General features: G+C 54.6%; 8 protein-coding genes across 8 annotated transcripts; 3 read left to right on the forward strand and 5 right to left on the reverse strand.

Moving 5' to 3' along the window:
* Positions 1-33,542: 33,542 nt before the first annotated feature.
* CCNF (cyclin F) lies at positions 33,543-47,825 on the forward strand (the record flags this gene model as incomplete). Its single annotated transcript, XM_082490701.1, has 17 exons — positions 33,543-33,717; positions 34,479-34,633; positions 35,065-35,171; positions 36,098-36,165; positions 36,912-37,105; positions 37,463-37,516; positions 38,067-38,171; positions 38,740-38,817; positions 39,233-39,384; positions 41,671-41,835; positions 42,550-42,673; positions 43,054-43,234; positions 44,014-44,101; positions 44,662-44,761; positions 45,079-45,209; positions 45,390-45,559; positions 46,153-47,825. The coding sequence occupies 17 exons, from the start codon at positions 33,543-33,545 to the stop codon at positions 46,614-46,616; spliced, it is 2,511 nt and encodes an 836-aa protein (XP_082346827.1). The 3' UTR covers positions 46,617-47,825.
* A 285-nt stretch (positions 47,826-48,110) lies between these two features.
* On the reverse strand, positions 48,111-56,921 carry VRK3 (VRK serine/threonine kinase 3; the record flags this gene model as incomplete). The annotated part of the gene is given in 13 exon segments (XM_082490305.1): positions 48,111-48,478; positions 49,120-49,268; positions 49,735-49,793; positions 50,098-50,218; positions 50,965-51,097; positions 51,289-51,381; positions 51,749-51,851; positions 52,342-52,426; positions 53,197-53,263; positions 55,119-55,171; positions 56,357-56,718; positions 56,802-56,887; positions 56,889-56,921. Coding segments are annotated over 12 exon segments (1,344 nt in total). The 3' UTR covers positions 48,111-48,478.
* A 16,350-nt stretch (positions 56,922-73,271) lies between these two features.
* On the forward strand, positions 73,272-101,930 carry ABCA3 (ATP binding cassette subfamily A member 3; the record flags this gene model as incomplete). The annotated part of the gene is made up of 34 exons (XM_082490702.1): positions 73,272-73,319; positions 73,540-73,638; positions 75,417-75,518; positions 76,828-76,938; positions 77,244-77,508; positions 78,069-78,196; positions 78,297-78,462; positions 79,892-80,151; positions 80,932-81,048; positions 81,643-81,763; positions 82,337-82,510; positions 83,153-83,334; positions 84,561-84,707; positions 85,049-85,178; positions 85,953-86,107; positions 86,941-87,096; positions 87,435-87,645; positions 87,851-88,001; positions 88,541-88,639; positions 88,838-89,030; positions 89,856-90,159; positions 90,485-90,758; positions 91,350-91,554; positions 92,007-92,226; positions 92,474-92,632; positions 93,183-93,355; positions 93,652-93,786; positions 93,935-94,129; positions 95,302-95,489; positions 95,595-95,765; positions 96,016-96,203; positions 96,311-96,384; positions 99,006-99,192; positions 100,617-101,930. The coding sequence occupies 33 exons, from the start codon at positions 73,272-73,274 to the stop codon at positions 99,135-99,137; spliced, it is 5,433 nt and encodes a 1,810-aa protein (XP_082346828.1). The 3' UTR covers positions 99,138-99,192; positions 100,617-101,930.
* A 156-nt stretch (positions 101,931-102,086) lies between these two features.
* Positions 102,087-106,061, reverse strand: MCRIP2 (MAPK regulated corepressor interacting protein 2). The gene is made up of 5 exons (XM_082490285.1): positions 105,939-106,061; positions 105,757-105,838; positions 103,561-103,688; positions 103,222-103,323; positions 102,087-102,620 (listed from the first exon to the last, which is right to left on the reverse strand). Exons 1-5 carry the CDS (start codon positions 105,988-105,990, stop codon positions 102,550-102,552), a joined length of 435 nt encoding a protein of 144 aa, XP_082346411.1. The 5' UTR covers positions 105,991-106,061; the 3' UTR covers positions 102,087-102,549.
* Positions 106,062-108,193: 2,132 nt separating this feature from the next.
* On the forward strand, positions 108,194-112,212 carry METTL26 (methyltransferase like 26; the record flags this gene model as incomplete). Its single annotated transcript, XM_082490284.1, has 6 exons — positions 108,194-108,402; positions 110,195-110,357; positions 110,499-110,558; positions 111,344-111,411; positions 111,637-111,715; positions 111,815-112,212. The coding sequence occupies 6 exons, from the start codon at positions 108,194-108,196 to the stop codon at positions 111,860-111,862; spliced, it is 627 nt and encodes a 208-aa protein (XP_082346410.1). The 3' UTR covers positions 111,863-112,212.
* Positions 112,213-112,693: 481 nt separating this feature from the next.
* Positions 112,694-115,337, reverse strand: WFIKKN1 (WAP, follistatin/kazal, immunoglobulin, kunitz and netrin domain containing 1; the record flags this gene model as incomplete). Its single annotated transcript, XM_082490703.1, has 2 exons — positions 112,694-114,184; positions 115,170-115,337. 2 exons carry the CDS (start codon positions 115,335-115,337, stop codon positions 112,694-112,696), a joined length of 1,659 nt encoding a protein of 552 aa, XP_082346829.1.
* Positions 115,338-122,301: 6,964 nt separating this feature from the next.
* Positions 122,302-158,001, reverse strand: RAB40C (RAB40C, member RAS oncogene family; the record flags this gene model as incomplete). Its single annotated transcript, XM_082490795.1, has 6 exons — positions 122,302-122,856; positions 124,387-124,609; positions 125,018-125,095; positions 135,194-135,254; positions 137,458-137,518; positions 157,848-158,001. The coding sequence occupies 6 exons, from the start codon at positions 157,999-158,001 to the stop codon at positions 122,576-122,578; spliced, it is 858 nt and encodes a 285-aa protein (XP_082346921.1). The 3' UTR covers positions 122,302-122,575.
* An 11,733-nt stretch (positions 158,002-169,734) lies between these two features.
* On the reverse strand, positions 169,735-200,217 carry PIGQ (phosphatidylinositol glycan anchor biosynthesis class Q). Its single transcript, XM_082490602.1, is given in 12 exon segments — positions 169,735-169,908; positions 174,245-174,306; positions 178,599-178,713; positions 179,746-179,826; positions 181,916-182,027; positions 184,583-184,736; positions 185,745-185,871; positions 191,295-191,415; positions 191,502-191,542; positions 191,545-191,593; positions 192,592-192,723; positions 199,522-200,217. Coding segments are annotated over 12 exon segments (1,821 nt in total). The 5' UTR covers positions 200,196-200,217; the 3' UTR covers positions 169,735-169,755.
* Positions 200,218-274,335: the final 74,118 nt, after the last annotated feature.

Below are 274,335 nucleotides of genomic sequence, written 5' to 3' on the forward strand. Positions count from 1 at the left end.
GAAGGGACTGGAGGCTCCGACCACCCCGTGAGCAAAAAATGTAGGCTAAATTAATTATAAATGGAGCAATAAAAGACCAAAAGTGGGAGCACGTAGAAGAGGGAGAGGGGAGGATGAAGCAATGAACAGCCTTGGCCCGGTAAACAGGAGATAAAAATAGGGCAAAGAGATGTCATCAATCCGAGGGCTGTTTGCTAAACATCACGTCCAGAAAAGCCTCGGGCTGACCTTTTGGGGGGAGCGACGGGGAGTGTCGAACAGAGGCCCCCCTGAGAAGCGCTCCCGAGGGTGCGAGTGCTGCCCGTGTGAGCTGGGGCGGGCGGAGGAGCCGGGGCTGCTGCACCACGTCCCGTGGCTCGGGGACTTCAGAGCTTGTGTCACTGCCCGTGGTGACGGGAACTTTCTTGTTAGAGGAGCGCTCCTGGACACAGACACTCGTTCAAGGCCTTCTAGCCAGGGACACGTACCCTAATGGAAACAATTTTTACTCTCCTTTTTCTGGAGAACGTCCCTGTACATAGCCACAAACCCATCCCGTTGTTCCTCAGATCTTTTCCCATCGCTTACCTGCCTTGCGTCGCCTACGAGACGCGCAGGTGGAGACGGCTGCTGTCGAGCTGCACGCGCTGCCCGTGACCAAGTCCTTGCCGTTTCCCATTCCCTCTGTCCGTAGGCTGTACCTGGAGGTTGATTTGGTTGGGAAGCCCTCGGGATGGGGCCATCCTCCCGTTCTGTGGCTGCACTGGGGCACGTGCAGCATGCTTGGGGCCACCCCTGCACCTCCTAGGAGGTACATCAGTAGCATTTATTTTTTAAGCACAATGATCTGCACTGTCCCCTGTGGGAATATTAGCAGGAAGACACTGCGCAGTGCCAAAAATCCCGTTCTCCTTTAGCAATCCCCAGTGGGATTTTCTCAGAGTTGGGGTAGAAACTCCCTGGAGGAGTTTCTCTGGGACATTAACACTTCGCATCCTCTGAGTAGGACTCGCTTTCAGCCACAGGCACTGCAGAAGAGCAGCACGACGGCGTTTTGTGGGCACGCAGTAAAAATCATGGGTTTGTTTTGCATCCAAAGTGGGTATCTCCAAGGCCATGTCTTCTGCTCCAGCATGGCCCTCAGGCCTGGCTGAGATGCCAGCGAGCATGCCATCCAGAGAACACAGCATCCACCATCAGAGAAACTGAAGCGTGGGTGGGAAAGGTGGAAGCTCACTGTGGTGTGAGGAAGAGGAGAGCTGCGAAGGAGAAAGTGGTGGGAGAAAACAGATTTTCCCCCCCAAAGAGGTCAGAGAGCTGTCCAGGAGGGAGAGCAGCAAAGCCCATCACACCCATCGGCCCAGAGGACCGCGTCCTTGAAAGGCTGAGGAGTGCCTCAGGAGGTGACAGAGAGCTCTGGGGAGAGAGAAGGAGCAAGCCAAACCCCAAAGCAGAAATTCCAACTTTTAGAGTGGGGAGCTCCCGCAAAACAGCTGGAAGAGACCACAGGAGCCCTTTTGGGAGGCTGGTGGTGCTCAGCGAAGGCGGCAGCGCGCTCTCCACTGCAAAACCCGAGGGACGATCCAGCGGTGTGCCTCCAGCCTGGCGTACCTCCCTTATTCTTCAGCCAGACCCCGCTGCAGATGGGAGCCGCAGAGGCAGGAACGGGGCTTTCCCTCCCCGCTGGGCGCACAGAGGCACCACCCCAGGGTCAGCGGGGTCTGGCCTTGCTCTCGATTAATGGCACCTTAACCATGCCTCACTCTAATCTTTGGCCTTTTAGCCTCCAGATCCTCGTCCAGCAGACAGGAAGCTCCCAATAAGCTTTTAATTGTGTATGTAGCCTTGTTGTTGTGACTGGTAAATGATGTCCTTAAACCCTGCAGTGGGGGTGGGAGGCAGGGTAAAAAAACCCTCTCGACAAACAAGCCGGGATTTTATTACAGCTTGTGTCACATCAGAGAAGCGAGAGCTGAGTCACCGCCAGGTACAGACAGTGACTGTGAGTCACCAGCGTACCCCGGCTCGTCAGCCATCCCGGTGCTCCGCTGCCCAGCGCTCCCCGGCAGCGCCCAGGCTGCTGCTGATGCCCCCACGGCTCCCGCCGGCCGGCTGCGGGGCTTCGGCACCCGTCCTGGCAGCTCGCTGCAGCTCACCTCGCCGAGGAGACACTGGGCAGACCTTCTCTTGGGCAGAGGCGGCTGCCCACACCACCCATGTGGGTCAGGTGGGCAGGACCACAACCTTGCTGCCAAGGGTGCTGGGCGATGCTGGTTCCTCCAGATCCAGCTGTCTCATAGAATCATAGAATGGTTTGGGTTGGAAGGGACCTTGAAGACCATCGAATTCCTAGCCCCCTGCCCTGGGCAGGGACACCTCCCACCAGCCCAGGTTGCTCCAAGCCCCGTCCAACCTGGCCTTGAACACCTCCAGGGATGGGGCAGCCACAGCTTCTCTGGGCAACCTGCGCCAGGGGGTCACCACCCTCAGAGTGACAAATTTCTTCCTGATATCTAATGTCTCCGATCACTCCATGCCCTTGTAAAAAGTCCCTCCCAGCTCTCCTGGAGCCCCTTTAGGCACTGGAAGGGGCTTGAAGGTCTCCCCAGAGCCTTCTCTTCTCCAGGCTGAACCCCCCCAACTCTCCCAGCCTGTCCTCCCAGCAGAGGGGCTCCAGCCCTCGCAGCATCTCCGGGGCTTCCTCTGGCCCCGCTCCAACAGGTCTATGTCTTTCCTAATGTTGAGGACTCCAGAGTTGGAGGCAGTACTCTAGATGGGGTCTCCCCAGAGCAGAGTAGAGGGGTAGAATCAACTCCCTTGACCCGCTGGCCACACTTCTTCTGATGCAGCCCAGGGCACGGGCTCCTGCAGAAGAAGTGGAGGCTTTGCTGTTCCTGCAGCTGGGGTGCAGAGGGCACATAGTACTCAGCTGCTGAGGGGCTGGAGACTTCTCCACTTCATGCTGGGGCAGCCAGGCACGGTGTTGGCAAGGGCAGCACAAGAGGCGGATCCTGTGTAGGTATGAAGGGGAAATTGTGGAGCCAGATGCCTTCAAGGCTTTTGGCACGTGCTGGTTGCACGTGGCTCTATATCCATGGTGCAGTCAGGAGAGGAATCTGTGAAAGTGTCAGAGACTCAAGGCTGAACTAAATGCAGCCAGCAGGGCAAGGGGGGGGAATCTGCCCCTCTACTCTGCCCTGGGGAGACCCCCCCGCAGTGCTGCCTCCGGCTTGGGAGGTCCCAGCACAAGAAGAACACAGAGTTGTTGGAGTGGGGCCAGAGGAGGCCCGGGAGCTGCTGGGAGGGCTGGAGCCCCTCTGCTGGGAGGACAGGCTGGGAGAGTTGGGGGGGTTCAGCCTGGAGAAGAGAAGGCTCTGGGGAGACCTCGGAGCCCCTTCCAGTGCCTAAAGGGGCTCCAGGAGAGCTGGGGGGGGACTCGTGATCAGGGAGGGGAGCCATGGGAGGAGGGGAAACGGTTGTACACCAAAAGAGGGGAGATTTAGATTAGATATGAGGAAGAAATGTTTCACTCTGAGGGCGGTGAGCCCCTGGTACAAGTTGCCCCGAGCAGCTGCGGCTGCCCCATCCCTGGAGGTGTTCAAGGCCAGGTTGGACGGGGCTTGGAGCAACCTGGGCTGGTGGGAGGTGTCCCTGCCCAGGGCAGGGGGGTGGACTAGATGGCCTTTAAAGGTCCCTTCCAACCCAAACAATTCTATGATTCAAGGATCCTAAATCCATGCAGAAACATAAACTGTCATCTGTTCTCCTCTAAAACCCAGAAGGCCTGAGCTCTCACCCGCATGGGGGACCCTTTCTCTTCCTTGATTCATTGCCCCAGCTGCAATTCGCACCTCCTCCCTGGCTGACCAGAAGATACTGTGAGGACATGTGGCCCCTGGAGGCCCCTCAGCTTCAGAGCCAGCACCTCCCCACGGAATAAAAGGAGTTTTTTTGACTTGAGGATTTGTTAAAAGATCTACTTCTGCTTGCCGGGCTGGTGAAGGCAGCGTGCATTGATGCTGGCGTGTCCCTGAGGAGGGGTCTACCTGAGGTAGCACGTCATCTTTCTGATTCTTGTTGATTTTTATGTTGATTTTTAATCCGTGAAATCAAGCTCAGGAGAAAAATATGCTTTCACCTGCTGCTGGTGCCCGACTGTCCACATGACGCTGCTGCAGCACGAGGAGCATGAGCAGCGCAAGCAGTGAGTAGTGTGAGCAGCGCGAGCAACGTGAGCAGCATGAGCAGTGCAAGCAGTGAGCAGCACGAGCAGTGTGAATAGCATCAGCAGTCCGGTGAGCAGCACGAGCAGTGTGAGCAGTGCGAGCAGTGAGCAGTGTGGGTAGAGCAAGCAGTGCAAGCAGTGCAAGCAGTGCAAGCAGTGAACAGTGCGAGCAGTGCGAGCAGTGAGCGGTGTAGGTAGAGCAAGCAGTGCAAGCAGTGCAAGCAGTGAACAGTGCGAGCAGTGTGAGCAGTGCGAGCAGTGCGAGCAGTGAGCGGTGTGGGTAGAGCAAGCAGTGCAAGCAGTGCAAGCAGTGAACAGTGCGAGCAGTGTGAGCAGTGCGAGCAGTGCGAGCAGTGAGCGGTGTGGGTAGAGCAAGCAGTGCAAGCAGTGCAAGCAGTGCAAGCAGTGAACAGTGTGAGCAGTGTGAGCAGTGCGAGCAGTGCGAGCAGTGAGCGGTGTGGGTAGAGCAAGCAGTGCAAGCAGTGCAAGCAGTGAACAGTGCGAGCAGTGTGAGCAGTGCGAGCAGTGCGAGCAGTGAGCGGTGTGGGTAGAGCAAGCAGTGCAAGCAGTGCAAGCAGTGAACAGTGTGAGCAGTGTGAGCAGTGCGAGCAGTGCGAGCAGTGAGTGGTGTGGGTAGAGCAAGCAGTGCAAGCAGTGCAAGCAGTGCAAGCAGTGAACAGTGCGAGCAGTGTGAGCTGTGCACGGGGCATCCTCCCCTGCCGCAGCAGGGGCCAATGCTCAGCTCAGGCGGACGCAGCCATGGAAGCCGCAACCGCACCAATAAACCATCGTGCACTGAGCAGACCCATCCACGTGCACCCACCACAAGACCTTATGGAAATGGCTAAAAGAGCAGGCGGAGGGGGCCGTGCAGGAGACAGGGCCGTCACGAGAAGCCTCCCGCGGGGATGGCGGGTCAGAGGGGGAAGAGCTTCGGGATCTCCTGGCGGGTGGCCGCTGGCCGGCTGGCTTGGAGCCGATTTGGTGATCTTGGGCCATTTCCTAATGGGAAGTGTTCACGGCTGAACTGGCAGTTAGCGCTGGCTGTGCCCTGCCAGGGAGCTCCGCGGCGAAGGCAGAGCTGTCTGGCAGCCGCAGAGCGCGGCCGCGCTGCCCGGGCTCTGTGGTTAAGTGTAATGGGGGCTTTTTCCTCTAGCACTGCCCAGTGCCCATGCTGGGAATAAATGGGTGCTCTCTTTCCGCGGCGTGCTGGGCAGGCATCTCCTGAAAGTTTTACTTGTACAAGAAGTCCTTTTAAAGATAAACCAGACAAAACGAAACAATAAACCTCTTGAAAAATTAAAGGAAAAGAAGGGTAATTTAACACAGAGTTAATAAAGGCAATGAATAACCTGCCAAGTAGCCGGGGGACAGACATGGCATGAAGCTATCACTTAAAGTCTTTGCATCCTTCTTCTCTCCTAACTCGCCCTCTGTGAGCATCGCCCCATCTCCTGCCCTCCTCCTTCAGCGACACAGCGCCTTTTAAACCAAAAGTGCCCGAGCCCTTCCCATTCTTCTGTGTGCAGAAATCACCTCGCTTGGTCCCAAAATACATCTGTGAACGTGGGAGGAGTATGGCAGCATGCGATAATTAACATTACACAACCGCTCAGGACCAGAAGCAAAGGATAAACTTGGTGCTGGATTGAAAATAAGCTGGGGTGCGTAGGATGAACCAGCCAAACTGGAATTCAGCCACGAGCTCCTCAGCCCTGCGTGTGCAAGAGGTCTGGTGCTGTGGTTTTGACTGCAGTTTAGAAAGTGGCAGTCGTGGCCTGGCACCACCAGCCGACACTGGGCTGAGCGACGGCCTCGGTCTTGACTCAACGCCTCTGGCAGCAGCACCTTCTTGACATCTTCATATTTCCAGGAAACCTTGGAAGGGGGCCCAGCCTGCCAGACGGCTTTTTAGAAATTGGGAAACCAATCATAGTTTGAGAAAATCGTATTAGTGCCTCTCCGCGGAACACGGTCCGTGCACACGCGTGAGTCACTCCTAGCAACCCAGAAACCTGCGCGCACCAGCGCAAACGTCACGCTCGCGCCGGGTGAGCTCCGGCTGATGGATTAGTGCTGCAGCACCAAAACAGCTTCACGGCTGGTGCAATAAAGCAAAGTTGTCAAACTTTGCAGCAAGCGCAGCATACGCCGAGCAGTCCCGGCCGGCATCTGAAGAGCAGTGCCCACTGAAGCCCTGTGAGGGGGATACGTTTGCTTCTGGGGCTGGTCAGTTAATTTATTCTTGCCCGGTAGAGGAGGTGCCGTACTGAAAGGGGACCACAATAGCACGGGGGAGCCAGGAGCCTCGCAACGGACTGCGCGCGGTGAGCAGTGATGACACTGCAGACGACGGGGACCACAGCTCAGCTCCTGTCTCATGCTGGGGTGACTCAGGGTGGGCAGAGGGCAAGGGGAGGACAAACGTCAGGAGCAGTTTGCCGGTGGGAATGGGCCATCCGTCCCCAGGAGAGCTCTTCTGGGGACAGCCAGCATGGGCAAGCAGCCACGCACCTAGAGATGTCAGCATGAGCAGCATCTGCTGGTGTCTTCCTCCACCGCAGGGATCTCACCTACAGCAACGCAAACGTGCTGCCGACTGTGTCCTGCAGCACGGGGAAAGCGCTCACAGTACTGAGCCCGGGAAGGCGTCCGCATGTGTACTGTGGGGTGCTGCAAGACACGGGGTTGGGAGCAAGGAGGGACCCACAGCACGGAGCCCCCGAAAGCCCCTGTCATCAGCATCACCAGCATCCAGCCCCGCTCAGCGGCGGGGGTTTCGAGCACACTGAGAGCCCGGCCGGCAACCAACAGTTCTCTGTTCAGTAGCCTCAGGAACACCAGCGATGCTCTTCTGTTCCCCGAAGGTTTTTCCTCCTGTTCCTCTTCCACTGTCAAAGCTCTTTAGCAAAGGAGAGTCCTGACTGAAGCTGCCTCTCCTGCAGGGAGGGAAGGAGGCGCTGGCCACGAAAGCTTTAAGCTCATTAGCTGCCACTGGAACGGGTAATTATGTTGATTTGTGCAGGAAGCACAGTGGGAGCAGCCTTTCTTCTTTAGGCACCACTGACAGAGAAGGGAGGACTCCCATCTCCCCTCCAGTGCAGGATTAAGGAAAAATATTGAGGAAGAAAGCGTTGTTGAATACGCCTTAGGCTGGGGAGGTCTCTGGCAGGCTCCAGAGCCCTCTGCGACATCGGAAGGGACCGGAGAGAAGCACAAACTAAAGGGCCGTATCTGGGCAGCCTCCGGGTCCGCACTGGGAGTGTAGGTGAGGAAGGAGGACGGTGCAGTGGTGGGACTAGCCTGGAGCGGGCTGGTCTGCACCGCATCTCCTGCACAGACTGTCCTGCGTGGTTTACCCTGGGGCTTTTGGTCCTTGCTCGTAGCTCCACCAGTACAGAAAAAAAAAATCCAGTTGTAAAAGTTGCAACGGTGTGCCACAACCAAGAGCCCTGCTCCTGGCGTGGGCGGGCGGACAAGGGGCTGCAGCATCTCTGCCCCGCGATCGGGGTCCCGTGGGACCTTGACCCCCTCTCTGTCCCATGTGCCACCAGGCTGGCACGGGGAGTTTGGCAGCAACGGGGCATGTGAACGTCCTAACAGGCACTAAATACTCTCTGAGCCTCTGGTCCCATGTGGGACAGGACCCCACACCCCATCCCCTGCTTTCCCTGAGCCTTCCAGGTGGGACCAGACCCCAAATCCCACTTTTTTTTCATGGAAGAATGTATGATCAGTTAAGTTAAAACTGGTCATCACTAGCAAAACTGCAGTCTGGCACTGGTCTATGGCTTTACTCCTAACCCCCACACGTTTGTGGGATTTGAGGTAGACAAATGTTTCTTGCCCACACCTCCGACAAAACTTCTCTCCTGCTCATCCAAAAAGCTCCTGCCAAAACTGCGGCTAGCGCAGCAAAGGCGCTGTGCCGTGGGAGCCCATCGTGCAAGCGCCACGTGTCTTCCCCTGTGACACCGTCCTCTTTCCCGTAGGATGCTCCTGGCACAAGCTGTTTTCCTCCCTGCGCCGAGGGAGAACAATACGGGGCCCTCGGCTGCACGGCGATGTTGTGGGGCTTTTCTGGAAAAGGCTGCGAAGGGAACATGGCGAGGTAATTGGGGAAGATGAGACTAATCTCATTTTTTTGTTGTGAAACGGGCGTGAAGAAGAGAAAAGGAGATGTACTGGTAAATTGCCATCAGGGCTGCTATAGTAACACGGCTTTAAAGATTGCCTAGTCGGCCTCCTTGGGGCTATAGAAAGCTCTTCAGATGGTTCTGTAGTTTTCCACTTTCTCCTGACGCAGGCTGGCCAGGGCTGCCTCGTGCTTTTTGACCGTGCCGTGGCTGACAGTGCTGCCTGGGCACCCACCACCGCCCTCGCCCCCGCCGTGCCGCGGCCCAGCACAGGCAGAGCTGCCCACGCGGGGAACGGCTGCCTGCAAGAGAGGAGCAGCAGAAGGACACGGACTGAGTCTCAGATGACTGTTAACCTTTCTCCTTTCCAGGTCCCTGGATAGTTTCAGGGAAGTACCTTTACTCACTTATTTACTTGTTTCTCATTGCCCTTGTGAACTTCATGAAGTTTAACCAGGCCAAGTGCAGGGTCCTGCACATGGGTGGGGGCAATCCCAAACACAAATACAGACTGGGCAGAGAATGGCTGGAGAACAGCCCTGAGGAGAAGGACCTGGGGGTGCTGATTGACGAGAAGCTCAACATGAGCCGGCAATGTGCGATCGCAGCCCAGAAGGCCAACTGTATCCTGGGCTGTATCAGAAGAAGTGTGGCCAGTGGGGCAAGGGAGGGGATTCTGCCCCTCTATTCCACTCTTGTGAGACCCCACCTGGAATACTGCCTCCAGCTCTGGAGTCCCCAACAGAGGAAAGACATGGACCTGTTGGAGCGGGGCCAGAGGAGGCCCCAGAGCTGCTGCGAGGGCTGGAGCCCCTCTGCTGGGAGGACAGGCTGGGAGAGTTGGGGGGGTTCAGCGTGGAGAAGAGAAGGCTCCAGGGAGACCTCAGAGCCCCTTCAAGTCCCTGAAGGGGCTCCAGGAGAGCTGGGGGGGAACTTTTTCCAAGGGCATGTACAGATAGGACAAGGAGGAATGGCTTCAAAGTGGAAGAGTGGAGATTTAGAGTAGATATCAGGAAGAAATTTTTCCCTGTGAGGGTGGTGAGTCCCTGGTGCAGGTTGCCCAGAGCAGCTGTGGCTGCCCCATCCCTGGAGGTGTTCAAGGCCAGGTTGGACGGGGCTTGGAGCAACCTGGGCTGGTGGGAGGTGTCCCTGCCCAGGGCAGGGGGCTAGGAACTCGATGGTCTTCAAGGTCCCTTCCAACCCAAACATTCTGTGATTCTATGATTTATTACCTCTACTCACTGACTTCCCCATAAGGCATCAGCTAAGAAGAGTGGGACCTGAGACAAGCCAGCTGCTGAACCACAGCCTCCCCAGTGCAGCACAGGTCCAGGGATGGGGTACAGCCCAGCCCAGCCCCAGGCGACACACAGCCAGCGCAGCCCACGGCCAGCACGATGCCCCGACCCGAGCCCTCTCCGAGCCCCTTTGCCCTGGCAGCTCCTGCTGACCCAGACGTGTTTGCGTACAGTCGCCAACAAGAGGACTGGGACCAGCACGGAGACGTGTGAGAGAGGAGTCAAAGCGGGGCCCTTCGCTTGCCACAGCTGTGTCGTTCCCCAAGAGTCATTTCCCATCCCTAGAGGGGACAGTTTCCCTCCTCTTTTTTAAGGAAAGCCCCAAACTTCCAAGCAGCAATGCAATGGCCCCAGTCTGAAGTGCCATCAGATGCCTTTTTCCTCCAATCCCCCATCAAGCTGCCTGAGCTTGCCTCTTATGCGTGGACCATTTATATTTCTAAGCAGGTCTCCAGCCCTCATCGCTGTAGAGCAAGCTGCTTTCTTCTGCATACTCAAGAGCAAGCCTTGTTTTCAGCACAGTCAAGCTCCAGGTCAGATGCAATGTTTAAATGTATTTGCTGGATAAACAGGATTTAACAGGATTTCTGACTCCAGGGACTACTCATGAACCCCTGTCCTCTCCTAGCACTCGCATTTCATTCTTCTTCAGCGCTAGCGTAATATATGTGGAGGCGTCTGTATTGTATGTCTTTGTTTCTTTGAAGTTCTCTGGGATGGAGAAATGCTAATGTTTAATTTCTGCAGGAGGGAGAATGTGTTAACAACCAAACCCCACGAAGGAACCCAGGATAATTTAGTAAAAACAAAAGGCTGGTGTGAATTCTGTCATGAAAAATTTTAATTCAGTAGGTGTGCTGGCCTGCAGCTTCAAGCGTTTAAGAGTTTTCAGTTACACACTCTAAGTCCACAAAAATAGTCAGTCTTATTCTTTATTAAAACAGCACCTAAGGTGCAATTTTATTTCAGATGAGATAGATGTTGTCCCTGTGCTGAAGAGCTTAGGGTCCTCGAGATGTACCGCGATGAAAACGAGCACGAGTGAAGTAAGATTTGGGGAACTGAGCGTAGCTCGCAGCAAATGAGGCCACACGGTTTCTCAGGAGCAGGAAAGCACCACCACTTGTTGTCCCCTGGTTGGACACGTGCACACAGCCCCCAGCATCTCCCATCACACCATCTTCCCAGCATCCCAATGGAGCCGTCGAGCCCGTGGAGCCATCCTGCAGATGTGATTTGCCCACACTGAGAGACACGGGGATTAAAAGATGCATCCTGCGAGTCTCCCTCCACCTCTTCACCCCTTCTCCCTGGGCCAGGCTCACACCCGTGGAGTCATCGGCTCCACAAGCCTCTTCGGGGCCAGCTCCGACCGCTATGGGGATGGGCTGGGCTGGGGGCAGAATCATTCCTGCCCTGCCAAATACTATCTAAAACCCTTGGCTGTAAGGATTTGGTAAAAGTAACTAAATACCTGTGCAGTGGCTGTTTTTCCATTTGTTTCCTTCATGCCTTCAGCACAGAAAGAATTCACACAGCCGTCAGTGGGACCACTTATCGGAGTGGGCGTTGAGCCAGTCAGGGTCAATGTCAAACCCTCGTTAGCTGAGAGGCTCTTGAAAGCATCAGCAGAGAAGCAAAAGACTCACGAAACTGTTCACTTCTTATTAAAAGATCAAGAAGAAAGGGGGATAAATTAAATAACAAAAGGTGTTATTTAAAATTGGGTGCGCTGGAGCTAAATACTCACCTGCGGCGGGTCCCTGCCGGCAGCTGTGCTCCCAGCACGGCCCCGACCCGCTTTCGGGGACACGCACTGCGGAGAGAAAAAGGATGTGCTACGTCTTGGAGTCTGGGAAAGCAAGGAGCTGTAGAACCAGGAGGGCAGCTCCATTTGCTCCTCTCCTGGGGCGCTGGTGTTATGTGCTGTCATACGCCAGAGGGGGATCTGCTGAGTGAAAATATCGGCTAGTGTTTGCCAAAACCAGATGGCCCGGGCTTGCTCGTGCACGGCAAGTGAAAGGTTTGCCAGGACCACTGCAGGACCTTGCAGCCCACTGAAGGACCATCGGATCTACCTAATCTCTCCCAGCAGTGTTCAGTTAACATTTGCAGCCTTGTTTCATCCATCCAGCCACCGTGTCATGGGAAGGGAAGGGAAGGGAAGGGAAGGGAAGGGAAGGGAAGGGAAGGGAAGGGAAGGGAAGGGAAGGGAAGGGAAGGGAAGGGAAGGGAAAACATCTGTTTGTCCCACTGGATGTGAAACATAACTCTGGTGTCCTGCAGGGAGCTAACGTAAGAGTCCAATGAAGGTTGCCTGGGGTCAGTCACACAAGCCACCCAAGAGCTGATCCTCGCGTCCCTGTCTGCCAAGATACTTCCAAGAAGGACACCACCAGGTGACTGCTGAAAATTTGCTCCAGCACAGGAACACAAGTCCAGAGCCACCACTGAGGCCAAGGCGAGGACCTTGAGACCTGCTCTAAGACCTCTTGATTTATGGGAGCTGTTTTGGAGCCCAGGAGCTCCCCTGGCAGCTGTAGGCCACCATACGTATTTCAGAGAGTTGACGAAGAAGGAACATCCCCTGGCTCTGACATCGAGTTTGTTTACTCTCTCCTCCAGTTACATGTCTCAGGTGGAGCACATCTATCGTCAGGAGCGAGGCCAGTGCTTACAAAGCAGGCAAAGCTGTAACTAGAAACTTGCTGATGGAGAGGGGGGAGGATCACAGTCCACAGCTCAAACCCCGCTTTGTCATTTTCTTCCTCTCTTCTGCAAGTAGAGGAAGGCTCTCGCCTTCTGCCGGTAACCGCAGGCATAAATCTCAGCTGTGACCAGACCTGAACTCCCAGTAGGCACAGGTTCCCTCATAAGGGATAACACCATCGTTCTGGGAGACGACCAGTGCCCTCGGACTTTTGTGCTGTGGCTGAAGAAGCTGCTCTTTGCACTGGAGCTTACCTAGCCAGGGTTCAAGAGGGAGCAGCTCTCCCTCCGCGTGCAGACCGTGAGCAGTACAGATGTACCTTGGAAGGAGGACACTCCTACTCTCAGTAAAAAACCACTTTTTTTTTTTTTTTCCCTTCATGTTTTAATGAAAGTATGCAGTGCCCAGAAGGTTCCTCTGTTTCTATTATGAAATGTTTCGGAGTTTACCAGGATGTGGCTATTATTCATTGGTTTGCAGGCTTGTGAGCTAAAGCGTAAATTTTTATTCATGTCTTCTCAGACGAGAGGACTCAGCCTTGGGGTTTCATGCATATTTACACTCAATGCTAGACTTGCGGGGATGTTCCCCTTGACATTTCACTTGGTTTCTCTCCGAGAACAGGAATCTTCCCACCCTCTTGTTTAAGCATTGTGCAATATTCAAGCAAAAACCAGACGAAAAACTGCCTTTGGCTAAGAGAGAGAGATCTGAGGACCTGACATGGAAGTTTTGCTCTCGAAGAAACTAGGCTGCTGTTCCCTAGCAGCTTGCGAAGGGTACAACTTCTCTGTGATCGTAAGGAAGCCAATGTAAGAAACTTTCCTGCTGGAGGCAAAAGATGGCTTTAAGACAGATGCTTTGCCTTCAGAACTGGGCATCTGGAACTGGTTCCCATTTCTGTTCTAGATCCCATTTGTGATTTATCCAAAGCCTTTGCTTTTCATCTTGAGATCCCCTGCTGAAACTCTGAGCTCTAGGGCAGGGACTGTGGTGCCTTGTGTCAGAAGATGATGATTTAAAACACAGCCTTTGGGTGCTGTGATAAGGTATTGTGATGATTCATCGTAAATGAAAGCCATCTCTGCTTGATAGCTGGCACCGCGTCTGTGCCGGCCTTTGAAATGCATCGCCTTCTGCCTCTCCCAACCTGTGCTCTCCTGTGAGACGGGAGCGACACAGAGCAAGCTCTTGTGGCACAACCCTCACTTGCAATTTGTAAAGCTTTTCAATTGGCTGGGAAAGGCTAAAAATAGCTCTCTAAAAGCTTTCCATTGCTCCTTTATCACTCTTCCCTATTGTGCTCCTCAGATGGAACAGGGACAGGTCAGCCGTGAGTGTTTCTTTCTGGAGCGTGTCTCGCTGGATGTCCCAGACGTCAGAGAAGTTCAGTATCGGGAGACATTGGATCCGTGGGTCCTGTCTTTATCTGAAGTTTGTCTGACGGAGTCAGAGACAGCATCCTCTGGGCGAGGGGAGGGATGGGGCTGCACCCATGCTTCATTTCAGGCTCAGCTTGCAGCAACCCAGCTTCTTGTTCTGGAGGCTGCCTTCCTCTGTTAAACTCTAAGCTTACATCCAAATTAAAACACTTAATCTCCAGTTCTTCAGGTTGCGGAGATAAAAAGCTTTAAATCTGGAAGGGAGCACAAATCGATCCATCGGTGTCAGTCTCTGGGCTGCACGCCTGCTGTGCCGAACGGTGCCTGGCGAAGCGGAGCGAGGACTGATGGTGGGATGAGCAACCGACCGAAGCGCCCATCTGTTTACCCAAGCCTCTGATGATCACGGTGCAGAAGGAAGGAGAGGTGGGCAAGTTGTGAATGACCCTGTGTTACTGTCTCAAACGGCACTCAAACCTTTCTGAGGAAAGCCCACCACCCATCACAGGAGCTGCACTATTGTATTTATCTTCATCTTGACACCCTCAGCGTCACTATTCTCTTCTTGTTTTTCACTCTTGCTTGAGAAAAAGATGTCAAGTCGATATTTAACATGGCCTCAAGAATGTTTATTGTGCCATCACTTTATAACGTCCCTTGAAAGCTGGGCTGGAGAGTGCTGCCACCGACCGCCTACCGGGGACGGGAGCACAACCCCAACAAGCAGTGGCCCGAGCTGCAGTCTCGTGCCAGATGTTTCTTAAAAAAGCTGTTTTGTGCTGTGGTGGTAGTGAACTGAGGCTTGTCAGGCAGCGTGGCACGCATACAGCAATCCCACCTAAACCACACAGTACATCGAGTTCTCCTGAGAGAAGGTCCTGCCCATGCCCGGGTCCCAGATGTCCAGTTGTTGGTGCTGGATCTGGGGTTTCCAGCTGGAACAGCTCAGCTGAATGCTTTCACCGGGAGCCCCACACTTGCCGGAATCGGAGACTGCCTCTGCCACATCTCAAACTGAAACAGAGCACAGATTTTGCCCTAAGATTAAATGAGAGACCTCCTGAGGGGACCAAGGCAGGGCAGAGAGCTCCACCAAGCAGTGCTCTCTGCTTCGAGTCCGACTCGGGATGCCTGTGCCTCTGCCGGAGGATGCTGTGCTGCCAGCGAGGCCATTTTTCTGCCGATGAAACTGAAAACAGAGGAGGTTCAGCCTGCTTGCGGTCATGCGGAGATCCCTTGGTACATTCCCAAGAGGAGGCTGTTAATCCCATTGACCTGGCTTGATTTCAATCAACGCGGGAACACTCTGCCTACGCAGGTTGTTCCGATAGTGTTATTTGGCTGCAGCAGGGGTTCCCATCCTTTTTTTTTTTTTTATTTTATATGTGTTTTGTAAATGGAGTGTGTCACAGACGCCTTCTGCCTCGGCAGTCACACATGCTCCATCCCCAGACGTCTGCAGCATCCACCCCTGGCAATGCCCTGGTTTGTTTCTCCAATAACATAATTTTCCGCCTCTCTAGTACCTGCATTAAATGCTTTTTCTTTTTTCATGTACAAGTTTTCCTCAACTTTACGCTCTCTAGCTCGAGCTGTACATGAAACCAGCCTTCGCCGGTAAAGCCGTCTCTGACAACCCCTGACAGTCCAGGGACTGGGAGCACGTTCATCTTCTCTTCCACCCGCCCGCAGTTTGGCCGCACAGTGTGGGGCTTTCACAGCCACTGCATTCTCTCTGCTTGGGAGAGAACCGATGCTCTGTTTGTACAGCTTTTCTCACATCTGGCAGTACAAACATTTTTAGATATGAATCCAATATGTACTTTGTTACATGGCTACTAATCCTTCAGTCGCGTAGTGTCTCTCTGCCCCTAAGACATATTTCTCTGGAGGTAAGATGTATAGAAAGAGCTTTCCTCTATTTGTCTGGGGATAAAGTCTTTCCAAAGTCTTGGGGTTTGATAGCCCCATGATGCAGCTAACAGATGTACAGGCAAGGCTTTGAGTTATTCCAAGTGTTTGCAGATGATATGAATCCACCAGTATCGGTGGATGGTTCACAAACAACCATGGCCCAGCGTGAAACATTGGGTTCTCAGACCTCCCCTTTGGGACACATCACAGGTTTTGAATATCCTGCTCTTTCCATACCTTTGGAGCACTTGATTAAGACACAGTGCCTTCCACTTTTATGTCAGCGAAATGTCCCTGGGTGACTTTCAGTCAGGACAAGTTGCCAACCATTAACCATGTGGTGGTGCACGCACAGTCGGTCACCCAAAAGATGCAGGTAGCCCCACGCCTCATCTGCATGACCAAAGGACTCAGATAGGTCTTTCTATACATCTATGAGACATATGCCCCTGCACAGTGTCCCTCTTTACCCACGTGTCTTGGTCAGAGAGCCGTCAGGGCAGCGAGTGAGACACCATCCCCACCACCCACCCCCGCTCTTCTCTTTCCCATGTGGTTGTCCAGGTTTGCCACTGCCCCCCTCAGTGTGCTTGGTTCTGATGTCCCATGCTGACATTTTGCTCACACGAGGTGTGACGTCCTGGGGAACACCTGCCGACAAGGAGGACTTCGGGTGAGATCAATATTGGATTTCAGAAAAGAGAACCTCCCTCCGCTTGAGTCATTCCCAGGATCTGCTAGCGAGCTTCTGGCCTCCCTGATTTCCACGTGCCACCTCTTGCCTAGGACTGCCACCTCGACCCAGCCCCTCTGGCTAGGCTCTTCTCGCACTACAGCCTAAACTCCAGAACACCCTTAAGTAAAAATATTTACTGAGCATCTGGCAGCAAATCCTGGGAGGTCAATCTGTTCCCTTCAACCCAGCGCCATCCACAGCTCTGCCACTCTCCTTCCATGCAGCTCCTGCACTCTTCCAGCAGGCTACATGGCACTGTCCCTACCTCTGCCCTAATTCAATGGCATCGAATGATCCTTCCGATCAGATGTGAACTCTGGAAATGTAATAGCTTGCTCCGGCAATTGAAACAGGTATCCTCGGGGACTGGTATGATCTGATTAAAGAAAGCACTGAAGTGCAAGACAGCAGCAACATTAATGAGCCTGTCTGAGAACAGATGAGGGAGGAGGAGAAAAGCCTGCCGGCTGGCTTCTCAAAATTAAGCTGTGCTGTGGCTACGAGGATGCAGAGTATCACAGGGAGCCTAGAGAGGAGCAAAACATGACAGCTCTCCCCACGCAAACACACACCCGCAAACACCTCGTGCTCTTCCGCAGGGAAGAGTGGTGGGGATCTGAGGAGCCATTGCTCATGCAAAACATGTTCCTGAGAAAGCAGGGACGAAAACTGTTCTCCATGAATGCAGAAGCAGGCAACCTTCTCGACAGTGAATAAAAATTACTAATCAAAAGAATTGTAATTAAAGCAATTACCATGTTCTCTGCATACACACACCCGGCATGTTTCATAAAGTCTAATAGAGTACAGTGCTGGGCCTTGATGGATAGGAAATTGCTGGTTAATCACGAGGGAATGGATAACTTCCTCACCCAATCTTCAGCTAATGACTTTAACACGCTCTTTTGAACGCCACTTGTACCAGTTGTGATTACAGAGAGACTGTTCAGTGAAGTAAAGCTGGTTAATAAAGTTACTGCTCCCTGTGTGCATCAAAACTAGTCCTTGGAGCACCTCACATGAGGTCCGGCTTCCCTGAAGCGAAGCTGGTTGAGTACTGTGTCGTGCACAAGTGAAGGCACGTGTGGCAATGCTGATTGTTTGGTCCTCTCGCAGCCCGGGTGAAGGACTTGCTTGGGGCTCCCCAGCACAGCCCAGAGCACTGAAGAAGGCCACAGCCGCTTCACCTGACTCGTCCACTGGTAAACCCAACGTCCCAGAAATTTATTCTTTGGTTTCTCCACCTAGCATGCACCTAAGACCTCCCTGAAAACTCATATTGCGTTTGCAATTACAGCTTAGGAGGCCAACTGCCACAGCCTCATGGTGGTTCTGTAACGAAAGTGCTCACTCCAGAGCATTTGAAGCCTTTCTGTCTTAACCTCAACTTTTTATGCTTCCACTGGCTCTTTTTTCCCACTTCAATGTCCTTCTTGGAAATGGCTTCAGATTGATAGTTTCAAACCTTGTTAGGAACGCTTTATCCCTTGGAAACCTTTGGCACAACTCAAGAACTCTGCAGCTGAACCCCAATGTAAAGCATCGGGCCGGCAGGTGACTCCCCGGCACAGCGCAATGCCACCCGGAGAGAGACGGTGTATCGCGCCACACATCTGCCAGGCTTTGGGAGCTCTTTCAGCAGTTGCTCCTGGTCAGCCTGTGGTCAGGACAGCAGCTCCCCAAGGTTACAGGCCCTACAAGAGAGTCAGGCTTTTTAGTACCCTTCTCCGAGATCACTTGGATTCCTGGCAACTTTGCTCTTATCTCAGTTTGAGGAAGTCCAAGCCAAGCTGACTAACAGTCCTCTTAGATGCTAAGGGCAGAAAATAAACCTATCAGTCAGCTGCAAAGAGCACACAGCAGCATGAAAAAGCACATTAGAGGCAAAGTGGATCTGTCAGAGATTCAGCACGAGGTGCCACTTTGGGAGGAGAAGCTCCCATGCTTTAACACTGCCTCTTTAGAGATAACTTAGTGCCATTTTCTGTGGGTTCCTCATAAAACAATTAAACTAAATGTCTTTGGAGTAGCGTTTTCTTTCCTCTCTGGGAATGTTTCCAGCTCACTAAGTTACAGCATCACCGCAAAGAAAATGAAATTTTATAATTACTGAAGACAGCTATCAGAAGAGGGTAATACTATTTAACCGTGGAGTTGCTGGTAGCATTGAGGGCAATGCCATGGAAGGCCCCTTCAGAGGTTTTGCCCTGACTCTTCAACCTGCTGGTGCCATCAGGATCCAGGGTCTGGGAAGAAGTTTGGGTCATCCCTTGGACGTGCTCAGGGTGGCAGAGAGGTGCTGCTCCGGCACTGGAAGTGGTTGCGGAGCTCTCTGCCGTTACCTGCCCTCCCGGGCGCGGAGCAGGAGGGGCTGTCCTGTGCCACAAACACAGAGTGGGGCGATGAGCTCGTAGGACTCGGCACAGTGGACACATGCTCTGATGAGCACACAGTGTCATAGCAGCAGGACAACAACAGGACTTTGACAGCAAGCACTTATGTAAACCCATTTTTTTTATCCGCAGTAATATTAAAAATTGAGTTCCAACTCGTTTTCTCTCTCCTTCCCACTGCCTGTTCCTGTCTCCTCTTTCTCTTCCTGTCCTTCAGGCTGCCCCTTCTCCATCCTCTCCCCTGTTGGCCAGTCACTCCCTATCTTCCAAAGTCCTCCATCAACCTTTTCATTTCTGCAACTGTGTTTATTGCTCTTCTCTTCCTTCCTGTTGCAGACACGCTCCCCTTCCTTCCCCCCGGTGATGTCCTGGCTTCGAGTTTGCCGGTGTTGGGTTGCAGATTCCTTGGACAGGGCTTGGACCTTACAGCGTGCTTGGTGTCTTCCTGGCCAGCTGTCAGTAACACGTTACGCAGGCTGAGCCTACGGCAGCTCTTTGAATGCATTCCCATGCTTGTCTCTCTGGCTCTGCTTGTCCAAGCTTCTTCTGTTACACCCTCAGCCCGCTGACAGAAATCACTTCTAATTTTGTAGCTCATAAAGCCAGAAATGTAATTGCAAGCATATCAGCGACTTCCTTTTCTCAAGCCAGGACTCCCTTGCAAATGATTTATTTCATAAAATGTTAAAAAAAAAAAAAATCATCTTGATTTACAGCGGAAACTGGAAAACGTGATCGCCAAACCCGGTGTATGTGACTACCTGGCTTTCCTGGATCGGACATGATTTTTCTGCTTTTGACCAAAGCTTTACCACGTCGCCGTGCAGTGCCAAGAGAGCGCATGCTTCTGGCAGGACCCCATCTGCAGTGCGTGTGCAGAGCCCAAAACATCAGGGTCCTCATCTGCAGAGAGGACTACTTACTGCTGTTGTAATGCCAACAAGGGTAATTAAACATGGGAGTAATTTTGCACGAAGCATCTTTTAATTTAACTTACACTGGAGTGAGAGGAGAGCCAGTTTGGCAGCTGAGATATTAGCCTGTGGGTTGTACACTGCAGATCTCGTTTCCAACATCAAGGATGTCACTTGTGCCTGAAGTCACCTCACTTCATGCATTTGGAGCCTAGCGACTGGGGTCCCTCTCTTGGAGAGCTCTGCAGGGTGATACCACCCACATGGCACCTGATTCACTATTCGCCAAAGACTCCTGCCCTTCGCTGCCGGCGTCACCAGGACCAGTGCCCACCAGGACCTAGGTTAGGTAATTTAATTAATGTCTGAAATTAGCCTGGATGAGTATTTGTTCTTCATCTTCATCACGGTCATCACAGAACAAGGTGAAAATTTTACTCTCCTACCCAGTGGGATTAGGGAGGTGAAACCCAGTATCTTGTCTAGCCTGTGTGGCATCTTCATAGCTGGTACTGGGCACAGCTGGCTCTACCAGTGGCACAAAGCAAGGTTCAGTCAGGGATGCTCTTCAGTGTGACGGGACACATTTCCAGAAACCCCACAAAAAGCCTGGTTTCCCGAACCCTGTGCAAACAAGCAGAATGAGTTTCCTTGCTTAGAAATCCACATCTACTTCCAGTGGCAGCACTTTATCCAAAAGAAGTCTCGTGTGGGGCTCAAGCCCATGCGATCCCTACCCAGCCAGTGCCCGTCTTCTCCCTCACTGGGATGCCGGCCGCACAGCTCTGCCCCTTCCCCAGCACTGGCTTCGTGTGGCTGTGCTGTGAAAACTTCACAAGGTTAGTTTTCAAATGACTGAGGACCTTCAGGGTTTCTGCTCAAACCTTCATACGGTTGTCTGTGCTTTCTGTGGTGGCCTCCACTCCCTCAATTGTTGCAGAAAGGAAATTTAATTGCTCCTGCCATTTAAGAGGAGTGTCTTTAGTGCCCTCGTGAGATTTTGTCAGGTTTGCGAGTGATGTCAGCCATCAGCTGCATGCCAACAGGCATGGCAGAGCTCCTCAGGTGAGCTACTCCTGTGACCAAGAACAGGCTGGAAAACCCAAAGCTGGTTTGGATGGCTGAACAGCACCAACCAGGTCCGCTAGCTGCGTTTTCCTTTGCAGGTGAGCACTCATCTGCTCTTAAAGATCATAGTTGCTGTGGAAAGATTTGTTAAGAAGTCTTTTCCCCTCGGCGCTCTGCCAGTCCTTCCCATCCCACCGCACCGGGGAGCGACGAAGCCCAGCTCCCTTGGGAGCGTTGCTGGAAGCCGGAGCGCACGCAAAGCGTACAAGTCACTAACGTAACCGGCATCTGCACGGGGATTACTCATGTTTCAGACGGAGAGGCTGGCGACTGCGCCAGGCGGGAATTTCCGTGCGCTCTCCGCTTCTGCCTATGGTTTGCTCGGCTGTGTCGCTCCAGGCGGGACGAATCCAGAGCTTCCTCTGTGAGCATGCAGGCAGCAAACAGATGGGAGGTAAGCGATGTCATCACAGCCCGCAGGCCAGCTGTTTCAATGCTAAAAAGCCAAAAAGGCATAAGAATATAGGGCTACCGGGGAGGTGCAGGAGCCAGAAGAGGACGGCGGTAGGCAGACAAATCATCACCCTGCACCCACCTCCTCACCTCATGGAGGTCACCATCTGCACCAATGGCTGGAGAACCGTTCCTCCGCCGGCCCAGGTGGGCAGAAGCGTTTGTGTTTTGGGTATACCGTGTGGGAAGCCCCCACACTGACCCACTGCAGCAGCAGATGAAGAACTATCAACCGAAGAAGGAACCGATTCTTTTTTTTTTCTAAACTAGATTTCCGACAGGGCTGCAGCTGTGGAGAGCTGGCTGAGCCCGTGGCTGATGCCTCTCGCCGCGGGAGGCGGACATTTTGCTCGTATTTACTCAGAGAAGCAATTTCAGGGAAGCAGACTGAAACAAAGGCAATTGGGATGGCAAGAGAAATGGAGTCGCTTTTTATGCAGCAATTAACTAAAAGCAAAGAAAGTGACTGTGTCCTACAGTGACACAGACTTCCTCCTGCCTCGCGGGCTCCAAGAGGAGCTGCAATTTCTCCCCCCTGTCTCCAGGTGTGCCTCAAATTATTATATAAAAGAAAAAAAGAACAAACCAAATGATTTGCACCAAATTGAAAAAAAAAAAGCAAACAAAAAAAAATCCCAAACCAACAAGCAATCAAAAATAACTGTGTCATAAATTGCCCAATTCTATTTTGCTTCGCAATCCTAACTTTCCGTTGCAAAACAATTCATATGGGACGTTTTCGCCAGCCTAATTTTTACCCTTGCCCTTCTAATTAATAAGATGGTGGCCTTACAGCTTGATTCGGTTTTCTGTTCTAGTTAAGCTATTTAGAACCATGTTAATGATTCATTCTCCTTGCAATTAGATGCAGCAGTCAGACTCTTTCCGACGCTCCTGCATAGTTTGCTGTGAAGAGGGGCAAGGGAAGAACAGTATGGAGAAACAAGACATAGGTCCATAAAGAAAATCGATGGTAGTTAGCGGGCAAAATACATTTGGGGATCCGGACCTGTATTTAATGCATGTCATTATCTATTTGCAGGAGACAAATGACACAAGGGAAAGCAGTTTCTTTCCGTCTGCGGAGGGCTCAAAAGATTTTCTTCAGCATTTCATATTCTACTTCTTTTTTGTGTTACAAATCCAGGTCTCTAAAGATCTACCTTTGAAAACTGCCTCTAAAGCGTAATGGGAGACACCATGAAATCCTGGCACCAGAAAACTCGGGGAAATGAATTTCCATTGCGGCTGTGCATAAATTTGTGCTTTGCTGAAGCAGAGCCTGAAAAGCGACTGATGTTTTCATGTCGTGTGTTCGCAGGGCTTTGAGGCTTGTATTTCACAAGGGGTGCAGATGCACCACTGTTAGCTCCTTGGAAGCTGCCGTGTTTACAAGGCTCAAACTGGCTGGGCTGTGTTTAACCCAAGTCAAGTCACAGAAGACTGTGTTCCAGCCTTCTAATCACCGTCCAAACTATATTTTGACATATGCAACCGCAGAGAAAACATGGCCTATTTGGGAAGGAGGGGTACGGCATCTCTCAATGGAGTAGGACTTGGTCTGAGGTCAAGCCAAGAAGTCAGGTCAGCAGGTCGGGGTCCGAACCAGGGAGGGACAGGCTCAAGGATGGCCATAGCTGCAATGCAGCGGCCCCGGGGACAGGAGCCTGAGCTTAAAGGCAGCTCTGGAGACCCCCATGAAGCTTCTCACTGCTCTGTCCCGCACAGCACTCTGACCCCAGGTCTGGGACATGTGTACCCGTACCAGAGCTGGCCTTGGACACAGGCAGCCAAGTCCCGAGGCAGGGAGGTGGCTGAGCGGAGGGTCCTGCCAGCAGCCCCCCCTGGACCCAGCGTGGGGCTGGAGAACCAGGTGCTGGGACGTGATCTGGGTGTTATGCAAAGCCCCGGGCACAGGCCAGGTGGGGACTCACCACGGTGCTGCCGCAGGGCGGCTGTGCGCTACGGGCGTGGGGCAGCTCAGGCTTGGGGGGACGCGGGGGCGTCACTGAGGTGTCCCCAAGGCTGGGGGGCTGCTGAGACGTGAATGCCGCCTTTCTAAATGTGTGGGCTTTGCTGCTTGCTAAGTGGTGGCTCTATGATAAAGGAGCTTTTCTGTGACCGCAGCTGGCCAGTGGTTGCAGCGTGCACCCATTCGTTGCCTGTCGTCTGCCAAGCTGCCGGGCAGTGCCAGAAACCACACCTGGAATATTTGCACTAGTGGCTCTAAGGCTGGCAGAGATGGGTTTGCTGTAATAAAACAAATACTACAAATTCTAGTCCTGTTGACTGAGCAGACTTGCACTGGAATGTGGGCGAGAAGAGAAACCTCCGTTGTGACATTAGCCATGGGCAAGGATTTTGTTTGTTGCAGGAAGAAGATTTAATTTTGCTGGGGTTACAGAGAGCAACCAGTAATCCCGTACAATTTCCCTTTCGGAGTCCTTGTTTCAGGTTGACTGGAGGGGGCTCGGGCAGACATCGCAGCACTGAGTCACCAGCCTGAGCCTGCAGTTACAATGGCTAAACAGTTCATGCCTTCCCTCTGTTTAGTTTCTGTAGATCACAGATTACAAGACAGGAAACAGGCTGGGAGAGTTGGGTCTAAGGTCTCCGGGGAGACCTTAGAGCCCCTTCCAGTGCCTAAAGGGGCTCCAGGAGAGCTGGGGAGGGACTTTTTACAAGGGCATGGGGTGACAGGACAAGGAAGAATGGCTTCAAGCTGGAAGAGGGGAGATACAGATCAGGAAGAAATTTTTCACTGTGAGGGAGGTGAGGCACTGACCCAGGTTGCCCAGAGAAGCTGTGGCTGCCCCATCCCTGGAGGTGTTCAAGACCAGGTTGGACGGGGCTTGGAGCAACCTGGGCTGGTGGGAGGTGTCCCTGCCCAGGGCAGGGGGTGGGAACTGGATGATCTTCAAGGTCCCTTCCAACACAAACCATTCTATGATCCTATGATTCTATGAAACACTAAAGTTACCAAGTGCTTCTACTGTCCTACGGTTTACCTTGTATCCTTCACACATCAAACACACGTTTCTCAAAGGCTTACTCCTTCCAGAGAGCACCTGGCACGCTCTGACGGCAGCAATACACTTCCCAAGTGTCTGTATCTGTATCTTCCCCATGTGTCTGGTAGGGTAAGGGATAACACTGCCCGGGCAAAGGTTTAGCACTCCTCAAGAGGGGAGCGAATGTCAGCCAACGTGCATGCCTGCGCCAGCGTCTAAGCTCCACTCCCGCCTCTGTCTTGCTAGGGACTGCTTCTCTCCTCGCCCTGCTATCAGAGCCTCCTTCCCCACGGCCACCCGGGACCTCCCGGGCTCGAGCATCCATTGTCTGGCTTGTGCAGAGAGACACCATCTCGAGATGCTCAGCTCTGGTTGAACGTCTTTTCGGCTCCAGGCTGAGGACTGGACCCGCAGGGATTCTGCCTGTGACTCCCCCTCTTGTACCTCCTTTCACTCCTCAAGCCCTTGCGACGCCTCCAGCTTTGCAAAGTCTGGAAAATGTCTTTTTCCGCTCCAGTTCTAGCCCTCCAGAATCGCCGTCATTTATCTCTCTGCATCATCCACTCTCCACCCATTTCGAATTCAATTGAAAGCACATTTTCTCCCTTGCCTGTGGTTCCTAAATTATACACCCAGCTCATTTCAAAATATCAATGCAGAAACTTGGCGAGGTGATTATTAATAACAGCTCTGTTCCTCTCCGGAGGAGAAATAATACCAGAAATATGTGAAATGTGTACACAGTTGTCATTCTCACTCTCCTCTTTTGCCAAACACTCTGTTCTTTACAGGAAATAAAAACAACCCTACACCCAGTATTAAGTGGCGGAGACCGTGTAATCAGCGAGGAACCACACAGAACTAGGGCAGGATTCCTTTACGTGGTCTGAAACTCAGGGCGATCGCCCCCTTCTGTGACGCATTAGTGCTTGGCTATACGGAGATCGGCAGCACGTATAGCCAGCCTTGATGAGCTGTATACGCTGCAATCTGGAGCCCAGCTGGACCCACGTGTTTCTTCATTCACTTGCGCGGAGCAGCAAAGTACATGATAGATATAAATACGCGTAGCTAGTCATGGCAAATTGCGCTTCAGCTATAACGAAGCTATTCATGCTTTTATTCCAAGAGTTCACATGGAAGGTGGGCCAGGGCTTCCCAGGGACCCAGAGCTGCTGGGAAGCACCGAGCTGCGGTCTGGCCTGCGAGCACTGGGCTGGCAACGGGTTAGGTACATGTTTTTTTCCTCTCTTCTTTTGCTTTTCCTAATGGTACTTCTAAAACATGTAGTAGAGCACTGAAGGCTGTTTCACAGCCTGTAGTGCCACAGGATGTGCAGAGGAGAAGCTCGGGGGTCTCTTCCCAAGGAAACGAGTGTGGATGGGTGCTGTGCCCACGGGGGAGCTGAGCTTGGCCATCCAGGTGCCCCCCCCCCTCCACGGCCCATGTTCCCAGGCCCTCCCAGCAGGAGCTGGGGATGTGCTTCCCCGAGTCAAAGAAAGCAGCTTGCCCAAGTCCTCTGGAGGATGCGGGGAGAAAGATGGGGTACCCCTAACTCCTCTGGTGGAGGGACAACAGTGAGGGCCCCCAAAGGAAGGCAGGGAGAGAGGAAATCCTCCAGGGTTGGATTCGTCCACAGAAGGGAATCTGTAGTTTTTAGCCTTGCGAGATAAGGAGGACCCAGCTCTCAACCACTTTGTTCTGAGAGGAGGATAAAGCATAAAAGAAGCCATAGAGGTATCTCGGGGCTTTTAACTCTGAAGATTTGCCCTTGTGGTGGTAAAGCTCAGGCCTCCTCAGTGGCATTTAGGGACCTGTAGGGAAAGAAGTGCTCAGACAGACCAGGGCCAGTTTGCTGCTCCCCCTACCCAGCAATGCCAGTGGCTCCAGCTATCCCAAGTCCAGTGCAACAGCCCCTTCCCGGCACCTCAGCCTCTCGGGCGCTGAGGATCTGCGTAAAGGACCTTTGAAAACATGGCGGGAGGATCAAATAAAAAGATATAAATTGAGTATCTCATATCGGCAAGAGCCTCTGGACAAGAACGCCCGGTCACGGTAAGAGCCTTTGGCTGTGCGCTACTGCAGCAGTGCTCAGCTGGCAGATCCAGCCCTGCCTTGTGCAATCCTTCCTCCCAGTTACGGCCCGCTGGCTCCACTCCAGGCACCTCCCTCCCACACAAGTGTGGGTTTTTAAGAAGTGATACTCTTCAAGCCTTTAAAACGCAGCTCTTTTAGCACGGGTTTAAAGGGAATCAGCTATTTTTTTGGAAGATATTGGCCAAGGTCTCTGTTTTCTGTGGAGCCAGCGATAAGTTTCCACTTGAATACGGTGGGAGTAAAAGATGCCGCGCTGAGAGCCCCTGAAGCGAATCCCTGCAACTGCCCAGGAGATGGGAAAGGCACAGGCTGACAGGGAGCCTGTCCCTGGGACCTCTGGAGATGAAAGAGGGAAGCTGGAGAGGGACTTTTTACACAGGCATGTAGTGATAGGACGAGGGGGAATGGCTTCAAGCTGGAAGAGGGGAGATTTATATTAGATATTTGCATTAACCTACTTCATGCAAGTAGCCCGATTCACGGTCATTTACTACCGTGGAGCAGTACTACTCGTGGAAGGCAGTGAAATTCCACATAGCAGTACTAAACGTGAAGAAGGTTTGTAAAATGAAGAGCTTCTGCGTCTAAAATATCAATGCACTCCTTCCCGGGTTAGGACTTGTGCACTGGAGAGGTCCTCAGGATTGGAAACAAAACCCCAACAGCTGAGGGGTTTGATGCCCCATTATACGGGTTTGATGCCACCTCGTGGTAGTTTCATGTCCTGATTTGCAAAAGATGGTTTTCACTTTTGCGGGATTTTTCCCAAGTGTCTTCGTTATGAAAGAGAAATACACTTTGGGGAAAAGATGGAGATATTACAGCCGTCCTGCTCTGCCCTTGCCCCGCATTGCTGATTTGCAGCACTGCCTCCAAACAGCATCATTAATAAATGTTAGTATGAACTTAAAGCACAGGGACTGCAAATTATACGCAGTAACGTTTTGCAGAAACACCTACAGGATGTGGCCATTAGACAATATGCTGAGATGTCCTGACATAAAACGTTAGCCATTGTCGCCTCATCAATCTAAGGACCTCAGAGAAACATTTCCACCCAATTTGGAGCTGGATTTGCAGATCTGGAGAAGCTCTTTCCTCCCTTGGAGAGCAACTTCCTTCCTTCTCCAGCCCAGTAGTTATTATATTGTGCTAAGAGTGTACTAAGGAGCTGAGTTACATCACCCTTTTAAAAGTGAGACAGAAGTTACAAGGACTGGTACCACTATTTCAATTGAGGATGGGCTCTTTCAAGAGAAAATTGGCTCTTCTACCCTCTCAGTAATTGAGCCTTATAACAGCAGGGAATGATTTGCCAGGAAAATTCAGAGAGCATTTCAGCCTTTCATCCAGTAAATGGCCTATATTGCTTTTGTTTGCCCTTTGAACTGTGGCAAAGATACCATTTTACAACTGACTGAACACATTCTTCAGCCGTTATAATATAAAGCTATCACGTTTATTGATTGAATAATCATGGACTATGTAAAAATTGTAGCAAAATGACTCCCCGTTGCACGCTCTTTTCCTAGCCTCAGGCATCATCGTACACGAAATGGCATCACATCAGACCCTGCAGCAATGCTAGATCCTGAAGGCAGTACAGCTGTGGTGTTGCTGCAGCTGAGCTAATTACTCTTGGGTTTCAGCTTGGCTAATTAACTTCCATGTAGCCCTATAATATCACAGTCATTTTGTTTTCAATTCTGGAATTATCTTGGACAGTGGTAGTCTTGGGAGAAAGAACCTCTGCAAACCATGCAGCTCCACTGTACAATGTAGACATATGTCATTTTACTGTAAATCTAAATGAAATTACTTTTGCGATGGCATGTAATGCAACCTCTAGTGTTTAGTTGCTTGTCTGCAACTTGTTCACCACACTGAAAACATTCTGAATGTCCAAGTTAAGTTGTTCGTTAACATTCACTAGCTGAAGACGTTAGACGAGATGCTATGTTCAGATTTTTTGTATCACGTTCTGTTATAGAGTCACAGAATCACAGAATGGTGAGGGTTGGAAGGGACCTCTGGAGATCATATAGTCCAACCCCCCTGCCAGAGCAGGGTCACCTACTGCAGGTTGGACAGGGATGCAGGTTTTGGATATCTCCAGAGAAGAAGACTCCACCACATCTCTGGGCAGCCTGTTCCAGTGCTCTGTTAAGTCCTCTTTGACTGAAATTCTTCATCTTTGCTTTTTCCTTAAAATTTGCACATTTGAATCTGATCACAATCCCTGTACAAATTAGGGTGGAAAACTAGACTGGCTCTAAAAAGACTTCCACAAAGTCTGTGAAAGCCATCTGAAAAGGTTTAAAAGGCTGAAGTTGTTGAGGAACAGGACACCAGTGAGCCATAATCTGTGTAGCAAATAATGCTTTTTCTCTCACAAATGGACTTGAAAAAGTGCAAGCCGATATTTGCTTGATCAATAGGTCTTTTCAGCAAATTTTTAATTTTGCTAGGGGAATGTTGCTGTTGACCATGGACATATTGCTTAGATGCCATGGTCTCAGGCCCTCAAACCTCTTCATAAGAGGGATCAACACCTTGACTGAAACTTGAGCTAGTGTAGCAACATCTCTTGCCCCCAGAAGAATCACAGGCTTGACAGTATTGCAAGTAAGTGTTACACCTTTGTTGAATTTTGTTTAAATCATAGCAATCGAAGCAAAAAAAAAGACCTTTGTTGTATTTACTCTCACTTCCACAGCCAACAGATGTGAAGGGAGCAAAGAGGCATCCTGATTTTGGATAAACACAACCCTCTGCCTGCTCTTCAGTGGAGAAAGAGGCATGATAAATTAGGGAAATCCAGCTCAGGAGTTGGCAACAGTGATTAAAACACGCACTAATCAGCCTTTTCCTCTGTAGGAACTGACTCTTAACTGTGTAATGCCTTTCCGAGCAGGTACAGAAGCTTGAAGGACGGCGTATCCAACCTGGTGTTTGGCTGCCCATTGGAGAAGGTGTGGGTCCCACTCCTGTCCCATCTGCTGGCTCTGGGCAGGAGCTGCAGGCACTGCAGGCTTTCGAAGATCGTGCCAGATGGCCGTGTTTAGGTGACGTGAATCCCACCGCACACTGGTCAGCCTCCAATCTGGTTTGTCTGTCAGTGATAAAACCATCTGGATGTTCTGCCATCTGATTCCGGAGAGGGCAAAACAGCCCAAAGTTTACTGCTTCTGAAAAATCTCAACTCCCATCTCCCTGTGCCCACCTCAGCTTCAGCTATAAACCATCCCTCAAATATAACCTCCCCCATGCCCTGCCTTCCTCTGCTGCTGGAAAGAATGGGATCTACCTGAGGGGACTCTGCACTGTGGATCACCTATGACTCAAGGAGCATCCATCTCCTGCTGGTATTTTAGCTCTCCGTGGGGAGCTGATTATTCATGTTTTGTTTGCTGGTTGAACTTATTTTTAGTTGGCAGAAACAGCTGTGAGGGGGAGAAGAAATAAGGAACAAAAGCCGACAGCATGATTAACTTTTTAACTCAAAATACTTCTCACTTAAAAGAAGCTAAATATTCCCTGTGCTCCTGGCACTGCTTTTCCACGTCAGCAGCTGCAGTGCTCCCTGGGAATATTACGCAGTTTTACGGATGGAAGCGGAGGTGGATCTGCATGGGAGAAAGCCTGTCCGCAGCAGCTCGTCCCCCATGGTCACTGCACAGGACTGTGCGTCAACGCGAAGGGCTGCCAGTCCCAGCACGGCCAGCACTGTGATGCGAGCTTAGAGAAGCCATCTAGCTGCCTGGGCTCAGCCTCCCTGACCATAAAATGACATTGCTGGTGGGATTTCAAAGCTATTCCAACCCCTTGCAAGGGGGTGTGTGCAGAGAAGCATGCAGAAGTTCCTGTTCTACTGATGAAAAATGCTTGTGAAAGCTAAGGTTGTCCTTAAGTAAAACTCATACACACACTACCAGGAAGAAACCTCAACTGCACTGGGAGTGACGATGTTTATTCAAGGTACACAATGTTGGAAAAGCTTCCAGCCACCACAAATCATCACATGGTCATTTTACGTCCCACAAAACGACAGCTCCTCTTCTTGCTGCTCTTTTCTAAACAGGGTCAAAAAAGCCTCCAAGTGAGCTAAAGCAATAACTGATTTTCCCTTTGTCTCTGTGTTTGTCTGCCGGCCTTTTCAATATATCTCTTTATCTTTCTCTGCTCTTTGCCTTCTGAGGATCAGGGCTTTCCTCTGAATCCTTGGCTCAGGTTTGAACTTTGACTCCTAATTGTCTTCCTAATTCCCCCTCACCCTCACGCGAGGCCATGCAAGGGCAGGAGCTGGGCTTTGTGGAGGCACAGGGTGATGCTGCAGCTCAGGACATCCGAAATGGCCTCTGCATGGGCAGCCTTGCTCCTTCCTCCAGCGGGCACGTGGCTCTTGCTCCAGCACACCTTAGGCCCTGGATACTCAAGGTGGAAATAAATTAGGTGGAGACAAAGACACAAGCGTTCCCTCAGCAGTGGTCTGGCATAGCTCCCTCGGCCGGGCAAGGCCGAGTGCCACAGCGGGGTGGCTGTCGGTGAGCGGCACCACGGCGGCGGGGAAGGCTGCCGAGGTCCGGCACGGCAGAGGGAATCACGGCCCATGGGGGGAGTGCGGGCCACCGGGGCACCCTGGCCGCAGGCTCCCACCGCTGCGCTGGGCCCCCGGTGCCACGGCCGGCGGGAACATGGCCGCGGCCCTGAGGGAAACGGCCCCACAACCGCCGCCGGTTGCCACGGCAACAGCCCCACACCGCGAGGGGGAAGGCCTTGACCCCGTAGTACGCATGCGCCGCAGCCGCCGTGCCCGCGACGCGCTCGGCCCGCCAACTGCCCCAATTCGAATTCGCATCCTCGACGGCCAATCACAGCCCGCAGGGCGGGGAACGCCCCGCCTCTCCTCCGCCTTCCGACCAATCGCGAAGGCTGCTGTGTTTAAAAAAAAAGTGCGCGCGGCTGGTAGGCGTGGCTCAGACGAGCTGGACCTATGGCGGGCGGGAGGAGTTCCGGCCGCCCCAGGGAGACGCCTCGGGAGGCGAGGCTTGGGTGGAGTTTGCCGCCTGCGCCTTCCCTGACCCTCGCTGAGCAGCGAGGGGGAGTGGCTGAGGACGAGGAGGCGTGTCCTACCGCTGGAGGCTCCGCCCCCCTCGCCGGCCGGTTCGGCTCCGCCCCCCGGCGGCCCCTCACTCGGTGCCGGTCTGGGTGCGGTGGTCGGTGCTGTACTCTCCGTCCCCGGGGACGCGCCGCGATGAAGGCGGGCGGTGAGTGCGGACCGGGCCGCGAGCTCCGGGGCTGCCGCTTCCTCATCTCTGAGGAGCTCCGCGGCGGCTTCTCCCCTTCCCCTTTCCCCCCTCTCCCCCCCTCCCCGTCGGGCCTTTCCTGAGGGGGCTCTGAGGGCGGCGGGAGGGCCGCGCCGCGGGGGAGCGGGGCCTGAGGGGCTGCCGGGAACGGCAACGGCTGCCGGGGACAGCGGCGGCGGCTCGGCGGGGCTCTGGCGGCCGCCCGCCCAAATTCAAACGGCGGCGGGGGGCGGTGCGGGCCGCGGGCCGGGCCGGGGGGAAGGAGGGAGGGGGGGGGGGGGGGGCGGCAGTGCCCCGGGGCCTCCCGCCGCGGGAATGTGCGGGATAACCCCCTCCAAACGTAGGAATAAGTGGTTTTGGCTGGAAGGGCGGCACAGGTGGCCCCGGGGCGGCTGTGGGGGCTCGGTCCTGGGCGAGCGGAGGTGGCCCCCGCTGGGGCAGGGCGGGTGGGCTCCAGGGGCCTCCCCCGGCCTAAAACACGCTGATTTTTTTTTTTTTTTTTTTTTTTTTTTGTGAGGGGACGCGTTGAAAATCTCCCTCTGCCGCTTCCTGTGTCTGGAAACGGAATTTTCTCCTCCCGGGGTTGCCCGCGCTCCCCGGCCCGTCGGGTGTCCGTACAGGGCTCACTGGCGCACCGGCGTGCAAGTTCCGTTTCTTTTTCATAGCAAAATTAGTGCTGAAGTTCACTCCAGAAAGTGGAAGGGGATGCAAAGGGTAGCGGTGTTCACATCAAAAAGTTTTTATTTTCATGGGGGTGGCTTTTTCATCAAAGACAGGTAAGGGACGTGCTACTGCTGAGATGCCGGATGCTATTTTCTATCCGGCTGGTGGCTCGCTTCATTAAACCTGACGTGCTGTTGCACATAGGAACAGAAAAACCTGTATTAGCACAGTGGTAGCCATGGCTCGTGGCCCTCTTAAGAGTCTGCAGCCTCCTCGTAAGGATCCTGCTGAAAACCCAGATAAACTTTGCAAACTGAAAAACCCGTGTTGAGTAATTGAGTCTGATGCAGCAACTTTGCTCTGAACAAATAGTCTGCAAACTCGGCATTGGTTAGGCAGTCGGTGAGTTCGGAGACTTCCCAGTTCTCAGAGAGAGGAGGGTGTAAGTGGCTGGTCCATACACTTCTTCCATTCACTGCGTGCGCAGCTGGAAAGAGCTGTTGCTCTTATCTTCTCAAAGAGAAATGCAGTGTGGTGCTTTTCTGGGCTCTCGCTGAAGTTGTATGTGAAGAACTGGAGATTAGTGTAAGATCATGAGGTTTCCCATATGTTAGGTTATAACCAGGAGAGATATTAAGCACCTAAAGTAGAAGACCAGGTGAAAGGGGAAAAAAATATTCTTGAAGAAAAATATCTGCCTCATTAAAATTCCCTATTTTCACCATGACTTTTCAGCCACTTTTGGTTGTAAAAAAACTTGAGAGCTGCATCGTTTTCTCAGCTTATGCCTTTCACCCTATAATCTTGTGAAACTACAGAGCTCTGACTTGGTTTACTTCACAGATAATATGTGGTGGTTTCATATGTGTATTATAGTATTACTCTGACTTTTAAGTCGAAAAACCTCCAAGCTGGAAACGAACCAGTGAAATAGGATAAGCAATGCTAGCACAGGCATGTAGCACAGTATTGGCCTCTCTGGAGGACTCCATGTCTTCTCATCAAACTTTTAAAAAATAAAAAGTCAGTAAATAAATTTCCCAATGCGTGTAAGACTTAAACCAGATTTGAAAAATGCAACCAAGAAATCTTCTGTAATAAAGACAAAAGCCCTTATGTGCTCCTTTAATTTGTGGGACTCAAGCTTTCACTTCAGAAATTAGGGTGGGGTTTTTTTGCGCCCTCATGCCTGCGAAGATGTCCCACCTTTTCCTTGCTCAGAAATGGGCCTCTGTTGCTTGTGCGGACTGCTCCTGCGAGAGACTGATGTGGGAAGGAGCAGTGTTGGCATCTCTGGTGCTGCGTGGCAGGGCTCTGAGTTACAGCGTGAACTGGGGCCGTGATTCGGGTCCTCCTACCAAAGCGCCGCTCGGTGAGGGTGATCCTTCGCTGCCGCTTGTGGGCTGGAGGTGGGGAATGTGTTGCTTTTTTTCGCCCTGCCTCGCACCTTTCACCACTGAATTTCTGCTGTTAGTTAGCCAGGCTCTCATCTGCTTTTCCTGGTTTTGCCTCATCTGCTGGATCATTCCTCTCTTGGCAAATGCAGCGAAGGTAAATTCTGTCGTAACAAGGAACAGAAGATGTAGGTGATGCCTTTAGCCTCTGAATGCTGAAACTTCAAAAAAGGGCTTCCTGGTTCGTAGGGGTCTTCCACAAGCACCCATGGCAGCAGCTGGCTGCAGACAAAGATGGGCTTCTGGCATGGGCTGGTTTGGTGGCTCTTAACTTGCTCATCCCCCTGGTCGCATTTCAAGGACAGCTGTCAATGGAGAAGAAAAAGTTGGGGTGTGGGGGAGGTAAATGAGGTTGTAGCAGTGACAGTTTAATGAAACAGAGTCAAATGGTGGACTGAGGGCACGGAGGGGTTCTCCTTGATGAAGGGAACTTGACTCATCCTTTCTGAGCCTCTTAATTGACTAAATTCAACTAATCGCTTACTGCTTTGTGGTTTAGTCTTATAGCATTATGCAACACGTGCTAAGTCTCTGATTAATATGTTCTAAGAAGCATCCTACACGGCAGTAAATAGGTACTCAAGTAAAGACGTGTTTATGCATGTGTATGCTCTGTAGTACCTTTTTTCGTCATACTGCTCCATCACTAATGGAGGTGTCCCATGTTTTTGTTTTCCAGTGATTCACTGTAGGTGCTCCAGGTGTTTTTCTTTCCCTTCCAAGCGAAGGATAAGAAAACGGCCCCGAGTTCTGACGCTGTTAAGTCTGCCTGAGGACGTTCTTTTTCATGTTCTGAAAGGCCTTCCTGCTGAGGACATCCTCTCTGTCAGAGCCGTGAGTCTGCTACTGCTTCCCCTCGGTGCTGCGCCCTGCCTTCTCTCTGCCACTAGCAGCCAGGACCGCACACAGACCAGGCTGCCTTCTCCTGGCAGAGCAGACCTGAAGAAAACCAAAGAATACATGCCGTAATTAATTAGATTTTTTGCTATCCCAGTAGCAGTTTTATTTCTCAGCACTTGAGAAGATTAGCAGTAGTATTTGAGTGCTCTGTGTAAATTTTCTGTGGGAGTTGTCCTGCTAGATCGCCGTGGCTCAACAAATTAGTTTGGTTTGGCATCTTTTGCCTTAATGATGATTAGGCGGGTAACAGGTTATGATTAACTTGATTAATTAGTTACCTATCTAAAATTTGATTGCAAAGAACTAGTTTCCTGTTGGTCGCTTTATTATTTTTTATTTTATTATTTTACGCTCCCCCCTTGCAGGTACACTCTCATCTTAAATACCTTGTGGATAATCATGCTAGTGTTTGGGCATGTGCAAGTTTCCAAGAAATATGGCCTTCTCCAAACAATCTGAAGATGTTTGAAAGGTAAGCTTTAAGAATCAAATTTGTCAGACGTTGTAGAAGAGGATGTTTGAAGGCAGATACGCAGTTCTCATCAGTCCTCACCTTAAGTGGGGGATGTGACTTTCCCTTTTTGTAGAAGTCTTTGATCGGGGAGATGAAGAATTGTTGATATCATATCTAAGCTGCAGCTTATAACTGCTGTCTCTTTAACTGGCGCATGGCTCATTGCGTATACCAAGGTTATTTCTCTTTAAGGGCATTAATATTCCATATTGGAACATAGCACATTAACTAAAATCTGTTACTGGTGCTTCCACGTGAATGTGCAAGTGAGATCAGAGGCTCAAGAGCATAACTGTATTTCTGAGTTGGTTTGGTCACTTCTTGTGCAAACCACTGTATTGAAAAGTAGGTGGATTTCAGTACTAAAACAAGTGAAATTTGAAAGGCTAATATTAAATCTGCTTAAAAAGGACAGAGAGCGTCTTTTTATCTATCCGCTCTGAAGGGATCCGTCAATTTAAATGTCATGATAATTGTTTTGCTTCTGACGATTGCTTCTTTGATGTGATGCATGTATTCTTTCTGAAGAAGCCTACTATGCACGCATCAGTTTGGAAGGGAAGAGCACAAGGGCTTCATGCATGTCCTTGAGGGTACAAGTACCAAAAATGATATTGCATTCTGGCGTTGGGACTGTTGCATGGGAATGGGAAACAGTTCCTATGAGTTGTCACGTTATCCTGGACGTTGGCGTACGAAAAGGTTGCAGCAAGAAAAGCCTCAGCATAACTTATGTTTAACTTCTCATGTGAAAGCACATATGCTTATGGTTGGTGGTCACCAAACTCACAGCCTGGCCTCCACTGAAGTAACTTGTTGGAGGATGCGGGCCTGGAAGCACCTATGGATTTCAATCTCAATTATCTTCTCTGTTTCCCACTCAGGGCTGCTGAAAGGGGTAACTTCGAAGCTGCTGTGAAGCTGGGGATAGCGTACCTGTACAATGAAGGCTGTAAGTGTACCCGGCTCTTGGGGGAGGATGGCATGACAGAAGGAAATGTAGATTTCTTCTACATTTATCTGTAGGTACAGATCAGGACGACTGTCTCATCAGCAAGTTGGCTCTTTTACGGGCTGCTTACGAAGCTATAAGTGCAGCTCTTGCTGCCTTCAGTGTGTGGTTAGGTCTCGTTTACTCTCACGCCTCTTCAGTTTTACCTTTCAGTGCGGCTTAAGCACTGAACTGCCAGGTGTTAAATGACAATATAGTGCACAGTTCTTCTAGAAAAGAAGTCAACGCGTAGCTTAGGAATTCACGTTTCAAAGTTATCCTTTGTAAACTTTCTGATGAAACTTGGCTGCTTACCTAGGCTGATAAATGTAACAAAAGGGAGTGAGAATTGACAGGAGGAGCCTCCTTGTGGAGGGTACTGGCAAGGCAGGTGATTTGCATGCCAATTTGTACACTGAGAGGAATTAACATTGCTTGGAGTGTTGGTATTTGCAGAACACTCCCCCCCCACATGCTTAGGGTTATGTGTTTGTAAACACTGATTGTAGTAAGATGTTTTTCTTACTATTCCCAAAAATCTACTTAAGATTTTTCTGCCATTTCCACGATTTTTAAAGCTCTAAAGGAAAGACACTGTTTAGTCTTTTCCTGATTATATCCTATTGTCTGCCTTGGCCTGACTAAACCCCAAGCATGCGTTGTGAATAAACTCCAAATAATTTCTTGTTTTTTTTGTTGTTGTTCAGTGTCCATCTCCGACGAGGGCCGTGCGGAAGTGAATGGATTAAAGGCATCTCACTTCTTCAGTCTGGCGGAGCGTTTGAATGTGTGCGCGGCCCCATTTATCTGGCTTTTTATCCGTCCTCCCTGGTCCTTGAGTGGAAGCTGTTGTAAAGCTGTAGTCTACGAGAGTCTCAAAGCAGAGTGTCAGCTGGAGAAAGTAAGACTTCTTTCTGCCCTTGACTTTAACAGGGGCTTGTAGCTGCGTCTAGTCCTTCTGGAAAAAGTATTTTTGTTTCCCCAATGAGCTCCCATGCTCTTGTTGCTTAAATGACTGTGGATCAATCATTTTAATGAGTTTATTGCCAAACTACACTTGATATATCATGAGTGCCGGAGGCCTGTACTGTCTCTTCTGAGACATTCAGTACTGTCTCAAAGATAACAAAACATTGAGAAAAGAAAGGGGAGGGGGGAATGACTGAAAGGCAAACAAAACTGTAGTTTGGAATTACAAGCAAAAGTTGCTATTGTTCTTTGTTTATCTTGAACTGCTTTATCTTGTTTTTTTCTTCAGGCTCAAAAAGGATCTATTCTCCACTGCTTGGCTAAGGTCTTGAGTCTCTTTGAGGTGAGCCGGTGTTTCTGATTTGGTATGTTTGGGTACTTTTTTTGGTGATGCTAATGCTGTTTACTTTGATTTAAAAAAAAAAAAAAAAAAAAAAAAAAGTCAGCCAAATGCCCTTATATTCCTCAAGTGGCCTAGGATTTCTGTTCTCATGAGTTTAATTTACTGGTTCTTTAAAGGAACGTTATCAACTTAGTTTATTGAATTTTACAAAGAGTGAAATTAATTTTGGCTTGATCATGGGCTTGCAGTGTGTTCAGGTTCCAAAGGAAGCCTTCCAGTCATAATGCATATCAAAAAAAAAAAAAAAGTAAGCCCTCAGTGGCAAGCAAGCCAAAACACTTTTGTCTAGCTGAGGAAAACCCCTAACTGCTTCCTGAGCCTGGATCTTCAAACAACAGCTCTGAGTGGACATAGGAGCACCCTTTGTAGCCTGAAGGGGACTCAAATTGGTTGATGCTGCTCTGTAGCTTTCGGTACAGCTGCTGTAGCATGGAGATCTGGCGCCCAATGGGCTGGACAGCAAAAATACCAACATGCCTTTTGTTCTTAGGATGAAGAAAAAAGAAAAGAATCCCTTGAAATGTTCGAAGAATCTTCAAAGCAGGGTTGTTTAAACAGCTCCTACCTCCTTTGGGAAAGTAACAGAAAGGCTGCTGTAAGTAGTACGTTTTTGTCTCAATACAGCTTTTTCACTGTAGCTTCTGGATCTCTGTTATGTGCAACAAACATAACACAGAAAGAAATTGTTGTTCCTCGGAGCTTACCTTCTTCATAAAGCAGGAGAGCATCAAGAACTCTCTCAAGTGAGCTTTGGTGTCTGCCTCGGTCTTTAAAGTAAATGAGTCTACGAGCAGTTGTAGCTGAGGTGCAAGCAGAAGTTCCTTTACACTAACCGCTAAAGGCATAGGCATTGCTGGCTGGTAATCATATGGCTCACTTGGGAGCGGGAGAGGGGAGACTGCCCGCATTGCCATTAATGAATCTGCTAAAGCTCTCGTGCTGGAATCCCGAGTGACCTGTCTCATTTCCTGTGAGACCTTGGGCAAGAACTGAAGAAAGCTTCTTAAAAACAACATTGTCATCATGATGAGAAACTGACTGGTTGCTGAAATAATAGATGTACCCACAGGCAGTGGGGTTTTTTTTCTGGATATGACTACTACAGTCCTGTTTGTTGTGTAAAGGTAATGGTTTTTGAAATCTGTTTACATTCCTCTCTGTAGATGGCAGATCCTGGCAGATACCTCCAAAGTCTCAGAAAGCTACGGGACTATGCAGCGAAGGGCTGCTGGGAAGCACAGGTAAGACTGACTATTCCCAGGAAAACTGTTTTCATTACGTCTTTCCTACGCTGTCATTGTAGGCTTAGACTCCTCACTTTAGAAGCAGGGTTAACATTGTTGAGTAATATCTATATATGCGTATGCGTATTTACTCTGCACGTTCCCCTCTCTTGGAAGATACTGTGTGTCTGTGGTACAATCTGAGTAAGGATGCATCTTTTGATGGACTTAAAAGCCTACCCCCAAATAACATGTGCATCCGACATTTAAGCCAAACTAAGAACTATCGATTCTGTTACCTTTCAAGTAGTTTGTCATGTTTGGTCTCTGTTTTCAGCAAGAAAATTACAGGACTTCCTGTGCTGCTTTAGTTTGCATTTGGTAAAAAAAAAAACAAACAAACAAACTTTGTTTCGTGTTCTCTCTGCTACAGATAGCTTTAGCCAAAGCTTGTGGGAATGGAAACCAACTAGGATTAGAAGCAAAATCTTCCAGTGAAGTGGTGTCTCAAATCTTTCAAGCTTCCCTTCCTATCAGCAAGCAAAGTATCTTCACTGTGCAGAAAGGAATGAATGAAACAATGAGGTAAAAACTCAGACCCAGGAGTCAGGCCACACAGCAGAAACCATTGCCTATTTCCCTCTACAGATGTAGAGGGAGACAAATCTAGAATGAGGTCTTTTGCTTTACTTTTCTGTGATGTGTTACGTACAACCAGAGAAACACATGACACTTTGCAAAGAGGAAGTGTTAGAGCCCATATTTCAAGCCCCAATGAAGAACTGAAATGAATCATAGAATCATGGAATGGTTTGGGTTGGAAGGGACCTTGAAGACCATCCGGGGACACCTCCCACCAGCCCAGGTTGCTCCAAGCCCCGTCCAACCTGGCCTTGAACACCTCCAGGGATGGGGCAGCCACAGCTTCTCTGGGCAACCTGTGCCAGGGGCTTACCACCCTCAGAGTGGAAAATTTCTTCCTAACATCTCATCTAAATCTCCCCTCTTCCAGTGTGAAGCCATTCCCCCTTGTCCTATCCCTTGTAAAACGTCCCTCCCCAGCTCTCCTGGAGCCCCTTTAGAGACTGGAAGGGACTCAAGGGTCTCCCCAGAGCCTTCCCTTCTCCAGGCTGAACCCCCCGAACTCTCCCAGCCTGTCCTCCCAGCAGAGGGGCTCCAGCCCTCGCAGCATCTCCAGGGCCTCCTCTGGCCCCGCTCTAACAGGTCCATGTCTTTCCTCTGTTGGGGGCTCCAGAGCTGAATGCAGTACTCCACGGTCTCCCACAGCATCCTCATAGGAAAGCTTAGGAAGAGTGGGTTAGATGAATGGACAGTAAGGTGGATAGAAAACTGGGTGCAAGACAGAGCTCAGAGGGTTGTGGTTAGGGGCGCAGAGTCTAGTTGGAGGTCAGTGACGAGTGGTGTTCCCCAGGGGTCAGTACTGGGTCCAGTCCTGTTCAATATATTCATCAACGACTTGGATGAGGGGATAGAGTGCACCCTCAGCGAGTTTGCTGATGATACAAAGCTGGGAGGAGTGGCTGACACACCAGAAGGCTGTGCTGCCATACAGAGAGACCTGGACAGGCTGGAGAGTTGGGCGGAGAGGAATCTTGTGAAATTCAATAAGGGCAAGTGTAGGGTACTGCACCTGGGGAAGAATAACCCCATGCAGCAGTACAGGTTGGGGGCTGACCTGCTGGAGAGCAGCTCTGTAGAAAGAGACCTGGGAGTCCTGGTGGACAACAGGATGACCATGAGCCAGCAATGTGCCCTTGTGGCCAAGAAGGCCAATGGCATCCTGGGGTGCATCAAGAAGAGTGTGGCCAGCAGGTCAAGGGAGGTCATCCTCCCCTCTACTCTGCCTTGCTGAGGCTGCACCTGGAGTACTGTGTCCAGTTCTGGGCTCCCCAGCTCAAGAAGGACAGGGAACTGCTGGAGAGGGTGCAGCATAGGGCTACCAAGATGATTAGGGGACTGGAACCCCTCTCTTATGAAGAAAGACTGAGGGAATTGGGTCTCTCTAGTCTGGAAAAAAGACGGTTGAGGGGGGACCTGATCCATGCTTATAAATACTTAAAGGGTGGGTGCCAGGAGGATGGGGCCAGGCTCTTCTCGGTGGTGCCCAGTGACAGGACAAGAGGTAACGGGCACAAACTTGAGTATAGGAAGTTCCACCTAAACATGAGGAGGAACTTCTTTACCTTGAGGGTGGTGGAGCACTGGAACAGGCTGCCCAGGGAGGTGGTGGAGTCTCCATCTCTGGAGACATTCAAAACCCGCCTGGACGCGTTCCTGTGCAACCTGCTCTAAGGTGTCCCTGCTCTGGCAGGGGGGTTGGACTAGATGATGTCCAGAGGTCCCTTCCAACCCTATAATTCTATTCTAGGTGGGGTCTCCAGAGCAGAGTAGAGGAGAAGACTCTCCTCCCTTCACCTGCTGGCCAAAAATGAGGCGTGTGAGGTTTTCTCTGGGCTTCAAGTTCTTGCATCTATTAAAACTAACAAGTTCTTCAAGAACTAGAGACACTGTTTGACTTGGAGCTATAGTTACTCTTTAGCCATCTTAGGTGGCCTTTAGCCTCCTAATTGATATGCCCTACCCTTTCCTTATGCAAGTGCCCATTATAGTTTCTAATTCCGTTTCACAGACAACTTAAGAAGACAGTTGACTCTTCAGAGGATAACAGACCTCTGGTTGCAAATCCTTATCTCAGTGCAATGTGTCGCTTTTCTGAAAATTCTTTTAGTGAAATTTCTTGGCTTGGAATTTTTGAGTGGAGAAGGGACTCGGTGACTAGGCGTGGGGAGGGTGGTCAGCATGAGTTTGAGTGGCTTCTGACTGCATAGACTGTTTCTCCTTCCCGCCTAGGTACATCCTGATCGATTGGCTGGTAGAAGTGGCTACCATGAAAGACTTTTCCAGCCTATGCCTTCACATGACAGTGGGATGCGTGGATCGTTATTTGAAGCTGAGACCTGTACCTCGGGCTCGACTCCAACTCTTGGGAATAGCCTGCATGGTCATTTGCACACGGTAGGGGTGCTGACTGGTGAACAGAGGTGGTTATTGTGGTCATCCAAATTCATTTCTGCAGCTCAAGCTTCCCCCCTACCTTGCTAATAATAATAATACTGGAAATAATCTTTGGCTTCCCTCTACATTGACTGTTGCTTGAACTGTGTTCGCATACAAACACAGTCTCTATAAATGAGACACAAAATGTAATTCCTTGAACATGTTTTTAAATATGAAAAAACTCCATAGTGGTGGATTGGTCTAAATGCATCGGCAGCTGAAGTCTTTCACGCCATTATTAGCATGAGTAACCCTGTAAGGAACAACCGCAGCGGTGGTGTTACCTAGTTTAGTCTGTTATGCTCAGACGAACCGCATGGTGTGGTGGAAAATTATTCTTCTGTGTTAATTTCATTTCTTTAGTATCTTGCATCTTAACGTAGGAGAGGTTTCATAAATGAGGAATTAGGAACATTCTAGTAGGTGGTTCCAGCTTGAAGCCGAAATAAATGAAGAGCTGCTGTTCTTTCCCAAGTACAGACCAGGAAAGAAAGTAGCTTATAAAGTTGTTAAACCAACCTAGTTGGTTTATAAAGTTAAACAACTTTATAAGGTACTTGTTAAACTCTTTGGTCGTCTTTAGTGCATTTATCTGCCACAAAACCATTGGGGCGCAGGTGCACAAATTCCCTTTCTTCTGGGGCTAACTGTTAATGTTATTGAATGTTGCAGTTTCATCAGCAAAGAGATCTTGACAATACGGGAAGCTGTGTGGCTAACAGACAACACATACAAATATGAAGACTTGGTCAGAATGATGGGCGAGATAATTTCTGCGCTAGAAGGAAAGATAAGGGTGAGTTTGGCAAGTGGATGGAATATTTCACCCCTTGGGCTGCTACTGAAGTCAGGCTGTTGCAATTAGCACTTCTCCTTATCTAAAGTGTTGGGGTTTTACCTGAGTGTTCTCAATCAGCTGTGGAGACCATGCACATTTCAAAGCGTGCAAATACAAAACTCTCTGCCTTTCTGTAGAGATTAAAATTTAAGTTTTAAAAGTCAATTTGTTCTTTCCCTGGACAATGTTTCAATGTCAGTGTAGTTAAACAAAAAAAGCCCACCCTAATGTAAAGAAAACAGCATCTCCCAGAAACAACTGTTCTAAATACTTGGTGCTCGACTTTTATTGCCATAATTAATTGCCAAAATAAACCTCTGTTCTCCTTTATGCACTAGATACCTACCATTGTGGACTACAAAGAAGTGTTGTCGAATGTGGTCTCGCTGGAGAGAAGAACTCTTCACCTTTACAGCTTCATTTGTGAACTGTCCCTCTTAAACACAAGCCTTTGTGTGTATTCCCCTGCTCAGCTGGCCGCGGCGGCACTGCTGCTGGCTAAGATATTACACAGGCAAGGTAAGGAACCTTACCTTAAGCGGAGCTGCGGCATGGTACATCAGTCTGCCTTGTCTTTTTAGGGAGCCTTTGGGGTTTTTTTTGGTGTTACTTTGTCTTTAGGGAAGATGTCCCAGTCACTTGGTGGGGAGAAGGGGGGGACAAGTGGAAAACTTGGAAAACAGAATGAAAAGCTGAGGTCAGGCTACTTTACCTCTTAATGAACAAGAGTATTAGCATCAGACTGTGCAAGCTTCGTGATTAAAAAAGACTGAAGATTTCTATACTTATGTATAACTTGATGAGGGGGAATGGCTTTAAACTTGAAGAAGGGAGATTTAGGTGAGATATCAGGAAGAAATGTTTCCCTGTGAGGGTGGTGAGCCCCTGGCGCAGGTTGCCCAGAGAAGCTGTGGCTGCCCCATTCCTGGAGGTGTTCAAGGCCAGGTTGGACGGGGCTTGGAGTAACCTGGGCTGGTTGTCCTGGTGTCCCTGCCCAGGGCAGGGGGGTTGGGACTAGATGATCTTCAAGGTCCCTTCCAACCCAAACCATTCTATGATTCAGTTTTGCAGGTAAGCCTGTCCTTGAAGTTAATTGTGACCTTTAATGAACTATGTACAGGCATAGGCTTGTAAAGATCGTGCTCATTGCAGGGCGGGGGTGGACTAGGTGACCTTTAAAGGTCCTTTCCAACCTAAACTATTCTATGATTTATCCAATTAAAAATAAATAAAATAAAATTTGTTTGATTAAGAACTACCAAGCTTTGTGAATTGGTAATATGTATTCTCTTCTCCAGCACACCCCTGGACCAGCCAGCTGTCTGAGTGCACCGGTTTCTCTCTTGAAGACCTGTTGCCCTGTGTGCTGAGCCTCCACCAAAAGTGGTAATAGTTTTGGAACTCCTTTGGCAGGGCACATGAGTACTGGGATTCCAGCTGTTGCAGACATGCTGCGTCCATACATTCAGCCCTTCCCAAAGAAGCAGGTGGCTTTGGGAAATGGCCTTCCTACCCCCACCACACGGCACTGAGGTCCAGGGGCCAGTTCAGGAACAGCAGTTCTATTTGTCACAACTGGTAGTGGCCCTGGGTTACAGAAAATGGGATGTTCCTCACAGCTTAACAGGTTTCATCTTGCCAAACAGCACTATTTTCAGAAGACTGCAACTGGTTTATTGGTGAGCTTCAGAAGGAGTTCCAGTACCAAAAGTAGCTTGTTTTTTAAAGAGTACAAGGCAAATATCTCATTTACCTCAAGGACCAGAAGTTAGATGCTCATATGCTTAGAAACCAAGTGTCCTGGCTGGCTGCTCAGCTGATGAAACACCAACTTCCTTAGCACAGAGCTGAGTTGGACAGAGGGGAAATACTCAAATTGGCAGGTTTTGTTAATGTTGTTTCATACAATTCATTCTAAGATTGGGGGCTTTAATCTTTCTTTCCAGTTTCCATGACGATGTCCCAAAGGATTATAGACAGGTGTCCTTAACTGCAGTGAAACAACGATTTGAAGATGAGCGTTATGAAGAAATAGGCAAAGAAAAGGTGGGTGAGCTCTCTCTTTGTTTGCTGACGTCTGACACCCAGAGCAAAGCCACCATGTGGCAGGCTGCAGTAGACTTCAAGTAATGGGAAGTGGGTTCTAACTTTTGACTTTTGGAGGAGAGGGTATCTAAACAAAGTGGTGGCTTTAAACTTGGATCTATGGGTATGATAATTGCTCTGGTTGAGTGCATGTGGGAAGAACTCACTGGGATAGGTTTCTCCTAGAAAATGAAGAGAAAGCCTCCTGGCAGAGGGGCTCTCATGGTCTGATTTTTACTGGTTTGGGTTTGTTTTTTTGTTTTGTTTTTTTTTTTTAGATGATGAGTTACAGCCAGCTCTGCTCGTTGTTGGGTGTGAAACAGGAGGACCCGGAGCCCAGTCCCTTGCACACGAATGTGGTGGAAATTCAGACTTTCCTCAGCTCTCCCTCTGGAAAGAGAACTAAAAGGCTAGTATGACTCATGCCCCCGAGGATTACCATGAGCCTTTGCTCCTCTCTGGTATCCTGAGGTTCCTTTCTTAAATATGATAAGTTTTTCTGTAATCCTCTTAATTGACATACCTCTTTAAAGAGCTGCAAAAGCAGACTTGGCTTTTAATGTGTGACTTCTGGATTGTCTTTCTACAGGAGGAGGGAAGACAGCATTCAGGATGACAGAGGCAGCTTTGTGACTACACCCACAGCAGAGCTATCCACCCAGGAAGAAAGTCTTCTAGATAACTTCCTAGACTGGAGTTTAGATTCCTGCTCTGGTTATGAAGGTGATCAGGAAAGTGAAGGCGAGAGAGATGGAGATGGTGAGGGTTTTATTCTCCTTATAAAAAGCAGACGAGAGAACTAAAACTGTCTTTTCATCTTTGCTTAAAACTGTTTCTCAGGCAAAAGAAGCCTGAAGACCAGTTGGAAAAACTCTCCCCCTTCCCCAGTGGTTATAATTGTTAAACTGTTTTAGAGGTATATACCTGTTCTCTTTCTCTATGCCGCTTCAGAACATGATGACGGGTTGTGTACCTGCTTAGCGTTTCAGAGGAACTCTTTTCAGATACCACTGATAGTGGACCAAATCTGAAGAATGGCCCCACTGGGTTAGAAATGCTGTATTATCCGTTTGTTTTGCTGACTCTGGGACTGGCTGTTCGTTTTTTAAACCGCTCAATACCTATCCAAACAGTCAGAGGGGGGGGAAAAAGTTACTGTTTTAAATGAGGGTGAACTTAGTGCTCTACCCTCCCTTCCATGTGTAAGTTGACATAAGGTTTATGCTTTTGCTTGGGGTGTTTGTTGTTTTTGTTTGTTTGGGATTTTTTTGTTGTTTGTTTTGTTTGTTTGTTTATTTGTTTTTTCAAAAAAAAACCCAAATCAAAACTAACCTTTTTCTTTTATCCCACAGTGACAAGTCCCAGTGGGATCTTGGACGTGACGGTGGTCTATATGGATCCCATGGAGCACTGCTGTCAGGACTCCAGTGATGAAGACAACCTAACTGTAGAGTGGGCTGTGCATGCAGCACCACCGAGGGAGGCTGAGCTGCCGGATGACACTCGCAGCCTTTCAGCATATCTCACCCCAAGAAATCCCAACCTCGAAGGGAGCTCGGGCTACTCTTCCGTCAACAGCACCAGTCCTACATCTTCTGTAGAAGGCAGCCTTGGAGTACCTCTCAAACCTACCTCAGCGCTGTCTCTCGGCAGTGCCCCGAACAAGGTGCCATGCCTGCCTCATTACTTGGAATCATGTTTACAGTCGGTCTGCGCTAGGCCTAGGGAGGGCAAGTGTGACAGAAGGCAAGTCAAACGAAAAAACGTGGCAGAACACAGCGAAGAAAGGGTGAACTTGGGCTTCTTAAGCCTCTGATTTCTTCCTGCTCTTTACTTTTCTAGGGTTCCTGGAAACAGTATTTCTGTTGTAGTCATACAGGGAAGATAGTGAATATTTGTCAATACCTCCACAAAGAGCCCTTCCTCTCAACTTTGCCTATCTTGTAATTCTCTAGCTCACTTCTGGGCTGCCTCCTTCCTTGGTAGCTACCTTTTTAAAGTATTCCCTATTGTCTAGTTCTCTTCAAATTAAGACTCTTCTCCACATAGGAAACTTTATAGCTCTTCTGTCATACCTCACCAGATACTTCTTGGTGATAGAAAAGAACTTGTCCTGTCCCTTGCTTTGCTGTGAGGCCTGGCGCTATAAAAGAAAGGAATTGACTTTGGTTCTCAAGTTACTGGATGTAACACTATGCTTGAATTCTTCCACTTGAAAGACCTTTTTGAGGTTGTGCTGCCTTTTCTTTCTGGCCAGGTACTGTCTCACTCAGCTGGTGCTTCCTTCTTCTATGTATATACCATTTGCTGCACTGATACAAGGTTTTTAAGGATACAATCAAGAGGTAAATGAAGGCTCACTGCAGGTCTGAGCTTCTTTTTTACCTACCTCTCAGATGGCTTTAAACCCATTTGCCTCGGCCTCTAACTGCCATCTGTTTCCCTTGCCTGAAAAATCCTCCTTCTGTGCCTTAATGCTTCACTGCCCAGTACTACAGTATCGTGACCTCTGTGAACTGTTGGTCTCTGCTGGAATGGTGTGGTTGAACTGCCACCTCCAGTTTCACTTCCTGTCTCGCAGTCTTCCTTGCTGTTTCCATTAGCACGTCCTCAATTAAAGCACAAATCACTTGAACACTAGCATCAGGCAGCAACGCAGTAAGGGCAGGCAGTTTGTCTTGCTGAAAGCCCGAATGTAAGCCTTGCTACTGGCTCCTAATCTACAAGGGCAGCATATGCTTTTTCTGATCAAAAATGAAACCTGTGCTGCTTCAGTAACGATTTGAAGAAACCACCTACGCTGACCTCAGCCTAGCAAGCCTGGGTTAAAGCTCCTTCAGCCTGTGAACGGCAGGAGCTTTCTCTTTACAAACAGGTAGTGAGCATTGCAATACCAAGGTACAAGACTTCCAGGAGATGTCGCTGAATTTAACACTGGAACAGGACTCCATGACTCTTCCTTTGTTTAGAATTTACTGTGGCAGACGGCAACAGTTCAGATACACACAGTGTAGTGACTTTTTTATAAAACTTTTTTTAATATAGATGGCTCCCTGTCTTACTTCAATGACTGGTATCCCAGTCACCTGGGGTTTGGAGAACTGGTGGGATGTTTGGGGATGAAGTCAGTGTTCAGCTCTGAGCAGAGTTCTTATGATTAAGCTCTGTGGGCTCTTTACATTAATTCCAGAGGCAGCTGGGAGAACACCCTGCACAACAATGGAATGGGGCTCACCCCCCCATCACAACTCTACAGCAGCCCCCAGAAGGCCTCAAATGTGCCAAATAACCAACTAATAGCAGCCTTGGGTGCTTGTCTACAAAGTTTATTACAAAACTATGTACTACCACTGTAGCTAAAAAAAAACAAACAACAGAAACAAGTCCCTGATTTAATTTCCCTGTGCCAGGCTTCACCCTTCTCCCAGTGGCTACACTGCAGTTCTCCAGCTACTGCTTATAATGACCTTGCCATCCAGGAGTGTCTTCACATTAACTTGTTACAGCAGTGGTTCAAAATTCAGCATTACGTCACATTAAAATCGGAAGAAAACACTCAAAAAATCTCTCTCATTTTTAAAACAGATAGGTAAAAGTTAAATATCTGTGGGAAAGGCCTCGCACTGCAGAAAGCTTTGAGCTTTTTTTTTTTTTTTCCCCTATGCAAGTTTTCTTGATCTGAAAGAAAAGACACAAAATATGAATGTTAATCAGTTTGATTCCTTCCCAGGAGGAGTAGCTAGCTCCACGTTCCTGGGGCTTGCTGCTGAATCCAGTGGCCTTGGCTTATGCAGCCCTGGACTAAAACCCAATCTGTCTCTAGCAAGCCTCAATCTTGGAGGTGTCTCATGGATAAAACAGAGTACCTGGGCTTAGCCACAGGACTGAGGCAATAAAACCAGAACTACAAGCTGCTTTCTGAAAAGGACAAGTAAAAGATAGAGTCCAGAGCCTCAGTTCTTTAAAAAAAAATATATATATATATAAAAGGACCAGATTGCATCAGTCTACATTTTGTTAGCACCTCCACACCCTGTTCAGCTTTTGCTTTATTAACCCTTGTTGTATTCCTCCAAGGACAAGCAGTTCCAGAAAAAAATGAGGAAACAAGCTGTAACACAGGCTAAGCCTGGCTTTGTGTGGACTGGTTGCTTAATAGGGAACGCTGAAGGGCCAGTGGTCCCTCCACACATCAGGAGGAGCCCCTAGGTCTCACCAGGAGAGATTTCAGACCTGCCTGCTCAGTGCCTGCAGCACCCCACAAGCAGGTCGGCAGCACTGTGGTGGTCTCAGCAGTACGGGGGGGGACAGGCACTTACTTAGGGCACCATTTTGATGTCCACAGGGTCATAAGCTGAAGCTTTCATCTTTTCCAGTGGCTTCTTGAAGAGCTGCCGCAGGCCCTCATAGTGAGGCTTCTCCTCATACTCTAGTGCCACTACTTGCTGCAGGTAGCTCTGTAGGGCATCTGCAAAGCAAGGAACATGACTGCATGGAGCAGCACAGCAGCCCCAGTTGTCCTTACGAAGCTGCCAAATGGCCTCAGACTGCTCTCCCTGTGGACAGTTCACCCACCTGCCTCGGCCAGCTGCAGAGAGAGGGAAACAAAACCAAAGACTAATACGAAGCTCAAAGACAGGATGGGGAAATAACCTCTTGCCCCAAATACTGCATTTTTAAAGCCACCAGAACACCTGCCTCTTCAGCAAGGCTCATAAACACAGAAAATGGGTAATAGCCCTCCTTGTTTTGCTGTAAAGAAAACAAGGGATTTGTTCACAGGAGGAGCCTGTCAACCAGTCCACACGCTGCTTGGTCACTGTCACCAGTGGAAGCCACCCTGGACTAGCACCCCAGCACAGAGAAGATTCTAGCTTCAGGTACAGTCAATCCTCCTTCCCCAAGTCCCACTGTCACAGAGAGCAAGCCCCTACCTGGAATGGGTCTCTGCCTGAAGCACAGTCGGAGAAGGCATTTCACATCCCCTTTGTACCTGGAATAATCAGTGCAGAGTGCTGTCAGGTGAGAAGCAATGGAGCAGGCACCTGAACAGCCTGTCTTTGGCAATAGGGACAAAAAAACCAAACCAAAACAAAAGGCTGAATTCAGATGGCCACATTCTGAATGGAGCAGAAATCGAGGTTCATCAAGCACCCTTTGGCCAGGCTCAGCCTTTACCGTGGGATTTACCCACATCCCAATAAGGTACTATGACCGAGTGACTTCTCTTCAGTCATAAAACCTCCCTCACTGCTTTCTGCTGAGCATTTCCCAAAAGAGCAGATGATTTCTCCTACTTTTCCTTCTTCTCCACCAGAGTTTCTACTTTGTCCAGCTCATCAGACCAAGGCAAAAAGCCACAGAGCCATTTCAGAAGGCAGTAGCCCAGAGATTCCAAGTCACTCCGGCGAGATGGTCCTGATGGGAAGGAAGAGAGAAAGAGTTTGGGAGCCATCTCAAAAGAGGCCCAGGCTAGTGCCTCTCCTCCAAAGGCAAGTAAGGACTCCAGCACTTGCTGCACAACCTTGGAAGTCTTTATTTGAGGTGTCCCTTCTGTAAAACAGGCAGCCTCATGAAGGGGCACAAGTCTAAAGGGCAGAAGTAAAGAAATGCAAGAGCTTCATTAAGATGGGCTCTAGGATATCAATACTTCTGGGCACCTGTTAACTCGTACAGCTGAGGAAACATCTCCCAGCCTCTGGAGGAAGATTTGCTCAGTCTGAATACTGGGAGAGAAGAGTTACATCCCAGCCAGGAGAGGAACTGGCTAATTTAATGCCTTTCCAGCTCTCATTGCTTCAAGGTCAGAGCAGAGCCTGCTGCAAATCTGTTTTGGGCAGGGATCCAGTCTGGCTTGAAACAGATCCCTGCCAAGCCAGCACGAAGCAGCCCTGTTTTCTATTCCTCGCACGCCCACAGTAGCCAAGGCTCCAGATGGAGCAGGAACATCCCTGCACCTCTTGCCGCAGTCGCTGAGTGACCTGGCAAGTCCCAACACAGCAGCTCAGGAAGAGGCAAGAGGAAAGAGGCCAAATAGGAACTTGCTTCCAGGTGCATGCCTGGAAAGCAGCAGAAATGCCAGCAGGGAGCCCTAGCTCCAGAGAGCACTGCCACAGTAACAGCCCTAGCTGAGCTTTGCTGGCTTGTGTCAGAAACAGACTCACCTGCTCCCTTGTGGCTGTCCAGACTGATAAACTCCAGAGTGCCTTCATGAGGGGTCCTGCTGCCTTCGCGCTGAGCCACGTGCTTCCCTCCAGGGCAGTAACGGAACGCAAAGCAATAGCCTGCTAGGGTCACCTAGAAGGCATCAAGAAGCACACGTCCGAGCGTGCACGTGGTGTGAATCCTGCGTACAGAGTAGCCTGCGATCCCGCACCACAGACTGCGCTGCTCCCCGGCCCAGCAGCAGGAACCCGGGTGTTGCTCTATCCCGTTTCACAAGCCCATCTTCACTGCCCTTTCCTCGCAGCGCTTCTCCTGCTCCCTACCTGTGTGAGGTCTGCTGGGTTCAAATAGATGTTCTCAGCTGTGATGTCCCCATGCACATACTCGTTTTCATGAATGTACTCCAGGCAGTCTAGCTAGGAGTAAACAAAAGAAGAGGCGAGCATATCAGAACCAGGCAGGCTCCTTCAGCACCCCGGCTATCACCGAGTTGGACCCTCCCCAGCTCCCCACAGCTGTGTGGAGGAGCACAAAAAGCACCATGTCTCACAGCCTCTAACGTTTAAGTGTCAGGTTTCTCTCATTCTCCTTACTCCAAATTCCTTCAAAGCGACATATCGCTCAAAGTTGATGCTACTCAAGTTTACAACAGGCTAGAGAGATGCTACTTAAAGACTCCAGCCAACCCCCTGCGTCAGCTTTAAAACACCCTTAAAAGATCTGGAAGAAAGTTAAGAGGTCTTTTCTGAAAATGCCTCTTAGAAGTATTTTTTCTCTACATACCAGCCGGACTACAATCTGAAAAGCTGCCTTCTCCCTCAGTAGGTGTAAGCCATCATTCAGGACAGACTGAAGAGTTCGCCCTAAGTCAGAGAACACCAAAAACCTACAAGAGACAAGGGCTTAGCACATAGCAGTACCTACTTGATTTGGAAACCCTGCAACAGGCACTGCTGAAGCGATTCACCTGCATTAGACCCCCCCCATCCTTCAACTCCAAATTGACCTGGGCAAACATTTCCTCAACTTTTATTAACAGAAAACTCCTTGAAAAGGAGAGATATGCTGGTCTCATGTTGCAGATAGATAGCCTGAGTCTCCCCTTTGTGTTAAGCTAAAAGGCAGGAATAAGGTATCCTCAGGCCTGAGAGGCAGAAGCAGCAAAAGCAATGACTTCACCAGCAATGCAAGGACTGAAGGAAACAGGATAATGAGAGGGGCAAACCAGTTGTTAATTAATGGGATAGAAGCAGTGCAGAAGGTTGAGAGGCCAGGGGGCAGTGAGAAAAGGAATGACAGACAGCGAGGGAAAGCAGAAAGAAGATGGCAGTTGTGGACCAAAGAGCTCAGCTGTGCCCTTCGCAGCATCACCTCACCTGTAGCTATCTGCATGCAGTCCAAAGCCAACACAATTGGGGATTCCCAGCAATGGCACAGAGTGCAACTTCTTCCACTTCTCCACTAGAAGGGGAGAAAAGAGGACAGAGTGCGGCAGCCGCTGCCAAAGAGCTCAGTCAGGGATGCCCTGTCTCCGAGAAGGCCGCTCTGCCCTGGGCAGCTCACAGCTGGAAGCCTCTCTCACATTGATTCTGTCCCAGAAATGCCAGCCTAGTGTGCAGGGGTATGGACTTGTCAATGCACATAGCACAGCAGAGCAAGAATAAGACGGAAAGGATGCTGGGAATACCAGAGCAGGCTGGGGCAGGTGGTTGCTGTAGGGCTGGTTAAAACAAGAAAGGGGGGGGAGAGAGAGAGGGATGGAGAAGCACATTTTTACAGACCTCCAAGAAGTGCAGGTTTGACATGAATCTCTCCGTCACCCCTGCTCAAACTTCTGCCCACATTCTCTGGTCAGCTTTGCTCTTGCTCAGGTTTTTGCATCAGTGGAGCAAATACCAGACAGCAGCTGGCAGAAACGCCCGTGGAAGGGGGACAGAAGAGAGAGGGAGCCAAGGCAGGTCAGGCTGCAGGGCTGAACAGCCACCAGGGAGGTCAAGACAAAGCATGGGGGTAGAGCAAGAAAGCTTCAAAACACCAATACCGTGGTGTCCTAAGCTACACAAAAACTCCTGGGAGCGCAGGGTCTTGGCCAAACTTCTCAGAGCTCTGGCACCAACCAAGCAGTGAATTAGTTTATTCTAGCCTGGCCTTCCGAGAGACTCGCAGAACTGATGAGAGAGGGATGCCAGTTTTCCTAACAAGCCGCTTAGTCCCTTCCAAGAAGCACCAACCTGTGCCTGCCTTCGCAGCTCGCTGGAAGAAGTTCTGTTCATTGTAGATCTTACCATCTTTGACATCCTAAAGGGAACAGGAGGGAGGAGCTTTACTTCAGCCACACACACGCCCTGCTAGAAAGGGAAACTCGGGCAAGATTGCTACAAGACCTTCACTACTCCTTTTAAAGAGAGAGACAACCCACCCCCAAAAAATCAAATATCAGACTAGCAACAGAGCTGAGAAGAGAGCTCTCATCTTTTGGGTCACTGTTTAATGCTGTGCATAACAACCTTGTGTTGTGCTGATGCTTAGAGTTATGTGGGAGCAGCTGCTCCACGTTGGACATCTCAAGCACCACCACATAGAACTGCCTGTGGGTTAGAATGCAGACCACCCTGCGACCTAGAGCGAACTCTAGTCCTAAAGCTGTTATTTTAAAAGGAGCCAGAGGCAACCTTCTTATCCACAGCACAGATGAGGTTATTTCTGCAAACAGGCAAGTCCCAACAAAGAACTGTAACATTTTATTCTAGCTGCCAGAAAGAGAGACAAGTAAGAAAGCCTCTGTGTGTGACATTCAAGTGTCTGGGTAATGTGCTGAAATCTTACAATCCATGTTTTTAAACCCGTAAGTGTTACTGCCCTTTTACTACTGCTGTTATCAAGTGACCTGAAAACCATATAGTTTACAGTCAATATGTATGGTTGCCAGCACACACGTATATACATACTCAGCATACTGCAAGCTAACTTAGGACAGGCAGCAGTTTTATACCCTGGTGGGTTTGATACCAAAGGCCCTACTCACAACTGGCCAAGGTAGCTGAAGGATCAGCAGGCTCCAGACAACACAAACCACCGCGTTCCAGAGGATATTTTACTCTGCACCTCGCCTGGTGAGCCAATCTGAGCCAGCAAATCCAGGAGCTAAAAATGCTCTCATGTGCCGTATCACACTCCACAGTCCTCTGCAACCGCAACGGCTGTGCTGTGCTGTCAGAAGACTACTGAGCAAAACGCCAAAAGATGCCAAAGGCGCAAAATGTAGGAGCTGGGAGTGTTGCGTACATAAGTGACTACAGTGTCCCACATACTGGTTCTAGTTTTGTGGCTGTTAGCTGTCTTTTCTCGTTAACACTGTATTCTTTCTCCATACTCTTAAATATCTCTTCCAACAAAAGGGAGAGGGATTTTTCAAGTGCCTGCAAGAGTGGGCACCACCAGGTCCTCCCCAGCATCATCAGTCATCACTGGTCTTCCCATAGACGAGCAAACCCCAAGAGCCACAGCAAACGTGAAAGCAGTCCTTCTGCTCCGGTTTGCGAGTTACTGAAAATCAGCAAACTGCGTTTCCATTGGAGAACAGCTATTACTGGAAATAGCACGTTTCTGTAGAACCCAAGTTACTGGCAAGTGCCTAGAAAGCTGGCTTGGAACTCCCAACTATAATTACTGTTTGATTTAAAGATGTGCTCTGGCCTCACAGAGTCACTCAGTGCTGGTTCATCACACTACTTCAGCACAGCCACCAAGTTCTAACCTCTCCAATTTCCCTAGACTTCAGCAGGGTATGCGCACACTTGCCATACAAGGAAAAAAGCAGGTCTGACATTCATGAATCAAAACCTCCACCTTACACCACCAAATTCAGTTTTGGAGATTACTGAGCCTGGTAGACCAAAGAGGCAACCTTCTGTGATGAAGGCTTTTCATTTGTTTTTTTAATCCTCATTTATTTTCTTCACACCTTTAGTGGGAGAGCCAACTGCTGCTGAAACCCAAACATGACACTCTCAGGAACTTACATCCATCTCCTAAGCTAGAAGGGGCTGCTGTGACCCTCTCTGAATTCCCTGGACACTCTTAGACCAAATGGGTCAGGCCCTGAACAGAGTACACTACGCGCTATTCCTTACTCAAACAGATCAAAACTCACAAGTTTGAGGGAGTATCTTTGCCTTTGAGGACAGGTTCCAGATGCTGACTGTGCTGTGGAAGGATGGAACAGATGTGGTTACAGGAGCATGGAAAAGAGGTACCTGCAGTCTCAGCTGCATCACTAAACACAGCCTGTGCAGCTGGCTTGTACTTATCCTCTGCTTCTTTCACTCGGTCTTGGCAAAAGCATCCTCTGCAACAGCGTCTTCCCAGATTACCACAAAATAATTCTTACCTTGCTCCAGAAGCACAGCACCCCTGACATGCTTCGAGTGCAGTTCTGCTTAAGTCACAGAAGCATCTAGGCATGGCTACAGTAGTGGGGTGCTTTGAAGGTAGTACGTAAAGAACAAATCATTAGTAGAATCTCAGAGACACCCCCAAATTCATTCCCTGGGCATATGTAGCCTTCCTTCTCCAGAGATTTGTGCCCATTACTTGGCCTTGGGGTAGTTCCTCCTCTCCTGCTCTTAGACTGAGGGCTATATACAGTTTATCTGCTGCTTGTCACCCAGAGGATGTATAAAAGCACCCCCTACTATAACAACAACATTGGTTTTCTCTTTTTCTAACATCACATCTTTTTAAAGACATAGGTGGATGCCCAGAGTTTGTTATACAACAGCATAAGTAATTCAAAAGAAACTAAACTCAAATGTTGGACAAAGCTTACTAATGGACAAAATTCCTCTCAAAGAGTGTTTCCAAGTCAACAATGGAGAATGAGATTGGAATGTTTTCTTTGGAACTTTACAACCGGACTGGAGAGAAAAAGATCAGCAGTCACTGGACAGCTGAGAAGCAGCCCAGATGATTTAGCTGTTTTCTTTTGGCCTCCAAACCAGGCTGAGAATCCAGATTTGACATTTAGTCAATACCGACATGGCCTACAACACAGGAACTCCTGTACAGTGCCAGCAGCGCTTTGGCTTTGAACCTAAAAACCAGAAAGAGAACGTATGGTGCCGGACAAGATATGTGTCATTGAGTGGAGACTGTTCTTATGTCCCTGTTGGGATGCCCAGCGTGGACTGTGGCTGCCATCCCAGAGGACACCTGCACAGTGCCATCACCTCCTCACCGCCCCGGGGGGTTCTGGTGGTCATGGGACATCCCGACAGCCGCCACCGACCACCGACAGTGGGCCCCTGCGAGGCGCCCGGCCTAACCGCCGGGGACACGCTCCCGCCCGCCCTTCCCCGGCCCCCCTCCGCCCTGCCCCGGCCTCCACAGCACCTTCGTACACCAGCCCGCAGCCTCCCTGCTCCAGGAGCCGGACCAGCCTCCACTGCCCGCCGCCCCGGTCCGTCAGCACCGCCTCTGCCGGCAGCGGCACCGCCGGGCCGGCCCGCGGCTTGCGGGGCGAGCGGGAGCTGGGCCTCGCCGCCACGGAGGGCCGGGCCGGGGGAGGCGGCGGGGAGGCGGCGGCGGGGCTGCCGGCCTGTTGCCGCGGCGGGGCCGGGGCCGGCGCCGCCTGCTCCGTCTCCTTCTCCTCCTTCTCCTCCTCCCGGAAAGCGGGCAGCCTGCCGCCGCAGGCCGGGCAGAAGCGGAAGGCGGGCTCCACGCCGTGCCCGCACTGCGGGCAGAACCGGCTCACCCTGCGGGCACAGCGGGGAACAACAGTGAGCACCCGCTCTGCCCACCGGGGCCGCCCCGCTCCCCCCCCCCCAATCACCGCCACCTCAGGGAGGCGCGGGCCACCTCAGGCCTCCCCGCCGCCGCCGCCGCTCCCCGCCGCCCGCGGCCCGGCATCGCCCCGCCGCCACGCGCATGCGCCGCCTCCACAGGCGCAGCCGCGCATGCGCAGGAGGCCGCGTCCGCAGGCCGCTCCCCCCCCCCCCAACTCCTCCCGTGAGGGGAGGCGGGCCCGGGGGTCACGGCGCCTCCTCGGCCTCGCCCCACCGGGGGCGGGCAGCGGGCGGCACTCGGGAGCCTGAGCCGGGGCCGGAGCGGGGGGGAGGGGCCGCCCCGGTGGAGGCCGGCGGTCGCCTCGGGGTCGCCTCGGGGATCTCCTCCCTCAGGCCTGCTTCCCTCTGGGCTGCGCGGCCGTCACTTACGACATCAGCAAAGCTGCTTAAAAACGGGCACAGAACAGGTTCTGCCAAGCTAATGAGTGCTGGAGTTAATTAGCCGCAGAGGGCCGGGAGGAGTAACTCTATACTCAGTGTATAGAGTTACCACCGGTGCCATGTGGTACAATAGGCGTCGGTGGGTTTGGGCCTTGTCAGTCCGGCGGGATGAGGCGGAGGTTGGCCCGGGGAAGGGGGTGGGGGAGGCGTGCGCAGCGGGGACCCGAAGTTTTGTGTGCCACAGAACATCTCGCCCATCATGACGTTGCTTTTCAGAGCCCGTCCTGCCATCGGAACACACGGCCACGCTGTGCACGCAGGAGCCAAGGGGACAGCAGGTGGCAGATGATGAAGAGCTGAGTTGCTCTCAAAAAAGGTTAGCGGGGAGCAAGGAACGAGATCAGTGTACGGCTGATGAGAGCAGCAGTGGAAGGTTGAATAAAGTAACACGCGGTGTATCAACCCCGTGACTAAGCCCACCACAGAGCTCTGGGGCTTGGAAGATGCTTCTCCAGACGAGATATTCTGCACAGCCCTCATCCTGGTCACCCCTTCCCAATCCCTCCAAACACCAGAACATGTTCCTGATGTTCACTAAGCACACAGAAGAGTCCCAGCAAAGCCGAAACTCACAAATGACACTGGGAGGCACTGTACGTGTTCAGATCGGTTTCTGCAGCATGTTGCTGGGGTATTTCTTCGAAATGTGGACACTCTCAGGAGCCATAGGGCAGGTTGGCCGGGTTCTCGCATTCCTCCCCACCATGTTCATCAGGACACTGCACTCTACAATCACTCTTTTTCATTGTCCTCCAGCACTGTAGGCGGCAGCAGGGGTGCGCTGCATTGGCTTACCTTCGCTCACCTGCACTGCACAACCTTCTCTTCAGATCCTGTTATTCCCGCGACCTGTACAGCTGCAGACGGCAATTCCTTTGTTAACCAAAGCATCCCCTCAGAATTTTGACAGAAAAGCAGCGGTCCTTCTTCATCAAATTGGTTTGAATTTACCTTTGCAGGCTGGTGTGCGGTATTTTGTCTTCCCCTAGTCCTTGAATCAAGACCAAGGATCATTGTGCTAAAGCCCTCCCCGGTGACTGATGGCACTGCTGTGAGTGCCTTCTTTCAGCGATGTTTTATTAAGCCTTGGAGTTGCCATTTGTTTGTTGTTTGTTTTTCTTTTTAAACTTTTTAAAAGAGTGTTAATTCCTGATCATAGGTGTATAATTTCATTGGTGGTTGCCTAGGGAATAATGATCATGACCTGATTATGTTCAATTTGGGCAGAGAATAATCCATTGAAATCTTCCACGGGGCAAAACCAAAAGAGCCATAAAAAGTTACACAGGTTTTATTAAACGGGATATATTGCATAAGCGCTGCCATGCATGCCTTGCTGACAACTGTGCCCTTGACGAGGAACTAGAGACAGATAAAAAGGGAACCTGGAAAGACAGATAATTGCTGAAGAATCATAAAGTCAGCAAAAGTTCTGTGTTAACTGAGGGAAGTCAGTTGTAACTCGGGGAAAGGTAACAGTGGCAGGGGGAGATCACGACCACCGGTGCAATTACAGACTGCACAGACTTACCCACGCACACACACTGCATTGGAGCGTGCGCACATCAATTAAAAGGCACTGGAGCTTTAAATGAAGGCAAGAGATTATACTAACTAATAGGAGTTGTTAGGGTAAAGTCCTAACCAATGGTTGTCACTAAAGGCGTGTATTTTTGTATTTTGAAGTGTATAAATGCATGGAGGATTTGGTAGACAGTGTGCTATCTTTGTGGAATACCCATATCTGTTTGCACCCATATCTGTGCAAACATGCAATAATAAATACCTCTGCTCTGTGTGTATATATTGGCATCTTGCACACCGGATAAACACCCCCGATTTTGGGACAACACCGACCATGTTCATCAGGATACTGCACTCTACAATCGCTCTTTTTCATTGTCCTCTGGCACCGTAGGCGGCAGCAGGGGTGCACTGCATTGGCTTACCTTCACTCTCACCCCCACTGTGGAACCTTCTTCTCGGTTCCCATTATTCCTGTGACCCGTACAGCTGCAGACAGTAATTCCTTTGTTAACCAGAGCATCCCCTCAGAATTTTGACAGAAAAGCAGCAGTCCTTCTTCATCAAATTGGTTTGAATTTGCCTTTACAGGTCGGTATGCAGTATTTTGTCTTCCCCTAGTCCTTGAATCGAGACCAAGGATCATTGTGCTAAAGCCCTCTCCGGTGATAGATGGCACTGCTGTGAGTGCCTTCTTTCAGCGATGTTTTATTAAGCCTTGGAGTTGCCGTTTGTTTGTTGGGTTTTTTTTTTAAACTTTTAAAAAGAGTGTTAATTCATGATCATAGGTGCATAATTTCGTTGGTGTTTGCCTAGGGAACAATGATCATGACCTGATTATGTTCAATTTGGGGAGAGAATAATCCATTCAGTAAACAAAAATGCATGGCACTTTAAAAAGTCAGACCCCATAAAGACAAGAAAAACTCTGAGAAAAAACAGTGATGGGAAAACAGAAAACTGTGGAAAAAGACAATTCTTTAAGATTTATTTCCAAGAGCCACCAAGCTAGCACCACAGAAGAGAAACCCCCACCTTATATTTCAGTGGCATATTGAAAGTAATAATTAGCCATAAGGAAAAATAAAGCTATAATAATTGGATGAAAGGGGAAATAGATAGCAATTTTCTCCCCTTCATAATGGATGATTTGCATCGGCCGGGCGAGCTGGGTGCCTGCGGTTACGCTGTAGGGGATTGTGTGAGGAGCTGGGGAGCGCCTGGGGCTGGCGATGGGGCAGGTACCAGGCTCTGGACGCTGGGGATGGGCCACCAGGCTGGTGTGCCCAGCGCAGCCCCAGCGGGGTAGGACTGGGTTGGGAGACCCAGGGCCATTCAAAGGTTCAGTCAGAGGAAGAAACGGGGATCTTGTCCTTGCGCTTTTCACCCAGGAGAGGTCCGGGAGCATCCAGGACTTGCTCTGGCCCCAGCAAACCAACCCTCTGTGTGCTCTCCTGTTCCCTTTGGCATCCGTTTGCATGCGTGATCTGCGCAGCAGAGGCAGCCTCCCACAGCGTGGTGATGCACGGCTGGGAAAGCGCTTCCCGTAGTTCTAAACCAGGTCCAGCCCTGTGGTGTTCCTTGAAGCTTTGTTCTAGGAAATTAAAACATTCCTGCCTTTTTTCGCCCTCTCAGTGACCTGTCACCGTGTCCCTTTCCCATGGCCCTGCCAGGCTGCAGCGTGCACTGTGTCTCTTCCCCACAAGAGCTGCTCCATCTCCCTGCTTGGCTGCTTCTCTGCCCCCCTGCCCTGCCCTCTGTGGGCCACCCTGGCCCTGCTCACACACCCCAGCGAGTGATGCCTTCCTAACACCCCTGTGCTGTGGTTACCCACGCAGAGCGGGCAGGCAAAACACCCGCAGGGACTCCAGCAGCTCTTTCCTGAAGGACAGAGCTCCTTTAGAGCCCAGCGCTGCGTACACATAGGGTTACGTTTACATTGCCTTGAATTTAATTATATTGAATTGTATTTGATGTCTGTCTGCTCAGCGGCTTGACATCGTGCAATCAATCCCTTCCCAGCTTTTCACAGTCAGCTTGAGATTTGACCGTTGAAGCACTATGTAGCGTCAGCAAGATCTGCTCTCTTTTAGGCGTGTATTGACTAGCACAGGCCTGGCACAGATCCTGCCCGTTTATTCCCCCCCTTGTCCCCTAACTTTTAAGCAGTTTACAAGCAAAACTTCACTGTTATCCACCTTCATAGAATCATAGAATCATAGAATCACCTAGGTTGGAAGGGACCTTTAAGACCAGCGAGTCCAACCATCAACCTCACACTACCAAACCCACTACTAAACCATGTCCTGAAGAGCTTTTGTAGAGAGATTTTTGTAGAAGTTTCGCAAAAATCGTTGTTTATATATCAACTGGTTCACCGTTATTTACATCTTCCATGTAATTCTCGCAAGTCTTCCCTCCTCAAACCCATGCTGGACATTTCCTCAGCATTGTGTGCTTATCCACACATTTTCTAATGCCATTTTTTTCTTCCATCTTTCAGCAAATTTGCCTGGTACCAAAGCCAGGATTAAGATCACAGAGTTTCCTGGATCCCTGTGGAGCCCTTCCTAAAATTTAGCCTGGCGTTTGCCACCTCCCTCTCCGGCTCCGGGGAGGTCGGGGGACCTGCTGCCTCTGTCCCGCTGCGGGTGGGGGCTCTGCCCCATGCCAGCCCCATACCCCGCCAGCCACAGTGTGTTTCCAGCAGACTTCCAGCTTCTGATGGGTTTGGTAATTTTTACGTGACAAGCAAATTATGCTCCAAATATATTTTCATCTGTGTGAACGTGGTTTTTAACCTGATGGGGTTTTCGCATCTTGCTGTTTTCCTGGTTTGAAAACAGAAAATGCCAGTTTTGGAAGAATTTTTTGTTATAGTTCGTTTTATTGATTTTAGTTTTACTATTTACTTGTATTTTGGCTAGCTTGCTTTGCTGTTAAACCGTCCTCCCGCAGGTTCACCATGGTATTGCGTGAGGATCCCTTTTGCTAGGAGCCACACATCCACACTGGCCAGGTGGTACCTCCCTGTCATTTGCAAGTATTTTCCTCTGTATTTGATTTTCACTTCTTGCAACCCATTTCTTTATTTTACATCATTCCTTCTGGCAAGGATAGGTAAGTCTGCAGGGGATTTTCACCCAGACTACACCAGTTCACGGCTCAGGGGATGCCTCTTCTTGTGGTTCTCGAACTGGGGGCTCCAGACACAGCCATTTCGGATGGCTTTGCTGTGACACTTCCCTGCTTCACGTCTCCCCAGGCAGCAGTTTCTTGCTCTCACGACCACGTAGCCTCCCTTAGCATTTGGGGGTATTGTCCCCATCCTCTGCTCATCCTCCATGTTTCGTGGTCCACTCCCTGCAGATTCATGCAGATTCCCGATGCGCGTAACCCATTTAACTTGCTTGGGGGGATGCCTCCCCTCTCCCTGCTCCCACACCAGCCCTCCACCACCTTCTCCTCGACTCTGCTCCCTGGGCTGTCCCCGTCCCTGCACCCCTGGGGTTTCACGATGCCTTATCCTCATCTGACCCAGGCTGCTCTCCTCTCCCTGCCGGGGCCACAGCCGTTGCAGACCATTTTACCTTGTCCTGGCAGCCTGCTTTTTTAATGTCCCTTTTTTCTGACTTTTCTCAGTTGGGGACTCGGGGAAAGAGTTATGAATTCACCTCCGGATGATTTCCCGCCCCACTGCCCACTCATCACACCCACTGTCCTCCATTTAAAACTCTTCCTATAATGGTTTTCATTTTAAGGGCTAGCACCCCACCTCTGTTGTAATCTAACCCAGAGTTCATCTTTCCTGGAGATGCTCCCTGTACCGCAAAAGTTTCCCTAGTTTTTTTCTAAGCTGAAACCCAGCCTACGTATCCAGCAACCTGCGCACCCTCGCTGGGCCGGCAGCACTGCCTGCGCTGGATCCACCTTCCTCTAAAGCAGTGCTATTTTAACTCTCCCTTGGTCTTGGAAAAGGGAAATGCCTAAACTTTTAGGACAAGACCCATCTCCCTCTGGCTTTTGTGTGCCGAGGATGGTCTGCGCTGCTGTGGCAACAGAAAGATCCCTCTCTCCTCCCTTGAGGGATCTCTGTGGTGTCTGCTCCGTATGTCTCCCTTATCTCACCCCTGGCTTCCCAGCACGGCTGCCAGCAGCCCGAGCGTGTGACTTATCGGATTTACGTGCTGGCAGAGATCTGCGAGCTTGACAGAGCGCCCAAAGCTGCCAGTTCTTCAATTGCTCTTAATGAAATGAAGCTATTCCTTTGCATTTACGCACCTCTCTCATCCTGAAGTGAAGCGATGCCGCTTGCGCAGTGGTGCTACGGTCCCAGGAGAGGCCTCGGGAGCCTTTCGGCTCTGAACTGCCCGTTCCAATGCAGCAGCCGTACGAGGTGCTGGCTGTCAGCGCAGGAGGGCTGCCTGCGCACCCGTGGGAGGTGGCCCTGGGGACACCGGCTGCCTCTCTGGGGTGAAGGGACAGCCAGCTTGCCCTTGGGCAGCAGCTGGGCAGCGCAGGCAGAGCCTGCCCACACGTGTCCCGGGCTGCGCTGCCACCCCAGCTCCGTTCGCCACCTCACTGACCGCAGCGGGATGCTCAGCCAGGCAGGGAGGAGCCAGGGTAGCAGATGTTTCCAGCCGCATCTCCTCCATGCTGGTGGTGTACCGGGGTCTCTCAAGGGCATTGAGCACTGTAACCCCCAGCGGGGCCATGGGGACAGAGCAGGGACACCCCAGGGACACTTTGCAGGAGGCTGGCGTGGCCAGGGACTGCACCGGCTCCCTGCAGAGTCCTACCAGGGAAATCCCACTTTGAGGAGGACAGGGATTGGGAAGAGCAGCAGGGGATCCTGGAAAGCTCCCTCCTGTGCCAACTTTCCCAGCCCAGGGAAATCTTCCTGCGGCTGAGCACTGCAAAGGGATTCCATCCACCTTCCCTGTGCATCTCCCCAGCAATTCCAGAGTGGAGGGATGCACTGGGAGACTCCAACCTGGCAGCCAAGGCTGGGGGGCTGCGAGCTGGCATGCCTTGGGGGGGTAAGGGAAGACGGAATCCACCCCCAGCAGAAAGGAGCCCAAGAGATCTATCTGGTCCTTGCCCAAAGGAGCACCTGCACCCGGGCAAGGCAGCGAGGTCACTTCATTCCCCCCGGGATGTGGGGGAACAGCCTCTCCTCCCCAAACCCCAGCAGTGGTCTCACAGGCAGGCTGAGAAGTGGAACCTCTTCACCACTGCACCGGCGCTGCAGGCGTCAGGGAGGACGAGCTCCAGCAGCCCTCGGAGTCTTGCTTGGGAAGCTGCAAGCACACATCTTTCCTCAGAATAAGACCAGATGGGAACACCCCCCACCCCCCCATCCTTTCTGCTTTTACGCAGACAGTGTTCCCAAGAAAAATGGTTGTTCCCAGCGTGCCTGGCTGTGCGGAGCACGTCCCTCTATCCACGGCCAGCGAGGATTCCAGCGTTTGCGTGTGTGCACACACACACTCCCCTTCTACAGCCTTCTACAAACCCTTGACGTTGCGCTGCTGGTAACACCCCGGAGTGGGGTGGGAGTTTGTGTGGCCGTGCGTGCTCCCAGTGCTGGGAGATAGGCTGGAGCAGGGCTCGTCTTCTGCCGAGTCTGGGGGACCACAAGGTGCTGGATCTGCTCCCCTGCTTTCATGGGAACCATCATCCCGGTGTTTCCTTCTTGGGCGGTGGCGCTCAAGGGTAAAAAATTGCCAGTTCCAGGATTGCACCATCCAGCACTGCGGCAGAGTTAAGGAGCGGGAAGAAACTAGGACAAAGATGGGAAACGCTCTCAGCAGAAGTTGGTGGTGTTTGTCCCCGACCCGGCGGCTCACGGGATGTGGTGTCCAGGGAAGCCCTCGCTGCGTGTCCTGGAGCCACCGGCTGCCCTGGTGGAAGGTGCCACCAGGCATTACAGGGTGTCTGCCCTGCTCGCACTCCTGCCCTCGCAGGAAAGGAGGGCAAGGAGCAACACAGAGGCACAAAGGCAGTGGTGGTGAACACCAGCCAAAGTCCTTGCCCGGCTACTGTGCTGTGCTGTGCCGTGGGGAAAGCAGAGGAGCCGAAGGAGCAACGATTCGACAATGTTCCTCTTCCCAACATCCGCGTTTTCCTGCTGGCTGCAGGAGGGGAGATGAGGCACCAGCGCACCCTCTGTGGGGTCTGTGCCGCGTGTCTGAGGGGGCATGGCTGTGGTGGGGACACACCGGCACGTCCCCCCCACAGCACCTCTGCCAGCCCGTGCTGCGTTTTGGCTGTTCAGGCGGTGAATGGGGGGCATTGCCCCAGTGGGCAGATAAAGACGGTTTCCTGGTACCAGCCAGCACCTCTCAAACAGGTCTAACCCTGAGACCCGGGATGGGGCGGGCAGGGACGGGGCTTCTGAACCAAGGGGATGGTCTGAAAGAGCATGATGGCTGTCCCCGCTGCTGGCAACAGGGTGGCCCCAGCGGCTGCCCCCTGGGGATAACCCCCAGGGGTATGGGGGGTGACAACAGCCATGATGGGAAAGGTGGTGGAGAACAGCTTGAGCTCGTGATGTCAGGGACAAGAGCGGGGTTGGCAGGTTTGGCCTGCCAGCACGGGGGCTGATTCCTCCCTCTGTTGGGCACTGATGAAAGAGTGATGGGAGATCTCAGGGGGACATCCCCCAGGGAAGCACTCCCTACCTGCCCAGTACCCCCCTGCCCTTTTCTAGCAGCGTCCTGTAGCTTTCTCCTGTGTCCCCGCTCCGTCCGCCACCGCGTCTCCAGCACTTGCATGGTCCCGGGTGCGAGCTGAGTCACCGCGATGCCACCGCGGTTGCAACACCTCCCATCTTCTGTTCTAGGAGCCATGAGGAGCCTGTAAACACTTCCTTTGGCAAGACTATTGTTTTGATCTAATCGCTCAGCTGCCTTCAAAGGCAGGCACGGAGAGAAACCGCGTGAGGCAACAGGGCAGGTCACCGGGAGAGCTGAGGCGGCTGTAATTGGGGAGGATCAAACCCAGGCTGGGGCAGGGGTGTGGACGGGCGCCTCATTCCCGGCCTGACATGAGGCTCCAGCGTGTCACCCCAGGCACCGACTGTCCCAGATCCTCCCCAGGACCATAGTCACCCGTGACTGTGCAGCCGGCTGCAGGCACTGCCCGAGACGGGGCCGGGGTCCCCGCGCTGCGCTGAGGTCACAGCAGGATGCTGTACGACACGGTGATAAGCGATGGGGGAAAGGCGACCGGAGGGATGACGAGCCCTCAGTCGGACCGCGCTGGGTGGCGAGGCGCACGCCATCCCCACGCCCAGCCAACCTGCGTTCTTCACGTTTCGAAGCATGCACGTGCGGCTCTGCTGCGGGATGGCAGCTCGCTGAGCCGGGCCGGCTCGTTCCTGCCTCCGAGCTCCATAATGAGCTTTGCAGGATGCCGCTAAGCAGATGAGTGCGAGCTGGAGAGCTTTGCTGTGGGCTGGTGGCTGTGCGGTTGTCCCTGGCAGATGAGCTTCTGCTCAGCTGGTGTCTGCCGAATGAGCCGGGGGAGCCCGAGGACATGGCTCCCAGCTGGGTCTGGGCATCTCCCAGTGCAGCCCAGTGGGAGAAGGGACCCAAGCACAGGTCAGCACGGGGACGCTTCTTCCACAGCCATCCCGACCAGCGCAGCAGCAGCACCCTCCGAGGAGAGCATGGCCGGCGGGGAGAAACCCAGCAGCAGCTCCATTATGGGGCCAGACCCACAGATTGTAGCTCACCCTGGGAAGCCAAATCGTGCCTTTTGCCAGCCCCAAGAGCAAAGCCGCCGAGGGGGTGTGTGGGGTCCCCCCCTTCCAGCTCGATGGCAATCACGGGGTGTCACTCTCCGTTGACACATGGCTGTTTTTAAAGCTGGTATTGCTACTTCCCTCCCTCCCTCAGGAGACAGCTTCACCCTTGCCCCGGTTCTTAGTTCATTTTCGCCTCTCACGGGGGCCAGCTGGGGCACGGCGGATGGCTACCAAACCCCGAGATTAAAAGACAGCAGGAGAACACCCTCCTCCAAAGCAGTCACGCTCAGAGGGGTCACTGCAGCGTTCGCCTGAATGGACACCCCGGAAAAGCCACTTCTTTATCACATGGAGAAAAGTGAGGGTCACCGTGGCACCCCAAATATCCCCAGGCACTTCACGGGGGACCCCACGCCCTTTGTTCACGAGCTGCGCGGAGCCGTGGCTGTCCCTTAGTCCCCATTGCCTCTCCCCACCCTCCTCTTCCTCCTCCCTCTCCCGTAACATGCCCATGGCAAACTTTTCCCCCCCTCTTCGGTGTTCCCGGCATCGGCAGCCGGGTTCGCTCCTCCAACCCCTTCGCCTGCCAACTTGGCAGCCGGCAGCGGGAGCGGGCAGGGCTGGCAGGGGCTGGGCAGGGCCACCGGCCACCAGCCCCCGCGAGCCCCCTCCTCTGCCGGCACCTTCATCCTTATCTGGAAGGTGCCACTCGGCAACTGGAGTGGCCGCAGAGCGCCGTGTTCCCACGCATGCCGCCCAGCCGGACGGGCACGGAGCTGGCATGTGCTCCGGAAAACTGGGGCAGGGCACAGTGTGCAGCGTGGCCGTCCGGGATTGGGACGGATGGAGGGACACGGGGGCACACACGGTGCACTGGGAAACAGCTTCAGCCCAAACGTCCCCCCAGCCCCCGGCAGAGCACGCGAGCCCCGGCGTGTCACGTACACGCACAGCCCCTCGCACACGCACCTCTCATGGACATGCACACGCACATACTCCTACACATACACGGGTGCCTCGCACACCTGCGACTCCTTGCACACCCGCAGTCCCTCATACACCTGCAGCCCCTCGCACACCTGCATCCCCTTGCACGCCCACAGCCCCTTGCACACCCACAGCCCCTCACATGCACACAGCCCCTTGCACACCTGCAGCCCCTTGCACACCCACAGCCCCTCACACACCTGCGGCCCCTTGCATAGCCACAGGCCCTTGCACACCTGCAGCCCCTCACACAGCTGCAGTGCTTTGCACACCCAAAGCCCCTCTCACACCCACAGCCCCTCATACACCTGCAGCCCCTCACATGCACACAGCCCCTTGCACACCCACAGCCCCTTGCACACCTGCAGCCCCTCACATGCACACAGCCCCTTGCACACCCACAGCCCCTCGCACACCTGCAGCCCCTTGCATAGCCACAGGCCCTTGCACACCTGCAGCCCCTCACATAGCTGCAATGCTTTGCACACCCACAGCCCCTCTCACACCCACAGCCCCTCACACACCTGCAGCCCCTCACATGCACACAGCCCCTTGCACACCCGCAGCCCCTCGCACACCCGCAGCCCCTCGCACACACACGCTCAGTGTTCCCGCAGACAGCGGTGCGCTGCGGTGCGCGCACCCGCAGCACCACACGGGGACACGCACTCTGGTGCGCACCGCCCTGAACACGCGTGTGTGTGCCCACACAGCGACACGTCCGTGCACACGCGCGATGCCAGGTGTGCACATACACATCTTCCCCCCCCCCCCCCCCCCAACCACATCTGCGCACATCTGCGACGCTCAGTGCCGGCGCACAGCTGTGCGGGGCCCCGCGCGCGCGCACACACACAGACTTACGCGCACACGCGCGCTCGCACTCACACTCACGATGACGCGCGCACACACACGCACCCCCCACCAGCCCGCGCGCCCTGGCCCCGCCCGCCGGTGCGGCGCGTGCGCGGGGCGGGGCGGTGGCGGCGGTCGGGGCCGGAGCCGCAGCCGGAGCCGCTGGGCCCGGTGAGTGAGTGGGGGGGTGCCGGTGGGTGGGATGGGATGGGATGGGGGGGGGTGGGGGGTGTCGGTGGGTGCCGAGGGACGGGTGAGCACCGGCGGGGCGGGGAGACCGCGGGGCGGCGGCCCGGGGGCAGCGGCCTCTCGGTGGGACCGGCCCCGCCCGGGGCTGCGGCAGCCGCCGGGGGCCCTTCGCTCGGCTCCTCCCGCCGGGGCCGCCCTCGCGGGTGGCTGTGCCCATCCCCGCCGCGGTGCCGGGGCGAGCTCGGCCCCCCGCCGGCCCCGGATGGCGACCTCCCCCCCCCGCCTTCTCGTCCCGGAGGCGGCGGCCTTGTGCCCGGTTCCCTCGCAGGGCCCGCACGGCTCCCGGGCGCCGGGAGAAGGGCTGTCGCCTCCCCGGTGGGGCACGGCCGTCCCCTCAGCCGGTGCAGGGAGGTGCCTCCGGTCACCGCCCCCCCCTCCCCCGTGGCACCGGGACACCGGCTTGGGGGGGGTGCCCGTGACCGACGGGCCCCCGGCGGCGCCCCGGTGCTCCGGTACTGGGGGGTTCGGGGGGGGAAAACCGACCCGCAGGTGGGGTGTGTCCCGCTCCCCCCCCCGGGGCTCAGCCGTGTGATGGCACCGCTGCACGGACCACCTCTGCGCCCGCTCTCGGCCTGTGGCAAGGTGGCAAGCAGGGCCCGAGAGCGGGTAGCCCCCGAGGGACGGGAGCCCACCCGGGGGCTGTGTGCCCTGTCCTGCCTGGCCCCGGCTCAGAGGCAGGGGAGGAACCCCCCCGGTGGGCTCCACACCGTGTGCCTTTGCCAAATCCCAATTACTGCCGCGAGTTCGGCTCTCTGCGAGTGCGGGCGGACTCTCTGGACAGGTCAGCGATGGTATTTTTAAAGCAAAGGGTATGTCCAGCGCTGATGCAGCAGCTTCTTCCCTCCTCTCCGCTGCTGCCCGAGCCCGGGGGCTTCTTGTGGACACAATTCAGTCACCCCCAGAGCCCACCAGGCTCCCCAGGGCCACCGGCCCTCTCCTTGCCCCGCTCCGGGGCCGGTGGCCGGGCACAAAACCAAACCCCCCGTTCAAACTGGACCCAGCGCCGGTGCTGTTTGTGTTGACTTCCACGTTTCAAGGCCCGAAGTTCCCATTTGGGGGGAAGAAACGGGGCGGTGGAGTGCTGGTCCTGTGGGGCCGTGGGGTCCTGCGTGCTCAGCACCGGCGTGGGGTCTGCAACCCCTCGTGCCCTTCCGGGCTTGCAGCCTCCTAGAAAGTTTTATTGCTCTGTTTGCACAACTTCTCACGCTATGGTAGGTGACGTTTTGGGTTTTTTTTTTTTATGGTCTGGCTGTGTTGTGACTCTTGACATCTCTGCGAACGGCGAGAAGGGGAAGAAAAAGCAGCGGCGAGGGCTGCGTGCCTTCAGACACCCGTGGTTCTGCTTGCTTTTAGCCAGACCCGGCTGCAGGAGACGGGACTTCCTGGATGTGCAGGCGTCGGAAATCACTCGCTCTTCCTGAAAAAAATGGCCAAAAAAAAAAAAAAAATCCTTCCCCCCACCGCAGGTTCTCATGCTTTTTTTTTTTTTTTAATTTCCAGCACAGGCGCTGCAGGGAGCGGAGAGGCGTTTCCCGCTCCGGCAGCAGCGTGCAAAGCACCCCGGTACCGACAGCCCTCGCCGGGTACGTGATGCCACCAGCCCAGGCACCGTGCAGTCCCCGGCGCGGCCGGGGAGATGGAGGCACCCGGCAGGGTCTGCGGCTCATCTTTTAGGGATAACGCGGTGCCTCTGCAAGTCGGTGGGGAGAAAAGCCAATTTTATTTAAAAAAAAAAAAAAAAAAAAAAGCAACGTCTGCCATTTCCAGGCCTCGTTTCTATGGGAACGGGACATCAGAAGAGGAGAAATGCTGCGAGTGCTCTAAAATAACTGCCAGCTCCCGGGAGCACATGGCCTTTGCCGGGCTCACCCAGCCCCTTCCGCTGAGACGGTGGCCGGGGATGGCCGGATCCCGGTGACACGGCGGTGTGGAAGTGTGTCAGGAGGTGGGATGCTGTGGCCTTGTTCCCTGCCGATCCTCAGCCTGTCCTCATCTAAATCCGCTGGCGGGAGAGCTGCGGTCCAGGCTGGCAGCTGGCATGGTCACCACGATATCCGTCATGGCTCGGCGCTGTGCTCGGCAGCGTGGCAGGGGCTGGCGGTGCCGGCCAGGCAGCGAGGACCTGTCTGGCTTCCACCCGTCTGGGCTGCGGGCAGCCGGGAGGGTCACCTTCCTCGCTGACCTCGCTGGGGATGGCCAGGGCGAACCCGCACTCGCCTGTTTAGGGGACTCTTCCTCCCGCCGCGGTCTGGCGTGGAGAGCAGGGTATTTCCAGTGAGGGGCAGAGGAACTGGGTTCTTCTCCCAGAAGCCGGTGGTGGTTGTCTCCTCTCTTTCCCCCAGTTCTTTGTCTGTGCCGCTCGCTGGGAGGGTCGGGCTTTTCTCGCAGCGCTGGGGTCACGCAGGAGAGCGTCTCCGGAGGGGACAACCCGACCTGCCGCCGTGTGAGTAGGCAAGCGCGTCGCAGGGCGTCCCCCCGCAAGGTACGCACTGTGCCTCCGAGGTCTTCTTGGTCCGGCTGTGCTCAGCCCTCCTTGGTGGTCCCAGGGGGTCCCTGCCTGAACTGCCTGCGGTCACAGGCACCTCGGGGCTGGGCCAAGGCAGCGCACCTTCCAAAAAAAGGTTTCCCCTTTTGGGTTGAAAAAAATAATTTCTGTGGATGCCCTGAGCCTGGGAAACCATTTTTGCTCTCAAATCTGGTAAGAGTCGCCCAGTTGCGACTGAGCTTCTTCCTTCTTTCAGCGAGCAAAACCTCCAGTACGGGTTTTCTCAGGACCCTAAAAAGCTTGGAAAAAAATTTATTGGCAATAATGAAGTTTTCCGCCTTTGCGTAGTGTTTGCGTTACCCAAGAGCCGCTTGACATTTTCTCAGTGACGTGCCAGCCCCGGTAGCAGCCGTAAGACCTGCGGGGGCGGTCGGGGGTGGTGGCGGGGGGACGGGACAGGACGGGACAGGTTGTGTTTGAGGGTGCGGTGGGGCGAGCGGCCAGGAGAGACGCGGGAGCAGGCGGTGGGATCTCTGAGGTCAGCAGCCTTCTCCAGCCTGACCCGTCACTTTTCTCGCCTTTAAAACGAGTGTGTGTGGGGGGAAGTTTGATTCACTGGATTTGCTCTCAGTTCCCTTCTAGCGTGAGAGGAAGGTTTCGGCTCCTGGGGTCTGGTTCGGAGGTGTGTGGGATCCTGCTGTGTGCGGTATGTGGGTGCGTGGGGCTGGGGCACCTACTGTAGGGGTCCTGTGGCAGACCGGTGGCATTTCTGCTAGGGCACGCGTGGACCGGAGGCTGGCTGGAGACAGCGATGAGCTTGAAAGGTGTTTAAGCTGAAATATGGCAGCAGCCGCCTTTGCAAAGTCCCCTTCGCTGTTCCTTCCCCGCTTGCTGCCCCGGGGGGTGTCTGATGGGCTTTTCAGGGCTGCAGGAGTGGACTTCTTTTGTTGCTTTTTTTTTTCTGGCCGGATAAGGATTCTCGAGCACAGATGTCTCTTGTTGCGGGAATCTGACTTCTGTGCAAGGAGTGGAGAAAAGAAAGTGTTGGGTTTTTTTTTATTATATTTTATTTCTTGCTCTGAGAATGCGTCTGGGTTTTGGGTTGGGGATGGGAAGGTGCGAGGATGCTTGTGGAGGGCTCAGGGAGGTCCTCGCGTCGGGCAGGCTGGGTGGGGATGGATGCTTGTCGCTTTGTCCGCAGACCTACGTGGTTTTTAGCTTGCTCTCACCGCGGCTGACTTGCTCCCAGCTGTCGGTGATCTCTCGTGATGTGCTTTTACCACTCGCGGGTCCGGGAGCAAGCGAACGTCGGGCAGGCAGGGTCGCCAGCCTCCCCTCTCCCCTCGCGCCGGCACCCTGAGCTCCCTCCTGAAACCTCAGGATGGGTCCAAGGAAATTATGCTGTCCTAACCGGGGCTGGAAAAATGCGCCGTTGAGCATCTCCCGGGTTGTTGCTGGCAGGTATCGTGTCCACGCTTCTCTCTGCAGCGGCTTTCGGTGCTGTCAGGGTCTGGAACGTCAGCTCCGGGAGATGAACCCGGTGGCTGCCCGCTCGTGGGGGGTGCGGCAGTGCTGCTGGTACCCACGTTGGCACCGGCGCTGCAGGGAGAAGGGGTTTGCCGTGCTCGGAGGTTGGGGGGCTGCCCGGCATCCCACAGCATGGGCAGGCGCCTCTGCTTGCGCCGACCCCTTCTCTGGGCCACTGCGAGCGCGTCCCTGGTGGGACAGCGATGCTTCGTCAGGAAACACCGCTGCAAACGCAGAGGAAAAACAATTTGGAGGGATGGCAGATGCTTCCTAAAAGATGGGGAGGATGCGGGCGTATCGTCCTCAAGCGTATCATCCTCGAGCGTATTGTCCTCAAGCACCGACCTTCCCTTCCACTTCCCTGCCCTTTTCTCATCCTCGCCTCTCCAAGGAGCCTTTCTGCTGGGAAAGCACCGGTAACGTTGCAAACCCGACCCTTCGCGTTGCAGCAGGCGGAGGCGCAACTTGAAATCTTCACCGTTCTCGAAATAAGGGGCTGCAAGGAGTTTGGGGGCCTTCCTGGAGCCGGTGTTTGCGGTTCTGTAACCCGGTGCTCCCAGTGCTTAAGGAAAGCTGTTCCCTGCCTGCTGCTGGTGGAGGACCCCTGATGCTCACATGCTGGGTTTCTAAACAGCAGCTCGGGTCATGCTGGTGACCGGTCACTCCGGAAACCACAAGCTCTGGCTCTTACGGGTCAGTCGTGACCATGGAGAGGGAGCAGGGCAGTTATTTTCCCCCGGCTGGAGCCGATCCAGCTGTTGCGACATCAGGCAGGCTGGAAGCAGGGAGCTGCCTCGGTTTGCCGAGGGGTGGGATGGGGATGCCGAGGGGTGGGATGGGGATGCCGAGGGGTGGGATGGGGATGCCGGGATCTGTGAGCGCCCGGCATTCACAGCTCTCTCCTCTCTTTCAGGGTCCTGCGGAGCGGCGACGGCGGCGGTCCCCTTCTGATGGGAGGATGGTTCTTCTCAGGCAGTTTGGGCTGCTGCTCTGGAAGAACTACATCCTGCAGGTAGGGCTGGCGCCGCGCTCTCGGGAGCTGCTGAATGGGGGGACATCAGAGCTTGATTCTCCAGCGAACCTTCGCCGTGGGCCCAGGGCATCTCCCGGAGGAAAACTGATTTATTTGGGCGTGTGGTGTCATCCTGGTTTTGTGCCGGGGAGGTGCGTGCAGGGCTGTGGGCTCGGTTGTCCCTGTCCCCTGGAGTGCACGCTGTGCTGTTCCTCTCCGGTGATCCAGCCGTGAGTTCAGCTCCCCCTTCCCGCGGGGCAGGATAACCCCCGCACCCTCCCGTGCGGTGGCGGGTTTCTTGAGCTGTCCTGTTACACAAATCCTTTAGCAGTCTCCTCTGGAGGCACCGATTGCTGCACGCTGCCTTCTAAACCCACTATCACCCAGATTATTTTTTTTTTCCTCTATTACTTTCTCCAGCCCTCAAAAGCAGCTTTTGGGGGGGCTCTTAAAATTAAACCGCCATGGTGCTGGCACCTGCTCCCAGCCCAACTCTCTGTGTGGCAGCTGGGTAATGATGAGGGATTTTGGCGCCTCCTTGCCCCGCTGACCCAAAGCGTCTCGCCGGCTGCTGCAGCACCTTTCAGCAGCGTGCGGATGCTGCGGCTCCGCGGGGACCCGGAGGGCTGCGGGAGAGGAGGGAGCAGAGCGCGCCGCAGCCTGGCTTCACGCTTTCAGTTACCCTTCTGCGTGTCAGCGCGGCATCGCTTTAAGAATAAAGGGAAGGAAAAGGGAAGGACTGACCGGGCTGCGCGGCAGGGAGCAGGGCTGGGATGTGACCGAAGGGACCAGCGACGGGGCTGATGTGCGGCCAGGAGCGTGCTCCGTGGGTGCGCGTGGTGGCCAGCCCTGTGAGTCCTCCCACCCTGTACAGCCCAACCCCGTCCAGGATAACCCCCCCATCCCCTCTGCAGGGGAACAGCATCTTCTGAGTGTGCTCTGGGGCAGGGGGGGGACCTCTCGTCGTGTTTTTCTGAGGCCCCGAGCTGACTCAGGGTGCAGCCTGGAGTGTTTGCTGCCCTCCTCTAAGCCTCCACCAAAAAACACGCTCCCGGTGAAGGCGCAGAGCTCCCGAGCCGGCGTCACCCCGGTGTGAAGATGGATGCTGGGACACGTGGCTTGCTCAAAGCTGGAGCAGTCCTGGCCAGGCGGAGGTGGTGATTAGGGATGAGTGTCCCCGTCACCTCTGGAATACGGCAGCTTAAATGACTTCTGCGGCAGCGAGAGCCTGCGCCGGTAAATGTGCGTTAGCCGGTGAGTTCAGGGAGCCAGGCAGCCGTTCTGGAGCCTGCGAGGGGGTTAATAGGATAGTAAATCAGCGGGAGGCAGCTGGTCCGCCAGAGCTGCATTATAAAGCCATCAGACATCTGCAACGTTGGTTTTTACGAGCGTGGCCTTTGCAAAGGGCTCCTTTTTTCCCTTTTTTCCGGGGCCGGCTGCAGCGGTGGCTGGTCCCTGGCGGTGGTCGGAGCGGGCAGCTCCTCCTGCGGGAAGCCCGGAGAGGGGTTTTCGGCTTTGGCAGTGGGTGCTGAGAGCCGGGGCGATGCGGGGAGCGGCTGGGCGGCCGTACACCCCTGTGCCCCCTCCTGACAAACCGGCTGAGAGCCAATTCAGCTGCTGCAGGACAGATTGTCCCCCTTTTTGGGAGGGCTGTGCTGTGCTCGGGGCTCCGTTCCTGCCCCACCGCACCTTCTGCCCACCTTAGCGTGCCCCACTTGCTGCTTGCTTCTTTTTTACCCCCCACCATTTAAGAAATAAACCCTTTTTCCGCTCTGCAGAGGGACGGGAGGTATAACTCCGTGGTCCGCACAGCTCAATGCTCGGTGCTTGCGGAGCTGCAGGAGCTTTTGGGGCAGCCGCGGTGCTGCCTGCAGCCCGTGGTGGGTGCAGGCAGGAGAGGAGCCTTGCCCTGGGCTGAGCCGTGCCCTGCCTGCAGCGTGCTCACCCCGTGCGGGTGCCCGGCATCTTCGTTACGGCACTTCAGCCCGTTGCGGTGATCCGGGCCACGACATCGCTCTGCCGGTGATCGCGGAGCCGGGAAGAGGCGGTTTAACATCACCCAGTGCGCAGGGGATGCGCTGTCGGCCAAAAACCTCTTGCTGAGACAGCGGAGTTGTGAGAATAAACCTCCTGTGCGTTGTGTCGTTCTTCTTTCCAGCCTGGCGGAGGGAAGGGTGGAAAACCCCCTCCCCGGGTCTCGTAAAGCCCATCGTAGCCGGAGCTCTCGGAAGAGGTTAACGCTGCTGCTTCTGCTCTGGGTGCAGCGGTGAATCCCTGTGCCCTGCTGCCGGGGACATCTCGTTAGCTGCCGGGGACATCTCGTTAGCTGTTCCTGCAGTGACGGAGGGTTGGCGTGCTGGGCTGGGCTGGGGCGAAGGAATTTGGGTTTTGCAGGAGGAAATAAGGCGGTTGGGTCCGGATTTCACCGCTTTCCCCGACCTGCCTGGGTGCTGCCGCTGCGCCCTCCGGCCCGCCGCGGGACCCGGGGTGCCCGGCCGAGCTGCCTGGTGCTCGCTGCTCCCCTCCTCGGCCGCAAGCGCGACCCTTGCAGTGATTTTACGAGCATAAATCCATCGGTCAGCGGCGTGCTGCCCTAAAACAGATTGGGGGGTTGGTCACGCTGCAGGGACGGGGGCGTGCGTGGTGCTGGGTTGGGACTGCTGCCCCGCCGGTCAGAGGTGACCCTAGTTCCCCTGGGACGAGCAGTTTTAATTATAACCTGGGTTGGGTGTTAATTAACCTGGGTTGGTGGTGGGCATTGGTAGCTAGTGGGAAGTTTGCAGGAGAGAAAGCGCCGGAGGGTCGTGCTCCGGCTCGGCTGCCCGAGCGCATCAGCCGGACTCGGGTTCCTTGTTCAGTTGCTCGAACCTCAATTAAAAATAATAAATGAGCTGCCGTGTTTAGTGCAGGCAGGCGTTGGCGCAGAGCCTGAGCTCGTGGGTATGTTCTCGGTGCTGTGCGAGGGCACCGGTGCCCGGAACCAGAGACGTGCCCCGTTCCACGCCAGATGCAGAGCCCGCGTCCCACTGCCTGCGGCTGCCGAGCTCCGGCACAAAAAAACTTCACGGGCTGCAATAACTTCGCTCTGCTTTACCCCCGCTGCTTGCTCGCCCCAGCCTTTCGTTTCCTTACAGTATTTTTAGCTCCCAACCCTGTTAAGTGGTGTTTTCTTCGTTCTCCCGGTCGCAGGGCACGGGCTGTTCCCGCAGGAAGGTGCGTCGCCGCCGTTGCCTGCGGGAGCGGTACGGGCAGGCACTGCGCTGCCTGCTCCTGGGCACGGCCCCGGCGCGCGGGGACGCGGCAAGGGACCAGCTCGGCTCCTTCAAACCGGGCAGCGTGGCGGGAGAGGCTCTACGGGAGGGTGGTTTGAGACAGAGCGGAGCGCGGGGAAAGTGACGCCTTGGCTGGAAAGTCCTGAAGGACGTGGGAACCAGTGTGGTGTTGTTCCTTGGCTCCGGAAAAAACGGGGTTGTGAAACCTTGGGAAGTGCAAGAACGCTTCTGCTACCTGGCGTTTGGATGCACTGAACCCCATTACTGCGTTTACGGTGTTTACATCTTATTTTTTCTTTTTTTTTTTTTTTTTTTTTTTTTTCCCCCATGCAGAAACGGCAGATCTTGGTGACGCTCATCGAAATCTGCCTGCCGCTGCTCTTCGCCGCCATCCTGATAGCCCTGCGGCACCGGGTGCACTCCATCAGCCACCCCAACGCCACCATTTACCCCCCCGAGTCCGTGGATGACCTGCCGGGCTTCTTCTACCGCCGGCACCCCAGCAACCCCTGGGAGCTGGCGTACGTCCCCTCCAACAGCAGCGCCGTCCGGAGCATCGCCGAGGCGGTGGAGAGAGCTTTACCCATCAGCATCAGAGGTGAGCGGGGGGCCGGGGACCGCGGCTTCCTCCCCAGCAATCGGTACGAATTTTTACTCTGGTTAATCCTGATGCTCTTTTCCTGGGATGCGTCGCTTTTTGCAGAACTTCAAGGCAGTGGTTTTCTTTTCATTTCACTAAAACGGCAGGGGTTTGTTTTGATTTTTGGTCGCCTTTTGGTGCAGTTTCTGTCTAGGAAAATATTGCCTTAAAATAGTTAAAGAAAGCGGCTGTCACTTCCCCGAGAAAAAAATATTTTTGGAAATCTTGTCGCGCAGAAAATTTTAGGGCTTTCACGTCCATAGGATTTTTTCTGAAAGGAGAGCTGGCTCCTGCTCTCGAGGAGGAGGAATCGCCTGCGTGCCCCGGGATGGGTACAGCAGCATCCCGTATAGATCCCCCGTGTCTGAACAGCCGCGGTGTTTCCCAGCTCTGGCTGGAGCCCGTCCCTGGTGTCCTGGACCGAACTGGTGGTTTGGGCGGTGGCTGAGCATCACTGCGTCGCTGCGCTCCATGCCTGCATCTCCGTCTTTCCCCCCCCCCTCCCCCCTTCTCCACAGCTCAGGGCTTTGCCTCGGAGCGGGACTTCGAGGAGTACGTCAAGTCGGACAACCGCTCGGGCGGCGTGCTGGCCGCCGTCGTCTTCAAGCACCGCTTCCCGCAGAGCACGGCCCCGCTGCCCCTCCAGGTGAGCAGGGACGAGGCGGGGAGGTGGCCGGGGTGGGGGGTGACGGTGTCCCCCCCCCGCACCCGCTGCCACCCAGCCCCCCTCGCTGCGCTCTCCGCAGGTCGACTATGAGCTGCGCTTCAAGTACAGCCCGAGGAACGCGCCGCGGAGCGAGCAGACGGGTCTGAACCCCAACCTGGATCGCGACTGGCACACCAGCTACCTCTTCCCGCTCTTCCAGCTGCCCGGGCCCCGGGAGGCCAAGTTTGCCGATGGGGGGACACCGGGTGAGGACCACCTCTCCTCCGCCATGGGCTATTGTGCGGCCAAAGAGACGGGTGGGATTTTCTGTACAGCAGCTCGGCTCGTTACAGAGATTCACCGAGGCTCTGAGCTTTTAAAAAAATAGTTTAGTTTAAAAAAAAATTAATTAAATCCGTTTTTAAACTTAATTAATTTTATGTGAGTACTTTAAATATGTATTATATTTATTATCTGTAACATTTATTCAGATATTATCCTGTGACTTCTTGGGCGCTGCTGGCCTTGGGTACCTCTGCTGAGCAGGGCTGGATAAGAATAAATTTTACTAAAGTGATTTTTTTTTTTTTTAACCTTAATTTCCCCCCCCCTTTATAAATGGAAAATTTATTTCAGGATCCAAACTGCTCAGTGTTTATCGTGCTGCTTAAATACTTTAAATAGAGCAATTCTGTGGTTTGAGCGTAGGTTTTTAAAGCAAAGCAAGCCAAACCGCTGAGTGAGCGGGAGGCAGCGGGGACGTTGCCGGAGCTGGCGCTGCTTTGGGACTTGGTTTTTTTTTTTTGGGGAGCTTCCCCGGCGGCTGCAGAAGGGATATTTCCCTCCGCTGCCTTTCTTCCTTCCGTCGTCATCGTCGTCGTTCAACGGCGGTGCCAAGGAAGAGGTTGAGGCTGAGAAAGCGGGCGAACAGGTTTTGCTCACGCAGCGTAAATAAACCTGAGCCCCAGAGGACGATATCTCCTGGTTGGAATGTCCCGTGGGACGGGGTGACCGGCAGCCCAGATCCCTTCCCTCGCCGCAGTGTTTGCTTAGTAAATTAGTTAGTGTGAAACATTGTTCCTGATCTCATATTCTTACTTTTTCCTCCTCTGTCTCGGTCACTTTAAAAAACTGACTTTCCAAATGCTCATTTGGGGCTTTGGGAGCAGAATTTGAGTTTCCGTTCAAGTAACACATGGCAGAAATCCCACGTAAAAAATAAACTAGTTGAAATTTAAAAGTCTTACCTTTTTCTAACGCACAAAAATTTCAGCCAAATGTGTGAGTAACGGGATATATTTATCCTCACTAAAACCTGCGTAGTATCCCGTATTCTCTTGGTTTACAAAAAAAAAAGTACAAGGTCAGCGACGGTAGTGGTGGTTAATGGTGATGGAGAATCTCCCCCCTCGCAAAAACCACAGCCGAGCCTGCAGAAAGGCGACGGCAGTTTAAATTGGGTTTTTCTGCCAGCTGCTTTTTGAATGATAATTATGAGAGACTGGAATTGCTGGGATATAAATCCCTCTGTGCCTGCAGCAGCGTGTTTATTTGGCGATGTTTCTTTTGCTTTTCCTACAAGGTCTTTGCTTTTCTTCCCTCTTCTTCTTCCCAAGCGGTTTCTCTCCTTCTGCCGACGTCTCCCTCCAAAATCCGGACTCACCTCTATTCCCCCGTGTCGTTTTTGCCCTGCAGGCTACATCCGAGAAGGTTTCCTGGCGGTGCAGCACGCGGTGGACAGAGCCATCATGCAGTACCACGCCAACGCCAGCTCCACCAGCCTGCTGGAGAACATCACCGTGGTGGTGCAGCGCTTCCCCTACCCGGCGTACGTCAACGACCTCTTCCTCCTCGCCATCCAGAACCAGCTGCCCCTGCTGCTCATGCTCAGCTTCACCTACACCTCCCTCAACATCGTCCGCGCCGTCGTCCACGAGAAGGAGAAGAAGCTGAAGGTAATGAGAGCGGTGGGACATCTGGGTGCTCTCCTCCCTTTGCGGCGTTTCTCAACGGATGCTGCCACTAAATTTGGAACGAAATCCCCCCCTTGGGTTTGGAGCCAGCAAGGAGGAGGCGGGGATGGCAGCGGATTAGCAAACCCCAAGGAGGAATGTCGCTAATCCCGCCGCCGGGACGCGGCGCAGCTCTCCTTGCCGTGCGGCCAAGGCGGCCGGATCGAAGGGCTGGTGTTTCTCGTGGGCTGGAAGGTGGCTCGGAGAGCCATCCGCGCTCCTGGATTCCAGAGTTTTGCGGATTCAGGAGTTCAGGAGCTTGGCAACCAAGATCTTTGTCTTTTGAATGTAGAAACCCGCGTGTCTGAGTTGCGTTGCGGGGGCGGTTGGAGCTCAGCTGCTGCGGTGGTTGCGACAGCAGGGCTGAGCGCGCAGGGCTTGGCTTCCCCCGGGCCTTGGGTTGTCCTGCCCTCTGCCCCGCTGGCGGGTGACCGCGGTGGCCCTGCTGGCCTCAGCTGCTGGGGTTTTGGGTTCAACTCGGCTCTTTGGGGAGACGTTCTCCTGCAGCGGTGGCAGCCCCGGTCCAGGGAGGGGGCGGAGGGGACACTGTGCCATGCTGAAGGCTGCGCAGGACCACTTTGGTGGCACCTGGAGCTGCCACCTCGCTCACTAGTGCTGCAAGGCAAAGCCACCACCACCCCCGTGACCAGGGCTTCCACCTCGCCCTGGCCGTGCCCGGGAAGTGTGGGTGCAGCCCTGGGTGACGGCGTGACCTCCCCGCAGGAGTACATGCACATGATGGGCCTCAGCAACTGGTTGCACTGGAGCGCCTGGTTCCTCATGTTCTTCCTCTTCCTCCTGGTGTCCGTGTTTTTCGTCACTGTGCTCTTCTGCGTCCAGGTGAGTGTCTTTCCCCAGGCCACAATTCTGCAGGCCAGAAGCTCTGTGCTGGCAGGTCGCAGGGATGACAAGGCTCCTCTGCCGTGGGCTGGACTCTCCTGGTGTTTCAGGACTCCTCCACCTGCGTAACGGAGGCTGGATTTGGCCTTTCCGAGCTGGGTGGGCAGCGCTGTCCCCCACAGCTGCCTTTCGTGGCAGGGGTGACCTCCCCAGGAGGGGGGCTGGGGGGCGGGAGCCACCAGGGGCACCGGGGAGGCCCAGGTAGTCCCGTGCGGAGCAGGACCACCCTGCGCCCACAGCCCTGCGCCCCCCTGGAGGGACTCCAGCTCACCTCTCTGCTTGTACCCACCCCACGAGAAGCAGGAGGTGGCTGCCTGGGTGCTGAGCGAGGTGTCCCCTGCCTCTTAGACCCCACGTGGCACAAGGGCAACCTGTATTTCCTCCCTCTGGAGTGGTCTAGGAGGGCATGGATGTTCTCACCCATCTCTCAGTTTGCCTTTAACCCACGGAGGACGTCAGGTCTCGGCTGCCCCCATGTGCCTGAAGCCATGGCCAGCTTCGGCAGCCCTGGGCATAACCAGATTTTCTCGATAGGTGAGCGAGCAGGGAGCAGTGCTCACCAACAGCGACCCCACGCTGGTGTTCACCTTCCTCGCCATCTTCTCCATCTCCTCTATCTCCTTCAACTTCATGGTGAGCACCTTCTTCTCGAGAGGTGAGTCCCTCCCTCCCTGGCTGCCCCCTTGCATTGCTGACCCACGGGGCTGGGGCGAAATCTGTGAAATCTTTGGTTAATTTGAGTTGGGAGGCAGCTCTGGAGGACATCGGTCCATCCTGTTCAAAGCAGGGCCAGACCCAGAGTTACGCGAGGTTGCGCAGGACTCCATGTTGGATAACTTGCTTCGACATGCGGAGCCGGGGGGGCGGAGGGGGGGGCTTTCTTCCCTTTTATGGCGGGATTTTCCCCGTGCTGTGTGAGAAGGGATGTGCGTACTGTCACTTCCCAAACCAGACAAGCTCACATGCTAGAACGTCACCTGGTTGTCCTGGCCCCGGGGTGCTCTGGTTTGGGACGGGCAGGGTGCTTCCGCAGCTGCCCACTGCTGGGTCAGAGTCCGGCGCTGCTCCTGCCTTGCCGGCGGACGTGGACACATCCTCGTCCTGCCCCGCTGTACCCACTCTTGGTGCGAAAGGCTTGAATCTCCCCGGATGGAAAGCTGGTGAGAAATATTTGGTGGCATCACCGTATTGTTGACGTTTTCCCTCCTGCTTTTCTCTGTGCCGGCAGCAAACGTCGCGGCTGCCGCTGGCGGCTTCCTCTACTTCTTCTCCTACATCCCTTACTTCTTCATCTCGCCCCGCTACGACCTGATGTCCCACAGCCAGAAGCTGGCCTCCTGCCTAATCTCCAACGTGGCCATGGCCATGGGGGCACAGCTTATAGGCATGTTCGAAGGAAAAGGTGAGCGAGTCTCTCCGGTTTTTGTGGTGGGTTGGGACTGGCTTGTGTTGCGGGGTGAAGGGTGGAAAGAAGTCAGGGGAGAAGCACTTTCCTGTTCCTAACGAGAGCGGGAGGGCTAATTGCTGATTGCTCCTGCAGGTCTTATCAGCTTTGCCCCTCTGAACCTGTGCCCCTGGCAGTCTGGGCTGTGCAAAATGCCGTCATCGTTTTAATTACAGAGCAAATTCTGTTCTAAGGGATGGGAATCCGTTACATTTCCTCCTCCCCAATATATATATCTCTTTAATTTCTATGTTAATAAGAAATTGCTGTTGGTTCCAGCAGAGGCCACACTTTTGCAAAGCGACGGCACTAAAAAAGCGGTTGTGGTGACGGAAGGGCAATGGCTGGAGAAGAGATTGCTTCTTCCCCGGGCAGTTGCAGAGACCGTGATGGAAGAAGCCTGATGGGGTGGGGAACCCTCGAGATGGCAGCGTGCTTTCCGCTGCGTCTTCTCCCTCCATCTCGAGGAGGGATTGTAGAGCACGTGCTGCTCATTACCAAGCAGCGAATTAGGAGGAGGGATGCTATCTGACAGTCTTGGAGAGCGCTTTGTGTCCTTCTGGGGATGCGGAGGTAGGCAGCGTCCCCTCTGCGTTGCAGGGACCGGCATTCAGTGGAGGGACCTCATGAAGCCCGTCAGCGTGGACGACAACTTTACCTTAGCCCAAGTGCTGGGGATGCTGCTCCTGGACTCGGCGCTCTACGGCGTGGTGGCCTGGTACGTGGAGGCCGTCTTTCCAGGGGAGTACGGTGTACCTCAGCCGTGGTACTTCTTCTTGACGGTGAGCACTGCTTACGCACCCCTTCCAGGGGGGCTTCGCTCGGGGGTGGTCCCTTTTTCTGTGCTACGCAGTGGGCTACGCTAACATACAAGGGTGACACCATCTGGCCTCCAAAATCAAGGGGTCTGCAGCACGTCCTCAGTAAAGGCTGATGCAGCTGTGGTTTTTTCACTGAATACGAAGGTCTTCTTGGCTTTAAGCCGTCGTCCCGTCCCTTCTTGGCACGCAGGGCGTTGTTAAGTGTCTCCGCGCCCAAGCGAAGGCGTTGGAGAGACGCCCCAGGCGCGAGCGACCAGATCCAGTCATTTGAAACTCCCCAAACGGCGTGATCCGGGGCGGTCCGCGTCCCGCTGCCAGCACCCCCCTGCTGGTGCCAGGGGACGGGTGACGGCTGTGTGTGTGTGTGTCCCCCCCACCGTCAGCTGAGCTGCCCTCACTCTGCCAAGTCAAACGCTCGGCGTCATCTCCAGCGGCTGTCGCCGCGGCCCGTTCCTGCAGCTCAGCTGGCCGCGGAGAACTCTTCAAGCCACAGTGACACAATCAGTTTTGGTCCTTTGTGTCCCTTGTTTGTTATTCGATCGGGAGGGTTTTCCTCCTCCCCTCTAAATTCCTTATCCCAGCACGGTTTCGTCCCGCTCCTTCTTGCAGCAGCTCCTTCTAGCAGAGAGCTGTCTGCCCAAAGCCACGGTGGGATGCTAATTTTGGGTCTGGGAGTTGTCGAATTGCTATTTCCGCAGGGATTTAAGATCCCAAACACTTATTGTCATTCCTAGAGAGCCAAGTCAAAAAACAAAACAAAACAAAACAAGGCTGCAATTACAGCAGCGGGACCCCAGGCTCGTCGTATTTAGTGTATGTCAAGGTTTTTAGAGGGGATGATCATCTGTTGCGTGGGATCTTCTGGGCAGGGTGCTTCTGCCTCAGCAATTTTGCTTCTCGCCGAAGCAAAATTTGACCTTTTCCATGGGAATGAAGACCTGTGTAATCACGGGCAATCCTGCTGTAAGGGAGAAGCAGGGGAAGGCAGCAGGGCGGGAGGAGCGGTTTCATCCTCGTGTCTGACCTACCTGCTGAAGATGTGCTGCATGGCAATTCCCAGGCCCAGGAGAGTGGTCTTGGAGATCCCTGGGAGGCATCTGCGTGAGAGAAGGAGGGTGGACGAGGCTGGGGAGAAGGGATGGTCTGTGTCGTGCCTGAGTTTCTGTCTCTCCGCCTCCTTCCATCAGCCCTCCTACTGGTGCGGGCGCCCCAGGACTGTCGTGGGGAAAGAGAAGGAGGAAGAGGAGGACCCCGAGAAAGCCCTGAAGAGCCAGTACATTGAGGAGGAACCTGCCGACCTCGTGTCGGGAATCAAAATAAAGCACCTTTCCAAGGTACCCACTGCCCAGCACAGCGCAAACACATCGTAATGTTGTTTTTTGTAAAAACTGCTGCCTGCCGGCAGCTTCCGTATCATTTCGCTGCCCCTCCTCACCCGGGGCTGCGTTGCTTGGCTGCTGTAAGGTAGGTAAAGCTCTTCTCCAGAGCTGGCTGCGTTTTCTTGTGGGTTGAAGCGTTAGGTACTTGCAGGTGCGGTGACATCTATGTTTAACCTGAATTAGACCCATTGTCTAATGCCGACACCACGTGAGCATCGTGGGCTTTGAACAGAGAGGGCAGATCAGAGAGCGCTCGCTTCGAGTGCAGCGTCAACTCGTTAACATGATCTCCGCAGGTCTTCAAAGTGGGAAACAAGATGAAAGAGGCAGTCAAGGACTTAACGGTGAACATGTATGAAGGGCAGATCACTGTCTTGTTGGGACACAACGGTGCTGGGAAGACCACCACCCTGTCCATGCTCACAGGTAGGAGCCGCATCCTGCTGCGGGGCTGGCACGGGGCGGGGAAGGGCTGATGGTTTGACTTGCGAAAGGGAGCTGAACCCCATCTCTGAGGTTTGGGGAGGAGTTTTTGCTCTTCCCTGGAGCACCTTCGGTTCGCTGAGCTGTTGGCCAGGGCTGCCGGCGGGTGTTGAGAGGCACGTCGCTGCCTGGGGAGGTGGAGGGAGGATGGGGGTCTCTGCTCAGCCCTCCGCAAGAGTGGGATCAGCCGGTGGGGAAAATGACAGTCGGTATTAGTGTTGGAGAGTCCTGAGAAGAGAAAGGACCCGCAGAGAGGGCACAGGCCAAGAACTGACTTCATTCCTGAGCTGCTGAGCTCCAGGCAGCCTATTTTGGCATGGTGAACATGGTGACCTTCGATGGTCCTTTCCTCCCTGTTCCCCACCACTTTGCGCTGCTCCTGCTGGCCCGGGGCACTCAGGACCTTCCCTGGAGGTCTTCCCTGGCCTCTCCTGGACCTCTGCTGGGCTTACCTGCCCACTTCCCTCCTTGCCTGCCCGCTCTGGCGGCACTGCCAGCTCCACCTCCCGCCTATGGGTGCCGTGCAGCCCACCCTGCGGGCGGGAGGAGAAAGCAAACCGTGTCCCAGCTTGAGCAAGAGACCAGCTTGCTCCGACTTTTGGCAGAAAGCTGGAGTTGGGGGGATGCTGGGCAGGACCCCCACCTTTCCGCTGGCTCTCTGCCACCTGGGGTTGTCCTCAGCCCCGAGTTGAGGTAACTGCGTCTCACTCCTTCCAGGTCTGCACTCTCCGACGGGTGGACAGGCCTACATCAATGGCTACGAGATCTCCCAGGACATGGTCCTGATCCGCCGCAGCCTGGGCCTGTGTCCCCAGCACGACGTCCTCTTTGACAACATGACGGTGGAAGAGCACCTCCACTTCTACGCAGGGGTGAGCATGGCGCTTTGCGGGGGGAGTGCCGCTGGGCCCCTGGAAGCCAGCCCTGGGGGAAGCACCCTGTGGCTTCCTGAGGCTGGGAAAGCCTGGTGAGATCCATCAAGCAGGTCCAGAGGAGGGCCACAAAAATGATCAGAGGGTGGAACACCTCTCCTATGAGGAGAGGTTGAGAGAGTTGGGGGTGTTCAGCCTGGAGAAGAGAAGTCTCCAGGGAGACTGTTGTCTTTCAGTTCTTCAAGGGGGCTTATAAGAAGGATGGGGGTGGACTTTTTAGGAGGGCCTGTTGCAACAGGACAAGGGGTAATGGCTTTAAAATAAAAGAGGGAAGATTCAGACTAGATATAAGGAAGGAAGCTTTTATGCCGAGGGTGGTGAGACACTGGCCCAGGTTGCCCAGAAAGTTGGTGGCTGCTCCGTCCCTGGAAACATTCCAGGCCAGGTTGGACGGGGCTCTGAGCAACCTCGTCTAGTTGGAGATGTCCCTGCCCGTGGCAGGGGGGTTGGGCTAGATGGCCTTTAAAGGTCCCTTCGACCCAAACCATTCTATGATAAGCCTCTTTCCACCTCATCCACAGGCAGGAGCTCCCTGCTTGGGGGAGTGGAGGGTCAGAGGCAACGTGGCTCTGTGGAGACCCACACGCCAGCTGTGCCAACTCCTTCGGGGTCGGGCAGGAGTCCATCTCTGTGCTTCCCCACTTTCTTGCTGGGTGTGGAGGAGGGAGCATGGTGGGGTTTAATGGCTGGTGGCTGGTGTGGTGGGAAGGGTCTTTGCCAGAGACACTTAGCCCTGCAGGCAGGCTCAACCCTCCCTTCCCCCTGTCTGGCAGCTGAAGGGATACCCACCCTCCAAGTGCCCTGAGGAGATCAACCACATCCTGAGGATCCTCAACCTGGAGGACAAGCGCCACTCTCTGACCAAGGCGCTCTCCGGTGGCATGAAGCGCAAGCTCTCCATTGGCATCGCCCTCATTGGGGACTCCAAGGCAAGCATATGCAGCGGGGCTCACCTCGAACCTTTCTCCATGGGGCCACCGTAGGCTCTTCTGGTGGCTCTGAGGCTGTCCCTCACCCGTGGTGAGCCAGTGGGAGATGCAGAGACAGCGAGGAGGGGGCAGGAGCACCTCCACAAAGGGGGACAACTCCGAGGACAACACCCTGAGGCTGCAGTGCAGCTCTGCTGCCTGTTAGCTGCTCCCCCAAACAACATCATTGCACGCATGTTGGGAGGTCAAGTCTTCTTCTGGGCCCCGGGGTTGCCCCCTCCTGCGCTGCTGTGCCTCTCCCAGCCCCTTTTTGACCAGCACCCGTCTCCTGTGTGCAGGTGGTGATGCTGGATGAGCCGACGTCGGGGATGGACCCAGCCTCTCGCAGGGCCACGTGGGACCTCCTGCAGCAGCAGAGGAGCAACCGCACCATCCTGCTGACCACCCACTTCATGGATGAGGCTGACCTGCTGGGGGACCGCATAGCTATCATGGCCAAGGGCGAGCTGCAGTGCTGCGGCTCCTCGCTCTTCCTCAAGCGTAAATATGGTAAGGGAGGAGCAGGCGGGCTGTGCTCGATGTCTTCTTCTCGCCGGGGAGGAGCGGGAGGGGGATATAGGGCAGGGAGGGAGCGCTGCTCCTTGTCTGATGGCTGCTGGCTCCCTGTCGTGCTGTTCTGCCTCTGCTCTGGCACCCCAGGGCCAGGCTGGGCTGTGACTTACCCTCCTCTCCCTTCTCTCGTGGCTCTGCCCAGGGGCAGGATATCACATGGTGATGGTGAAGGAGCCCTACTGCAACCTGGGGGAGATCTCCCGCCTCATCTGTCAGTACGTGCCCAACGCCACCATGGAGAGCAATGCCGGGGCAGAGCTGTCCTTCATCCTGCCCAAAGAGAGCACGCACAGGTAACGCCATCGTCCCCTGCTTTTCCTCCTCGGGTGGGTCCCCCCCCATCTGCACACACGGGCTTGCTGGGAATGGGAGCTGCTCTCCGCATCTTCTGGGAAGGTGCAGGAGGAGGCGCGAGCCCGTGGCTGCGTTGCCGGTCTTGGAAAATCGGGTTCGGTTCCTCCTTTCACCGCCGTCCTCCCCTGCGCCTGCTGGCACATGGCTCTCGTGCCCCCATGCCCACCGTGTCACTGCCCGTGCAGCAACCACGTGGGACAGCACTGGTTGCTGATGGCTGGTGACGGCTGCGGTGTGGAGGGTGGCACAAACGAGGCAGGTTGGTTTGGCTCCAAAATCAAATATATGGATAGCTGAGGTTGCCTGTGGCAAGAAAGAGCAGAAGGTGGAGCCCAAAAGCGGCTCTCCTGGGGAGAGTGGGGTGCTGTGTGCTGCGGGCAGCCCTGGAACTGGCTGCGGGACTCAAACCAGGACCGCTGCCCAGAGGGTCTTAACCTCTCACGAGTGGCAGCGTCTAATGCCTCGCTTCTCCGTTCAGGTTCGAGGCCCTGTTCACGGAGCTGGAGCAGAAGCGGGAGGAGCTGGGCATCGCCAGCTATGGCGCCTCCGTCACCACCATGGAGGAAGTCTTCCTGAGGTAGGCAGGAGGGAGGCTGGCCCCGGTGGGCTGTCATCTGGTGATGACCAGTCCCCATGTGTGTGTCGGTGACGGTGTCCTACACAGCTTTCTGGGGCACGCTTTGGGTTTTGTCTCATGGGTTTGGCTTCCCCAGCTCAGACCAGCTTGATCCTGCCTGGGTCCACGTTTCATCACCTGCTTTCCCTCCTGGCGCAGGGTTGGGAAGCTAGTGGACTCCAGCATGGATATCCAGGCCATCCAGCTGCCTGCTCTCCAGTACCAGCACGAGAGGCGCTCCAATGACTGGGCCATGGATGACTCCAGTAGCTTGAGCGGCATGACAGATATGACGGACGACAGCGGAGCACTCATTACGGAGGACTGCTCCAGCATCAAGCTCAACACCGGGGTGAGTCCTGGGGCTGTCGGTGCGACGGGAACAGGGAGAGGGCACATAAAGAGGCTTTTTGGAGCAGCGTTACCAGGTGGAGCCTCCCCCATGACTGGTCTCATCGCATGTGGTTTGGAAGATGGGCATCTTTAGGGCAAATTATTTTTAGGGTTGTTGGGGTTGGTGACTCCCATCCTCTTCATGTTAATCTTGAGGTCTACAGAGGTGCTCTTGAAGTTGTCCCGGCTGATATAAGGTGGTTTTCACCTGCCGTTGCTGCATCACTTGGGATTTCCAGCAGGGAGATGAGAAAAACCGTCTTCCTTCCCTCGCTAGGCTTGTGTTTCAGATCCCTGGCAGCCCTCGGTGGCCCTCTGCCTGCGTGCCTGCGATAAATTTCCCTGTGCTTCTCAAGGGCATGTCTCAAAGGCAGAAGGGGAGAAAGATGTTCATGGGTTTAAAAAGCAAAGAAGATGCTTACGGGGGCCGGGCTGGGAGCTCCCAGGCGTTTCATTCCAGTCGTTTTGGCAGACAGCCGTGTTGCAGTAATCCTGTTTGTGAGGTGGAGAGGGGTGGAGGAAGGTAAAGGTCGTGGCTGAAGCTGCTTTTAACACCTTAGATCCCAAAGTGACTGCGTCCCGTTGGGAAGCCGTGGAGTTTGATGGGCTGACCTGCTGCGCTGGGATCGAGCCTTTACAGGCTTGGCTGGAGAGCAGGCTCTGCTGTGGGCTTGTGGGCTCCGTGCAGGATGGGGAGGTGGTTTTGGGGTCGTTCCCCCTCCATCAGCTGCATGGCCGGTGGGGCTGTCTGCAGCCGACACTGACCTGACTTCTCCCGTCCCAGTTCTACCTGTGCTGCCAGCAGTTCTATGCCATGTTCATGAAGCGAGCCATGTACAGCTGGCGCAACTGGAAGATGGTGGCAGCGCAGTTCCTCGTGCCTCTGATCTTCACTGCCTTTGCCCTCATCGTGGCCAAGACCTTCCCGGGACCCAGGGACTCCTCCCTGCTGAGGCTGACGCTGGAGCCCTACGGCCAAACCATCGTGCCTTTCTCCATCTCGGCCACCTCGAGTCTGTCGCAGAGGTTGGCGGAGCAGTACGTGGAGCTGCTGGACGCCCAGCGTCAGTCACCGCTGGAGGTGCTGGGTGAGGGTTCACAGAGCACCCGTGGAGCAGGCGATGCGCGGCGGGGTGTTCGGGAGCCACGGCTTTCTTCTGCCATGGCCCTTGGTGCGGGTGACTCAGGTCCCAGCTGCGGCATATCTGAGATGTCCCCTTGTGTCCTGTCCCGCACGGCACAGTCCCACAGCTGGCAGGATGCCGACTCACCCAAGTAGAGCTGTGTTCTCCGTAACTTTGTGTTTGTGGCCATCATCAGGGCTAGGGTGGGGCTGCTTGGGGTCTTTTCCAGTTGGCCCCAGTTAGCTCTCGCGTGATGGAGCCTGCTCGTAACAGCCATGATGTTTGGCAGGTGGCCTGGAGGAGTACCTCATCTCAAGAGCCTCCGAGGAAGGGGGAGCCTTCAATGAGCACTACATCACAGCTGCCTCCTTCGAAGCAGCCGGGAACCGCACGGTGGTCACCGCGCTCTTCAACAACCAGGCATATCACTCCCCCGCCACGGCCCTCATGCTGGCCGACAACGCCGTCTTCAGGGTACTGGCGGGCCCCAACGCCTCCATCACAGTCACCAACTACCCTCAGCCCCGCAACATCACCGAGAAGGCCAAAGACCAGCTCATGGAGTACGTCTGATGGCACGGCGCTTGCTGTCCTGCTAGGGCTTGTGACTTCCGTGGGTGCAGCTTGGCTTGGTTGTACTGGTGTCAGTGGAGGAGCCAGGCTGGAGCTTCTCAGACCCACATGTAGCTGTGATTGTTCTCAGGAGGTCAGGAGAGCAAAGCTGTGTAGATGACTTACCTGCCTGAGCCTGGCAGCCACGCTGCCCCGTGCACATATCTCAGTGGTTGGGTATTTCCCTCTAGATACTGGTTGGGGTTGTTTTTTCCTGAGTCCCCAGAGCAGAGCACGCTGTATTGACCGTACACTTCACAAAATCCTGCATCCAGGGTCTCTGAACCTCACCTTCCCCAGAGGGGACATGCGTGGGACCTCACAAAGGCGGGGGGAGGAGTTTTGGGGTGTGCTAGGAGGGCTGCGTGTGGGAGATGCTCGTCTTACCAAGACGTGCATTTTATTGTGGGGTGTTTCTCCTGCTTGCTGGCTGAGTGTGACCTCCACGAGAAGCACGGTGTGGGTAAGCTGTCCCCACGTAGCCTCGGCGTTGGTCTGTTGAGCTCTCCTGGTCCTAACCTGCCCTGCTGCTCTCCCCGCAGAGGCCAGACTGGGTTCGCCATTGCCATCAACTTGCTGTACGGCATGGCCTCGCTCGCCAGCACCTTCGCTCTGCTGCTGGTCAGCGAGCGGGCCATCAAAGCCAAGCACGTCCAGTTCGTCAGTGGCGTCTACGTGGTCAACTTCTGGCTTTCCGCCCTGCTCTGGGACATCATCAACTTCCTCATCCCTTGTGCTCTGATGCTGGTGAGTCGCCCCTGACACCCTCCTGTCCTCCCCTTGCGTGCTGCTCCTCTGGGAGAGTTGGGATGGGTGTGGGTGCAGGGAAAACGATGAGACCACCCGTCTCTGGTGCTGTCTCAGTCAATAGAAAGGACCGGCAAGAAAGCTGTCCGGTGGTCCTGCTGGGAGCTGGGTCAGTTGGCTGCAGCCTCTGGCACCTGAACACTTGAGTGCGGGCACTAGAAAAACCCAAATACATGGGAGCATGGAGAGGAATTCCCCGGATCTGCCCTTCTGCATCCCAGTCTGCAGAAAGAGGGCTTCCTCTGGGGACAGGCATGGTTTGCTGGTAGGAAGCAGCTGTGAGAGGTTACCTCGGTCCACATGCTGTTGCTATCACCTGCGCCATGGGGGCAAGGTGGCATCACTTGGCGGTCAAGAAAAACGTGTGTTCTTCTCGCGTTGCTGTGCCCCAGGTGATATTCCAAGCCTTTGATGTGCAAGCCTTCACCCAAGACAGCCACCTCGTTGATGTGATGCTGATCTTCCTCCTTTATGGCTGGGCCATCGTTCCCCTCATGTACCTCCTCAGCTTCTTCTTCTCGGTGGCGGCCACAGCCTACACCCGTCTCACCATCTTCAACATCCTCTCAGGCACAGCCACCTTCCTTGCGGTCACCATCATGAGCATTCCAGGTGGGTTGCTGCCCTCCATGCTTGCCCAGCACTGTACCCTGCTGTCACCAAGAAGATCCAGCCCGCCAGGGGCATTCTTTCACCCCAGTGCTGGCCCCACCCTAAGAAAAAAACCCAATGACCGTCCGTTTTCACCCATTAAACGTCACAAAATTTGTTGGTTTTCCTTCTGAACTTGGAAATATCAGGGTTGTTCTCTAAAACCAGATAACTCCAATCTGTTGATCCTCCCGTGCTCCTCTTTCAGAGCTGGGCTTGGTGGACCTCTCCAAAACCCTGGATAAAGTCTTTCTCGTCTTACCTAATTACTGCTTGGGCCAGTGCATCAGTGACTTCTACCAGAACTACGAGTTCATTCAGTTTTGTACCTCCTCTGTTGAAGCCATCTTCATCTGCAAGGCGTTCAGTGAGTCTCTGTGTTGGTCGTCACCTGGATCTCCAGGCCATCCCACCGTAGCCACACCCCGAGGGGGGGGGGTGTCTCTGTGGGGTGGGTGCTGGAGCTGGGCAGTATCATGGGGCCTCTAACCTTGGAGAAGTAGCTCCGGGTGCTGTTTCAAAGCAAAAACTGGGCAGTGGTTGACACTCATAGGTGATCCAATTAAGGAATCTTTTCCTTACTAATGATTTAGAGGAAAATGTGGGATAGGGAAAGTTTCACAGACAAGTAAAGAAATCCCAGTGCTACGAGTGACTTGATCTCCGCTCCGTGCCTCCACTGGGCATCTGCTGCCAGATCCCCTCCAGACCTGAATCCTCTTGCGGGAAGCGTTGAATAGAGGTGTGGGCAGGGAGCCCAGTGTGGGCTGGGATGGAGACGAGCGTTGGAAAGAGCTGTGGGCGGGGATGGGGATAAGCCTGGCAAAGCTTTGGGCTCGCAGCTTTCTCTGGAGCTTAGCTGCCCCTCTCCAGAGTGTGGATTGATCCAAGTCTGATTTTGTTCCATCTCTGCTTAGATATCAGTTATCAGATGAACTATTTTTCCTGGGAGACGCCTGGGATCGGACGATACCTGACCTCCTTGACCATCCAGGGCTTCTCCTTCCTCTTCCTCCTTTTCCTCATTGAGACAAACCTTCTCTGGAGACTGAGAACTTTGCTCTGTGGCATCTGCAGGCGGCGGAAATGGGTGAGCTGAAGCGTGTGGGAGGGAGAAGTAAGGTGCCCTCCAAACCAAGCCCAGGAGTCCCTGCGAGCTGGAGACGGGCTCTCTTCCCCTAAATCGTCTTCCCAGGGAGCATCCCTGGAGCAGGTTGCTCGGAGGAGCCGATCCTGTTGAGTGTATGGGTTGGCAAAGGGAGTGAGGCGTCCGCAGAGGTGGCTGATAGAAGGGACAGATCCTGCCCGGGTTGGGGGACACTGGAGGAAACCATTTGTCCCACAGCAGCCAGGTGGCCAAGAGCGTTTTTTCTCCCCCATGTTTAGGTGGCACTGCTGAACAGGGTGTCTGTGCTGCCAGAGGACCGGGATGTGGCGGATGAGAGGAAGAAGGTTTTGGAATCGCCACCAGAACTGCTGTCATCTCTCAGCAGCCCTCTGGTTATCAAAGAGCTCACCAAGGTGAGGAGAGCATGACCCTTCCTGAGCATCCTGCTGCCACCTGAGCTGTGGTCCCCATGGGGCTGGGAAAGCCACCACTTGCCTTGATGTGCCCTCGGGCATGTGGCATGTGTGGTGACAGCATGGCTTGTGCATTGGTCTTCACCAGGTCTATGACAGCCGGGAGTCCCTGCTGGCGGTAGACAGGATCTCCTTGGCGGTCAGCAAAGGGGAATGCTTTGGCCTTCTCGGCTTCAACGGAGCGGGCAAAACCACCACCTTCAAGATGCTGACTGGTGACGAGAGTATCACGTCGGGGGACGCCTTTGTGGATGGTCACAGCATCCTGGCCAACATCAAGAAGGTACCGAGGGCTGCAGGGTTGGAGGGCGGCGTTACAAACAGTCCTGCATCTGCCTAGGGTGGGCCACCTTGCGAGTGCCTCTGAGGAGGACATGGTTGCGGTTGCCAGGGGTAGAGGTAAATATCGCAGGGACGTTGCGTCCTTGTCTGGCCCAGCTCTCCGTTATCTGGCCACCTGGAAGTGGTGCCCTCTCCACTGGGACAACAGAGATGAAACAAATGGAAGCCAAACCTTGCGAGGGTGGCAAAGCCTTCATCAAAGGGCTTAGCTGCATAGTTAGAAATGTGAAAAATCATAGAATGGTTTAGGTTGGAAGGGACCCTGAAGATCATGCAGTTCCCCCCACCCTGCCCTGGGCAGGGACACACCTCCCACCAGCCCAGGTTGCTCCAAGCCCCGTCCAGCCTGGCCTTGAACACCTCCAGGGATGGGGCAGCCACAGCTTTTCTGGGCAACCTGGGCTGGTGTCTCACCACCCCCACAGGAAAGAATTTCTTTCTAATACCTAAATCTCCCCTCTTCCAGTGTGAAGCCATTCCCCCTTGTCCTATCACTACATGCCCTTGTTGGATGCCGAGGTCTCTAAAACAAGTGGGTCAAACCTTTCCAGACCCCTACTAGAGGCCTCCTTGCTGGGAATTGCCCACTCCCTTTGGAAAAGCAAGAGATGAGCAGGGGTCAGGCTTTCAATTCAAGCCCTGGGTACCTCTACCGCTGTCAGCCCCCGACAACATCAGGCAAGGAGAACATTGGGAGGGTCTGCCCTGAAATCATGGTCCTGCTTGCTTCCTTCCACGGGACTCTGACTTCTGTTGGGCGCTTGTCCCCAGAGGAGGCCAGGATATGGGGAAGGTACAGACCCTCCAGTGCTTTCCTTCTCCTGAGAGCCTGGGCCACCTGAAATGGTCCCTCACAATGAGGAACCAGCTTGGGAAACGCAACGTGAGACCGCGCAGTGTGTCCGTCCCTGCCAGACCGGCTGCTCCAGCGACAGGGCAGTTTCTCTCTGGTGTCACCTGCCATTTCAGAGCTGCAGCTCAGTCCCCATCGCTTTGAGCGCCTTGCAGAGGTGCAGCAAAGCCCTGTGGGTGCCAAGGCACCTTCTTGCTTGGACACCTCCTTGCAGAGACCTGCCTGTGAGCTAATCCCCGTTGGGTTCCTCTTGCCCCAAGGTCCAGCAGCGGATCGGCTACTGCCCGCAGTTCGATGCCCTCCTGGACCACATGACGGGCCGCGAGACCCTGAGCATGTATGCCCGGCTGCGGGGCATCCCCGAGCGCTACATCGGCAGCTGCGTGGAGAACATGCTGAGGGGGCTGCTCCTGGAGCCCCATGCCGACAAGCTCGTGAGGACCTACAGGTGAGAGGAGATGCGGAGACACGCCGTGCCCTCTGCCCCTCGTCTTGTGGGGCTCTCCCTGTGCTCATACCGGGTCTCTATCCCCATTCCCATCTCCTTCTGCAGCGGTGGTAACAAGCGGAAGCTGAGCGCTGGCATTGCCCTCATCGGTGGTCCCCCCGTGATCTTCCTGGATGAGCCCTCCACCGGCATGGACCCTGTGGCCCGGCGTTTGCTCTGGGATGCAGTGACACGGACGCGGGAGTGCGGCAAATCCATCATCTTCACCTCCCACAGGTGACGCTTGTGTGGGCAGGACTTGGCCTGAGATATCAGGGATCAGCCAGAAGGCTGGTGGGGTCCAGGGGATGGGACCCACCTCCAGAGCCTGGTGGGTGGGCGCTGCCTGCAGCCAGCAGCGGCTGGCTTTACCCTCCTCCGAAAGCCTGGAGAGGAGGGAATCCACCTCCAGCCCCTTCCCAGAAGCTTCTGCAGTTCTGTCTCGGTGCTCCTGCCCTGCTGAACAAAGTCGTCTTCTGTCCTGCAGCATGGAGGAGTGCGAGGCCCTGTGCACGCGGCTGGCCATCATGGTGAACGGGCAGTTCAAATGCCTGGGCAGCCCCCAGCACCTGAAAAGCAAATTCGGCAGCGGTTACACCTTGCTGGCCAAAACGCGGAGCGAGGAGGAGGGCGAGCTGCAAGCCTTCAAGGCCTTCGTGGAGAAGACTTTCCCAGGTACCGTGAGCTGCTGGAGCGGTTGTCCTCTGAGGGAGGGCAGGATGGTGGTTGTGAGCTTCAGGGGGTTTCCTAACTCCGAGCCTCTCCTTACTCGTCTCTCCCAGGCAGTGTCCTGAAACACGAGCACCAGGGCATGGTACATTATCACTTGACCAACAAGAACCTCAGCTGGGCACAGGTAAGGGGGTGCTGGGGCACATCCCACCCTGTTGCAGGAGGGGCAGCCCTATTCCTGCCCCTTCACGTGCTCTTGACCATAGAATCATAGAATAGTTTAGGTTGGAAGGGGCCTTAAAGACCATCCGGTTCTCATCCCCCTGCCCTCGGCAGGGACACCTCCCACCAGCCCAGGTTGCTCCAAGCCCCGTCCAACCTGGTCTTGAACACCTCCAGGGATGGGGCAGCCACAGCTTCTCTGGGCAACCTGCGCCAGGGACTCACCACCTTCGCAGTGAAAAATTTCTTCCTGATATCTCATCTAAATCTCCCCTCTTCCCCTTTGAAGCCATTCCCCCTCATCTGATCGCTCCATGCCCTGGAAAAAGTCCCTCCCCAGCTCTCCTGGAGTCCCTTTAGGCACTGGAAGGGGCTCTGAGGTCTCCCCGGAGCCTTCTCTTCTCCAGGCTGAACCCCCCCAACTCTCCCAGCCTGTCCTCCCAACAGAGGGGCTCCAGCCCTCCCAGCATCTCCGGGGCCTCCTCTGGCCCTGCTCCACCAGGTCCATGTCTTTCCTCTGTTGGGGGCTCCAGAGCTGGAGGCAGTACTCCAGGTGGGGTCTCACGATAGTGGAGTAGAGGGGCAGAATCCCCCCCCGTGCCCTGCTGGCCACACTTCTGATGCAGCCCAGGATACGGTTGGCCTTCTGTGCTGCGATCGCACACTGCCGGCTCATGTTGAGCTTCTCGTCAATCAGCACCCCCAGGTCCTTCTCCTCAGGGCTGCTCTCCAGCCATTCCCCAACCCAGATGTAGGACCTTGCACTTGGCCTTGTTGAACTTCACGAGGTTGGCATGGGCCCACCTCTCCAGCCTGTCCAGGTCCCTCTGGATGGCATCCCTCGCCACACAGCTCGGTGTCATTGGCAAACTCGCTGAGGGTGCGCTCAACCCCACTGTCCGTGTCTCCGACAAAGATGTTGAGTGGCCCCGGTCCCAGCACCGACCCCTGGGGAACGCCAGGGGCTGTTTGCTGTCACGCTCAGCTCATCTTCCTTTTCTTCCAGAGCCGCTCTGTCCAAAATCCAGGTGATTTGTAAATAACAGGCTAATTAACAATGCCGAGAACTGGCGTCCTTCCCAGCCTGCCTCTCCCTGCTGGCGCCGACCCCCGACCCTCCCCCCCCCCAGCACCCCTCTGCTCCCTGCTGCTCTCCCACCGGGCTACAGGCAGTGGTGTTACTGAGCCGCTGGCCCCGCTGGAGCTCATCCCAGGGATAGATGTATTTAAAAAAAAAAACAAATATATGTATATATTTATGTATATGCATATATTTATGTCTATTTATAGGTTTATATATATAGTTTTATATATATAGTATATGACTATCTGTATATAGTCTATATATTTTTATATATAGTATACAACTATATATCATTTTTGTATATATCTGTATAATATATACCGTGTGTATAGCATATACTATATATAGTTTCATATGTGTACTCGTGTACATACATTTTTATATATAGTATACAAGTATATATCGGTTTTGTATATATCTGTATACTATATACTGTATATAGTGTATACTATCTATAGTTTCATATGTGTACTATATGCTGTGTATATAGTGTATATAGTTTTTTGTGTGTACTGTATACTGTGTATATAGTGTATACTACGTATAGTTTTTTATGTGTGTACTATATACTGTGTATATAGTGTATACTACGTATAGTTTTATATATGTATGTGTGTACTATATACTGTGTATATAGTGTATACTACGTATAGTTTTATATATGTATGTGTGTACTATATACTGTGTATATAGTGTATACTACGTATAGTTTTATATATGTATGTGTGTACTATATACTGTGTATATAGTGTATACTACGTATAGTTTTATATATGTATGTGTGTACTATATACTGTGTATATAGTGTATACTACGTATAGTTTTATATATGTATGTGTGTACTATATACTGTGTATATAGTGTATACTACGTATAGTTTTATATATGTATGTGTGTTCTATATACTCTATATAGAGTATATATAGTATAGAGTATGTAGTATACAGTGCATAGAGTATATATAGTATATGTGCTATATATATACACTGTATAGTGTAGAGTATATACACTATATGTGCTATGTATACTATATATGCTATAGAGTGTACATAGTATACAGATATATACATAAACTACATAGTTACATACTATATATAAAAATATCTGTATACTATATACAAAAAACTGTACACTATATACAGATCGTTATATACAGCATATATACTGTAAAGGTTCTTAATTTTATAGGCTTTTTTTGCACATATTGAGCAGGAACCTTGGGGCCCAGGGCTCTGCAAACGTATACACGTACGCGATACGCACATCATATATATACACACGTAAAAATACCTATATAAACCATACATTTTTAAATGGGGTCGGGTACTGCGCTAAATAATCCCCCTCCGGGCATCCCACCCCTCTTCCTCCCGCTGGAGGGAGAAGCTCCCTTGGCGCTCGCGGTGGCGGCGGCCGCGGCGGTCCCCGCGGGCCGTAACCCCCGTGCCGTGCCGTGCCGTGCCGTGCCGTCCCATGCCGTGCTGTCCCATCCCATGCAGGTCTTCGGCGCCTTGGAGAAAGCCAAAGAGAAGTACCGCCTGGAGGACTACTCGGTGAGCCAGATCTCCCTGGAGCAGGTCTTCATGAGCTTCACCCGCTTCCAGCACTACACAGAGGACAGAGGGAAATGAGCGGAAGCCCCCGGCGGTGCCCTTCGTCACGGACTGGCCCTGCTGCCTATACATAGTATATATAGAGACAGTAATTTATATATATCGGCGTGTCTTAAATAATGTATAAATGTAAGAAACTTTGCACCGGGGAGGGGGGGGAGCGGGTGGCGGCGTACCTCCCGCCCTCGGCAACAGGAGCGGGGCGAGCGCCTCGCGTGTGACGCTGCCTACACAGCAAAAAAAAAAAAAAAAACCAACAACAAAACAAAAACCAAGCCCCCCCCCTCCCAAAAAAAAAAAAAGGGAGGGGGAAGCCTGGATGGGTGTGGGGATTGGGCCGGGGGAGGGGGGAGCGGGATGCTGTCCCCCAACCGCACCGTGTGTGTCCGTCCGTCCCCCTCCCCGTGTCCCCTCTTCCCTGCCCGACGCTCGTGCCCATCAGCTTCGTGGGCTTGGCCCGCATGTCGCCGTGTATCGTGAGGTGGTTCGCTCGTGGTTTGACAGGAGGCTGTCACGTAGCTTAGACGCAAACCCTTCGCTGGGTTCATTAGGTTGTGGTTGCCCTTAGAAGCACTTCGTGTCTAACGGCCCCGGGGACACGGCGAGTGGCCCGGCCGAGGGAGGGACGCTCCGTCGCCGCCGCCACCGTTAACCTCTCGGACAACGCTGTACCCGCGGGTGGCAGAACGCCTGTCCCGAGGAGCTGCCACCGGCCGTGCCGGAGGGAGGATGCGTTCATGGAGCGATGCCCGGAGCTGGAGCCAGCGCTGGGGCTGGAGGTGGAGGGGGGGTTGGCGAGGGGTGTCGCAGGGTGCCCGGGGACGCTTCTGCGCCCGTGACGAGGTTGAACCGGCAGCACTGCGCCGCAGCGTGCCGTGCAGCCGCGGGACCGCTTTGGAAGGACAGCGATGCTCTCGCTGAGCCCTTGTCCTGCTGCGCTCTCCCCTTACACCCCACACACCTCCGTCCCGCATCCCCCTCCTCATCCCTGTCCCCTCCGCACCTTGCCTGCCCGCGGGGGGATGCTGCTGGGCACCAGCACCGCCTGCGCCAGAGCCGCAGGCAGCAACTGGGATTTCTTTTTTGGGGGGCGTTTCCCAGTGGTTGGGTTGCTTTATTTTTTGTTTGTTTGTTTGTTTGTTTTAAACCCCGTGTTGATTCGTGTCTGTCCTTAACTAGTCCCCGTGTCACCCGGCGGCAGTCCCCTTCGGGCCGGCTGCTCCGCCCTCAATGCAGAGCTATTTGCACTATAGTAATACACACAATTGCACATAACTAAACGAATTAATATTTATGGCGGGGGGGGGGTGTGCTGATTCCCTTCTGGTGATTGCATTGTCGGGCTCGGGTTGTATTTTTTGGGTTGGGTTGTTTTTTTTTTTTTTGTTTCGTTCCTGTGACTGACTCATTCTTTCCTGTTCCTTTTTTCTTTTTTTTTTTCTTTTTTTCTTTTTTGTCCCCCCTCCCTTTGCCTAACGTTGTTGTTCAAAACGATGGTGCATCATGTTACTAAGAATTTCCCTGGATCTTAAACGACGTGTGGGGTTTTTATTAGCAAGCAGCCAGCGGGTGACTGGCATCCCTGGAACACCGCGGCGCCGCTGGCGTGGAGGGTTTGCTCCCTGGGAGCATCCCGCCGCAGTGGGAAAAGCCTGTGCGAGGAAATTGCTGGAGGAGGAAGGGGGAGGGGAGGATGTTTTTGGGTGAAGGGTGCTTGGAGCCACCCAAAAAAGTGCTGGGACTCCCAGTAACTGGGTTGGTGGTTTGGTTTGGGGTTTTTTTTGGAAGGGGAGATAGGGCAGGATGCAGCAGAGCCTCTGGGGCTTTGCCTGGGGGTGGGGAGCAGTGGGGAAGGGGGGGGTTGCGGCATCCCGAGCGTGCAGTGACAGCAGGGACACCCCCTTTCCAGCACACAGCCCTGTGGGGTACTGATGCCAACCCCCATATTCCCCATGAGGTTTGGTCCTGGGGTGGGTGGCACAGCAGCAGCGTGTCCCCTGCCCAGGAATGCCATGGCAGAGGCGGCAAGGGCAAGGATGGCATCCCCCGGCACCAGCCCTAAATGAAGAAAGTCTTAACGAAGCAGCATTTGGCAGCGACACAGTGCTGTAACGACCCTCTCGCCGCGGCGGGAGCTGCCGGCCGTGCGTGGTGCCGTTGGGGTGACAGCTCGGGGACAGGACCAGGATGGGTCACCGGATGGGCACTGCTTCTCGGGGACAGCTGGGGTGGGTGCCGGCAGGGTCACGACTGCTGTTGACACCACTCTGGCCACCGAGGAGGTGGTGGCCGTGGGCTATAGGAGACACATCACAGTCGCCAGGTGGCCGCTGCTCCCCTCTGGCTGCAGCGTGGTTGTTATTCCCATCATAGGAATAATACAGATTCGTTGGGTTTTTTTTTTCCCCAGTGGAGGCCAAGAGCAGCTCCAGCCCCCGTGCTTGGATCCTGCTCCCTGCCTTGAGCGGGGGGAACATGGGGGAAAGGGGGGGTGTCCTCCAAAACCTGACCTGGAAGGGCTCGGTCCAGCTTGGCAAAGCCCATGGGCCGAAGGATTTTTGAGTGCCAGATGCTTCTGGGAGCAGAAGTGTGTGTGGGGGGGGGTGGGGGGTGTCCCCATCCCTTCCACCACAGGCAGCCACAAACACGCTCTCTCAGCCCCCTACGGCTGTAGGTGACGTGGGTGGGGGTTGCCCAGATGTGCACACATCCATGTGTGTCCCCCAATCCCAAACATACCCCCAAGGCAGCACCGACCCCTGTGGCTGCATACGGGGAGATGAGGCAGCACCAGGGGGACACAGATGCATCCCCAAGGATGACAAGGAGATGCTCCAAGCCCTTTGCCTCCAGAGCAGCGTGCCACCCACTGGGCCGGGACGCGTCCGCAGTCATCCCCTCGGCTCCGCAGCATCCCAAGGGCTTCGCCATCATCTCCCTCCAGCACCTCCTCCCCAGCCCACGAGCGCCTCTCCACTGGCAGTTTCAGCGCTTTATTGCCTGGCGGTCCTGCTACAGCACCCCACTGTCCTCCCCGCGGCTACGGCCGCCGGAACTGGATCCGCTCCCTCGTCCCCAGCACGGCACCGCAGTGTCCCTGGGAGCTGGAGGCTGCAGGAGCTGCAGCGGTCCGAGAACTGGCACTTAAGGAATCCTGGCGGCTGGGGCCGCACGCTGCTCCTCCCCGGCGGGCACAGAGAGCGGGCGAGCGGCCAGGCATGGCTGTGGTCCGGTCCCCACCGGCCTCTCACTGGGCTGGCAGCGTGGGTCGCTTGATTTCAGTCAGCTTTTAAAAACGTGGTGCTGCAACGCCACCGATGCTGGAGTCTGACCAGATGCTCTCAGCTTTGTTTCTCTTCAAAAAAAAAAAACAAAAAACCCAAACCCACCCCACACCCCAACCACCCCAAACCCAACCCTTTCTTCCCTTTTATGAGCAGTTTTCGATTTTGGCCAGAAATTGCTGTGCCCACCACTCCTCCAGGTCGATGGGAACAAAGTCTGAAAGAGAGGGGAGAGCATAGCAGAGCAGCTGGAGCGGGGAGCAGAGCGCTGGGTATGGGGGGGGGGGAAACAACGATGACACCCCAAAATTTCCCCCACCCCTGTCCCCAAAAAGCCAGGCTGGGTTTACAGGGACCTCCTCTTCTTGGGGACTTCTCGGCCGCTGCAGGAGCCCCCCCCTCCCCCCCCAGGCTGCATTGACAGCCCTTCCTCCAGCAGCCATCAGAGATGTCCCCGTTGTCCCTGTCCCCACTACACTCCAGCTTGGTCCTGCTGGGAGAGGCAGGACCCCACGGCGGGACCTGGAGGCAGGGGGGGACTCCTCTCTGACCCCACCTTGGTGGCCGGAGGAGGCATGGTGTCCAGAAAAGTCATCAACCAGACGCCTGCTTGGGCTCCTCCAACGGGGCACCCCCCCCCCCCACCACAGTGCCAGGGGCCAGCACCCCCCCAGCACCGACCCAACCGGCACATCCAGCACCGGGATCCTCCTTCTCCCACTGCAGCCCTGCTCAGGTGCCCGGCTGAGCCCACACCAGCTCATCGCACCCATGACCCTAACGCACCCCCCCGAGCGCCCCGACTGCTTCCCACTTACTTTTCAGTCCGGGGTTGGGGGTTTTCTCTACGTACTGCACGGGGCCGCAGGCGCTCTCCCCGCTCCGGCTGCCGTCCAGTTGCTGCTCTACCTGCTGCCAGGCTGGGGGGCGACGGGGTGATGTGGCGGGGGGGAAACAGGCAGTTTTGGGGTGGGAATTCCCCAGCCCGGGGTGGGGGAAGCGGGAGAGGAGCAGGAAGGAGGGGGCACCCAGGCTGCGGACCCCATCCCTGCCACCGACGTCCCCAACACGCCGCAGGAGGGCCGTGTGCTCCAGTCCCCCGTCCACGGGACGGGACGGTGAGCGGGCGCCCGTCCTCACAGACCCTCTGCCCTCACCTTCATAGACGAAGCGGACGTTCTCCTCGTGGGCCAACGTGTAGCACTCCTCCGGGGCCGAAACCTGCTGCGGCAGCACCTGCGGCTTCTTGCCGTTCACTCTGTTGAAGACGAGTTTCTGGGCTGGGCTGCGGAGGGATATGGGGGGGACGGGACATGAAGGTGGTGGTGGGGGGGATGGGGGGGACAGGCAGCTCTTCCCACCACATTTTGGAGGGAGGTCGGGGGCTGTCCAGCTCTCCCCGGGTTGCCCCAGAGCATGCACAGCCCCCAGCCAGCCCCGCTCTCAGCCCTGTCCCCAAGGGAGGGGACCCAAATCCCTGGGAGGAGGAACGGGAGGGGTGGGTGGAAGGGGGGGCGGGTCCTACGCATGGAGGGGTGCAAGCGAGGGGAGGTCCCCAGGGAAAAGCACGCGCTGCCCGTCTCCCACCCATCCTCCAGTCCCGGCACCGAGCGCAGTCCCTAAAATAAAAAATAAAAATAAAAATAATAATCTGCCAGCAAAATTGCCGAAATGTCAGGAAAACGGAAGCGAACCCCGGTTAGGCACTGGGCAGGGGGATGTGCCATCGCCGCTGTTCCGCGCGGACCGAGCGCCCCGGTTTGCTGGAGCAGCCACTGCCCCCAGCACCTCCCCAAGGTGCCCCCGGGACCGGGACGAAACCCTCTGCCAAGTAGGAGCGGGTCAGGCTTCCTCGGAGCTGGGATCGCCTCCCGCCAGCGGGGCGCTGAGACCAGCCCCAGCCCCGAACCCGCAAAAACCAGGCAGATTTAAAAAAAAAAAAAAAAAAAAAAAAAGATTTGGGATGAGACTTGTGGGCACGTTCCATGCAAAACTTCACTATTTTGGCTTTTCTGCCCAGCTTCGGGGCAGGACACGTTTGCAACGGCCACGTTTCTCACGGGACAAAGTCTACGGGGCCTCGGGAGCGCAGCCGGGTCGCGGTGTGTAGGGGGGGACGGGGAGCGGGCAGCCCCTGCCGGGGCAGGGGGATGCACCCCAAACCCCACAGGGCTGGGAGGGGGGGGTCAGCGGGCAGGATGGTGCCCAACCGACCTGCCCGGAGGTGGGTTAAAGTGGTGAACAGCCCCAGCGGTGAATTAGGGAAAGATGGCAGGAAAAAGGGGGGGGGCTTTTCTCATCTTGAAGCTGGAGGAGGGCGTCCGGGGGGGTCCGGGCCCCATGGCGCTTTGGGGGCTGGCCCCTGGTGTCCAGTTGGAGAAGCCACCATCACCCCCCAACCGCTTAACGCCCCCCGCGACACCCCCCCCAAGGGTTATTTCTGCTGGAAGTTGGGGAGTTTCACCCCAAAGTTTGACCCTTTAGGGACACGGGACAACCTCTTAACCCTCCCGTGGGCCACCACGAAGCCAGGGGACCTGCCACCCCCCCCAGGGGACCTGCCACCCCCGGCGGCTGCCGGTTCAGCCCAGCGGGTTTGTGCAACCGGTGCCTCCCCCCCGGGGGCTTGCGGGGGGGGGGGCGTGTGTGCATGTGTTGCACAACCCCAGCCCAGCCTGGTCCCCGCCTCTGCTCCGCTCCCGCACCCCCCCACGGGCACCACCATGTGTCCCCCCTGCCCCTCTCCCGGGATGCCCCCCCCCCCCCCCCGCCCACCTCCCCGGGAACCGCGATGTACCCCCCCCCCCCCTTCCCCCCATCGCCCGTCACCCCGCACCCCGCCTCCCCGCATCACGGCATGTCCCTGTGTGTGTCCCCCCCCCCTCCCCGTACCCCGGGGTGTCCCCCTGCCCGTCCCCCCCCGGGGCGGGCAGCCCCCCCTCACCCCCCCATTCCGGGGGGGGGGGGGCTGGGGGGTGGGGGCCGCCGCTGCCCGCACTTTGCCGGTTCCCCCGTGCTTTTCGGAAACAGCCTCTACCCGAACCGCCCCCCCCTCACCCCCCCGGTGGCGGAGGACACCCCAAACTCCGCTGTCCCGCCCCACCGAAGGGGCGGCCCACGCCGTCTCGGTGGGAAACGTGCGGGGACTGACAGCGCTGCAACACCCCCCCCCCCCCCCCCCAACCCCGGCGGGGGGGTGCGGGGGGGGGGGCACACGCGGGCACCGACCCACGCTCTGTGTGTGTGTGCGCCCGTCCGTCCGTCCGTCCCCCCCCCTCCGCGGGGCCCCTCCCCCGACGGCGCGGCCCGGGTAACCTTTCCCCAAGGTCACGGCGGCGGCGGCCGGGGCTCACCTAGCGGGGGGCCAAGCGGCGGGCTGGAGCCGCCCCCGCAGCTCGCCCAGCTTGCTGCTCTCCACCGCCTGCTGCGTCGGGCCTGCGGGGGGGGGGGGGGGACGGGGGACGGGGACATCAACACCGGGAGGGGGGTCCCACGCACCCCCCCCCCGCTCCCTCCCTCCCTCCCCGCCCGGTACCTGTGCGGCGCTGCGTGGCCAGTTTGCTGGGGCCGCGTGTCAGCGTGTACATCCTGCGGCACCGGCCGCCGCCAGCGCCGCCGCCCGCGAGCCGCACAGCCCGCCCGCCCCCCCCCCCGCCCCGCACCGGCCCCGCCGCCCCCGCCCGAGTGCGGCGCGCGCCCCTCGCCGGGGCCTTTAACGGGCCGCGCCGGGGCGGCCGCCGCGACACGCCCCCCCGCGCGCCCTTAAAGGGCCCGCGCCGGGCGGGAGGGGGCACCGGGGGGGGGGGGGGGGGGGGACGCGCGCGAGTGGGGTGGGGGGACGCGCGCGGGGGGCACGTCGGGGGCACACGTGGGAGGTGTGTGTGGGGGGGTGACACATGGACAGGCGCGGGGCGCGCGCATGGTGCGGGGGGGACACAGAGGGGACACGCACGGGACACATCGGGGGGGACACGTGGGAGGTGGGGACACACACACACGGGGGGTGGGGACACACAGGGGACATGTATGGGACACATCGGGGACACATGAAGGAGGTGTGGGGGACACATGGTGTGAGGGGACACAGAGGGGACATGCACGGGACACATCGAGAGGGGACACGTGGGAGGTGAGGGCACACAGGGGACACACACAGTGCACACACGGGAAGTGGGGACACACCGTGGACACGTATGGGACACATCGGGGGGGGACACGTGGGAGGTGGGGGGGACACACACAGGAGGTGGGGACACACACAGGAGGTGGGGACACACAGGGGACATGTATGGGACACATCGGGGGACACACACACAGGAGGTGGGGACACACAGGGGACATGTATGGGACACATCGGGGGGGACACGTGGGAGGTGTGGGGGACACATGGTGTGAGGGGACACAGAGGGGACGTGCATGGGACACACTGTGGACACGTATGGGACACATCGGGGCACATGTGGGAGGTGGGGGGACACAGGGGACGCGCACGGGGCACATGGGAACACACGCAGGACGTGTAGGGGACACGTGTAGGAGGTGTGGGGGGACACGGGACAGAGGAACATGTGGGACATGGTGACATGCCTAAGTACATCGAGGGTACCCGTGGGACATGTGGGAGACGTGGGACACACGCGGGACACAGGGCGCACACGAGGGACATGGGGACGCACAGGGGTCAAGTAGAAGAGAGGGCACAGGAGACACGTGGGACACAGGATGGCACAGGCAGCAGAGAGGGGACATTCCGGAGTCCCTCCTGGGACACACATGACCCAGGCAGGGGACAAGCGAGGGGGTGCAGAGGCAGGGGCTGGGGTGCCCCCACCGTGGGGACAGCGCTGTGACGAGCCCGGTGAGCCCCGAGCCGTGGGCCACCCAGCAGCGCGGCCCGGCCACCGCTGTGACCTTTGGAGTGGGGACGGCGCACTGAGGTCTCCCCGCGCACAGTAGGGGGACGCGGACCCCGAGCGGGTCCCCAGCCGCCCCGCAGTGTCACCCGTGGGTTTTGGGGTCAGACCGTGTGACAAACCCACTGGGGGTTTCGGGGGTGCTCTGGGGGCACCCCACGTGGGTGACCTTGGCCTTAGCGCCGCGCTGGCCGCGGTGGCACAGCCCCGCCGGGGCAGTGCGGGAGGGTGTCCCCTGCCAGGGCCCGATCCTGCGGGGTGCCCGGCACCCGTGGGCACCTCGCGGGTGGGCACCCAGCACCCCCCCACCCCACCCCACTCCACCCCCCCCCACGCGGCTCCCCCCAACCCTACAAAGCCCTCCTTACGGCGCTGTGACGCGGCGGGAGGCCACCAGTGGCTCGTCACCCAGGTGTGCCTCAGTTTCCCCACCGGGACGTCCCCCACGCGGGAACATGAACCTGTTGGGGGCGGTGGGAGCAAAGTGGGAAAAGCCCACGAGCGGCGGGAGGGCGGCAGCACCCACCGCCCCACCTCATCCCGGGGGGCTCCGTGTCGTCTCCCCGTCCCCCCGTCCCCCCCCGCCGCGGTCACGCGTGGACAGGCTGAGTACCGGCGGGGCGATACTGTTCGCCACAGCGCCGCTGGTGTAGTGGTATCATGCAAGATTCCCATTCTTGCGACCCGGGTTCGATTCCCGGGCGGCGCAAATAGTTCCTTTTTTAGTTCCCTTTAATTTTTTTTTCCCGTGACCCCCGTGGGAAGCTCCACCCGCGGCTCCCGGTGGGGGCGGACACCCCCCCCCTCCTTTTCCCCTCCCCTCCGTGGGCAGCTGGGACTTGTAGTCCCCCCCCCTCCCTCTCCACCCGCTGCAGCCATGCAAGCGCCGGCGGCGGCGGAGCGCAACAAGGGCCCGATCCTGGAGGTGTTGCGGGAGTACGCGGGGGCCGATCCCCACGCGGGACACGGCGTCCTGCGGGTGCTGGAGGTGGGGGCGGGCACGGGGTTACACGCCGCTCATTTCGCCCGGGCGCTGCCGCACACCCGCTGGCAGCCCTCCGACATCGACCCCCGGGCGCTGCGCAGGTGAGCGGGGGGGCACGGCGTGGGGTGCGGGGGGGGGGGCTGGGGGGGTGTCCCTGAAGGGGGGGCCACGGGCTGAAGTCCCCTCCCTCCCTCCCCACGGGCTCCCCAGTTCCGGGCTTATTTTTAACCAGGAAAGAGCCAACAGCCGCCTTTCGGATGGCCCAAGCGCCCCAGCGGGATGCTTTACTTTTTTTTTTTCTAGGAAAACCCCAATATCGATTTATTTTTTTTCTAGGAAAACCCCAATATCGATTTCTCCGACGGCACAAGCGCCCCAGCTCGGTGTTTGGTTTTTTTTTTCCGCAAAAGACTCGATATTCAACTCTCACATGACCCGCGCTCCCCAAGTCGATGCTTTATTTTTAATTTTTTTTTTTTCCCAGGAAAGCCCAAATACCCCACTCCCAACCAGCCCAGTTGAGGCTCCCCAGTTGAGTACTTTCTTTTTCCCAGCAAAGCCCCAATATTCGACTTCCCACCCCGCCGCAGAGCCCTTCCCGCCTGCAAAGCGCCCGACGGTGCAATACCAAGCGGTGGTGGTCACCCTCCCCTTACCCACGCATGACCGCGGTGATGCCGGGTCCGATACCCGGGACACCCCGGTGACTCCCAGCGGCTGCCACCCCGCTCCCGGCGGCGGTGCCGTGTTTATGCGCTGTGGGTTGGCACGTGTGGCTCCGGCCGCGGCCAAATATCCATTCCGGGCATTGCAACGCCGCGCTCGGAGGGTTCGCTTTCCATTCAGGAAATAAAAATAAAGGAATTCCCCCACCACCCTCCCCCCCCAAAAAAAAAAAAAAAAAGACTAAAGCTGGTGAGGAGGTGCGGAAATCGCAATAGCAGGCGGTGTCATTCCCACCCGTCGCCTCTCCGGTGGCGGCACCCGGCACGCGCTGCCCGGGTTCAAAATAATCCCCAGGCCGCAGCCGGGAAGCTGCGCGTCCTTGTTGCGACGCTCCGGCAACCGAGTCCTGGTTTGGTGAATGTGCGGAAAAGGGCATAAATCGCACCAAAAATCACGGAGGGGGGTGGTGGTGCAGCGGTACCGGCGGTGCGCAGGCAGCATGGGCGCAGGGGTGCAGGCAGCGCTGCAGGCAGCATGGGCAAGGTGGGTGCAGGCAGCGCTGCAGGCAGCCTCAGCACGTGGGTGCAGGCAGCGTGCAGGCAGCATGGGTGCAGGCAGCGTGCAGGCAGCATGGGGGTGTGGGTGCAGGCAGCGTGCAGGCAACATGGGTGCAGGCAGCGCTGCAGGCAGCCCGGGCGCATGGGTGCAGGCAGTGCTGCAGGCAGCCCCGGCACGTGGGTGCAGGCAGCGTGAGCCACGTGGGTGCAGGCAGCGCGCAGGCAGGCAGCCCTGGGTTAGGGGAGTGTGGGGGGGGGTAGCATGCTCCGGCCGCCCTGCTGAGAGGCAACAGGGAATTGGGATTTTATTTTAGGCGCTGGGGTCTCTCTGTATGTGTGCTGCCGGTTGTCTGGCTGCTGGGGAGGGGGGGGGGGGTTGTCCGGGTGTCCCCCCCCCGACAATCCCATCACCCCTTTGGCCTGTTGCAAAGCTCGGTGATAGCAGAGGCTCCCCCCCCCCCCCCCCAGGTTGAGTTGCAAACACAACCTTCCTATTAGACATCAGAGACTCCACCTGGGAGACGCTGCGGGTGGGTTTGGGGTCTGCCTGCAGCGGGTGCTGGGTGGGGGGGGGAGATGCGTGGGGTGGGGGGGGGGGCAGGTGATACCCCCAGCTGGGGTTTGACGCTGTGTGTGTGTGTGTGTGTGTGTGTGTGTTCGGTGCCCGCAGCATCGCTGCCTACGCGGAGGCCATGGGGGTGCCCAACGTGCTGCCCCCCATCCTGCTGGACGTGTCGCAGGGCTGGGAGACGTGGGGGGGCACCCAACCCGCCACCCTCGACCTCCTCGTCAGCATCAACATGATGCACATCGCGGAGCTGCGGTGCACCGAGGTGAGCGGGGAGGGGATGGAGCCCCACCGGCCCCTCGCCCCCTCCCCGTTCCCCCCCAGTTTGGGGGATCCCACGGCCGATGAGGGGGTCTCCCCGCGGGGGGTGTCCCCAGCCCTCTCCCCCACCTCGCTCTTTCCCCAGGGGCTGTTCAAGGGTGCCGGGGTGCTGCTGAAGCCCGGAGCCGTGCTCTTCACCTACGGGGTGGGTGCTGCTGGACCGAGCACCCGTCTTGCTGCGGGAGCGTCCTGCGGGGCGCGGGGTGTCCCTGGGGGAGGGGGGGTGCAGAAGGGAGGGCAGCTCCAGGAATGGCTGGGGTCTGGGGGGGCTCGGCCTTTTGGGGGACACGGGGCGGCTTTGGCTGCTCGCCCCCAGGGTGGGAGGGATCCTGTCCTCCCTCTCCCCATCCCGGGCAGGGTCTGGGGTGAAGCTGTGGTGGGAGATGGGACCCATGGTGGGTGACAGGACCCATGGTGTGTGATGGGACCCGTAGCAGGTGATGGGGCCCATAGTGGGTGACGGGGCCGATGGTGGGTGATGGGACCCATGGTGGGTGCTGGGAATCGTGGTGGGTGATGGGACTCGTGGTGGGTGATGGGGTCCATGGTGGGTGATGGGGACCTGTGGTGGGTGACGGGACCCATAGCAGGTGATGGGGCCCATAGTGGGTGATGGGGCCCATGGTGGGTGCTGGGACTCGTGGTGGGTGATGGAGTCCGTGGTGGGTGATGGGGTCCATGGTGGGTGATGGGGACCTGTGGTGGGTGACGGGACCCATAGCAGGTGATGGGGCCCATAGTGGGTGACGGGGCCCATGGTGGGTGATGGGGTCCATGGTGAGTGATGGGACCCATGGTCCCTCTTGGGCCAAGCTTCTCGCTTGGCTTCTGAGCATGGTGGGGACAGCAGCCCGTGGACTGGGGTGGGGAACCGAGGAGGGGGGGCACATGATGACTCACACCTGCAGCTCCGGCTTCGTGTCCCGGCAGCCCTACGCCGTGGATGGCCACATCAGCCCCCAGAGCAACGTGGACTTTGACCGCAGCCTGAGGCAGAGGTAGGAGGGTGGGGGTGGGCTGGGGGCCCCGGGGCTGCTGGTGGCCCGTGCTGCCTGTCCTGCCTGTGCTGCTGGGAGCTCCCTCCCAGCGTGGTCTAAAGCGGTGGCCGGGAGGAGCCCCCCCCAACCACCCTACCCCGTGGGCACCCCCGGGAGATGGGGCTGCTTCGGGGAGTGCGGGGGCGAGATGTCCGTCTGTCTGACCCACGCCTCCCTCCCCGGCAGCAATCCCGCCTGGGGTCTTCGGGACACAGCGCTGCTGCGGCAGCTGGCCGAGGCCAACGGGCTGCGCCTGGAGAGGATGGTAGGTGCTGGGGTCTGCGGGGACACACACACACACACACACACACCACAGTCCCCGCACCGGTGGGGACCCCCCTGACCCCCGGCTCCGTGCTTCCAGGTGGACATGCCGGCCAACAACAAGACTCTCATCTTCCGCAAGCTGTAACCTGCCCCGACGGCACCTCCCGGCGCCCCCCCTGGCACGGTCGCCCCCCCCCCCCATCAATGCCTCCTTGAGGGGTCACACCATCCCCCCTGGGGCCGGGCTTGGCTGGTGGGTTGGGGGGGTGTCCATCTCCCCCCGGTCCCTTCGGGGGTCCCGTTGCAATGGGGTACCCCAGCCTGGCCCAGAGAAGCCGTCGCAGGGGGCAGAGGTGTTGGGGGGGGGGGGACGGGGACGACAGCACCCCCAGGCATGGGGGACATTTCGGTGCCAGGTTCCCCAGAGGACACCATACGGAAGGTGGTGGTGGGAACTCATTCCCCTTCTTCCCCCCATTCCCCGGGACTGTGCTGCTCCCCCCCCCAATAAACTCTGGGGTCTTCCACCCACCCCCCCCAAAAGGAGCTCCCTGATGCTTTCAGCGCTGACATTGGGGGGGACGGGGGCACCCCCTTTTGCCCCCCCCCCCCCCGCCCCGATGTCACATCCTGCACCAGGAGCACCCGGGGGTGCCACACTGGGCCCAGAGGCTTTGGTGGGGTGGGAAGGTTTTTATGGGGGGGGTGGTCCTGGCAGACCTCCCACCCCTCTGCAACCCAACCCAGTCCTTCATTGCTACTGGTGGGGCTGGGGGGGTACACAGGGAAGGGGGGGGGGCACACGGCAGATAAATTACGGGGGAGGTGGGAGCTGGGCTGGGGCTCAGCGCGGCGTTGGGGGAGGGCGACTACCCGACAATGGTAACCCCCAGATAGACGCACTGGTGTGGGGACCCCCCAAGGCTGCAGCATCCCCCACACCCCCCGGCCTGCGTCGGCACGTCCCGGCTCTCCCCTAGTCCTGGAAGCGGTTCAGGAGGTCGCAGGTTTTCTTCTCCATCAGCTCGTAGATCTTCTTCACCCGCTTGTCGTTGGCCGCCCGGACGTAGCTGCTGGGGTCCAGCGTGGCCATGCCGTCGTGCACCTCGCCCATGATGATGAGGGGCCCGTCCTCCGCCGTCATGTTGGGACACGGGCAGCTCCAGTCCATGTCGGTCAAGGTCACCTCCAGGTACTTGATGTTGAAGAACTTGAGGCCCATCTTCTCATCCTTGAGGACATCCTCGAGGGCGAAGCGGGCGATGCCGGAGTCCTGGTCCTCCACGATCTCCATCAGCCGGCCCACGATGGCGAAGTCGCTGCGGCAGAGGCTCAGCACCATCTTGCTCTTCAGGCGGCAAGCCTTGCACTGCAGGCTCTTGGGGAAGGGGCAGACGTCCTCGCAGGTCTCCTTGCTCTCGAAGTTGTTGGTGTTGCCCTCGCAGCCGCCGTAGACGAAGGAGTGGCACTGCTTCAGCAGGTGGTTGTAGGCCCAGCGGGGCTCCCAGTTCTGGCAGGGACCCTGCACCATGGGCAGCAGGCAGGTGGGGCGGGCGCTGCCCAAGCAGGCAGCCCGGCACTCCTCGTAGGTCTCGAAATGGTTCCTGTTGGCCCCGCAGCCCCCGTAGCGGAAGGTGAGGCAGGAGCCCTGCTTGGCGTCGAAGTGCCAGCGCACCTCCAGCGCCTCGCACCGCCGCCGGTCCGGCTCCTTCAGGCACTCGGCGCTGGGGAAGGGCTGGGGGCTGCCGGCCCGCGGGGTCCCCCCCGGCTCCCGCCTCAGCACCGACAGCGGGAAGTCGGCGCGCAGCAGCCCGGCGGCGTTCCTGGCCGTGCAGGTGTAGATGCCGGCGTCCTCGTGGCGGGCGTTGTAGATGACCAGCTGGCCGATGTTGGTGACCACCACGTTGCCGTACATCTGGTCCGGCCGCATGATGAAGTTCTCCTCCCGCTCGCTCTGCTTCTCCCAGGTGATGTCCGGCCGCGGGCGCCCGCTGACGTCGCAGCGGAAGCTGACGGTGCCGCCGGCGCGCACCGACTGGTGGAAGGGGTTGCTGTAGAGCGCCGGGGGCACCGGCACCTCGGGGCCGGCTCCCGGCGTGGGGCGCGCCGTGGTCTCCTGCGGCACGGGGCTGGTGTCGGGCCAGGTGAAGATGTGCTTGCAGGGGACGGTGGTGAGGCGGGTGCCGCGCAGGCACGCCTCGGCGTCCATGTAGCACTTGTTGTAGTAGGTGAGGCCGTCGGAGGCGCAGGTGAAGTTGGGCTCCTTCTCGCAGCGGTCCTTGCACTTGCAGACGGGCTGCCCGTCCCAGATGTCGCAGTCGGAGCCCTGCTGCGCGCACACGAAGCTCTCGCAGGAGGCCGCCGGCGCCAGCGCCAGTGCCGGCAGGCTGCCGTCGGCGAAGCGGGCGGCCACGCAGCTCCGCAGCCCGCAGACGTTGGTGCAGCATTTCTCGAAGCCTTCGCAGTCCTGGCCGGGTTGGGAGAGGAAATTGGAAGGGGGGGGGAGGGGGGGGCGGAACGACATGTGGAGGTCACCGCTGTGCCACGGCCGTGGGCGCTGCTCCCATCCTACTCCGTGATTTCGGGGGGGCAGGTGTGTCATCCCCCCCCCCCCCCCCCCCCCCCCCCCCAGCATCGCTGGGCTCGGGGTAAGAGCCAGGCCACCCCCGAATGGCTGCACTGGCCCAAGGCCACCATCTGCCCCCCCACCCCCCCAGCAGGGTTAGGGGCGCGCTGCAGTGATGACAGCCCCTTCTCCCCGGGTAGACGGCGTCTCACCCCTCTCAGCTTTTGCTGGCTGAGGGGAGGCAGAACTCATTACACAGATGAATTGCGAAGGAGACGCTCGGCCCGGGCCCGGCCAGCCCTGACCAGGGCGGAGGTGGCCATGCTCACCGCTGTGGGGCCGGGAGCCGGGGCTCTGTGGGACGGGTAGCCCAGTCCGTGGGTGGGCTCCTGCCCTCAGGGAAAAGGATGTGGGGAGGGGGAGGGAAGGCTGTCCACTGCCCCATGGAGGTCCCCGTCCCATCGCACCCATTCCCATTGTCCCAGCGCACCCATTCCCATCGTGCCAGTGCACCCATTCTCATCATCCCATCGCACCCACTCCCATCGTCCCAGCCCCTCCACTGGCTGGGAGCATCCTGGGGGGGTGTATGGAGGTGGTGTCCTGACATGGGGCATGGCTTGAGGGGAGAACATGGGGGGTGGGGGGGCAAGAAGCAGTTTCTTTGCCTGCTGGGGGGGCCGGGGAGCGACCCCGGAGCACCCCTCGTGCCAGCCGACACCAGGGGCTCGGGGGCCAAGTTGCCGCGGGGTTGAGCCCCGAATCAACCGCAGCAGCTGCACCAGGCATGGGACCCACATCCCGAAGCACCTCCCTTGGGATGCTCCCCCCGATCCCTCCAGCCCATCCCCCCCCATCCCGCAGCACCCCCCCCCCCTCCACTCACCTGGTCAGCCTGGCACTCCCGCTCGCAGGTGCTCTGCGCGTCCACCCACAGGTTGGGGTTCAGCTGGTTGGGGCAGACCCCCAAGTGCCGCATCCTGCCCGGCTGCAGGCTCAGCCCGGCCGCCGCCGCCACCACCGCCAGCAAAGGCAGGAGGAATGGGACGCCCATGGGGGCATGCCGCCGCCCGCCCGCACGCCGGCCCCGGCCCGGGCGGCCGAAATTCCCACCGGGAGGCATCTAGCCAGCCCGCGCCACCGGCCTGGCTCGCTGGCGAGGGCTCGGGATAAATCACATTCAGGATGGAGGGGACGAGGGAGAAGGTGGGGGGACAAAGAGGAGGAGGAGAGGACCAAACCTCTGCCCTTCAGCACGCCCAGCGCCCGCCGGACCGCCGGCGATGCTGCCCGCCACCTCCATCCATCGCCGCCGCCGCTGCCGTCGCCGGGCTCTCGGGGTACCGGGGACACGGTGGCAGCGATGTCCTCGGCGTGAGGGGCTCAGTCCATCCCCGGCTGCAGCGAGCGGGGCGAGTGGGGTGGAAAAGGGAGGACGGGAAGGTTGTAATCTGAATCCCCTCCCTTCCCACTGATGTTTCTGGGTGTTTGGAATGGGAAAGGCGCTGACCTCAGCCTCTAACCCCGGCGAGCCCAGCGATCGGCTGGGCAAACACGGGGGGGAGATCAAAGGCAGAATGCGGAAAGTCTCCAAAGAGGGAGAGTGAAAGGAGGGGACACACACACACACACACACACACACACACAAAACACCACCCCCCCACCCCCCCGCCCAGCCCACGGAGCCGAATTCCTGCAGGATGAGAAAACAGCCAGAGCCTGTTGTCCACTCGCCCAGGGCCGGCGGCGGGGGGACACGCTGAGCCCACGCTGCCCCGGGACCCCCCCAGCCCACCCCACACCTCCCCTCTGGACGCCCACCGGGCAAAGGCCGCCTCTTGCCCAGGAGCGGGGTGCCGACACCGGCACGTGTCCATCCCACTCGCCCGCCGGCATCAACCCACAAGTGCTGCCCGGCCATGCCCGGCACGGGCCCCTGGCTCGCCTGGCAGGGTGGGTGCCCCCCATAGCCCCCCTGGAGGGCTCCCCCAGCCCGCCGGCGGCTCCCAGCCTTCCCTCCCCTCTGATTTATGGCCAGAATGGATTTTTTTTTTTTTCTTTTCTTTTTTTTTTTTCTTTCTGAGCTGGAAGGCAGCGCCTGGCCGTGCCAGACCCCGGCGGGACTGCTCCGGCACGCTGTGCCTGGGCTTCAATCCCGCCGCTGCCTCCCCGAGCACGTCCCGCAGCCGGCCCTAAGCTGGCAGGAGCCGGCCCTGGCTCCCCAGCCAGATTTCCCTAATCCCCGGTGGAGACTGACCTGCAGCAGGAACATTTCATGGCATTTCGGGAGCGTTAACTCTTCCGGCACCGACGAGAGCCGTGACCCACCGCCCGGCTCAACATTGGGGGATTTCTGCAGCTCCCGGGAAGCAGCAAACCCACCCAAGGGTGGCTCAGCGCCTCCAGGCGCCCCCATGCAGGGCTGCAAACTGGGGGGGGGGGGGGGGGGAGGGTGTGTGCAGGTGGTGGAGGGGGCAAAAAAAAATAGGGGGAACCTCTTCTTGACCTCTTTTTTGGGGGAAAAACTAACCCACCCGTGCCACAGAGGTGTTTTTCCATGTGATGGTTCGGTGCTCCCCCCGCCTGCAGCTCCCAGGGGAAGCCCTGTTGCCCCAGACCAAGTGTTTTGGGGGGGGGGGAGGGAGGGCCTCGCCACCCGCCACGCTGGCGGGAGCAGGACACAGCCGCAGTGCCCCGGCACGCTGACCTCCCGCCGGTGCCGCTGACACAGCGCCGCGACCTGCAACCGCCGCCGCTGCTTCGCTGCCCGAGCGGCCGCCAGGGCCGGCAAAAGGCTGCGGCTGCCGGCGGCTCCGTGCCGGTGCTCACTTGGGGGGGGGGGGGCTGAACCCCCAAAGGCAAGTTTGGCTCACCATGGGCTTGCCATGTCCCGTGGCGGTGGCACAGGGACGCCAGTTTCAGGGCCAAGCAGCCGCCCAAGGGTCCGGCCGGCCCTGGACGCGGAGGGGAGGTTATGCTGCCCCGGGCCACTCACGGGGAGGCGGATGAGATGTTTTGCAAACAGGGAATTGCAGCAGGACGGGCCAGGATGGGAGGTGCCGGGGGCCGTACCTCGCCTGCCCCGACAGCCTGGAGATCCCCCCGGACTCACCCGGAACGCGGCTGCCCGCAGCAGCATTCCGCAAGGAGAGCCCCAACCACCTCGCTCCCCAACCACCTCGCTCCCCGAGGATGCAGCTCGGGGGGGGCATAGAGCCACTTTGGGGTGCCCCAGGGTCCCTCCGAGGGTGCCGGTGCGGGATGGAGAGGAAGGAAGGTGGGAAAAGAGAAAACCTGGAGCAGCCCAGGTTTCGCCCATCCCCACGCTGGTGGCCACGCGGTCACAGCAACACGGGCTAAGATGCCGGTGCTGGGTTTTGGGTCAGCTCTGGCCCCAGTGGTGCCTCTCTGGAGCCCCTGTTTCACAGGAGAGCCTGAGGTGTCCCATCCCCATGTCACCGAGACCAAAAGTGGCGAGGCGGGGACGAACATCCACCAGGAACCTTTGCCTCGGCGGCACGAGGCCAGCCGGAGGGATGGTGGACGCCGCGTGGTTGGAAATGCGACTCCCAACAACTGGAGACCCTCACCCACAGCTGGGGACATCCACCCGGCCTCTTCTAGCACTTCTTCAGCAGAAGATGAGAGAAAAAATGACCCTCTCCTCCCTGGACCAAGCCCGCGACAGACTTGCACCATCTAAAGGCTTAAAGCAGCCATAACTTCGGTCTCTCCCAAACTGTTCGCCTCTGCATGTCCAAGCACCCGCTGCACCCCAAAACGGGGATTTTTTTGGGGTGGCTTTCAAAGCTCCCAGACACCGATGTGAGTTTTATGGTTCATCTTCTCCCTTCAAGACACGGGAGCGCAGGAAGGGGCTCAGCACCCCATCCCAGAGGGTCCCACGCCCCCCCTCGGGTACCACCCTGCACCCAGGGAGGAGAGCTCCTGCCCCACCAGCGCAGCCATGGGTCGGCGCATCCTCAGTTTCCGACATCTCAGGTGCAGTCAGATGAAGGTCACCACCACCTCTTCACCGCCTCCGTGGTACAACCGCACAGGGGACAGCGGGACCAACCTGAGAAACCCCAGAATGGGGGAAGATGGGTTCGGAGAAACGCACCCAATAAGGAAAGACCTCAACCAGCCCAGAGCGACCTCTTTCTCCAAGGTACGGGGACTCCTAAAGCTCCGTGCAGCCCATCCCGCCGCCGTGCAGGCTGCGCGGTGTGTTTTCTCACCCCGCTCGTCCCCGGCAGAGACAGCTGCAGCACAGGCAGCCCCCGCTGCTCCAGCGTAATGGTCTCCGGCTGTCCCTAACCCCACCTGAAACCACACACAGCCTTTGTCTGGGGCTCTGCTGCCCAGAGGGAATAGACACTTCCAGACCCTCCCCCCCCCGCCCCCCAAAAGGATGTCAAAAGAGGGGAAAAAAAAAAAAAAAAAAAAAAAAGTCTTCCCTGACCAGGCTTTCACCTTAGCTCCAGGGTTTTCCAGGCTGCAGACACTATCTCATTTCCCCCCCTGCCCCCTCCCAGCCCCGCCAATTACTACTTAAGCTGTTAAAACAAGCGTGGCCAGTCTGGTACGAAGTGGAAAATCTGATCCTAAGGGAAGCCAGCGGGCAGGGGAAGAGGGAGGTCAAGGGGAGGTGGGCTGGGAGCCAGAGAGAAAAGGATGGGGTGAGGAGAAGTTTCCCTCCACGCCAGGAGCAAACCCCCTTCCCGGGGGCTCCCGCCGATGCCTCCCAACACCAGCCCCAGTGACAACCCGGTGGTGACGCTCTGAGCTCCCGGCAGCATCTTCTCCCTTTCAAAGCCATTCATCCCAGCTTGTTCCAGTCTGGGTAGGATGGGGGAATACCGCCATCCTCGCTCCCCCAGGACCGCCTGGACCCAAAGAGGCAATTTAAGGCTTCGACCGCGCTTGCAAAACCTGTCCCCATGCACCAGGGACAGCGCACAACCCCACACGAGCCCCTGGGGAGCCCGGCTTCCCACAGCCACCTACGATAGCAGACGCACTACAGCCTCGTCTGCCTTTTCTTACAGCTCCGCTACCCCAAAATCAGCAATTCTGTGAGAATTAAGCCTTTAATAAGAACAGATTTAGCTTCTGCGTGTATAGAGAAGGGCAAAAAACCACCACAGCCAGGAACCACGAGTTTTAAGAAAGCCCAGGAAATGTAATACGAGTTATTTTGCGGATGATCTGGAAGTGGCAATACGCACCTGCACCACAAACAGCCCCAAATTCCCAGTTTCGGGCAAAACTACCACCTTTTCCCTTCAACCTCTTTCCAGCCCACATGAAAAAAATCAATACCACCTCTCCACCTTTCAATTGGAAGTTTCAAACAAAAAAAAAAAAAAAAAAAAAGACTTTAATTTATACAAAACAAAACCATATATAATCAGTTGAACAACATTGACTGTACAAAGGAATAAAAAAATAAAAGGATAGTCCAAAAAAACCAAACAACTCAGGAATGGTACAAGTGTTGGAGAGCAGCTACAGACTAGTGTTGACATCGGATGCAAGAATCTTTTCCTTTTAAATTAAAAAAAAACCAAAACCAGTAACAAAAGAGGGTTTTTTTGCTGAGCGAATGCACCAGGTAAACCTTTCATCCTCACTCCGCGCTGTTGAGACCTTATTTATAGGGGGAACATAAAAACCACGAACCGCAGGGAAAAGGGCGTGGGGAGGTGTTGCGTGTGGCAAAGCCGAACCAAGCAGAGGTACATCAAATTTGTTTGTTTGTTTGTTTGTTTTTTTCCCAGCCATGCAGCAGCTTTGTGATTTCGGGAAAGAAAACCTTCGGCCCTCTCTTCGCCCCACGCACCGGTGCTCAGCGGCAGCCGGCGAGGGGCCCCCGCGGTGCCCGGGTGGTGTTTTCCAGGAGAAGTTGCCTTTGGGGTGCCGGGGCGCATCACCTGTCGGCTGTATATCCCCAGGCTGCTGAGCCAGCGATTGTCTTCTGCTGTGCGTTAAGTGATGGGAAACAGGTGCCAGTCATCCCAGACAGGTTCTCGAAATCCCCCCGGCCTCCGTGCCACCGCGCCGAGCTCGGCTGCGGCTTTGCTCTTGAGCCAAACCACCACTACAAAGGATTCTTCTCCCCCCTTCCATCTGCCCGGGGTTTAATTCTCTCCTCGCTCATTTGAGCTGGGCGCTAAAGCACGCTAGGGACGAGCCAAGAGAGCGAGCCCCGTGTTGTAGTTCGTTCCGTGGAACAGGGAGGGGGGAAAGCTCCTTCACCTCCCAGGTCGGCTCAGGAGCAAGGGGAAGGAGATGTCCCCCGCGGAGGGATGCGCCCCCGCCTGCTGCCGGGTCCGTCAGCCGCGCAGGAGTCGCTGCGGCTTCATCCTGCCCAAGCGATGCAACAAGCTGTTCAGGGAGGGGGTGGGGGGGGAGAAGAAGAACAAGCCCTCGGGGAGCTGCTAAGACTGGGAGGAGGATGGCAGCACTGCACGGGCTGGTCTCCTCGCCGAGGAGGCAACCGGCCCAGCGCCAGGAAAAGCAGTTCACTTTCTACCGCGCTACTCACAATCTACACGTCCCTGGGCGCTTACGAGAATCTGTCGACATAGCTTGAGTCCCGCTGCCAGGCGACGCTTAGCTTCTGCAATAAAGGCTAGGTGTTATTTCTAAGTTTCCGGGTGAATTTCCAGCATGGATCAGCCACGGGACGAAGGCAGGGAAGCACGTGGCACGAAGATCTTCTCCCCCGGCCCGTGCACATCTTGCCGCTGAGCACGCCCGCCCCTCTCAAATCCAGGAGCGGTCCTACAGAGCAAAGCAGTTCGCTTTCCCGATTTCCTGGGGCTGCCACAGGAGCCGAGCGCCTTCGCCACGACGGGACCTGGGGGGGGATTGCTGTCTTCCCCGCACAAACCTTTCGCCTTCCCAGTCCCTGCTCCTTCACGCTCCAGTGGGAAAAAGCTGCTCCCGTCCTTTCCCCGCTTTCATCCAGGAGGAGCCGCGGCAGCGCTCGGCTCAGGCAGAACGTCTTTGGAAAAGCAAAGCAAAAAGCAGCCGGGATTCGGGGGCCGTCGCATAGGGTGGCGTCGTGGATGGAGGGATCCGGAAGCGACAGCCAAGGTTTTGCAGTAAAATTCAGCGGTTTTCCTCTGCTTTAGGCACGATGCTTCCACCCTCCGCTCCTCAGTCCCCGAGCGGCCGCGCAATCAGAAGGTGCGAAGCATCAGTCCGGCCTCAGAGCTGCCTCCTCGTCCTGCCTGCCGCAAACAAACCCTGAGACCCCGACCTCTCCACTCTGCCCCTCCATCCGCTCACCTCCCAACCCTGCCTTCGGCACTCACAAGTTTTAGGGAATGGTCGGAATAAAGCAGCTTGGGGTACGTTACACACCAATTCTTCTTTCTGTCTGCATATGTAGTATTTAAAAAAAAAAAAAAAAACAAAAAACAAACAAACAAACCCACCCAACAAACCCAGCACAAGCCCAGGTGGCGATTGAAAGTCTCTTAAAGCATTTGTAATATTTTCATCGGAAAAATCCTCCACTTCTCCCCCTTCGCTGACACTGGGGAAGTTCATCCAGTGCTTATATTTACACGGCTGCATAAAATTTTCCCTGACTGCTTCTTAAAAAAAAACCCTTAAAAAACAGGTGATATATATATATGTATAATATTTACATAAATAAAGGAAGAAGGCAAGCAGAACGCTCCCTTCCCCTTTCCAAATCAGCCAACGCTTGTCTTGTTTCCTTTGCTTTTGGCAACAGCAGGTGAACGTCCTGGCGAAAACTGTCATTAGTTCCCTGTCCCCATTTCTTTTTTCCCCTCCCCTACATCCAACGATCACTATTGCACCAGCAATCTGTTCAGGAGTCCAAGAGTTAAAGTTGCAGCACAGACTCTCCTTGCCTACTCCCTTAAGCCTCTCAATCTTCCATTAAATCCATTTCTCCATTCAGACTGGATGAGCTTCCCCCCCCCCCGCCTTTCCCCCTCCCCAACCCGGCAGCTGCAGAATTTTCCACCCCGGGGCCGAAAGGCAAAGCCCAAAGCATTCTTGGAGGGTCACTTGGCAAGAGTCCTCTCCCCGCCAGTGCTGCGAGATCCAGCCAGCACCACGCATCGTACACGAAGCCAAAAACGTGAGCGCATTCCCAACGCTTGCCCGCGCGCCATCAGGAGGAAAAAAATAAAAGCGACCGCGGCCCATCCGAAAGGATCCAGTCGAAAAGGGTTAAGTGTGCAAACAGCTGTACATCGGTGGGTGGGTGTGGATACGTTAGAAGCTCACGGCGCGTCCGTCCTGCTAAGAGATCTTGCAGTTGTTGCGTGAGCAGTTCTGTGGGGGGCTCTGGGGCGGACGAATGGATTTGGATCTCTTCAAGCTGTTACCTTTGCTGCTGCTCCCGCCCCCGCTGCTGGCCAAGGAATACGACCGGCCGTGCATCATCACCGCGTTCATCCCGTTGGCCATCGAGAAGGATTTCAGGTGACTCTTGATGGTGACGGGCAACGGCAGCTTGTCGATGAGGTGGACAGGGGTGCAGGAAACGATGGCGCGGCAGCACAGGTCCTGTAAGCTGAACACTGGTGGGAGAAAAGACCAGACCAGTCAAGGGCCAAGAGATCTCAAGGGTTGCTTTCTCCCTAAAGAGATCTCAAGGGTTGCCTTCTCCCTACAACTATTCCTTATGCTGTGCAGTTCCTGCTCCTTTGGGGAGGGAAGCTAGTAACGATGGCATAGAAGCCTTGAATAGGGAGCCGATTAGTTAGGACAAAAGCTTGGGAAACTCCAGGTAAGCTCTGCATTAGAGGTTAGTGCTTTGAGAGACACCAGCTTTGGTGTCAACAGGGGGCTTTGACACCACCACCCCTCCTCTCCACACAGCGCCCGGGGCAGGCAGTGCCCTGCTCGTGTTCCTGCCAGACACTTGGCTTCTCAGGCCATCATTTGACATGCCCAGGGAAGGAGGCAACAGGGTCAGCAAGCCCTGGAGCAGGACGGTCTCACTCAGGACCTGCTCAGGGAGCAGCCACCATGGGGCCAGCTCTGACGAGCGCCTGCAGCAACAGAGATCCCAGCAAGCCAGAAGAAGACTGCCCTTTCAAGGCTTCCCAGCATCCCCTTAGCTCAGCGTACATCATGTGAGCCTGCTTGGGGAAGTCTACATGGAGAGGATTTCCCAGCAAGCGGCCACAGGAGGGCACGCGTTCACCTCCAGCCTGCCGCGAAAGCCACGCTGCTCTTCCCAAGCAGGCAGCCCCTGTTCCCAAGCAGTTACAAGTCCTGCCTCTGGAAGAGGTTCAGGAGAGGAGCCCAGTTCCTGCTCGCCATCCCTCCATGAGCTGGAGACGGTGGCACGGCAGCCAGGTTGGGGGCAGGAGCTCAGGCAGACAATTTGGCGACTGGGGCCGACAAAGAGGATTTTCCCTCCCTCGTGAGCAGAGGCTGAGGACCCACATGAAGGCAGGTCACTCCAGGAGGACAAACGTGCTGCTCCTCAGCCTGCCAGTGGAGCACATCACTACCTCCAGCCAGGACCGTGGGACCTAACACTATTTTGCTTCAAACGCAACAGGCTGAGATGTGACATGGAGTCTGCTTGCACTTTGTCACACCGCAGCACACGTGCCTGGACACATGGAGTAGCCCTTTCAGCTCCCTGGGCTCGCTCTCTTTCCACATCCCTCCAAAACAGGAGACACGGGCTCAGGCGAGGGTAAAGACAGAGGTGCTTACGCTTGGATTCATCCCCCACAGTCATGTGATTGAAGTACTTTCAAGTTGGGAGTTTTAATTGCCCTCAGCCTCGTTCAGAATTAAGCAGAGAGGTGTAGGATGCCCCGGAGCGATTCAGATCCTAGACATGCTGAACTGCCCTCTGGAGCTGCCCATCCCTCCCCGCTGCCCGCCGGGTTCCTGCACCAGTACAGGCAGCTTGTTGTGGCTCAGCTTCAACTTGTCTGACTCGCGGCATTTCTCCATGTCAGGTGCTTTCAGATCCCACAGCTACTAATAAGCACGCCTCCCACCTCGGCAGTCGGTCCCTATTCCTCCCTTTCAGCCCAGCCGGCTCTCATGCCTTCCCCACGTGGAGCATCTTCCTCGCTACTGACCTCTGTTGGGTCTCCAGATCTTCTCCATGCCATGCCGCATGAGGACGATACGGGACAACTCTGTGAAGGACTCTATGACGTTGAAGTTGCAGAGGGGGCTGACCTCAAAAAATGTCATGCAGTTCTTCTCCGCGTAAGCCCGGGCCTGCTCCGTCGGCACCTGCCGCTTGAAGGCGAGGTGAAGCCTGTTTCCCACCAGGATCCGAGGGACGCCGGGGGCATGCTTCAAAAAAGGAAAGAAGTGGAGAAATCATGGCTTGTCCTTAGTAAGGGCAGCCTACACCCAGTATTCCGCTTAGCTGCAATAGCAGTGAAGGGCAAAGAAGTAGAAACGGTGTGACCGAGGGACTGCCAAGCAGCACTACTACGTGACGAGGCAGACTAATTTATTCCCTCCACAATCCATTTTAGAAGGAACCTTCCTATCTTACTTGGCCATTCCCAAACCCTTTCCTACTACTCCGGATTTATACAGAGGTGGAGGGCAGACACTTATCCCCTTGCTTCGCTTATTAGCGGACTGCCACCGTTTCCTCTCCATGCTTGTCCCCATCTCAGAGGTGGCACCTCAGGTGGTACCTCCCCAGATTTTTGCTACAGACCACTGCACGTGTTCTTCCATTCAACTTACCTCATCTATTTCCTTTATCCATCGGTCTATCCCATCGAAGGACCAGCGATTAGTGATGTCGTACACCAAGAGGATGCCCTGGTGGAAGAAAAGGAGCAATTGGGAGGTTTCACAGTAGGCAAAATGAAAGGGAGACACACCTGAAAGATCACTCCATATGCAGAATCCAAAAGGCTGAGGGACAGAACATTGCTCCAGCCACATTACTTGTTTGCTTTTACCATTGAGATAAAAGGTCTGTACTAACTCAGTTCCGGACTATTAGGGAAGGTTTTACTCCCATTTTGGCTTGAAAAATCCCTTAATAAAGCACACCCATCTTCAGCACGGCAGGGGGCTGGAACTAGATGATCTTCAAGATCCCTTCCAACCCAAACCATTCTATGATTCAATGATTTCCCGCTCCAGAACCTGTCTCATTCTGTCGCTCCTTTGCTGACAAGGAAAAAGTTGAGTGATGCCAATAAGCAACACAGCATCTCGGAAGGGTTGAGATCTCACGACCGGGATCCACGCCGGGCTTCGCTGGAGGCAGCCAGTGCTGCTAATTGTCACTGCTGCACGGGCAGAGAACAAACATAGTACAGCGATGCTGGCAAACCCCAGAGGGTCAGACCAAAGGTCTCGCCATACGACCTTCCCCCCTGCCCTTTCTCCTGGAAGCAGAGGTACCTCTGCACCCTCAAGCCCACATCCACCTTTCTTGGACACCACTCACATCCATGACTCGCTTCTCTGTTGCCTCTCGAGGTGTAGCACAATGATGCTGGCAACCAGGACAGGCACAACTCAAGGCAGGGACATTTATGCCTGCAGCCACAACGACACTGAGCAGTACCTCGGAGGGTCTCTGCCCTTGCCTTGAGCCTGGCTAGCAGGACTCAGGACCACGACCAGGCTGGTAGCCACCACTCAGGTCCACGGCAACTCCTAACAAGCGAGCTTTTCTTGAATCAAACTATTTCTGAGGACAGACACACGGAAATTAGGCTATGCACGGCCCTGCAGGCACACAAGTCAGCGCATCAGGAACTGCCTCTCGGTACCAGTCGGGCACACACAGCTTTTAGAGAATTGTCTTTAGCAGCAGCCTTTCCGCAACTCTCCTGTGATTTTTCTGACTTCTTGTCACTCTCTTCTTTGCAATCGAGGACATTTCAAGTGACAACAGGCACTTGAAGATGCCCTGAAACAGGAACTACAGAGGAACAAATGATCTCACGCTGCAAGAGGAGGCAGCACAGCTGGGAACGCAGCGCCGGATGAAAGGTAACCCAGCAGCAACAGGGCTAAGCTAAGGGCAAAACAAACCAGCCTGAGCTAGACTCCAGGATAACACATCACGTAGCAGCAAGCTCGGCAGAACCAGTCTTCTCTGGATCAGGGGTATCCTCCAGGAAGAGCCGTCCCCACGGCAAGTCCTCGGCGCAAGCAAAAGAGATGTTAAGTTGGCAAAGGAAAGTCTGAGCTGGCAGATGTCCTCCCTAGGAGATGCTGAGATGCAGCACAGGGAAGGAGGGAGCTGACAAACTGCCTAGCATCCATCCTGGTACAAGTCAGAGACCATCAAGCACCCTCACGTAGCAGCGGAGTTGCTCCTTTATTCATTGAAATGGCAAATTCACCAACCAGATGGGAAACACAAACTACCCAGTCCTCCCGAAACACAGCTTTACAGGATTTGCTGCTGCCAAAGCCCGTGATAGAGCAGGGGAAGCGTGTGCAGAATGCATGTACAAAGACGTGATGCATCTCCAGTTTATCAAAAAAAAATAATCAGCAGCATGAGATCTGGAGCACACGGGAATGACAAAACACCAGGGCGTCTGAGTCACAAAGGCACTTGAAACCTCATAAATAAAGTTATGTCTTGAGCTGGCACTTGAAGCGATCCCCGCACTGGGAAAAGCGGCCTTTCCCCAAGTACGCTGGGTGTGCCGCAGCGGTGTTTGCCTTTCTCAAAGCTCACTCAGAATAAGCAGCTCTCACAAAACCTGCCTGATTTTATGGCTCTCAAAAGTTGCGGTCAGAGCAATTCCGATTGTTGAGCTTTACCCCAATCTCATTGCACAGTTCTTCCACCACTCTCCAGGCGAAGCTTGCTTTTTCTGTCCTTTCTGCCCCTCCAACATCTACGCATCTGCGTTCGTACCATTTGCAGAAAGGCTCAAACGTACAAAAAAAAACCCCAAAACCAAAAAAAAGAAGGGGAGAGGGTACAAAAGGCAAGTCATGCGTGGTGGGTTGGTTTTCATGTCTGATAGCCCAACGTGAAAAGCAAGCCCTTCAAAGTTTGGGTTTGAGGTTGTTCAGAGGGACCTGGCAATGAGTTTTTATAATTGCAGAAATATTTGTGGGGTGGGGGGGGAGCAGACACATCTTCAGTTTCCTCCAAGGAAGGCCTGGAACTTGTGCCCAGAGTCTATAATTATTTGCAGTGTCATTTCTAGAACAGCCCCAAAAAATTGATACTCAAAAAGCATTGGAGGCTTTTTTTGTTTTGGAGGACAAGAGAATCAGTTTCTCCTAGGTTTAGATAGGAAAAAAAATAAGAATGAAGTAATGATTTTCCATGTTTAAAGAACTCCACAAACCCAAAGACACTGCTTTTCAAGAACCCAATCAAGAAATACCTACTACCAGAATTATTCACATATTAAGTGCATTTTTCTTAAAAAAAAAAAAAAAAAAAAAAAAAAAAAAAAAGGATTCTGAGCTTTCCTTTAAATTTTGTTATATTCGTTTTGACTTCTAGCTTCCAAGGCTGCACGTATGAATGAATGAGAGTCGGGAAACAACAAAGCAAAAAGTTTGACGACCCCCTTTCCAAGACAAACTGCCAGCAAGTTAAATAAAGTCTACTTATTTCATTTCTGGATCGACAAGTTCCTTTAGCCAAGAGAAACAGACCCAAGACCTAGCCTGTGACGACTGCTTCTGCCAGAAATATGCTTTAGGAGAGGAGAGTTTTTAAGCTTGCTGGCAGCTGTACTCTGGATCTTCTTTAAATAGGAATAAGGATAAAACATCAGCAGAAACGCAGCCCCAAGTTCTCAGCAGCAGGGTGGAAGGTCAAGACCACGATTTCTAAATGCAAGAGACACCATGCTGTCTGCTGGCTTACCCTCCAAGTCATAACACAGCTCCAGGCACGCGCATTTGGAGTGAAGATTGTCAAGGAAAGCTTCCCAAAGGTCAGAAGACACCAAGGCCAAGTTGTTTAATGCCTTGCTTCTGTCCTCATCCTCCCCAGCACGGGTATTAAGACCAGCTTTACTTTTACTCAGCAGAAGATGGAGGAAGAAGTCTTAAAAACCGCGGGCGAGCTCGTGGTGCTGCCAGATCACCTCCTGCTTCTTCCAAGTAGCTCTGGCATGCTCCAGACACCACGTTTCTAGAGCACACATCCCAAATACACTTTGCCATTACCATTTTCTCCCCGAGAGAGAAGAGTACAGAGACGTGCACGCAGACAGGGAGCTGGCTCCATCTCTGCAGACCGTTCCAAGTAAGATCTGTTGTGTTTTTTTCTTTTTTTTTTTTTTTTTTAATAAAGTCTCCTTTGGAATAATGTGCACAGAATTTTAATTTACACAACTAGACAAATGAACAGTTTCCCATTTGCAGCCTAAATTGTTCTTTAAGTGCCTAGATGGCTGTCAACACCCTAATATCTCCATACCTTTCAATTTTTAGTTTCACACAGCATCTTTGTAAGCCTTACGGACCCCAGCATGAAGTAAAAAGCTGCACGCTCAGGTTCTCTGATCAAAGGTATCCTGGACCCCTCACCAACCCCCCCAAAGCCTTTCTTCTTTTTCTCCTCAACCTGCCTACAGGCTTCTGCGTGAGGTGGAAGACAACTGGACTCATCCCCCGACCTGTCCCAGGCCTTTTCACAATTGATTTTCAAAGTTCGCTTCCACTCCGGTTTTGTTCCGCACTATTGGGATCGGCAGAACCCTAAGCACACCAGCGACAGAAATTCCCACGTGAGTACGTCGAGTAGTGAGCAAGGAACACAGGGAGATCACCCGTTATCATATCCAGCAGCACACGTGGACCCTTCCTCTGCCAAAACCCAAACTTGTTTTCAGCAGGAGCTTACACAAGGATCTATCCACATAACCAAGGGGAAAAAAACCCCACAAAGCATCATCCCTGCCTGCCTGCTGCAGGATTAGCCCAGAACAACAAGCTTTTAACGGTGAGAGAGAAGCAGCACGCTCACCCATCAGTGCAAAGCAGACTCCGCCAAAAAAGCTTCTCAGATGCTTTACGAGCTGCATCTCCAGCCACTCGCACAAGCGCGCAAGGACACGGCCGGGGGGGAAGCAAGCACTCGCACAACTGCCAAAGACTCCAGCTCAGTGCAGGCAGACGACAGGGTGGCCAGGAAAGCATCACTCACTGGTATTCCACTGGTATTCTCCACCAATGGAAAAAAAAAAAAGCTGTTGCAGAAGCAGCCTAGAAGACCCCCCCAGACTGGATTTCTCTGGCCCACAGGCCTAAGTAAAGCATAAACAAAAAACCCAGCACTGACGGCAACCAGAACACTTTGTCTCCCCTGCCTGCCCTTTCGGAGCTACGTTTGGTCGCAGCTTTCCAGCTGGCGCCTCGGACCTTGGCTCATGGGCAGTCACGTCCCGCTGCCAAGCCATTTCCCAACAGCATAACACATTGAGGGGGGGTGTGCGTGTGAATTTATTTATCACTGAGCTTTTGACAAACATTTTGGCAGGCAGGGCAGACTCCTCCAGCAGCTGGACAAGCCCATCGAAATGGCCCGAGGCAGGTAAAGTACTTGCAGCAACAAAGCAAGCCGTAAGAGCGGAGTCTACACCTCCGAGTCTGCTGAGCTGCCAAAAAAAGCCACCACCTCGCTGCGTACTAAGAAGCCCCGACCAGGCTAAGCGGCAGCTACTCAAACCACCTGCCTAAGCAGAACTCGACAATATTCATTATTTTGTTAGGGCTGCAGCTTTGCTGTAAGATGGGAGCGTTTCTGAACGCTGATCACAGCTTCCTGTAGATGGTCTGAAACTTTTAATGAAGGACCTTCTGTATTACGCTGTCTGGGAAGAGTCGGTAAGCCACGTTTCCAGAAACAGTCGAAATCACTGGCACACGAGGAGGTCAGGAATGATACCGGCACCGCTTCTTCCTCGCTAGATCAGAAAGCGCCCCCACAACCCTCTCTCTCCCTTCCGTGAGGGCTCTGGGAATAGCTTGCATTTCCTCACAGCAGCCACAAGAGCCACAGCCGCACGCAAGAGTCGAGATCAGCGTGCCAGCTCTGCTGGCGGTGCGACCGAGACCTCATCACCGAGCAGAAAAAGCCAAAGAGCAGAAGTTCAAGAGCAAAATGAAAGATTTCCGAAGCACCTTTAAGCGCCACTAAATGCCTTTCATCACACGCTACACGGTGACGATTAATATAAAAATCTTTCTGCAACACACAGCAAGCTCCAGACTCCCCGAGGTTGTTCTGCAGGTCACAACGCTGCTGGGTTTCCACCTCTACCCTCCCCTGGCCCTGCAGTCACCATGACGTGGCCCGCACGCTCTCCCTGTTCCACCAGTGCCCAGAGGCCAGTGCTCTGCTGTCCCAGACACAATCACTCCTCTTTTGCCCCAAAGTGAGACCTGCTGGTGCAGCAGACCCTAAAAGGGAAGGGATGATGAAGGCAGCTGTGATAAGAAAGCGGAAACTCAAACCCCAGGGAAGCAAGAACTAAAAAAGGAGGGGGGTCCCAGGCACACCAGTACGCCACAAGCCTCCACCTTGAACCAGAGCTCATCACCTCCCTAAGGGGATCAGATCAGCTGGGCAGATCTGCGCTCCTCGCAGCAAATCCCGAGGCAGACACGGCTGGTCCACCTCGGCTGAAAGAAGGGTCTGGTCCTCATTTGAAGCCAGCTCGTCAAGGGCACCAAAGCTATTTCACTTTAGATGTTTTGAAGAGGAAGAAGTTCCTGCTGAACACAAAAGCCACATGGCTTCGTACCCAGGCAAGTAGTGTGGAGTCTAAACCGGGGAAGGCATGGAGGTGGTCAAGAAGAGTCCTTTCACCGGGGAGGGACTGGCCTGCAGTCCAGGCTGAGCAAAGCACGAGGCTGCACTCTGGGGGAAAGGAAAACTCCCGAGAAGGTCTGCTCCCCATTCAGAGATTGTTTTTCCACTTTGCAACCTCCCTGGGGTTTACTTCAGAAGATTCAATTCTTATCACGACACTTGAGAAACAATAAGGTGTGGGGGAAAGTCAGGTGTGCGTCCCTTATCTGAAGGCACTTTTCATACCGAGTATTCTCCTGAGCACTGGTTCTTCAGACCGACTCACTCCGTTCCCAGTCACCCCTGTAAGTGCTGCCAGCTCGCTGAGGCCAGCCCCCTGCTCTCACAGCCATCCTGCCAAAGTCCTCTTTGGAAACTCATTCACGCTCCTCTTGCGCTCCTCGCGGGAAGCTCGGTTCAGAGTCTCAGCCCTCTACTCGGCGAGAGCCTTTCGCTCGTTTTCAGCGTGAAGCTGCTCGTGGGCAGTTTATACCAAACCGTTCTTGTACAAATATCACACCCCACTTTAAACAGAGCTTTTCCCACCCTGGCGTCTCTCTTCTCTGCTGTGTTTATTCTTCCTGAGCTTTTGGCTTGTTAGGTTAAAAAAAAAAAAAGCTGTTTCTCTTTGCCTCCAACTGGATTCGCACCAGGCTTCCTACAGCAGAAGTCTTTAAGTCTGATGATACCAATACAGCAGAGAGGAAAGCAGACAGCTGAAGCAAAGAAGTCAGTCCAGCAGGCAGCATTAAATGCATCTTGAACAAATAAGAGAACTTGGGAGCAATTTATCTCTATTCCCCCGAGACCCCACTGGGTTAAGTTGCCTTTATGCTAACGCTATGCCAGAAGAAGTTAGCTTCTCTGTACTGAAAATAACTGGAGGTGCTGAAGTCCATTCTTGCAGCCATACGGGCACTTGTTATTCAAAAAACAAACTGTCCTCTTGCTTTGGTTAACCATTAAGAGTTTAACTTCAGATACCTTCCTCTTCCATTGAAAGATGGGCAGGGAATAACTTAATGAAATACAACAAGGGAAAGTGTAGGGTCCTACATCTGGGCAGAAACAACCCCAGGTTCCAGTATAGGATGGGGAGCTACCTGTTAGAGAGCAGTGTAGAGGAAAGGGACCTGGGGGTCCTGGTGGACAGCAGGATGACCATGAGCCAGCACTGTGCCCTTGTGGCCAAGAAGGCCAATGGCATCCTGGGCTGTATTAGAAGGGGGGTGGTTAGTAGATCGAGAGAGGTCCTCCTTCCCCTCTACTCTGCCCTGGTGAGACCGCATCTGGAATATTGTGTCCAGTTCTGGGCCCCTCAGTTCAAGAAGGACAGAGAGCTGCTGGAGAGAGTCCAGCGTAGGGCAACTAAGATGATTCAGGGAGTAGAGCATCTCCCTTATGAGGAAAGACTGAGGGAGCTGGGTCTCTTGAGTTTGGAGAAGAGGAGACTGAGGGGTGATCTTATTAGCGTTTATAAATATATAAAGGGGGAATGTCATGAGGATGGAGCCAGGCTCTTCTCAGTAGCAACCAATGATAGGACAAGGGGTAATGGATTCAAGCTGGAACACAAGAGGTTCCACTTAAATTTGAGAAGAAACTTCTTCTCAGTGAGGGTGACAGAGCACTGGAACAGGCTGCCCAGGGAGGTTGTGGAGTCTCCTTCTCTGGAGACATTCAAGACTCGCCTGGACGCCTTCCTGTGCAACCTCATCTAGGTGTTCCTGCTCCGACAGGGGGATTGGACTAGATGATCTTTTGAGGTCCCTTCCAATCCCTAGCATACTGTGATACTGTGATGTGGCGAGTTATTTAAGAGAGACAACCTCTGCGTTCCCGCTAATACGGGAATATCGCTGTATTGCCACATGGAAGCTGCTCACCTGATGCTGAAACCAATCTAAGCCTTACTCCAAGCCACCTGGAGAAGACTGTGCAAGGACTCTAGGCGTTAGTCTTCAAGAGGCACCCACTGTCCACCCTGCTCATCTCATGACCTCTTCAGAGGGCAGCAGAGATACTCCAGGCAGGAACTACCCCTCCTCCTACTGGGCAGGTTTGCTTTTTAGGGCTGTTTTGTTGTTTTTAAGGGCAAGGGTTGACTATTTAGGCAGATCAGCAGTACTTTGGGAAAGGCGTTTCTGGCACAAGCAGAACGTAGGCCTCGAGGAAAAGGCGTAAGCCACACATAAGGAAGCTCCGTACCCCTCCATTCAGCAGTAAAGCACTTGCATTAAAGGTCCCTCTGCCTGGCTGGTGAGGTTTATTGCGAGCGTCTCTCGGACAAACTCCTTCTTGGGAGGGGTAAGCAGATAAGATGGATATGGCAAACCTTGCAGATGTTCAGGTGAGAGTTCCTAAAGCAATGCTAGTAAGTATAGCAGAAGTGCAAGGCATCGCCTGCAATGCAAAGAAGGTCAAGAACTTCATTTTGGGAAAGGAAGATGAAGGGAATCTTCAATTTCGAACTTAAGGTCAACAAGATGCACGACACCTTATGACATCCAGTGTCAAACGTAGCATCTAGGGAGGAGAACAGGCTGCAGAAACCCAAAGGAGGCACTGTGCAAGTGCCCGACAGCTCCACTGCAGTTTCTAAACAGATGTGGACCTGTCTCTCCATCCAGTTCAAGTATTCTCATCGCTACTTATGTATGTATGTATGGTGGCAGGAGCTACGGGTTCTGGCACGCGGGTGCAGGCTCTGCTGGGTGCAGCCTTGTGGAGACACAGCACCTGCTCCGAGGAGCTCACAGTCCTCGCGAAGGGGAGAAAGCCTTTTGTAGAGCAGTTTGGAAAACCAGGTCACGCTGCAGACAGGGGTAAAAGCTCTCAAATGCTATTTCTGAAATGTAGTACGGGCAGAGGGAAGCTTAAAGATAAACTCACACCTGGGACTGAGCGTGCGAAGGGGAGATCCCGTACTCTCCCCCTGCAAAAGGCACGCTCCGACGCTCCTTGCCTTGCACTTCTGCAAGCACCAGGAAATTGGCCTCCGCTTCAAAGGAGCTGCCTCAAAGCGTCCGCAACCCCAGAGATGTGCACAAACAAGAATAAACGAGACACCAGAGGACATATCAACGGCGCATCCCAGGTGAAGCGCTCTCGCCTCTACAGCACAAGTGACTTTGAAGGAAGTCTTAGGGAAAGAGGGCACGATGGATTTTGCCAGTCAGCAAAGCAAAAGTCTACAGCTACGAGGAGTGAAAAGGCAAGAGCAATAGTGGCAAGAGCCTGAATAAAAGTGGCAAAGTTTCCCAAAGGCTGGGAAGCTGCCAGGATACTGGCACAGCCAGGAGCTTGATATATAGCTTCCGACTCTTAGTGTCTAAGAGAGGAGGGATTCTCTCCAAGGTTTTTCGATTTGGAAACAAAAGGAAAAATACAGTATTTCATTTAGCTTAGGGAGACTTTATCCTGGAAGGACCGTGTCACATTCTTACAGTTTTGCTGTCATCCGTTTAGTAAAGTTCTATTAACTAACAGCAGTTTTTCAGAGGACCACAAGATTTTTCTGGTGTTCAGAATCTAGATGCTATTCCAGAGCAGGGCCCAAAGGACAAACTCAAAATGTAAACGCTCTGTCTCACGTTTTAAGGAACGCACTTTACGATCCACTCGAGCTGCTCTAGTTTCAAGTCTGCATCAAACATGCCAGTAGGAGCCGCCCTGTTTATAGAACTGACTCGAAGGCAATACGGACTGGAAGAACTCCATTGGGAAAGCCAATGTGATATTTAAACAAATTTGACAATCCTCACGAAGTACGAGCTCCCACATTAAAGCTAAGGCAGATCTAGAGCTAGAATTGCCTTGTCCTTCATAACCCCATCTTCTCAGCCCTTCTCTAGGAACTAAACCAAATATAGTCTGTAACAGACCTTTTCTGTAGGAGTTTAGGAAAGTCTGTCATTCACTCCCCTCTCTCCCACCATTTCATAAAAACAGAATACCAGGCAGCAAGACGGCACGCAGTGCCTCTTGGTATTCACACAGATCCCACCCTTTCTACGCTTGATGCGTTCCTCTTCAGAGTTTTTTTACTATGGCATGAAGGATTTTTACAGCCTGAAGGAAAAGCAAGCATGCCCCAAAGGACTGAGAGCAGCACTTACCTGGGCTCCTCTAGAGTAGGATCTGAAAATGGTGCAAAATCTTCCCTGCCCTGAGGTGTCCCTGCAACAAAGAAAAGTAAAGTTACAGCTATGAAATTTGGAGAATGGAATCCCACACTGCACATCTCCCATTGGACTGAAACAACTAATAAATCTGTGTTGATCTTGTCAGATCTTCAGGACATGGATGGTACCCAAACTGCCCTGCACAGTGTTTATGGCAAGAATCGGTGGGTGCATCATCACCTTTGGTTACAGTCAGACACACTCCAGAGGTCCTTGCTGTCAGCGTGCTTCCCACAGAGAAGCTACAAACCAAAACCACTCGGTTTCAGCTGTACCGTATGATGTATGGGGATTTAAGTCATTTTACTGCCTCGAGCAAAGGATTTTCTCTCTAGTTCCCTACAGTCCACAGGAGTTCAAAGTCAGGGTGAGACTGCAGACCTCTCCTGGCCACGGAGGAAAGCTGACCTGTCATAAAATGAACATAACCACTCAAGATAGGAGAAATTGTATTGCGCTGTCCAATTTCACTTATTTTTCCAAACACATTTTAATCAAAAATGAAAGGAAGTATCTTTACACCCGGTTCTCTGACAGACCTGGTTGAACATACCCTACAGAGGGCTCAGGAACAGGACTAGGGAACAGCGTTTCTAGCCCACTGCGACAATAAAGGGCTATTCAGCCACTATCATTTGTCTCGATTGCAACTTTTGACACGGTGTAAATAAGCCTGACTACCATACCAGCACCTCTCAGTGCCCACAGGAACACCTACTGGTTAAATTGGTGTGCTGGGCTCATATCGAAACGTGTCAGGGTAATCAGAGACATGTTATGATGTTTGTCACGTCTATTAACTGGGCCAGGATAAAAGACACATTAACGACCACTGAGAAGCCTGACAAAACCCTCAGCCACAGATTTGCACCAGCTACAGTGACATCAAGTTTAGGACAGTCATTCTCTCAGATGTAAAGCTTTCAAGGATTGGTCCTTTCAAGGATTTGGTCCTGGACAGCAATTTAACAGTCTCTGCTTAAGTCTCCTTTTCCCCCAGCAATCAAATACTGGGTTGCATGAGGAAAGTAATGGTAAAAGATTACACTAAGGAATCATCAACTGATGCTACCCGCTTCCAGGTTCTCTGCTGGCTCTCCAGCTCAAGAATTACAGTAGAAAAAGAAGAGGGTTTCAAGAGGGAAGCAATAAGTAACTACACACTTGGGGTTGAACTCTTAAAACAGACATCTTACAAGAGAGACAGAAGAACATAAGCAGCACATATAAACACTCAAGCTGGAAGAGATAAATTAGCCGCTTCTGTTCTTTTGTAAGAAAAATGAGGACATTCAGCTTCAGAGAGCAGGGTTATAATTAAACCACGACACTATACACTGCTAGAGTCAGTGACTGAGGCCGAGAACATGGCGTTCATTCCTTTTTAACAATTCACACAGAATACTAATGTTCCTGTTACTCAATACAAGCATTGGTAAAGGGGCTATTTAACTTCACGTTTCAGGGCTTGTGTCATTCCCTACTAGATCTGGGTGAAGCCCAGAATAGGGACAGGCTACCTATCTTTCCTCTTTCACCTACACGATTGCTGTGTCAGCTTCCCAGCAGGTTAAACCTCAGACAGAACTGGGCCAGAGGACTCCAGGTCTCTCACCCATGCTGATAGATAAGGCTGGGGTCACCCCTCCCAGGCAGCCTTCTCCCATCTCCATCCCAGTGTCAAGTCACTCCAGTAAGTCCTGCTCTCCAGGGGTTTACCATCCTCTGATACTAACTGAGGTCTATCCACTGCTCTTGTTTTACTTTTCTACTCAAGTCATTGAGAAATATCCAGGCTTCTGTAGGCATTCTGCCCATTTTTTTTTTCCTCCTCCTTTCCTATCCTCCTGTCTATATTTCTCATCCTAGGATTTCAGGAAAATCCAGTATTGCTTCCAAAATAGTATCGCTCCCTCAGTGATCAAGAGCTGTATGGGAACACAGTCAGGTATGACGGAGAAAGACTGAAATCGGACTATTCCAGCAAAGAACAGCATGCTGTTTGTGCTACTCAATTAACAGAAAGGGGTCTGGTTTGCTAGAATAAGTCACTGGGAAGAACAGCTAGCACGCCTCACCACGTGCCTGGGGATGCTCCGCACTCTCCGCACCTCGGTGCCGCATCCCACTAGCAGCGCCACGGCCCCTGCCCATCACCGCTCCTGCGCTGCCAGCCAAAGCGGCTCAGAAACACTCACCAGAGTTCCAGCTTGACCCTTCTGCCGTCCAACAAGATAGTAGTGGTCTTGTAGTCGATTCCTGAAAGGGAAGCGATAAAAAGCTGAGCAAACACTGAGCAGGTCTTCAGAGACAGACAAGAAACCCGCTCTGCCCACCCAGATCTATCATTTCATGTTTACAGAAAGTGATGTTTTTCTCCCCTTTGCTATATCGGGTGTTTGTGGAGGGCTACAGAGACTTGATAGAAATAAAGCTCTGCTTCAAGGCAAAGCCTACTCTTGTGCAGCTCTATCCTTCCTCCCTAAAAATATAATTAACCCTTGATTGCTGCTTCTCCATTGTTGGATAAAACCTGTTAGGACTTGAGCTGTAGGAGATTCAGTGGTTTGCAGCATTTTCCCAAGTGACAGCGTTAAATTACAGACTTTTGGGGGGTGAGCCAGAGATGAGCAATTCAGAAGCGTCTCTGCTACGGTGGGTCTGCAGACCCACCATCTCTCAAACATCACTGACCGAAAAAGCCAAAGGATATTTTGGGAGGTGGGTGATATTGTGAGTGTGTCCGGAGAATGCAGTTTCTTCTTCTGAGCAGCTCTCGGGTGGGTACAGGGTTGGATAAGGCAGAAAGTGCTCCCCCGTTTACCAACAGCGGAGAGCGCAGCACAAACAACTGCTTTTTGTAGAGCCATAGTACCAGAGCAGCAGAAGACCTTCAAAACCACGACACCACGCTGGGCTGACAAACGACTCGTTTGCAGGAGAGGTGCTCAACACCTTCGGGTACACAAGGAGCTTGTTAAAAACTGGGAGCCCGCCTCATATTCAGACTGCGGAATAGTTTAAGAAAAAGGGGCAATGCCACTTGCAAAAGCGGCACGTCCAAACCGAGCGGAACATGCCGCTCCCCATGGCCGCAGGCACAGGAGGGAAGAGACGGGACCTCACCTCCCACCTCCTTCCCCAAAGCCTGGGCTCGGGAACAGCCAAGGGGCACCAGGTGCCCAGGAAAAGCAGCTTCTCCGCAAGCTCCAGTTAATAAGCTTCAAGCCTATGGAAGTTGCTTAAACAAAGCACCCGTGCGCCATTAGTGCACACCCACTAAAGCGTAAACTAATTTACTATCGTCTTTAATAAAGCAGAGTCGCTTCACTCCGATTAGATCAACTTTATTTTTTCCTCTCGCCAATAGATATCAAACTCTGAATCTATATTAAAAACCCACTGTTGTGTTACGACCTGTATTTCCTTTTTCCTGCAAGGAGAATACTGCCCCGATAACCAAACAGACAAGTTTGTCAATAAGGCAAATGGATTTTTCTGAGTCATCAGCAGGAGCTCCCTGTTAGTGAAAAACAAATTAGATTTCAGCCTTCACGGGGTGCTATAAAAAGCAATAAAGATAATTATCTTAAATTCCAACTATTTCCAGTGCTTTATCACAGAAAATAGACAGTTTACATTTTATCTTCCTCCAGAGACAAGCGAATGATCTGTATTTATTTTCAGGCAGATATAAATCTCCCTCGTCCCCAGGGAAAGGGAGCAGTGGCGGGAGCAAGCCTGCTCTGCAACCAGGACGGAGCATCCAGACATCTCCCCCCCAATTTCTGAACCAGGATCATCCCTGGCGCAGGTTGACGGGCCGTTAGGGAAGGGGCTAATTAAGCCCACTGCCCCGTTTCAGATGCAAAATGCAAAATCCTAGAGACCCTGCTCCACCGCAGAAATGCCCCATTTCTCATTAGGCACACGAGCTCCCTGCAAGCAGTACCCTCCGTGCCGGCAGCTCAGGCACACGGATGGAGCAGTTGCATGAAAGCACCGAGGAGGGGGAATAGAGACCGTTTTCAAGGCACAAAGGCCACGCGCTTCCAAAAATGCCACCGGTGAGGTGAAGCGAATCACTTGACTACCAGCTTTTAAAAAACGAGAGGGGTTCAGCTTGATTGGAAAGAGAAGAAAACTCATTCACGGAGACAGCAAAAGCACGAATGCAGAAATGCCTTCGTTAGGCTGTACGCTCGCAAACTGCCCAGCTGACATCCCCAACACGGGGAGCACGGGTTCCCCGTCACAAATGTACACGACTCGGTCACCGGAGCAATACTTTAAATACCCATTCCCTCCACGCCCATCTGAAACTACACCGCATACTTTAAAACCAGAGCAACGCTGGTCTTTGGGTAGAACAATATGGCCATGACCAAAGCGGGCAACCAGCAGAAAGCAGCGCTGGGAAACTTCCTGAGCTTCTGCTGAAACTGCTCCTCGCTCCAAAGATGCTCAGGGAATGTACGTAGGCAAAGCAGATGTTCTTCACGTCCTTCACAGCCATGTCTGAGGTTGGAAGAGAAGGTATGCTAGGTGGAAGGAGGGAAGTCCAAGGTGCGTGGCTGTACTTGCCCCCCACAGATATCCCTTCCCTGGGGACAGGCAGGGACGGCAGCCCAGCGCTTGTAGGGGAAATTACGAGATCTCACCACGATGGAGCAGTTCTGGCAGACTCTCCAGGCACCTGCTGCCCACCATGCTTGACATCAAACGCCGAACACAAAAGCACAGAGAAACGAAAGTAGCAAATCTACCTCTTCACTTTTCCAGACTGGATTCGCTGCCTGGGCTCCGGACGGACCGTGACTTTGCATAGAACCTCCCTCCTTGGCATCAGAGTGCTGGAGGTGGGGGGTAAACGCCTTGATGAGGATTACACCCCCGCGGTACTGCCACGAAACTGCCCTGAGGGATTCACACACACTCGAGTTAAAAGCAGAGCCGTTTTGACTTTTTATTCTAGGCTACAGTCAGCATTTAAGCAGCATTTGGTAATAAGGGTTGGAGGAAAGTGATGCACTTTTTAACTTGCATACACCCAAATTAGGACTAGGGGCTAAATTTAAAAAAGGTTTTTGAGCAATAACTCTACCTACAAGCTGACTGACAAGGACAAAAAAAAACGCACAACTGCAACATTTTGGAGAAAATTTCAGGTTCCCTCTTCCCTAAACACTCAGTACATGAGGACAGCTCAAAGAGACTCCATTTACAGCTTGCACGAAACACCCTTTTTTTTTTTTTCTTTTGGTGTCTATTTCTTTTAGCTGGTGCGCACTCTGAGCGGGACGCAGCCCACAAGCGCAGCTCTCCCGTACCTGTGCAGGATGGCCATGGCCCACCGGTTCTAGAAAACTTGCATCAATCACAGATGCCCTTAAAAAAGGGGCACTCGCCACAGCGGCTGACACCAATACCGGCCACCTCACAGCTGGTACCTTACTATTTTAGTGCCAGTACCACACTGCTGTTTCTTGAGCTGTACCCAATACATACTCCCCCCCTTCACAGCCTGGGCTTTCCCCTTGTCCCAGGGACCTGGGGACAGAAAGCCACAGCAGCCACTAGATGCCACCATCGCACAGAAGCTGCTGGCAGCGCGACAGCCGCTGGCAGAGCCTGCCCCGGCCACACCACCCCAGGGGCCGCTCCTCTGCTTTTTTCATTTCGGGCAGCTCAGACGCCAATAGGTTAAGGGAAGTTTTTAAAATTTAATTTCTGTAGTTGCCAGGGTTTCCCCCACCTGAGCATCACCTCTGCTCGCAGCCAAGTACAGCTCATTTTGAGACTGACATTTATTCTCCGCCAGAGCGGGCTTTGATCACCCGGAAGGGATGTGGTGCTGCAAACCCCACACCACACTCCTGCTGCAAACCCCATGCCGTGTCCCTGCGACGTGGTGCTGCAAACCCCACGCCACGCTCCCGTGACGGGGTTTCTGCAAACCCCACGCCACGCTCCTGCAATGGGGTGCTGCAAACCCCACGCCACGCTCCTGGCAATGGGGTGCTGCAAACCCCACGCCACGCTCCTGGCAATGGGGTGCTGCAAACCCCACGCCACGCTCCTGGCAATGGGGTGCTGCAAACCCCACGCCACGCTCCTGGCAATGGGGTGCTGCAAACCCCACGCCACGCTCCTGGCAATGGGGTGCTGCAAACCCCACGCCACGCTCCTGCAATGGGGTGCTGCAAACCCCACGCCACGCTCCTGCAACGGGGTTGCTGCAAACCCCACGCCACGCTCCTGCTGCAAACCTTGTGCCATGCTCCTGTGATGCGGTGCTGCAAACCCCATGCCACACTCCTCCTGCAACCCCCAGGAGATGCTCTCACAACGGGGTGCTGCAAACCCCACGCCATGCTCCTGCGGCACCCGCTGCACCAGCAAACCCTCTGACACGTCGCGTCGCAAGCGGCTGCCTCCGCAACCCTGCCTGGCCCTCGGGGCACGCTGCGCTGGGGGAAGAGAAAACAGTCGCGTTTAAAGCTTATTTTGTATCAACCGATCTCTTTCTTGACCAATATCTAGCATGATGCAACGAAATGAATGAGGCTTGGAAAACAAGTCTGGGCTGTTCTCTCTAATTTAGCATTCAGGCCGACTCCTCTGCTATTTTTCCAGTCCTGCTTTAGCCTCCTACTTACGCTGACGCCATCTCAACCCCACTTCTGGAGCAGGGAGCCGACCTGGCACAGGGCGCTCTGCGGAGCGATCTGCTGTCACCAAGCCTGATGTCAGACACCCGATTCCCCACCGCAGAGCCGGGTTTCACGCTGCCGGGCAAGACTCCAGGGAATTCCAAACCTTTATTTCTTTTGCCAATTGGTATAAGGAAAACCTAAGAGAGCAAGCCATTTTCCCGTGGGAATACACAGGACGTGTTATAGGAAACTCTGACCTCTTCCAAATTACTCATGCAGAGCACAACACGCTTTGCATCAAGATGACCTGAAAACCCCCCACATCCAACCTTTAAATCTTTCACCCAAAAGATTACACCTGATGTGAACAGGAAAAGCAAAACCCCTCCAAGAGAAATTACAACTTTCTTCCAGCGCTCGGTAATACTTTGTATCAGGCTGTCAGTCCCTCTCTCCTTCCTCTTGGGAATTCACGGCTCGGAGAAAGGCGTCCCTCCGCTCCGCCAAGCCCTTGCACTGCATCTGCACACCGAAAACACAGCGGAGGAGGCAGCAGGCAAGCAGGTACATGGAACTGGAAGTCGCATTGGAACAGCTAGAAAGACGAGGGAGATACGCATTTCATGCTACTCTCGGGCTCTCCCTTTCAACAGATGAATATCTTAGGAAAATTGCTTTAAATAGCTCAAGTGAACAAGGCTCTATAAATATTTACTACTGTAAGCACAGGGGCTTCTTGGCTTTGTGAAGGTCTTTGTTTTAGAGAAAAGGAGACAATTCTGCAGTTGCAGACTGTCAAGACGACTCTGCCCTAACGCCGGGGCAGGGGACCGGAAGGGTCACACCCCCCTCCCCCCCCCCCTTAAAAAGGCAGATTTGAGCAACACCCCACAACAATAAGAGCAGTACATGCCTTCCTCCTCCTCCAGCTTTCCAAGGCGTTCCTGACTTAGAGCTGGGGTGAAGGCCATTCCAGCTCTCAGTGTGATGCCAGGGCCAATACTGCATTTTATAGGTTATTGGTCCGAGTCAAGTGTCCTCCTCCAGAGATGCTCTAACGATCCAACTCCCAGCCAACAACTTCCCCGCACGTATGCAAATATCAGAAAGGTACAACCGGGACTCGTCCCGTGACAGAGGGACTCATCCCAGGATAAAGCCAGGCATCAGCAGGTTTTCCTGCGACCTTCCTCGAAGGCTGGGCTGCAGCGGGCTGGCAGCAACATCTCCAGTTGGCATCCGCGGTGTCTTTAAGAACATAATTTATTCACAAATCTAGGGCAGAAGACATTTCAGGTGACGCTCAAAAAATCTCTTACCCAAGGGAAAAAAAAGATTTAAAAAAAAAATAATATCAATGCACTCAAGTTAAACATGGATATAGTTTTAAAGCAAGCTTGCTTTCCCCCCCGAGAAACACCCTACTTATCACTTAAAGCCATTTACAGTCTGCGTGAATCAGACGGGCCAAAGGTGCTTTTGCCACCTCATTTCTTAAATGGATTGTTTTCCGCTTGTGGGAGCTCGGAATCCACCACCTCACTTTCTGTTAGTCCACCCACAACAAAAAAAAAAAACAACGCACAGTATTTGAACTTCATTAAAAATATATTCAGTTCCCCCAGCTTATAGATGTGCACTGTATAATGCCACCTCAGCTTTTTTTCTTGGTTTAATTAAAGCCAACTGGGTTTCATTTATTTATAATTCAAAATAAGTCAACGAAACCATTGGCAAAGTGATATATAAGGTCAATGGGCAAAACTTGAGGTGTACAATGATGATGAGCCAAGTCCAATCCTTCACACGATGCATTATACAATAAGAAAATAAGACAAATTGAGTATACATTTATTACTTATCTGACTAATGCTGCTTTTTGGCAGATTGTTATTTCATCTATAGACATAACGAAGCCAGAGCGGCTCCATTCTGCAACTCTTCTAATAATGATGGCATTTGAGTCCTCACAGAAGGAGCGATGAGCGAGACGTGCCTGATCTATCAGCAACCCTAGAGAAACGCTCTGCTCTACCGGGAAATTTTAACGCTGTCTCACAAGCCACCAGAAACACCCACCCTGCCACCGCAGCACGTCACCCAGCAAGCCCGCTGACGGACTTTCATTTGTGACTGTCATTAATACAGCCAGAGCCACCACGCCACAATTGTCTCACTGAAAACGCTGGATTTTCCCCCAAAACAACCCCAGACTCTTCTGTTTTCCTACAGGTCATCAGCTCTGCTGAGTCCAGAAATAGGTCTAGGACTTCTTATGAGGTTGTCCTAAAGGTTTGCAGGTTTTCTGCCACACGGACCAGCGACCGCTGGGAAGGGGGGGGAGCACAGGGCTGGAACAACAAAAAAAAAAAGTAGAGAATACCCATCAAATATTTAACTTGCTGCTATTTCGCAGTGAATTCGAGTAACCAGCTATGAAGGGCTGGTCATGCTGCGTGGCATTCAAGAGGATCCTTGGGAGAAAGCGATGTAGGTCTCCGCCAGCAGCTGGCAAATCAATAACTGAAAAATTTAAAGGCATTCCTTGATTATAAAGCAGGCAAACACCGTCAAGAGTATCAAGCAAACTCTGTTTCTCCTGGGGCAGCCCTGAGAATCCCTCCCAATCAGCAGGGCGGACTTTACAGACAAATTGCGAAGAATTTGTAACCCAAGCGGTGTGGCAATCCTTAAACGCTTTAGAGTGGGTCAATGGATTGTAAAGAATTTTCTTCTTCCCTTTTGCGAAAGGAAAACATTAAGAATGAATCTCCAGCGAAGCTTCTCAGCAGCAAGGACTTCAAGAGCTGTGGCTAAGCCGAGATGGGTAAATTTAGTTTAAAACCTTTACCATCAGTTCAGACAACGCTGTGGATGCCAGCAAGGACACCACAGCCAACCGTGAATTTTTGGGAGAACGTAAACTATGCATGAGAGCCCTGTCCCTTCCCTGGCGGTCCCTTACCAGCCAGGCTCCCCGGGAGGGCTCTGGGCAGGGTGTCCCCTCCTCCAGGACCCTCTTGCAGGGCCGGCAGAGCCTGGCTGGCTTATCGCTCGGGCTCCCCAGCCTGTCACGGTCCCTCGAGCCACCTTTGGGGATGTGCAGGCAAGTTTTTTTTATCACGTAAGCTACCAGTTGCCTTACTCGCATGTGCGCAAGACTCGAGCTGCTGAAAGGTCCCTCCCTCTCCCTCCAAAGGGCTCGTGTGAATCTTCCAGCTGGATTAAAAGAGGAAAACCCAACCGATTAATCTGTGCAAAACCCAGGACGGCAACTGCGCCTCTGCCTGTACAGCAGATTGAGAACTGGAGCCCTTCTGTGCTCCAGTTCAGCCTCAAACCCTTAGTGCAGAAATTAATTTAGCCCAAATGCCGGCAATAACCAAGCAGTACCCAAAGACAACTGCTTGTTTTACCAAGTCCCCGGGCGTCACAGACGTGAACTAGACCTTTCTAAGCCACGGCTGGGTTTTAAAATGGAAAGCCTTCTTGCCCCTGTGTGCGCGGGCACCGCGCAAGGCTGCCCAGCTCCTTCGGAAAGCCGGAGCGACTGCGACATGCCATACACGTGGGGAGAGCGGCCAGCAGCGGCACCAGCCGGCGGAGTGACCCCGGCCAACGTTTTTATAGGGGCGAGTTAATGATGAAAAGCAATAATTGTTCCCTACAGTGCAGCGGCACCGCCCCACACCCGAGAACCCCAGGGGCTGGGGCGCCACAGTTTCCCCAAAAACAAATGAGTGGGGATGCCCTCATCCCTGCCGAGTGCAGAGAAAAGGCAGAAGCAGGGACAACCAGCCCGTCCTCACCAAGAAGCCGAAGAGAACAATTGAGGGAAGAGAAGTGCTGGCAGGTCAGAAAATTGAGGGCAAAAGGTGGGTGCAGTAGCTCCAGGTCTGCACTGGGACACGACAGCAGATAGGCTCCACAATAAGAGCATCGTTCCCACTTCCAGACCTCAGCAGGCAAAAACCCCCACCCCAAAACCAAGGCAAAACCCCACAGATCACCCCCATAACCAAACCACATAAGCTTGTGAGGCTGACAGCAGGAATTTGGACAGCAAGGACACTGGCGCAGCAGCTCGCAATACCGCCTGAACCAAGACCTCCCCCGTCAAGGTATTTCAGGATGAAATAACCCCCATCCATACGGTGTCATCCACGAGCAGCATTCCCAGCCGCAGCTCTCTCCAGTGCCCATCCTTGGGGGTGTACTGGGAGCGATACACGTGGCCAAGGGGGACAGAGCTACTCCAGAACATGCTCCTCAGCACGTTCCCGCGACACAGCCACGGCCGTACAAACTCACCGGCTTCTCCACAGCCTCTCGGCTCAAACCAAAGCAGGCACTGGCCTCCTGGGACTCAATTTCTGGCAGAACCGTATTCCACAAGAAAAGAACAGTTATTACCCCCCACCACCGTGTTCACGTGCTCCCCCTTGTTGTGTCCCACCTTTTTGTTTAAGAATGGTTTATGGCACGATGGTCACTAAATGTCGATCTACGGCTACCGAGCCCAGCAGCCAGGTTGCTCCAAGAACAATACGAAGCCAGGACCCATTATGAGTGTTCAAAATGCCTTATTTTAGGGTTCTTTTTTTCACGCCTTCACCAGCCTGTGAATAAAAGGGCAGCCAGGCCTGAAGACTCATATCAGAATTGTTCGCTTGTGGGCAAAAGTCGATACAGAAAGACTTGTCGTTTCATTTCTAATCAAACGAGGCAGATGGGTACAGAAATTAGAGCTGGCCGGGAGTTGTCAGCTGTTGAATGCACGTTCAAAGCAAACAGGTTTCGCACCGCAGCGTGTAACGATTGCACGTACTCGTCCAACACCCGAACCCGCTCCCAGGCAGAAGCTGCTGGGGCCAGCACCCGAGGAACGCGTGCACCAAAGACGAAGCTATCGAGATCCTCCGAGTCAAGTAATTTCAAAACCAGGCAGTGGCCTCCGTATGTAGAAGACACTACTAGCGCGTTAACTACTCCTCTAAGTTAATAGCAGGAGCTGCAGTGGAAGGTATTTTCTCCGTCGTCTGCAAGTGATACTAAATCGTTCAGAAAAAAAAAACCAACGTGGTATGAGCACATAAACACTAGCTGATGAAAAAAAGTGAATTCAAGCTATTCAAATAACAACTGATGAAGTCATCCGACCTTAAAAAGTGTGTACAACAGCACATTAACAGCAGCAATTTAGCGAGTCAGCTCAGAGCTGTAAGCCACAGAAAAAATCCCTTCCAAACAACACATGAGCTCATCAGTTTGAGTCATGCATTCAATGACCTACTCTTTAGATTGACAAACAACAAATTAGCTCCATCAACAACAGGGGTCAACAAAACATAGGCTTTAAAACAAAGGTGGATTCACCCCAGGTCTGTGTCTTTTGGTGTTAGCATTTCACCTCGGCGGTATTACTTCTTTGTTTTAAGCAGGGTGATAAAAGTTCTCGAACAGCATCACCGCAAATCGCCCCCAGCTCCTGCCTGCAGAGCTGGAGCTGCGGGTCAGAAAGCCCGGGCTTTTACCCCTGCGCTCCTGCCCTGCGCTGCAGCTGAGCCTTGGGAACAGCAACAAGCGGTCCTGGTTCATGCCGGGGAACGCAGGAGACCAGTGCCGCTCCTGCTCGGTGCTGGCCGGGGGACAGGGGTAGATGTAAGCCATCTGCTCAAGCCTTCGTCATCTCCTGCTTCGCACAGCAAACACAAAAGCCACTCTTGCCGCACAACTCAACGGGAGGTAATGAGGAGCTTCCAATTATTGAACCGCACAGCAGATGAGGCGGAGCTGCTCTGAGCCGAGGGGGTCAGCCCCACGTGCACGGCCAGGAGCCCACGTCCCCGAGCGAAGCTCAGCACATCACACGAGCTCCTGCCAACTCAAGGGAGCTGCCACAGCACTTGGCAGCTCTGCACGACGCATCCTACAACCTGCCAAGCACCTCGTACAGAGACACATGTAGAAACAGAGGGAGAATAAACACCTTTCCACTACATGAAGTTACCCAAATTGGTAGATTTTCTCCCAAAAAACATACTCCATCCTCCACTCGCAACCGCCTCATTTCAACCAAGAGTGCTTTCAATTTAGACGAGAAGCCTTTCATAAAAAGGCTGTTCGCATCAGTTTGTTCCCGGGCATCTTCATCCACAGCTGAGGGCTGGTAGGTGGGCATCCAAGACAAATAATTGCTTGTTTGGTTTTGTAACCAGCCAAAAGCAAAACATTTATTTGCAGACCTCTAGGAAGCCCAGATTTGCAGAAGACTTCACTTGTCCTCTGCCTGCTCCACGGCACAGTAGCATTTCGGCAGCTACGTGGTCCTCACACAGAGGAACTCTGTTCTGGGCTCATTTCAGGATGACAACTGCATCTGAAAACGGCTCTCGAAGCCAGAAGCAAATCTGTTCCTAAAGCTCGAACAACTTCAGTGGACACCCGGGAAGCCACAGAAACAGTCAAAAGTCAGTCCAGAATTGGGGATGTTAAGTGGGTTTGTGCTTTAGAAGAAAATCAAGAATGATTTTATGCACACAAGCGACCACAAACAAAAGAGTTTCTTCATGCTTTGCAGTTCAGATCTCCATAAAAACTATACAGCTGCATGCAGAAACAAAGGCAGCCTATGAGGAAAATCAGAGGGCACCATAACAAACTTCATTGTTGTCGGATTACCATACAAACACCAAGATATGCATGGAGACAAAAAAAACAGACACCACAAAAAACCCCACTCAAAAAAATCCAAGTATTTGCCCAAAATACCTTCAATATCCTGGCCTTGAAGAGGTTAACCCTCCACATTTACGGTTCTGACCACCGTGCAGGTTAACACATGGGAAATGTTCCTCTACGGCATCAGACCTTCGCGGCAATCACCACCGGGCTGAGATGCACACTGCCGTGCGTGGGAAGGCTGCTCCCGCTGCACGCCACGCTCTCGCGTATGGCTGCAGTTCTTGGGATCCTGCCAAGGCTCTGCACGGACATGGCGACAGTCTCCCATCGGTGGGACACCCATCTGCCACCCACACCCCGCTGCTCAACGCCAGTCGGCATCTCCAGGTTTTGCCATTTAAAGGGTCACGTTGCAACAGGGCAACACAGAGGCGGCCAGCGATGACGCAGCTGTCTCCAGACTGACGCTGTACACCCAGACACAAGGCTGGAGCATTTCAGCTGGGCGTAGACAGGCTGAACACCACGTGCCTGCCGAGCACAGGTACCCACAGAGCTCCCAGAGCAGCTACGGAGAGACCACTCACCGTGGATTTCACTGGCTCCTGAATTTGGCCTCGCTGCACTGACCACGTGTCCCACGCTGGAAAGGGACCACTCCACACTGGAAGCATCAGGACAGTTGCTAACATGGGTTTCACATTTCGGTGTGCTGTTTCCAGCGATAACAACGCATCTCCAGGGACATGACCTACAATACATTGCTGCGAGCGCTCAACAGTCCCTCCTGGCCAGTAAAGGACCAGCTGGCCCCGCTAGCAGAGCGAGCACCCCTCTACACGCCTGTACGCAGTGTGCCACCTCACAGCAGCTCTGCAGCAGCTCCCAACAGCCCAAAATCATGTTTTCAAACCCTCTCAGCCCAAGTTGAAGCCTCCCAGGTCCTCTCCTCCTCCTGACCTACAGCTGTTGCAGGACAAAGATCTCGTCCCAGCTACTCTGGCAGCAACTCCGACGTGTGACTTTTGCTGCTACCAGGAGAAAGCCAGAAATCTGTATTTTTAAAATAGAAAAAGCGTATTAAATTTTAACCTTGATGACACCTACAAGAACACAAGCGTGTCTCAACCTAAGGAGGTTTGCTAGCATGGCGAGCAGCACAGATAAAGCTCCCAGGTTAGGTAAGATCAACCCCACAGAGTGTCATCTCCTCGGGCCGGAGCACAGACCCGCGCACCGTCTCCTGTACGGATTTTACCATCAAGTTAGTTAAGGAGTTTGACAACGTAAGAAAAATAACAGCTCTTGCGATAAGAGATGATTTCAGATTAAGTAAACAGGACAGGGAAATAGTGGGGCGTTTTGGTTTTGCTTGGTTGGGATTTTTTTCATCTAGTTAGGTCTCCTGTCCGCTCGGCGTCCAGAACCCCAGGCAAAAGGGACTAGAGCCTGCTGCTGTTAAAACTGGTACAGAAGGAAAGAGAAGACAGGGTAATATTCTGTGTCCATTACCGGGAACATGTGCAGAGAGCAATCATTTGCAAAGCCAGGAAAGCGGTACGATAAAACCCCCAAATGGCCCAGGGAACTCAGAAGCTGGGCTGGAAAATAAGTTAAAATGACATGTCTAATAAGAATTCTTTTAAAAATCTGCATTTTCTTTATAAGCAGATTATTCCAGAGATGCACAGTGCCTTCTATTAAACTGCCAGTTAGGTACAGCCTTTCAGTGTCCCCTTCTGCCTGTCTCCTCCATAACCGCTGACTGTTTAAACAGTGAATATTTTGTTTGAATCGCATGAGGATTTTTGGCCAAATTCAATGCCTGACATTGAAATGGCTGCAGCACTGCACAGCACATACAGGACAATAATCACTTGAGGGGTTATATTTACAGGAGAACAGGTGTCAAAGTTTTAAAACGATACAATATTGTCTACTTTCCCAATGGGCTGATGGAAACGAGACAAAGGAGAGGTAGAAAAGAGGAAGAAAATCTAAAAAGCTATGTAAAAACGCTCTCAGCAAATATCAGCTCAGAGATTGTTTCTGTAGGGCTTCTATTTCAACCTTACTATGACTACAACTTTTGCAGAAACAGACAGACCTCTTCGATGGGGGGGGGGGGGGGCCCTAACCCTGAGCCACGATGCTCTGTGCCCCCAGCGAAATATCCCTTTCAGGCGAGTCCCAACTCATGGCAAAGCGTTTCGCAAAACGGAGCCGAAGCTTTTCACATCGGAGCTTCCTTCCTCCTCCTCTGCCTGCAATCAAATAGAAACCACTATGACATAATGCTTCTGTATCACTGCTCGTTTCACACCGAGCCGGGGCTGCCAGAGGAAGGTGAGGGGCAAAGGGAAAGAAAATGGGATTTTAAAAAGCGAGGCTGTAAAACCTCAGCTCCGAAGCCTAAACTCATAGCAGAGCTATTTGCAAGGGAAAGATGCTCTGCTCTTCCGAGAGAGGGAGGCAACCGGAGGAAAACATGCCAGGGAACAGCTGGAAACAAAAGCTGAAGGAGACGGGGCGGAGGAGGAGGAGACATTTTCCATGGGCTTTCCTATGCGGCTCATGCACTGAAACAACTGAACAAAAAAAAAAAAAAAAAAAAAAGAACCAAAACCCCTCACACCAACAGAAGTGGACAATGCCATCACGGGATCTGGATAGAGCAAAAGCTTTTAACAAATAAATAAAAAAAAAAAATAATACAGAGAAACTTGTAATCCCAGTTATTAGAAGAACATTCCGCCCATTTCAGATATATACCTCTCAGTTCACATCACCTTTGCGCACTTGAGGCTCAGAAGCGTATTAACAGCCATGTAAAAGCAAAGCTTTTAGACAGGGGATTACAGATGGCGAGAACTGCCCTGTGCAACCGAGAACTTTGCAGAATAACTTCCCAGCTTGAGAAAAACCCAACAAAAATGCAGCCCTCCCGAAACAGCCCTCCCGAAACAGCCCTCCCGAAACAGCCCTCCCGAAACAGCCCTCCCGAAACAGCCCTCCCGAAACAGCCCTCCCGAAACAGCCCTCCCGAAACAGCCCTCCCGAAACAGCCCTCCCGAAACAGCCCTCCCACGGCACTGTGCAGCCTTGATCCTGACTTGAGAGAGAGCTGAAGATATCAAAACCTGCCAGGCACTCAGTTTGGGGGTTGTTTTTTGTTTTGATGGGGTTTTTTTTTGTTTGTTTGCTTTGTTTTGGGGTTGGTTTAGTTTTAAGTTTAAGCCACAGCTTGTTAGTCCCACATCAAGGGGAGACGGAGGTTCAACACTGTACATTTGGAAATGTTTTTCACACAAAGGATAAGTAGTAAAGGATGGAGAAACACGCTGGAGTTGTTTCTCGGCCAAAGCCTGCTCTGATGAGATCAGTTTTGCGTCCCCGATGACAGGGAAGCGAACATCCCTGAAGGACACACTGATGCAAGTGCTGGCAGACACGAGGAATTGCTGCAACAACCACTTGCCACTCTGCAAGCCACTGAAGGAGATTTCTAGCAGCACGACCGGCACGGTCCAACTGAAGCATTCCCCGCAGATCAGTTCTGCGGCCGCCACAAGGATGTGAGGGCAAAGCTGCACTTAGAACGTTTTGCCTCAATCCCCCTCACATTGGAACGCTAAAACCTCAAAATAAAACATCATTCCAATCAATACAGTCATGCCAGAAAACAAACAGCAGTTTTCACTGGCGTGCAGCGTCTGAAACAGCAGGCCAACCCAGCCGGACGGCTCGTGTCTACCACCAACAGGGACAACGCTGCTCCAGCAGACAGCGGGAACGTGGCCAGGCAAGGAGAAGGAGGAGGAGGCAGCAGCAGGATCGATTTTTCCCTCCCCGCTGATGCCAGAGAGCCCCGACACACTGCCGCAGCCGAGCGCTCATCCTGGCATTGCTATCTCAAGCCTGTGCTCAACATCTGTAGCTCTCGTGTGCATACGCCCAGAAGGTGCCACCGCATTGGTGCCGTCCCCACCTGAGGTTTTACTGCACCCAGGTACACCCAGCAACCGTTTCTTGCATGCTCACGGAGGGAAGGTTAGATGCTGTGAGGTATTGACAGAGGTGCTGTCCTTACAGAAGCTGCAGAAGTTTCAAGCAGAACCGCTTGGTCGCACGCTTCGTTAAGACTTGGGAAAAGTGACCAGTGATGGCAAACTCCGCAGCTGTGTGGTAGGACCTCCAGCCAAACACGGCAGCAAACACACAGGCCACAGATGAGAGGCAAGAGACCACCTCGCTGGGCAGCCCTGGAAACCCAACAGGCAAGGAGCATCGAGAAGCATCCCCTCGCACGCCCTCCGTGGCAGCGAGGAGGATGAGACAAGGCGTCCCCTTTCCTCCACCCCTGCGTACGCTGGTTATGGTACAGGTTACCTCCCGGTTGGCAAGTAACTAACTTGAAGACCGCTACGAAGCAAAGCGGAGCAGTTTTACAGGTGATGTTTCTGGACGCATGCTGGTGACCGAGGGGAGTAATTGCTGTAAGGAAAGACTTGAAAGGGACAGCTTAGGGACCTCCAAATTTAGACAGCCGCACAAAAACAACCAGAGGGAAAAGACAGCTGAAGAAGTGGGTCACTCAAATAAACAACCTGGTAATTAAACAGCAGTGGTGAGGTCCCCAGGCAAACAGCACCGGCTGGGAGGGTCCTGCCCACCTCCAAGGGCTGAGCAGTGTCTTCAGCCGCCCTTCGTTAATGGTCAGTCTTCCCTCCCGGCCAGGAAAAGGGCACGGAGCTACACCACCCCAGACCTTGCTCCTTGCCCAGGCACCATGCCACGGTGGGCTCACCGGCCCTGCCCAAAAGCTGAATTCCTTCCACTTCTGCTACAGGCAAAGAGCTCTTGGGAAAGATCCAGTTTTCATCTGACGCATAAAACCTGTCGGTAGCTATTGCAACTGAGCACTTAAGTTTCCTTTTTCCTAAAATTTCCTTGGGTCTTTGGATAGCAGTGGGGTAACAGAGCACCCAAGGATGGTGCTCGAATAAAGGCACTACGCCCCAGCTAAGGGATGGGGTGGAAACAAGTCACTGCATTAGGGCTGGTCACAGCACCATCCCCGCAGCTGGGCAATGCTTTCAGTTTAGCTTTCACGTGCTCTTTGAAAGGAGATCAGAGTGCAGACATAAGGCTTCCCCCTCATCGCTTTCTTCCTACAAGCTGAGGACAGGGAAAAAAATAAAAATAAAAATCCATCCCCCTTCCACTCAAAGCCATCTGCTCAGAAACACGCTCTACTCTTTCCCTAATGCGCGTTTCTCCTTTCCTATGGGAACAGCAGCAGGTGAGGGGGAAGGCTCTGCCGCAGAAAAAGCCCTCCATCACGTGAGGACGGAGAGCATCACATTCACGTCTGCGTGGCGAGACCTGCCCCTGGTCCCATTTCTGGTGCACGTGGGGCACCGTCTCATACAGCAGCAATGGCACCGGTGCCGGCCAAGCGCTCCCCTGCAAGGAGTCCTCCCCTGACTCACCCGGTGCTGATGCAGCCCCAGCAGGGCTGGCGTCTCAAGCAAGCCAACAAACCAGCTAGGCGAGATCATTTCAGCACAAGCACACGAACAACGAGATATTCGAGAGTGGATGTGTGACACAGTAGTGACAAAGCCGTGGGTCCTTCAGGTGAGGAACAGCCTTGTTTTCCTTTCGCAGGACACATAACACCGCCCCTACATTCACACGCAGCTCCACCACATCTTGTTGTCCAAAACCACCCAGTGACCCGAGACATTCCTGTCCTGCTTCAGCACTTGGGGAAGGATAAGGACAGATCCCAAGAGGGCGATTTAAGCACTGAAGTGACAAGTGATCAGTGTAGTTGCCTCGTATCCATGAGTAAGGCACGCAGTTAGTCTGAGTCAGCCGTAACACGGTGGCTCACAGCACAGGGGCCAGAGCAGCGCTGCCCTGTACCTCGGGAGAAGGAGTGAGCGCTGAGAGGAGAGGGCATTCGGGGGAAAAGCAAGATTTTCAGTTCCTGAGTGAGGTCCTCCAGGTGTTAAGAGTAGCAATGGGGCTCTGAGAACGGCACTCTGCCTCCGGCACTGCAGATCTGGGCAGTGGGGTAGGTGAAAGTCGGACAGGAAGACAACAGGGGAAGCCCATAATGTTCTCCCAAAAGCCCACATTTTCACCAAAATACTAGTAAGACGGCTTAATTTAGGGCCTTTTACAGTTGGCCAAGAGAATGCAACATGTAAGTCCAGCTCAGTTACAAACGCTTCTGGGGTAGGAGGTGACAATATCCAGCCACAGGACATAAACAGCCTGATGCTCCTGGAGACTTGGTAACTTCAGCATGAACCTACTAAGAAACACACAGGTGACAACTGCACCTCATATTCCTCCTCAAAACGCTGTTTTTATGGCGCCAGAAGTTCTGTATCCAGTGTCCTTGCAGCTCAGGTGCAGCAATGGTCAGGGGCATCACTCATGCCTCTTACTGCAAAGGCCAACAGCATCCAGGGAATAACGACCTCTGCTTATATGGACCAGATTAACTTCTAACAGGGATTTAAATAAAGGACATTGCTAAGGTCTTGCTATACACAACAGGAACCATGGTGCCTAATTTAAGATGTGCCCGATTTAGTATGAGGTGCCAAGCTACAAGGCTGTGTTGAGAAGCGATTCTTCTGCTCAGGGATCCTGAACAAGGACGGACAGAAGCAACTACGATGCTTTAAGAAAGATGCAGCTCATACTGCATCCACGGCTTTCAGACACTGGACGCAAGCAAGCAGAGACTGTCTGCTGCTTACAGCTCGCGAGAAGAGATGCTGATAGAAACAGGGCTTGCTCATCTCTTGGTTGCCTGCTGTTCCAACACCCAGATGCCCACAGAGAGGAGATGAATTCCTCAAACCCTTTTCTAGAGGCCAGGTGTACGGCAGAAGACCAGCAGCAGAAATACAGAGCTTCATTTACAGAGTTTCACTTGTAGAGGTATACCTTCCCAGAGCTCAGAGGACAATCCATTTCACACTGCATTTCAAAAAAACAATGTCAAAACAGTTGTAATTGGCCAACAGCAAAAGCAGCAGACCCTAACGAGGCAGAGAGGGCACAACGGCTTTACTTCTCCCCACTGGAGCTCAAGATGGGAGGCCCTAATCACAAGATCAACCTAAAGCATACTCCATTTCACAGCGATAACAGCAAGTACCCTTTTCTGGATGGATCAAACAGGTAGTAGATGATCCAATACTTGTTTCAAATTGGGATGTGGGGTCTGGGAGGGGAGGAGGAGAAGGATGACGCACTTTGAAAGAAGAGATCTATGAAAAGAGCCTCTAGATAACATTCCACCCTTGCAGTTTTGGGGCAGCATCAGGCACATGTCAAAAAGGAGGCCAGGCACAAGTTGTTCCCAAAATCTAAGTGCCTTCATGTCAGGGGATGGTCTCCATCAGGGCAGAGCAAAAGCCCGCTGGCAGAGAAGCGTGCCCTGTCAGTACACACGTCCCAACCGCACCAGAGATGGAGGGAGTTTGATTGCCAAGGCTGTCAGGAACATCAGCTGTATCAAATTCACTCAGGTTTCAAAGCTACTCCATCTGATTATCCAAAAGGCACGTAGCTTCACAGAAGCACCAGAAGCAAAGACTATCAGAGCATATATTACCGGGAAAAAACAGTATGTGACCTAATTCTCTAATTAGGAATGGGTTCAATTGCCCACAGAAGATGAGGGAAGGTTCTGAAAATATTAGTTCACTGAGATTTCTTTTTCCATAGAAGAGATGGTGGTATTTTGTTGTTATAAAATAGCGGGTACAGAGACAAAGCTTTTATAGCAACAGCCAAAGTCACCATTCTTTGGGTTTTATGTATATATCAAAGAACCCACCGCACTCAGTTTGCAATCGTACTTACTCCTCCTGCATCGCCTGCTTCAATACAGCGGTCAAACCCATTTCTATCAGAAGACAATTCCAACTTTAACACTTCATTTAAAACAACAACCCCGTTACACTCTTCCTCCCTTTCTGTTTGTTCAGTAAATGCTAACCACAAGGAGCAGCTCTACATCTCCCAAGTGAGGCGGGTTCTTCAGAGACACCAACTCTCTTCAGGGAAGCTTAAAAGCGCTGAGCATCTCCTCGAAGGCAAACCGCACCAGTTCAGCCAGACACCCAAGGAGATGAATGATACCACAACCTTCTAGTTCCAGAATTTGCTGCTCTCATTTCACAAGCAGCCTGACTTCTGACTCACCACCTCCCCGTAAATCTCCGCGGAGCAGGTGCGCACTTGCATCAGCTCCTAGGAAGCTGGTAGTAGCTCCCAGGACCGAGCACAGTCAGGAGCTGAGCCACGCTGCTCCTTTACGCGCTGAATTCAGCCAGCCTCAACACCAAGCATCAAGAAGCACCCGATTCCCTCAGACTCCTGCTTACAGGCAAAACTAAGCACCACCTGCTCCAGCCCTGAGGTGGGCTGCAGCAACGATGCACGGTCTGAACCTGATCGCTTCTGTCGAGCCCTTGGGGAGGTTATTTTGCACAGAGGCTGGGGGTAGGTAGGGGGGAAAACAACAGATTGGAAACCACCCCAGGACCTGCACCCCGCCAGGCCGCGTTAGGCTTTAACTGCAGCGAGGGGATGCAGGAAATAGCACAGTGCCGCTCCTTGGCTCTTAATTACGGTCTTGTGACACTGTAGTTAATGGTCTGTCATGGGCTCCATTAGAAACCTCGATGTTTGCAGGAGGCGGACCAACCCCGGTAGCCAGCTACCGAGAGCTAGAGCAGCTCTGGCCTGGAAATCAGGCTCCTGTTCTTTTGTTACAGACCCGGCTTCCTCCGGGTGCAGCTCGGTCGGGGCGTCAGCGCCCGCGGGAAACCAGCCGGGCTCCGGCAGCGGGGTGCCGAGGTGTCCCCCATGGGGAACGATCAAGCTGGGACGGGCGCATCCAGGGATTACATCAGACACCAATGTCCCCTCCGCCGCCTCTCTGCCCAAATCCTCCCGCAGATCCTTCACGATTTTAAGGAACAAACCACGGCCTTTCCGCCGCCAGCGCAGAAACCGCGCTACACTTCCAGTTATTAAAAAAAAAACAACACCAAAAACACAACAAAACACATCCCAAAACAAAGAAAAAGGGCAAAACAAGCCCTCTACCTCCAAAGCTGAGCCCCCCACCCTCACCCCCGGGCAGTGACCCCCCGCACGGATCCCGGGATGGGGGTGCGGAGGCTCGGGGCCCCCCCTACCCCCCCCCTTACCGTTGCTGTAGGCGTAGGGGGACTCGGAGGCGCCGTCCTGCAGGCTCTCCAGGATCTCCCCCTTCCCCACGTCGCTGTCGCCCACCAGCAGGAACTTGAGGAGGTAATCGTAGCTCTTCACCGGGCTGCCCTGGGTGCCCATCCTCCCTCTCATCGGCGGGGGGGCCCGATCCGCATCCTCCGCCGGCCTGAGGTGAGGCGAGGCGGGGTGTGTTGGGGGAGGGGGGGGGGGGAGGGAGGGGAGAAGGGGAGCGGAGCGGTTTGCGGCCCCGCACCGGGGACACCCACCGCCGGGCTCACAGCCGGCCCGCCGCCTGGCCTCGCATCTTCCGCCCGGGGACGCGCTGGGGACCTGCGGCGGGAGGAGGAGGAGGAGGAGGAGGAGGAGGAGGAGGAGGAGGAGGAGGGGGGAGGAGAGCGGCCAGGCCCGGCCCCGCCGACTCCTCAGCGCCCCCCCCCGCCGCTGACAAAGCCCCCGCGCCCTCACAATGCGCCGCCGCCGCCCCGCCAGACCCCAACCCGCCCCACCGGGCCGGACTCACGGACCTCACGGCCGGGGCCGGACCGCCGCCACCGCCGGGGCCAAACCTCCGCCTGGCGCCGCCGCGCAGCGCCCGCTCGGGCCAAGGGTGAGGCGGTGGCGGGGCCCGCCCCCCTCAGCCGGGTAGCGCCGCTTCCATAGGCTCAACCACACGTCCATCAATGCCGGGCCCGCCCCCGGCGCGCCCCTGCAGGGTGGTGCCGTTGCGGACTACAGGTCCCGCCGTGCCTTGCGCGGGGGTGGCCGCGGCTGCGCGGGGCGCGCGGGAGCAGAGCATGATGGGACAGCGAGTCTTGAGGGGGGGGTCGTGGAGGGGCCCCGCGTGGGGCCGGCCGGCGGATTGGGGGCACCCAGGATTAGGGGGGGCAGCCAGGACTGGGGGGCATTCAGGGGTGGGGGGGGCATCCAGGAAGGGGGGGCGTGGGCAGCCAGGTGGGGGGTGGGCATCCATGTTGGGGGGGGGGAGGGGGGCACCCAGGTGTGGGGGGCTTCTAGGATTGGGGGGCACCCAGGATTGGGGGGCACACGGGTATGGGGGGCATCCAGGTGGGTGGGCATGCAGATTGGGGGGGTATCCATTTATGGGGGTGACCCAGGGGTGGGGTGGGGGGGTCACCCAGGTATAGGGGGGCACCCAGGTGTGGGTTATGGGGGTGTCGTGGGGGGCAGGCCCGGGGAGGGCCCCCCCGATAACCACCCCCGCTGCCCCCACGAGCCCCGGTCCCACGAGGAGCCACTGCAGGGCCTGACCCCATTCCCGATCCCGATCCTGCGGGATTCCCATGGGAAGGTGCCAGTGCCCGCCTGGGCAAGGGTCCCCCCCCTGCCGGCATCGCTGGCAAATCCCTGTGCCCAACAGAGCATCCCGGCTAATCTTTTCAAAGCCCACTAATTAGGTTCCCAGCCTGGCTGCTTCCAATTAGTCCCATTTAAAACGATTTGTGTGTGTGTGTGTGTGTCCCAATCCGGGGAATGAGGGGCCCCCAGCCCAGCGAGCGCCAGGGATGCTCATGCCGGGATGCTGCGGCTCCCCCGGCTCCTTTGGGGTATCCCCAGCGGCTGCGAGCGCTGGAGAGATCCAGAATGGAGCGTGACAGAGCCTCTTCATTAAGGCAAATTAAGATTTGGGGTCAGCCCTGTGGATGCGCGGGAGGTGGGTTGAGGTCGGCGTGTTTGGCCGGGAGTATCTGGCTGTGGGATCCCGGCTCTGCCGCAGAGTTACAGGGTGTCAGGGACCTCTTCCCACCCGCACGCGTGCCCGTGGCGGGTACCCGCCTCCCTCCTCCCTGCCCAAGGGGGTTCAGTGCCAGGGAGGGGACCCCGCCGACCCCACCTCACCCCGGCTGGTGTCATGCAGAGATGGAGGGGGAGAGGGGATGGATTGAGGGGGAAGAGGGGATGGATGGATGGTGAGAAGGGATGGGCAGATGGATGGATGGAGAGGGGTTAGATGGATGGATGGATGGAGAGGGGTTGGATGGATGGATGGAGGAGGAGAAGGGAGGGATGGATGGATGGATGGATGGAGAGGGAGTGGGGATGGATGGAGGGGAAAAAGGATGAATAGAGGGGGAAGAGGGGATGGATGGATGGATGGATGGATGGATGGATGGATGGATGGATGGAGGGGGAAGAGGGAGGGATGGCTGGAGGGGGAGGGGGGGTGGATGGAGGGTGAGAAGGGATGGGTGGATGGATGGATGGAGAGGGAGAGGGGTTGGATGGATGGATGGAGGGGGAGAAGGAAGGGATGGATGGATGGATGGATGGATGGATGGATGGATGGATGGAGGAGAGGGGGTGGATGGATGGAGGAGAAGGGGTAGAAGGATGGATGAAGGGATGGATGGATGGAGAGGGAGAGGGGATGGATGGATGGAAGGGGAGAAAGGATGGATGGAGGAGATGGGATGAATGGAGAAGAGGGGGGTGGATGGATGGACGGAGAAAGGGAGGGATGGATGGACGGAGAGGGAGAGGGGATGGATGGATGGAGGAGAGGGGAGGGATGGATGGGGGGGATGGATGGATGGAGGGGGAGAAGGAAGGGATGGATGGGTGGATGGATGGAGGAGAGGGGATGGATGGATGGAGGAGAGGGGGTGGACGGATGGAGGAGAAGGGGTAGATGGATGGATGGAGAAAGGGATGGATGGATGGAGGAGAGGGGATGGATGGATGGAGGGGGAGAAAGGATGGATGGAGGAGATGGGATGAATGGAGGAGAGGAGGGTGGATGGATGGACGGAGAGGAAGAGGGGATGGATGGATGGATGGAGGAGAGGGGATGGATGGATGGAGGAGAGGGGATGGATGACTGGATGGAGGAGAGGGGAGGGATGGATGGAGGGGGGGGATGGATGGATGGATGGAGGGGGAAGAGGGGATTGAGGGAGGGAGGGAGGGAGGGAGGGGGGAGAGGGGATGAATCACAGAATCACAGAATAGTCAGGGTTGGAAGGGACCTCTGGAGATCATCTAGTCCAACCCCCCTGCCAGAGCAGGGTCACCTACAACAGGTTGCACAGGACAGCGTCCAGGCGGGTTTTGAATGTCTCCAGAGTGGGAGATCCACAATCTCTCTGGACAGCCTGTTCCAGTGCTCCGCTACCCTCAAAGTGAAGAAGTTCCTCCTCATGTTAAGATGGAACTTCCTATGTTCAAGCTTGTGCCCATTACCCTTCGTCCTATCAATGGGCACTACTGAAAAGAGACTCCTCCCATCCCTCTGGCACCCTCCCTTTAAGTATTTGAAAGCATTAATAAGATCCCCCCTCATTCTTCTTTTCTCTAAAGAGACCCAAGTTCCTCAGCCTTTCCTCATATGAAAGATGTTCTAGTCCCCTAATCATCTTCGTAGCCCTTTGCTGGACCCTCTCCAGCAGATCCCTGTCTTTCTTGAACTGGGGAGCCCAGAACTGGACGCAGTGCTCCAGATGCGGCCTCACCAGGGCAGAGTAGAGGGGGAGGATGACCTCCCTTGACCTGCTGGCCACACTCTTTTTGATGCACCCCAGGATGCCATTGGCCCTCTTGGCCGCCAGGGCACATTGCTGGCTCATGGTCATCCTGTTGTCCACCAGGACTCCCAGGTCTCTTTCTACAGAGCTGCTCTCCAGCAGGTCAGCCCCCAACCTGTACTGCTGCATGGGGTTATTCCTCCCCAGATGTAGTACCCTACGTTTACCCTTGTTGAATTTCATTAGGTTCCTCCCTGCCCAACTCTCCAGCCTGTCCAGGTCACGCTGTATAGCAGCACAGCCTTCTGGCGTGTCAGCCACTCCTCCCAGTTTAGTGTCATCAGCAAACTCGCTGACGGTACACTCTATCCCTTCATCCAGATCATCGATGAATATATTGAACAGGACTGGACCCAGTACTGACCCTTGAGGGACACCGCTTGTTACTGACCTCCAACTAGACTGCACCACTAACCACAACCCTCTGAGCTCTATCTGTCAGCCAGTTCTCAGTCCACCCCACTGTCCACTCATCTACCCCGCACTTCCTAAGCTTGCATGTGAGGATGATGAATGTGGGGAGGGATGCTTTTTCCCCTTGACCTCACTGCCAAACTGCCCTGGAAATGGCTCCCCTGCGGCAGAGGAGGTCCCACAGGAGGGTTGGAGATGGCTGTGTCCCACCATGGGGTGGTGGGTCCCTCCCAGTACTGGTGGCAATGGGTGAGCATCACCAGGGCACTGCCAGGGAAGGTCACAAGCCTCCGCTCTGCCAGGAGCAGCTTTGTGCCATCGTGCAAAACAGTGGCACCACAGGTCCCAGGGCAAGGATGCAGCTGGGACGTGCAGGGACTGCACAGATGCTGGTGAGTGGTTCAGCTCCATCCTGGTGGGCCAGTGCAGGGTGAAAGCAGTGACAAGGGGACAGGATGGGACTCACCACCCAGCCCCACCATGCTGTAGCACTCTTATCCATCGCTTTGTTCCTCTTCCAGCTTTCAGTCTGTGGCCCCCAGCCCCGGGCATGGTGGTCCCACCTCTCTCCCTCCTGCATCCTCTCTGCTTCTTTCCCAGTTTTGAATCCCTTCTGTCTGGGTTGTGCTGGGATGACACCGGCATCCATCACATCCTTCACTGCTGCCTGCTATGGAGATGCACCTGGTAGCCCTCTGCTCCTCCTGCCTTGCCCCTCTCCATCCCCTGCCTCTTCCAGGCCCTCCTGTCTCCCCAGTTTCCACCATCCTGGGAGCCCAATCCTGCGTGAGACCTCCCAGCCCGTGTACAACTGGTGCTGCAGCTCCTCAGGGCAGGATCAGGGTCCTCGCCATGCCCACAAGCTCTGGGCACCAAGATGCCTCGTCTGAGCACCCCACGGGGTGGCAGGACCCTCTTGGGGACAAGGGACCCTCCTGTGCTCGGGCAAGCACCATCTCTGCCTCTTGGGTGCTGCACGCAGGAGGGTGACGCTCAGACCCTGCCCGGCCCAGGGAAGGCGGATGGTGGAGCCCTTCCCTCCGTGCTCCTGGGGACAGGGGGATGGATGGCAGAGCTCTGGGGTGAGGGGCTGCCCCCCGCTTCGGCGGTCCCCACCTCTCCAGGAGGAGAGAAAAGCCATTCCTCCCATTTCTGTCCATCAACCTGTCAGATCCAAAGCAGCGGGGAACAGGCAGAGGAGGAGGATGGACAGGAATCCCCTCAATTTTGTTTCTCTTTCATTAGGCTCTGGTTCCCTGTCCTGCTGCTGCTCCAGGGCCAACCCCAGAGCTCTGGTTTACGGCTCACTCAAGTGATTTCTCACCTCCTTGGTGGGACAGTGGAAACCAAACAGGAGCGCAGACCCACGGGAATCCTTATGGGAGAGGAGCAGCGTGGAGAAAGCAGTGGGGGCGTTTTGGGGGCTGATGGCAGCACGCCGCAGGAGGCAGCAGCCCCGGCGGGAGGCAGACGCAGAGGGGTGATCCCGGCAGAGGCTCGCTGCGGCGTGGGGATGTTGTCGTGGCTCTGCATCCAGTTGGGCGCTTGGCCAGCCAGGACCGATGCTGTTTCACCACTGGGCTACCGCCACACGGCACGCGGCAGCCACGAGGGAGCCTGGCTGTGAGCCTGAGTGGCCCGGGAAGCCGCTCGGTCCCCATCCACCAGCTGCCGAGGAACAGCCATCCGGGGCTCTGCCGGTGACAGCGCTCCGGTCAGGGTGGCACACCGGCTCTGCATGGCCTCAGACAACCACCTGCAACCAGTGGTGACCCGGGCCGGCTGCGGCGATGGCACCCTGCAGAAGGCAGGTGGAGTGGGTGCTGCTGGCAGGACAAGAGGCAGGAGGGTGCAAAGTGGAGAGGAAGAGGAAGGAGAAAGAGGAGGAAAAGGAAGAAAAGGGACAAGGAAGGGGGAAGGAGGGAAGGAAGGAAGGGGGAAGGAGGGAAGGGGGAAGGAGGGAAGGGGGAAGGAGGGAAGGGGGAAGGAGGGAAGGAAGGGGGAAAGAGGGAAGGAAGGAAGGAAGGGGGAAAGAGGGAAGGAAGGAAGGAAGGGGGAAAGAGGGAAGGAAGGAAGGGGGAAGGAAGTCAGGTCTCTGGCAGCCTCCTGCCCTGTCCCCGCGGCGGTGGCGGGCGCTGCTGCCGGCAGCCACACAGCATCCAGCTAAACAAGAGGGAAGAGCTCCAATTTTCTCCCAACAGCTTTATAACAGTGCAATCAAACCCCATCCAAGTTCTGATTAAAAGGTTTAACTAACAAAAAGATCCACACCTGTCAGCAGGACAAAGCTCTCCATCCCTAAACTCGCCAACACAAGCACCGGCAACACGCTGAGCCTGGTGCCAGCTGTGCACGGAGCTGCCGGCACAAGCACCACTGGCATCGCCATGGCTCCGCAGGCACCGCTGCCTGCGGACAGGGTAGGGCGAGGAGCGCCGACACAGGGCTGCGTACGCAGCCAGGGGTTGTTCCCAGCGTGGGGAAACCGGACTGCTGCGTTTTACATCAGGGCGGCCGTGGGAAAGAAGTCACCTTCGAGTGGTGTTAACGGTGACATTTTAAAAACAAACTGCGTGTGGCTACTGTGGAAGCGCTGTGCTCCCGCTTACCACTGGGTAGTTGATGTGACTGCAAAGAGAAAGTGCTTTTTAATCAGCACATCAAAACTTCCTCGTTAAACTTCACACGGAAACACACACGCTGCTAATTAAACCGCAGATGTTTCGGCACTCTTTTTTTAATACTTTATTTTAAAAAATTGAAAACATTGTAAGTAGAAGGACTGACTACAAAAGCTGAATTTCCCCAACGCCAGATGCTTAAATAATACTACGGAGGGGAGACGCGCGTGCAGCCCCCCCCCCCCGCGCCCCCAGCCAGAGCAGAGCAGGGCCATGGCTCTCCCACCGGCACTTCCCCCTGCTCCTGAGCCTCATCACCCCTCTGGAACTAAAGGGGTTGCGGTCTGTCGCCGGCAGCGTTTGTAATGGCGTGTATCCTCCTCACGTTCAGCTGGCTGAGACAAGTGGGGAATGTGAGGATTCTTGGTCTGAGGTCCAGGCCCAGATGTGGAGCAGAAGGGGACAGACTCCAGTGAGCAGAAGTTCTGCTCCCACTGCAAAATGGTGAAGCCGGATGCAAAGGTGATGGGCGCACATGATCAGTTGCCCGCACGAGGACTGGATTGCTCTGAACATGTTTATCCCGCACAGTGGTATACAGCCCAAAAGCTCCTGAATGAGCTGGTAAGCCCTGTGGCCTCACGTCACATGGACAGACCAGCTGAGATCCAGACACATCCCATAGAATGGTTTAGGTTGGAAGGGACCTTGAAGATCATCGAGTTCCCACCCCCCTGCCATAGACAAGGACACCTCCCACCAGCCCGGGTTGCCCAAGGCCCTGTCCAACCTGGCCTTGAACACCTCCAGGGATGGGGCGTCAACAACCTCTCTGGGCAACCTGTTCCAGTGCCTCACCACCCTTAAAGTAAAAAATTTCTTCCTAATATTTAATCTGAACCTGCCCTCTTCTAGTTTAAAGCCATTCCCCCTCATCCTATTACTCCAAAAGTCCCTCCCCAGCTCTCCTGGAGCCCCTTTAGGGACTGGAAGGGCACAATAAGGTCTCCCCAGAGCCTTCTCTTCTCCAGGCTGAACACCACCAACTCTCTCAGCCTGTCCTCCCAGCAGAGGTGCTCCAGCCCTCGGATCATCCTCGTGGCCCTCCTCTGGATACACTCCAACAGCTCCGTCCAGATTCACGGTGCGCTGCAGAGCCTGAGAGCACCGCACAAAGGCAGCTCCCCCATCCAAGCAGACCTGCACACTGCCAGCTTCGGAGTTTCTGCTCCACATTTCCCAGAGTTTCCACTCTGTGCTTAATGCAGGCAGTGGGTTTGGCTGGAGAGCAAGCGCTCCATCTGCTACCAGGTCCAGAAGAGCTAGCAGAGAGCCGGGCGGGCAACCCTCTTCAACTGCAGAGCACTTAGATATTCCCAAAAGGCAAAGGGACTGCTGAATAGTCCCTGAATGCGACTGCTCAGGAACAGAGACAATGTGGGACTACAAATCTTCAAATTCAAAAAGAGATTTGAGTTATGGTGTCTCCTAGTTCAGCACAAGACGAGGACAGGACAAGAGGCAGCGGGCATGAACTGGAACACAATGAATTCTGCCTGAAGATGAGGAAATACTTTTACTGTGAGGGTGACTGAGCGCTGGCACAGGTTGCCCAGGGAGGTGGCAGAGTCTCCATCCTTGGAGGTACTCCAAAGCCAACTGGAGGCAGTCCTGGGCAACCGGCTTTGGGTGGCCCTGCTCGAGAAGGGAGGTTGGACCAGATGATCCTGAGAGGCCCCTTCTGACCTCCACCCATTTGTGACTCTGTGATGGTGCGATCAGTAGGTCTAAGCACAAAGAGTACAGCACTGAGGGCTTGAGTTGAGCAAGAAGATGGTGTTGTGGCAGCGGGATCACGCAGCACGGGGCAGAAGGAAAGCAACTCATTATCTGCACGATGACAAAGCAGGAGACTTTCCTGCCTTACACTCCTGAGAGTGTAAGTGAACATACGGATTACACATACGTGCAACGCTTTTTCTGTGGGCCTGACGGTATATTCAGCAGAACAAGGCACAGTCCAGCTGCAGGATCAGGGAAAACTCCCAAAACCATAACCAGAGCCTTTGCTGCAGAGTAATTACTGAGATTTCCTTTCAGCATCGTCACGTGCTATTCTGGTTAGGAAAGGGAAGTACTTCTCCAAGGCAGAATTTCTATCTAGGATGGAGTTTTGCATGCAGTGAAGCACGTTTTCCTTCACAAAACCCGTGCCTACGTAAAGAGGCACATGGAGTGTTGTGCCAGCGCTGGGAACCATAAAGTGGAAGAAATAATAATACGGAAACGCAGTATTAAAAAAAGGTCTGCAAGATTACAGTCTTTGAAGGATGGTTGGCAAAGACCGCTTGTTGCGGGCTGTAAGAGGCGTGTGGTAGGAACCGGAGAAGATCTGACATCTTTAACTACTTCTCAATCCAAGGACTGATGTGGAGAACACGGATCTGAGGATAAATTAGAGCCATAACCTTACCCGCGGTCTCTTCCCTGAGGAAATTCCAGCGCTAGGCCAGTCTGTGCTGCTGTGGAAGATGATGCTGATCCCAACTTCTAATTAGAGAGATGACATAAGGTCAAATGTTCCCGAGCAGGATGTCTGCTAAGTTGTTGTAATGTCTCTGCGCAGAATCGGAAAAGGGTGGAGGAAGACTCTTTCACAGCAATGACTGGAAAGGAAGAGGAGAGACATGGCAAATATCCAGCAGAAGAGATTCACGGGCTCAGACACCATCACGGGCGAGGAGAGCACCGAGCATGAGAAACAGTAAGACAGCTCAGGCACCAGTTCTGCCTGACACGGGAGAACTGCACCCACAAGGGGCTGTCGTTTCCCAGCTGGGCTACTCAAGGTCCTCTGTGTCGCAGAAGATTCAGGGTTTGAGGAGGTGATTTTTCTCAGTTTGGTATTTCACCATCCCCGGAGACAGTATCAGCCTTTAATAAACAGACCCAACACTGGAACGTCTAATACATTTGGCAGGTTCCCAATAGGAAGGTCACATTTGCTGGTTTTCATGGCTCTGTGCTGTCTCTGGGGCTTTCGGGTCACTTGATCCCAAAGGACAGCCACGATTAGGACCATCGTGAGCCGTTTGGTCTCACAGAAAGATTTTTAAAAGCCAGGATATTAGGAAAGTTATTTCCACAAGACGAAAAATTAATGAAGTTTCTCGCAGCCGTTAGTAAACCAAACTACGCAGGCGTGGGAGGAAGCAGGGGCATATCATTTAGTAGCTCCAGTGGAAACATGGGAGGGAGGTAAAGTGTAAACCTGCTCTGCCGAGGGCCAGGTAAGGATGGGTCTCCATCACTCTGACTAAAGCAGAAGTGAGAAACGTTACTCAGACCATTCATCCACTAAAAGGATCACAACCCGGAGTTATTCACAGCTGGAGTGGAGAGAAACACTTGGGCATCGATATTGCAAGAGAAGAACATACCTGTGTTCGCACATGAGTTTTAAGCACTGATTATTAAAGAAGAGCAAAGATGTCTCCAGTTTCTGCAGGCAGTGATATCCCACCCAGAGCCTGCGGTGGCAGACGGCGGTGAGGGGCTTGTGCCATGCTGGCTTTCTTCAGTGACGTGCCCTTCTTCCCTGGATTGAGGGGTAGCAGTGCCCACGTAACACTGCCTGACTTCGTGTTGTCCTCAAGAAAACTGTAAGACCTTGGCAGCTCCTGTGTTTGCCTGCTAAGGACCACCCACCCACCTACAGAGCTTCATTTTCTCCTGATGAAGCTATGACCAAAGAGGCAGTGGCTCCACCACAAGAGGCTTTAGCAGCTACAGACAACCCAAACATATCTGGCCAGGGATGTCTTAAAGCAGCCTTCGTTCCTGGGGCCACAACCACTTCTCTTCTGTGACAGCTTCAAGGACATGGATGAGGCGCAGGGCTGGTGTAGGAGACTTATTCTTCCAGTGGAGATGCTGACTGAAGGCTACTAAAGCCCAGGACACGTTGCCGGGGCTCCTTGCCTTGCCTCCACTGGAATACGCAGTCAGCCCTCCAGGGAAGGACTAAGCAATGCAGCCACAACACATCTTCCTCCTCCTCCTCTTCCTCCTCCTCCTCCTCCAGCCTCAGTTCCTTGAACCGATAGAAGAAAAGGGGGCAGGATGCAGCACACCTCTCACCTGCCAGTCAATGCCGTCCCTTCGGGCATGCAAAGCAGCAGCAGGGTACGGTGATACGACACCCTTGTTTCAGCTGGGGCAAGAGGAGCTAGCAGACCTGGCAAAAGTGTACTTTTGGGTAACGATTGTATGTAAATGTCTACACAACAAAAGTACCCAGCGGGACATCAAACTCTTGCGCACGGAGACACTCTCTCCGAGACAGGGAATAGAAGACTCGCATCAGAATGAGCACACGGTCAGACCGGGACACCGAAAAGCCAAGCGCTGCTGCCCTGTGGAGGTAGCACCCAAAGCAGGAAAACTCTCCCAAAAGAAACACGTCTATAGTTTCAGGGAAAGAAGTGACTTTAAATGCCTCATATCCGAGATAACTTTAAAAGCTCCTTGACTATCCGAAAGTGTAAAAGATGAGGCACCGCATGACGAGGCTCTCACCCGGACCCTGAGAAACAGGGGGAGGTACTGACCCCATAAGGGTCAGCAACACTGACAAAACATTATTTGCTTGTGAAAAACAATATAGATGAGACCATATAGGCACAAACGTACAGCGGTCTGTGTTTGTGGGCCTCCAGCCCCGCTGTCTCTATGCTTAACACCTCCCCTGGGGCTACAGCGGGGGTGAATCCAAGCCCACCCAAAAGCAAAAGAATAAATATCCCGTGAGCCCAGACAATCCCGCTGTACAGTTTTCAGACTTGACAAGCTGATCCTTCGCCTTGGTTTTGGTGAGCTGGCTTGAAGGCTGAAGCATAAAAGGTCCAAAATAGCCTTTGGCAGGACACACCTCAGCATCGTGGCTTTGAATCACCCGAAGGCCTGTTTGAATACAGCCCTTGTGAGCATACGTGGAAGGACGTACACATCATCAAACCACTCCGGAGGTACTTCCTCGATGACACTAAACGCTGGTTCCATGAGGCACTGATGGGTTTAACCTTTTGCTTCAAAAATCATCATTAGCATATTACACAAACACAGTGTAGGGGAAGAGGAAATTTGAAAAATAATGTTTAAAAATACTTGCCTTTAAAAATTCAGCCCCTCCCATGTCACCAAACTCTAATTAAAGGGATCCAGCAGTTGCTGGCTCTGCGATACCTTTGGTCCAAAAGCATTAGGGTTCGATACGTTTTTCTGACCGAGTCTTTCAAGCTCTTTTGCTGTCTTTAGTCCTGCTTCTCTCCTTTGTGTTTCCAAGGGTAGATTAGCTCTCCAAGGAACAGCTTCTTGCAGAGAGACGTCCAGGAATCCTTAGGGTAACAGCTGTAGGTTGGCAGCCTGTATGTCTGTACCACGCTGCCGTATGACAGAGGGTTGATCTATAAGGAGAAGAAAGAGGGACAGCAGCAATGAAAACGTGTAGTAGTAAGGAACGGAGGTGGCTGAGGAGGGCAAGCGCAACTTTTACATAGCGCCGGCCTCTGATAAAACATCGATACCGCTACTCATGAAGCGTCAGAATCCCTTCTCTGGCTAGCTAAAGCTGTTCAGCCTTCTACATCGTACCGAAACATTAACAAATTGAGCTTGGTGAGGAGTATTACCAGAACCATTGTCAAGCAGAGGAGCAGACGCAAGCACCAGCAGGATTTGAGAGCCATGCTCACAACACAAGGGGGTGGAACCGGCACCTTGTTGCGTCAGGAGGTGGCAGAGGCTGGAGAGATGAGGGCCTCCCACCGCAGACAGCAATACTCCACCATGACTCTTAGGAACGCCTCCATAACGCACCAGTTAAGCCGTATCTTTTACGGGTCTCCTGCTTTAATGCGCTAAGCCCTCGGCCCACAGCCACGCTTTAAGCCAAACCTGGTACCACCCGATACCCACCCGGAGGAATCGAGCCCCGGCAGAACAAGACGCGTACCACACAGTGCCGCAGAGGGCTGCTCATTACCATTTTAAATTAAGTCTCTTTGGCTGAGTTAATCTTTTCTAATTTGATTGCAATCACCATCGCAAGAGTGACCACGGCTGGAGTCTCTGCCTATGAAAGTTTGTGGCCTCCAATTATGGTCACAAAGTTGCTGTATTGGTCTCTTGGAAGACGGGGGAGGCAGAGAGAGGTGTTAGCTGGACAAGGGGTGACAGAAGCACATTTGGACCTCGGAAAAAATCTCATTGCAGTGAAGCATCTCAGAGTAGAGAGATAGGTGAGGTCCAGAGGATTGATCCAGTCTGGCCAAGATGTGACACACGAAAAAGATGCACAGCAACAGATTGTCTCCAAAAGAGTAAACAGACTACACAGAAGCAGTGGGTGTCAGAAAACAGACTGCGAGAGATGCCGAGGTGAGGAGACTTACAGAGGAAGCTTGGACAGTGGGGAGAAATGGAAGGACAACCTCCCCTCGTGACAGGGTCCAGCTGTGTCCAGCTGCGTGAAAGAAGACTATAATTCACAGTAGAAAATCCAGCCACAAAAAGGGAAGAGAGACGTCGAAAACCACGCAGACAGCCACTACTTTGTCAAAAAAAAGCCGAATGTTTCTTTTGTCCATGGAAAAGCAACCGGTTTTCTGGGAGTTTGCCCGTACCACCAGTTTGGTTCAGCTGTCTGGTGCTCCCGGAGAGAGGGAGGATGAACTCCCTACGAAGATGGAGCTCTGAGAAAGGGGGACTAAGCAAAGAGTTTATTAGAATTAATCCTGGAGACCTTTGTCAAATTAGTTTCAAAGTACAACATCGCTGAAGCAGAAGGAGAAAGCGCCTGCGAGATTGGAAAAGACCTGTAAGAGCATTAACCTCACACTGCCAACCCACCACTAAACCACATCCCTCAGCACTACATCTACATGACCCTTAAATACCTCCAGGGATGGGGACTCCCCCACTGCCCCGGGTAACGCGTTCCAATGCCCGATGACCCTTTCACTAAAGAAATTCTTCCGACTATCCAATCTAAAAAAAAAAAAAAAAAAATTTCAAACAAAATCTACAGCCCAAAGGCCAAGGATCGACCACAGCATTTATGGGATGTTCTGTGTAACTATAACCAACCGTATCCCAGTGCGGTCACAGACAGCTTAAAAAAAAATAAAAAAAAAAAATATATATATATAAAGAAAAAAATAAAAAAAGACCAAAGAAACCTGCCCCCAAAACAAACAATGCTAAAACCTGAGTAACTATTTCTGCCTCTTTCCTCAGCTGTGGGCAAACCAGTATGTTTTAAGTGAAAACATGCTGGGGGAGGATAGGAACTGCTGCTATACAAGCGAGATACGCTGTGTACGTTCCTTGGACTATTAGCTACGTGGGCTGGAAGGTTTGGACACAACATTTCTCCTTGAAAACCATCCCCAGGCAGCGTGGTGATACCGAGCGGTAGCACTTGTCTACTGAGAAATAACAAGAGGCGGTTTTACGCCCAGCGCGATATGTGCGTCTGCCTCTCCTATTATAAATGGCAACAAACAAGCAAAACAAAAACAACTCTTTATTAGGGAGGTGCCAATGCGAGTTCCTTTTATGCAATTTCTGCCGTTCCAAAGCTATAATATACCCTGATATAATATACATCCTTTGTTTCACAATGGAGCTGTCGCCTTTTCCCTTCCTCTTTTTCGCTTAACCCTTTTCAAAGCAATCGCTGTGAAAAATGACACTTCTAGCGGAAGGTATCCGGATAAATCAAACACATCGTGTATTCTCACCGGGCTATCAGTTCAGTTGAGCCACACTGCCAGAAATATTTCTTCTCGTGCACCACAATAAACGATTTTAAACACTAATGAAAATACTGAACTACGTTAAGACTTCCCGGAGAAAATTAAGTAGCATTTGGAATGGAAATATCATCCCCTGCCCTCCGCCTGCCTGCATCTGGACTTTGCGCTCCGGGGACACTACCTTAAAAATAAAAAATAATCACTCGGCTGAACCACAAGCTGAATGCGAAGGCTCATACCCAGCGTTATTGATTTCTAAGCCATTACTGGTGCCCCAAAGGACAGCTGTGAACGTATCAGTCACCAATAGCTTACATTGTTTTGGGCATAGTTAGCATACGGCCTTACTTCCATCAAGCGTGGCTCCAGAGGGCTACCATAGGGGGAGGGGACAAAGCCACCGCAAAATTTCTAGAAAGGAACGTCATCGTGTACCATAAATAAGAATTTTAGCATGTCACTTAAAAATAGGCTTTTTAGGTTGTCCTCTCAAAAGACCCATCAGAAAGTGGTATATTCAGCAGGATTTCTGACACAAGCCCATTTTTCATTTCCACCAACACATAGAGAGTAAAAAAGTGCCTTTACTGACTCTCTGCTCATTATTATTTGAGCAGAAGGCCAGGAGAGACATCCACTAAAGCACTTCCACCTCTTGATATGATGACTTATGCTATATTCTAGATAGCAAAAGGATCTTTCTGCAGTGGTCCAAGGAAAATTCATCATATTCATATGACTCACTGCCTCTGCTCTCTAAGTCGTGATCTTTTTTTCCTCCGGAGAAGCTATCCACCTCGTCTCACAAACACCCCGATGCCAAATTCTCTGCTCAGCAGCTCCTGCGCCTCATCTCTGGTGTCTGGTTTCCTTTTTACGGAGTCTTCTGGCCACGGAGAATGACAGATTTTGGTTTTTACACCACTACCCTGCTGAAAGACAGGAACTGGGAAGATGGCATGCTTCAGTTTTGCCCTAGAAGACATCTGCTGAAGGGATCCCCTTTTGAATTGGTGCTAGCTGGTGTGCTGGTTCCGTGCTAATCTGACCTCTGCTGAAGCAGAGCGGTGATGGAAAAAGCAAAAAAAAAAATAAATCCTGGGAAGCCACAGTTTTTCCTTCCCACACACTCCCTCAGCATCCAAGGTTGTTTTTTTTTTTTTTTTTTTTTTTTTTTTTTTTTATACATTCTATATGCTACTTGCAGACTCTCCTCCTCGGATACAAAGAGCAAGAAAAGCACCCCTGTGATACGGCAGTGCTCCCGCAACGTCAGGAAATGAAAATTTCACCATTACCTGAAAGCGTAATGAGAACTTCGCTGCTCCCATCACATCATTTCTTTTCAGAAAAAAAAAAATAATAAAAAATTCCTTTAGTTTCTCTGATGCCAGAGCATGGAAATACGGGGTTACAAAAGCACAGGTAAGCTTTTCCTATACACCTTGCCAGAGGCACTCAGGGGAATAAGAGGACGCCCTTTCCTCCCTTGTCTTGCCCACACACTCATCCTGCCGGCACCACGGAGCAGCTAAGGCTTTTCAACACACCTGGAGGGGAAGACCTCTTACTGGTCCTTCATTCTGGATGGTTTAGCCACCGCCTTTTCTTCTCTCAGCGTTCAGTTCAGCAATTATTAAGGTGAAGCTGCACAGAGCCAGGAATTGAGGCGATAGTGACGTGAAGTCTTAATTCCAGAAGTAACAAAGCTCCATTTTTCTCCCGTCTTTCGCGCGTCATTTCACACTATGCAGGACCCCGCGCTGTCTCTAAACAGAGGACTCAAGGAGGGTACCAAAAAGAAGAGAAAGCAGCGGCCAGTCGTTGCAGTGTGAAACGTATTTCCCTCGTTTCAGCATTTCCCAGCTGACATTTAAGCGGGGCCTTTCAGCGGGACCAGTTTCAGAAGCGCTACAGCAGAGAGAAGGACCTTGGGGTCAGTCTGAGGCAAAGCCTGCAGCAGAAGATGCCACAAGGGGCTTACCTGCATAAGGAGTCGAAGAGGTTTTCCATCCTGCTGCTCGAGGACTCTGAACTTCACACCAGCTGAAAGGAAACAAAAGAAGGAATCCAAATCCATGCTTGGAGAAAAGCCCGTGCCGTTTGCTGCTCAGCTCCGTGGGCTGAGCACCGATTTCCTAGAAACGCAGTCTTCAACTTTTCTTGATTTGTGAACCCTTACACATTTTCAATAGGAAGCACGGGTTCTCTCTACAGTGGTTTTAAGCGTAATGACAAACGATGTGTTTCTCTTAGCTCCATTAAAATCAGCCCTCTGCCTTCCAGCTTGAAAACACAGTGCTGAAGCAAGCCCAAGCCTAGAACTAGCTCCAGTTCTGGAGCCCCCAACAGAGGAAAGACATGGACCTGTTGGAGTGGGGCCAGAGGAGGCCCCAGAGATGATCAGAGCATCCATCAGAGGATGGAGCACCTCTCCTATGAGGACAGGCTGAGAGAGTTGGCGGGGTTCAGCCTGGAGAAAAGAAGGCTCCGGGGAGACCTTAGAGCCCCTTCAAGTCCCTAAAGGGTCTCCAGGAGAGCTGGGGAGGGACTTTTTACAAGGGCATGGGGTGACAGGACAAGGTGGAATGGCTTAAAACTGTAAGAGGGGAGATTTAGATTAGATATTAGGAAGAAATTCTTTCCTGTGAGGGTGGTGAGCCCCTGGCGCAGGTTGCCCAGAGAAGCTGTGGCTGCCCCATCCCTGAAGGTGTTCAAGGCCAGGTTGGACAGGGCTTGGAGCAACCTGGGCTGGTGGGAGGTGTCCCTGCCCAGGGCAGGGGGTTGGACTTGATGATCTTCAAGGCCCCTTCCAACCCAAACCATTCTATGATTCTATGAAATCAGGCAGCCACACCGGACAATGGCAAATGGACTGGAAAAAATCTCTTTCTCTTTTCCCAACCTTCCATCAGAATGGGAACTCCATGCTAACAGCAGGCAGAGAACTCACCTTTAATTTGTGCTCATGCGGATACAGCACACACGCAAATCTCTCCCTGTTTCAGACTAAGGGAGGAAAACGCTGGCCTGGAGGCATTAAAGACATTTCAAAGCAATCGCTGCCTATTAGTCCCACCATTCATATGTTTTTAACACACTACTAACCCCATCGAACCTGCCACTTTGATATTTCCTCTTGGACTTGCTACATTCCCAATACTTTAAAGATAAATAGGAAAGGTTTTGGATTCCATGGTGACATGCTGCGCATGAACATTTAATGCAATGTTTCAAACAAAGATAACAAGTAGGACTAGCAATGCATTTTCCTTTGAAAGATCTTGAATCACTTCACATAAATAAAACCAATCCATCTTCTGCAAACCCTCACCAGCCAAGTGTGCCCCTATTATTCATTTCTACAGGTAAGAAGATGAGGCAAGAGTAATGAAGTGATCTGCCACAGATCAAACAGTGACTCAGGACTAAAAACAGAAATAAAACTCTTCATCTGTGTAAGCTCCATCACTATAGTATCTATGTGACTCTTACACATTTAAAAGAACAAAACATTTTCTCTTTGAAATAATTTGAATTAATTAAAATTACATAGTTTACTCCTCCCGGGAGAGAACACTCTTGTCTAGCAGACAGCTCTGGTTTAAAGTGTCTCTCCAAATCATAAAGCCTTTTTTTGTATAAGCCAGGAAAGCTTATACTGAAACATGGGCTTCCCCAATGGCTTCAAAAAGATATTTGAGTACTCTGCGTCTCAATAAGCAAATGTGCTGGATGACAAAAAGCGTCCGATGTGATTCACTGAGCTTTGGCTAAGAGGAAGTGTCTAAGCCATTCCAGAACCTACCATTCAGGCAGGCAATTTGTCAGAGACAGACAGAAACCAGCGGGCACGGAAGTCGCAGGTACATGGTTGAGCCCTCTGGAGCCCTGTCCCAGGATCAGTCCGTAGGCTCTTCCCTTGTGCAGCTGCAAGCCAACGATCTCCTAATTAGACGATTCAATTGTTCAAAAGTCTTAAACTCCTAGGAAAATCCACGCACAAAAAGGCTACAAATCTATTTTAGAATGACCTATAGATTATTACAAGGCTCAGGAGCCTGAGCAGTTCACTTTGCAGAAAGAGCCGGAAGGCTGAGTCTACTGCAGGTCACTCCAGCAGAGAAGAACCCAAGAGTATCCCGTGATTGCCAGCCAACTCCAGAGCTCAGCATTCTGCTTTTTCTGTACACCGGCATCATCGACGGCACAAGAGAGGTCAGGACACAAAGCCATTTGCTTTGCTTCACATGACAGTGCACTAAAGCGAGCTCACTGCTTGCTTGTATTCCAGCAATTATGGAGACACCACCACGACAGGTCCTACAGAACCACGGCAAAACTTGCCCCAAAGCTTGTGATGTGAATACCTCTGTATTGGGCAAGAGCGAAAGAGAAGTACAGAGGAAATGAACTAACCTGTGCATGATCAAACAGCACGTTGGTAACTCCTGTGTGGGCAGTTTGAGACTCCTGAACCTCATCGCTACACCTTACTTCGCACTCTACATGGACATAACTGTGTACCCATCCCAACCAAGGTGGCATCCCTTGAGCTGACACCGGGCAGACAGAACTCTTGCAGAGAGGATATCGGTTTTGACGTATTTGCAAAAGGCTTTTTGAAGTCCAAAGTGTTTTAATTCTGATGTGTGGGAAGAAAATAGGGATTTTGTTTCTGGAGTGTGGATGGATTGTTCATCTACCCTGGCCCAGGCTTCATCAATATATTTTATCTATTCAGAAACTGGTCAAAGAACTTGGAGGCCAGGTGCCACGACTGAACCGACTTGAACTTCACCACTGCACTAACCCCTTGCTGACAGGCAAAGCTATCCGTTCATGTTGGTAGAACCATCTTGATGGTGCCTGTAAAATCAGCTGCCATAACATATGCCAGAGGATGTCTTATCCAAGTTCTGAGTCTGAAAAGGGAGGCAAAAACTAACCAGTGAGGACATCAAGTGATGTGTACTCTCTAAAGTCCTTTGAATTTGATTCAACTGCTCCATCTGTTACCGCTCCGATGACATGTTTTCGTGCTGGGGCAGGAACACAGGCTGCAGAAATTCTCAGAGATGCCTCTTCATCTTTCAGGCAGCACGGCGCTGCAGCGTTCTTTCTTAAAACGTTTAAGAGGAGCACACAAACAGCCAACAAAAACTCAGTCAGGTAACAAACTCAACTGAGCAGACAATCCTCTGCCTGGGTGGAGGCTTATTACCCTGCAGAAGGTACCTGGCTGAGCAAAACTGAGAAGTAACCTAAGACCGACGGGAATAGATGGCCTTATCTCTCAGTGGCAACAAGATTTCCTTCTGCCCTATGACCAGCTGTTTACTGGGGCAGTTTTCTTCAGCAGCATCTCCTGTTCTCCAAAGACAGCCCTGAAGGGTTAAGGTGTTTCTGCCAGGAAACTCAAAGGAACCTGCTGAAGGGATACACGGAAAAGCAGCAGAGTTGGTAACACGGCTCAGCTCTACCTTCCCCAAAAAATCGAGCCTGGCGCTGCTCCAACAGACAAAGCTGTTACCGGTTGCCTCAAGCTTCCTTTGCATTTGATGACTAGCCTGGGTTTAGTGATGATCAAGCTCTTTCTCGTATTTAAAATCCCTGCTGCATGCTCTTTTAAAGGGAGGGGAGAGAAACATTTAAACCTGCTTGATTTTAACTAGATTAAATATAGCTGTTGACAGTTAAACCCATTTCCAAATGGCCCTTAACTCTGATGCCAACCATGGTTCACGCTTACCAAGAGTGGAAAAAACAATGACTAGCTTCAAAAACGGTGACAGATTAGTCTCAAAAAGAGAATGATTATTTGAAATGCATCCAAACACCCCAGCTCAGGATTTCAGTTAGCCAAGTCAGCACAGGAGCAGCTCCACTGATCCACAGCCACTGTAGGTCCAGCCCTCTGAAACAGCGCATTTTCCAAGTATTTTCGTAATTTTTGTAATCTGGCCTGTTTCAGAGCCCAACCCCCCAAGTTTACCAGCTTGTTTAACTCTCAGAAGTGTTACCTGACCTGCCACACTACAACTGGAATCAAAAGATGAACTCATTTATACGGTGCTTCTTTGGATGTCACTTCTAGTTGCCGCAGGCTTTGTAAAAGTGCTCCTGATTCTGCTTCAGCATCAAATTTCTTTCCATCGACATCCTCATCCCTCTCCTTGCGGTAAGCATTTAACAGTACGGACAACTGCACGACTCGAGCCTTGGGTTCTTTCCCGTGCCCCCTGCATCCTTCTATTCAGCAGCTACCCATTGCCTCAAAATTCAACGCATAACACAATCTCCTCGAACTTCTGCGTGTGCAGCGCTGAAGGACTTACCTGCGAGTCTGTAGGATCTGCAGAGCCGAAGAATGATTGAATAAAGAGGCAGAGAGTCAATCAGGTCAACTAGCAAGTGTATCAGGCCTTGCACAATCACCACCAGCAAACGGAGCTACAGAGAAACAGTTTAATAAGAAAGTCTCAGAGAAACGGGAGATGCAACGCGTGAAAATTCAGGAGCCGATGTGCAATCTGACGTCGCTGCGTGCTAAGCTAAAGTCTCCCAAAGTGGGTTTGATGTCTATAAGTGGTGGGCACCCAGACCCTGCGTGAGGTTCCTCGACAATCTTAGCTCTAGGATGGAACTGAAATGAAGCTCCTACAGGTGTAGAGGCTGTGACCTGCCAGGACATGAGATTCCATGACATTCCACTTTCAGCCGCCACAGTCTAAAAGGGAGAATTTGGGCTTTCATTTCTAGTAAAATCCACCACTGTGTATCAGTGAACATAAATTTTTCTTCAGTGAGCTGAAGTAACTTATTTCTGCCTAAAGAAACCCCATGTAGAGCATCTAAGCAAGAGCAAAGCAGTCAGAACTGAGCTTCGTGCTCAGTGTTTTCTGCCCCCTGATTAAAGCGCTTCCCTTTGCAGGCTGCATTTATTTTTACTGTCAAGCTCATCTGAAAAGAGAGGGCTCAAAAAAAGATGTTGAAACCATGTGATGGCCACTGTCTGCGGAAAATTTTGCTCCAGGCAGGCCACAGAGAGGACTGGTCATATTGGGAGAAGAAAAGAAAAATAAAGTAGTCCAACCCTGTGAGCAAAGCCTGGCTGAAAGCATTTAACACAGCAAGTTAATTTCCTGGGAAAAAAAAAAAAAAAAAAAAAGTTCTGGATCAAACTAGAGGGGCCGTCACCCCAGACGTGGGATAGAAAGATAAAACAAAAAAAAAAGACTTCCGAGTGAAAAAGAGGGGAACAGCTTGTGCCGCTGACTGGGATTTGCGGGGAATTCCCTTTGGAGAAACACTAGCACGTATCCCGAATTCCCCTTGCTTGGCCAACATGGGCTGTGTGAGAACCCCTCCTGGGACACCCAGACACATTTGTATTTCCTTTGTGAATGACAGTAAATGACTAGGAAATCTTCTTTTAATATCTCAGAAGACAATATATTACTAGCTTCAAGTGTTCAATCTTACCAGGGTAAACACCAAATAATACAGCGCAGTTGTAGGCAGGAGGAACAGCAGGATTGTAAACAGCAGAGTGCCAATAAATAACTAGGGAAAAAAAGAAAACACAAACAATCATTAGTAGAGAAATGGCAAAATAAAAGGAAATAAAAATATATAAAAAAAATAGGAAACTGGGAGACAATGAAAGTTTGCAAGACTCCTTAATGCGTTTTTATACGCCCTACGTGAATAATGCTGTTACCTTGAATAGTTTCAGTGCTGCTTCTCTCGCTGGACCTTTTTAGAAGGCTCCTCATTACAGGAGTATGTTTGGAAAGATAAATAAGCGGGACCCTGACAGCATTTTTTTTCCTTTATAGACAATACTCAAGGTTTCCTATTTCAGGCCAGCTTCCTTATGAAACAAGACTCGCGTGTTCATGCCCAACCCCTATCCCTGCAAGTTTTAAAGCCCTCGGTCCTGGATTTTACCAGGAAAAGGTGGAAGGGTACAAAGACGTAGAAACGTCGTAGGGAATTTTGTAAAGAATTGAGAAGTATTTTTGTTCCTCCTTGTTTTAGCAGAACAAGCGCTTGGGGAAAAAGCTGACAAAATCTGGTTGATAAACATTCCCAGCAGCAGCAGCCGCCGGCTGGTCAGTCCAGACCCAGGACTTCTGCCTCCTGCTCGGTGGGAAACTGGCAGAGAGAAAGAAGCTGGAGTTACTGGGGTGGAGGGAGCAATATCAAGAGGATGAAGGAGAAAAATCCATAGGAAAGCAGGTGTCATCAGCTCTGCTGCCCACAGAAAAAGTTATTCTTATTCTGGGCCAGCCCAGTTGGCCTAAGCCTAAATAATTCCAACTGGGAGAAATGCAGATTTATGACAAATAGGGATATGACTCTTCAATTTTCAGTCACCGCTTCCAGAACGCAGAGGCCACGGGAAGACAGGGCACTGCCACTTCTGCAAAAAGAGATCGTGGCCGTGGTGTATTATGAAAGAAAATAACCCAGAGAGTCCTGTCACAGAGGTGGATCAACATCCCAGCTTTACGCACGGAACCAGAAATAGATCATAACCCAACTCATTCTCTTCATAGCAGTTGTTTCTCCTCTCCTCTGTCACTCCAGTGCAGTTGCTTAAACTCTCCAAAAGGCTTTTAAGGTCTGCTTTGAATGTCTCTTCCCACCCAGGCCAACGACATAATTCCCACCGGCCTCCAGAACAGCAGGATGAAGCCTGAAGTGCCAAAGCAATTCTCCTCAAAGTACACAGGGACCGAGCCCTGACGCAAACCGTCTTCCTGGCACGCAGGCGCTTACTTTTCCATCGCCAAAGAAACAGAAAAATAGCTCCTTCGCCGTGGCGTTAAGAAGCTCAAGGTTATCTGTTGCAATGGAGAGAAAGGCTCTGGGAGTTACCAAATATTATCGTATTATTATTATTAGCGATGTTTACAACTGCCGGCATGGAGCAGTTCAGGCTCTGCTGAACTTGTGCGTGGCATTTCAGTAATTAAAAAAGAGCTTACAGCGTTTGACAAAAAAAAACCAAAAAACAAAAAACCAACCAAACCCTGCCTCTGCTGCTTGAGTGAGAACGTGTGGGCCATGCTCCAGCGCAACGTGAACGAAACAGGGCCTTTTAATAGAAATGCTGGCACGTCTGTTACTGTGGCAACACTGCTGGGCACCGCTTTTTCTATTGCCTCCCTCCTCCATCCCCACTCCCATGCTCCAGGAGCTGCGAGCATCTGCAGCACCCACCGAATTCACCGGGGTGTCTCACAGGTGCTCAGCACTTGCCAGAATTAGACCCCTTGAAGACGCGGAGAAGCGAAGGGGTGATGCCGAGGAGCAGCATCAAAGCGTTTGGTTGAAGAGCCAGGGATGCAGAGTGCCGCAACATACACTTGTTCTGGGCACCACAAAACCTCCCGTGGCTTCTGTCTCAATATATCTGCCCAGAGAAGCTGTGGCTGCCCCATTCCTGGAGGTGTTCAAGGCCAGGTTGGACAGGACTTGGAGCAACCTGGGCTGGTGGGAGGCGTCCCTGCCCAGGGCAGGGGGGTGGGAACTCGATGGTCTTCAAGGTCCCTTCCCACCCAATTCTATCGTTAGCCAAAGCTGGATAGGATCGTATTGCCCGTGGGCAGTGTCCTGCAGCGAGCCCCAGGCACTGCAGCACTACCTGGTCCAAGTCATAAGAGCAGGAATCCACCCGCTGCCGGAGCACGTTCCACTTCTTCCCACGGAACAAGCGCCAGAGAGATGACAGGCCGTAAATCTTCAGGCAGTAGAGCCTGGGCAAAGAGAAGACGCCGTGCATCAGAGCTGCGAGTTCCCGAGCTTCAACGCAAAACAGCTGTCGTCATTACACCCCTGCGCCCACTCACTTACCGACGCCGCAGAACTCAGGGCGGCAAAAGAAATCAGCCTGAGAATGACGCAAGATAAAATACTATATGCTCAGTTAACTGTATTTGGGCTGGCCCCTGGCACGGGCAAAGTAGGCTGCTGCAGACAGCTCTGGACCACCGGAGGACAACGGTCATGCCGTGGCAAATGCTGCTGGAGGGTGGCTCCTATGAGCAACAGCAATCGCCAACCCCGTGCCACCACCTTCCCTGCAGCAAAAGCAGCAGCGAGGTTATTCCCCCGAGCTCACCTCTCTGTCTCCAGTTCAAATCTGCCCCGTTCCCCTCGCTTCACACCCCTGCCACAGCAGGAGCGGCCAAGGTCTTAACCCCTCACACTTGAGTCCACGGCAATTCACTTTTGCCTCCGCAGCACAGAGAAACAAGGGAGAGGACTGGAGCCCCTTCAAACATCCATAAAAGTGGGAAGAGATCAACTAAATGGCTGGTGGCATCCCGAACGCACCCTTTCCTTAGGCTTTCGTAACGTGGTGCTACGACACGTAGAGCTACTTCCCTCCCAGAAAAATGGCAACGGTGGGAGAAGCTTGGGGTGATAAGGGGTGGGGAACAGAGACATCTGTGGAATAACACAGAGGAAGAAAGAGCTCCTGGGATGGAGAAGAGGCACAAAGAGACCTGGGCAGCAGTGCTCAGCATACAGGGATGTAAAGAAAGGGGACACAGCCAATCTGTGGGGCAGAACGGAGCCTGAGAAAGCCTGAGCTACAAAAGCCAGACCGGTTAACCAGCCTAGTTAAGGTGCGGAGGCTGCTCAGATTTCAAGGCAGCGTTGTGAAAGCAGAGGCAAGGAGTCTTATCCAAGAGAAGCGTCTGGTTTGAGGAACACCAACTGCTTCAAGGAATTGGCAGGGTGCCCCCAGACTGGCAGGCACAGCTCGGTGCACTAATCCCCGGGCAGGAGGGTGCCCAGGACAACCCCAGGTTGCTGGTACACATCTGCCCTGTTACTCTGACTAAGGCCACGCACTGCCCCGCGTACCCTGACACGGCACCAAGCGGGTGTTCCTGCTGCAGCATCTGCCCCACCTTCCCCGGCTGCCTGCACACACTTGCCCGCTCACATTTCACCGGGCGGTTTGTTTCAGAAGGGAATCTCAGGCTTCACCAGCACCTGAACCAGCAAATTCTTCTGCCAGCGGCAGGAACGCAAGGTGTTGCGGGTGGCTGTGTTGATGTGGGACGACTGCTATCCCTTCCTGACTCTCCATGGGGGGCACCTGGCACAGCAGGGGCAGTTCGCTGCCTGCGGCAAGATAACATATAGCTGCTCTGCACTTCTAACAAACAGCCAAAGCCGAGGCGGGTGGACTGGCTCCCTGCAGCTCACAAGGGAAAAGCAATCAGCTGAGAAAATGCTTTTCCCATTTCCGCTCTCCGGACAGTTAGGAGCAGCCAGGCCACTCCTCACAGACCAAAACAGAAACTCCAGTAACTAGAGGTGTTGGGAAGAGACTCCCCATAAATGACACTACTGATTTCGGGTCTAAACACTATGCTCACAACAGACACGATTCATAAATCATATCGCAGTATTTCTAACCATTCCCTAAACTACCCAGAACTAAAGATCTACTATTTCCCCTTTTGTTTGCAATGTAAAGCCCTCCGTTCACAGCCTGGGGAGGAACAATGACCATTCTGTACTCTATAAGCCAGAAGTTCCTGCATTTATTACCTTGTCTCTCACCTCCTTGGCAAGAGCTTCTGCAGTTGCCTGCGTGGCTCCTTGCTGCAGCACGTGCTGATGGAGGGCCGGAACAGAGCGTGTTGGTGGGTACCGTTTGCACAGTAACCCCGACGTGCTCTGGACATGCCCCCCCCAAAGCCCCCTGCACTCCCACACGCTCCCTCAGAGCCTCTGCCCGGCTCTCAGGCCACTGGGCCCTCCAGTAGGTCCAGACGATGACACCAGGATGGCGTCACAGCCATGCTGTAACCCCAAACCTGCCATCTGTGCTCCACGATGCAGACATGAACCTCTGAAGCAGGGCAGAGGAAGGGATTTTGGGGCTTCTCCGGAAGTAAAAAAGTGTTCCCCTTTCCTCCTCCTCTCCTCCAGTTCCCCTCAAAACTACTGGGTAGGGTGCAACTGGAAAGAGTCCTATATGGTTGAAAAAAGGGACGGGGTGAACTGCTTTCTCGTCCTCTGCCCGTCACGTAGTTTTATTTTTCCAGGTCACTACCACAACAAGTAAATATTTAAACATAGGAGAACTGAAAAGAGAGGTCGCTCGTACTACTGTGGCCATCGTTTCTACATGCATAAAAGAATGCAATAAACGAATTGCTGCCTAAAGCGTGAAATCAAAAGAACTACACCAGGATTGAATGCTCCCCAAATTAAAGACATGGCCTGAGCGTTCAGTGGCCCTTCTCTCCAAACATACCCGAGACACAGCCAAGAGAGATCAACTCACCTGGCGCCGTAGACATAGAAGCAGTAGATGTGGAAGGTCAGAAGCGCAATGATGTCGGAGAGGATGCAGAGAGCCACGGTCAGGCCCAGACAAGCCGACAGACCGACATACCAGAGGATCATCTCAATGAACGGGGACATCAGGTGAATGTAGCCTAGTGGACATTGTAGAGTGTTAGTATTTGGCTGAGATGCCTTCCTGTTGACAGTCTCAAGAGACTGATTCCCCCCACCCTAGAACATTGCTCCAGAAACCCTAGCCACGAAAACATGGAAGTAAAACTGGAAAACTCCCTTCAATGCCATCTTCTTTTTAGAAGGGCCAACAAAAACTCTCTCCCCGCTCTCCCCCAGGTTTCTGTCCAGGTGTGACAGCTCTGCGAGGAAGGGGAGGACGTGCTTAGTTTGAACAGAGCACTCACCTTGCTCCACATATGATGGCTTTTCTCAATTTGTGTCCAGGTTCCCAATTACATTTTTAACTGCACACATCAACCTTTACTGCAACCATTCCCCTTTTCTAGCTCTTCCCACAAAAGCCAACCCGTATGGCTTTTGTAAAACAAAAAGTGATGACTTTTTCATCACTAAAGTGGAGCAAAGTCACAAAAACAAGACCGTACTTGATTGATGAACAAAGTAAATCAGCACAATAACTAAGGAGTTCATGTCCATCATGACTGTACTCCTTCTTCAAGACACTTATCAAGGATAGCAGGGGTGTGTTATTTCAAGAAGAGACTCAAAATAATAAAGTGGCACTAAGCTGAAGTCGGAAACAGGACAGGGTTGGCATTCGCCTCCTGAGAGCACAGTTCTCATCCGTCTCCTATCAGCTGCTTCTTACATGGCAAAGACCACGAAAGCCCACATAAGACCTAAAGCCTTCCCTTGGACACTCACCACTAATGGCACCACCTAAGTAAGCTCTGCCGTGATTTGCACTTCTTGCAAAGCATCAATACAAGCGCTTTATTTAATATGCATGACTTCCTTGTGTGGGAATCCAACTTTGGCTTGAGTTCCCACAGCGGGAAGACTCCCAGGCAAGTTTGTACTCGCAGTAGTGCATTTTGATTTGTTATTCACCTCTAGGCAAACATTGAACACTCGGGAGGGAAGAGATGAAAAGGGAGGCCGAAAAGTTAAACAATTGCACTTACTAATCCAAAGATGGATGTGGTAAAGGAAGAAGCGTCCCAAAACCTGATCCAAAGCTCGGTTCATTTTCAGTCCGGCTGGTGCTCCCATTAGCCACTGCAGCAGGTCCTGGAGCTCTTCAGCTACGTGCTACAAACACACGGAAGCAAGGCACCGGAGTTAAAAGACTGTTCCCGCACTGAACAGGTCCAGTGCACTGTACATGCTGCCCCCCTGCAAAATATTCTTACCACACCCTTCAACGGAAAAAAAAAAAAAATAAAATCAGAAATGCACTTTTATTGACTCTATACTGAATCCAACAGAGAGGAAGCTGAACTGCTTAAGTGGTCTCAGCGCTGGGAACGTGAGCCTAGTGTGTTTGCTTACGGCCACCTCTGGTAGACTGGCACAGCATGACTTCTTGGTGTAATGGGAGTTCTTGAAATAGATGGCAAATGCTGGTGCATCAATCGACTTCTTCAGATAATCAACTGAATAGTCAGAACTGAGCAAGTAATTAACTACGGGGAAGGCTGTCAGGATTTTAAAAGGGCGAAGATGGCAACGCGCTCACGGGCAAAAAAAGTGAATTTTAACAAACAACCTCTATGTGTTTACGGCAGTGTAGAAAACAATTATATAAACGTATTTCATACATAAACTTTCTTGACGCTCTATTGGTGTACTAGGCAAGATTAACCATGCTGTAGAGCACCGAGCTTGCCTACCACTATCGTGCCCTTCTGCAGGCTTCACGGAGAGATGCCCATGGCATCCCAGTAAAAAAGCAGCCCTCTGAATCATTGAGAAAAAGAGCCTAATGGAACTTGTCCCCAAATCACCGAGGGCTTTGACTCACGATTTCTGGTGGTTTAATCCCAGGCTGATGTTATTTACTGATTTTTCTCTTTCCACCCCACTACTCTGCCAGAGGTTCCCCTTGCAGTCGGCAGGGCAGAAGACAAGGGTGGCTCTGCTCCTCGGTAGTTTGCACCTGACCTACTCACCTAAGCCAAAACCAGCGGTGAATTGAGGTAGCCAAGAGTGGTAACCTCCAGCAAACAGGTGAGGAACATACCTGGAGGAAGGAGTGACCTCTCACACCGTCCCGCATGACCAGAGACTGGGAGTAAAAGCCTTCTATCTCCAAAAATCCCACTTACAGTCAAGTCCGTGCAAGTGAATTGCACCGCAAATTGTGCGTGTGCAGAAGAATCAAGACATGCTGCCTACAGCTAATGCACTGTAGCCTACTTTCCCCATCACTCATATAGATAATTTCCCTACGGGGGAATTATTTCCAAGGAATGGCTCCGTTTTATTTGTTAACCAACAGGATCCTTGCAAAATGAGTTTGTAAACACTCACTTTCAGCGTAGGGGCAAAATTAAGGGCTCCATCTTCAACTTAACCGAAAGGATTGCCTTTTTATTTCATTCCTTTTCCCTCTGTCTCGCTGCAAGTCAGAACTGATTTGAACCCTTGGATCTTACCTCTGTGGCTCAGAAGCGTTAGCTACTTTATAAATAGATCAGATTTAATATTTAAAGTGTTGGATTGGTAACTCAGAAAAAGCATTTGGGGATTTTAATGAAATATTTAAATGCTTGAAAGCAGTCTTTCAGCAAGGCTGTTTTTCAGCACCGAATCCTTCTGGAGGCTGCCAGTCCCAGAGGTGCTACTAAATTCTGACGGGGGCACGTAGCTCTGGGAAGGTGCCCTCGCTTGCTGCTGTTTGGCTGGGCACGGCGTTTCAAAACAGAGTCCTAAGGCATAACCTTGCAGCTTTTTTCCCAGCCAGATATTTTGGGACTGATCAATAGCAAGCAGGATCAGGAAAGGCGACTGGGAGTCCAATTCTCCCGCCGCAGTCATGAATACTGAGTGTGGCCCCTATTAATAAGTAAGATATGGTGAACTGGAAGTGTTTCATAAAGGGGTGTAGGGACACTACCAAACTGGAGACTAACACAGTTCAGATGAGATCGCTGTTGATGTATTTCCTTTCTTGTCATGCTCTTCTTTCTAGTCTCCATATGCAGATGGGTCTAATGGTGACATGACACTGACAGAGAAGGACACACGGCGCACTGCGGGCGCCGGGATGCCCAGTGCAAACTTCCCGAGCGGAGCATCTACTGCAAGTCAGAGCAAGCAGAGCCAAAGCACTCCCTACCAGACACATTTTCCCTGGGTTTGTTGCAGACCTTTGGGGCTCTATTTTACAATTTAACATCTAAGAATATTTTCCAGAAGTGTTCTCTCTGCTTGCTTTGTTTATGGATTAGCAGGACATGACTGAATAGGAACTTACATCCAATTATCTCTAAGCCCCAGTAACATTTTTGGAGGCACGATCTATGATAAATATTTCACTGTTTCAAAGAGATTACAGCTTAAGAAAAAGAGACATCAGCAAGGATGAAAGAGGTGAAGGAGAAAAAAAAAACAAGATGGTTTAGAAGCAGTTCTTCTTTTTAAAGCAGACAAATGTAGCACTTCGAATTGGGTATATTTGAAAGACGGCTGTCTTGTGGAAGGCAAAAACAAGGACAACCATTGGGAAGCCTGGTGGGATCGAGAGGAAGGAGGAGGGTAGGAATTATGAGGGCACCTACAGAGAGAAGATTATGCACATTTTCCATTCTTGGATTTGAAAGCCTGCTCTGAAAAAAATCAGTCCTTCGTATTGCGCACAGCTACTCGCCAGTTACTCCCTAGGTGTCTCTGAATCACATCTGCTTCATTTACTGACAAAAGCAACTTGTTATTACAGTCAGCGCAGCGCAGCTCATCAAGCTGTGAAAGTGGGAGCTGCAGTCCATGATGTCTTGTGCATCATCAACAATTGCTAGCTAAGTGCTGATTTGAGAACCATTATATATAGGGGATGACGAATGACGGCTAGGGAACACGGCTTGATCCTCACGTCAGCAGGCTGAGCTTGTGACCCTGGCAGTTGTTGAGAGCCAAAATAGCCTACCTGCATCTGCTTCCTTCCAGAGAGATGTTTGCTAGAAAAAAAAAAACAACAAAAAAACAACAACCGAGCACTGTATCGAGTACCCACGCAGCTACCATTTTGTCAATATTAAAATCCATCAATCGAACCAACATGGTTATATGTTATATAAGGTTAGTTTGTCAATATTAAGACCGATCAAATCAATAAGGTTCAAATAAGGTTATGCATATAACCTTATACTACATAATAATCTTCTTATAATATATATAATGTCTATTTACAGATAGAGAAGTAAGGTCAACGCCATCATCAGATCTGGGGCAGACATCAAAAGCAGAATAGCAAGGAGCATTAGGGAAGGCAAAATAACTCATTCTGCACATGGGAAAGTTTGCGTTACCGAACTTGGCAACACATAAGCACTTGAGAAAGCCCAAGTGATGGGAATAATGCGTACCAGATGGACGCTCAGCAGCAAAGAGGAAACCTACTGCTGAATGGCTAAGGGGAGATTTTGCTGTCATACTGGAAAAGAAGTGGTGCTGGCTTGCACACCGCATGCTGAAGTCATTGGTGTATTTTGGGATCACACAGATCTGCATTTTTTAAGGCCTGCACATAATGCATATAAATCAATGCCCACCGAAGGCAGGAAAAGGACTCCAAATGATTTTACGTCCACAATCTAATACGCTTGAAAGAAGAAAGTAAGGCTGGAAAGCAAGAAGAGTTGTAAGTGGCCTGAACTGATAAGCGTGGAGAAGCAGAGAAGAAAGGCACCAACTGACTACCGGGCCACCCCCGCAAGGAGGAGTCAGCACTTCCAGGAAAGTAAGTAAACAGCTCTTGCTGATAGCAAGGTAACGAAGCCCGCACATGTAGGAGACATGGTGAAAATAACTGACACGATGACGCGTGAGCTGAGTGACAGACGAGCTAAATTGCTGAAAGAGGAACGAACGAGGCACTCTCACAAGCAAGCCTCTCCTGGACAGGTGCTGGGATCGGATACACCTTGAGCACGGAGAACATCCATCTGCCAAAGACACTGGGCAGATGGAACCCCTCCTGGAGCCACCTGTGCAAACAGGAACGCAGCCAAAAGCCACTTCCTTGCAGACTTCTTAAGAAATCAGATTTCAGAGAGCTGGTCACTTACAGCAATGCCATAGGGAGAGCTCTAGAAAACTTAAACTGAAATATCTGTCAGAGAAAAGACTTAGGAATAAGACTTAAAAAAAATATTTTTAGTATATAGCTCAAATGCAAAAGCATTGCAAGAACTGTGGTCCTTTCTACCCCACCACTGCTGCTGAATAGTGTCTGCAGCAATCCTTAAAACATGCACTCCTTAAAAGTTGGACTATGAAAGATAACAAAAATAGCAGTAATCATGATCCACAGCTACGCTGGACACTCCACGCATTTTCTGAAAGCACAGCAAGAATGATCAGAGACTTATGACTTGTAACAACTAAAAGGTTAGACGTGGACCAAGCAGATCACCAAGAGAGACATGAGCTCTTCTGAAGAAAGACAGGATAAGTAGGAAAAAGAAATTGCTGCTGGAATTCTCTAATCAGAATAAAATTCCTCCCAACCAAGAAGACAGAGAAAGAGCAAAGAGAGGACGTTCTCCAGCTGCTAGAAAGAAACCACTGGAAAGATCCACCTTCTCTCCCAGAAATGAAAGGAAAGTGGGCAGAGAAACGATTAAGCTGTGCAGCTGCATGGCAGCGTTCAACACTGGCTGCACATTCATTCCCAAGACACGGCAGGTTTTAAAACGGAGCTAACTTCAGATTAGCGGTTTGGTCTCCAGCTTCTGAAGTACCTCGTATGTTCCTTACTGCCACTAAACAGATATATTGGAGTACTGCACCTAAAATGAGCCACCAGAAGAGCACGATACTATGAGTCATAGTTGTTCTTCATTAATTTATGCTGATGCTGAGGGATCTTAGTGGGCAAGAGGAGTTTATGTTTGAGAAAAATCACAGGACGCAGCAAGTTTTCCTAGTTTACCATCTGTACACCAGAGCTCTTAGACAGGACTTCAGGTGTTTATATCCTGACTAGCTGACGCCTTTGGATTTCCCCATGAAATTTCCCTTCACAAGCACAGCTGCACTGCTTATCAAGTCTGACTTTTCAGTACTTTATCAGATTCAACCCAAGTTACAGCTTTTTGGTTGTTTGTTTTTATTTTTTTTTTTCCCCCCAAACACCCCATACGGCAACAACTTGAGGATACCTCCTGTTGACTCCAGAATAAAAGTATTCTGGCTCGATAACCACTCAACCTGCAGTTGCAGAGCTCTGTCCATGCCATAATTGTTACTTTAGGAACCGGAGCAGCCCTCCGGTAAACATCTAATTACTATTCCCTGCACACGCAAAGCAGAGCTGTGTTCCTTTTGAGCAGCCCCAGCAGGCTTGATTTGAAGATTTCACTCCTCTTGAGGAGACCTAATTTGCATGGCTTCAGACAGGACGCTCCGAAACCCTTGTGCGTGAGGCATTGCCTCCTTACAACTACCCCAGACATCAAGAGCTGGTCAGTACCCACAGCAGGTGAAAGAGCAACGGCTTTGGCCAGACTTACATCAGCCACAGGGATGAGAGTGTCAGCAAGGTGACCAATTCGGTTCTTTCTGTACAGCCAGGACATCAGCAGCATCCCCAGAGCCACATCAATCAGCAGAGAGACAAAGATGTTGGCTTTCCTGCATGCAGGATGAAGAGAAACAGCGTTAGACAAAAAGGAAGGACAGCGTTTAATGTTTCAACGATGATTGTTGGCTTCACTTACATAGCATCTTCAGTGTCCCAGGGACACCAGGACAATTTACTGAAGAGACACAGTGTAGAGATCTTTTGACTTTCACTGGTGCGCTGCTACTTCTGTGGCCAAACACGGAGCCACTCGGAGCCTCCCGCACCACAAAACCTTTCTTAGGAAGGGGAGCGAAGAGTGGGATTGAAGCTACACAGAGGAACGTTAGACCGAGCGTGTATATATATACTCAGGGGGGATTTACCAATACTAAGGGCACCAGCACTTGGAGTATCCACATTGAGATCGGGTGGCTTTCCAAGCAGTATACTTTAGTTCAATCACTAGTCAGTGTAAGAAATAGCATTTCTGGGTACACAAACATACCCAGAAGGGCTGCTGAACTGCCCCCTCACTGCTCGAGTTTCTGAATGAAATTCCGTGGCGCCAGTTATTCGGGAAATCAGATTAAACAATCACGGTTACTTTTGGCCTTCAAATCTGTTAATCTATTTTAAGTGTTCCCTGGGAGTCTATTACCGCAGGATCAGAGAAGGACACAGAACAAGACTCGCTGTGTAATGGCCATAGGGCATTCGATATCTGTCTCAGATCTCTGCCTCTCCCTGTTCCACTCACTGGGCTGCACGTTTGCTTTTGCTATTACACTGACTTCGTTACTGCTGTTGGAGTCTCTGGTCTGCAGTTAGCGCAGAAAGATTCCCCAAAACAGTAGGTGAAAGAGGAGAGCGTTTAAACCGTTCTGCTTTTATGGAAAGTGCCACTGAATACTGATGGCAGTTTTTGGTTAACAGCAGCATATGTGGAAGCAATGAGCTTGTGGGAGTAGTGATAGCAAAGTACTACACACACGGGTGCAGTACAAGCTTTTATTCCAGTCGCCTTTCCCAGGCTAGGGAAAAAAGCATATATATCTGGCATAAGGCATAATTAATATAAACAGAGTGCAGAGTGCAAATTAGCAGGGAGTAGAGCAAGGAAAGCAACATGACCTGGTGCAGCGAGGACCCCGTAGTGCTGCACAGGCAGAGGATCCGTGGTTTGGGTTTCCCAGAGGAGACAGGGCTAGAGCAAAGATGTGCGTGGCTTTATGTGTACTGCATACCTCATTAGCTGAGTCTGGTTTTGAGCCTTCTTGTTGCTGCTGATGACCTGGAGGTGCTGCAAGCGATGTCCCAGCTGCTCACAAGTTGAGAGTTTGCTCCATAAGAAAGACAAAGGCCAAAACTTCAGCACCCTGCAAGAAACACAGCGGGAATGTCCCGTTTTGATTTTGCCATATAGCAGGCTGTGCAGCGTACAAAACATTCAGTGTCAAGTTAAGGTTGTGCAACCAGAGGCAGTGTCAAGATATTGTCGTTAAAAAATATTAGATGTTAACCGCTCTCTTAAACGTTAACAGAATTAAGGCGGCCTTACCAGATCAGGGCAGCTGAAGCAGACAACCCAACCTCTCATTTCCATTCCGTAAAACCAAGGCTCTCGCCCTTCCAAGGAAGCCATAACGCAATGCTGCTTCCTCCCTGTGCTTTGGGATACGTGACTGGGATTGCACACTGCTCTAAGTCTCTGGGAGACTGGAGTCAAGGCACTTGTGTTGTGTTGTCGTGATGTACACACGTTGCAACTGCTTCACAAATCCCAGCATTGCTGATCACAAGTCTATTTAGTGTGAGCTTGCTATAACAAAAGCTGTGTTCTCCCTCGTTTCTGTCCCCTTTTTCCCCCCTCTTCTCTCTTTCTTCCACTTCATCCTTCTCTTCTTTTTTTCTTTATCACTTCCAGTTTCCTTTCTCAGGGTCTTCATTTCGAGCTTCTCTCCACTGCCTTGCCAAGGGTGACCAGCAGTATGTAGACTACATGACATTTAGCATTTAATTAGGTTTCAAAGTTAACATCCACATTAGGCCTGTAGGGGAGGAAATGTTCACATGTTTCTTTTTTATGACTCAGAAGAAAAGTACTAAATGATGCTCAATTATTCTGGGGAGTCACTTTGATTACCACACAACCTATAAAGGAAGGAATGAGGGTGATTTGCGTAGTCTGAAATGCCACCACTGGACGCAGACCGGTCAAAGAACACACAGTAGCGGTACAGCAACACAAGGCACCATCTTTGTTGTGGGGAATAAATTCTGATGTGGACATAATTTGGATCTCTTCTTTCTTGTACACAATGGTGGTTTCACTATTTTCACAGTGTTTTCATTGTTTCTCATTAAAGGTCCAGGAATCCACGTTCACTTTTGGTCACTTCCTTCACCTACTCTCTCTTACTGCTTCGGCATGTTCCTTTGCTTTTTACATCCATTCCAAACGCTACAATTATTCCTGGTATCCTGCTTCACTTTTGAAATTGTATGGCTGTTCGGATCGTTAGTGAGCGTGGCCTGGAGATGTCCCCTTGACGTGTGCGTGCCTTCCCCAGATTTCATCCAGAGGACTTCAGCCCGTCGGCCAGCAGCAGAGGGCCTTTAGGACTGGCCACAATAAACTGCAGGATGGGCAGACTGGCGCTCCGGCTGCTATTTATACATTTTACACAAACGGCAAGGGTATGGCTCGCTCAAAATCCTGCTCGGTTCGCTGTGATTGCTGTCCCCTTCCCACCCCCCATCCTCCTGAGCCCTTTCAAGCATCCTTCGGGCAAGGTTTGTCAGCTTAAAAACCAGAGTGCTGAAGTCCCCCCTTCCCCCTCCCCATTCAAATCTCAGATGCACTGGTTTTGAAACACACTCATTTGTACTGTGAATCATTCTTCTTAAATTGAGGCCTCCGAGTTACTCAGCTCTTCGTTACAGCCTCCCACCTTAGAGACAAATGCACGCACTGCTCTTCAGCTGACTTGTCAGGAGGGGGTATCTAAAGCGGCGGAGGAAATAGCGGCGTGCAGGGGAGGGAGACACGGCGGGTGACCGCGCTGGCCACTGGTCTCAAAGACCTGGCTTTGCAGATTCACCGAGGCACAAGTGCAGACTAGTTTTCTCTTCCAATTACATCCTAGCCCAGTGGTGACACGTTCTGGTGTGGCAAACCTTTGCGAGAGCAGAGAATTGCACTTGAAATACAAAGGAGGGGGAAGGAGAAACGCCGTACCTGTGTGGTTATGTACAGACGACTGAAGGTGGAAAAAAAAAAAAATTACCATTCAAACCACTAGCTGCCAGACCACCTCAGCTCAAGAAGAAACCAAGGACTCTGGGGCCCTGCGATAAACACTCGGGCTGATGATCTTCCCGTCCTCTCCCAGCAACGTGTGTCTCTTACCATTCATTGCTGCACCACGACTCCCCGAGCTAGAGGCAGCTGGCTTGTGGGTCACCCACCGACCAGACAGCCCTGGTCCCCCACACCAAAGGAAAGGACAGCTGCTGCTCTCTTCTGCCTGAGGAATCGCTTGCACAAGTCAAAATGATTTCCAAAGCAGCCTCACCCCCAGGGGCACCCCCCAACATGTGCCCCCCAAGGGGCAAACGCATCTCCTTGATTGAACAGGATGGGCCCACAATCCCAGACTGGTCAGGGTTGGAAGGGCCCTCTGGAGCTCCCCCAGTCCCACCCCCTGCCAGAGCAGGGGCACCTACAGCAGTGGCACAGGACAGGTCCAGGCAGGTTTGGAATGGCTCCAGAGCGGCAGACTCCCCCCCACCTCTGGGCAGCTGTGCCAGTGCTCTGCCGCCCGCACAGGAGAGAAGTCCCTCCTCGTGTTTAGATGGAACTTCCTATGGTCAAATCTGTGCCCGTTCCCTCTTGTCCTGTCACTGGGCACCACTGAAAAAAGACTGTTCCCATCCCCCTGGCACCCTCCCTTGAAGGATTTATAAGCATTGTTAAGATCCCCCTTCAGTCATCTTTTCTCCAGACTAAGATGACCCAATTCCCTCAGCCTTTTCTCATAAGAAAGATGCTCCAGTCCCCTGAGCATCACAAGACACATCTGTGCTTGCCTGTACTACGACCGACTCTCTTTTCTTTCCACCTAACGTCAAGAGGACAACCTCTATTCCACTTACATACTTTCTTTGGAAAGTAAATACATACACATACTCATTTAAATAAAAATGCAAACACACTGTGAAAAGCTCAATATAGTAGTTGCAAGATGTGCTACAGATACTCTCATCTCTAAGAGTACTGAGGCAGAAAGCCAAAAATATTACTTGCGTGGTCTCCTACCCCTATGCATACTGACTCTGCATTGCCATAAATGCTCCCACTTGTTTAGCACATGGTATATGGAATGGTATTCAAAAGTGCAATGGAAAACCAACAAAATAAAAACCAAAACAAAACAACAAAAAAACCCCCAAACAAAACAAAACAACTACCCCAAAACAGTGATGTTGTGTCATTTCATTATTTAAGCACCAGGAGATCTTTGGGGTATTTCCAAACGTAAGGAATTTTAGCAATAAATTAACATTGCCTGCACGAATAAATCTTGATTTTCCAATCCAAGTTTTTCCAAAAGCGAGTGTGGATTTTCCAGATATCGGACGAAAAGCAATCTTTCCAAATCAGGATCACATGCAAATGTTAAAGCTCCATTAACCAGAACCCCCGGCTGCCTTTTTGCTCCTTGCTAGAAACTGCAGGAATGGTGCTTCCCTTCTGGATGAAGGATCAGAGGTCATGGTGTTTGCAAACGGATCTTTTTTTAAAAGGAGCCCACAGTTTATTAGCTCCATACTAAATCATCCCGATGTCCGCAACAGCAGGCTAGAGACTTTCAGCGGTAATGGAAATCCTGCACCCAAGTCCCTGCAAAGAGAGAACTGCAATGGTCACCCCTTAGCACAAGGTGGTGCTGAAGAAATGCCTTAATTTGAGATATACAGGATTTGAGAGCACTTCGCAAGCTTGGGTGGATGGATGGATGGATGGATGGATGGATGGATGGATGGATGGATGGAAGGACGGATGGAAGGACGGATGGATGTTAGCGCCCACCCTCTGAGATTTCTAACGCTGCTGCCCTGCTTCCCCAGCGCAAATACACAACACCGGCATATCCAAAAAAGCCCCAAGCCTCCACAGCTTGAGAGGACACCGCTGATCCCTTTCTTTAGCTTTTCAAAGCTGGCTATCCCTTCACTTCACAAAAACCTGGGAAAGAAAGAAGTCTGATGACCAGAAGCAGCAAAAACTTGACAGATCCTATTTTATGGGACATCCTGTCCCAGCACAGGGAGAAGGGGACTGGAAGGACACCTGCACACAATATCCTTGAGCCCTCCCTACCTTGCGCGTGTTGGCACAAAGGAGGGTGTACCACACATCACACGGTAAATTGAACCAAATTAGATCAAATAACTTAGAAGGTCAAACAGGAGGTTTGTTATAAAGCCAGGTATTAATCTCTGTTCTCCAAGACTGATGTTTGAAAACACCCATAAATTAAGTAAACATCATGCTGATACTATAGGTAAATAAAACAAAGCAGAAAGAAAGCTGTATCTACCTCCCAAGGTTAAGAACAAGTTCAAGCTAGGTTTACGCAGAGCAAGCCTCGCATTCTGCCTGCTGGGACGTACAGCTAGCTGGCTGCCAGCCTGGCTGCTGCTCTGGCTCCAAAAAACATCCCTACCGGGCTTAGGAAAAGCTGAAATCAGAATAGGTGCTGATAAGGTGGGTAGCAGCGCTCTGTGCCCCACCTGCCAGATTCAGCTCGAGCTCCCAAGTTGTGCTTAGGCTGTGGCCTTCTGGAGACCTGCGAGGCTTGGGCTCAACTTGACTCCAAGGCCGGTCTGAGTCCTCGCACCAATCAAGGTGGGCAAGTTCGACCTTGAGACCAAGTGCCTACACAGAAGAAGATCATCCTGACTGTTGGTAGTCACACACCATCCATGGACGGCCAGAAAAAGGACCTTCAGGGCTGAATCCTAATCTTCTACCCAAGCACAACGTTCTGACTTAGTTACCTGGGGACCACTGGTACCCAATTACATCAGATTTGGGTTTGACCCTAAATCTCTTCCAAATACAGTACTCCAAAAATGGTCAGTTCTCCCTTCGTGTAACACGATGCGGAACCCAACTGTTCAGAAAAACTTTGCACACGAAGAGTTTCACCGACATTTTTTAGGAAGGTATCATACAACTGGAAACCCGTTAAAAGACTCCATTCCCCATACCCTTAGGCTGTACTTGAGAAGATTTATCCATAAATACAGGAGTAGCTGTTATCCAAACCAAAGTGTCGCCTTGCAGCTTGAAACCTGAACTCCACTCCCCTCTGCGGCACAACCTCTCTGGGCAGGCTGACCAGACGCGATATTAAGCTTTATACGCAGAAGCTTCTCCCCTATCAAAGCTCAGAACTTCTCTTTTACCCTCAGCAAGTTTGCCGATGACACCGAGCTGTGTGGTGAGGTAGACACACTGGAGGAGAGGGATGCCATCCAGAGGGACCTGGACAGGCTGGAGAGGTGGGCCCGTGCCAACCTCCTGCAGTTCAACAAGGCCAAGTGCAAGGTCCTACATCTGGGTTGGGGCAAGCCCTGGAGAGCAGCCCTGAGGAGAAGGACCTGGGGGTGCTGATGGACGAGAAGCTCAACATGAGCCAGCAGTGTGCGATCGCAGCCCAGAAGGCCAACTGTATCCTGGGCTGCATCAGAAGTGTGGCCAGCAGGGCACGGGGGGGGATTCTGCCCCTCTACTCCACTCTCGTGAGACCCCACCTGGAGTACTGCATCCAGCTCTGGAGTAGTTCCTATGTTTTCCCAACATCAGAAAGACATGGATTTGTTGGAGAGGGGCCAGAGGAGAGCCATGATGATGATTGGAGGGATACAGCACCTCTCCTACGAAGACAGGCTGAGACAGTTGGGGTTGCTCAGCCTGGAGAAGAGAAGGCTCCAGGGAGACCTTATTGCGGCCTTCCAGTCCCTAAAGGAGAGCCGGGGAGGGACTTTTTACAAGGGCATGTAGGAATAGGACAAGGGGTGATGGTTTTAAACTGAAAGAGGGGAGATTTAGATTAGATATCAGGAAGAAATTCTTCACGCCGAGGGTGGTGAGCCCCTGGCGCAGGTTGCCCTGAGAAGCTGTGGCTGCCACATCCCTAGAGATGTTCAAGGCCAAGTTGGACAGGGCTTGGAGCAACCTGGGCTGGTGGGAGGTGTCCCTGCCCAGGGCAGGGGGGTTGGACTACATGATCTTCAAGATCCCTTCCAACCCAAACCATTCCATGATTTAGTGTGAGCATTTGCAATGCATAAAATTTGAAGCATCCTATTCAGTTTCATATTTGTGACAATGGGGTTTCACCAAGGATTCCTGTAGACCAGCATTCCTTGTCACCATGTTTGAGGAAGCCCTTAGCCTCCTGTTTTCAGCGGAGCTCCCCAAACTTTAACAGCAGCTCTGCAGCAGCCTGTTTCCAACAGAATATTTATCCTGGAGCTTCTCTGCCTGTTGTTGCCCACGGAACCTGACACACCATTGTTTTATACTGGGTTGATCTGTGGATGTGGTGGTACTGGCACAAGCAGCAGCCCTTCCCTCCACCCTTCTCACAACTCAGACTCCTATCAGTGGGTTCGCCTGTTGCCCTCGTTGTGGCAGGTCTGCGCATCTGCAGCACACCTCTGTGTCCTGTCCCTGCCAGCCACACATGGCCCATCAGTCTGATCCACAGCCTGCTGGGTTGTGCCTCCTGGGGTTGAAATGCATAAGAGAGACTGCACTGGGACCACTCAGCAAGAACCTCTTCTCAGAGCAGCTCCACAGGAGGCATATTCACCTGTCAGCTAGAGCCCTGCTCCACAGTCCATACCTATTATGTCACCTGCTGTACCATCTAAAGGCCCCTTCACACACCAGTGATCTCAAAGATCAGAAAAGAAGGTACCCAAGAGGCACATATGGTCCATAAGCAGTACCAGGAGATACAACATGACTGGTACTGATGAAAGAAACAACTTAATATCAACTGTGTTTCTCACCAGGGTTGAGCAGAAACACTGAAAATGCCTAAATGTGAATTATATTTCCGTGCAAAACATGAGCTGGCCGATGTTGCATCACTCACCTGCTCCTGCAGACCCCAGAGATAAGTGAAAGCAGGAACGTCAGCAGCATGCATGCAGGCACGGACGCCTGCTTCATTAGCTCCACAATGATACTCGCTTCAACGCCATCCGACTGCCAGTGTGTCAACTTGATGGGCCCATCGTCGTATCTGTCCGTCATGAACAGTACCTTACTCTTCGCAACTGAGTCAAAGATGGCAGAGAGTTTTGAAGCATCCTCTGCCCTGTGGTCAGTAGAGGTAGTTGTGTCCAAAGGGGGATGTAGATGGGAAAGCATGACTTTGCGCTGGTCATAGTATACTAAGATGATTTCTTCCTCTTTAGGATCGTTAGAGTGTTTCTGAAGGGTAGAACAGCTCCAGAATTTGCTGTCTCCCTCTTTGCTTATCTGAATCCATGGCTCATGGGAGAATATTGTCCCAAGGTCTTCCAAGAACTCACTCAGACTCTCTTCTTTCTCCTGCTTGCTATTGCTCCATGAGCCGAGCACAGAAACGCTGACTTTAGTCACCCGCTGGATTTCATTGAGATATTGCTTCACCTGGGCAGGAATAAAAGGGAAATGGACCACAGCAAGGATAACAGCGGAGTTCTGTTCCAAGATCCAGCGGCCGATCAAAATGCCGCTTTCCGCCGAGGAGCAGCATGACGGAAAGAAGACCTTAAGTACCATGGCAGCGATGCTGAAAGAACAGTACACCTGCCAATAAACAGAGAAATAAAACCTGAGAATGGCGATTAACCGCAAGGAAAATTTGAGCTGACCGAAGTCACCGGTGAGGCAGCCCAATCAAGTTTTAAAACACTCAGTCCTACCACTCATGTAATGACATTAGTGACAGCCAACAGATATACATACACCAGAGAAGCGTTTAGGAGGTTCCTGATAATCTGCAGTCTCTGAAGCAAGGGGTGGTGAGCCTGGAGTTTCTCAGCAATGCCCTGAGTCCTGGAGCAGTCTCTCATGACGGCACACTGATAAAGCACAGCCCGTCGCAGCAGCCGAGATCAGGAATCCATCCAGCCTCGGATCTTGGATCCGACACTGGATATGCTTGAGCACTTTCTAGAGAAGGGACTACATCGTAGCACACCATGATGCCTCTGGGGAACATTGCCCCCCATTACCAACAATCAAATACTTGTTCATGCTATAAAGCCAGCTAATTTCAGAGCCTCCTACATCATCTAGGAACCCAGAGCTGTGCTCTGCAACAAACTCACTGAACTACTTTGGTCAGATCACTCATCTCCTCATCTCACTCCCCTCATCTGGAACCAGAGACAATAATTTTGTTAAAGGACTATAGCAGTTAACTGACTGAACTTTACGCAGTAGTTTTAATTCATTAGATACAAGATCCTAAAAAAAGAGAAGCACCTCTGCTTTACCAGTGTTCTTTACCTACAACATTTTTCTTCATGTCATCTCAAAGGCTTTGTAAGACTTTTGCAAAAAGGAGCTTTGAGGCAGTTGACAATGTCTCTTTAAATAAGGTGGAGGTTTCTAACAGAAATATAATTGCAATAAGGAGGGCGCTGGCGCAGAACAGTCGGCATCCGGCGCCCGTTGTCCTTTCCCGTCCTTCAGTGCTTTGTTAGAGATGTGAAAACTCCGCAGGCCCCCGAGGCTGGCTCCTCTGCGAGGGACCAGTCAATCGGAAAGAGGAACACAGAGTGTATTTATAACACGCAGAGAGGATGCACATCGTGGAGGTCCCTGGGGTTTTTGTTTTTCCTCTCTTTTTAATACAGGACAATTGATCTAGTAAATCTTGGCACCTGGCAATTTGCGAGGGCACGGAGGAGGCGATGGGGAAGCAGCGAAGGCGAGTGATTAACCTGCTCCCAGCCCCACAGCCCTGCCAAGCACAGCACCAGCGAACGCCTGCTCACGGATGAGTTGTCAGCCCCTCCAGGCAGCAATGTGAAGTTTCCTCGTCACACAGCTCACGCCTCCAACGGGAAAAGCATCACAGTTGCTGTGTTTGCAAGGAGTAATGTGGTGGGTTTTTTTTTCCCAGGACTGAATTTTCCCTTTTACGGCAAAACTGCAAAGCACACCTCAAGATGTCCCCTCAAAGAGGCGTAAGGGTGCTCACAAGGGATTTTGTTCACAGCGTGCTGCTGGAAGCAGAGAGTGTTCACAGGTGCTGAGGGCAGCGAGCACTGTCCCTCGCTGCCCCACAGACCCTCCAGCCCACAACGAGATTTGGAGGCCACAGAGAGACTTCCATCAATGCCTCCTCGACCAGAGGGATAACCTCGGAGACATGGAGTCTGTGAGGAAGCAGGATCTCAGAAGAACCTCAAATAATGTGTGTTTTCCCGAGGGATTGCAAGATGCCAGCAGAAGGGGAAGGGAAGTGGAAAGATGTATCAAAGGAAGAGTAGAAAAATGACAGAGGTGACACCCTGAGACTGTCAGGGTACAGAACACCAGGCGTGCCCGAACTCCTTTGTGATTCTACATGGCCTTGGTCTCACCACATGGCTGCCCCATTGCCACCAGCCATGCCAAGAGATGCCAACCCCATGGCAAACCCACGCCTGAGCATTCTGTGGTCATCCCACAGGGTGTGAGGCCACCAAGCCAGGAGATGCAGAAAGCACTGGCAAGCTGGCCACAGCTGTGCCAGGGGAGCAGGAGCAGGGCTGTCCCCCTGCAAAGACCACCAACTTCTTGCTCATCCATTTTTTTGCAGTTTTTAAATGTGATCTTAGGGCACGGAAGGGCTGAGAGACAGCAGCAGTGAAATCATAGAATGGTTTGTTTGGAAGGGACATTGAAGATCATCTAGTCCAATCCCCCCTGCCCTGGGCAGGGACACCTCCCACCAGCCCAGGTTGCTCCAAGCCCCGTCCAACCTGGCCTTCAACACCTCCAGGGATGGGGCAGCCACAGCTTCTCGGGGCAACCTGCGCCAGGGGCTCACCACCCTCGGAGTGAAGAATTTCTTCCTAATATCTCCCCTCTTTTGGTGTACAACTATTCCCCCTCCTCCCATGGCTCCCCTCCCTGATCATGAGTCCCCCCCAGCTCTCCTGGAGCCCCTTTAGGCACTGGAAGGGGCTCTGAGGTCTCCCCGGAGCCTTCTCTTCTCCAGGCTGAACCCCCCCACCTCTCCCCGCCTGTCCTCCCAGCAGAGGGGCTCCAGCCCTCCCAGCAGCTCCGGGGCCTCCTCTGGCCCCGCTCCAACAGCTCCGTGGCCTTCTTGTGCTGGGACCCCCCGAGCCGGAGGCAGCACTGCGGGGGGGTCTCCCCAGAGCAGAGCGCAGCAGAGGGGCACAATCCCCCCTGGCCCTGCTGGCCACGCTGCGGGGGATGCAGCCCGGGAGGCCGGGGGCTCGCTGGGCTGCCAGCGCACATCGCCGGCTCGTGGTGAGCTTCTCGCCCACCAACACCCCCAAGTCCTTCTCCTCAGGGCTGCTCTCCCCGACACCCAGAGTTAACCACCACCGCCCGGCACTCGGGCCGCCCCTACACCACCAACCGCCGCCCCCGGCCCCGGCGATCCCCGGGTTGAAGCCGCCGGGAAGGACCAACACCCCCCCGCCGGGCCTGCGCGCCCCGCTCCCCGCCGCCCCGGCCCTGCCCGCCGCCTACCCCCCTCTCCGCCGGGCCGGCCGCTTCCGGGGGCCGGTTGCTCGGAGACGCCGCCGGGGCTGTGCAGCGCGGCGGGACCGGCCGGCGCCGGCAACCAGACTCCCGCGTTCCGCCTGGTGCCGGTGCCCCGCTCCGGCCATCCTCCCTCCCCTTTTATTCCCCCCCCCCCCGGTTTTCAAGGGCGCCTCACCGGTGAGAGCCCGGGGCCGCCGCGGCGGGGGTCTGCCCCGGCTTACCCGGCAGCGCTGCTCCCCGGAGCTGGGCTCGGAGGGACGGGGAGGCGGCGGGGCCCGGCTGAGGCGGCCGATAAGGAGCGCCAGCTCGCCCGGCCCTCAGGCGTGCCATCACCGGGCCTGGGGCGAGGCCAGGGGCTCGCCCTTCCTCACGGGACCCCTTGTCCCCCATGCCCAAAGGCCAGGGGCTCGCCTTTCCTCATGGCGCCCCACAGTCCCCCATGCCCAAAGGCCAGGGGCTCCAGAGGGACCTGGACAGGCTGGAGAGGTGGGCTCATGCCAACCTCATGGATTTCACCCAGGCCAAGTGCATGGTCCTGCACGTGAGCTGGGGCAATCCCAAGCACAAACCCGGACTGGGAGGAGAATGGACTGAGAGCAGCCCTGAGGAGAAGGACTTGGGGGTGTTGGTGGGTGAGAAGCTCACCACGAGCCGGCAATGTGCGCTGGCAGCCCAGCGAGCCCCCGGCATTCCGGGCTGCATCCCCCGCAGCGTGGCCAGCAGGGCCAGGGGGGACTGTGCCCCTCTGCTGCGCTCTGCTCTGGGGAGACCCCCCCGCAGTGCTGCCTCCGGCTCGGGGGGTCCCAGCACAAGAAGGCCACGGAGCTGTTGGAGTGGGGCCAGAGGAGGCCCCGGAGATGCTGGGAGGGCTGGAGCCCCTCTGCTGGGAGGACAGGCGGGGAGAGGTGGGGGGGTTCAGCCTGGAGAAGAGAAGGCTCCGGGGAGACCTCAGAGCCCCTTCCAGTGCCTAAAGGGGCTCCAGGAGAGCTGGGGAGGGACTCTGGATCAGGGAAGGGAGCCATGGGATGATGGGGAACAGTTTTACACCAAAAGAGGGGAGATTTATATATTAGGAAGAAATTCTTGGCTGTGTGGGTGGTGAGCCCCTGGCGGTTGCCCCGAGAAGCTGTGGCTGCCCCATCCCTGGAGGTGTTGAAGGCCAGGTTGGACGGGGCTTGGAGCAACCTGGGCTGGTGGGAGGTGTCCCTGCCCAGGGCAGGGGGGTGGAACTCGATGATCTTCAATGTCCCTTCCAACTCTAACCATTCTATGATCCTATGATTCTATAACTCTTCCTCACCTGTTGTCCCCCATCCCCAAAGGCCAGGGGCTCATCTTTACTCACAGGACCCCATTGTCACCCATCCCCACTGCCTCAGCTGGCCTCCAGCCTGGCAGAGGCCCGTGGGTGAGGATGCTGGCACCCAGGAGCTCCCCTCCTGTGACCTGGCAGTGGTTTGGGGCCAAGAAGTGTGCTGCTGAGCTCGGGAGGACGCTGGGCAACTTGAGGGGGTTGGTGCGGGTAAAGAGGTGGGGGGCACAGGCACCTCAGGGCTCAGCTAGAGAAAAGGTTTGGGGTTTTTTTTTGGTTGGTTTCCACAGAATTGGAAATAAGGTGGGGGAAGATGGGTTTTCTGGGAGCTCACGTGCAGGGAGGAGATGGGACAGGCTTATCCCTGTTCCAGCAAACCGTGCAGCCTCCCTCCCTGCTGCTGGGCTCGCTCCCGGGCTGCAGGGAGAGGGGGTCTGGGAGGGTCCATCGGCTTTAGCTCTTGTTCCACGGCCAGGTGCTCTCTGGGGTTTCTTTGGGGTGAGAGGTGGTGACAGGACCCAGGTCTCAGACATTGGCAGAGGCTGAGGATTGTGTGGCACCGTGGGCTGGAGGGGAGGGACGAGAACGCCCTTCCCTCCGCCACCACACCCTGCCCGCCATCCCCTGGCCTCTGCTGATAAAGGCAGCTGTGGAGCCCCGAGCCCTCCTCTCCAGGGGGAGAAGTGGATGGCAGGGCAGGCTCAGCCCCAGGACCTGGGTCGATGTGAGCAATTCTGCATGCCCATATCCAATTTATTCCATGCAGTAGTTGTTGGTTCCCTGTAGAGGTCAGGAATGCAACAGGAATGGGTTCCCTTCATTTTATCATTCTGAAGTCTGCTGCAAACTCAGCGTGCCAGATAGACCATGGCTGCCTGCCCTGGCCTGTCCTTACCTCTCCAGTCACACTCTGGCATCAGGAAGGTGGAACCACAGCCGCATAAAACCAGTGTGCTGGGTAGAGGAATATTTATATTATCTTTGCAGAAACACACAAGAATTCAAGGGTGTGGTGATAACAAGTTTGCCAAGGCACCAACGCGTGGCCAGTTCCGAGTAGCTCAGTCGTTCTTCAGCTACTCTGGTGGGTCCAAGAAACTCAGAGCTGGTCTAAGTCCTTGCTTCTGCCATCTGGAGAAGCTGGAGGGCAATAAGGCAGTTGAGTATGGAGACAATGCCCAGCTGTGGGAGCAGTGGGGCTCACAGCCCACCAGCAGACCCAAAGCTTAGTGGGATTGCAGTGGAACCAGCCCCACTGCTCTCCTGGGTGTTAGGCTGGGGTCACCACATGGTGCCGCAGGGTTGGTGGGGCTGTAAGGGGGCCTCACACGGTACTTAAAGACTTTGACACAGTTCTCCCCTGCATCTGCCACGAAGAGGTGCCCAGAGGAGGAGCAAGCCATGCCAACGGGCCTCCGCAGCCCTGTGGACACCAGGCAGATGGGACCCCCATGCTCTGGGAACAAGTGGACTGTGCGGCGCTGCTCGTCTGCCACCATGATGCTGCCTTCCACATCAACGCAGACCCCAGCTGGGTTGCCAAACTGGTGTCTGTATTTGGTGCTGAGGGAGCAGAGGAGCTTACGGCTGCTCGAGAAGACCTTGACGTCTCCACACTCCTCGCTTACCACAAAGCCTCCATTGGGCGCTGGACTGATGTAGCGAGGTCCCTGCAGGTTGGGGACTGAGTGGATATTGAGTGTCTTGAAGGCATGGTCCAGAGCAAAGCTGTGGACTTGGCCTTGTGCATAGTCTGCTACCAAGATCTTGCCCGTGGTGTCTACTCCAATACCCCTGGGAGAACCAACCTTTCTGATCTTTATCCATTCCCCTTTGGAGTGAGGGTTGAAGACCCAGATGGCTCCATTCATCATGTCAGCTACAGCCACCATTCCCATACGAGTCACAGTCACATCTTCTGGCAAGAAAGTGCTACTTTCCTTCCGCATTTGCCGGCAGGACAGGGACTGCAGCGTTTGGCCTGTGCTGCTGAGGACGTGAACCCAGGGAGCACTCTCAGCTGTCACGTAGATGGAGCCATCTGGAGAGCAATGGATTCCACTTACTCCCCCATAGCGGCTGCCAGTGGGGTTGGGGATCTGCCGTACCAGGTTGTCCTGGCAAAAGTGGAGGAGGTTCTTAATGTTGTCCAGGTCTCCACACAGGCTTTTGGCCTTGTCCGCCAGCTGGTGGACTTGGTGCTGGGTCACCATGCCCATGCCACGCTGGCTGCTCAGCAGTGGGCTGGCGGTCTGGAGCGTGGTGATCGACTTCAGCTGGAGGGTGTAGATGGTTTTCAGCAGCTTCTCCTTTTGCTGGCTGGTCTCCAGAGTGTAGTCCATGACAAATCTCTCGTCCCTGTTTGGGGTGAGCAGTAGGACCGTTACTGCCCCTGCCTGCTACCATCTCTGGGGACATGCTCCAAGCTCAGGTGCTTGCTGTCTACCCAAGGTCAAGGTGTTAGTGCTAGTCTGGATTCACTCTGATGCGACAGAGACTGGATCATAGCCCTGCCAGCTAATTATGTGCTCAGGATATAAAGGAAAACAGGGACTGTGGCACTTTTGTGAGAGAGTCAACAAGCTAGAACTGGAGCTGGAGGAACCAGCCAAAAAGGTCCATCAGCTTCAACGACAGCTTGGCTGGTGCCAGAGCTGGCCTGAGGATTTACGTGTAAAGGAGAGCCCCATGCGTAAGCGCATTGAATGGGACCTCCATCTCTCCAGTTCCTCAGATTAGTGGCTTCTCTCAGGCCCTTAACACTTCTTAACCCTATTTTCTGTAAGCCTCATCTCTCCAAACCATGCTCAGCCCGTGCTAATGCTTGAGACACTGAGGATGACTATTCCTCCACTCCCACGAGGGTCAGATGTCACGCTTGGCCAGCGCATGTCATTCCTAAGGGCGGCCCCTGCCCCATGCAAATAAATTAAGTTATTCCTGAAACAGCCAACAACTTGTTGAGAAGAAGGGAAGTACCGCTCTGAAGGACACATTCAACCTACACATTTTTTTCAGATGCAAGAGCCACCATGAGAACCACAAGTTCTCTTATGCCCGCTTTCCCTCTGTTTTAAAACCAGAAGGAGTGAGTTCCCAAAAAGGGGATGACAGTCCCTCTCCGCTGTGTACTCTCCAGGGGCTGTCTTGGATCCTGGCTCATAGCACCCAGCCAGGAGCTGGTCAGAGAATATTAAGAGACATATGGCCTCATTAAAGCTCCTGGAGAGGCAGAAGTTAACTTTGCTTTAAATGTGATTATAATTGGTATTATAATAGACACACTCGGCTGTTTGGAGTTGTTTGCAAGCCGCCGCTCCACCTTTATTACCCCGTGTCCCATGATTGCCTGGCATCACGTGCTCTGTACTGCCTGCAAAAGTAACGCTTCCCCAAGCCGCAGCTGAAGGAAGCTGTTCTGGGCTAAGGCATACTGGGTGCAAATTGTCCTTCCCGTGCGCAAATACCGCAATTGTCCAAAAATCATCCCCCGCATACTTGCAGACCTACCAAACGCAAACACGTGATGGTGGGGATGAGTGTGAATATGGAGGGAATGCAATTTCTGCTGGTTTTGTGGCCTGGGAACCGCTTTGTCACCTTCTTCCCCAAAGTGGTTGTGCTTTGTGTGTTCGCCGTAGCCCCTGACTGCTCATTGGGGTCCTCTTTCCAAGCTGGATGGAGTTCAAAATCCATGAAACTGGATTTTACAGAGGGGGAAACTGAGTCACCAACCAGGGAGCCGACATGCCAGCCACCACACACCCATGACCAGGAGTGGCCACCTCGCTTGCCGGGCACGGGGCACCCAAAGCTGCCGTCAGACCCTTGACGGTGTGTCCTGAGCCATGCCTGAGCTCCTCATTCACAGGTCTAAGCCCAGAAAGAGGGCCCTGACACTGTCCCCAGCACAGCTCAGGCCACCCACCACGTGTGTGACCACGAGCCCGGCTCAACAGATCTTGTACCTCTGTCCTGACGTCCTGGGGGGTGCCTGTCCTTCCCTGGCAGCGCTGCCCTCCCACCGGCTCCGTCCTGCTCCTTCGCTGGGCTCAGGGCAGCGGGGCAGAGGGATATTGTGTTGTTAGTGACGGGCGATTGCCCTTGAGTCTGGGTAAACACAAAAGCTCCTTGTGCTGACAACCAGAAGCAGCGAGACAAGGGCTGATATGCGCGGTTTTTATTCCCTGCTGGTCTCATGCCCAAGGAGAAGGTGCCTTTCCTCCAGGATCGGGCTGTGTCCCATCTACCTGCTCCTGTCACCAGGAGGAGAAGCCCCAAGGTGCCCCACCGCAGGGATGATTTTGGGCTTTTATGTAGAGGTGAAGGGGCTGCTTTGCTGCACCTCACCCTTAGCGTGAGACGCAGCTGCTGGGGTGGGACAGGGACGCTGTCACACCTTGAATCGGGGCTCCTGCCTTGTCTCATTGCTTCTTTGCTGCCACCCCGTGTGCTCCCAGTTTGGACATTGCACCGTTGCGTGTCTCAGTCTCCCCACTCGCAAAAAGGAGGTTGGCGAGTTTTACCATGTCAGGCTTTGAGGTCCAGCAAAGGAGAAGCTTGAGGAAGAGGCAGATCAGCTGGGATTCCTGGGCACAGCCCCCCTCGCCACCTCCACGCTGCTCAACCCGGGGTCCCTCCAGCTGGGCAAAGCCGTGTTTGAAGTTGATGATGGCGTTTATCGGCTCAGCTCAAGAAACGAGGGTCAGGAGTAAAAACAGAATGAGGTGGGACCACCTTGCAAGGGGCTGCTCAGAGCTTCTCGCTCTCCCTGGCAGCGCTTGCTGGCAGTGCTCAGTCCGCCCTTGCCTGCGGTGAGCTCAAAGCATCTGCCTTAAGGCTGGCCAAAGCGTGAAGAAGTTTGTATCTGCTCATTACTCAGATGGGCCGAAGGTAAACAAAGTTTGGATCAGACTCCCCCCCACCTTTTGGGGTGCTTGGAGGGGCTATGTGTGCCTGGCCTGTGGGACGAAGGAAACGGGTTGGGGTCCGGCTGGCTGCAGGAGCTGCGGGATGGGGATCTGCCTCTGGAGCCCCAGGGCTGGGTGCTCCTCGCTCGGTGTGTTTAGGGCTCTTCTGGTCGTCTATCAGTGTGTCCCCAAAGCTCACAGTGTCTGAGGGGCTGCTTCAGACCCATTACCAGCCGAAATAACAAAAATAACTTGACATGACAAGCACAGGGACCGCTCCATCCAAGTCCCAGCAGGACGGTAGGCAGCTTCAAAAACCATCTCCCAGGGCAACAGGGTCTGACCTTTTGTTTCGCTGTTGTGTGCTCCATCACCAGGATAAACAAACACAGCCTGGCCCTGGGGCTCCCGTTCACCTTTCCAGGACCGTGGCTCTGTCACAACCTGTTTGAAAGCCACCCCCGGACCCCAGGAGATGCCTGTGTCATGGCAGGGCCCTGGCACAGCCCATGCCCACGCCGGCACCAGGAGCTGCAGGGTTCAAGGACAAGGACACAGTCAGGCTGCCAGCGCTGGAGATGGACCAAGGCGAAAAGAGTTTGGGTCCAATTCAGGCTTTGCTGGAGCACGTTACTTGCAGGCATTACTGGTGAACTTCTGCCCTTGCGGCTTTTCCTCCCCTGGCCCAAGGTCAGCAGCTCTTGTTTGAGTGTCCACAAGGAACGCCCTGGGTCTCTGCCGGTCCCCGTGCCCAGGGAGAGGGGCACGGCACCCACCTGGCACTGTCCACAGCGGGAACAAGCGGGAGATCCCATGGGACGAGCCGATGTCATTGCTACCTAGTCACAGACTTGTGGAAAACTACCCAAACCCATCCATTGAGGATATTTAGCTGTCTAGAGTACACCTCCATGGCTGGGGAGAGGGTCAGGGGGCACGGGTGGCCATGGTGTCCACTGGAGGGTTAATTGTCACAGTGCAACAAAACCCCCCTGTAGCTCAGGTCCACACTGGACGCCGGAGCACTCCAGCCCTGAGGGTCCCGGCAGTCCCCAGCCCACTCCGGACCACTGTCATCCCAGGGACATCTTGCCCAAGGGCTGTGATGGTTTGCTGGGAGCGGGAGTGGGCGGTTGTGGGGATGAAGCGGGGCGCTGGGCAGGTGTCCGGCTGGCTGGGGCTGGACGCTGGCTTGTTGTTTCTTTGCGCAGACACCAGGCGGCTCCGTCTGTCCGAACAACTGGGGAGATGATTGACAGTAATTATCAAAAAGATGCAATTTACCATGTGTGCGTGCGCGCGCGTGTGTGTGTGTGCCCGCAACAGAGAGTGGTGTCCCAGGACTGCCACGGGAGCTTTCGGTGGGAAGCCGGAGCATCCGCTGCACAACCACACACAGAAAACATGATCTGCCGCCCAAGCAGAGCCCCTGTCCTGGCTGCATTCCTCCACTGTCCCCAAAGTGCCCGCAGTGTGCAGCTGGGGACACCCAGGGGCTTGGGGGGACAATGGGGGGACAGTGCTCTTGGAGCCTGGCTGGGACGACAGCAGCTTCCAGACCCAGTTACATGGAGGCGAGAGCAGGAATTCAGCTCCTCTTCAGGCATCGTGGAAAACCTCTCCAGGAAGGGAAGTTGTAACTACTGTGGTCCCTAAAACTGCCCTGGCAGTGTCCTCTGGTGGCATGGGCACACCGGAGTCCCCGCTGCTGGTTAGCTAACCCATGGAGAAGATTCTCCAGGGTTTGATAAGGGCTGAGCTGACTCCTCGGCTTCTCCCTTGCTCTGTTCCTCCTCCGCAGCCTCCCACTCTCACAAGGCTCACAAGAGGATTAGGAAGTTAATCCTCTTTGAGACATCAAGCTCCCTGTTGAGCCTGACCGAGAGGGCCAAAAGCTGTGAAGCACAGCGGGGCACTGACGCAAAGGTCCTTTCCTGCGGGGAGCAGCCCCACAGGTGAGCCCCAGCCAGCCCTGGAGGCAGTGTCCCCATTGCCACCCCTTTCCCCACCTGCCCCAGGTGCCATCCTGTCCTTGGGGCCATGGGACTTGGGCAGTGGTCCCATCAGGCTGGCTCCCTCCATGCCGCCCTGACCTGGCTCCTGCAGCTTCTCCACATCAGCTCCAGGAGGCCGGTGGGAGGAAAGCAAAAGTGTCCTCATGTCCTGGCAGGGGACAATGTCCCGAAGCCATACGAGCTGTGGGAGAGGGACAGACGCTTTCTGCGAACACAGCTCTGTGCTCATCCCAGCGGGGAGGGCTCAGGGGGTCCAGGGGCGCTGCTGAACCCCAGGGACACGGGGATTACTGGAGCAAAGCTACGTGCCAGAAGCATCCTCTTATGGATGGTACCGGGCCATTTGGTTCCAGGAGGGGTTGCTCCAGGTCTTGGCGAGGAAAAGTGCCGGCTGGTGTGCTGGTGTGCCGCAGGCTGGTGTGCCAGTGTGTCATGGGCTGGTGTGCCGGCGTGCCGCAGGCTGGCGGGCAGTGGCTACAGAGGGGCAAGGAAGCAACCATGCTTTCTGCCTCTCCTTCCCATCCAAAACACAAACTGTCTCCATCCTTGGGTTCCCCACATCTAAAATTAAGGAGGAAATAATTGGCTGACCCCCTGCAGACCCACAGCCAGGAAAACGATGTGGGATGGGGGAGCCAGGGCTGCCCAGGCACCATCCCTGGCCGTGGAGGTGTTCCTGGGTCTTCAGGCAGGTGACCCTGCTCGGGCAGGGGGGTTGGACTAGATGATCTCCAGAGGTCCCTTCCAACCCTGACCATTCTGTGATTTTGTGATTCTGCCTTGCAGGAACGTTTTGTCCTTCCCTCTCGACCCTTCGACCCTCAGCATCTTCCCCCGCACCCCAAGGATGCAGCAGCGGGGAGCACCCAGCCCTGGTGCCTTGGCACTACTCAGCATCTCCCCCATCACCTCGGTCCCACCAAGCGCGGGACCACCTTGCGCTCACCCTCCAGGCAGGGGAGCGGGAGGGCAAGGCAGGAGCTGATCAAACATCATCCTCAGCCAGGATCTCACCCCACCGTAGCCCACGGGGCCGGAGAAAAAGCCTCTCTCCGCTCGGCTTTGCTGCCTTCGGGGAGCATCAGCCCCGGTGAGAGGCAGAGCGCTGCTCTCGCCCACCCCAGCTCTTTTAAGTACTTAAACCCTCAGTGTTTCTCTCTGTGGGCCTTTGATCCAACTCCAAAGGCAGGATGGTTCTGCCCCGGGCATTAAATACTGGGGGAAACCATCCCTTCGGAGGCATCCAGGAGCAGGGAGAGGAAACCTCCAATTGCAGTAACAGGCGGGCAGGGGGAAAACGCAGCAGGGAAAATTTTGTAGCGTTTTGTACTCTTTTTTTTTTTTTTTTCCTCACTTAAAGCGGAGGAGATGGGGTAGTTGCTCCTCGGTGCTCGCCCACGCTGGCTGCACGCCATGGAGGGATGGAGAATACAGCCGCTACCCGAGCAGCTCAGGAGCTGCAGTTCCCGGGACTGCCCTGCGGTTCAGGGGTCGTGGCTGATGGAGGCTGAAGGGTTTGCGGCACACTTGAGCCACTGCAGCAGTGTCCCGGCAGAGCCAGGGGAGAGTCACCAGGGCACGGCTGGAGGCAGCGATGCCACCACATCAGTTGCGATGGCAAGAGCGGTGAGGAGCAATAGCGCTGCTGCCACTAACAGCTGGGACTGGCGGATCCAAGATGAGCGGTGGGCAATGCGTGGGGTGATGCCTTCTGGGCTGCCTGAGCTCTGCTCCTCTTTCTCACGCAGAGACGATCCCAGGAGGATGAGGAGGACTTGTGGTTCCTCCACAAGAGCTGCAGTTTGGGTGAGAGCCGGCGGCGTCGCAGGCTGGGCTGTCCATCCGTGTGGCTGCCAGGTCTCGGCACATCTGTGCTGCTTCCCTGGTGTGCCACCAGCCCTGGGGATGACATTTCTGCCTCCAGGGGAGTTGGCGTCCTGCCCTGCTTGCTCCTAGTGTCTGGATGCTTCCAAGAAAAGGGAGGGACAAGGCTGAGAAGAGGATTAAGGAGGAGACACAGAAGATGATGTTCCTCCTGGCACTGCTTGTACCTTCTAGGACTCTTTGCTTGGAGCTTCTGAATACGCTGCGTCTCCTTACTTAAGGTGATGGGGAAACTCCCCCTCGTGTGCTGTCATCTGGCAGAAAGAAAACCTTGTGTACCTTTCCCCAGGTGGGAAGTGCAAGGTGGGCTGGGACAGGTTCCCTGGGGTGATGGGGACCCTCTGAGGGCAATTCCCAATTTGTCTTCCCAGCTCCAGTCCTCCCAAGGTGGTATCTCCATCTGCCCTCAGCTCACAGATAAAGAACGCAGGCTGCACTCAGCTCTGCCGCCACTGCAAAGCCGGTTTGTTGCCTCCCTCCTGCCCGAGACACAGCAATTCTGCTCCAGGTTGTCTTTGCGGCTTCACACGTCTGCTCAGAAATCCCCTGGCCGACCTTGGCCCTTCTTTAGTCCACGTTCGGTAACTTTCCACTGCTCCGAGCTCTAGCCTGCCCACGTTGGGGTAAGAGAAAACTGGTTGTGCTGGGCAGGAACCACTTCTCGTCCCTAGCTGGTTCCACCTGGTAGCCCACCGTTACGAGCGAGCGCCCAGCTCCCCGGCTCTGCCGCAGGTGGGTCGCGGGATGCCCCGACACGGCTGGCCGGGCAAGACGTAGCAGGCAGGGCACCTCGGCGCTTGCCTTCCCCCTGTCATTTCAACCACGGCCTCTGGATTCATGTGGTCCCAAATCACTCAGATGTCCCCCACCCAGCTGCCGACAGCCCTGGTTACCTCCCCGTTTCTTGGTGGCACAGCGAGCACCCTGCCGGTGCATGGCAGCACCCTCTTCTGAACATGGCATTGGGTCTACCCTATCTTTCACCTGTGGGCAAACCCAACGGTGTTTGCAGCTCCGTCCCTTGGACCGCAGTTTGCTCTGCCAAACTGGGGTGCGGCGGGAGGAGGCGATGCCCACCGCAGCCTGGGGTCTGTGCCTCTGTTCTGTCCCAGCGTGGGATCCGCACCCCAGATTTGCTCTTGGCCCTTTGCCATCAAGCCAGGGAAATGAGGGGACACAGCATTTTTTTTTTGCAGGGTCTGTGGGATGCTCCCACCTCGTGCGTGGAGCTGCCCTGCTGGCAAGAAGCAACCTGACGTGATGCCCTGCCACCCTTCCCCACAAGCTGTGGCCCCATCCCCATGTCCCGGGGTGCCTGGGTTGTCCCTGTGCTGTCTCCCTTTGCTGTTGACACCAGCAGTGTGTTGAGCCGGAGCTCACAGCCACACCAACGCGGCTGGAAAACTGGTTGGGGGTGCAGCAAAGCCACCCTCGGCATCCCAACTCCTCTCCCTCCACGTCCCAGCTCCGCTCAGCTTCCCTAGGGCCACGTCCTTGTGCCGACAGGATGGGGAGAGCAACAACCTCCTCTTCTAAAAGGAACCTTGAAATCTGGTTCCTTCCACTGCCTTGCACCAGTCAAGCCTTCCCTGAGGGTTTGTTTATTAGGAAACTTCCCCTCCCCTCCCAATCCCTGAGCTCTCCTTGGCTCTTGAACCCGGAGGAGAAGGAATACTTGAGCAGGAGCAGCTGTACCCACCTGGGGTTAGAAACCCATAAAAGTTGTGCAGCTCCATTGACCAGGAGTTGCTGGGCTCCGAGCTGTGCCGGGGACCTGCTGTGACCTGGTGTCCCCCATGCCCGGGGAGAAGCGGGGCTGCCGGCCTCGGCAGGGCAGGGGAGGGAATTGGCTGGGTCCTCCAGCTGGCCACTGGGAGGAAAGTGGGGGGGACATGCAAGTAGGGGGGACTTTAGTCAACCATGACCAAGAAAGATGGCTATCGGGTGGCCCCGCCTAAAGGACAGGTAATGGCTCGCTATCAGATGCCTTTAGGGTGACCAAATAGCTGTGTAATGGGCCCTGTGCTGGAGTGGGCTGAGGGCCCCGGGGGGTGCAGATTGCAGCCTGGATAAGCCACCCCAGTAGTTCAACTCCCATCCATTATTTAAATGCAAAGGTAAATGCTTTCATCTTTTCAACTGGAGTGGTGCCACCAGCTTGGCGGCCTCCTGAAGGTCCCATCCTGGGGAGGAGTCCCTGGGCAGGGGACTTCCTTGGACAGCCACAGCAGGGCAGGGAAGGAAGCCATCCCCTTCACGGGGGTGCCACCAGCGCCCCTGGGGACAAAGCACAAAAGGCTGAGCAGCAGGATGGCACTGGGAACGTGGGGCTTGACCCCACGCCTTCATCTGCTCTTCCCTGCCCCAGGACCTGGGCTCTGCGACCCCATGGCCCATGGCAGCTCATCAAGGTAGCTGGGCTGCCTCCTAATGAAGGAAAAGGCTGTGTGTGTGCAGGGACTTCTGCAGCAGGATCGAGGACGCTCATGGCTCCCGTGAGGGCATTTCTCCTCCTGACAAATGGCTTCAGACATAGCGACTGCCCTTCTCCCCAGCACCGGAGAAGCTAGTGAGGTCCCAGTGCTGATACAGGAGAAGGAAACAGACAAAACCCACCCACATAAATCATAGAGTCGTAGAATGGTTTAGGTTGGAAGGGACCTTGAAGATCATCCAGTTCCAACACTACTGCTGTAGTAAGGGACACCTCCCACCAGCCCAGGTTGCTCCAAGCCCCGTCCAACCTGGCCTTGAACACCTCCAGGGATGGGGCAGCCACAGCTTCTCGGGGCAACCTGTGCCAAGGGGCTCACCGCCCTCAGAGTGAAAAAATTCTTCCTAATATCCAGTCTAAATTTCCCCTCTTCCAGCTTGAAGCCATTCCCCCTTGTCCTATCACTACATGCCCTTGTAAGAAGTCCCTCCCCAGCTCTCCTGGAGCACCTTTAGGCACTAGAAGGGGCTCTAAGGTCTCCCTGGAGCCCTCTCTTCTCCAGGCTGAACCCCCCCAACTCTCCCAGCCTGTCCTCCCAGCAGAGGGGCTCCAGCCCTCCCAGCATCTCCGGGGCCTCCTCTGGCCCTGCTCCAACAGGTCCGTGTCTTTCTTCTGTTGGGGGCTCCAGAGCTGGACGCAGTACTCCAGGTGGAGTCTCACCAGCGTAGAACAGAGGGGCAGAATCACCTCCCTTGAAATACCGACCATGTGCAGCCAGCGGCAATGTCTGGCCACATCCTGCTGGTGGCTAACCCCGAGCCTCCAAAACTGGGAAGCACGTGGCTCTGTGATGGAAAGCCGTGGCATGGGGCCGCTGCGGGGTCCGGCCGGAGCAGGCAGGGCTCCCCAGAGAGGAGAACAAAGCAGACAGCAGCAACTTGGAGGTTTTCCCTTTAATGGTTTGGTTTTTGTTTTGTACATTCGTAAAACTGTGAACAATAAATACTGTGTGATCGGCCTCCACCTCCCACTTGCCCCCCCGGCTTTCTGCGGAGGTGAGGGAGACTATGAGCGACATGGCGAGGGCTGATGGTGCCGGCTCCGCTCGTGGGAGAGGTGCCCGGCTCGCAGCGTGGGCACCACGGAGCAGGGCAGCGTCCCAGTTCGGGGTGGCGGGATGGAGTCAGGGGCTGGGGAGGGAGAGGCGACTTGTGTGTGCAGGCAATATCTCAGCTAAAGAAGGGGTGAAAGGCAGCACTGCCTGGTGGTTGGATCTCCTGCTGAAGCCCAGGGCTGCTGGTCACAGAGCTCAGCTTCCCCTCTGGTGTCTTGGACCTCCAAGGTGCCCAAGTTCAGATGGGGATCTGCTAAGAAAAACACGATGCTTGGGGCTGGGAGGTGATGGGGCTCCAGGGTGAGCGGAGGGACCCACACGTCCTGTTGTTCCTCAGAGGAGGTAAAGACCAGGTGGGTAGGGAAGGATGTCATGGGAAAATGGGGCTCCGGCTTCTTGGCTGTGCCCGTGGGTGCCCTGTGGTGTCCTGGATGAGGGTCCTGGTGGGAAAGATGCACGGAGAAGGTGGTGTGGGGGGGAGCCCTGAGATACGGGACCGGGGAGGTGCTGGCGTGGGGGACAGCAGCTGCCAGGGCTGTGTAAGCGAGGGAGTTGGGAAGGGGTGGGTGACAGAGGGGCACAGGGTGGCAGAAGAGGCTGGAGGGAGACTGGCAGGCTGCTGGGGGTGGGCAATGTGAGCAAGGTGCTTGGGAGGGAGGGGGCTGCTGTGCTGATGGGGTTACGGCATCCAAAGGTGAGAGCACTTGCCACCTCCCCTGGGTTCTGGGATCGAGGATCCTGCACCCAAGCTCTGGGATCTGTTCTGGTGGGGTCTCGTGACCTTCTCTTGGGCCTTGTGGGGCCAGGGCCATGCTGAGAAGGAAGATGTGGAGTTGGCTTAATGAGTCCACGGTGCTGAGCTGAGCATCTCTCCTTTGAATGCCTCCCCTGCCCCACACTACTCTGCAGAGAGAAGAGACCAATAACTCCACAGGCCTGTGTGCCCTAGGCAAAGTCCTTGAGTGAGAAATAAACCCCTTTGATTAGGTGGAAGCTTTGTCCAGAGAGCAATCAGGTGATAAGAATCAATTCTTCCTGCTCTCGGGGTCCATCGAAGTACTTGGGAATCCCAGGTCCCACACTGGGGCTTGTCTTCTTCAGCCACCTGCAGTGGGATTGTCCACTTTGTGCCCAGAGAAAAGCCATTGTTTAAAGCTCCCTTGCTGTGCTGTGTCGGTCCCTTATCGCTGGCTTTGCTTTGCTGTCCTCTTTGTCCTGCCCTCCTGCCCCCATCCCAGCTCTTCTCATTGCAAAGAACAAGTCACCAGTGGAGTCAGCGAAGGACCTAATAGGAGGCCCCACCATCTTCTGAGCAGGGAGTGTGGGGGGGAGAAGAGAGGGTGCCTGGCTTTGCCAAGCTGAGGAGAACACAGTAAACCTCCCATGGTGGGAGGGAGTCCAAGAAATCCCGGCCCAAGCATGGGGACGTGCTGAGCCAGAGCAGATGTTGCTCAGCAGAGTGGCAGGGGACAGGGAGGTGTGACTGCCCTGCGGTGGGTACCAGCCTGCCCAACAGAGGCAAGACCCCCCGGCGAGCACGGGGAGAAGGTGGCCTTTGGGGACGGCCTTTGGGGATGGCCAGCACTCATCCCACAAGCAGCGGGTACCTGCCCAGGTGGTTGACTCTCCGGTGCTCTGGCTGAGCGGTGGCTCCTCAGCATCGTTCCAGCTTGGGACAGGCCAAGTTTGGCCCTTCACAGTTTTTAGGGCCTTGCCCCTTGAGCAGTGAGGTTTGTGGCAGCATCGTGTCACCCATTTTGCTGTCCCATGTGTCATCATTTGGGGGATTAGGACTAGTGGGCAGGAGCTCATAGGAGCTGTACTCTGCAGGGATGGGGCCTTCATGAGGAATGCAAATCGTGTCCCCGTGGGGAGAGGCCGTGGGAGCGGAGGGAGGGAAGGTCCTTTCTGTGTAAAAGCAAAAAAAGGAGCCAGACACTGTGGGCAGCCCAGCAGTCCCCACATGTGGCAAATGCCCTTGGCAGGAGAGCCCAGGACCCAGGTATGGAGCTGTGGCAAGGTGGTTCCTGTGTCATCTTGTCATTGTTGCTGGGAGGATGTTCTTGTCTCCATAGTGCGGAAAGTACTTGGCCTCTGGGTCAGTCCATCTGGGCACTGGATTCCATGCTGTGACCCTGAAGCCACCATGGGGCAAAGCCACCGTGTCTTTGCTCTGTACAAGGTGACAGCCACAGTCTGTTTGAGCACAATCGCAGCTGGATGCAGGCTTGGCCCCGTAGATACCCGGTAGTCCCTCCCCTGTCTGTAGGTCATGGGAGATGGGTTGCAAAAGTCCCTGAGTGTCTCTGATGAGAGGGCTGGATGAGCCTTCTGCTGAAACCTTGGTGTTTAGCAGCCTTCTTTTCTTGCCTGCTGGTGACTTCCCTTTCGGAGGGAGCTCCAGGACCAGGGAGCTGAGGCTGTGGAGCATGCAGAGCCCAGGAGCACCATCCTTGGCAGTGCAACAGGACAGGGACTGGTTTCTTATACTTTGTGGAGTCAACTGGGGGAGCTGGCTGGGACCCCACGCAACGTGGCCCCAGCCAGGCAGTGATTAGGTTAAACTTTCATCGGTAGGGAAGAAGGGGAGCGGAGATGTGGGACACTAGGAAGGTGAAGCATGTGGTGGTCAGTGAGATCCAGGAGCTTTCGAGCAAAGTGGACTTAGGGGTCGGCATGCAGAGGGCTGTGGACACACACTGCGTCTGTCTCGCTGGGAAGGCTGCAGGACAGGGAGCGCTGCATGGCCCGGCAGCCCAGGGGCCCGTCCTCGGTGGTGACCGGGAGCTGAGGGCACTGGGTGGTGCTGGATCTGCCGTCGGAACACAGCAGGACGCTGGAGTCTGCCTCGCACTTGGTGGTGCGGCTGTAGTAGGGCTCCATCACGTGCCGGAGCTCCAGGGGCATGGTGAGCGGCAGGACCTCAGCCTTGATCACAGCACCCAAGTGGGCCTCAGAGGAGGATGCCCGGAGGCTCTCAGAGCGGCTCATCTTGATCAGCAGGTCAATGGTTTTGTTCTCGGCCTCGAGGAGGCAGTTTGGCAGCCCCTGTGCGTCTCCACCCTCCCCGGTGGCCATACATTTGTTGAGGGCTCCTTGGTCTTTGCCGTGGAGCTTCTCACTTCCCGGGCTCATGTTGCAGGGTTCCTTCTTGGCCTGCTGGACCTTCTCCAGACCTTCAGAGGATCTCTTCACTGAGAGGTCCAGAGGCCCCTCGTGAGGTTTGGTGGCTTTCTCCAGCGCCTGGTGAATGTGGTAGAGCTCCCTTCGAATTTTGACCAACTGGTCCCTCAGCTCTTTTTGCCCAGGGGTGTCCTCCTTTGCCAGATCAGACAGTTTCTTCTCCACCTCTTGGTACTCCTCTAAGGTTTTGGACAGGTCCCCAATAAGCACGGTTGTGGCCTCAGAGTCTGTCATGGTGGCAGAAGTCTCTTGGGGTCTGCTCTGCTTGCAGAGGCCATGGTCCAGACCAGCACCCACAGAAGGAAGAGCTTCAGTGTCATTGCCCCTCTCTGGTTCCTCAGGCTGGCCTGCGAGGACCTCCGTGTGCCAGTGGTCCAGGGCCTTGGGGATGTGGCCAGGGTTGGCTCTTGAACCACTGCAGAGAAGAAGTGGATATAATCAGTAGGGAAAGAGACAGGAAAATCCTGGAGCATATGTCCCGGGCCAGAATTGCCAGATTCAGCCGGGGCTCCTGCACTGTCTGCTGCCAATGTGAGGTCCTCCCAGGAAGGACTTGGGTCTGAGCATGCAAAGCCCTGGCTGGCCCTGTTCCTGGCATCAGTCTCCCAGGAGGTGGATGGACCCTGACACAGGCTATTTTGTGACACCCACCAACAAAGGGAGAGACCGGTGTGGGGAGATGGTGCTGGTAAGCGATCCCACCTCAGCTAGCCAAATCTGGCTTCTCCTCCTTGTTGGAGCACTGGAGAACATTGATGGAAAGGACCAACCCACAGTCCCGAAGGCCCAATTGGAGGGGATTTCTCCAGCCAGCCTGAGAGCAGGGAAGAGGCAGGTGGAGATAGAAAATCACGGAGAGTTTCTCCAGAGAAAGCTCCTCCGGGTGCCAAAAGTGGTGGGGTTTACAGTGACATTTTTCTTGGAGCCGCAGCTGGACTTGCGCAACCAGGGGAGGAACTGAAATTTTGTTAAAAGGAGCTCTGCACATTTCTAGCCCCAGGTAAAAGGAAATGTTTGGAAACGTGACTCTCCCTCTGGGCTTCGAAACCAGAAGGCAAATCAAAGGAATGCAAATGTGGATGTTTAAAAATAGGCAATGATTGCTCCAGCAACCGTGGGGTATCTGGGGACCCAAGAGGAGGTTTTCTGGTGCTTGGGCAGCGCAGGTCCACACCGCATAGACACCACATCGCTTCTGACTCCGTATAAAACAGGGGGACAGCAAGTGGTGGCACAGCCCAGGCGCTTGGATGCACCTGAAGGCTATTGAGGCCCTTTGCTCGTGGAGGGCAGAAAGCCCTGCTCTGAGTGGGCATTGGTGTGGACCACCAGCCTGGAGCGTGCTCACCCCTTGGAGACTCATGTCACAGTTTAGAGGCAAGGGGAGGGGATCAGTAATATGATGGGGTATGAAGATGATGTTTAGGGCCAACCAGATGTGAGGAAGAGTCAGAGAGATCACAGGCACCTTACCTGCTCTGGTAGCTGAGTTTTCCAGGCATCAGCTTTTCGGGTCCTATCAAATCCAGCCCATTGGCAGTGAACTTCCTCTTCAGGGGGTTGCCTGGAGGGCTGCTGGGCTCCAGACAGGTCACCACTGGTAACTCTGTCTTCCGGATGCTGCTGGGGGCAAAACCACCGTCCTTCATCCCCACCGGATTTGGGTAGATGTCAGTGGGCGGCTTTTTGCGTAGGTTGTTGAGGCCCAAAGCTGGGTTGCTGTCCTTCTCTTGAGAAAGCCATTTCTCCTCTTCTTCCTGCCCCAGCATGGTGGGGTGGCTGAGCTCAGAGGCTGGCTCCTCTCTCACCCCTTTGGACCAAGGAAAACTTGTCTTCAGAACTGGTACCTTCAGCAGCCCTGGTTTGGTTGGCTCACTGGGAGCCTTGGCTTGGGGCGGTGTGGGCATGACAGAGCCCACCAGCTGCTGGGCTTCTGGCTTGGTGGAGGACATCTTGCTTTCAGTGGAGCCGAAGGTGTGCTCGAAGAGCAAGGGGTAGTAGAAGCGGGGAAGGAAGGCTGAGCGCTCGGGACTCTGCAGAGGCTGGAAGTGGGAGGCGTGCGGGTGCATCAGTTGGGCTGTGGAGGCCAGGAACGGCAGCTGAGCCAAGTGCGGGTGTGTCGTAGCACTGTTGGCCATGGTGGGGCTCAGGTAGGAGAACAGACTGGGGTTCAACGGGTAGTTAATACCCAGAAGTGAGAGGTTGAGGCCCTGGGGTTCATGGTAGTCACTGTAGGCTGGAGGGGGGTAGCACGGGATGATGTTGCTGTCGGTACAAGGTGGGGAGACCTCAGGTGTGTTCCTCCTTTGCCCATTTGCCACCAGCTTCCACTGCTCCATGAGGATCCCGCTGCTGGCCAGGCATTTCTTTGGCACTTTGCAATGCTTTGGCTTAGCATCTAAGTCTGGGGAGGCCATTTCCCTGCTTTTCATGACATGGTTCTTGAGGGAGAAGACATCTGTGATGATGAAGTCAGGCTCCACCTCCTTGCAAGGCTTGTCCCTCTTGTTCTTGAAACCAAAGACCAAAGCGTTCACTTCTGGTTCAGCTGGGTCACCCTGGCAACCTGCCTCTTCGTTTTTCTCTTTCTTCTCCCCCGCATCCATCTCCCTCAACAGGCCAGCAACATCCTCCTCCTCCTCTTGGAATGGGCCGCCTTCTTCACCAGCCCCTTCAGCAGGTAGGATTTCCACCCCTGAGGTCGGCTTGTCCTCTTGACTGTCCCTGCCGGATGCCTGCTTGGTCCTAACTGACCCTCCTGATATGGCCGAGGAGTCACAGGCCTCCTGCTCGTCCCGACGCCCGCGCAGGCGGGAGGTCTCCGTTGCGTGCAGGAGCCGCAGCTCTGGGTGGAGCAGATTGCCCTTCTTGTAGGGCCAGTCGGACTCGATGAGGAGGGAGAGGGAGTTCTTGCACAGGCTGTACTTCATGTGGTTGTAGAGGTGGGACTTCTCCATGCAGGTGAAGGGGCACTGGAAACATTTGTAGTTGTACGGCTTGCCCCATGGCCTTGGGATGTAGTGGGGCTTTTTCGGCTTCCTCTCCTTGTGCTTGTAGACCGAGGTCAGCTTGCAACCCACGTCGTCCTTGGACATGGTGGCGAGTGCCTGGAGATGGCTCCCTGTGGGAATGGAGAGGCAGGGTGTGTGAATCTTCCCGCACCTCTCCAGGAACCACTGTGTGCCCTGGAAGAAGGACAGCATGGAGATGATGAGCTATGCCTGTGGCTCCCCGGGGAGATGGCTCTGCTCCGTGGGCACCTCCTGGCCCAAGGGAGCGGAGCTGTTGGGACCTTGGTCTGGAGCTCCTGTGTTTGGGATTTAAACCCAGACCAGCGATGGCATTTTTGCCCAAACCCTATTGGTGTCCCCGTACATGCTGGTCCCATTTTTAACCCTCTTCTGTCAAACCACCCCAGAGAAAAAGGAAAATAAACACTATTAAAGGCATTGAAGCTCAACCACCTTGAGATGACCTTGAAGCAACTGGGTGACCTGTCCTTCTGACCGGAGCCTCTGTGGGGGAGCCTCAGCCCAGCCCCGGGATGGTTCCCCTGCTGAGGGCAGGGAACAGAGGAGAAACCCACCTGCAGCCCCCAACACGGTGCTGGGCATGGACCTGTGTGGCTCTGCCGTCTCCTGGGGTACCGCAGTGCCAGAGCCAAGGGAGATGCTCCCAGTCTAATGCGCCAAAGCTGGTGCAGGGCTGGGTTTAACGCAGATACCTGCAGCCCTGCACATGGACATGCAATTGTGGTGCAAAGAGGACACTCAGGTGGACAGACTGGATGGGGAGAGGCTGCGGACTGACTGCCTTTAAACTGGCATGCCCGGGTGAGTGCCCTGGTGGCCAAGAAGGCCAATGGCATCCTGGGGTGCCTCAAGAAGAGTGTGGCCAGCAGGTCGAGGGAGGTCATCCTCCCCATCAGCTCTGCCCTGGTGAGGTCACATCTGCAGCACCGTGTCCAGTTCTGGGCTCCCCAGTTCAAGGACAGGGAACTGCTGGAGAGGGTTCAGCAAAGGGCTACGAAGATGATGAGGGGACTGGAGCATCTCTCTTATGAGGAAAGGCTGAGGGACTTTTTAGTCTGGAGAAGACTGAGGGAGGATCTTATCAAAACTTATAAATCCTTCAAGGGAGGGTGCCAGGGGGATGGGAATGGTCTTTTTTCAGTGGTGCCCAGTGACAGGACAAGAGGGAACGGGCACAAACTTGACCATAGGAAGTTCCATCTAAACATGAGGTGGGACTTCTCTCCTGTGCAGGCAGCAGAGCACTGGCACAGCTGCCCAGAGAGGGGGGGGAGTCTCCCACTCTGGAGCCATTCCAAACCCGCCTGGACATGTCCTGTGCAACTGCTGTAGGTGCCCCTCCTCTGGCAGGGGGTGGGATTGGGGGAGCTCCAGAGGGCCCTTCCAACCCTGACCAGTATGACTTTTGAGGAGATGGAGACTAGTTTTGGAGGACGGGGAGGGAAAGAATGTGTCTCTACACACCGGGGCATGCTGTGACATTGGGCAGGCAGGACCAGGAGCAGACCAGGGACAGGTCCAGGTGGTGGTTCCAGGAGCTGACAGCTTCTGCAATGGGCATTGCTCCACACAGGACTGGAGAGTGCCAGCTGTAGAGCTGGGATCAGAGTGGGATGGGCAGGGAAGGGGCTCACGTGGCTCACGAGGACGCAGGTGGCCATGTGTCCCCGCGATGCTCCCCACCTCCCGGGGCTGCTGCAAATGGCTCCCCTCGGCCAGTCCACGTCCTCGAGGCTGGCTGCTCACCCCACAGCCCCATGCTTCCTCCCCTGAGCATCCCGCTCCAGGTGTACATCACTGCTTTGGCCACAGCCTGGAATACGGTGTGCCCTGCAGGACTGGTGCCCTGGGGACAGTCCCACCAGCCCCATGCCCAGGCGGTGGCTGTGCTGGGCTGAAGGATGCTCTGTGCTTTGCTACACCACCGGCACCAAGGGGCATCACCTCTCCTGGGAGCATGGTAAGAGCATTCGCATGGTGGGAGAGGGAATTACCTGCGTTGGACCCTTTCCACTTTTTTCCTGAGGTTTGTCACCAAACAGCAGAGAGCAGAGGAGTACCTACAGGAGAGCTGGGGAGGGACTTTTTGCAAGGGCATGTAGTGATAGGATGAGGGGGAATGACTTCACACTGGAAGAGGGGAGATTTAGATTAGATATTAGGAAGAAGTTTTTCACTCTGAGGGTGGTGAGCCCCTGGCGCAGGGTGCCCCGAGAAGCTGTGGCTGCCCCATCCCTGGAGGTGTTCAAGGCCAGGTTGGACGGGGCTTGGAGCAACCTGGGCTGGTGGGAGGTGTCCCTGCCCAGGGCAGGGGGTTGGAACTGGATGATCTTCAAGGTCCCTTCCAACCTAAACCATTCTATGATTGTACTATCTCCTGCCTGCGATGCGGACCAGGGACAAGCCATGCTGTGGCTCCCCCGGTGCGGCGCAGGACCCACATGTCGGCTGAGCTGGAAGCCAACCCTGCCGCTCAGGTCTGGTCTTGCGGAAAATAGGCAAAAAAGTCCCCTTGTAATGAACCCATGTCCCCTGGGATTTTGGGGAGAGCTCCGGGGGGTGCAGATGCGACCTGCAGCAGCCAAGGCTGATTTCTCCCATCACAGCGGGACGCGCAGGCAGAGCTCAGAGCTTCCTGCCCGCGGGTTTGCTGCAGCGAGCGACAGCCTGCCCGCCTGCCCGGAGGGACACGCTTGTCCTTGAGCCCTCAGACGCTTTCTGCGTGCGTCATGCCCGCGAGCCGCGAGAGCGCTGCGCGCCCGCTGTGATGCTCAGGGGAGCAGAAGGGACGCAGCGGCGGCTGTGCAGGATGGGGTCCCTCTGAGCATCGCTCCCTGGCTCCAGCCGCCGAGCCTGGGGTGCCCCGAGCACCCTGGAGGTGGCTGTCCCCTGGTCCCTTGCCCCATCTCCCCGTACCAGAGGGCCAGAGCGGGTGAGCGGGGCGCCGGGTGCCTCGTCCCCGCTGCCATGCACGCCGCCTGTTCGCAGGTCAGTCGAACAAACCTTTGCTGTTTATATGCCAGAGGCAGATTAAATCTTTGCTGGGAGACTGGAACTGGTTGTTCCATTCCTGCCCACCTGATCCTCCTCCTCCGACGCTGCTGCGAAAGCCGTTCGTTCCCCTCCTGTGCCCGGCGGTGCGAGGGGACGGCAGCGAGCTGTCCCGCGCGGGGACGGGCAGCTTGGCTGCTCCCACCTCCCCAACGCCGCAGAGAGGATCGGCAAGGCAGGAGAAGAGGGAAAAACAAAGAAAAAGCAGGGCAGAGGGTGGGAAAGTGCCCGGCGTGTGGTGAGCCAGGCGGGTTGCGGCCAAGCGGAGGCATCCCCAGAGCCGGATCGGGCCCTGCGGAGCCGGCAGCCAGGCGTTGCGGCTCCTGGTTGCTGAGCAGTTCCCGCACCAGCAGATCTTCGTGGTCTGTTGAGTCTCTCTCTGCCACAACACATTATTTCCAGTGGGCTGTCAGCTGCGGCAGTGGGGGCCGTGCCTGGGGGCAGCGCGCGGCGGGCACCGCGCACCTGTGCCTGGGAATTGCAGCATCCCTGCTCTCCTCCCCGGGACCGCCGAAGGGAGTGTGGGGGGGGGGCATGGTCAGATGGAGGGAGCAGAGCAGCAAGGGGAGAAGAAAGAGAGGGAGAGACAAAGGGAATGAAGAAGGGAGGGATGCCCAGGAATGAGATCTGCAGTCCCTGGTGCTCCGGCACATAAAAAAAAATCCCAGCCCCAGCCTGAGCTCCGGATGCAGGGATGCGGGGAAGTGTGTGCAGCCATTGGGGCAGCTGAAATGGGTCACATCAAAAGTCCATCCAGCTCGTGTCTCTCATGACGGTCAAAAGCAGGTGCCCAGGATACAGGGCAAGCATCTACGGTCCTGCTCCCGTTTTCCTACACCCTCAGCCATCACAGTGCATCCCCACAGCAGAGTGGGTGCCCCCGTGTGCAGCACACGTCAGTGGCCCTCCCTGCCGTGGATCTGCCCGGGCTTCTCTTGAAGCTGTGGAGCCTCCGAAGCCTCCTGTAGCAGGGAGCTCCTGGCACACTGCGCACAGCTTCTTCCTTTGGCTTCCCAAATCCTGCTGGTCCCCACAAGTTCTTTTGACGTTCCCCAGCTCTTTGGCTGGAGGAGGCAGCGACCACGGTCCCAGTCCACCCTCCAGTCACGTGGTTCACCATCATTCCCCTGCTTCACCATCTCCTTTCCAGGCTGAAGCAGAACATAGGGCCAAACTATTCCAGATCGTCTTCCCGGTCTGTGGCAGCCATTTGGAGGCCGGTGGGTTTCCTCTCTCAATACAGACCCACCCTGTGGCCCTCTCCACCCATACGTAGGCATACCTGCACCCACCGTTCGGGGTCAGGAGAGACAAAAAGACTCTGTCGAAATGCAGCAGTCTGGTTCAAAGACAGGTCTTCTGCAGAGCGTGCATCCATTGGAGAAGCTCTGCCACTGTGAACCTGTCCCGGCGCCTGCTCTTGCAGACCCCCGAGAGCTTTTCTGGCTGGAACAAAGACCCCATCTCTCAAACTGACATCTTTCCTTCTTTGCTGCTGCTCTCCAAGTCCTCTGCCACTGCGCGTAGGCTGCCAGGGAGCCGCAGTGCTCCCATGGAAATTGGCTGCCCTCAACCCTTCCCAGATGGCCACGGCGTGGAGGGAGGGGCTCAGGAAAGGTACTGAAGTTCTTCTCCACTCAGTGATGCTGGGCTGAACCTCCTGCCTCACACCTCATCCTGCAGCTGCGGGCTCCCGTGGTCCCTCATGAGCTGGCCCTACCCTACCCAGGTGGGAATTCATTTGTGGTCCCCTGCATGCCCAGTATCAACTGCAGGGACCACTGTTCCCTGCACCTACGTCCACCTGACTGCTCCCTTCTGGGCTGTCCATGTTGCCCATGCTCCCGGGGCTCAGCATCACGCCAATATCTGTGGTCCCAGCAGCAGTTGCCATCCCAGGGAGCACACTGCCCCAGTGACAGAATCACAGAACCACAGAATTTCCTCGATTGGAAAAGACCTGTAAGATCATCTAGTCCAGTGCTGGCCAGGACGGTGCAGTGGGGAGCAGGAGGAGGACGGCTTTTCTATGGGATCTCACACTAACCCCACAAACCACCTTTTTCCTGCCATTACCCGGACTCTCCCGTTCTGGTGCTTCCCATGGGATTTTATTCTTTTTTTCACCAGCACTGGGGCTGGAGCAGCCGGACGGGCATCGCGGGGAAGGGAGCGGGTGGCAGCGGGGAGCCGCCGATCGATGCAAACCACTTTCCCTACGCTACGCGTTTTTGCTGCAGGGGCTGCTCGGCTATTAGCGGACATCCCTTTTTGTTTTCATAGCCTGAGGTTGTGTGATTTGAGCTTTTAAGCGTTTATCGGAGGTTGGGATGAGGGCAATTGGCCATGGCAAAGCAGCAGGCGCTCGACAAGAGGAGGAGAGCCCGGCTGGTGGGGCCCGGGAGCTCTGCACCTCCCCAGGCTCACCCCAAACGGCGGCTGTGCGCTGAACCGCTCTCGTAAAGTGTCTGTGTGAGGCCATCCTGCTGCCTCCACCTCTGGGGGTCCCCTACATCGGCAGCTTTGAAACTATGCCCACCTCGAGATGTGCCTTCCTCTGGCTTGGTCTCAATTGTCACACCAAAATCTCTTCTCTTCCCGCAGCCACAAAATGTCTTCAGAAAGGCCTGGGGTTTCCCATCTGCCCCAAACTGCCAGTCCTTCCATGGCTGCCCACCCTCCGTGGCTTTGTGTGCGAGGCCCAGAGACTGTGCCCCACATCCCGTAGATCAGCGTGGCTCTACTGCCCGGCGGGTTCTTCATCACCCGTTGTGCGTCTCCATGTGTGGGGTTACCAAACCTTGTGCTTCACACCCCGGGGGCAAGCCAAAGTCAAGGTCTAAAAATGTGCATTTGGGTTCTCAACCTTTAGTTTTCCAGCATTTGGGGGAATCTGGATTTTCTGGTTGGGAAAGCTCACCTTCCCTTCACAGACAGCTTTTGGTGAGGGTCACCTGCAGACCCAAAGCCAGTCTGTAGCTCTTCCCAAACACCAGCCCAGACGTGAGGTGGCTCCGTCTTTGTGAGCACTGCTACCATTCGAAATTGGGGCTGTCTGTGATCAGCCTTGGAGTGACCTTCAGGCCAGATGATGAACTTACTCCCTGCTGTGTGCCAGAGCCACGGCACCTTCACCGGTACAAGTCTCCCCTAATTTTGGGTCAAAATCTTCTCCCTTCTGTGCACTTGTTCAAGAGGTGTTTCTCTGTCTCCGACCTCTCCTGAGCTGCTCTGCCTCCAGCCTCCATCCCCAAAAAGCAGCTGTCTCTCCCTGAATCTCAGTTAGCCTGAAGGCTCCCCGGGGCAACCCCAGCATCCTATGAAAAGCACGCGTGGTGGCAAACGTTCGACCAAGTGACAATGGGTTGGAGTCATTGTCTTCTGCCTGTGACACACACAACACCACTCACAGGCTCCTTGAGAGATGAGATCAGGCCATCACAGCCTCCAGGCTACTCTCCAGAGACGCAAGGGTCCTCCACTGCAAAAGGCTTTCCTCCCACAGCCTTTCCTGCCGCAAGCCCTTCAGGGGAAGAGGCAGGACCTGGTGAGGAGATGTGAGACTGTCTCTCTACATTATATCAACCACCCGCACAAGCTTGTGCCTGGGCCCTGCCACAGGAGTTTCCTACATCTTTCTCCACCTCCACGTTTACCTGCTAATGGAGCTCCAGGAGACCACAGGCTCCCAGCTGTGGAGTCGGTGGCTCAATGGCAAGGAGACCTCCAAATCTGCGAAGGCAACATCAGTCTCCAAAATGAAAATGTGCAGCTGGATAGAGGGGAAAGTGGCTGTGTGCAAGTCAGGAGGGTCAGCAGCATGGCTGGCACCCGAAGGTACGCAGAGGAGATGGTGTCCAAAGCTGGCGTGGTGAGCAGGGGAAAAGGATGAACGTCTGGATAGAAATGGGGGGTGCTTGAGAAGTGCTTGAAGCTGGAATAGGAAGGTATGGTCCAGCTCTTCTATGTGGTAAAGCATGTGTCACACCTGTGATGTGCAGGGCTCCTGGATGTCCAAAGTGTTGTCTTTCCTGTCCCCAGGAGCTGGAGCTTGATGTGGTCACCTTTGTGCTGGACATGATATGCTGTACATGAAAAAGTTCCATAACTTCTTCCAGTTTCTAGGACCTCTGAAGTTTCTTTCCCCACGTACAAGTTTCTCCTTCGCTTGCTGCTCTGACGGCCTGGGATGGCATTCCACTGCCTGTGACCACCTGCCCCGTGAGGTGGTCTCTGAGCCATCCACCCAGCAGACCTTTGGGGATGGAGGCTCATCTCCAGAAGCCCTTTTCCTCCTGGTCACCTGGGCCCGTGCCCTCCCATGTGTTGTGGTCACACAGGCAGCAGTCCGAGCACTTTCCATTTATCCTTGGACAGTTCACACTCCTTAAACATGCTGGGGATGGGAATGGTAAAAAAGGAAGGAGATCTCCTCTCTGCTTTGCTTTTCCTGGTGTAACTGGTCTCCTGAGACACCCCAAAGGTGGCCAGAGGTTCCTGTCTTGATATAAACTTTCTCATATCCTGAGCTCGCTCCCACCAGGTACCTGCTGTGCTTGTACTAGCTGCTCAGGTGTCCTGCTCCACCGAATCTCTCTCCATCTTGAAACCAGAGAATTCACCTTGTTCCAGTTCGAGTCGACCTGATTTCCTTTGAGGGTGGGGACAGAGCACCTTCACTCCTCCTCTGCCTGCCCACCTCTTCGCTTGCAGTCCAACCCTCTTCTGCTCCTGTACGTGCCCATTGCGGTATCCTCACCTCATTGCCTTTGCTACAGGAGGAGATCTGCCCACAGGGACATCACAAGCACTTCCCTCAACCTTTGCCGTCCCCATCTTCGTGTCCCCATCAGGGCTTCCTGCTTTCTTCGGGGTCTTTTCCATCCTCTCTTCTCTTGGTCCATCTCCCTGCAGACATCGTGCTGGCTCTGCTCCTGTGATGGATGTGGCTCCCTTCCTGCAACGCTGCTTTTTAGCCAGTTGGCCCTGGACATGTCCTGTGGCAAGACGTTCCTCCATCCCAGATGCAGGACTTCACACTTCCCTTTGCTGAGCTCAGGCAGGTCACTGCCAGCTCATTTCTCCAGGCAGGAGCTGCACTTGGCATTGCTCAGCACGACCTGTTGACCCTGGTAGTCTGGCCAGTTTTTGACCCACCTTGTCCTTATTTCTCCAAGTTGGCCATGAAGTATACTGCAGGAGACCATGTCAGGGGACCTGCTAAGGTCACATAAACCTTTCTCTCCCCTTACCCAGGCAGCCAGTCTCCTCACAGAAGGTAGTCCTGCTGCTCTGGCATGCTTTGCCCCTGGTAAATTCACCCTGGCACCTTCTCGTCATTCATGAAGCTGGAAAAGACTTTGAGAAGGACTTGCTTCACAGCCTTCTCAGAGCCCAGGATGAAGCTGGTCCACCCTGCATCCTCCCCGATGGGCCTGAGCCACTTGTGCCACAGGACACCTCGTGCCAGGGGCCACCGTGTCCCCACAGGGACCTCCGCGCATCTCAGCAGAGCGTGGGATGGAGCAAGCAGTGCTTGGAGGATTGCTTTGCTGTCCCACAGCTGACCCTTTGGGGACTTTCTGCGACGGGTCGGTGTCCCCTGGGGCTTCCCAAGCAGAGCCCGGCCTGTGGCAGCCACCCAGCCCTCATTTCGCATCACCCCATGCAGCCAAAGAGCCTTCCCCAGTGGTTCCTTGGGGCACGGACCTACTAGCAGACACACTTATTGACTCCCTCCCTCCTGCTGGACCCTCCTGCCAGCCCGGGTGGGCAGGGGTGGGCAGGAGAAGGCAGGAGAGGGGACCACAGGCACAGAGTACACCCCTCCTTCTTCTTGGCCGGGGTCCCGGCTCCCCCAGGGCAATACCCTGCACGAGGTTAGAGGACGGATCTGTTTTTAGCCAAAACACGGCCAAGATGGGGCAGTGATTTCCACCAGCCCTGGAAAAGGGGCTGTTGCAACATTGCGCCCACCGCCGGGAGGACGCGGGCACGTCCCTGCTCCCTCCTGCCGGCTCCCGGCACTGGCTCCAGCCAGAGATTTTAGGATGCAGCTAGCGAGGGAAATGTTGAAATCACAACAAGGTCTGACCAGCCACCGGGGAACTGCCACCTCCAAAGGATTGGGTGTATTTAAGGTAAAAGCCAATAAACTGAACTGGTGGGGGCGGGAGGGAGGTGATGCACCAACGCGGCAGAGGTGTGCGCAGTACAGGCTGCGGCACTGGCGCGCTTTGGTGACTGCATCCATGAAATCCAGCCCGCGGTAAAACCCGTTTCCCAACGGCCCCAGTTCGGAACCTCCCCTGCTTCTCCCTACCCTGTCCTCCGGTGCGAAGCAGCAACTCCATCTGCTAAATAAAAAACAAAGCGAAAGGGGAGATGGTGCGCTGCTGGTCGGGAGAACTTGGGAAGAGCGGGGAGAGATGGTTGGGACGGATGCAGGGAAGGGGCAGGAGCTGAACCAGCCCTCTGGTGGGGATGGGACCACCCTGGCTCTGGGCGGTCACACAGGGAGACCCGCAAAACCCGCAAGAGAGAAACTCCCATTTTTCCTGGGGGATAAACGCGCTCCCAGCAGAGAGGAGGGACGCAGCCCCGGGAGGAGGATGGCCAGTGGGGACCCCAAGGCAAAATTCCCCCCTGAAATACATATTTAGTCTCGTGCAGGAGCATTTGCGCTGCTGCGGGCTCACCCCGCGGGCAGCGGACGCCTCTCTGCCTGTTTGATAAAGGTGTTTGGTTGGGTTTTGTGTTTTGTTTTTTTTTTTTAATGCAGATCAAGGCGGCTCCCGGGGTGATGCTGCCTGGTGGTCTTGCTCCCTACATTCCCCGCTCCTTCACATACTCCCCCCCAACCCAAAAAAAAAAAAAAGAAAAAGGGCCGAGCGGCTCAGCCCCAGGTCCCGCACCGCAGGCAGCGTTTGGGCTGCGGCACTGGAGCCGGAGCAGAGGGATGTCGCTGAAGGCAGAGGCTGAGATGCCGAGGGGACGGGTGGGACTTGGCCGCGAAATCACCCGGCGAGGTCCGTACCGGCTGAGGAATGACCAGGACGAGTGCTAACGGCCCGAGGCAAAGCCACCGGGAGCTTTACGGGGCCGGGATGTCATTAGCTGGTGGCTAAAGCGGGGAAGGCAGCTCGTTAATCTGTGCTGTGCCGCGGGACCACACCAAATGGCTGTGCAGCTGCGTTTCTGCGAGTCCCGGGCCGGGATGCCGGCCCAGGGATGACGGGATCAACCGCTGTGACAGTCCCCCATGCGGGAAGCGGGGTGGCTTTCTGCCTGTCCCCCTTCAATTCTGGGTTCTCCCCCCGCAAAAAAACCTGCCTCTGGGTTGGACAGGGCTCTGAGATGTCTGGGGGGTGCCGGGAATGGGGGAGAAGACCCAAGGGGATGGGAAGCGGGTGGATGACACATCCACAACCTCCCATCCCGGATTTCCACAGAGGGGAACCCGAATCCTCCCCACGGGATGAGGTGGGAGTGGGATGATGCCGCGCGGGCAGCACCCGACGGATGCCCGAAACCTCTCCCCATCCCAGTCCCAGGGTTTGCCACTGCCGCGAGCCGCATCTGGGGCTTACTGACCTGATTTCTTTCCACCCACCCCACCCCCTACCCCCATTTTTTTTTAAGGACCTAAGAAGGCTCTGACTGAACTGTTCCGTGTTACGTGACCTCTCAATTTAATTGCCGAAATTACTGTAAACACGCATTCTCTGGTGTGAGGAGGTATATGCCTTGTCGACATCATTAAGCGTTTCAGTAACTAACCTCCTCCAACATTTCAGCAGCTCCATTTAGTTTTCGCTTCCATTAAGAAGGATTTAGAGGAAAAAAAAACTATGGATAATACAAATATTGCCTTACTGCCAAACTTCCCCTCTCTTTGTACTTCTTTTTTCACAACCACAAATATTTCTCACGTTTCCAAGCCGGCGGAAAACCCATTGCTCTTCTTGATTATGATATGAAAACACGGAGAGTTAAACACGTTAAAATTAATCTGCGCTCTGTGCCCACCCAGGCTGGTTCCCCGCACGTTGCTTCGTTTGTTTGGTTGGGTTTTTTTTCAGCCAGAAAAGAAGTCAGACCTCTGCGACCCACCACACGGTCGCGGGGAAACAGTCCAAAATAATAAAAAAAAAAAAAATCCGCCGCAAACTTCCTATTGTCAGAGCCTCGCGTGAGCAAATTCCCGGCGAAGGCGGTGGGACATGTCATTAGGAGAGCAACCCAAGCAGAAAGGCCCCATATGACCTCCCTGGTGCCGAGCGCCTTTCTCCCGAGAAGGAGCTTGTGAAGAGGCCGGCGAGTCGGAGCAGAGAGCATCGCTCGCGAACGATCGCATCCCTGCACCCAGCGATTTCTCTGCCCGCTTCCACACCCCCTCTCCGGGTACCGGCTCCTGCCCCTCTCCCCGCGGTACGGCACCTGGCTTTCCATGGGGCGCCTGGGCTTTTTTTTGGGGGGGGGGGAGTGTGCAAAACCGACGGGAGAAGGCAGCATTTAACAGGGGGGAATGTTTTTTCCCCCTCCAGGTCCTGGGTGGGTTTTTTGACTCCGCAGTGAGCCCCTCGGCCGCCCCCAGCGCCGTCCACCCCCTGCCCGCCGCGTCCAGCCCCGAAACAGATTGAAATGTCAGGACTTACAGCTCGGGCCCCTTTCCCGTCCCAGTTGGGTCCCTGCTCGGGGCTGGGAGGCTGCGGGGAGGCTGGGGGAGCGGGACGAGGGGCTGTCCCCCCCTCCCCGACTGGGACCCAACGTCCCCAAGCGCCACCGAGGTGGGGGGCAGGTGACTTCCAAAGCTGCTCCTGAGCATTTACAGGGTTGTTTGCAGGAAACATCAAACTCGGGAACAGAAGTGCCAACCCAGGAGTCGGTCTCCCGCCCGCCCCCCCCCCCCCCCTCCGCCTCACTCTTCGCCGTCCCTCCCCACCCTCTTGCTTGGTCTCATTTGTACCGATTTGCCCCGCAGGCTTCTCGCTGATTTGCCATGTCCCTGGCAGGGCTTCGACCGGGGAGGGGGAGCGGGAGCCAGACGGGGAGCGGACTGGGGGCGGGGGGGGAGCCAGCCATGGGGAGGGTGATGGGGAGAGGGACAGGCCAACAGGAGCCCGGCTTGCCAAAAGCGGTTCAGACCTAGAAAAAGCTTTAATGTGCACAGACGGAGCAGGCTGGGAGCAAAACCAGCTGGGCTGGAGGAGAACGTGCTCGGCGAGAGGCTGGTTTGGGGCTGGGTGCGTGCATGGCTCGGGGCTGGCTCCGTGTTCCAGCCCTCTGCCCCCAGAGGGGGAGGCAGAGGCGGGAGGGGAAGATTAGATGTGAAAATCCCCCTCCCAACCTCGACTTTTCCTATGGACGAGTGATGGGCGGGATGCCAGCCTGGTTTTCTCCGGCATTAATCATTTACCTGCTCCAGCCACCACCCCTGCCCTGACAGCTCCTGCACCGCATCTCCAGCGCGAGATGCCCCTCTCTCGCGTGACATGAGGGACCCCTTGAGCTGAGACTGCCCCTCCACCATCCACACCCTATGCCCATCCTGGAGCATGTGCCATCATCCCCACCCTGTGCCCACGCTGGAGCTGTGCCACCATCCTCACCCCGTGCCCATTCTGGAGCTTGTGCCATCATCCCCATCCCATGCCCATCCTGGAGCTTGTGCCGTCATCCCCACCCCGTGCCCATACTGGAGGTCATGCCATCACCCCCATCCCATGCCCATACTGGAGCTCATGCCATCATCCCCACCCCGTGCCCATCCTGGAGCTTGTGCTGCCATCCCCACCCCGTACCCATACTGGAGCTGTACCATCATCCCCACCCCATACCCATCCTGGAGCGATGCCATCATCCTCACCCTGTGCCCATACTGGAGCTCGTGCCATCATCCCCACCCCATACCCATCCTGGAGCAATCCCATCATCCTCACCCTGTGCCCATACTGGAGCTGTACCATCATCCCCACCCCATACCCATCCTGGAGCAATGCCATCATCCTCACCCTGTGCCCATACTGAAGCTCGTGCCATCATCCCCACCCCGTGCCCATTGTGGAGCTTGTGCCCTGGGATCCCTGTGTGGGACTGGGCACCAACGCCTGTGGAGACAGACAGAAGTCCCCCCATGGGGGTGCTTCAGACCTTGGGTGCCCCCTTCTCCTGCAACAGTGAGCTGCAGGCCACCCGGTTTTGGTGCCTGGTGCCCTCCAAAGTGGTGGCCCCAGCTGGAAGGACCAGGGGCAGCCACAGCCCGAGAACCCCCTCGCAGGATGCTGGACTTGGCCCAGACATCCGCGTCGGGCTGATCCTGCGTTGTGTCATTTAATGCAATTTCCTAAAACCGGACCCTCCCGAAACCGCCTGGTGCTCTGGCCCGGCTCATCTCTCTGGGGACAAGCCCTGCGTGTCCCCCTCGGACCCTGCGTGTCCCCCTCGCTGTCGACGCGCCAGCTCCCCGTCGCCTGTCCGCATCCCTGGTTTAGTATTTCACAGGACTCTGGTGCCGATGCTGAAGCACCGGGCACGGCAGCGCGGGCACCCGAAGCTGTCCCCGGTGTCCCCCTCAGCTCTGCCCCCCCCCCGCCCTGTGCCACCTGGGGAGGGGGGGGTCCTGGCTTTGCTCTTGTCCCCGAGCTGTGGCGGGGACGCGGTCCTTCCCGGGCGCGTTGCAGGCGGCCGTCCCCAATCTGGCGTGGCGCAGTGCCACCTGTGCTGGCTGCCCACGCCATCTGCGAGGGGGGGAGGTCGGGGGGGAGCCGGCTGCTGTCGTGTCCCCCCCCCCCCCTTCCTCTGCCAGGGTCAGCGAACAGGGGGACAGCTGGGGGGACATGGAGGGGACACACACACACACATGGCCGAAGGCGTTGGCACTGCCACCCGCACCCGGCGGAGGGGGAGAGGAGGGGATGGGGGCAGCCCCCACACAGGTTTCTCTTGGGGTCTGCTGCCGTGGGGTTTGGGGGGGAGGGGGGCATTTCTGAACACGATGGTGGGGACAGGCTGCAGGTCCCCCAAATGGCTGCAGCGTGTCGCTCCTTTCTGCCTCTGGATGTCCCCTTGTGTGCAGGGACCCTGTCCGAGGTGCATCTTAGGGGGTCTCTTGGATCCGGACCCCCCTGCCCTGGGGGGTGGGTGTCCCATCCCCTCCTGCCCAGGACTGTCCCGCGGGGGTGTCCCAAAGGGAGCAGCCCCGGGAGTCTCTTAGCAGAGCGGGGAGCCGGAGATGGCTCTGATGTGTCCTGCTCCGGTTGGTGGCAGCCACCATCCCCTCCTGACTCCTGCTCAGCCCCGGGAACATCCTGAGAGCTCCCAGCCGCAGCTGGAGCCCACCACGCATCCGGCGCCATACAACCGCCGGTGCCGGGTATCGGCAGGTTCATTCCAGGAATCCCCACGGGCGCTGCAGCAATCGCTGTCCTGCTCGCAGGGGACGTCGTCGTTTGATGAGACGATAACGAAGCTTGCCCTGCGCCTTCCTACAGGTAGCCGGAAAGTTTTATTCGTCACCGGCTGCTGGAAAGGTCACGGCGTCCTCCTCTCCCTTCTATTTCTGGTCCGTGCCCTTTCGCCGGCGGAGCTGGGGAAGCGCTCCCATCCGCTGGAGCCCGCGCACGCCGTCTCGGCGCGGCCGTATCCCTGACGCCTCCGTCCCGGAGCTGCGTGGGAGGGCTGCGGGGAGGATGCGCTCTGGCTGCCCACGCCGGCTGGGCTCTTCACGGACCACAAAAGCCGCTGTGGGGCAATGAGGGGGCTGCGCGTGGAGCGGGCTCCGCACCCTCAGCTTCAGCCCCGGCGCAGGGAAATCGCGGGAATTTGGGGGATTGCAGGCAGCGCGCGTGATGCTGCTGGAGTGTCACTGCTGCAAAACCCGCGGGAGAGGGGTCTGGCCCCCCCCGCGTGTCGCGGGCGCAGAGGTGCTCCCCGGGGTGGCGGGGCTGAAGCAGCCCGTGCCGTGCCTGGCGTGGGGCGATGGGGTGCAGTGGGGAGCGCGGGTTGGGAGGGACCCCGGGAAGCGCCGAGCCCTGGCCCAGGGGACGGGTCCTTCAGCACACACGCGTTGGCAGGGAGCTGCCGGGGGCTCGCAGCATCCTTGCACGGGTCGGGCTGGCACCCGCGATGGGAGGAAGAGTCACGGGAGCACCGGTGAAGCACGGGCCGTGGGATGCTCCCGGGTCTTACTGGTGCCACCCAGAAACGGTGAGCAAAAAGGGAACACCCCCACAGACAAAAGGGGACAGAAAAAAGGGGATTCGCCTTGAATATGGCCCTTTGCCCAAACACCGCAGGTTTTTTTCCTAATTCTGGGAGGGCGGCTGCATACCCCCATTGCCCCCCGCTTCATTCCAGCAGGTCTGGGGAGGGTTTTGAAGCCAAGAAGAGCCGCAGAGGAGCCCAGCTCCCGTTTCCAGCCTCCCCAGTTGGCCCAGATGGCGTGGTACCGTTAGACCCAGCCCGGCTGCACAGAGCCCAGCCTTTCCCAGCTCTGGGCCGACCTGAAGAGGCTTAAGAAAAGCCCCGGGGAGCTTTTTCATGCCTCTTTGTTTGTGGAGCAAAGATATTCCCAGCCCTGAATCTATAGATTGGCCCTTAAACTAAAACAACCTCCGGGGACAGGAGAAACAAAAGTAGATTTTGGTTGTGGTTTGTTGTGTTTTGTATTTTTTCCCTTTTTCTTTTCCTGCGTAGACAGCCTTTGCCCAGGAGGGGTGAGCATGAAAAATGCATGTGGGGATTGGGGGAATGGGGGAGCGTTAGGAAGAAGCTATCGATCAAGTATCTCTGAAAGCCACACAGCTGTGCCAGCCCCGCCGCCGCTGCCAGCCCTTCCCAGCGCTGCCGGTGCCGGGCGCACTGCCCGCCCCGGGTTGGGGCTGGGGCGGCTGATGCGATGCCCAGGAAACCGCCCTGCGGATGTCCCGGCCCGTCTGGGATGGATGGGATGGGATGGGATGGGATGGGATGGGATGGGATGGGATGGGATGGGATGGGATGGGATGGGATGGGATGGGATGGCATGGCATGGCATGGGATGGCATGGGATGGCATGGGATGGCATGGGATGGCATGGGGTGAGATGGGGTGGGATGGGATGGGATGGGGTGGGGTGGGATGGGATGGGGTGGGGTGGGGTGGGATGGGATGGGATGGGATGGGATGGGATAGGGTGGGATGGGATGGGATGGGATGGGATGGGATGGGATGGGATGGGATGGATGCCTCTGCAGTCCCTGCCCCATCCGCGGCTGCCTCCGGCCAGGCTTGCAGCTTGCTCTTCACCATATGGCACGTCGGAAATGGGGTCGGCCCCTTTTTCTCCTCAAATCCAAAGGAGGACTCTCCCAAGCTCTGCAGTACCATGATGAGGACCTACGGACCTGCAGCAGCTCTGCCCTCTGTGCCCATCCACCCAGCCGCCAGCCCCACGCCTCCGCACCGCTCCGCTCCAGCAGATCAGAAATAATAATTGCAAATAATAACAAGCCCAAACCTGATGCAAACAGACCCGGCGCTCGCATCCTGCTGCCTTGTGCAGCCTGAGCACCGAGGCGGGCGACCGAGAAGGTGCTGAGGGCACCTCCGGGTCCAGCAAGCGCTGGTGCTGGCAGGAGAGCGGGTACGCGGGTCCTCGTCTCAGCTCTGGAGCTGCACTTGGTCTGGTCCCCGCAGGGCTGATGCCCTCGCAGCAGCCCCACCGGTGGCATCGAGAAACCCGGGGTACGATCCCTTCTCTGGATGGTGCTCTCGAAAGCACCAAGAGTGGGAACATGGTGCTGGAGTGGACGCTTCATGCTACTGATGTCCCCCCCCCCCTTCCCAAACCAGCACTGCTAGCCAAAACCAGCCTGGGGTCTGGGAGAAAGGGCAGAGCCAGGCTTCAGTTTGGCCAAAAGCGCCCTGAAATTTGTCCCACATTTGGAATTTGGGAAGGGTGGGGGAGGAGAAAAGCGGGGAGGACGGAAGCAGCGGGAGATGGGGATGGTCTGATCCCACCAGGGTTAAAAAAAACAACCAACCCTGACATCTTTCCATCTTTCCTTTTCCTTCTCGCCAGGCACCTCCGGCTTCGCCAGCGGGCACCGGGACAGGGGCACCGGGTGGCACCTGGTCTTGCTCGGCTCATGTGACGCATGCACCTCCAGGCCCGAGGGGGTGGAGGGGGGGTACAGCTCGGTGCCCTGCTCACCGCTGGGATTTCACAGTGGGGGGGGGCTGGAAAAAGCTGGGTGCAAATCTCAGTGGGGCAAATCTGAGGGCTTTCGCCACCAGGAAGGGTTTTGAAAGGTAAAAAAAAAAATGGCAGCCCATCAAGTGTCCCCCTTCCCGGAGCCGATGGGACACAGCCGCTGGACGGTGTCCTCTCCTCTCCCAGGGACGTGGTCCAAGCCGTGGGCAGGGGACTCCCCCAGCCCCTGCCAGCTCTTCCTGCCCTGCCTCATCCTGGCGACGCTCAGCTATGGAGAGGAATCAAATTTTTTTACCCCCCCATCACCCAGGAAAAGCTCACGGTGCCAGAGAGAAAGAGTTTGGCCCAAATCATTGACCGCACGGCGGGACACCTGACGCAGACCCCCGGCTCCCTGCCCATCGCTGCCCTCCCCCCACCCCCCCCCATGTCATGGGGGGCATCGCACCTCGGGGCCATAACCCGGCTTGGTCACACGTGATTGCCTTCAGCATCGGCAGCTCCAGCCGTGCCCGGAGCCCCGGTACCCACGGGCAGGGTGGTGGTGGGTCCTGCCTGGGTGTCCCCCCCCCGTCCCCCCGTCCCAGTGCGATGTGACGGGGATGCAGCCACCCCCCTCCCACCCGCACCGCCCCGCAGAGCTGGCACTGCTCGCAGGGGTGCCCCTGACTTAACGTCGCGAGTCCTCCGAGTCCCCTCATCTTAATTGCACTCTTAATTGCGATGGGGGGCTGCGTTCTGACGCCCCCATGAGAAGCTGCTCCCCCGGGGCTCCCCCTTTGTGCGCACCCCCGGGGGGGGGGAGGGGGACGGGACACGGGACACACTGCGGGGAACGCTGCCATTGCCTGGGGCCGGCGGGCAGGACCGCGGGAAGGCGACGTGCACAGATGGGGAAACTGAGGCACATCCTCAGCCTGGCCTCCCCCTTGCACACACAGAGCGATTTTATCAGCTGTGCTGGGGACGTATAAGCGGAAATGCCCCGAAATATTCGTTTTAATGATTTCATCCCTCTTTAACCCGTTTAGAATTACAGCCCTCCGCTTTGCCTGGGACCGCGGGGGCTCGCTCAAATCTGGGAGTTCCCGGAGGTTCCCATCCCCAAACACAGCCGGGGCGCCTCAGACCCCACGTCACCAATCAGACACAGTTGATACCCTAAAGAAAACCAGAAAAAAAAAACCCAACAAACCAAACCCAAACCCACCCCGCTACAAACTCTGCGCGGCCAGGGAGGGCGCGTAGCTGTTGCTAGGATTATTCTCCGTTCGGCGGGACGCAAACTATCTCAGGCGCGGGGTCTGTCCTCCCGCCGTGAGGACGGGGGACACGGTATAGGGAAAGCCGCCGCAGGTGGGCTGTATAGACCCCCCCTATACACACACACACACACACACACGCAGACTCTCGCCCGGCACGCTTTGTTTTGCATTTTGCCGCCGCGTTGCCTCCAGCCCGCATCCCCCCCCCCCCCCCAACCCCCCCATCCCCCCCTCCGGTTGAGTTTTTGGGGAATAGTTCCCTTCGCAAAGGAGATTCCAGCAGAGGAGGGTGAAGGCGGGCGGGCGCTGGGGGCGGCGGAGCTGAGCAAAAGTGCTTCGGAAAGTTGTTGGGTAATTCTTTTTGCTCCTTTGTGGAAGGCAAAGGGAACCCCCCCACACCCCCCCCACTCCCCCCACAACGGGGCCGGGTGGGCTGGGACGGGACGGTGGGGTGGGTGGGAGATGTCTCGGAGCAGCCCCGACAGCGAAAAAAAACCACGAGCGCGAACGAACCCGCGGCTGGTTCGGGATGCTCTCCCAGCGCACGGCGTCGGGGCGTGCAGGGAGAGAGGCTGAAGCCGGGCTCCGCCGGACCCAATCTCCCACACACCCCACCGCCGTCCTGAACGCCGGCTTGCCCGGGCACCGCTGGTGCCGAAAAAGGTTTAAAAAAAAAAACAAACAACCCCACCCCAGTAATAACACCGATAACCGCCCCATTCCCCGCGCAACAGCCGGGCGCTGCCGCTCGCCGGTGGGAGCGGAGGAGTCCCTCGCACCTTTCCCCCTCCCCGGGAACAGCCTCCTGGGGCAGGAGAGGACGAGGACTTACCTGCACGCAGGACTCCTCTTGCCTCGGCGCGGCTCCGCTCTGCCTGATGTTCACTCTGTGAAAGTGGGAAGCGTTTTAGATCATGCAGTAGGTTATATATTGTCTGCAAGTCTGGCCCTAGGGCGTCCATCAGTTGGTCTTGCTTTGCTCCTGCCCCTATATGGAAGATGCATCACATGCTCCGCGGCTCCCAGCTATCAGCCTGGCGAAAGGGGAAAAGAAGAAGGAGAGGAGAAAGGGGGAATAAAAAAAAAAAAAAAAGAAAAAAAAAAAAGAAAAAGAAAAAGAAAAAAAAATTAAAAAGGATCTTCATCATCATGAAAGAGGCAGAGAGAATTTCTCAGTGGAAAACCCACCAGCCAGAAATCCCTGCCCGACCCGAACTTTCCCCGCTCTCCTTTTGTTATCCCTGGCTCCCAGCGGCCCCCTTTCATCTGCTGTTCAAGGCCGGCGAGATGTGAAGGCGCCTTCGCCTTGATCCCGCGCCTGCCTCGCCGCCGAGCAGGTGAGGGGCTACCGCTTCGCTTCCAAACACCTCCGTCCATCTGCAGCTCTCTGAGCGCTAAATATTTATCCCTCCCCACTAATGCCCACGGTGCTGCCAGGCTGGGCAGGGATGGGGTGCTCCATCCGACCATCCTTCCTTGAACGCGCCCGGAGACTGGGTCCTGGGGCATCAGGGCCACCATGCTGGTGCAAAGCTGTGATGGAGTGCTCCATCCAACCTTCCTTCCTTGAATGGTCCCGGAGACCAGGTCCTGGGGCATCAGGGCCACCACGCTGGTGCAAAGCTGTGATGGGGTGCTCCATCCAACCGTCCTTCCCTGAATGCGCCCGGAGACCAGGTCCTGGGGCATCAGGGCCACCACGCTGGTGCAAAGCTGTTGTGATGGGGTGCTCCATCCAACCGTCCTTCCCTGAATGCGCCCGGAGACCAGGTCCTGGGGCATCAGGGCCACCACGCTGGTGCAAAGCTGTTGTGATGGGGTGCTCCATCCAACCGTCCTTCCTTGAACGCGCCCGGAGACCGGGTCCTGGGGCATCAGGGCCACCATGCTGGTGCAAAGCTGTGATGGAGTGCTCCATCCAACCTTCCTTCCCTGAATGCACCCAGAGACCAGGTCCTGGGGCATCAGGGCCACCACGCTGGTGCAAAGCTGTGATGGGGTGCTCCATCCAACCGTCCTTCCCTGAATGCGCCCGGAGACCAGGTCCTGGGGCATCAGGGCCACCACGCTGGTGCAAAGCTGTTGTGATGGGGTGCTCCATCCAACCGTCCTTCCCTGAATGCGCCCAGAGACCAGGTCCTGGGACATCAGGGCCACCACGCTGGTGCAAAGCTGTTGTGATGGGGTGCTCCATCCAACCGTCCTTCCCTGAATGCATCTGGAGACCAGGTCCTGGGGCATCAGGGCTGTCATGCTGGTGCAAAGCTGCTGAGATGGGATGTCCTGGAGTGGGGCACTGGTGAGGAAGAGCTCTGTGCGCTGCCTGGGACCAGGGCAGTAGCGCCCATCACCCATCCAAGGGAAAGGGGTGTAGGTGGGGAGCTGCTGGTGGGACTCAGGCATGCACGGGAGTCCCAGCCACTGCTGCGGTGGGGACAGTAAGGACAGGCAGGAGGCTGCTGCCCCTACTGCCCTGCCAGGTGTTCCCGATGGTTTGAGGACATTTCTCCAGCTGGACCGGATAAGTTTCCCTGCTTTTCTCCATCTCCAGCCTCCCCAGCACCCGCACCCGGTTGTGTGGAGCAGGGGTTGCAGATTGTGGGCCAAAATCCCCATTTCACCACCTTCTCCGCCAAATTTGACCTGGCGGCTTCTCATCCCCTGGTGCCGCTGCCACCATCCCACTAGCTCCCCACGGCAAAGCACCAGTCCTGCTTCTCCGCTCACCTTCTGTGCTTCTCAGTTGGGAGCCAAGGGGGTCACACGGGTCTCCTGTTTTGGATAGGGCATTCCCAGCTGGAGCTCCTCCAGAAGAGCACACCCCGAGCGATGTCTTTGGGTCAGCACAGGAACCGTCCCCCCAGCACTGTGGCTTGGTGCTCCCAGCAGCCATGCGGGTGACTTGGCCTCCCCGCCGAGCAAGCCTGTCCCCAGCAAAGGGACACCAAAGTGACGACATCCCTCCCAAACCCAGAGTCTTCCTTGGAGCATGCCGTCTTCTGGTGGACTTGCTCACGTCCAGCAGAGATGAATCCTCTCTCTGTCCGTAATTATGGGTTCCTGTTTTTCTTATGAATACAGTGTTTCCTTTTTCAAATGTTTTTCTTTTTTGTATTTTTTTAAGATTCAAAACCTAAGAATTTCTCATTAAAAACTTGTTTTGCACCCTTCCCGAAACATCCCAGCCTGGATTGGCTGGGCTGACACACGGGTCCCAGACCCTGCCTGCAAACCTCTATCTTTTTCTGACCTACATTTCCACCTCCTTCAAAAATATTTGGGAAAAAAAATAGCATTGTGCTGCACTACTTAATTGAAACAATTCTGGAACCTTGGGTACGCTCATGGCTGAACATGGGAGAGGGACCCTCCATCTCCAGCTGACCCAAACACGGGGAATTTGACTTTGAGGTGGCATCTGATAGGACCATGGCATCTGGAACTGAGCCCCATGAGATAGTGAGCAAAGATTTCCTTGTAACCATCTTAGGAGCTGAAGGTCCAAGGGTCAGGCTGGTAACATGTCAGCACAGAAGGGTCTGTCTGGGCAGAAGGCATCTGGCAGGGGTTGTGTCTACTGCCTTTGGTTAGTCAGAGCTGGACTGAGTTAAGGTCTTCTACCTTGGAGCTCGTGTATCCATCCTGCTAACGCTCGGAAAGCTCTTCCTTAGGCAGCCCAATCTCACCGGTTCTTATCTTTCTGAGGATCTCAGAGGGAAACTCTTGGAGATGCCATTGCCTGGTCTGACCGTGCATTGTCCAGATGGACCGTGGTTTCCCCAGAGCGCCACGTTCTCACAACATAATTGCTTCTCATGTCCCTGCATGTTCTGGAGCCTTGCGATGGCACTGTAGAGGGGCCCACGGCAATGCCAAATGTCTGATCTTCCCAACCTCATTTAGAATAGTTGCGTCAGGGTAAAGGATGTCACCCTGGACCACCAGTCTCCAGGGACTCGCTGCTGTGTGGCAGACCAGGCTGAGGGTACCAGCTGAGACTAGAACCTCCTGAGACTTTGTAAGAGCCCCCATAGCTCCTTCTCCCCAGCAGGGGAGCACAGTCCCCTCTCAGGACCCTTTCTCACAGCCACTGCTGCTAGCTTACGACATGGGAGGTCCCATCTTCGAGGGCCAGACAGCCCTACTTAGAGAGGGCTTGATGGAAAGGTACAGCTGAATTTTTCCAGAGACGCAGCAGGTCTTTGCCTTTCTGGGGTGCTCTCATCAAGAGGCGCGTTGCTCTTTTCTCCTTCGTTTCAACTGCACTTGGGTCCGTTTCAGCCTCTTCTTAAGGTTTTCAGAGGATCTTCCAGCCATCTTGGGTTTGCAGTTCTGACGATGGAGTTTCTTGCTGGATCCCTACTTTTCCTAATATTTTGCCCCACACGGAGATGCTGTGCCAGCTTTTGCACTGGGTAAGGGCCCTGTCTTCCCTCCCAGGATCACCAGCCTATCTGAATAGAAACCTTCATCTCACGCTGACGTCAGCTAGGCACGACCTCCCACTAAGCTGGAGGTGTCCTTGCCCAGACGACAGAGCTGCGTTCAGCCTTAAAGCTCAAAGGCAACACACTTGCAGCCCAACCCCCCTGTGCCTGTGACCCGCTGCCCACTTTGAACCACCACACAACCTTCATGACTAGCTTGATGGGAGCCACCGTTCTTGATGCTGAAGGACCCAGGAAAGCCGAGTACCGGTGCAAAACTCACACTTTCTCGGTGTCTTGCTGAGCAGGCTCCTACTCAACACTCGGCCTGCTCCGAGGGGCTGGGAACAGGAGTCAAGGGATCAAAGCGACCAGGGTGACTAATGTCCTTGCGCTTCTGTAAATCTTCCTGTATTTACGAATGGCTCGTAAAGACTTTGGAAGGGCACAGGTGAGCAGGCCTAGCCAGGCACTGCTGGGATGGGAACTCCACCAGGAGTTACTCAGCACAGAGGAATCATGCCTGGTTCGTAAAGTCCTTCAGCTATGACTGGTTGAAGGCTCGGAGAGTATCCAAGAGAAGTCTCATATAAGTTTGCTCTGCTTTTGCCCTCTCTCCTGGGTTCCTACTGTTGAACACCACCCAGAGATCTTACTAGAAAGACTTTTGGCATGACCTTGTGCAGCCACCGGGTTCTTGTGTGATGTGGGACAGGGCTCAGACACCGAACGACATGAGGAAGTCTTGGGTCAGTTCTGGAGAGGCCCAGATGATGTTCTGTAGGTGTGGTTCAAACTTTCCATTTCCCTTTTAGGAAGACCTATTCCCTTGACCACAACCTTCCACAAGTCAGATGGACAGTTAACAGCTGCGTATATCTGGTTTTTTGGGAGGAAGTTTTTTTCTCTGAGGACCAAAGGCAGGACCAGTTCCCATTCCCATGGAGTCTAGCATCCGGAAGACTTTGTTTTTCTGCCCGGAGCTAAAGACCGTTTTGCTTTGTCTTTCCAACTGAAAGTCCCACCAGAAAGGTTTTGTTGAAGGCCTCAGAGTTGAATACTCGGGTGACTACACATCAATACATAGGACAGGTATGGGTGGTTGGGACCTGAAACTGCGAGCCTCAGCCTGGCTAAGGGCAGAGCGCTTTGTTCTCAACGCAGCCAGCCTTGCCTAAGTCAGCCTTACCTTTGCAGCTGGCCTCAACCTGGTGAGAGGAACCTCTGTAGGAAACATCAGAGTCCTGTTACGGCAGCCTGCCCCACTGCAGTGGGCAATGCTGGGGTGGAGGTGTAAGGGGAAACCCCCTGCCAAGAAGGGGAATTTCTGTATTGCCGTGTGAGTCATAGGTGATAGAGACCATCAGAGGTGATGGAACCCATCATCGGTGATGGAGGCCACCATAAGTGATGGAGAAGACCAAGGCCTAAAGAGGCTGGTGCTGCAAAGCTTTTGCTGTGACAGAGGAACTCAAGAGGCTGGAGGCAGCTGCTCTGACAGAATGAAATTGGAGCCCATATCCCTCCCTCCTGCAATTAAAAAGGCGGAAAAGGGGAAAAGAGCAGCTTCGCTGGTTGACCTTTCCCTCCTGCAAATCTCAACCCGCCTCACTTCATACACCAAGCATCAGGAGCAAACAGCCGGGCTGGGACCTGGCAGACCAGTAGTGGCACAGAACTACCCAAGGAGGTTGGCCGTGTGTGTGTGTGTGTGTGCGCGCGCACACCAGAGTGCTTGCTTTCTTCCAGCCTGCAGGCTGCTTCGGGGAGGGGGAGCGGGAAGGGTTAGCTTGCCAGCTTCTCCCGAGGTCCACTGAGAGGTGTCTGTAGGGCTCATCTCGAAGAATGTCAGAGTGCATGTGCTCCGCGAGACGGCCTTTCAGAAGGCATCAGTCCCGCTGTCACGCAGTGGACCACAAATCGGGAGTGACAGCTGTCTCCGTGTGCACCATCCATCTGTGGCAAATGTGTCAGCTAGCTGAACACTCCGGAGGAAACTGCTACGGAGCCGGGAGAGGAGGAGGAGGAGAGAGAAAGGGGGAGTGAGGGCGAGAGGGAGGGGAAAAAAAGCAGAAGCGACAGGGGTGAAGACCAGCAACACGTTAACTCAGCAAGGCCAAGGGTCCCAAATGGTCTTGAAAGAGAGAGGCGAAGGGCTGTTGTGTGGTGGGCACCTCCACTGCTCTGTGGAGATGCCCACTATATAGCAGCCCTTTGCCCTCCCAATCCAAGAACTTCAAAGCTCTCCATAAACATTAATGATACCATAAAGCTGTCCCAAAAGGTGGTATTATCAGTAACGGTACCACAGTGGAGGGAGGAGGGCAAATGGACCTGCCCAAGACCATAGCTGAAGGTGCAGCAGACCTCGGAAGAGCACACAGCAGTCCCAATACCACCCCAGCTGCTCACTGCCGCTCAGGGCCAAGGGATGGGTCAGGCGTTGAGGACACGGTGAGACAGCATAGCTGTTCCCTCTTCTCCTCCTATGGATATCATCTTCCCCTTTTCTCCTCTCCCCTCTTGACCTTTCCATCCCATTGAATTCTTCATCCTGGGTGAATTTGGTGCTGGTGGGAAATCTCAGCCACGGGGACTGCTATTGTTTTGCCGTTCTTCTGAAGCAGGTACCATGTGGTTAGCAGAGAGAAGTCACCACTTCCCTTGACTTTCTCCACTCATCCCATTCAATTGTGCTTGAAGAGGTGATTTCTTGGGCTGGAAGGAACTCGGTGCTGATAGACCACTCACTGACTCTTTAGATGATACCAAGAATGTCAGTTCACCTCGCTTGGTATGCTTTTTTGATGCTTTTCCAGTAATATCCCTTGAGATCCTCTATCACAAATTTACCACAGACACAAAACAACCTTGGGATTGTTGTACCAACTTTGGGGAACTACCTACTAAATTATGCAAGAACTGGAGTCTTCCTAAAGGAAAGCTCCCCAGAGTATTACCCATGTAATCCCAGAAACCAAGGAACTGGAAACCCCAGGCCACCAGCCTTAGCTACGCCAGCAGAGACACACGTCTCATCACCAGCTTGGCCTTGAGAATCAGCAACAACCTGAGTCTTTCTGCAGTTGAAAGCCCCATTTTAATTTTTGGACAAAAAATATGTGTAGGCACCTTCAGGGCTCTTTGGAAGGGGGCAGAAGGCTTACCTCTTTCTGGTGGAGGTAGGAGGACAGAACTAGAAGAAAGGTGCATAAGAGATCAGGCGATGGGTAGATACCTGTACATTATGGTCTCAGCTATGGACTCCAAATTTCAATTGACAATGGTGACCGGGTTGTTCCTAGTCATGGATGGGAGCACAGGAACAAATTAATTTCCAGACTTAAGTTTTCCAGCAGGACATGCACGCTGCAGAGAGGAAACTTTGCCAACGGGTTGCGTAATGATAAAAATATCAGTTTTCCACCCCACATCCCAAACTTGGGCCAGAGGTCTCCTCAAACCTGGGGGGGGATTTCCTGGCTCCGAGTGCTGTCGCAATGACTATAAAGCACTTTGTCCATTCTATAGAGTAGAGTAGAGTAGGGTAGAGTAGAGTAGAGCAGAGTAGAATAGAATAGAATAGAATAGAATAGAATAGAATAGAATAGAATAGAATAGAATAGAATAGTTCAGTTGGAAGGGACCAACAAGGACCATCTAGTCCATCTGCAGTCCTTCCAAACTTTCAACGTCAGGAGCTGAGGATTACAACAAGCCAAAGCTCCTTTTTCCTCTGAATTCACGGGAGTTTCAAGGAAAACTTTGCAGCAAAGGAGGCATGAAATTCCTGGCACCGGTTAGGACAAGCTGGACCTCTCCCTCACTGCTACGGCGCTGGCGAGGAAGCCCCCAAAGCGCAGGCAGTGACATTTCCATATTGGCAGCCCTGTGCAGGGGGCTGGGGATGCTGTCGGGAGTGGAGGAGCACAGCCGGCAGGGCAGCACTGGGAGAGGAGCCCACCAACTGGGAAAAGGGAGCGCCACGACGAAGATCGGTGATCTCAACGGCTTGTGCAAAGTCATACAGGATGATAAAAGCTTAATGCGATTGGAGCTAATTGCAGCTGGTTATGGTTCAATTTAGATGCCAGAATAAGCAATGTAACACTCCTCCTGTTGGATTTGAACGTGTGCTTATTTATGACATTGCTTAACACCAAACCAAGCAGTAAACGTAGCTATAACCACTTGTCTAGGAGTCAAGGACCTGTCAACCACAAAGCTAGTGAAAGGTGTTTCCATAGGGGAAACAGGGCAAAGTCAGGTAATTCCTGGCTGGTTTCCAGCACCTGGGGTGGTTGGAGGGAGAGTTGCACACGAAGATAAATCAGTAAGTTCCGTGACTGAGGTACCAAAAGCCACGTTTGTCTGGCAGAGGTGAGTCTCCTCCACTTAAGAACGGAGGGGACAAAAGCATTGAAAAAGCAAAACAGTTTATAGAAGGGTTAATTCTGTATTTCTTAGCCAACTAAGGGCAACTGGAAATCAGGGCAGATGAGTTAAAGAAAGCTGTGGAATAAAAATTATCCAAGGAAACAGGGGAAGGTGAGAGCAGAAGCAAATATAGTCCCAGCATAAGCTGTCACGGGTAATAGAGCATCACGAATCAGGCTCTAAACAAATGACTTCTTCCATATCATTAAAATTGCAGCTTCTCTGATTGCCTTGCTGACATTCAGATGCCGGAGTGCTTCATCCCCGTCCTGTATTCATTTTGAACACGTACAAACGATCGCGTCAGGGACAAAACGCAGGAGAGTCAGGCTGGATCGGATCACGGGGAAGCTGCTCACTCTCCAGTTGGCTCCCAAAGGTGTTTCAAAGAATAGATATGCAGATCTTCCAGGGATTACCAAAAGAGCAGCGAGTGGCATCTTAATTTGGGTATGGAAAGCTGAAGAACAGAGTAGAAGACTGAGGACAGTGTAGTAGCATTCAAGAGGAAAGCACGCCATTAATTTGATAAAGTAAGAACTGCCCTAATCAAAGATGTCCGGGACACCAAATCGAGCAAAGGTGGTGTAGCTAATGATCGGAATAATAAAAAATTGAAAGCTCAAGTCTTCATTCTGTTTGCCTGAAGCTGCTCTATCTCGTACGTATATCCAATATCTAGCCAGAGTTATCTGAGAATAAAATCTGGGCAACCAAGATCACCGGGAAATATGTACTTGCCCGGAAAGCGCATTAACAGCGTGGGTGTAGACGTGCTCAGCGACTCGGGGAGAGGAATCGCTGGCTTTGCTTTTCTGTTCAGGGGTTGGTCTCTTCAAACCCCTCCAGGAGTACGGGAGCTGTGAGAGGCTCTGCACAAGACCCAACCTGCGCCTTCTCACTTCAGCTCCCCTGGTTGGACCATCAGGTGATAGAACAAGAGGAAATGGCTTCAAGTTGCACCAAAGGAAGTTTAGATTGGGTATTCGGAAGAATTTCTTTACTGAAAGGGTCATCGGGCACTGGAACCCATTACCCAGGGCAGTGGTGGAGTCCCCATCCCTGGAGGTATTTAAGGGTCACGTAGATATAGTGCTGAGGGACATGATTTAGTGGTGGTCTTGTCAGTGTTAGGTTAATGATTGGACTAGATGATCTTACAGGTCTTTTCCAATCTAGGAGATTCTGTGATTCTGTGATCACTTGTACCACGTCTTCCAAAAGACGAGTTTTACCCATCTGAGCTTCTGTTTCATCACTTTTAAATGCTTTCACAGATGTCCGGGTTGCCACAGGTCTTTGGTTGGCAGGGTTTCACGGGGGCATGTGACTTGCATGTCAATAACGCTCCTCTCGGCAGGTCTTTCAACGGCTTGCTCTTCCTTTCTCCTCAAAACTCTCCTGGGACTGAGCTTTGGTCTGTGTTTGGTGGCCTGGCCATTTTTTTGGCAGTTGGGAGAAATGGAGCCACCAGTCTGCAGGACTCTCACTGCAGAGAGAGCTGGTCCCGCTGTCTGCCTGTTGGGATGCTCCCACCGCTCTCGTTGAAGCACAGCCTTCACAGGCGTGCCTCTGCCTTCTGAGTCTTGCCACACTTGCTTTTTGGGAAGCTGCTTTTCACTAGCCCAGTAAATACCGGGACTCCTTTCAAAAAGGAGCGCGTGGCAGGGCACGGTCTCCTTCGCCCTGCCTTCCCTCTCTGAGCGTACGGATCTCACACAGCTTGGCTTTCTAATGGGGGACCAAGCTGGGGTCTCACCTCCCTTCCTTGCAAAGCAGTGTCCTGGTTGAGGGACATCCCTGGCTAGATCCTGGAGTCACACAGCAGGGACCTTATAAATCTTTCAAGGGAGGGTGCCAGGGGGATGGGAACAGTCTTTTTTCAGTGGTGCCCGGTGACAGGACAAGAGGGAACGGGCACAGACTTGACCATAGGAAGTTCCATCTAACCATGAGAAGGGACTTCTCTCCTGTGCGGGCGGCAGAGCACTGGCACAGCTGCCCAGAGAGGGGGGGAGTCTCCTGCTCTGGAGCCATTCCAAACCTGCCTGGACGTGTCCTGTGCCACTGCTGGAGGTGCCCCTGCTCTGGCGGGGGGTGGGACTGGGGGAGCTCCAGAGGGCCCTTCCGACCCTCACCACTCTGGGATTCTGTGATTGTGACCTATTCCACCTGCTCATTTCCAGCCCCTTCTTCCAGGGATCTCCTTGTCAGTCCCAAAGCATCAAGAGGAGCAAAATGAGAGTTTGCACTTCTGCATCCCCTTCCAGAGCCGCTTCCCACTGGTCTCATCAGGAAGGTCTGCAACATCTACTGTCTGCTATCAGGCCCAAAGTGTGTGCCCCTTGCTCCTGCCTTCTGCCCCTCACCCTGGGGATGGCTAGCACATGCCAGATACAGGATCTCCAGCCAAAACTCAAGAACCCAACACAGCAGATGGGTCCCTGGCGCAACAGCGAGGCAGAAACAAAGCTCCGCGCCCTGTGCACCCACCCCAGACCCCATCCTCCCCGTCTTACCTGCTGTCACGGACAGCCCCGGTCAGCGGGACAGACCCTTGCAATGTCTCGCAGTGACAGCGGCAAAGCTGACCCTGCACGCAGGCGGGTCCTGCCCGGGGGCGAGGGTGTCCGCTCGATGCACAGGTTACTCCGCGCTGCCCTTATGGAGTCAGGCTGCCTTCAAGAGCCATTAACACCAAGGCAAGGAGAAAGCCACAACAAAAGGCTCTGAAGACGACCCCTTTCGTGCCTGGGAAAGTCCTCCCCAGGCTGGGGGTGCCGAAGCCTACAGACGGGAGGGTCTGGGCAAGAGTGAGACTCTCACAGCTGGAAAAAATAATAATAAGAAGAACAACAAAAAAAAATCCGAAGCAGAAAATTGGCAGGAGCCCCTACAACCTGCCTGGGAGGGTTTTACCACCCAGGTAAGAAGAAGAAGAAACCAGTCTCTGAGACTGGCGAAGGTGGTTACAAAGGACAGAAAAAGCCATGGTGGAAAAAAACATCTCCTGCCTTCACATCCCACTCTCTTCCCACCACACTTTGGCTCCCAGCCTCTGTCCCCCAGGACACGCTCCCATCCCCCAGCCCTGTTCATCCCACCTCCCAGCTCTCAGTGGGACCTTCCCATCCCCACCCCCATCCCCATCCCCATCCCCATCCCCATCCCCATCCCCATCCCCATCCCCATCCCCATCCTCATCCCCATTCCCATCCTCTGCCCGTGGGACCTGAGGCAGCATCTCCAGGGGCATCGGTGCTGGTTGGCCCGCCTTGCACACACTGGATGGCCTGGTGGTGGTTCTAGAAGATACTGGTGGCTTCATGCAGCAGCATTTCTTTGGAAATATGGGGCAGCACTTTGGGTCTTTCTCTCAGATTAAGCTTCACAAAACCTCTTACCCCTTTTGAGATTTTGACTATTTTTTCCCATTCAGTTGAAACAGGACTGAGCACTTGGGAAGGTTGGGACAGCCAGCGTGACTGCGTGGACCTTGCTCCTTCATGGCAGCAAGCTAAGGCCACGGCACTTACACTCAAACTGGTCAAGGGGCCAGTGGATAAGCAGGAGCTGGGAGCAGGGAACAGGCATGAACTGGCAAGAGCTGCCGGGTTGCTCATCGGACGTCAGCACCTGGTGAAGTCAAGGGTTGCTGGAGCCCTACAGCGAGGAATTAGAGAAAAGTCCGTGTCGGTTGACGCGATCTGGGGAGAACAGGCTTCCTGCAGCTCATCTGACACATTTTTGGAGAGGATGAAGTTTGGCCAATGATGAGACTAGCTCTGTGGCAAGCTGCTTTGGACGTGCCTGGGCTGGTACCGTGCGATGTATTGATTCAGAAAAGAGGGAAAGAGAAGAAAAACCCGCTGCACGTTGCCAAATCCTGGCTTGGGAACATCTCCCAAGCAGGGAGTCGACTCTGGCAAGTTGTGTCTGGCTTGTCATCTTCTCCTGCTCCATTGCTCACCTGCTTTCTAAACTCAACGTGGAAACCAACCGAAAAACAGCAGAGATGGAGGCAAATGTGAAGAGGTGGGAGCAGTGGTGAGGGAAGAGGGTAGGTCCCGCTCTCCTAGTACTGCAAGGTGCCCCAGGTGGACAGCAGGGAAGAAGGTCCTTTGGGAGGGGAAGGGTGAGGAAGGTCTTGGTGAGGATCTGGAGCAGCCGCAGCCGCTCCCCTGGGCTCTCAGCAGCACCGATGGAGGCACCGACGGTGTCTGCAGGGTGCTGGGAAGGGTGCGGGGAGCGAAGGGGAGAGCTGTCATCCTTCACCGGGACCCACGGCTGGGGACAACGCGCCCAGAGCTCAGCGTGAGCATTGAAGGCAGAGCCCTGGCAACTTCAAAGCAGCAAACGTGTAGGAGATAACGGCAAGAGCCGCAGACCGGAGAGGGATGGGAGAGTGAGCATCCCTTCCAAGCAGGCAGGGAAGAAAAAACATAATAAAAAAAAAAGCACGTTGGCTAGAAGGTGCTTTACAAAGTATTTATGAGGTGTGCTCTTTAAAAATGGATAAGCTGTGCAGTGAGACTGCAGTACTACTGCAAGCGCCGGGGATGGGGAGCTTTGCTGCCCAAGGAAGGGCAGGACCAGCCGGCCTGCGCTTGGGGAAGCAGCGCGCACATCGCGTCCTCGCTTCTGTGCAGCTCCTGGTGGGCTGCGGGACCCGCGCTGCCCCCGTCGCACTGGTTCACTCCCGCTCAGGGTCTGGATTGAAAGAAAAACCATCTTCCAGCTCCTTTCTCCAGGAGCTGGAGGAGCTCCTGACACCAGGGTCATGTCCCACCCATCTTGAGGGGCTGCTGCGCCCAGGGCGGACCCGCTGCCGGCTCTGCAAAGCCGGTCCTGCTCCCTGCAGGGGAGGGCTGGCGTGTGAAAATAAAAAAAAAAAAAGAGTAGGCTTGGACACAAAGTGGAGGAGCCCTGGACACCCTCCGTCTTCGGCAGCAAGATGCTGCAGGCCAGAACTGGCCGTAGGCTGGAGGAGCCAAGAATAGCAAAGAAAAGGTACAGCGCGCTCGGATGCAGCTCCGGAGGTGGAGGATGAAGAGGAGGGAAGCGAAGTTTTGCAGGGCAGGGACGAGGGCTGGCAGGCAGGCAGGCTGGGACCAGCGTGTTGGGCCAACACAGCGGCTGGGCGAGGGCTGCCGCGCCGTGCCGAGACCTGCCCGCTCCTGGCACCCCTCCTGCAGCACCTTCACGCCCTGGGTCTCCGGCAGCCGGATCCATCGCATCCCCATCCCACCAGGCTCCACGGCTCCCGGCGCCGCGTCGGCGGTGCGAGTGCCGCGGCCCATCGGCGCGGGCAGCGCGACGCGATGTGATGTGGAACAGCTGCTCGGTGCAACGCAACCTCCCGCGGGGGGCGGCGGGTTGGGGAGGGGGGAGGGAGGGGGGGATGGTGGGGATGGCGGCATCGTATCCGTGCGGGCTGGGTCCCCCACTCGCTGCCTGCCAACGGGTCGTGAGAAAAAGAGCAGCGCTGTCAGGGTCCATCAGCCGTCCCGGTGCTGACAGCCACGGGGGAAGCGGCAGCGTGGGGAGCCAGGATGGCAGGAGCGCGCGCGGCGTGGCGGCGGGAGGCAGGGTTGCAGCGGGACGGTCGCAGCTCCTCGCCATGCGTGGGGATGGGGCGGGGTCCCCGAGGGCAGGGGATGCACCCCGGGGTTTGCATTTCCCGCAGCACGCCATGCCGGTGGCTGTTGTCACACTTGGATGAATGAAGCTTGTAAGAGGTCAGGGCAGAGTGGCTTTGGGGAGGAGGAGGAGGGTGAAGCAAAGTCAGTGGGTTCTACCCGGGCACCCTGTGTCCGTGAGGGTGTAGGGAGGGCAGCAGTCTTGCCTGGATGGATGTTCCTATCCTGTTGCCAACCACGGGACCGCATAGCTTGGCTCTCTCCTAGAAAGCCTTGGAAGTCTTTGGGTCAAAACCATCATGAGTGTCCCATTGCAATGAGGCACAAACGCACCGGTTTCTCTTTGCTTCTCATTCAAACAACCTGCTTTGTGTGAGGCAAGCGCTCCAGAAGAGAAGACGCTTCCAGCTGTCAGAAGACAAGCATGGTGGCCAACAAATTAGCTAAAGGTATGGCTCAGCCTCCTAGCAATCCAAGCAAAGAAAAGAAGAAAAAAAAATCACTTATCAGTGGGTGAGATCTTGCCCTCAGCTCAGTGAAAATGCCGTGACAGTGCAGGGTTTGTTTCGATAGCTGCTGTAGCCAACGGTTCGGAGAAAGCAACAGATGGGAACGCCTTTCTGCAGCTGCGAGCTGGAGCTGGAGCTGGTTTTCTGCAACTGGAGCGGAGCTGGGCCACTCAGAGCATCCCTGCAGTGGGACGGTCCCCCCTGGCAAAAGCCACAGGAAGAATACCTGGAGGAGCCAACGCAGTGAAAGTGCAACCATGGAGCTGGGAGTGAGTGATGGGCTGTTGGAGCCTCCTGTAGCTCTGCTGCAGGAACGTTGTCACTCCTGCTCTCCTGGGCAAAAGTCTTGTATGGGAACACTACCTCTCATTCATTCATTCATGTCCCAGTTGAAACGACCCCCAGAAAATGGCCTTTTCTGCCGGGACTTGTGCAGTGAGGAGCAAGAGCTGCCACTCAGGGAGGCGTTGAGTCAAGGGAAAGAAAGTCCACCCGTCCCACCCCATCTCTTCTCCATGAAAGCATCTGCTTACCCCTCCCGGTTGCCTCTCCCAAGGGTCTGCTCTCGGCTTCACATGGGGATGGTCCCCAGGCAGGTCTGGTCAAAAATCCCAGGTCACACGCATGTCCAGCAATCCCCCAAAAGGCCTCCAAACCTTGTCTGAAGATCCCGGAGTCTTTGTTGTGTCTTCACTTGGGCGAATGTTCAACCCTCGCTGGCACCTGAGAAAATTTAGACTCCAAATGACGCCCCGTGAATGTCACCTCCGTAAGAACAAAATAAATAGCGTGCGGACTCCTGCTGCTTGCCTTCCTCAGCAAAATAGTCCCAGTAATCCAGGGAAGCAACAAGCTCCTGCTCCATGCAGGGGAGGAAGAGAAGGCTGAGGACTTGTCCTCTGAGCCTCCTACCAGGGAAGCTCAGCAGCTTGGGGACACCAGCTCAGAACAGAAATGTCCTCATTTATTTGGGTGAATCGCTGTCGTTCTTGTTGCTGGATGGGCTGTGGGTCCTGGTTGTGGCTGGCCGAGCCTGGATAAAAATTATTTGTAGAGACCCTGCAGCCATGAGCAGCCTGTACAAGCTCACTTGAGACCATAATTTCCATAGGAATGTTGGACATCGAGGCTTCTCCATACCTTTGTCTACCTACTCCGTCTTTACCGGCTTAAAGGGTGAAACCCTGTTGAGCTGACCCATGACAGCTCAACTTGTAGAGATGGGTTTGATGATCCAAAGACCTGAGCGACACAGAGACCTTGGCCCTTTTCCTGCAAGCCACTGAAGCGCCTTGAGGCGAGCAAAACCCTTCAGTCATTACAAAGGCTGGATTGAAACTAATTGCCCCAAAAAGACAAAAGCTCCACATCCCACCCCCAGACCCCCAGGCCTTTCGGATTTCTGTGGGCAGCACGAAATTAGTAAATTGCTATTTGTGTGAGTTCCCAGACCCTTGCCCATAGGACATTTTTGTTCTGTCATATGATGTAAACTCCAGGCTTTGGATGCTCAGAGAATCATAAGTAACCAGAGGAAGAAAGGCAAAATGTACCGTGGTGCCGAGGAGAGCTGCAGGCTCCCCAGAGCATCTCCAGGCACGCGGCACTCCCAGGCAGAGCTGAGACAACCACCCTGCTGCAGCACTGACCCTTCTTTACCTGCTCCTCCTGAGCACACCAGTTTCCCCCCACTTGCTTATTGCTATGAAAAAAAAAAAAAAAAACCCAAAAAAAAGAAGTTATGATTAACAGCCAAAATTGTTTGGTTTTTTTTTATAAGTTTTAACAAATGGATGGATTTCATGGCAAAACAGATCTGTAGATCCTGACCCCCTGGTGTCCGTCTGTCTGCTCTGGCCACTCGGATCCGCCTGGCACCGTGTCCCTCCCCCAGACTGGGATCGCACTCAGCAGTCGGTACTGATCCCTGTTCCAATGTGTGAGCAGCACCATCAGCCAGAGGGGGTCAGGCCCCCGGTACGCTGGGTGCCGTGCAGCGCTCCCCGAGGGACTGACCCAGCCCCAGGGCGCTTGCAGGCTGAGTGGGTTGGGTAAGGGCACGCCGACGGGTCTGGTCACCTGGGTTTGGCACTGGTGGTGCCTTTGCCAAGCGTGGTACGACGAGGTGGCATGGGCCAGTGGTGAGGTGTCTGCTGGAAGAGTGAGGACATGATGGGAAAATGCCCGTACGTGCTGGTGAAAGCCTTGTTTGCCCCTCTCCCACCCTTGTGTCTTCACAGAGTTCCAGACTGGTCAGGGTTGGAAGAGCCCTCTGGAGCTCCCCCAGTGCCACCCCCCGCCAGACCAGGGGCACCTCCAGCAGTGGCACAGGACACGTCCAGGCGGGTTTGGAATGGCTCCAGAGTGGGAGACTCCCCCCCCTCTCTGGGCAGCTGTGCCAGTGCTCTGCCGCCCGCACAGGAGAGAAGTCCCTCCTCGTGTTTAGATGGAACTTCCTACAGTCAAGTTTGTGCCCGTTACGTCTTCTTTATTTCAAGGTCACCCCACTCGAGTACAATCTGGGTATCTCTTGTACCTTGCTCTGGCCAGCGCTGGATTCGCTGGTCCACCCATGGGTACAAATAAGAATTCATACCAGTGACACTGGGATGGACAACCATAATTGGAAAGAGTTCTTGAAAGCAACCCTGAGCACAAGGATGCCGGCCACAGACAGAGAAAAAGCTCCAGATCTCCACACCTCCTTCCACCTTTGGATGTGAAGCTGTCTTGTCCCCCAAGGAGCTCACCAGATACCTTCGTTCCAGCCAGTTACCACCAGCGTTGGCAGCAGGCCACCACATCATCTACCATCACCTCCAACCTCTGCACAAACGAGACCCGAGATGTGGCGCTCCAAGTGGTCGGTGAAGGGCTGACATGGAATCATATGTCTCTGCAGGACCAGCTTCTCCTGACCGTGAGGTACTGCTGGGAAAACCTTTTTAGAAAGCTTGAATGCCCTCACCTCTCCAGACAGCTCTCCTCGACTTTGTTTCAGAGCAATTCAAAGCAAAAGCTGGAAAGTCCCCAGCAGCTCCTCTCTCACCAGAGCAGGGCCGAAGGGACAAGCAGACCATGATAGCCATTAACCACGATGTGTTACTGCACTACTAGTATTTGCTCAGGAGACACAGACGTGGCAGAAGACACAAGAAACATCTCTTTTTCTCTCTGAGACGGTGTTGTCAGAGAAAAAGGAGTGATGGAGTGGGCACACCTGCTGTAAAGGAGATCTCCAGCAGGCACGTGTCTCCAGTCAGTCAATGGAGAGGGAATAATTAATGTCTCCTGGGGTGTGGTTCGTGAACTCTCAGGTGTTTCCACTTGGGGAAACCAGTATAAACTCAGCCCTCAGCAACAGAGCATGTTCCATCTTTTCAGGTGGTCCTGTTTCTTCTCCAGAGGCTGAAGCGCTGGCAGCAGGTCAGGACCATGCTTTTGGGGACAAGGCTGGGGATAGGTGTTGCTGGGAAGGGGTGTAAGGTGGCTGGTGCTGGTGAAGGCTGCTCTGGGTGGGGGCACTGGGGGCCTGGGAGAGGTGAGAGTGGTTGTCTCAGGCCAGGAGGAGCAGTTCTGGTGTTTGTGCATGAACTTCAATGTCCCTTGCCTTCTTCCTTCCCAAGGGACAGGGGACTCCTGGAAGCGTGGCCTTTGTGAAGAGCAGCTGATGGTAACCCATGCATTCATGTGTGTCCCACCACACTGATGAGGCGCAGAGGCGGCTCTTGAGAACTTGCAAACAGTGCAGGGTGAGGGAGGTGGGAAGGGGCTCAGGGATGCTGCGGGAGGTGTTGCTTCTCAGAAAGCAAAAGCGAAGGGTGGAAGACAGCAGGAGGAGATACTCAAGGGAGGGGAGGAAGGTGATGTTCTCTCATGAGCTGTTCTCCCTGGTCCAGCCTTGCACATGTGCATACTAAGCACATACCTTCTGCCCCATCTTGTAGTTCCTGGAGGCAAATAGAAAGGGGTTGCCAGATTAGCATCCCAGGCAGCTGGTGAGTGGGATGTTTCTCTAGCCAAACCGGAGCGATGCTGCTATGTTTTCCCAGCAAGCATGAAAACGGCCTGATAAGAGACTCATCTCTTGACCTTCATGCAGCAGACTCCATCCCCAGTGCCCTCCTGCTGCCACCCCCACCCTCCGTCCCATTTAGCCTGGAGGTGCCCGGCAAAAGGTGAGGAGCAGGGAGGCAGCTCTCTGGTTCATTGATCCCATCTCTCCAAGGCACCGTAGGCATCTCGGCACCATTAGAGTGGCTGGTTGTTATTGTCGCTGCTGATTTCTGTACTCTTCTGCTTCTTTCTCCCTGACTGGTTTGGTGGCCCTGTCATTACCAGGTTTCCCCAGCTGCCTGTCAGGGTCCTACTGGCCTCAGCGTTGCCTCGGGCTCTCGGATAACAAACAAGGCACAGAAGAGTTCTTGGGCTTCCACGGCCTTAATTAGCTGGTGTCATTTTAGGGACGTGTGTCCTGCTGGCTGCGAGGAGACAAAGACAGCTCAGGAGGCATCTTTAAATGCATCCAATTAGAGGGGGCTTTAGAGACGAGCAGTCGGCTCCCGAACGCGCAGAGGGCCCCCTGCCATAAAACCTCGTGTCCTAACTGGAGACTGATGGGGAGTTGTTCTTCCCCTGGTAAACGCGATCCTCCCTTCGGCGTGACCTGTCACTGCTGCTGCTCTGCCGGCGTTCGCCGCGTCGCTCCTGATTTTACACCAGCACAACTGATGGCACAACCAAGGAACCCTCAAGCGAATCCTAGCGTACTCAAAGCTTGGGTAGATGTTGGTATAAAATCAATCTGTATTTTCTCTGGCCTGTTCACACCAGTCCTGGATCTCCAAAGGAACTGGTGTAACTGCTGCCTGGTGTCTCTGGACACAGTACAACTCTCCTGTCCCTTCTTCATTGGCAGGATTAGCCCGTGTGATGACAGGCTGATGTGGCAGCTTCTCAGCTGGTTTCTTCATGACCACAATTGTCTGTTGCTGAGATGCAGCCCAAGGAGATACTTTTTTCCTAAGGAACCATCGCACATGAACATCCTCTGCAGGCTGTGTGCTGTGGGTTGTCCACCATGAGCACCCCCTCACCACTGCAACAAGCCCATGCCCAGCAGAATCGACAACGAGAAGGCACCTGAGGTCCCACTGAGAGATGATTTTGTATGGGCAACTCCATTGGCATTGAGGTGACCTAAGTCATCTTGAAACCAAGTAAGATGCCAATGGTGGACTGAGGGAGGTGAAAACCATGAGTGTTATGAGATTGTCTCAGAGATGTCTGTTCTTCAACAGCTGTGTGCAGGTGTTTGCAGAGCCCTTGTGGGGAACTCTGCATCCCAATCAACCAAAAACATCTCCAGCCCAACGTGAACACCATCAAATTGCCAGAGTCTTCCTGGTTACAAGGTGAGCTCATCCCTTCTCCCTACTTGTGTTCTGCTTATGAGAGGTCACCTCTGGCTCCTGCCTTTCCCCCAGGTCTCTGAGGAGGTCCCCTGGAGGCATCCATTGCTTCCCGCTGCCCCAAGCCTTTGCCTCACTGCTGCACCAGGTAGCAGCACCCACCACCACCGTCCCTGCAGCCTCTACCTCTCTGCTTCCCCAGCCTCATCAGCAGGAGGCAGCTGGGTCAAGAGCCTCCCCCAGGGCTGAAAACGGGCAACCAAAACCTCCTGGAAAGGGGGTCACCATCCCACCCCCAGTCCTGGACGGGGTGCTTGGGGAGACCGGGTTCTACTGTGGTTGGGTGCGGCGGCAGCCCAGCTCTGGCCTCCGGCCGGCCTCGCAAAGAGTTAACGCCGCGCACCAGCCATTAATATTCTCACTGATAACCCCAAATACCAGCCCTGCACGGCTGTCGCTTTCATTAGCGCTGAGAAAATGAGCCCTTCAAAATAGGACAGGCGGCGGGAGGAGGGCTCTGGGGCCAAACATGCGATTTTCCGTGCGATTGATGGATGTTTAAACCGCCTTCCCGTGACGTCAGGGGTCGCTCGGGTGATGGCGAAGGATTCCCCAGCCCCCGCCCCGCCTCGGCCATGAGCCCTCCCTGGGTGGGTGCCCCCCACCCTGGCACTGCCGAAAACCCCGCTGCCACCCGCGCCCTGGCACCGGGGTGCCGCGCTGGCCGTCGCCCTGAGCGACCGCATTCGGGGAGGTGTGCGGGGCGGCTGTCACATCGCATCAGCATCCCAACCCCGGCGCGGTGACTCGATTAAGGTCCTTCGCCGCAGAACCCGTTAAAGAGTCAGCGATTCGCTCAACCGGCTGGGCAGAGCCAGGGGTGGCGCGGGCACCGCAGGGCACGGGGACCTCCAGGGGATGGGGCAGAGGAGGAAAGATGGGATTTAGGGTTTTGGGTTGTGGTTTTTTTTTTTTTTTTTCCTTTGGAAATGTGGAAGGGAAAGCGAGATCCCCGCTCGGTGTGTGGGCAAGTTCAGCTCGCACATAAGCCCTCGAGGTGACGCCGAGCCTGCGGCACCTCAGATCTCCTAAATTTTGCTTTACTGTGTGTATGCCCTACAAAGCCGAGCCCTTGGGGCAGGGCTGGGGAAGGATGGCTCAGCCAGGGGCTGGATCCGTTCCTCTCTCCATCGCAGCCTCTGAGGGCATCCTGGGGAAGTTGCCAGAGTCTGGATTTTTTTATTTTTTTTTTTTTTTTCCCCCAGCTGTTGCATCTTCCAGTGCTTCAGCTGCAGTTGTCCCCTCTGCATCCCACCTCCCTGCACCTGCAGGATGCTGCTGAGGCTGGAGAAAGTGGTCTGATGTGATGGGGAAACCGAGGTAGGGGCCAGATGCTTGAGCGCATGTGCTGTCAGAAGTCATGATGGATGAGGTTTGGGACTGTCATGAAGCTGTTTGGCACCAGAGGAGCCACAGAAGGAGCTGCTGTGGCAATGGGGAGCACAGCCCACAGTGGGGGACACACTGCTGTGACAGTCTGGATGGACTACTCCAATTTGTGACACCGTGTCCTCATCCTGCTCCCATGGTCCATGGTGAGGAGCAAGTAGTGCAAGATGCAGAGTGTGTGCCAAGGGCCTTCTCCCACCTAGGAGGCTTGGCTGGTGAAGACTGGGGAAAGGGGGGCTGTTCTGGTGACAAACCAACCTCCTCACCACCGGCAGCCATCTATACTGGGCTTGTGGTCTACCTCTGGTACAGAGATGCTGAGGCAACATGGCCATTGGGATCATCCTTCCCTTCCTAAATGAAGGGACTGAAGAATCATAGAATGGTTTAGGTTGGAAGGGACCTTGAAGATCACAGAGTTCCAACCCCTCTGCCATAGGCAGGGATACCTCCCACCAGCCCAGGTTGCTCCAAGCCCTGTCCAACCTTGAACACCTCCAGGGATGGGGCAGCCACAGTTTCTCTGGGCAACCTGCACCAGGGGTTCACCACCCTCAGAGTGAAAAACGTCTTCCTAATATCTAATCTAAATCTCCCTTCTTCCAGTGTGAAGCTACTCCCCCTCATCCTATCACCACATGCCCTTGGAAAAAGTCCCTCCCCAGCTCTCCTGGAGCCCCTTTATGGACTGGAAGGGGCTCTAAGGTCTCCCCTGAGCCTTCTCTTCTCCAGGCTGAACTCTCCCAGCAGAGGGGCTCCAGCCCTCACAGCATCTCTGGGGCCTCCTCTAGCCCTGCTCCAACAGGTCCATGTCTTTCTTCTGCTGGGGACTCCAGAGCTGTATGCAGTACTGCAGGTGGAGTCTCACCCCCTAAGGGTCTTCACCTCCCTAAGAAGCAGCAGCTTGTGTTTGTGCCATTGTGCTCTCATGTACAGGGAGGGCCACTCTTGGGTTGACCAAGACAAACCTGTCCTTGCCCCAGCATGACATTGCTGAAGATAATAAGAACCAGTCATGCTTCAAGCTTTCTGGACTGCAGAGTCCTGGAGAACGCCAGCACGGGTGCTTCTTATAGGAACATCACTGGTGGGGTACGGAGGGGCCTGAGGAGTCACTGTTGGGTTTTGGAGGGAACAGTTATGGACCTTGTGGTCCTGGGGCTCTCCTGGCACAGAGCTGCACCCCTGCCAGTCCCCAGCCTGCTTCTACCTTGGAGAACAGTGCTGTGGCTTATGCCTTCCATATGTTCTTTGGGCCATGGTGCTCCTCCTGCATGGCACCGACTGCATCCTTAAAGAGCTGCAGTGCACTTGGAACTGGAAGGGCCTCTGGAGCTCCCCCAGTCCCACCCCCTGCCAGAGCAGGGGCACCTCCAGCAGTGGCACAGGACATGTCCAGGCGGGTTTGGAATGGCTCCAGAGTGGGAGACTCCCCCCCTTCTCTGGGCAGCTGTCCCAGTGCTCTGCCGCCCGCACAGGAGAGAAGTCCCTTCTCATGGTTAGATGGAACTTCCTATGGTCAAGTCTGTGCCCGTTCCCTCTTGTCCTGTCACCGGGCACCACTGAAAAAAGACTGTTCCCATCCCCCTGGCACCCTCCCTTGAAGGATTTATAAGCGTTGATGAGATCCCCCCTCAATCTTCTCTTCTGCAGACTAAAAAGCCCCAAGTCCCTCAGCCTTTCCTCATAAGAGAGATGCTCCAGTCCCATAATCATCTTTGTAGCCCTGTGCTGGACCCTCTCCAGCAGTTCCCTATCCTCCTTGACCCCGGGGAGCCCAGAACTGGGCACAGTGCTCCAGATATGGCCTCACCAGGGCAGAGTAGAGGGGGAGAATGACCTCCCTCGACCTGCTGGCCACACTCTTCTTGATGCCCTCCAGGATGCCATTGACCTTCTTGGCCACCCGTGCACATTGCTGGCTCATGGCCATCCTGTTGTCCCCCAGGACTCCCAGGTCCCTTTCCACAGAGCTGCTCTCCAGGAGGTCATCCCCCAACCTGTACTGATGCATGGGGTTACTCCTCCCGAGATGCAGTACCCTACGCTTGCCCTTGTTGAAGCTCCTTAGGTTCCTCTCTGCCCAACTCTCCAGCCTGTCCAGGTCATGCTGAGATGGTCTGGTCCAACCCCCTCCTCAAAGCCTCCCCCCTCCCTGATCTTTAGGGTACTCTGTAGAGCTTGTCTCCTAATCTGCCCAAGCAGTAGCTGGCCCCAGAGAGTCTCCTGGCAGCCAGGGATAGGAGAGAGCACAGGACTTCCCTGGCAGCACCCTGCTAAGGGGGATGTAGATGTTCACCCCCAGCTACAGCGCAGCTGGGAGACACTTGGTGGAGAAGTGGACAGCAAGGTGGCATGCGTCCCCCCAGGAGACACTGCCGGGGGGAAGAGGTGTCTGCAGCTCGCTCCCCACCTCTGCTGCCTTCAGGCTGATGCTCCTAGTGGCAGGAAGGACCAAATCTGGTGACCAGGAACCCAAAGCCGCTCTCCAAGCGTGCACGGTGGCCGGGGTAGGCTCTGCCGGTGTCCCCATCGCCGTGCTGAGCCCTCGCCGCGGAGCAGCCGGCAGCCTGTGTGACAAGCCAGACCAGCATGGTGGATGGCAGTAATTATCGTGCCGCCCACAGCTGAAGGGGAGCATATGGTAAGGAAAAGGAAACTAACTTGTATTTTTCCGCACCCCCCGGGCTCAGCCTTTCTGGGGCTGTCACACTCGATTTGTGCCGCCTGAGCTGTTTCGCCCCGACCGCATCCAGCAGCTCCCTCCCAGGCAGCGGCGAGGCTGGCGCTCGCTGCTCCCGCCGCCCCTCGTGCCGGGGAACCCAACCGGCAGCTCCGTGGGGTGCAACCAGCCCCTGCTCCCTTGTCCCTGGTGGGACACGGCCAAGCGTGGCGCTGAGGCGGTGGGTGGGGAGCGGGACGGCGCGTGGGGTGGGTGCCTGGAGTGGTGTGGTGGATGCGTTTGCAGCGCTTTGGGTCGTAGAGGACCTGAGGACCCCCGGCTGGAGCCTGACGGCCACCCTGGTAGAGGGTTGGGTTTGGGGACATCTGTCCCACAGCCCTGCGGTATCCATCAGCTCTGAGCTGCCTCCTGCAGGTGGGTTGCTCCTCACCGGAGCTCCCCTGCGACCCCTAAAAGCCACCACAAGTCCAACGCAGAGCCGTCCCCAAGTCACCGCACTGTGCCAGGGCAGCGATTCGTCAGGTTCTGACCTCGCAGTGATACCCCGCCATGATGTGGCACCTCAGGTGGCCCCGAGGAGGCCCGGATGCGGTGGAGAGGGAAAGCTTCTGCGTTAATCCAGAGCTCTCTCCCATTCATCTGTCCGAATACTCCTGCCAAAAGCAAGCGAGGAAGCGGTGGCTGTAGCGGGCAGCTTGCCTTGCGTCAAGCACGGTGGCTCTCCTGCCAGCTCCCTACCAGTGGGGACTTCTCAGGTATGGGGAGAAGTGCAGCAGCTCTACGAAGCCACCAAGCGGCGTTGGGGTGGCTGCCGTGCCGTCTGGCGTGGGCGGGTTCAGGGTGAAGTTGGCCACGTCGGGACGAGTTTCTTGGAGGGTCGTGAGCCTCTACGTGTGGCGACGTGGGACTGCGCGAGCAGCCGCCGGAGCATCCTCGCCAGCGGAACCAGAGCCGGGTTGTGTCTGCCAACTGGGCACGGATTCATCCCTGGAAAACAAATCCAGAAAAAGGAATGGGGAGTTCCCACTTCCTTTCCACACTCGATGCTGCTGCCAAGAGGCTCCTGGAAAGAGGTTGGGCTGAGCCCCTCTTTCTATGCAGTCTGGTATAAAACTGGTTTTCCCGACTACTGCTTTCGGAGCCCGGTGTCTCGTTCTTACCGGGCAACATCTTGGGGGTCCAGTTTGGGAACGGAATGTCTGAAAATGGAGTTGAACCTCAGGGGAGGTAAGGACGGCTCCGTCTGGCTGGTTTTGAGACTTTTGCAAGGCGCAACAGCTCAAAACTCTTCAGGGCGCTGCCCTGCTGTGAGATACCAGCTCTGGTCACCCAGGCACCATGGCTGACCCCAACAGGGAGGATTTTGCGTAACGGGTGCCACAGGATGCCACACTGTCATCCGAGGGGGGGGGGTTATGTCTTCAGGAGTAAACTCGATGAGCAAAGAAAGCTCAACCCCCAACAAAGCCCTCACCAAACATCAGTGGAAGGAGGAAAACATGGAGCTGCATGAGTGTGCTCTGGGCTGCCCTTCCCGCAGTGGTGGGCATCTTCCCAGGTTCGTTTCCAGCCCCTGGCAGCCACACACCCAGGAGAACATGGCTGGAGACCAACCTCCTTCTCCTCCTCCAGCTGGAGCGTGGTCAGGAGGTGCCCACGTTCATCCAGCTCAGTGCTGAGCCAACTCACTGCAGTCCTTATCGGTCCCTGGAGGTCGGAGAAGGGTGGCACGAGCGGAGGCTGGTGGCTTTGAGCATGCATCCCTCCACGACCCGAAGAGCTGCTGACCTCCCGGGCATGGCGCGAGGTCCATCTGTCGCGTGAGCCTTTAGCCTGGGGACAGATTGCACGACATGGTCCTGAGCATTGCTCAACGCTGGGGCCGTGTCTCCCGGGCACGGCCGGCTCCGGCCGCCACCGCCATGCCCAGCCGGTGCCTCCGGCCCCCTCCCCCCCCCCCGGCAGCGGTGGTTCTCCCCCCCCCTCCCAGCTCATTAACAGCCCAATTATGCAGATTGAGAAATAAAAAGGGGCTGTGCGGCCCCTCGGCTCATCGATAACCCGGGGTGGAGGGATGATGTGCACAGGTAACATGAGCATCAATTAGTTTCTCGCTAATGGCCGGAGGAGGATGGAGGCTGTTGGCGGGGGGGTGGGGGGGGGGTTGGCGGTGGCGGTGGTGGTCATCCTGCAGCTGCAGAGCTGGAGTGACCTGGCTCGAGGGAGGTGGTGTGGAGACCCCTTTCCGTGCCCGTGTCCCCTCCTCGTGCTGGCTCCATCCCGCCGTGCACCTCGCGTTTGCCTGCAGGACCCCAAAAGTGTGACCCCAAAAGTGTAACCACCACCACCACCCCCGGGCTCCCTTCCCATTTCCTTACCTAGCAGGGGAGTCGTTTTGGGGGCAGAAAAAAAAATAAAAAAATGATTTGGGGGGTCAACTCCTCCTGCCAGGGATGACTCGAGGGGAGCGGTGGGGTGGGCTAGGAAGGAGAAGACCCCCCCCCACCCGAGAAGAGAAGCCGCGGCTCGGTGCCTCCTCCCCCTGCGGGTCCCTGACCTCCCGTTTGCCTGTCAAGAGCGCGCTCCGCCACCCAAACACCCCCTGTCAAATTAGTGAGTCAGAAGACGTAAGAGAGACCACCGCTGCTAATTTGTACATTAACTGGTTCTGACAGAAATATTTCACAAGTGAAAAAACAGAAAATGCGCCTCAAGACAATGTGCAACTTCCGTACCAGCAAACTTCTGCTTAACTGTGCCGCTGCCCGAGGAAGGGGGGACCCCCCGCCCCGACGTGCCCCGCCGGGAGCGTGGGGATGGTTTTTCGCCCCGGGAGCTGCTCCTGGAGCCGCTGGATGGGGCCCTGAGCCGGGGTGGGGGACCACGGGCAGGCGGCCGCGGCGTCACCAAAATGGGGTGGTGGTGGTGGTGGTGGTGGTGTGGGGGGGTGGCGGAAGGTCCCGGCACCGCTCCCCATCAGGGGGTGTTGGGGTGGAAGGGGGTGGGTGACAGCCCCCTCCTCGCCCCCGGGATGGACCCTTTGTGGCCACCCCTCCGTCTCCCGCCCTGCTTTCGGCGGCTCCTCGGGGTGGAGGTCAGCTTCTTCTTGTCCCCCACCCCTGGGTGTCACCTGCTGGGGCTGTCCCCACATGGGGTGGGCCATGGGTTCCCACCACCCTGCCAAGAAAAGCCACCGGTGCAGGCGTCCCCAACCGCCCCCCCACCACCACTCCCCAGCCCTGCTGTATCCCAGGGGGGTGCCCACCCCTCCCCAGACCCCCAGGAGCATCCTGCCCCCCACCGCCCCCCACCCACCACTGCCATCTCCTCCTCACCCGCTGATCATGGCGGTGGCCAAAGCTGGTGGCCAAGTCCCCGGGGTGGCAGGACCCCAGCCGAGACGCGCCGAGGGCGAGCGGCCGCCGGCCCGGGGATGCCGTGTGGCCCCTCACTGTGGCCTCTGGCCAGCGTGGGTGTCGGGGCACGGGTGGGAGAAGGACGCGGGGCTGAGCCGGGTCCTCGGGCCGGCAGCATCCAGCACATGATGTGTTGTGGCAGCTTTCCCCGCAGCCTGGAGCCAGCCCCGAGCGAGCGCTGATGATGGCTTTAATTGCTTTCAGATTCGATAGCCCAGTCCGTGACAGCCCGGACGGCGTGGCCACCGCAGCCCCGGCTCTGCCAGCCGGCCCCGGACCCCCGTGCGGCCCCTCGCCCGGTCGCCTTCGGATGGAGAGGACGGGCAGGAGGAGGAGAGGCGCTGCCCTGGGTCAGGGTTCTCCTTTTCATCCAGAAAAGTCTTCTCCGTGACCTGCCGGGCTTGTGCTCCGGCCAGGGTGAGTGTCTGCGTTACCCCCTGAGCCCCATCCCTGGGGAAACCCAGCCGGGGGACAGCACAGACACCCCCAACCCCCCCCACTCCCCCCCCCCCCCAGGATGCCATCGCTGCCCTGCTGTGATGCCACTCAGCCATGTGCCACCATGACCCCCCCCACCACCATCACCACCCTCAGGGTGCAGCTCTGCCGTACCCCCATTTTGGGGTGGGGGGGGGATGTCAGAAGGCCCCACTCACCCATCAGTGATGGGGACAGGGGACACAGGGATGATGGGGGTCCATGACGCAGCGGGTGCCCAGGCTGGTGGCTGCATGTCTCCCCCCCCCCCCCAGCTGCCTGCATGGCTATGTTGGGGGGCTGCCCCCGGGGCGGCGGGGGGAGGAGGGGGGGGTGGGGGGGTGGGGGTGGAGTTCTCCCTCATCTGAAGGTCCAACTGCCCCCCCAGCATCAACCTCTAGGGGTGCCGGGGTTGGCGTGGGGTTACCTTGCAAGCAGTCCCCCCCCCCCACCCCCCCAGATCCCACCCCGGTGTCCGGAAGGTGGGCACGCGCGGGAGGGCGAAGGCAGCGGCTCTCCATCCCTCGCCAGCTCCTGGCAGAGCATCGGCCTCGGCCTCGGATGAGGAGGGGGCCGGGGGGTGTGTGTGTGTAGAGTCATGGGGGGGGGAAGCAAAACCTCCTGCTCAGCTGAGCCGGGGCGGATGCTCGCATCCCCGATGCATTATTGCGGGCAGCGCCGGCGGGCGATCCGGGGCAGGGACTGCATTATTGACGAAGGGGAAGGCAGACCCCCCCCACACTTCCCAGCGCAGGCAGCGACGGTGCAGGCAGTGCTCCCCCCCCCCAACTCCCCCACTCCTCATCTCCCTCCTGCATCGCTCCAGCCCCGGGCAAAGCACTTTGCCTGCGCCGCAGAGCCGCAGAGCGGGCAGGCCTGGCCCGGGGCGGCCGGCCGGGTAGCCGCAGCCACCGCAGAGCCCGGCGGCAGCGGCCTTCTCCTGCGGCCGGCAAAGCATCCGCATCGCCGGCGACGGTGCCGGGCTCGGGGGCACCCATGGGCGCACGCCGGGAGGGTGTCAAGGGTGGGCATCCATGCCCTTGCCCACCCCATCACTGGTGCTGCAGCTCTGAACCGCCCCCCCCCCCCCCCCGCAGCCCGGCACAGCGCTGGTGCTGATCTTTTTTTTAAACTTCCCTCTGTCTCCAGGCGGAGATTTGTGGCGTAAAATGCACAATATGTTCTATCTGCCCTGTGGGAGCCATAAAATATTCACCAGCAGCTCCCATTATAGTCAGAGTGAATCACGGAGAGCGCTCGAGCCCTCGCTCCCCGACGTGCCCCCCTCCCCCCCCCCTCCTCTCCCCGCGCAGTGCCGGTGCCAGGACCTGCCGAGCAGCCAGCGCCGGCTGCCATCCCGCAGCACCGACCCACCTCCAGCCCCGGGAGACAACCCCCGGGCTCGGCGGGTCTGGCGGTGGTGGCCACATTGATGGGATGGCAAACGCCTTCGCCTGCCCGAGCATCCTCGCGGCCACCCAGGGAGGAGCGGCGTCAAGCCCGGCCGTCGAGGGGACGGGCGCCATGGTGGGCTTACTCTGTCCCACCAAGCATGACCTGATGTCCCCAAGGGTGACTTGTGCTGTCACTTGGCTTTTCGTAGCCACAGGGTGTTGATTGGGGTCTCACAGCCAGAGCCCGGCAGGAAACACCCTTGCCCGCTTGCTGCCTTCGTTGTCACACACGTGCTCCGGTGTCTCTGCTGGTCGTACAGGTCGGTACAACATCCCTCTTCCTCCATCTCCCCCACTGCTTCCCGTTGTCCCTCCATCCGTCCAGCCTTCCCTTCCAACCCGCCGCCCTCACGGCCCGTCCCCACCTCCCCCCATCAGACCTCGGGCTTGAGACGCGACAGAGTCGAGGGACAACATTTACTGATGACCCAACGCACTGCGCCGAAACCCATGTGTCAGATCCAATTAGATCTTTTGACACACAATTATTTGTACTTATAAAGCAGTTAATGCCGCCTCAGCCCTTGCGCATCACACACGACTGTGGCTTGATTTCACCTCCCTCCCCTCCATGGCCACCGCGCTCGGCCGTTTGCCCCACTGGTGACACTGGGGTGTCCTGCGGGGTCCCGGTGGGCTCGGGGCCACGGGCAGCATTGCTGCCATCTGTCGCCAGCCACGTGCCAGCTCCTGGGAGATGCTGTCCTCTCCACGCACCAGCCCACCCCGGTGCCCGCGTGTCCCCAGCTACCGCCTCGCCGAGCTCCCGGCACGGTGGGCTTTGTCCCCAACGCGTCGGCTGGCGTGGTGTTCGCCAGGACATGGCTCGGCTCAGGAGCGCCGTGGCCCGCGGGGGAGGCAGAACGCCTGCCTGGGCTGGCCACCATCACAGCAAGGGCCACCACCGGGTCACTGAGCTGAGCTGTCCTTGGCGTCAAGCGGCACGTTCACGCGTGGGGCAGAGGTTTTAGCCGCGCAACCCACGCCGGCGTCCCCGGGAGGGAGCGGGGCCCAGGGCAGGCAGCCCCTGCAGAGGTGAGGGGCTGCGCAGCCGCGAGGGTTAAATCCTGCCTCCGCCGCCACGGCCGTGTCTCCTCTCCCCTGAAACAGACCGAGGGGAGAGGAGAGGAGGGGAGCGCGGCAGTGCCCTCCCCTCCAAAATTAACTCTCCATCTGTTTCTCCCCGGCTGAGGCTGATGGCTTGTGACAGGGCCTCCTGAATGCAAAGATGTTTCGCCCAGAAAAAAAAAAAAATTAAAAAAAAAAAAAAAACAAATAAAAAAAAATCTATTACAAGTTGCTGTAAGAAAGACTGAAATCCTCTCTCCTTCTGTCTCTCCCTACTGGTCTCAAGGTGCCCACCCCGGGCGAGAGCGGGCTGGCGCGCAGCCGGCCGCCTCCGCTCAGCCGGAAAGTTCTCCCCAGCGCCAGCCTGCCTCGCCCCCGGCCCAAAAAGGGGGGGGTCTGGGGGTGGGGGGTGGGAAGGGAGGCTGGGTACTGCCCTGGGTGGGTGGTGGGGAGGATGGAGATGAAGACTCCTTCATCCCCACCCGCGAACGCGGCGGCGGCGGCGATGCGCCGGGTACGGCCCTGGCGGGTTCACACACACACACCACCACCACCCCCATCGGAGACCATCGTGATGCGGATGGGGAAACTGAGGCAGGAGGTGTCTCTGCCCACCGCTCGGGACGCGGAGCGCCCCGTCCCCCCGTCCCCTGTCCCGGCGGGCGGGCGGCGGCTGCCCCCTCCCGGCCGCGGACTCCGGGACATTCAGGATGTCGCTTGACATCCTTTGCCCACCGCTGCGGAGAAATGGCTTCAACTCCGTGGCTCGCCCCCCCCAAAAATCAGGGGAATCCGCTTCCCCACTGTCCCACACACACACTGTTCAGACCCCAAAAATCGCCCAGCCCCCCTTTCCCTGCTGTCCCCCCCCACCGCTCAGACCCCCAAGATCGCCCCCTTCCCCACTGGCCCTCCCACTGCTCGGACCCCCAAAATCACTCAACACCCCCTTCTCCACTGCTCAGATCCCCAAAATCAACCGGCACGCCCTTCCCTACTGCCCCCCCAACTGCTCAGACCCCCCAAAATCACCCGCCCTCCCCTTCTCCACTGTCCCCCCCCTCCCCAGGGCGCCGCAGCCGAGCGCAGCGAAACGAGGCAGGTTCAGTAAAAAACAAAACTTTATTTGGTCCTTCAGAACCTGAGTTTGAAAACCACCCATGGATAATTCGTTATCATACAGGGATTACTGCTCCGATTTACAATTGATAAAATATCCTATGTTTCTGAAGAGCTGGACAGTATTTACAGGGTTAAAAATATTCACAGCTCAGAAAGACAGAAAGAAAGAGGAGGAGGAAAAAAAAAAAAAAATAATTGAAGGACAAATCATCCCGAGGAGGAAATAAAGGGGAAGAGGGAAAACAGATCAACAAACACAAATAGGGATAGAGCTCGGCTCAGCAGCCCCGGCCGGGGGGTGCCAGGGCAGCCCACCCCCCCCCCCCCCGGCCACCCCTTGGCTCCCCGGGGGGACACGGAGGGACACGCAGCCCCCGCACGTCCCCCAGCGCAGGGTTTGGGGTGCAGGTTGATCCCCCCCCCCCTCCCCAGCACAGTCCCTGCCACAACAGGGCCCTGCATCTCCCAGTCCACCCAGCCTGGGATGGAGAGGGTAATGCTGGGGGACCCCCAAAACACACACACACACACACACACACACACACGCACACCCTCATGCCAAACCGGAGAGCCACGATGCCCTGAAACCATGGGGGTCCCCGCCACAGAGCAACCCCCCCCCAGCAAACCTTCGCCTTGTGCTCACTACCCTCCATGGGACTCGGCCTCTGAAGGATGGGGCTCTCTTCTATTCCCCCCCCCCCC

The sequence above is a fragment of the Vanellus vanellus genome (genome assembly GCF_965231255.1).
Source record: "Vanellus vanellus genome assembly, chromosome: 14".
Lineage (NCBI taxonomy): Eukaryota > Metazoa > Chordata > Aves > Charadriiformes > Charadriidae > Vanellus > Vanellus vanellus.

Excerpts from the sequence above, each read along its gene's own strand:
- MCRIP2 (XM_082490285.1), bottom strand. The coding sequence starts at position 105,990 with ATGTACACGCTGACACGCGGCCCCAGCAAACTGGCCACGCAGCGCCGC. Across the intron at positions 105,839-105,938 it reads GGCCACGCAGCGCCGCACAG|GCCCGACGCAGCAGGCGGTG; the intron begins GTACCGGGCGGG and ends CCCCCCCCGCAG. Across the intron at positions 103,324-103,560 it reads CGTCCGCTTCGTCTATGAAG|CCTGGCAGCAGGTAGAGCAG; the intron begins GTGAGGGCAGAG and ends GTCGCCCCCCAG.